The 250,535-nt window shown below is 37.7% G+C and overlaps 1 protein-coding gene across 1 annotated transcript; it reads left to right on the forward strand.

Moving 5' to 3' along the window:
- The first annotated feature begins 40,322 nt into the window (after positions 1-40,322).
- Positions 40,323-243,487, forward strand: myo16 (myosin XVI). The gene is made up of 34 exons (XM_067410402.1): positions 40,323-40,577; positions 64,234-64,304; positions 67,706-67,849; positions 93,575-93,683; positions 95,049-95,173; positions 95,326-95,451; positions 102,381-102,456; positions 111,499-111,649; positions 111,993-112,143; positions 115,168-115,278; positions 119,179-119,244; positions 122,852-122,979; positions 128,943-129,048; positions 133,617-133,734; positions 133,936-134,083; positions 135,631-135,745; positions 139,071-139,188; positions 141,665-141,736; positions 145,698-145,839; positions 151,074-151,146; positions 164,792-164,944; positions 166,232-166,432; positions 166,634-166,709; positions 168,754-168,926; positions 179,536-179,616; positions 185,236-185,441; positions 202,461-202,563; positions 204,918-205,014; positions 205,109-205,355; positions 208,331-208,701; positions 209,179-210,351; positions 216,506-216,658; positions 220,428-220,513; positions 239,946-243,487. Exons 1-34 carry the CDS (start codon positions 40,352-40,354, stop codon positions 240,120-240,122), a joined length of 5,673 nt encoding a protein of 1,890 aa, XP_067266503.1. The 5' UTR covers positions 40,323-40,351; the 3' UTR covers positions 240,123-243,487.
- Positions 243,488-250,535: the final 7,048 nt, after the last annotated feature.

Consider the following 250,535-nt stretch of genomic DNA (forward strand, 5'->3'; position numbering starts at 1 on the left):
CTATCACCAGACCAAGCTCAATTTAAAATTGAACATTGGTCTGGGGTGTTTGCTATGTATTTCCTACTGCACAAGAGGCGTGATCAACGAGCATTATTCACGCAATTGGATAGTCCTTCAACCAATCAGATCAACGATCCGGGTGACATATTTTGCAGAGCGATGCAAAAACTCCAGACAGGTTTAGTTTGTATTGGTTTGTAGCATTGATCAGCGGTTTGCAGAAGCAGCAATGGTATTGAGCGATTTTTGCAGGTTGTGCAGAAAAACACGAAAGCGAGTGGTATTTACACCCAGTTGAGCGATTTGTTTGCTAAACTAAAGAAGTCATTTAGCATCGTTGAGAGGTTAAAAGGAATTGGACTGACGGTCGTGCGAGAGACGTCATAGTGTTATACCCGCCCAGAGCCATAGAAAGAGCTCTGTACCCGCCAATAGCGAGCAAGGTAGATAAGCCAGTCTGTGACTGGTTCCCGCAAAAGTGTAACAGATGCAGCAGAAATGAATGTACGGGTTTCCAGACTGAGTTGCCGGGCAAAATCAAATCGCCGGCAGATCAGACTGGGTTTACCCAGTCTAACATTTTTTTGTCAGATTCCAACAATTCATACATCATTTTGAAGTTTTTTTTTAATAAAGAATGTTAAAACTCATTTTTGAAAATGTGCTCATTGCGACTACATATAACAACTGTAATTTTTTGGGTATAGGATTCCTATAACTGTACTACTAAAATCAGTTTAGACTTTGCCCTTTTGCTTTTTATAGTCACGCATAGTGACTTTCAGTACACAGCTGCGCTCTCAGAGGTTTTGATGTAGTGATGCCGTGTCCTTCATACTCATGATCAGTGTTTGGTTTATTACTATAGTAGCCTCTTCACCCAGAGGCAGCAAAAGGTCTGTGAGACTGACAGCTGCTGATAAGAAGTGTGTTTTTCTGTCTTAGTCTTGACAGCTTAATACACATGCTGAGACTCGTACCTCATCTTTTCATCTGGAAATAGGGTAATTTCTCTCTCTCTCATATGCTTTCTTTCTCTATCTCTGTTCCTCCCTCTCTGTCTTGACATTTACCTCAAATGACGCTCTTCTCTCCAATCCTTTATTGGTCTGACAGAGGAGACCAATCTTCCTCCCTTTCTCTCATCTCTGACTTGAAGGTCTGACATTTCTCATAACACACAGATGGAGGGAAACATCACATCTCATTGCTCTGTTCTGACTCACTGGCATAGACAGTATCCTCTTCTGTGACCTTTGACCAAGGTGGATTCAAGTGCACTGACTGGCAGAGACATGTCTGGATTCCTCATGCATCTTTTGTCATCTGCGAATTACATTGTGTTTTTATTTATATATTATTTTGTGAAAAAATGAAAAAAATGTACCAATGCATATAGTCATGCTCATGAATTTACTTACCCATCTTTTTTTCATAGGCGTTCATACTCCTTTCAGAATCTGTGGGATGTTTCAAATGGAAATTATACTTTTTTACAGCCATGAAAAAGCGGCACAAAGTTTGCAAAAATTATCCTGTTCAAAAGGAATCTTACACAACTATAACAACAGTTACAGTCACCGATGCTTATGTTAGTAACACAAAATATTAAAACCAAAAAATTTATATATATGTATATTTAAACTTTTGAATGAGAAAATTAGTACGTTTTTTTGTCTTGTGGGGTTGGTTATATGTCTGGATGGGCCTTGCTTAACTGCTGGGTAAATTCTGGCTGGTGGGAAAGGATGAGGTGAAGTGTCTTTTGTCCCCTCAAGTGATCTATAATCTCTCATCCATGAAATGTGACCTTCTCTGAGATCACACCCAATGGGGAATATGTCTTACCACTTCTCCTTTTTCAATATTATGTTTTTCTTCCTTTTTAGTAACTCTCTTACTCTTACTCAGACTTCCATCCATCCTAAATAACCATCAAAGCCATGGCAGAAAAATTAGAGAAATAAATTATATAATAAATAAAATAAAATGCCAAAAAAGTATCAATACAACTTTTTCAGAAAAAAAAAACAAAAAAAAAAAACTATATATATATATATATACACAACCCAATATTTGTGTGTACAATTTATTTGTGTGCATATTATTTGCATTAGCATCTACTTAAAAAAGAAAAGAAAATTCTATTAATTCTATACATTTTAATTGTTAAATTCTATAAACTCAATAGGGATTATAGAAAAGCCAAAGTATCACAATGATTCAAACATTATTTTTTTCTACATGATTACAATTTAACATGTTTTCTTTCCACTCCTTATTTTATTTCGTTTCAGTCTCTCACACATTTCATGTTTCTGTCAAGTCATGTCTGTCGCCTGTGTCTCTAGTCACAAAGTGAATATATGAAAATCAAAAGCTGCATTAAATATTCCTCCAGTCCATTCCTCGGCCCACTTGTGCATCTTTTTGCCTTTATATCTCTATCTGTCATCCACCCTTCCATCTGTCTTTCCCCCATACCGCTTCTTTTTCATTCCTTCTGCTCAAGGGCGCTGGGTGAGCGCATCTGTTGTGAATGATAGCAGCGAGAAAGATGCATTTTTTCAAATACATCCCGCACCAAAAGAATTATTTATTACGTTTTTTATTTAGTGATGTGGTCATAGTGATAGAACTGCTTCCACACAAACAACCATGAATCTGATAAGTAATTTTAGAGTATATGCATTTGGTTCATAAATATGAGTTAAATATCTCTGTAAATGTGGATTAGAGCTTGTGGATTATTGTTATTTGGGTTTTATGATTCTTGGAATCATTTAAGACTCCTTCAGTTAGAACATTGTTACAAAATCCATTTATGGCTATAATATCCAATTTTACTCAGATGCACATGCAGGAAGAGGAGGGTTAAATCTGTGACCTGGATACACATGACAGGCTTTATTTTTGGTCTTCATTTCTTTTGCTCTCACGGTTGTTTTTTTCTTTAAAGTGGAGTTTATGTGTGGGTTCGTGCGGAGGTGTTTGGCAGGAAGACAGAGATATGCATACATTCATGTACAGTCATACCCACACTCTAACACACAGTGAACCAGATTCACTGGTCAAAATGGTGGTGGAAATGCAATGTAATCAGTCTGATGTGCTTTACACAACCTCACACATCACATGAAATTTGCAGACTTTGTATGTTTGTAATTTCCTGGCCCTGTGCATGCATGAAGTTGTTAACCCTGAGCAGAAGGGAGAAGAAGCTTGTCAGAGGTAATTCGTAGCCAGTTAAACGCTATTATTGAGCAGTTAAGCTGTCAGGACTCACACCCGTCAACAAGCAATGAGATACAACCAAATACACCCTTTATCTTAAATGACACTGCATTCTAGGGGGTTTCGTTCTTTGTTCCTTCATTCTGTCTGTGCTGTTTATTTAAATTGTTGTTTTATGCACAATATATGATTCAGACAAAAGTCTTGTTGTTTATTCACCGTCACATGAGGTAGATGTCACGGTAAAAGTAGTCTTTACTGCAACACATCTCTGCCTTAAACCAGGGGTATCCAATCCTGCTTCAGGAGGGCCACTGTCCTGCAGAGTTTAGCTCCAACTCCAATTAAACACACCTGAATCAGCTAATCAAGGTCATAATAGGCAAACTCTGCATTCCATTCGGAAGGGCTCATCCCTATGCCCTAATCCCTTCAAAGGGTTTACCCTCCAGAGTGAGAGCTTCGAAGGGATGAAGTGTGTAGGGGTCAAAAAAACTATATATTTTTTTTGGAACACACTTCAGCATCATCGTATAAATATTGCACTAGTATAGAAAAAATACTGTATATACATTTATAGGTAAAATCAAACTCCTAACTTCCTGTACCTATTCTGTGACGTCAAACAACTTCCCTGTGCAAAGGATTAAGGGGGCCCAAAGTGTCCATCAGTTGTACCCTTCCAAATCCTTCATTCAGAAGGGCCCTTTGAAGTGGCTAGTTTTGAGCACTTCGGTTTGGAACAACCCTTCAATATGGCGGCCATGATTGTTTTCACTCCGCAGTGCCCTTCGGAGGGTGATTTATCCCGTTTGGAATGCACCAAAAGAGTATAGAACCCAAGAGGTGAAACTCTGATGCTTTTTGGGTAACAGCCACTAGGTGGCGCTTCAATAGCACGGCAGCCATTTTGGGGTGAAAATGCCAACTGGACAATAGAATCCATCACATCTTATGCACCTCACAGCCAAATCAGACATGCAACAGCAAATTTCTCAAATTAAGTCAATTTTATGACACCTACAGTAAATGTTATATTGTCTAAGCCTATATATGTTTTATGTTATCAGTTGTGGAATCCAACCATTAACGTATACATATGAGGTAATGTAGTAAGCCTAATTTGAGTATTTCCATTTTATGCAGCTTTACATATTTTACTATTAATAGAGTTTCACTACTACTATTTCACTATTAATAAAGTTAAGATCATTATGTTTGTAGCATGATCCAGGGGATTAAAACGTACAATATGTATTTCAGACCTAGTGGAGTAATAATAGTAAATTATTCCTCTAGTTCTGAAATAAATAAGTTTTAATCCCCTGCGATATAGAACATGGTATCTCATAATTCTCACTTTTGGACACAATGGCTGTGGTTTTATTTGTTTACTTGCTTTAACGGACATTAATGTAAGACAACACTGCAAAAGCAGTTTACTGTCAAGCTGTTACATATTTATGTTATATATCTGTTATATATTTATTGTCCAACATTTCCAATTTTTTCTGTTGCATGTCCTTAATTTAATTTCATATGTTGGTATTAATTCAGTGTTTATAATACTAATACTTGAACTTCAAAGAATTTTAACCAAAACTGACTGGGTTTATAGAGAAGGATTTGTGAAAAAAGTGGAAGACTTAAACACAAATGTCCGTAAAATAAACTGTTAAAAGGATCTGATGATCACCAGTGATAGTATTTTATTCTGTGTAGTCATGATGTTCCCTGAATGTGTCTGTGAAGTTTCAGCCCAAAATACCCCATAGATTTTTTTAAATTAATTTTTTTAACTACCTATTTTGGGGCATCATTAACAATGCACTGATTTACATTCGGCGCTGCCCCTTAAATCGTGTGCTCCCTGCCACACCAGCTGTCGACTATAGCGCATTTTCAAAGTTCACACAGCTAATATAACCCTCAAATGGATCTTTACAAGATGTTCGTCATGCATGCTGCATGCATGCTTCGAATTATGTGAGTAAAGTATTTATTTGGATGTTAAAGTTTTATTCTGAGTGAATTTGAGGCTGTCCTCCGTGGCTAACGGTTATTGCTACACTGTTGGAGAGATTTATAAAGAGGAAAAGGAAACAATGGAGTTTGAGACTCACTGTATGTCTTTTCCATGTACTGAACTCTTGTTATTTAACTATGCCAAGGTAAATTCAATTTTTCAAAGTTTTTTTTTTTTTTTACAAAGCAGCTGATATTGCCATGGAAAATAGTGGACTGCTGAGTCGCTTTCACCCCAAAATGGTGGAAGCGTAGGGCTGCTGTTTCACTTCTTGTCAGTATAAGTTCTTTTTACTAGGCATACTAGAAACTTCCAGACAAGAAATTTTGAGGCAAGTTGGAGCTAAACTCTGCAGGACAGTGACCCTCCAGGAGCAGGATTGGATACCCCTGGTTTAAAGCAGTGATGTGTTGCAGTAAAGCAGGAAAATAACATTAAAAAAAACTAGAAGACTTCTTCTAGTGTGACATCTACCTCATGTGACAGTAGAGTTTAGCTCCAACCCCAATTAAACACACCTGAATCAGCTAATCAAGGTCATGCTAGGCGTACTAGAAACTTCCAGACAGGTGTTTTGAGGCAAGTTGGAGCTAACTCTGCAGGACAGTGGCCCTCCAGGAGCAGGTTTGGACACCCCTGTCTAAAAGTATCAACAGTCTTATTCTTGCTTTTCAGAAGCGTTGTAATTTTGCCAGGTATGTTGCTCGCTTGCTAAAGCCCTGGGTATACTGGGTATACTTACTTGCTAAAGCCCTGGGTATACTTACAATGCTAGTGTACGCGCACAGTCGAACGCACAGCCTTGGAAAGTATACTTCATTCATACACATACATTCGACTCATAAGCAGTTTTGAGCAATCTCTAGCCACGAGTTACAAACCATGTAAACATCTTTGTACTCTTTCATGTTAAAGTTGTACAAGTGAGGGTACTTTCTTACCTCTTCACACAATCTCTCATCTCCATTGTCGCCGTAGATTGCATGCTTTCCAGTTTGTTCTTTTTATGCAGTTTTTCTTTGACTACCTTGTAAATCGACAACCCCAGTTGCCACCTTGTGGATAAACTAATTACTGCAAAAAAAATTAAATGCGCATGTGCGACTTGCGCATACAAGTACGTGCGGTTACAAAAATCCAGCGGTGCACGTACAGTACGCGCATACTCTTCTGATGACCAAATTTGCATTGCGCACACTGTTTGCTGACCCTCACGTATCACGTACGGGTTAAAAAACTGGCGCGGATCAATTGGAGAAGTGCAAGCGTTTTCAACTTCCATATGATTGAAAAAATGCTCTGTTTCAGAGGATACATGCAGTCAAACTGCAACAAAAGTCGTTACCTATTTGCCGCATCGCTGCCGCTTCTATTTGTAATCATCTCTGACAACATACATGACAAGCTTCTTCTTCTTCGGCTTTTGCCTTGATCCTCAACATGACCGCGTACACTGCCTCCTAGTGGTCTGCATGCACGTCGACGCAGACAAGTATAAATGAAAACAGATGCATAGCCTACGGTGCAGAGGCTCCGACATAGGTCCGACGCAGAAGTATAAATAAAACTTGGACCATGCGTGCCTTGATAACCAATCATATTACAACCTTGACATCACTGAATTTCATTCAGAATTGTGCTACAGTCAATCACTATTTGCGAATACAATCGAAATTAATGAGAAGTGCAGTAAACTGAATCATACCTGTCGCGCAATTGTCCATGACTTCTTTTTTCACGAGTTTACATGTACATGAAATCAAATAGAGTAATTTATGTGTATTTGGTGCCCTGTCCGGGGGATGGCTTTGAGCTCAGAATTTGGCCCGAAACCAGAGTACTCCCCCTCCTTAAAGGTGCTACAGAGGATGTTTTGTTTTATACATTTTTGCAATTTTACTTGAAACTGTCTTTACTAACTGATAAAAGACTATTTATTAGGTGCACTGAAAGGAATAATATTAATATACATCATCTGTGCACAAGGTAGGGCCTTAAAAACATCAGCCAATTGTTTACGCAATCATCGCGTAAACGATTGGCCCTCTGGCTTGTCAATCACTGCCATTACATTCCTTGTGAGAGACGTGCATGTTCCAGTAACTTTCCACACTCCACAGGTGCCGCATGCAATGTTTTTGTCAGGAGTAACAACTGCAGATTATGAGTTACCTGCGGTGAGTCCGACATAATGAATCCACAAACACGACACAGCGAATGCCGTACTCGTGCACGAGTTTTGGGAGGCATTCCCTCGAAATGAGCTGTGAAGGAGGGGGGGGGTGTTCTTACGCATGCGATCATTTCAAATACTCTCTAACAGTCTTTAGTTTCTCAGTCGACGAAAAGATCCTCTGTAGCACCTTTAACTGGGATAGAAACCAGGCAATAGTGAGGTGATGGGGTGGTGGAGGGATGCTGTGAAACTTGTCACAGGATAGAGGTGAGAGACAGCTTTATATCCGGTTGTTAAGTCTGACGTCACGCGGCAGCGCTTCCGGGTCCTAACGCTCTATCTCATACCACAAGAAAACAACAAATGGTGCTAAAACTCATACACGATGTGGTGTAATACTACAAAAAATATATAATTACAACCTTTATCTCCATATCAAAATTCCAGATGGCCAGACAATGATTCATCTTTTATAAATCATTAAAATATTAATATCTGTGACGCTGTGAGCACGGAGACTGTTGTGTAGACTGTAAGTATTTAAAATGTTTAACTTTTATAAATGATTGATGTGTAATATGAATAAATAGCGCTCATAAACGGCCATCCATGTCATTCTCAAGTGAAACGAGTCGAGGCTTGGACCCGGAAACGGCGTTCTTTACGTCACGACTTAACAAGCGGATACCAGCTTCCTCTTGCACTGATTGGTTGATTACCTGAACGTGCTCCTCTTGAATTTGTTAAATAAAACTTCATATAAAACAGCATTTTTTTTTTTTTTTTTAATTGGTGTAAACTCTAAAACTAGATCAATCCAAAATGAATGGCTAAGAGCAAACATGTTTGCTGATGGGCTGTCAAATCATAAGCTTCTGACAAAAGTGGTTTATTTAGTTTAGTGAATCCTCTCCTCCATTGACATGGATTAAAAAAACGGCCTCATCTCCTTCCCAGTGTACTGCAGCGTTAGCAGGCCTTACACTTTTTTTTTTTTTTGGCAAAGATTGCAGGCTTGCCTTCAATTGGCAGCGCTTAATCACTGGCTGCGTCCGAAAACTGGAAAATGCTGCCTTACGAGGACACATTTCAAGGTAGTAAGGCATCAAGGCACGTCCGAATCCAATGTTAGCTTCACTTCCTCTCTCATGAGATGACTTCATCTGATCGATTTTTGAAGGAAGCATAGATGTATCCTTAGCTGCCTTTGATATCCCACAATCCTGTGCTTTCCATTCTGTGACAGTTGAGCTAGAAAAATAAAGATGGCGTCCGAAAGTTGCGTTTGCTGCTCAGTTGTTGTACAAATGTACGATTTTGATCACAATTTCAATTTTGATATAATTTCTATTGAGACATTACTACTGTATAGTAATTAAATATGTGTTTAGTTCTCACCAAAGCTCACGCTATATTGCTGTAGATCATTAAACTGTTACACTGCCTCAGAAGTCTGTCCGAAATCAATTTCGTGAGGTACCTTCATGCACAAACGCTGCCGTACAAGTCATTCTCTTATAAGACAGCGAGGCAGCAAGTCAGCTACCTAGGTTTTCGGACGCATGCCACTGTTGCTAATCAGTGACATCATTCATATTGAGTTTATAGTCACAGGACATTTACAGCTCATTGGCTCAATAAATAAATAAATATAATAAAAAACTGGCTGTAGAACTGAATGCTCATTATTTCAAAACTAATACTTCCACAGCCACGCTATTGTCACTGAGATAAAATGATTTTTTTTCTCCAGATATTGCTGATCTTGCACTAACTCAAGATACTTTGAAAGAAAAATATTGTGTGTGTGTGTGTATTCTGCATTTAAACATTACATTTTTACTTAATAGGGTAACATTAGAATTGACCGTGCTTTAGACCTATTTAAATATGTGAACAGTTCTATTTTTTCCCGCGTCGTATCTGTCGCTTCCAGCGTACCTTGTCAGATAGCCGCACTGCAGTAACTTACCTCAGCCAGTCTCTCTCCCTCAGTCTGAACCCAAAATTCATCCTGCTCCCCTCCCCTCTTCCCTCTCTCCTTCCCCAAACCTCCTACCTCCTCATCACTATCTCTTCCATTCCTCACCATTCGTCTCTTTCCCCATATCTCTCTGAAGTGAGAGCGCGCGCGTTTCTGTGTGCGAGGGGTGTGTGCAGCGGTGGGCGGGTTTAAGGACGCATCAATCAGCGGCGCTACAATAGCACGTGTGGCGGTCATGGTCATAGAGCGGCTCGGTTGAGTCGACGCGACTGCAGACTGCTGATTGGAGAGAGAGCGAGCGGTTACCGTCACCTTATCCACCGCTCCTCCTTCACTACAACCACAACTGCCTCTGCAATCCGATCGCCCTTTAATAATGCACGGGGAGGTAAAGCGAATTTCAGTTACCGGGCTCTGAATGATGTATAGCACCGGTTACTACAGCACCGCACCGGAGAGCACGAACCTGTAGCTGTGTGATCTGCGGAGAAAATGTCACACTATCATTTCATCAAATGCTGTGAGTAATGAGCCGCGAGAGAAGCTTCTTTCCTTACATGCATCTGCCAGTGATGTCATTTCGTCAATGATGTCATTTGTCAATGATGTCATTTTGTGCCTTTGCTGGAGAGAATGATTGAGAGGCAGGAGGAATTGTGTGTCTGATGCAGGGTGTGTATCTGATGCAGGTCAAGGCTGAAGATATTAATAAAATGCATGGGTGCTTAATGCATGGTATTTAACACACCACATGCATACATCCATCCAGTTGCAGTGAGAGTGGATGATGGGATGTCATGATGATGGGTTGGCTTTAGTGACATTGTGTGTATGTGTGAAGTTGCAGCAGGATGCGGCAGCAGTGTAAAAGTTGACCGGTGCGCTGCTGCTGCTGCAGGTGTGTAGGAAGGTCCTGCGGGAGTCTGACTGCTTTTCAGACAGACAGTGGGTGTCAGTCTGACAGCCTCTGCAGGACCCCTCTCTCCTGTGCATCTTTGTGTTTGTATGTGGTCGTGAACACGCCTGTGCACAAGAGTGTCAGGTAGGATAATGGAGAGAGGGAAGGGGAGTGTTTTAGACAGAGAACGGATGTAGCAGTGGTGGCTGGGAGGATGGAGATGCTGATGTGGGAGAAGAAGGTGGTAATCAGGAAGCATTTGTGTTGCCAGCTGCAGATGAAAGGCAGTTGTTAAACTCGTCCCTTTGCTACCCTTTTCTTTTCATCTTTATTCAGATAGTCTAATTCTCCTTCATCTCCATTGCTTTTTTCCTCTGTATGTTTTGCTCATTTGAACACACACCCACACACCCCTCTGTTGCTTTTAGTGAATTATATTATGCTTTTACTCTGTTTAATTAATTTTTTGTTTGTTATTGGCACCTTCCATGAATGGAGGCACAAAATGCGTTTAGAAAAAATGATTTTGCATAACCTACTGAAAATGTTGTTTGTCAACCTCAGGAAGTCAAGCAAATATTTATAAGCTATTTATTTCCAGCTCATTTTATCTGATGTTTGCAACCGATATTTAATATACTTGCATGTCTAAGTAAACGGCAGATCTATCCTAAATTGGGCTGTGGCTGCTTGCTAGTTTGAATCAAATGTTGCTTTGTAGTTATTGATATTGAACTTATATTTCCCATAAACTGAGTAAGGAATAATAGACGACGAGCTGTTGAATTATTAGAAAATAGGTTACACCTTGGGTGTGCATTATTTTCTAATAATTCAGTGGCCCAGAGTGAATTATTCTGCTTATACTATGGTTACCATGCTTAGAGACTCTGTTCAGATGTTGCATTTTCTTAAGGCCGGAACACACCAAGCTGATGCTGACAAACTAGTGGCGACGACTGTTGTAGCAGACTGCGGGGTTGGCTCACGTTGGCAGCGTCTGTGTCCAAAGTTGGCCTGACACACCAAACCAACGCTAAACAGCCGATGGCCAAGTAGCACGTCTGTTCTGCGTCTGCATAAGAAGAAATGCCTTTCCGAACCAGCAGGTGGCAGTATCTGAACAGCCAATCAGAATGATCAGATGGCCCGACGGACAGACGCCAATTCAACATTTCGAATAGGCCGACAAGAAGCCGCTGAGGACCAACTTCAGCCGACATTGCGAAACACACTGAGAAAACTTAGTCGGCCGACGAACAAAAACTGCCCGACGGACGACCGTCGGCTTGGTGTGTTCCTGCCTTAACACATCTCACCCCAAGCCTCTGTTGCTAATTCCAAAATGTCATTTTAGAGCTAGTAACGGAGACTTGAGCCATTGATAGCAAACTAATACAGCTATTAAGGCAGTTGAGAGAGAGAGAGAGAGAATAGCCTGTTTTGTTTATTTTGTTGTTGTAGGCTGTAGGACCTTTTGAAATAACTTAAATAATTTGGCGAAGTGATATGGAACTGTAATCTGTGCATTTCCCTGAAAATAATAGCACCCTTTAGAACATTCATCAACCAATTAACCAATCAGATTCGAGCATTCAACAGCCCTGAAGTATAAAGACTGCTAATACATATGTATAAAATACATAGCACTTTGACTTGGTGCAGTAATATCTTCACTGGTGAAAAGTCCTCTCACCGGCCCCCGCTCCCTCTCCTGTAAAAGTCACGTTGGTTCTATTGACGGAAATGAGAGGGAGGAGGAGAGAGCGGGGGCCGGTGAGAGGACTTTTCACCAGTGAAGATATTACTGCGCCAAGTCAAAGTGCTCCCGAGCACTTGCTATGGTATTTCGCCATACAATATAGTTATCCATTTTACACGCTTAGAAAAGCGCAACGTTTTGTTTTGTGTCACCGTCCTAGGTCGAGTTACACTACTCGAGTAACTGTATTTAAATAGGGAAAACGTGGATGTGTTTGGTAGCTTCTGTGCTGGGCCCCTATTGACTGAACTGGGCTAAGCTAAGTGCTAACAAAGTTTCGCCGCAAGACTTAGCGATTTAGTGCACGCACTGAGACGAGAGAGGTATGTATCAACTCGTCTTAGTTAAGGGAATAACATAGTTTAATATGAAAAAAAAAAAAAAAGGTTGAGTATCCTTTTAATACATTGTCAAATTTATGTCATTGTTGGATAGTTGACAAGGTGGGACAGTTCAAAATCTTTTGCATGACCTAGCTACTTTTCATGTTAGTTTTTATAGCTAGGTAATGGTTGATCATAGTAATGCACTGCAATTTCAGCAACTGAAAATATTTGGCCAAAGCGTAAAAAAAAAAAAAATTCGGTTTTGATCGAAGTGAAGTTATTAAACTTCGCATTTCAGGAGGAGTATGCGCATCTAATCTTCCAATTAATACCAAGCTATAAAAACCAGCATCTTGCCTCTTCCCGTTGTTAGTTCTTTCAGTATCTCTCCTCCTCCTCCACTTCTCATCCTTTTTGTACAATTTACCTGTTACAGAGGGGCAGTTGGAGCTAGAGTAGAATATTCTCTCTGAGCCCCTCTATAGCAGACAGCAAGCCACATGTGTTTACCACTTACGCTACGATTATATGGGCACACAAACTCATGAAATGGTTTTGAAGTGCCAAAATCCTTGATCGAAACAGTGCTTCGCTTTTGACACATTTTCACTGTGTCAGTGTCTGTGCACACTTTGTGGAAGAACAGGTAAATATGTCAGCAAAGTGGACACACATCACCATGACAAATGCTAGAGTAGCAACATGCAAAATGTGTTCAGCTGGTTTATCACCTGTGAACATGATGCCTTGACCAGCATACCAAATTCAATTAGCTGCATTTTATTAACAAAACTTTTTTTTTTCCTCGGCTAAATGAAATCTTTAATTTTGGTTTTGGTGTTTCAGTAAAAATAATTTATTATTTATACCTCCTAATGCTTAAATACAACCAAGTGTACTGTATTCATGGAAAGTGCCTTGTGCTATCATTTACACATCCCTTTCTTCCCCTCACCTTTACTCTTTCTTCCTGTGTGTTTGAGCAGAAAGAGACTCAACGATGGCCAGAGGCAAACGGTGAGAGAATGCGCAAGGTCGCACACTTGGGTGGAAAGCCAGCAGAACATTGTGTGTGTGTGTGTGTGTGTGTGTGTGTGTGTGTGTGTAGCTGTAGAGTATGTTTGTGTTTATTCGTGTCACTAGCGCTCTTCTCTTCTCAACGTTTGAGATGTACTACAGGAGACAAGTGCATGCTTACAGAAGTCTTTCGCGTTCGGGTTTGTCTGATTCCATCAGTCCTGTGAGGGGGAAAAAGAAGTGATTTTTACAGTCGGTGCATTAGGGATGAAACTGTTACCAGTCTGACAATAAACCACGATAAAATTCCAGGCGGTTAGTATTACCATTTAATATATTAATTATTGTGTACATTCTTTGTGTATAGCGGTTACCCGGGAAAGGGTTCTAATTCTGCAGTTCTGTCACCTGCTGGTAGAGATTTTCATTCATCCCATCTGCTTCTTTTTTCCTCCGATCAATCGGACCAATTTTTCAAATGTAAATTTTAACTGATAGATGATAAATGAGTAGCCTGGGTGCCAGCCCAAACCCCGCCCCCAACATTTTTTGGACGGGAAGTTTGGTCTGGACTCGATCCATTGTGGAGTAATTATGCTCTGCTCCCAGAAGGCCGAGCCAATCAAATTGTCAGGGCGGGCTTTAATCGATGATGGACAGGCTATCTGCGGTTACGTAACCACCCACGGCATCAAAGAGTGCTTGGGTTGAATTGGTTTTCACCAACGATGACTGCAGCTGTAGAAGTAAGATGTTTAGATTCCGCTATCACGTCTGTAATAAAATAAATCGACAGCGCATTCATTTTAAAAGACGAACAAAGAACCAAAATCAAGGCATTTGTCGATGGGAAAGATGTGTTTGCCGTCCTTCCAACGGGATTCGGCAAAAGTTTATGTACAACAAGTTCAACATATGTCACTTACTGCGTTGCTCTGATTGGTTGTAGGTCTATCCAATTGAGTGCAGAGTTTACTGGTTTTTACTGGTTCGGTTAAAACACGCAAGTGCAATGGAGCAGTATCAGACTCACATTCTGCCTAGAATATGAGTATGACGAAGTCAGGCTAATAAATGAGCTAATTTGATTTTGAAAGTCTCAATAATTCCGATAAGCTATCTAGAAATTTCACGAAGTAGATAAAATACCTAATAATTATTTATCATTTTGAATCATCCATTTTCTTAAAAATTGGATTCAAGGCTGAAATTTTCATTTTATACCTAAAACTTTCTTTATAATTGTAGTAGGCCTACATGTTAGTAGATAACATGTTATGTTGTAAGTCACCCAACATTTTTTGTTGATTCAAAATCTGGCCATCGTTATTAATGTTTTATTAATGTTATGTTAATACAAAGACAATGTGCATAGTGCTGCTAATTTTATTTTTCATCTGTTGGTTTTCGACATAAAACTGGGTGAAATAATTTAATTGTGTGTATCAGTACACATTTCCAGCACAACAATAACCATAATATTGATAACCATATTGATTTTGGTCATTATAATTGTGATATGAAATTCATTGCCACAGTGCATCCTCTGTGTGTTCATGAAGTTGAGTATGTTTATGTTTGAAAGACAAAGAGAGAGTGCACTCTGTCTAATTTATGCTTTCTTATTCCCATGCCTCTTATATTAACAGAAGCTCATAAAATATTCCAGTGTAAATCAATAGTCGACAGCCTACAAGCAAAGACAGAGGCTACCCAGAAAAAGGAGGAAACCTCACACATCTCCCTCTCTATGCCACCATTCCTGTCATTTACTCCCCTCCATGACTCGTTCAATCATGAGTGACATATTTTAGTATCAGTCAGAGGTGTCACCAACTCGGCCAGTGTAACAGAGGCCAGCTAGTAGTCACTGTGAGAGTAAACCTCGGTCCTCTGATCTCAAGAGATGCTCTAGCGACTGACGTTAGAGGTTGCAGCCTTAAGCCTCCTTGTTAGAGCATCTGACTCCCACGCCGGAGACCCGGGTTAGAGAGGTTACGTTGGTGCCGTGACCCGGATGGGAGTGAGGTTTAGGGGGGTGAGTGTAACCAAAACAGGTGACCTATGTGAACGTGTAGATTCGGTGAGAAAAACTTTTTGGGGGGTAGTGGGGGTATTCATATTCAGTGAACTGCGAACAGGTGCGCGTGCCAGAAGGGAGCGCGAGATTCAGTGAACTGCGAACTGCGATTCAGTGAATTGCGAACAGGTGCGCGTGCCAGAAGGGAGAGCGAGTGCATGGAAATATGAACGCGAAGGGCCTTGCATCACCAGTGCAGACCACCATGAGAAGCTGAAAGCACGCCTGGCCTCGGCGATTTAAAAATAATAATAATTTTAATATTTTCTGGTATATCTAAGTTTAGTTACCCAGGAGCTCTGTTGACATAGACTTAGCTAACATTAGCTACAGCTTGATGAATTGAGTCATTGAACACAGCAGGAGAGCACGCAACGTTAGCCAGCTAGCTAAAGCTCCGGTGGAAAATTATTAGCTAACGCTACTGTTTTTGAGGAGGTAGATTTTGAGGTGAGGGGACTGACAAGGCAGAAGGTAAAGTGGTCCACCGTTCTATCAATAAGCAGACCTGCCAACCTGTACGCAATTTGTGTAGCGGATACACATTTTGACTTCAAAGTACGCTGGTACGATTTGTCACTCTACGCAAAAACCTGGTGACGCCTCTGTGCACGCGCAGTTTTTAAATCAAGCAACAGCAAAAGAAGAAGAGTTCGGCCAATCATAGCGCTAGGTTCTTCCCCCAAATAGCAAGTGGGGATGATTGACAGATGCGTAAAGCCTATCATTAAAAAGAGACTGAAAATCGACACCAATAAAGATTCCCGCTCGATCCCCCTTCATAATACTTGGTAAGGAGGCCATAATAATTCTTGACTCATGGCTGAAGTTACGTTTCTCCAGCTCTCCCCAGGTTGGCAAAAAAAGCATCTCAAAATGCATCAGATTGATGCTTTAAAATATGGAATATTTACATTTTTCTTACCGGGGAGCATGCTCCCGGACCCCCCCTAGAGGGGTTATATCCTTTCACCTTTTTCACCCCTGACCCGTTTTCATGCCTAGCTTTTTAAAGAATACAAAAGTGTGGTTTTGGGACCACTTGGAAGGCAATCATTTGTTTATATAAAGCATATACATTTACATTTTTTTTTTTTTTTTCCCGAAAATGACTGATCGTTTCGCTAGATAACACCCTTATTCCTTGTCTGGTATCGTTTAAAGCCCTTTGAAGCTGCACTGAAACTGTAATTTTGACCTTCAACCATTTGGTGCCCATTGAAGTCCATGTTTTCATCAAAAACCTTAATTTCTTTTTGACTGAAGAAAGAAAGACATGAACATATTGGATGAAATGGGAGTGAGTAAATTTTCAGGAAAATTTTATTTTAAAGTGAACTAACCCTTTAATTTGCTGAAAAACTTAATGCTGCCCATGATAGAAAGGCGTATGGGGCTGCATAGCTGCAGACCGGTCAGGGTGTCAATGATTACCCCTGTCCACCGCCAAAAGTGCCTACAATGGGCACGTGAGAGCCAGAACTGAATCACTGAGCAGTTGAAGAAGGTTGCCTGAGCTGATTATGTGGATGGCTGGGTATGTATGTCATTTACCTAGAGAAAAGATTGCAGCAGGATGCAGTATGGGAAGAAGCAGTCCTGTGGAGGCACTGCTATGCTCTGGGCAATGTTCTTCTGGGAAACTTTGTAACTTTGTTACTTTGACACATACCACCTACCTAAAGTTTGTTGCAGACTATGTGCACCCCTTCATGGCAATAGTGTTCTCTTTCAGCAGGATAGTGCACCCTGCCACACTGCAAAAAATGTACAGGAATCATTCAGGAAACATGACAGAGTTCAAAGTGTTGCCTTGGCCTCCAAATTCCCCAGATCTCAATCTGATCTGCATCTATGGCAGGGATTTGCAACTTCGGTCCTGAAGGGCCACTGTCCTGCAGGGTTTAGCTCCAACCATGATAAAACTCACCTGCCTGGAGCTTTCTAGTAATCCTAAGATGTTGATTAGCTTGTTCAGGTGTGTTTGATTAGGGTTGGAGCTAAACTCTGCAGGACAGTGGCCCTCCAGGACTGAAGTTGCCCATGCCTGATCTATGGGATGTGCTGGACCAACAAATCCAATCCATGGAGGCTCCACTTCGCAACTTGCAGGACTTAAAGGATCTGCTGCTCATGACTTGGGCTGCGTTCCAGTTCGGTTTTAGACACGCACTCGCAAACTTCCCTAAACACTTCCCCTCGGGGGAATCCCTGCCGCCATTTTGAAGTGCGTTCCACTTCGTGAAGTGGACGAGGGAAGTTTATATGGACAGACCCTCGCTCCCTCGATTTTGACCGAGGGAGCGAGTCTACTTCATATGTACACTTCAGGCAGCTCCATAACCCACAATACAACACGATTGTGACGTCGCCGCATATCGCGTTTACTTTACCCCACCACAAACAACTCTATGATATATTGATTATTTTTTAAACATTTAAAACACACATATATACATATAGAATGCTGTATTAAACAATTTTGTAAGGGGAAAAAATAAATAATAAATCAGCTCCATTGCGGATTCCAAGTGATCAAGGGCTTAGGACGTTCCAGTTCAGCCCATACAAAGGTTCCGCCAGAAGTGGGCACTCGTGCAACGTAAGCAATGACGTACATCCGAGTCAACGAGACCGAGTGAAGTTAGCGAGGGAAGGGCATTTAAAAACCGAACTGGAACGCAGCCTTGGTGGCAGATTCTACAGGACAACGTTTAGAGGTCTTGTGGAGTCCATACCTTGACACATCAGAAATGTTTTGGCAGCATAAGAGGGACGTATATATTTGTCTCACATCTTTACGTTAACTTAAGGCATGCCTCATATCCAAAATCTCTGTTTACATTTAATCTCCCACCCAAACTGAATATTTCATTGATCTTTGTATTTTGATTGTTCTTGTCATTTCTTTTCCAAAACAGTTTGTGATTAATTTGAAAAAAACAGCAAGAGAAACATTTTTGTGTGAGCACTTACAGTCATGTCTGCTTCATTACAGATATAAAATATCTTTCAGCAGAGGGCTACGTCTGTAACAAATTTCGGTGCGTGGGTGTGTGTGGGTTGTGGCTGTGTTTGACTTAATGCAGTCCTCTATAAAACCGTGATGGACTCTCTCAGTGTAGGCCATAAAGAAGCCAGTAAGAAGCAGACCACAGTAAATGAGGTCAAGAAGAAACAGAGCTGGAAATGCTGGTGATTGAATGGTCGAATAAAAAACAGGGGTGGATAGGACTGTAAAATGGTTGTAAAAAGGAAAAGTAAGACGGTTGATGGCTTTGTTAGACAGAGAGGGATTTAAAAAGAAAGACTTCAATGGAGGACAGCTGAAGAAGGAGATCTTGGATTGAGAGAAATATTGGAGTTTATTCCTGGTTCATTAGTTTCATGCTGGGACTGGCAGTACAGCAGCATCCCATTTGTGCCTTTTGGCGTATGCTGCTGTTCTACTAATGTTCTACCAAAGATGCTTTCTGTTCCTCACCACTGGAAATGTATTAGAACTAATTATATAGGTACACAGTCATATAGTAATTTTGTCTTGCTTCGCACCACTTTTGTAACTAAATGCTATTCTATTTTATATAATTTTTACATTGGTGTAGTTCACCAACAGATGAAATATCCATCATGTTGTTCCAAACCCAGCTTTACTGTCTTCTGAGAAACACAAAAGGAGATATTTTGCAGAATGTCCTGGCTACTCTTTTTCCATATAATGTAACTGAAAGTGAACGGGGGCTGTCAAACAGACACACACAGAAAAAGGCAAATAAATATAATCAAAATGGTACATATGACATATTTATGTAATGTTACAAGTCTTATGAAGCCAAATGATAGCTTTGCAGGGCTTACCAGTAAGGATTTTTTGATCCGAATTTGGCCATTAGTTCAGATTTCTACTTGCCAACACTTTCACTGACCCAATTCAAAAATATGTAAATATAACATATATTCATTTTTAAAGTTTAAATTTTTTAAAGTTAAAATGTTTAAAATGTATACATTTAAATGAATTTTATATGAATTGTATTATTAATTACTTCACATTTTACATGGTTTTCTTTCACATTTATTTATTTATGTATTTATTTACCAGTAAATTGTACAGATATTATACAGAAAACTCTAACACTACAATAAATCCATAAATGCATTAGTTAGAAAATTATGGCACACATGGCAAAACATTGATTTGGGTCAATGACGTGGTGGGTCTTTTTTTTTTTTTTTTTTTTTTTTTTTTTTTTTAAATATATGACTATATATATATATATATATATATTATTATATTATATAATATAATATCATTCAGACACCTACAAAGGACCACATGGTTATGAAGCAAAGTAACTAACTCTCTCTTAACTATTTGAAAAAAAAAAAAAAAATTAAAACAAATCATGTTTTCATTTGCTCATACACGTCACAAAACATCAGGTCATTTGGTACAACCACTATAAAACATGGAAAATGTTGTAATATTTTAAAAACTTGTACTAAATATAAAATGTTTGATCGTCATTTTGTTAGCTAGCTAGCAAGCTAGATATCAGCCTGTTAGCATTGTTTGAAAAGATCGGAATTCTGTATAACCAAAAGTGTCAATTCCATCAACTTTATTTAGCTAGCTAGTTTTACCTACAAGTGACAGCTAAACACGCAAACATAATAGACATTTAAAACAAATATCATCTTTGGGTGAACTGTACCTTTAACTCTACCTTTAGCCTTGTAAAATCTTTTTCAGTGTACTCAAACATACAACAACATGTTGTTGTACTTCTATCTTGGCCGCCCGCAATGCCTTCTATGCCTTGACCTACATTTAAAATTCTTGCCTTTTACCAGTTGCCAAATGTGTTCAATCCAGACGTTGCAATTTATTTCTCAATTTTTGCTATCCTATTTTGCAAAAGAACCATTGGCTTCTAATCTCCCTTCATAATTTCTCTGAATGGAACTGCAAGCCATTACCATTGCCAGGCAGAATGTAGTAGGTCAGTATTCCTCTGCGCGCCTTTAATCCACATGATCTTCACTCTTGGCTGAGTTTGGATCATGCTCGTTTGATTCCGTGACTAAGAAATGGGAGTCTCTCAGAAATATAGAGCTCCAAGCCTATGCCATACAGTCCTGTGATTATACTGTATGTGCTACTGTCCCACATATCTGTGGCTCACTGATAGCAGGCTGATGGGGAGATGAAAGCTCACAGCTAATTCCCTTTGTTAATGGAATTGCGTTCATGCTTCCTGTGTGTGTGTGTGTGTGTGTGTGTGTGTGTGTGTGTGTGTGTGTGTGTGTTGGGGGGTGTTTTCTGGGAATGTTTCACTGACTTCAGCTTATGGTTGAGTCTTGTGGATTGTGTTCAAGGCTTTAAACGAGGAAAATGTCTTCCACATCCATATTGAATGGTGCTGTGGGAATCCCAACTGCTCTTAGTCTGTCTGACATTGCTGTGCGTTTGAAGGGCATATGTGGAACTGCATTCAAATCTGAAGGCTTAGGAAGTGCAGCAGTTATAGTTGGTCTTGATTCTGAATGTGTTGTTAAGGTGTGTATTTATGTAAAGGTTAGAAGATGAAGGTGGAAAAAAGGGTTTTCTCAATCCTCTTGATGCTTCATATTGAGAATTACTATGGAATAGAGCTGTAAGCCTCCCTGTGGTGTTGAGAATAACCAAATGAATGCATATTTATGATAGTTTTCATATGTTAGGTGAGAGACCAGGAGTGTGAAGACGTTATCTGGTTCCTCTGAGGTTTGTGTCATAGCTCTTATTTCTACAGTAGCGTTCCTGGGGAGAGACAAAAGATGTGAAGCTATGGAACTGATTTTAGGGTAATTGGATTCTTTTACAACCAAAGGCTTATTTAACTGCAGTGCCGGAGCTTATTTTAAAATGTCTTTAATCTTCACAGTCTTATCAGAGTAGAGACTGAGTCAGCAGAGGATAGGGAGTCTGGCTGCTGCTTTCCTCTATGAAGCTGGTATCAGAATGGAGAAAGGAACAAGAATGGAAGGATGAATAATTCTGCTTCTGCATCCTAGTCTGTTGCAGATCTTGAGGAGAGATGGTGAAATGGGAAAGGAAGTAGAAGATAAAACACTCACAAAAAAAAAAAAAAAAGCTGTTCTGACAAAGTCACCAGGAACTGATGCCATTGTTTAACTCCCTCGGGTCGGCGGTCATGCCGGCGATACCACCTCTGTTTTTTTTTCTTACCAGTGTGAAAGAGACTCAAAATACTTTGTCAATGTTGCACATACAATTAAGAGTTATACACCATTTTAATCTGTGGAATATCTTCTTTCATTTGTGTACACTCAGAGTAAAAACAAAATGTTATGCTTTTTGCAAAATAAAGAAAACTAACATGATGCGTGATCGCTCGTCTCCCTCTGAACGAACTCCAATCTGATAGTTCTCAGAAAATGAACTGTAACTTAGTGAATACTAATCACAAAAAAAAATTAGACTTATGTCTAAAGAAACGTTGAAATGTCAGGTTTTAAATTGTGTAAGTCAAATCGAAAACAAAAATTCTGTGTTTATGTAATCTGTATGAAAAGAGACACAAGTCAGACTCCTGTGATTCAGCTCATTATCCATTAATGCGGCCACGCCCACGGAGCCAGCGCTATTCAGACGCAAATTCTGAGGCAATACATGTATACATTGTCTCAATCGTGTATTTATTGTCTTGAAAAGTGTTTATCTGGATGTTAAATCTGGATGTTAGTGACCTCTGGAAGCCTTTGATAGTTCCTGGAATTTCCTGTTCTTCTTTAGATTTATTTGTGGACTACAGTTGTACAGCGCGCCCTCCGGCTGCAAGTATGAATTGAAAACACAGTATCCAGCGCTCATAGTGATAACAATAAATATTAAATAAATATTACTCCTCTGTATAGATAATTGACATAAACATATGAGAATCCATCAATATTTCTCCAAATGTGCATGCTTTTAAGCTAAAAGCCTATATGAAATGCCATAGAGGTAACATAATTGTTCAGACACTTTGCAGAAATCACAGAAATACATTATATTTTAAAGTATACAATAGAATACCATTATTTTAAATTGTAATAATATTTCACAGTATTGCTGTTTTTTTTTCTGTATGTTTGATATATACCATGATGAGCTTGAGACATGATCACAGAGGGTTTTTTTTCACAGCCTACCTGACTGAAAGGCCTCATTATTATGCAAGTCATTTCAGGTCATTATTATGGGATTCTTGTGATTATTATGTGACCCATTATTCATGATGATTCACGCCTCCATGCATACTGTGTTTCTTGACAAAAAGTGTTTATATATATTGTTATATATGAATGAGTAGGCAGGATAATTTCCACATCATTTTGAAGGAAAAACTGTAGTCTACAACCTCAAATGCCCAGAAGTCTTGTGAACATTTAATAAATATATTATTAATATATAAAATATATAAAATAATATACTTAATATTTTTTTTGCTTTATTTTAGTGACTTAAGTTTGTTTTTTCAATAACCACGCATAAACGTTATTCCTTAAAAAACACAAACATGTACATACATGTTCTTCACATATTATTGTAGCCTAGTTTGTGCTAAATACAGTGTAATGACACTTTTTCCATTAATATGTTTATGAACAACTGAAAAAAGCACAAATGTCAGGGCATGTCAAAACTTCTCCAGGGCCCCGAAATTCCTCAGACCCCAGAGGGTTAATATAGAAATTATTATTATTATTATTATTATTAATATAAATATATATATATATATATAGATAGATAGATAGATAGATAGATCAAATGAACAACATTTTTTTTTAAATAGAAAACTTTCATAATGCTGCACATTTATTTACTTTTCATTAATGTAACACTCTCTCTCTCTCTCTCTCTCTCTCTCTCTCTCTCTCTCTATATATATATATATATATATATATATATATATATATATATATATATATATATATATATATATATATATATATATATATATATATATATATATAGGATCAACAGTTCATGTCTTTCTCTCACATTCTGTTTTTGTCTTTGTCCTGAGGATGTATTTAAACTGCTCTTCTCAAGTTCATGCATTCCATATGCCACTTTGTTTATCATCTAACCCCTCACATGTGCCCCACAGTGAAAACACAGTAAACCAGACAATATGCAAATCGCCTCAATGAATGATGGCATATGTGTTCTTCAGTGTCCGTTTGTAACAGGTGTGATGCTGTAAGCAGATAGTTATCTCTCCCGGAGCAGATTGAAAGCATCAGTCATGCTCTTTCTCCTCTGCTGGTGTCTGATTATCATCACTGCTCAGAGTACAGCTCCTCTCAACACAGAGAATGGCACAATGTTTATTACAAACAAACAATTTATGATTTCAGTTTTTACAAAAATTTCTAAACATTGATGAAACAAGATTAATTTATTTTAACAGTATTTGTACTAAAGCATAGACAGATATACTGATTAAATACGTTTTTACTTTTGCCTTATCCAATTCTTAATAACCAGCTCAGCTAGCCATCACTGTCTAGTTTCAGAGGGTTGTTTTTTTTTTCCTTAAGGTCTTCTGACATCTAAAAAATAGAATATATAGGGCAATTCCAGCGTTATGGACGTGACATTTGGAGTCAAAACTTGAAATATAAACGCTCAAAGATTGCATTTAATAGCAACATATTGAACCGTCTATTTGTATATTCATAACCCCTTACTAAAGGAGTCCAGACATTAGAAAAATGTCAGACTATACAACTGTTTTATATTTTAGATGAGGAAAATATACAGCGTTACGGACGTGACAAAAAAAGTCACTAAGCTTTGGGTGACAACATATTTTTTACGAATTCTGTGAATTACATTGCGCAAACCAAAAGTAATACTGCCCACCGAATGAAGAAGGGATGGCTCTCCACAGAGCATAAAATAATAATTTTATTTCATTTTTCGTGTTCGCATTAATGAGGAAAAAACAACGTTACGGATGTGACAGTTTTCCGTTACGGACGTGACCGGTCTGAAAGCGGCACAGAAGACTGCTTTAAAAACTGCTTTAAAACTTTCACAGAGACCTCAAGCAGGCATTTAAACCACCAAATATTGAAATCTGGGATACCAGTATGGTAAGACCCCACAATTTATTAACTTTTTACTAAACTTTTTACAACTTTATACTCTGTATTGCAAAAGGTTATAGATTAGACCTATTTCTCATGTTGACAAGCGTGTGCATTCAAGATTCAATTTAGAGACCATGATTTTCCTTCTTACAGAACTGCTTGCTAAAATACATTGACAAATATTAATGTTTATCATAAAGCAGTTTAAAATCGCAAGTTTTCCCCACAGGTGGACCGATTGACGTAGCCTACACTATTGCCAATCGCAATCATGTCAGTTTTGTGTGTGAATGAACCCACGGTTTTCGGCTAGTTTCACAGTTTAAAGCGGAGTCTTGAGTTAAAATGATCAAACTTTATTTCAAGTCAAAATTATTGCAATGTTATTAGCCTATTTTGTTAGCTTGATCGCACGGATTGTGATCAAGGCTAGGCCATTCATTTTTTAACCAACAGGTAAAAACGCGACATCCCAATTCTCGAGGGAAATGTCCTATGAGACACAATGCTCTTCTATAAGTTGTACTGTATCATATAGGCCTACCTTTTGATGTTCATATTTCGTTCTGTAAATGAAGGTCTAGGCTACACGGTGCGAATTTTGACGGTCAGAAGATCGTATGTCCACGTCACGAGTGAGTTTATCTGAAAATCGCACGGACGAGGTGATAGAAGCTATACGACACGATTTTTCGACCTGCCGATTTCCGAAGCAATCGCACAAAGTTCAGTGTGTGTGAGCATGCGAGCAGAGCGCGAGCTCAAATCAGAATAGCCTACCCTTTGACATGCTAAAATAGGCCTATAAGTTTTTTTTTTCTCCTTCATCGACTATAGTTGTTCAAGCCATTAGTTGACTATCGCATTTAATTACTTAAATACTGGAGAGAATATTATAATTAGCATTTATATAGGACTCAAGCGCAAGCATAAAGCTTGCCAAAGAACTGGCAAAAGAAATTATGAATGTGACAAAAAAAAAAAACAAAAAAAAAAAACAGCAAGGAGACATTTTGATTGTAAAAAAAAAAAAAAAAAAAACAAAAAAAAAAACAATCTAATGTTTTCTAAATCAGTGTCGGCTGCAAAGATGAAGTTGACATTGCTGACTCTCATCATCTTCGCAGTGGATGTGCAGAATGCACTTTTCATTCGGATTACATAATCAGAGAGTAGCCCATTTCTTTTAGTTTTTAATTATTTCGTTTAAAAGAAGACATTTCGAGCTTTCTATAGATATTTTTCTCGTGTCTGTGAGTCAAGCAGCCTATGCTGAGTTTCGGTTCATTTAGCCTATAAGACGCGCTCCAGATCAAGTGATCGCGCCCGCGCATCCATGAATATATTTGCTTCTTATTTATTAAATCCAGGCAATTTGTTGATGAAACATTGATTAAAATTAAGATTCAATTTTTACAAAACGAAATTCACTTTAAAGAAAGGCTTTCTACAAAACAAAACTTAATGAAGCGATCAAAATCATGTCTGACCCACTCCATGGGCCCTATAATACACCCGGCGCAATGCGACGCAAGGCGCAGCGCAAGTGTGTTTGCTAGTTTGCGTCCGGCGCCGTTCGCGTTTTCCCGTTCAGCGCCAAGTCCTTAAATTAGTAAATGCATTTGCGCCAGTTAGTGCTCCCATGGGCGTGCTGGTCTAAAAAAGAGGTGTGTTCAGGCGCATTGCCGGCGCATTGCTATTTTAAGGAGCTGAAAATAGACTGCGCCATAGACCAACTCAAACCTGGTCTAAAGTCTAAAGTCAATGGCACAATATTTTTTTGTTAGAGCGCGTTAAGAAACTGCGCCTCTGGGCGCGTCCACAGTGCGCGTTGACTTTGCTTATTGGGATGCGCATCACACAAACATGCCAAATATTAAAAACAAAAGGATTACAGTGTAAAATAATATTATTGCGTAGGCTACATAAATATAAAAATGTAATGATGAATAGTCATTGCGTGTATTAGAATTAGGCTACCTATTTTCAATTCAGCCTATTAATAGTTATAATGATGAACGAAAAAGGCTAATTAATTGAACAATCGTGCCAATACTCATCGCGCAGAGCTATTTGAAAGCCTGCATCCAACGCAGACGACTGAAAGATTGACTGGCCACTTAACAGGTAATTTCAGCAAAACACCACTCGTTGAACTCCTCAGTTGAATCGGTGTGTTTAATAAGTCAGTGTATTTTATAATGTTACGTATTTTCGAATTGTTCAGCCAAATGGAGTACCTGCTCGGCCAAAGAATCGAAAGACGGAGGAGGCATAATAAAGGAGATGTCCTCCGCTGGCGTTAGGTCTGGGGTGGCTGTATGTGGCTTTTCCAGCTTTTCCGCCAACAAATTCCGCCATGTAAATAGCAATCCGCCATGGCTCGAGCGCATCTCGCTCTTAAAGGGAATGGGAGATGACACTGATTGGTTTATTGAACGTTACGCCCATTACTCATTAAGAGAATAGGGACAACCCATTTCAAAAATGCACCCCGGCGCACGGACCGTTTTCCGTCTTTAAAATAGCAAAAGTGGATTTGGACACGCGCCGTGCGCTTTACACTTTGCGTTTAGATCGTTAAAATAGGGCCCCATGTCTCCAGATGTATTGCGCATCTTATGATGAAATTAAAAAATAAATAACATTATAATAGGCATATTTAAACATAAATATGAAATTAAATATGTTTTCTTGTATTGCGATTATTTGATATTTTCTGATATGATAAGCCTGAAACAGATGATAGCAATATAAAGAAGCAAACTCATAGGATTTAATATGAAGCGTCCGTAACGGTCACGTCCGTAACGCTTATTATGGTTGTTCAGAGCAACGTAGTGAAATTAATTGTTGATCCCAATAAGCATAAACATAATTTAGCTTTGCATATAAAGTTTCAAGTTATTTGCATTTATAATTGTTATATGACATAAACTTAATCTTTAAAACGTTACGGACGTGACAGAGCACTGAAGCGTCATGACCTCTTTATTCCAGCCCTTATAAATTCAACAGGCAGTGCTGTTATGACTAAATGAGTGTATTTATTTCTCAGGCATGCCTCCATCTTTCTATACAATGCTTACTGTTAAAATAAAGTTTAAAAAAATGGGGTCTTTGATCCCTTTTTTGAAAGCATGAAATATGGTGGGTTGAAAATTAAATTTAAGCATTGTTGCTTACCACATATATTGTGGATAAACAAGGCAATTTTCTTAAAATTTCTGTTAGAGCACATTATTACAGTATATTACAGACCTAAATGGACAATTTAAAAAGGGTTTTGTTCTTTTGGTTAAAACTTTTTTTTTCATGGTAAAGTTGACATTTGCGTGGAATTGCCCTATAAGCAAAATCACATGAGTAACCGTATGTTATTGCTCTGTATCAGCATGGCCGAGTGCCGTAGATAATCACATAGTGATATAGAGCTATATTGCACAGCTACGAGTGTGATATTGCATTTATACAACAGTTTGACGTGTGTAAATAAATAAGAAAACAACGGATTGTCTTTAAAAACTTAGAGCACAGCAGAACTCTGTCAGATAAAGGCTTATTAATGAAAGTTCCTGTCAAAAAAATTAATTGCATTAAAAGGGCAGATATAAAAAAGCCAGTGTTGAGCAGCAAACAGGTATTTGAAGCTGCTGGTGTCTCTGGAGTCTTGAGAAGCTCTCCATGCAGGCTGGCAGTTGTGTGTAAAGGTGCATTTCAGCCACTCCAAACCAAACCTCACAAAGAGAAACATTTACAATAAATCATTTTAAGGGTGGGAATCTATAGGCACCTCACAAAACTATTCTTGATCATTTTTTTTCTTTTTCTTTCTTATTGATTAGTCTATTAAAAAAAAATAAAAAATAAATAAATATATATATATATATATATATATATATATATATATAATATATAATTACATAATATTATGTAATTATAAGTACATTTTAAAATAATTACACATAAAAAAAAAAAAATTAAAACCACTGCATGTTAATAATTTAAAATAAACTAATATAAAACAGGATTAGGCTTTAGTTTAATTAGGACATCTAGTAGCTTTTGTAAACGTGTCTTAGGAAAAAAAAAAAACAAACAAACAAAAAACACATTACTGGTGTGCATCTTGAGACAAAACAATGGCACTGACATATTTTAAGACATGTCAGTGCAAGTTGCTTTCAGTTAAAACAGCTCAAACATTTATTTTAGTCTGGGACTAGCTTGAGCCTTGTCTGTGAAACCAGGGGAAAAGTTACTAAATAATAAAGAGGGGGAAAAAAGAAAAGGAGAAGACCTATTACAAGTAATAAACAAATAGTGCTTTCAGTATTTGAGTATCTGAACATTTTCCTTTTCAAGAGCTGTGAGTGATTTTTCTCTTTCTCAGCTTTACTGTTGCTGATTATTATGATGACATCATAGAGAGTGGGAGATCTAATAAGCTGCCAGAAGGGCGAGACGACACACTGCAAACGTAAGCAAAGCATGCATTTCACAAAGCGCACATTCACTTCAACCGCTCCAAACTTCATTAAAGGATTAGTTCACTCTTAAATAAACTTTTAATGATAATTTACTCACCCCCATATCATCCAAGATGTCCATGTCTTTCTTTCTTCAGTCGAAAAGAAATTAAAGTTTTTGATGAAAAGTTTTTTCTCCATATAGTGGACTTCAATGGGCACCAAACAGTTGAAGGTCAAAATTAGTTTCACTGCAGCTTCAAATTGTTCCACACGATCCCAGATGAGAAATAAGGGTCTTATCTAGTGAAACCATCACTCATTTTCTGAAAAAAAAATTGAAAATTATATAGATTTAACCATAAATGCTGATCTTGAACTAGCTCTCTTCTTCTTCTCTATTAGAATTCCAGCAGTGTAGACACTGATAAGTGTATTAATGCCCTCATCAGGTCATAGTTTGAACTAATTGTTATATACTATTGAACTAGCATATTCCATATAAAAAACAGTTCAAACTTTGACCTGAGGAGGGCAGTAATACACTTAGCAGTATCTACACTGCTGGAATTCTAATAGAGAAGAAGAAGAGAGCTAGTTCAAGATGAGCATTTCTGGTTATAATGTATACAATTTAAATTTTTTTTTTTTTTTAGAAAATGAGTAATTGTTTCTCTTGATAAGACCCTTATTTCTTGTCTGGGATTGTGTAGAACAATATGAAGCTGCAGTGAAACTAATTTTGACCTTCAACTGTTTGGTGCCCATTTAAGTCCACTATATGGGAAAAAATCCTGGAATGTTTTCATCAAAAACGTTAATTTCTTTTCGACTGAAAAAAGAAAGACATGGACATCTTGGATGACATGGGGGTGAGTAAATTATCATTAAAAGTTTATTTAAAAGTGGACTAATCCTTTAAAGATTATTTTATGGATGGTTCGAGTGGTGTGTGTGTGCGTGTGTGCCTGTGTGAGTGAGTGTGAAAGAGAGAAAAAGCTCAGAATCGTTAGAGATTTTTTTTTTTCTTTTTTTTTCTGACATCTCTATTGTATAGTATGACCAGCACAATATTAGATAGATTAAACATAAACTGTGCTTTCCTGTAGGCCAGGAATGCGTAGCATGCCAAGTTGATGCTTCCTCTGCAGACCGCTTTACTCTCGCGTGTCACATGACGAGCGTGTAATCGCCGGCTATACGGTTAAAAACAGATTGGATATTATCACAAATGCGATTAATTTTTCAGCCCTAGTTTAAAGTAAAAACAGTGTCCTTGTTTCCTTTTTTCAATCTATTTCAATAAAAAAAGTCTTTGCGACTGACTCACTCATAAAGACACTCATCTAATGGCGTTATTAATGTAACTTTCACTGTAGTCAAATTACTAATGGACTCTTTCACAATACCAAAAATGTCATGTTATTTATATAAAATATTATTTATTGCACAGTAACATTTAAATTAACAACAACCATTATAACAGTAAAAGAAGTAAAATAGGAAATAAACACAAGCAAACAGTTCAGTCAAACCTACCAAAACAGCACTCTAGTTAGAACAACATTTAATTTCAATGTAAATATAAAGTTATAAAGCTTAATATAGCCCTTAAGCCAAATCTATTAGCTCTGGAACAAGTGATAAATTAATAAGACCAAAGATTGTTCATTTGATATACCCAAAACCAATTATACCTCATGTTTAAACACTATCTACATTAAGAGCCAGCTGCAAATTCCTGAAAGACTGGCTGAGATGAAGCTGTTCTCTGCGGGTACATGAGCACTGAACAGTCGCTGAACCACCTGGAGCTCACATCTCAGAAAGCATCTAAACAAATTTTCAAATTGACACTATATGCTTACATATAAATTTCATATCTGAGGTCTAAACGACTACATTCTCGAAAAAAAAAAAAAAAAAAAAAAATCATAGTGTCACAAAATAACAGTAGTATCTATAAAAGTATGGTGGGTTTGCTCGTTCACCATGACACTTGCTGTGAGAATGATGAGTGATTCAAAAGGTGAAACGATGGCCTGTGGCGATATTAGTAGAATATTGCATGGCTGGAAAGACTTCTCAGCCAATCAGATTTGAGAAACAAGAACTGTTGTATACATTTGAAGATATTTATATAAAAAAATATATATAATATATTTGCCTTAAAAAGTGCCCCTATTATGCTTTTAAAGGTTCCTAATTTTGTTTTGGAGGTCTTCTTCAATAGAATGACATGCATCAAAGGTCAAAAACACAAATTTTCTCATAATATACATTGCACACATCACCTCATTTCTCAGAGAATCTGAAAACAGTTTGTTCAAAGATTCAGTCTCCCTAAACCTCTTTTTTTTGAAGAGCCTGCTCTGCTCTGATTGGTCAGATGGCACACTCTGCTGTGATTGGTGTAGTGCCCATTTCCATGTTTGAATTTCATCTCTGGAGGCTGTCTCAGCACCTGTATACACAGTGATACGAAGAGTAACAATGGCAATGTTTTTTTTTTTTTTCTTTTTCTCAGTATCAATTCCAGCATGAGTCCTCATCATTTTCAGCTGCATGCAAAGTGGTTTAGGAGAATACAGGATCTTCTCAAAATGTCGACAAAAAAGAATCAAACTCGTCCAGGTCTCAGCTACAATCACAGTGTTTAGGGGCAGGTCAAATTAGACATTGTTCACAGGCAGTAAATGAAGACCATAGGCTGGCATCATGCAAATTTGTTACATTTGTTACTTGAAGTTAGACTGAAATTAGTGATGACTTGTTTTGACAGTTCACAATCAGTTCTTTTGTTTAGGAGACATTAGGTCTTATTCACTAAGCATGCATACACATGATTTGTTAGTAAAAAAATATGCATATGCACATTTCACACACAAATTTATGATTCATCAATAACTTTCGTTGTAAAATGTATTCCAAGTTTATGAAAAAAAAATGAACAACTGAAACCACTTGTATGCAAAAAGGTCTTGTGGTCTTATAAATATGTTAAGATGAAATTTTAAACAGATAAAGATAAATCTCAGTCTTTAGAGCATCATGTTTACTGAGAGTGACTAAAGGAAAGGGTGTGTGGACATATGTGGGTTTTATATGGACATGGTTTGGGTGTATTTTATGTAAATTACTTGCTGCACTTTGACCTTTAAAACTTTGCAGCCATTTTACATTCACAAATGGCTATATTACACACTGCATGAAAGTTAATATTCGAAAAAAAAAGCATAATAGGGGCACTTTAATAGAAAAGTTTTGCTGTAGTTGTCTGTCATCTTATGCTTTTGGGTTTCTATAAAAGATTACTGTCCGTGTCTTTGATGTTTAAGTAATGTTAATGCATTTTCTTCACCACTTGACCTGGAGATCCAATAAAGCTCAGCAGCAGTGTTCCATTTTTATGGTTTAGAAGTCGAATTAGATTACTGAATCACTACTTTCACTCACAGCTATAAAAGGTCCCCATAGTCTTTTACCTCAAAGTGCCTTTTTAAATGTTATGTACCTTACCTCTTATGTCCTTAGAGACAAGGACTGTGAGGGTAGAGGAGCTATTATAAATGAACAGAATGGACAGGTTGTGGAATGGGCATGTTTTCTTACATTATTATAATTTCCTTTTGTTAGCATAACCTTCCAATCTGTCATTAGGATAGGATAGGAAAGATTTCTGGCTTCTATGGCAGTGTTTCCCAGTCTTACAAAATGTTTACATGTATAATTATACCATTGACCCTTCCCTTAATCTACCCATACCACCAAACCTGTCCCTAAACTTATCTGTATCCCACCTCAATAGCAGCAAATATGTTTTGCAATACAACATGATAGTGTTGTCAAAAGTACCAATGGTAATACCAATTTGGTAGTGAAATTTTAAAAAAATGTGACACTTTTGAGCGCTGTTGAGAGGATTCGTAAACACCTCTGATTGTTCACGCGCTAATCAGATATGTCTGTGATTGGCTGCAATGATCAACCCTTCAAAAACATGTTGTGACATCAGTGACAATCTTCACAGAGCGCCTTCACAGATACACACAGGAGCAGGAGCGTTTCAAATTCAAACACTTCCGTGTGCTTTCAAACAATACCGTGATCGTTGTAGCCAATCACAGGCATATCCGATGAACGTGTGAACACAATGGCCAATCAGAGGCGTTTACGTATCCACTCAACAGCGCTCCAAGTGTCATATTTTTAAAATTTTAGTACCGATTTGGTATCGCTGTCAGTACTTTTGACAACACTACAACATGAACACATTAGGTACACTGTACAGTTACAAAGTAGTTAGTTGCTAGATAGGGACCAAAGTTTTTATTAATCAAAGAATCCAGAAAAAAAAAGTATTATGGTTTCCACAAAAACATTAAGCAGCCCAACTTTTCAACATTGATAATAAAAAGAAATGTTTCTTGAGCCGCAAATCAGCACTTTAGAATGATTTCTGAAGTATCATGTGACACTGAAGACTGGAGTAATGATGCTGAAAATTCAACTTTGCCATCACAGAGAACAGTTATTAGGGCCCGAGCACCGATGGTGTGAGGACCCTATTGGATTTGCTCAGCCAATTATTCTTCAACTCCAAAATAAATCACATTTAGAGGGTCTAAACGTTCTCAAAAACTCATGAAACTTTGCACATGCGTCAGAAGTGGTGAATTTACATCTGATATGGGTTTCAGAATTAGGTGTGGCAAAATGGCCTGATAGCGCCACCTACAAAATTTCAATTAAGCGCCCTTCGTGCTACATTTCACGTACAGTTATGAAATTCGGTAGACAGATGTAACAGCCCAATACCTACAAAAAAGCCCATGGGTGCAAAGTTTGTAAACCCAACAGGAAGTGAGATATTTTGAATTTTCTTTGCAAAATTTGCGCAGTTTTTGCCATTTCCAGACATTGTACTTTAACGAACTCCTCCTAGAGCTTTAATCAGATCAACATCATATTTGGTCAGTCTAATCTAAAGGCATTTGTGACATTAAATTGCGAAGATCTAGAGTTTTCACTGAAGGGCGTGTCCGTGGCAGCCTGGCAAAGTTCAATGTTTCGCCATGAAACAGGAAGTTGTTGTAACTCGGGCATACAATGTCTGATCTGCCCCAAACTTCACATGTTTCATTAGAGTCCTGACCTTAAGACATCTCTATGGCAATATTCAGTTACAGTCATAGCGCCACCTGTGGGCAACAGGAAATTACATGTTTTACACTGTGATTAACTCCTCCTAGAGATTTAATCAGATCAATGTCATTTTTGGTCAGTCTAATTTTAAGACCTTAGCGATGATAAATATCAAAGATCTTGAGTTTCCATTGAAGGGCGTGTTCGTGGCGGACTGACAAAGTCTGATGTTTCGCCATGAAAGAGGAAGCTGTTGTAACTCAGGCATACTATGTCTGATCTGCTCCAAACTTCACATGAGTGATAAAAGTCCTGGCCTAAAGACATCTATATGAAAATATTCAGTTAGCTATAGCACCACCTGTTGGCAGCAGGAAGTGTGGCACTTTTACATGATTTTGCCATAATTCTCCTGTATTTACTCGCTCACATGCACTGTTCGCTGTTTTTCTGAGGCCAACGGATGGCGGTGAGCCCGGGTGTGAGGGCCCTTTCATCGCTGCTTGCAGCTTTAATTTTATATTGTTATTTCACAATATTACTGTTTTTACTGTATTTTTGATTGAATAAATATAGCACTGGTGAGCATAACTTTTGAACTATAGTAATAGAACAGGCTATATTCATATGCTGATAGAATAGAATAGAATAGCATATAATAGAATAGAATAGAATAGAACAGATAATTTCTGTCATGATGGGTTCATTTGACTGAATAGAACAGAATAGCACTGATCCTTCTGTCTTCATCAGATGCTGTTTCATTTATAGAATAATATGATCAATGTCCTTGTGACTCTGGGAAAGGGGCAGTATTGTCAATGGGGTTTTTGGCTCTCAGTTTAAAATGCATGTGAGAACACTGAGACTGTGTGCGTGTGTGTGTGTTAATGAAAGATAGAGGGCATAAAGAGCTCCCTCTTTAATTTGTCTACAAAGGCAGACTTTCAAACTTTTATTTCCCTGGCTGAAGGGCTTCTGGTGACCTGAATTATCTGCGTAATTACAGATTTGCACAACAGCATGTCTGATAGGCTAACCGAGAAGCCGTCCTTCTTGCTTTCCTTCCTAAAACACAGCCTTGAGGAAGGGGATTGATGTGCTTGAGATTGCTGTGATAGAAGTGACCGCATCAACAAGGTCAAATAAACTCCTTGTAATTCATCTCAACTTTTAGCTCTCATTTGAGCACTCACTCAGCCTCTCTTTTAAAGTGAGCTCATCTGTGGATATTTCTTATTCATCTCTCTCTGGGTTAGATGGGTGGTGAATGACTTCATAATGCATGATGTGTGCGGTTGGCGCCGGCTCAGCTGCAGGCCGAGGATGAAATGCGTGAGAGAATGAGCAGCTCTGATTGCAGCAAATGAACCTTGAGGAGAAGGGCAGCCAATCTGACTCAAACATTTCAAACATTCAATTATTTATCAGCATAAAAATTTCCTTTTAAATGTAAATGGTGATACGTCCAAGTGTGGCTGTGAGTGAAATGGGAATGTCCAGCACATCTCGAAAGATGGTACATGAGCCGAATAGTATGTCCGAATTCATAGTATTCATAAAACAGTAGGTGAAAAGTTCCCAGATGACCTAGAGAGTATCACTTCTGGTGAGATTCTGAAGCGCATTTTCGATGGACAGGATTTGTGAATGAAAGTGAAGTGATGCAATTGATGCTGTAGGTCACATCACAATGACCCTCATGTCATTCCACACCTGTAAGACCTTTGTTCTTTCTTCTGAACACAAATTATATTTTTGATGAAATCCAAGAGGTTTCTGATCCCCCATAGAGAACAATGTAATTACCGCATTCAAGGCCCATAAATGTAGTAAAGACATTAAAATAGTCCATGTGACTACAGAGGTTCAACATTAAAGGGTTAGTTCACCCAAAAATTAAAATGTCATTAATGAATCACCCTCATGTCGTTCCAAACCAGTAAGACCTCCATTCATCTTCGGAATACAGTTTAAGATATTTTAGATTTAGTATGAGAGGTTTCTGTCCCTCCATTGAAAATGTATGTACGGTATATTGTCCATGTCCAGAAAGGTAATAAAAACATCATCAAAGTAGTCCATGTGACATCAGTGGGTTAGTTAGAAGTTTTTGAAGCATCGAAAATACATTTTGGTCCAAAAATAACAAAAACTACGACTTTGTTCAGCATTGTCTTCTCTTCCGGGTCTGTTGTATATCCGCTTTCACTCCACAGTGACGCTGTTTCTTCTTCTTCTTCTTTCCTTTTTTACGTCGGTTGGCATCCAGCTTATTGGTGCCTTACCGCCCCCTTCTGCTCTGTACAGTGACTTGATTAGGACATCAGAGACATGCACACCTATGCACCATTTTAAAAAATATAGCAATACCAAAATACAAACAATGTAGAATAGCTTGAATACAGCGTGCGTCTCCCTTAGACTGTAAACGAAGCTCTGATAACATGTCATCAGCGTCACTGTCCCGAGCAGAAGGGGGCGGTAATGCACCAATAAGCTGGATGCCAACCGCCGTAAAACAGGAAAGAAGAAGAAGCAGTGGCACTGTGGAGTGAAAGTGGATATACAACAGACCCGGAAGAGAATACAATGCTGAACAAAGTTATTTTTGGACCAAAATGTATTTTAGATGCTTCAAAAACTTCTAACTGACCCACTGATGTCACATGGACTACTTTGATGATGTTTTTATTACCTTTCTGGACATGGACAGTATACCGTACATACAGTTTCAATGGAGGGACAGAAAGCTCTTGGACTAAATCTAAAATACCTTAAACTGTGTTCCGAAGATGAACGGAGGTCTTACGGGTTTGGAACGACATGAGGGTGATTCATTAATGACATAATTTTCATTTTTGGGTGAACTAACCCTTTAATGTTATGAAGCGACGAGAATACTTTTTGTGCGCAAAAACTAAACAAAAATAACTTTATTCACCAATCTCTTCTCTTTCCTGTCAGTTTCTACGCTTATGTTGTAGAAACAGTGCAGAGCTTCCAGGTTCAACGTCAAAACGCCGACTCATTATTGGCCAGCCTGGGCGTCAGCATCACACGCATGTTTCGTGCTGCTCACGTCGGCCAATACTGAGTCGGTGTTCTGACGTAGAACCTAGAAGATATTTCTATCTAATAGAAATAAATAAACTAATGAAGACCAATAATGGCATCTGTCAAAATAAAAGTCCTGCTTTCGACGCAGCAAAATGGAAAATCTTATCCAACAATGGCAAGAATTAAAAAAAAAAAAAAAAAAAAGTAAAATATTAGTTGTTATATGTTGGCCTTGACTATATATTGGCCGATCATTACTATAAATGAGGTCATTGATATTTAGATGATTATAATAATTTGCTAGCTCTGATTACTTTTTCAACCTTATCTCTTATACTCTTCAAAAATGGATGGAGCACAACTAAATGGCACAGAACATAGGTGTTTCAACACATTTTTAAAATTTGAACTATTTTCAGTTTTGCATCAAATAAAAAAAAAAAAAAAAAAAGATTTCATCTGATGGATTCATTTCTGGATTTAGACGACAGGTTGAGACCCTTTCTGTATACTGAGGATTCACTGATAGTTCGTTTTTTTTTTTTAGTGGTTGCATTTGTGCATCAATGCGTTTGCAGGGTATAATGTTCAGTGTTAATAAAGGGTGAAGTTTAATAGTCCCACAGTGTTTGTTATTCCATATTTCCGTAATTGAATTATTTAATTGCGTTCTCTTGGAGGTTCATGGCAGAAATTGTTTAATGAATGCCCTACAATAACCTACAGTATATGTCTCTCACAGTAGGTGCAATTTTTTTCCTTTATTTACAGCCCCCTGCAGATCCCAGAGCATTTGGCAGTTCTTTACAGTGTGTGTACAGGGATGGCTTTGGCTTTGTTCCATCATGCTACTGCAGGAGAAATGCTGAGTCATGATAATTCAGTCTTTCCGCTGCCGAGTGTGGAGAGATTTTCTGCTCTCTCAAGGTTAAACAGACACGCTACTCAGCAGAGTGTGCCAGATAAGATTTGAATGGACTGAGCTTTGAGGAATACACAGACCTATCTGTCTGGCATCAGTTTTGTCCTGGCTTTAGTGTCTAAGCAGACGAGATAAAGACTGCAAACTAATTTACATGCTATCTGTATTGTGTGCAATTATCCCAAATATAGTATGATGGAAATGGTATGTTGTCAATGCACACTTTCAAAGCAGAAGTGTACAAATGTAGAACTACATGTGTGTTAAGGTCATCCATTCATTGGACAGAAATTCAACTGTACCAGAGTACTCTTCAGCTGGGTCTCGGTATGGTTGTTTGTTCCGCACCCAAGTGCGATTGCTGTATTCACACCTGCCCAAAAGATCTGCACCAAGGGGGAAAACAAAATTGAGTTTGATTAAATCGAACCAAACAAGACAAGTGTGAATAAACCCTTAGGCCTATGTGTCTGTAACATAATTCAAGATAATTAAAATTGCTACTTTTAAGCTCCAAAAAAGGTACAATTTCTTAGACTTTACTGTATATGATCAAAAATACAGTAATATTGTGAAATGTATATTAAAATGACTTGTCTATTTGACTATACTTTAAAATGTAATTTATTCCTGTGATGGCAAGTCTGAATTTTCAACATCATTACTCCAGTCTTCAGTGTCACATGATCAGTGCTGCTTAATATTTTTTGCTTAATATAATGCTTAATGTTTTTGTGGAAGTTTTATTCAGAAATCTTTGAATAGAAAGTTCAAAAGAACAGCATTTATTTAAAATCAAATTCTTTTGCTTTCTTGTGTGTATGTATATGTGTATGTATTTATATATATATATATATATATGTATGTGTGTGTGTATATTAGTTATGGGATGCCTGACTTTACGTGCACCTCACCAAACTCACTCATCCATGTCTTTATGGACCTTGCTTGGAACAGGAAGGGGCCATCCCCAAACTGTTCCCACAAAGTTGGGAGCATGAAATTGTCCAAAATGTCTTGGTATGCTGAAGCATTAAGAGTTCCTTTCACTGGAACTAAGGGGTCAAGCCCAACCCCTGAAAAACAACCCCACACCATAATCCCTCCTCCACCAAACTTTACACTTTACACAGTGCAGTCAGGCAAATACCGTTATCCTGGCAACCGCCAAACCCAGACTCGTCCATCGGATTACCAGACAGTGAAGTGTGATTCGTCACTCCAGAGAACATGTCTCCACTGCTCTAGAGTCCAGTGGCAGTGTGCTTTACACCACTGCATCCGACGCTTTGCATTGCACTTGGAGATGTAAGGCTTGGATGCAGCTGCTCCGCCATGGAAACCCATTCCATGAAGCTCTCTACGCACTGTTCTTGAGCTAATCTGAAGGCCACACAATATACCCCATGGTCTATAACAATTGACTGTAGCATGCACTGACCCAACTCTGTGATTTTATGTGGCCTACCACTTCGTGGCTGAGTTGCTGTTGTTCCCAAATGCTTCCACTTTGTTATGATACCACTAACAGTTGACCGTGGAATATTTAGTAGGGAGTAGTGACTTATTGCACAGGTGGCAACCTATCACGGTACCACGCTTGAATTCACTGAGCTCCTGAGAGTGACCCATTCTTTCACAAATGTTTGTTGAAGCAGTCTGCATGCCTAGGTGCTTGATTTTATACACCTGTGGCCATGGAAGAGATTGGAACACCTGTATTCAATGATTTGGAGGGGTGTCCCAATACTTTTGGCAATATGTGTGTGTGTGTGTATATATATATATATATGAGTGTGTACATTGAATCAATGAATCGGGATGCCTGTAACGATACCCAGCCTTATGTATATCATGATTGATTTATTTATTTATTTATTTTTTAGAAAAACATTGACAAATACACTAAAGAACTTAGCCATGCAATGTATTCAGTTACTTATTTTATTCCTTTTTCCCTTTTCCTCTCTTTCCTCATGTTCCCTCTTCTCTTGCTATCAACTCCTGTGTCCCATTGTTCTATTCCCTAAACCATTTGCACATTCTCTCCTCTGTCTCTCTGTTCAGGTTGTTTTCAGCTATGTAACGTGTTCAGGCAGAACATGGAGATAGACCAGTGTCTGCTGGAGTCTCTGCCGTTGGGCCAGCGTCAGAGGCTGGTCAGACGCATGCGTTGCGAGCAGCTGCGGGTCTACTACGAGCGTGAACGGACACTACAGAAGCAGAGCTTCCCCAAGCCCCGGGCCACCAACCGCAAAAAACAAAGAATCAGCTTCACTCTTTCAGACGTCATCCAGGATGCCATTATACGACACGACGACAAAGAGGGTAAGAAACTTATGTTTGTTTATCTGTTATCTTGGTTTCATGTTGTAAATTATATTTCTCACAAGCAAATTAGACCAGTGCTGATTGAATACCAATTGGGGTCGTTCACACAGGACGTTCTTGAGCTGTCAGTACCACTTTACAATAATAACTCATCAGTTAAAGGTGCTATAGAGGATGTTTTGTTTCATACATTTTTGCAATATTACTTGAAACTGTCTTTACTAACTGATAAAAGACTATTTATTAGGTGCACTGAAAGGAATAATTTCAATATACATCATCTGTGCACGAGGTAGGGCCTTAAAAACATCAGCCAATTGTTTGTGTGATCTTCGCATAAACGATTGGCCCTCTGGCTTGTCAATCACTGCCATTATGTTCCTTGTGAGAGACGTACGCAGATTGGCCCTCTTGGCCAATCATTCATGTGACGATCACACAAACGATTGGCTGATGTTTTAAGGCCCTACCTCGTTCTTTCTTTTTAAGGCCCTACTTCATTCTAAAATGCAATTGTCTCTTACATCTAAAGAGTGACACTAAAAGAAGAGAATTGAAAAGGAATGTGTGTTGTCTGTGTTTGAGTTAGTTTGAGTGTGTTTGTATTGCAGAGAGAGAGAGAGGGGAGTGGCTTAGTCAGCAGGCAAGATGGTGAAAAAGGCCAAATTAATTTCCAGAAAGGCGAGCTGTCACAGGAGTTGCCATTAGCTGCTGAGTATTAGATCATTCCTCAAGCTGATTATGGGCCAGTCAAAAAGCTAATATTCAGAGTGTGGCGCGCCACTCCTGGGACAGGCAAAAGTAATCTAATCAAGAGCTTGCAGGGTAAAGGAGCTTGTGTGAGACAGGGTGACAATCACAGAGCGGCCACCTTCTGCATCATAAGCAATGGTGGAGGCTAAATGAATTCAACCCAAGTCAGCTATTTCTGTCCGTGACTTTGCGGTAGGGAGTGGCAGAGCTGTTCTCATTCTGCTTATGCAAGATAAAGGCAAGAGGACTCTCGTTTTTAATGTAGTGCCATCCATCTGAAGGCAACATAAAACTTTATCACCAAGGAGATCTGAAAGTACTGCATTTTATAGTCAAACTGACTCATTTCCCAGTTGATGCAGATTAAGTGTGAACAGTCATGAACATTGCAACAAAATATTATTAATTAAAACACCTACTGTTTGATCTATTAGGTCTGCTCGACTTCTTTCTTTCTTTCTTTTTTTTGTGCATAATGGGCATTTTCTTTGGTTCTGAAGCTTCTCCATCACATAGTTTGTTGAATTTTAATGGTTCAGTTGGGCTTTGATTGCATATTTAAAATCTTTTTCGACAACTATAAATGCATGGTTAATCCAGATATTACTAAATTCCTGAGGTAATTAACTGTCATATGATCAACCAGCCAGTAATGATACTGATTTTTAGTTTCACAAATCTTTAATCAAAACTTGCTTTACTTCAAGACTAATTACAACCAGTAACTTCTCAAGTCTTTTTGAACAGTTCATTAAAGGTGCCCTACAACGTTCTTTCACAAGATGTAATATAAGTCTAAGGTGTCCCCTGAATGTGTCTGTGAAGTTTCAGCTCAAAATACCCCATAGATTTTTTTTTAATTAATTATTTTAACTGGCTATTTTGGGGCAACATTAACTATGCACCGATTCAGGCTGTGGCCCCTTTAAATCTCACGTTCTGTACTATAAAACAGTGCATAAACATGGCAGGTTGGAGCTAAACTCTTTAGGACGTTGGTCCTCTAGGAGCAGGATTGGAAACACCGATTTTACAGGGAATAGCAAAGTGTGGTCAGTTTTGATTGGTGCTTGTGAAGTCTGTATGTGGTGATGTTTTACAACCTCCTAAAACTCATCCATCTGTTCCTTTGTCTTTCTCTGTGCAGTTTTCCATCTTCATATCTTTCCTTCTGCCAGTCCCTGCCAACTATTTTCCCAGCTGTCTGGGTAAATCTGTGTCAGATATCCCAGCAGCCTTTGCAGGTCACCATGTGCATCTGCCTTATTGGCTGTCAGCCTGGTTCAGCTGGTCTACGGCACCAGCTGGTGTTCCTGTGGCAACGCCTGTTGGAAACATGGCACCTTTGGCTGAGGATGAATGGCAACTTTAGCCCACCTACTAAACACTAATTACCAAATTGGCAATGACTTTAGCTTTTGTTCTGATCACTCATCCAGACGTGATCAGCGTCTTGTGCAAATGCCTTTTGACCAGTCAGTGACTTGGAATATTGATTTCTCATGGCTCTGTGCCTGTGTTTTGGTTTAAGGCGTCAGTGTTGCTTGGCTACTGTATACAGTGAGAGTCGTTTTCAGAGACTGTCTGGTTCATTCAGTAAAACGAGAATGCATTTGCACAGACAAAAGCACCTCTAAGATCCTTCACCCTCTGGAATAAATAATTTTATTTATTATCATGAACATTTTGTAGAATTTTCATTATTGTTAAAAACTGCTGAAAGATTTGTTTTCTTTTCAAACATCCAGTTTTTTTTATTATTATTATTCTTGAAAATTAAGGTTCCAAGAGGGGTTTTTGCAGCGATGCCATACAAGACCCATTGGTTCCCCAAAGATCCTCCGGGTTACTGGCCTGTGTCCGTTCTCGAACCATTCCGTGCATTTCCACTGTAGAAAATGGGTGGAAGGATCTGTTCAACTCTGGCCCTAAAACTTGCTCGTAGCCATGGAACAGGGAGCTGTGGCAGTCTCCTTGAGCAATGTAGTAATGTTACACTACATTGCTATTTATATCTTTAATATACAAAACCGTGTGCACCCAGCATGCGAGATTGAGTGAATTAATGGTTTCAGTTTCAATATATCTTCAAAAAGGACAGATGAGAGTACCAGGAGTTTGTGCAAGCTGCTGGTACACCAGAATCACTCCCGGCACTGTGAACAGCAAAACAGAAGTGCCGCACTGCCTGCTCGAGCACCAGAAAGCGCATTGTTTGATTTTAGACTGGTTGTAGTCAGGTAAACAACACATAGCAATGTTTGTTCCTCACATCTGTGGAAACACATGGTGTAGTCTGTGGAAATATGTCGCAGTTCACCTAGTCGAAAAAGTCTCTGGAAAGCAAACCATTCTGGTGGAAAAGTATGGAGCTAGAAATATGACAAAATTATCTGAATTTGAATTGTGTAAATTCAAGAACATTACAAATGATCATTCAGATATGTGTAACATATCGAACGCTACCACACTTAAGTCATGTAATCGCGCCTGCTATGTTACACATATCTGAATGATCATTTGTGACTTTCTTGAGCTGAAAACGCCAGCTAGTGAAATAGCCTAACATCCAACTTTGATAACAGAATGTAGCAGAAATATAGTAATTGTAGAGTTATGCGTGACTGTTAAGCATGCTAATCACTTCCATACTAAATTTACTTTATACTAAAACAAATAAGCGTAGCAGAGACACCCAGAAATAAATGTCTTGCATGCAGATCATTTTGTCATATTTCTAGCTCCATAGTACAGCGGTAACAGTTCTTGAACAGAAGAATCTTTTTCCCCCCATTGTGTAAAGAACATTTAAATAATATAAAACATTTTCCCACTATAAAGAACCTTTTGTGCAACTAAAGGGTTCCATGGATGTTAAAGGTTCTTCGTGGAACCATGATCAGCATGAAGTTGACATTGCAGAATGTTCTGGCTGAGAACTGCCCACTGAGAACTGAAAACGACTATATGACATCCATATAAAGTGACAACTATAGTTCTGTCATGACAACTCTCGGAGTGTTTGGCATGGTAATGGGTATGACAATGTTTGGTCTTGGAATAGATCTGCTATGCTGCTGCTGCAGAGCAAGTACAGGACTTGCTACTGCCAATACATACATGACACGCTGCTGTGAGCAAGTAAGACATGCTGCTACTGTACAATATAGCGTACATGAATTACCCATAGCAGATCTATACAGGTGGAGCTGGGGAAGGTGGAGGCTTTCTGAAAGCATGCTGCACTGCTAAGGCAAATGCTACTCATGTATTTGAAGAATGAGCATATAAGCTCATTGGCTACTGATACAGCAGGAACCAATCAGCTGTGTCCTATAGATGATGATGAGATTACGAGCAGGTTGAGTTAAAGGACCTATTAGCCTGCTCATCTAGAGTTTCATGACAGAACTTTGCATTTATTTTGTTACATGATGGCAGGGTAAACTGAATAGTTGATGCCATAAAAATAGATTAGTATGGAAAAAATTCAAACAACAAATGGCAGTCTATACAGACTGGTGTACAAAAGAAGCTTAAAGGTGCAGTAAGCGATTTTCTGAGAATCATTGTTGAACTGTTGATATTTGAAATCAACCCAAACAAACACACCCATCCCTTCATTGCTCCACCCCCAACATGCACGAACACGCAATGAAACATTGGAATGCCTCTATCACAGCAGAAGCAAAGCAAAATTAGGCTTTGCAAAAAGTGTAGATGGCAAATGAACGACAAGGACGAACCAAAAATTCACTTGCAGTAGATGAGTATATTTAAGAAAGAGTTTGTTGTTAGTCGCCAGCAGTACACTCTCAAAACCAATGTTACTCACATATGGAGCAGAAACGTTTCCATTTTCAGGCCTTAATGCTTAGGTCTCTCCAGTGCTGGAAGCTCTTGCCTGATCATAACCCTTCTTTTTCCAGTGATATTCCTGTCCTTTTCTCGTTTTGTAATGTCTCTCAGTCATCTCTCTTTCTACAGTCTTTCTTCAAATCCCCCTCTTGTTCACTCTCTCTCCTACTCTGAGTGTAGTCAGCCTCGTTGTGCTTATACTCTTGCACGCTAACTGTTTTTAGAGATTAGTAATTTATCTGATGCTTGTAAACTTGCAGTACACTTTTTTTCTTTTTCTTTTCTTTCTTTTTTTTTTTGGATCATTCCCGTCTTTAGAGGAAGGTTAAATGCCTTCCTAACTGACACATTGGTGATGGTCTATTGATTTGCCCCTTGTGGGACTTGAATTGAAATGTTATTCCACTTATTCTACACCCTTATCACTGTCACAGGAACTTGATGACAACTGCCAGCAAGCATCACTTAACACATGTACCATACATGTGCAGATACTCTCCATTAGGCCATTTTTGGTTGTATGTTTTACAGGAATGTGCACGTATGTGTGATATTGCTGACGCTTCTTTTTTGACAGGAGTTTCAGCATACTGTATTTATATGCAGGGAATGTGTTAGCCTCAGGCTGAAGATATCCCAGAGGAACCCTGGGAACACTGTCGGCAATGTTCCCCATCGCCCCATCTTTAATCATTTTAAAAGTCGTTCAAAATGTGTAAATACCACATAATCAGGAGTTTAGGGATGTTCCAGAGGTCAGAATGGAAAAGGGGCACGTTTTGAAGCAATAGATCACTGGAGGGTGTTACACTCCTGTGGTAAAGGGAAATATTTTGCATGTTACAAATGTAATTGGTATTTGAGGAGATTGTTGAGGTTTGTGATAATTTTTTTTTTTTTTCTTCTTCTTCTATGTGAATTTCTACTGGTTCTGCTTTCATAGAGTGATGTAATTGATTTTTACTGCATGGATTGTCTGTGTTATCTTAGCATAGCACACAAATGAGGGTTGAGGGACTGTGTCCATACATTTTACTCGGTCAGATCTGAGCCCTGAAGACTGACTGAAACTGATCTGAATCTTGCACAAACAAAGTACGCATCAAGCCATTGAGCTCTTAGATGAGCGGCACCTCCTCAGTTGCATTTGTGATGCTCTGCATTTATGTGGCGACAAGCACCGAGGCGTGAGAGAGATGGGGATCACACACCAGTGATACCAAGACACAATTAGATTACACACTCTGCCTCTCAGCCGCTATAACCCCTGCTGTTCACATGGCTTCTCAACGGTGAACTGAAGCATCACATTTTTGTGACACCAGCTCAGGGTTAGATGTTAATGAATCTCTGATAGAAATGCAGACCCCAGCCTCTACTTTTTTTTAGCATATTGAGTGTGTGTTAGTTTATGCTCACTGAAACTTTTCAATGTCATTTCTTCCTCCAGTCGCGGATTAGCAAGTAACACTCGCTCACTTTTATTTATTTGGTTAGGGGCTTGTTCGAATCCTTTACTTAAACCTTAAATCTTAGTCGCCTCAAATCTAATGGCTTGTTGCGGAGAGACGTATGTTTCTAAGTTATTGAAATCAAGGCCCCGATATATGCACGGCAAAGTCCTTTTCATTCTTCGCTTAGGGGTAAAAAGAAGTTATATAAATATCTTTCAGTGGTATAATGTTAGTGAACATCTCGACGCCTCCCATAAGGCTGGAAGTAGCATTTAGATGAACATGTAAATATGTGTTACATGCTTTTCTCAGAATTAATACAACAAAAATTACAGTGTTGAGAAAACAGCAGTAAAGAAACCATCTGATATTGATGCGATATTAAACCATAGCGATGTCGATTATGTGTCATATGTATGTTCAGTTTAGTTTAGTTCAGTCTTGTCTATATTAGTTCTCAATAGTCATTATGGTTTCTAATTTTTTAAGTTCTGTCAGCTGTTCCTGTTTAGTGTCCTCATTTACTGTGCATTTATACTCCCTCTTCTGTTCTGTCATTTGTCGGTTATTGTTTGTGTATGAGCACACTGTAACGCTTCCGCCTGTTTGTTGAATTAAATTATTGTGATTCTGCATTCGTCTGCCTTCTTCATCCATGACAGAATAACTGATCCTCAAGAACGAGTAAAGAAAAAAAAAGAAAGGAAAAGTTGGACTCACCTGCACTGCACCACCTCCTCTGCCCAAATAAGCGACGATGGCTGGAGTATCTGGTGATAATGTTCCGGAACGGCGACCTTTCTCTCTCTCTCTACACCAGCAAGCCCAAGGCACCCACCGAGGCCTACCCAGAACAGGAGCCGGAGAACACCAAAGACCTGGAGCCCAGGCAGGCGAATCAGTCCATCGCAGAACCAGGAGCAGACATTGACTTAATAGATCTATGGTCCCCACCCTCGAATCTTCAGCTTCTTTGCCGGTCCTGTCCAGAAGTTTTCTTCAGCCCTCATCCTTGCCTTACTTCCTAATCCCATCTCCATTACTGGTTATGGCCAGTCCCCTGGATTCGTTGGCACCAGTAGTGTCGTCAAGCTCCTTGGCTCTGCCCCCGCCGCTAGTTCCGTGTGGCTCATCCAACTCTCCTCAGGCTTCCCTTCTACCAGCTTGGCTTGAGGCAGCGTCCCCGGCTGCATCTCGGACCTTCAGACCCATGTCTCCGCCTTTGCCCGTCAGCTCATCACCATCGCCTCCGCTCCTCCTTTTCTACAACCTCCCCATTGTCCTTGCTCTCTCCAGCGTCGCCCCGGTCATCCGAGTCCCCGTTGCTGCCGCCTCAGTCCTGCCAGTCAGCAGCTCAGTGCTAGGCTTCCAGGCCTGCAATGTCGCCCTGGTCCGTCAGCCACTCTGTTCCATTGGTTCCTCCACTCACCATGGTGTCTTGCCGAGGGGGGCGCTATGTCACATGCGTGTTCGGTTTAGTTCAGTTCAGTCTTGCCTGTATTAGTTCTCAATAGTCATTATGGTTTCTAATTAGTTAAGTCTTGTCAGCTGTTCCCGTTTATAGTGTCCTCATTTACTGTGCATTTATACTCCCTCTTCTGTTCTGTCATTTGTCGGTTATTGTTTGTATATGAGCACACTGTTACGCTTCCGCCTGTTTGTTAAATTAAACCTTGTTTATTATTGTGATTCTGCATTCACCTGCGACAATATGTTTGCACCATCTCTGTAATTTGGCACTCCAGTCAAGTCACATTTTTTTATATATATATACCACTTTATACAATAGATTGCTTTAAAGTCAGCAGTTTTACGATATTAAACATGAAAAAACAGTCAGTGTCGCTTTCAATTCGAATTCTAAGTTCAATTTGTAATGTAAAGAAGCTCTCCAGTGTGTTCATTTTTACTCATGTCTGACCTCGACGGACTCATCAGAAGAAATTAATTGAAGATTTCCGCATCAAAGAAGGTGGAGCCTCAGAGCCACACCTACCTATCATGTAATCACCACAGACCATAACAGGTATGACCACAGACTTTTCTGGAACTCCTGAAATGAACTCTTTTGGCCTGATTTTGTTCAAAATGACATCACACCAGTTTGTTCTTCGATTTCGCTTTAAGTATATTGGGGCTTTTACAGTTTTCATCTTGTGGACCAAAAAACTGGGGGGGGAAATACTTTATATCTAGTGTCTAGTGAATTGTATCTAGTGACCAGAATATCTTAAATACTTGATGGTGGGCTCTTTTGATTTGGACTAGTAAGCAACCACCCAGAACATCTATGCTATATGTAATAAAAGGACTAAATAATCATTTGGGCTCTACTGGGCGGTTCCAGTATCAGTTTGAATTCTAAATATGATCTTTTATATTGTGTGCATGCACCTGTGGATGTGTTTTTCTTTTATTTTTTTTTTTATTAGAGGTCATCATTGTCTTAACATGATCAGCCTCATATGAGAGTGGGAGCAGGAGCATATGGTGCTCTCGGAATATAGAGCAATGAAATCAATTCCATTTGAATTGGTTTATGTGCGGTTTCTGAATGCTGATGGAAACTGTATTTGCCCCAGGTACTGGCCTGTTATTGGGCTGGTATTGAATGTTATTCTCAGTGTCAGCTTGATAAATCTTATGGGATTCACACACATGAATATCTTACACCTCAGAAAGCCAAAGCTACTACAGGTTGTTTTGTGTCTCCTTTTTGGGGTGCTGGAACCCTATTGTGTTTGTACTGATTTAGTCTTCATCGTTGTCTTCATGTTTGCTGTCATCGTTGCCATCTTTGTTTTTGTTTTTTTTGTCTTATGCCCTAAAAATGTCTTTCCGTCAGAGACCGTAAATCACAAAGGCCCCAAACTCGGCAGGATTGTCATAACGTGCACCGCTACTTGGACAGAGACATCTTTATATTATAGAGACATATAGTCACATTTTGGTACCCTGTTTTTGGAACCTGATAACGACTTTAAATGTAGTTTGCTCCATCCGCTGTCATTCTGTACCTCTCTCTTATTCTGTGCATTAGCTACAGTAGATTACATGCTGTTTCAGAGCAGCACACAGCACCTCTGCTAACTTTCCTACAGTAAATCTTGCTCTATTCATCTCGATCGGAACCTGCTAAATCAGCCATTTGAGAACAGCCACAAATATCAGTTGATTAACCTGTACATCTTAGAAAATACTGAGAAAATGGATTTGTTTTTAAACCAAAGATCAGTGCTAATGAATATTAGAAAGTGAATAATTATAAACTGTTACACACACACAAAAAAAAAAATAAATAAATAAAAAAAAAATATATATATATATATAATTATTTGATTTTATTACATTTTTTAATTTTGCACCAAGGATATGATACAGTTATTAACCTTTTCTCAGTCATTGCTACAAATGGCATTTTGTGCACAATTTCAGTTGTCTTGAAGTTTTCTACTGGTAGGGAAGATTTATTTATTTATTTATTTTTCTTAGTACTGTAATAAAGAAGCTACAAAACGTAGTAGTAGTAGTAGTAAGTAGTAAGTAGTAAGTAGTAGTAGTAGTAAGTAGTAAGTAGTAGTAGTAGTAAGTAGTAGTAGTTACCGACTTGAATCTACATAAATAATACATCACTGATGGATGTTGTGAATCTCTAAATTTCACTGTGGTACTCACAATTAATTGTTTTATATGGTTTTACATTTTTACTTACTATAGTGTTTGCTATCATTGCTGTCCAAATGTGGCATGAAAAGCTGTCAGAACCCAAGAAGCTCCTTTGTTTCATCCCATACTAGTTTAGGATGCAGTTAATGCAGATTTTTGCTAGTAGTGGATGCATGTACACAAATAACAAAAGATTATTAAGTATAAGTGTCCCACTTTACTACTTTCTTAGAAGAAAAGGTTTCTATATAGACTTTCAGGGGTTCTCATCATAGGGTCATTTTCATGGGATCATTTTATGGATTTAGTTTTAATGAATGAATGAATTAATTTATGTTCTTTTTTTAATTTTGATAAAAAATTTATGAATTAAACTCATAAACATACTTTATCACTAGAAAAAATGTAAAATTACACGTTAAACTTAAAATATGAGTCTGAGAAAAAAAAAAGAAGAATTGCTAGATGTAAACTCGCAATTGCAAGAAAAAAAGTCAGAAGTGTGAGAAGTCGCAATTAACTTTTTTTTTTATTTATTTTTTTTATTCCATGGCAGAAAAAAGCTTCTATAAATGTACCTGTATTAAGTCTACTAAAAACTTTACCAAGTCTTCGTTGTGATAAAGGTCTCACAAGAAATTGGATCTTTAAAATAAAATCTCAGGAATGTCCATCAATAAATATGGTGTACAGCTGTGATGTAAATATCAGTCACAAAGACATCTTTACCCATACAAAAAAAAAAAAATTACCCAGGAGTCCTTTTGAAGACTGTATAGCGCAGGCATCATTCCTTTCACCACACTGTGCCTCGGGGTCTCAGTAAATGCCACTAAATCATTGTTTCATCTCTGTAATGCAAATTAAAGATGACCACAAACTACAGCGTCCATTATTCTGAAAGACCAAGAGGTCAGAAACATCTCATCAGAAATTCTCTATGGGAATAATTCTCTGAACCTCAAGAGACTCTGAAGTCATTTTACACAAGGATTAGGATTGAAGTAGCGTGTCCTACTTTTGAAAGCCTTTGGAATGGGTCGGAATGATGTAACATATCATGGTCATGTATTTTGGCAGGTGGTTTGCAGAGGAAACATAAAATGGCTGTCAGGATAATGGAATAATGACAGAGCAGTGGGAGTGAGCAAATGAGAGTATTTACAAGCCCCTAGCAGCCCACTGTGATGCAGTGTTAGTGGCATTCCTGCAATACACTTTGTGTGACGAGATGGAAATTGGCAAGAAATAACACAGATGAAGATATAAAGTTCAACTTCGATATTGAGAACATACAGTTTGATCTCTCTTCTATTTCAGACCTACTATAGTGTTTAATTTAATGTCTGATTTTGTCTATGCTAAATAATGAATCTAGCAGGGTGAATGAGAACTATAAAATGCAAGCTTTTAGAAGAACACTTTATGTTTGTTTGTAACTAGATGAATTCTTACTTCTCAGTCAATTTTTAACATCTTACCTTTGAGGATTGACAATTATAATGGTGTAACTGCAGATAGTGTCAATGGGTGTCTTTTAAAATCAAACTAATGTCCATTTTTACTGAAGGATGTTGGTACATCCTTTAATACATCCCCCATCAAATACAATATAGTTTTAAGTAGTAACTGTATTGGACTTGGCAGGAAAACTAAATAAATTAATTAATAGCAAATTACAAATTGCGTACTATTTTAAAAACTCAAAAACTTAGCATTTTTAAAAACTCATTATGAAGGACCCTAACCCTGCCCCTAAACTTACCTATCACTTGGCTTTAAACAGATTGTACAAAAACATACGAGTGAGATCACACAAATTCGTATGATTTAGCCAATTAAGCAAAATGTAAAAACCATTGTTTTGGACATGACCCCATTTAAAACCTAGGTGAGAAAATAAAAGTGATGGCTTTTGTATTCCCACAATTTAAAGATCAAATTTAAAGTGACTCTATGAATCCAAACATTTGGCACACTTTCCTATTTTTACTTTTATTTCACTACATTCCGAAGCATCTTATTCTCTTTACTCCACTATGTTTCATAAAAAAACATATCGTTTCTTGTTAGTTTGAACTGAAGAAATTGCCACCCTCTCCGAGACTCAAGAGTAATGTCCGATTCGAGAATGAGCTGATTCTTTTCAAGGAACCTGTTGAACTGTATTGATTATTGTAAATGAAAATCAACTTTAGGTCATGTCTGTTGGTTATTTGTGAACTAAATCTGTTATAAAAGGGCAAGCTGTTTAAACCCATTGTAATGCATGAATGTGGACTTGTCCGTGTTTATATGTCACCATCTGTGTGGGACAGGCTATTTTAGGTAAAATGACACAAATTAATACCCATGCATCTTCCCTCGCTTCAGTTTAAAATGATATAAAAATACTATGTTTCCATAGCGTTCCTCCACATATGTTAACACATTTTGCCCCAAGTGATGTCTGTTATTTACATAAAAAATTGTAAAAAATAAGATAAACAGACGTTATGGTATATTATAATCTGTAACTTAAACTGATATTTTAATATATTGAAGTTTAATGATAAGTCTAGTTCTGGCTGGAACTAATAGTAAACATTGATCAGTATTTTTTACTTTAATACATTAAAAGTACTTTTGTAAATTGAAAAATAAGTACTTATACTTTTGCTGGAATAATATTTTACTAGGGTATCTGTACTTGATTTTTGTATACTTTGTCCACAACTGTTGGGTACCAAACTGGCCTGTGTCTTCCAATCCAAGGCACGGTCCATTTTGCCAGATAAGATGCGATACAATGCCAAGATGTCAACTGTCGCTTCAGCTCTTTCTGAGTGAAAAGGTTTCTGTTAGGAATTTGAATGGAATCAGAGCACTGACTACACATGACGAGGTTTTGACTTTTTTTTTTTTGTTATTAATATTTTCAGCTCCTTCAAGTAGCTGGAATTCTTTTTTTCACCCCAGTGAGCCCATTTTAACCTCCCCATTGCCCCCAAATCCTCCTCCTCTTATTGTCAAGGACTGAATTCTCCCCTGATCAGAAAAACATAGGCAGGCCTACAAAGCCCATTTCAAAAACATGAAGAATCTATGCTTGACTGGAACTCCCAACGGAATTCTCTCAGGTTTAGAGATAAAGAGAAACTTGCTTTGCTGTTTTCTGGAGGAGAAGATGATTCATTTAAGAGATGAAAGGCTGAAGTCTCTTGTCATTGATGGGGGAACATTGAGGAATGTGGGGGTACAAATGAGGAAAGGACCGAAAGATGGATATGGAATGGGTTTAACCCTGAATGAGAATCCAAAAGATCAATTTAAAGATCATGTCTGAGCTGAGACAATCGCAGTGAAATATAAATAAAACCAAAAAAGAAGATGAGGTGAGAGAAATGTTCACTTAATTAAGCTACAAAATACATTTGGCCTATATTTATACTTTTATTTTATAATCTTTATATTATAGAAAGAAACAAAATCAACCTAAAAATTGCTATTTCCCAACTATTTGTGTGCTATATTTGCATGCTATAGGCAGGAACACACCAGGCCGACGGTCGGACGTCGGGCAGTTTTTCTTCTTCAGCTGACTAAGTTTTCTCAGTGTGTTCCGCACCATCGGCTGAAGTTGGTCCTCGTCAGCTTTTTTTTGGCCGATTCGAAATGTTGAATCACCGTCGGAGCTCGTTGGTCCGTCGGGCCATTTGATCATTCTGATTGGCTGTTCAGCTACTGCCATCTGCTGGTACGGAAAGGCATTTCATCTCACGCAAGCGCAGAACTTATGTGCTACTTGGCCGTCGGCTGTTTAGCGTTGGTTTGGTGTGTCAGGCCAACTTTGGACCCAGACGCTGCTGACGTGAGCCAACCCCACAGTCTGCTTTCGTCACCTAGTTCGTCGGTGTTGGCTTGGTGTGTTCTGGCCTTATAAGAGTACTGAGCTGTTAGCGTAATGTAACCAGTCCTACTCGACCCGCTCTGAGCAGGATTCGAAATGTCGTCTCCTGCATGGCAGGCGGGTGCTCTAACAAGGACGCTAAAAACTACAGTCTCTAGTCGCCAATGTGCCTCTTGAAACCAGGGGAGTGATGTTTACCCGCACAGCTTTTACTAGCTAGCCTCCCTTACATTAGCAACATGCTAACACCAAACTCAATTTTGAGTTGTTTCACATGAATAGCTCTGCCTACAGCATGTAGAATGTTACTTATGAGGTTCCATTTGAGAAGACAGCTGCCTATCTAGACAGTAGACAACACATTAGCTCAGCACCAAAACCTGTGAGCTGCACTGTTTCAAATTGTTGTATACATGCTATCGGAATGATTCGATATGTTTGAGGTGCCACTGATTGAATTCAGACCTCTAGAGACGACATTTTGTTGTGTGCACTTCTCTTGCCCCCCTCCCCCCATTACCGTTATACATTAACATGGTCTAGGCCCATCCACACTGCCTAGATGACTGGCTCCCCTTTTGCTATTATGTTATGGCTAATGGATGACACCTGTATCCTGCTGCAGAACATAATGCACTATTGTAGTGTGTTATGCAAGATACACTCATGCACTTCATTACAGTTCAGCAGTGGATTTGATTTAACTCAAGAGTTCAAAGCACAATAGAAGCTGTTTTCTAAAGGTTTGGTTTGTTTATCTGGCAAAAAATCCTTAGCAACAAAGTCCTCCATATCTCAACACAGACCAACAACCCCCACATTCACTGAGGCAAATAGGACTATACACTAGTCCCTTATTCTCTGTTTGGCCTCTCATGTGAACAAAAGGTCATGTGAGGGAGATTTGTTTACACGTGGTTGTAATGTGTCTCAAATTAGTCTCCTGTGACCACTTCTCAGGTAGGATTTCGATGGTTGGGTTTTCTCAAGCTTACATGCTGATTGGCCATACTAAAACGCCCTGTTTACACCTGGTATTAAGATGCGTTTTGGTCAGATCTAAACGGGGTCTAGAACGTTTTGAGCCTGTCCACTTCTGACCACTTCCCGAGGTAGTCGAAAAGCATTTGACTGGATTGCTTTCGTAGTATAGATGCTCATGTGGTTGAAAGTGTTCAAACAGCCACAAAAGATCGCCTACTCTCCACCTACTGACTTAATGGCTTTGGTTTGAAGATGAAAAATGTACCAAACACAATGTTCTCTCACCATTCCTGATTTCTAGCACACGCTCACAGCATTTGGTGTGGTCTTGCAACTGTCAGAACAGAAACGAAAGCTGATGCGCTCTATACATTTTTCTGTCATCTCCTGGCACGTTCATATGTAAATTGCACAAGCTTATTTATCGAAAGATCTAAAAACATACATTTACCTGCCCATAGACCCTCCCCTCAAAGAAATCAGGACAGAAATGGTTGAAAGTGGACAAAAGAGACTAGATTAAAACACATGTAAATGGTGTCTCCTTCGTCTACTTGTGATCCGATTGACCAAAACACATCTTAATACCAGGTGTAAATGGGGCCAAAGATGCATATGTATGTGTTTTTACTATTTATTTTAAAGGTGCCCTAGAATTAAATATTCAATTTACCTTGGCATAGTTGAATAACAAGAGTTCAGTACATGGAAAAGCCATACACTGAGTTTCAAACTCCATTGTTTCCTCTTTCTTATATAAATCTCATTCGTTTAAAAGACCTCCGAAGAACAGGCAAATCTCAACATAACACTGACTGTTACGTAACATTCGGGGTGTACGCCCCCAATATTTGCATATGCCAGCTCATTTTCAAGCCATTAGACAAGGGCAGAATGTCTGGATCTGTGCACAGCTGAATCAACAGACTAGGTAAGCAAGCAAGAACAATAGCGAAAAAATGGCAGATGGAGCAATAATAACTGACATGATCCATGATATCATGATATTTTTAGTGATATTTGTAAATTGTCTTTCTAAATGTTTTGTTAGCATGTTGCTAATGTACTGTTAAATGTGGTTAAAGTTACCATCGTTTCTTACTGTATTCACGGAGACAAGACTGTCGTTATTAAACACTTGCAGTCTGTATAATTCATAAACACAACTTCATTCTTTATAAATCTCTCCAACAGTGTGTAATGTTAGCTTTAGCCACAGTGCACTATCAAACTCATTCAGAATCAAATGTAAACATCCAAATAAATACAATACTTACGCGATTAGACATGCTGCATGACGAACACTTTGTAAAGATCCATTTTGAGGGTTATATTAGCTGTGTGAACTTTGTTTATGCTGTTCAAGGCAAGCGCGAGCTCCCGGGGCAGGGGAGCACGAGAATTAAAGGGGCCGCAACCTATATATCGGTGCATAGTTAATGATGCCCTAAAATAGGCAGTTAAAAAAATGAATAAAAAAAAAAAATCTGTGGTATTTTGAGCTAAAACTTCACAGACACATTCAGGGGACACCTTAGACTTATATTACATCTTTTAAAACGACGTTCTAGGGCACCTTTAAAGCCACACTTAAAATCCTTGTTTTAGTGCAGTGGTTGATTTAGTAGTTCTTCTAATTTCTACTTTCCATTTAATCAAAGAATCCTGAAGAAAAAAAAAAAAAAGGGTTTCCATAGAAATTATATTTGTAATAATAAGAAATGTTTCTTAAGCATCATATTAGCATGTTAAAATGATTTGTGAAATATCATATGACCCTGAAGACTGGAGTAATGATGCTGAAAATTCAGCTTTGCCATCACAGGAATAAATTATATTTTAAAGTAAATTCAAATAGAAAACAGTTATTTTCAGTTGTAATAATATTTCCAAAAATAGTGGATATATCAAGTGTGTATATATAATATAATATGTTTTTCACCATATACATTGGTATTTATATGTGAAAATGAAGAGCTTATCAAATGTGGCAGTCCGTGGAATCCAAAAGTATCAAGAGCATTCCCATGTTATCCATATTCCTTATCTTTTAATCTCTCATATCCTACTATCTTGCCTTTTCCTCTCTCATCCTCTCCTTTCCCCATGCCTGGTTTCCATGGAAACGCCACATATGGTTCCAACAGCTGTTTTCCCATTTTCCCGTGACAGGTTGAATTTCGCCCACTCTTGCGCCCAACATCAAGTCTTAGGAAATGCAGCAGATTATCAACCACACAGAGGAAAACACATATTAGCCTTATCAGACAAGTGCCGACAGAGCACATTCCAATAAACCGGAGCACCGAAATGTTCGGATAATTCCAACAAAGTACAGTTTCATTCCAGAACTGAATATTAGACCATCTGCGTCTGGTCCATTTGAGCTCTGTAAACGTCTAGCAATGATAACAGTATGTTAGGCTTTATGGTTTATTTGACCCAAATGAGTCAAAAATTGGTTCCACCAGTAATAATCCACTCTGATACAGTAGCACAACATGCTTCCCACCAGTGTGCAAAGACACCTTATGGTCTAAGTGTGTCTACTGACCTCTATTTAGTTGCGGTCAGTAAAGAGGCCTGACTCTGCAGGTCCCTGGTGTTTCCTTTAATGCCTGCAGCCGGGCCATCTAACAGATGTGCTCATCAGGCTCCATAGTGCCATTTTAACATGCACAGGTTGTTTTCTCTCTTTGCCATCAGCAGAATGTCTGTCCTCTGAAGACCTCACAGAGTTAACACATTTTCTCCATGGTTAACTGGACCATTTTGTAAATTATAGCCTTGTGCCCATGCAAACATTATGCACTATTATTACTAGACGTATCATTCATGCCATTTGCTAAACAGCTTCTTAAAGGGACAGTTCGCACAAAAATGAAGATTCTTTCATCGTGTACTCACCCACATACCATTTGAAACTAGTATGACCGTTGTGTCTGTAGAACACCAAAGGAGTTATTTAGAGCTGTTCTTACAGTAGAATGGTGAAAAGTGAATGGTGGCACGGCTATCAAGCAAGATTTACAGTGAATAATGTTTTAAATTTTGGTCTGTTCCTCACAGAAAGCAACTGTATTACTTCAGAGGACTTGGAATGTAGCATCCATGTTGTGTGGGTCACTGTTATGATGTTTTTTATGGGCTTTTTAGTAATTTTTGGAGCTAATAGCCCATTTTGGAACTTAAAGCACTTTCATTCAATGGAAAGAGCAACTCTGACATTCTGGTAAACATCTAATTTTGTGTCCCTCAGAAGAAAGAATGTCACAAGGCCAGGGCATTCTGATGTATCCTGATGCATCTGAGCTAACTGTTATGTGTACTTACTATAGTAATAACAGTAAATTACGCATAATTACTAGCAACTAAACCTAAATGAAACCCTATGCATATGCAGATTGTGAATTATCATATCCATAATAGTTAAAAAAAAAAAAATCAAATTGTGGGCATACACTATTTTGCCCTAGTATGTCTCAAATGGACAGAATGTTTGGGTGTACTATCACTTTTAATACCAGAACACCATCTAATTTTCCAACAAGTAGGTGTAATTTTCCAGAATCTGAGGACATAATGAATATTGTTGCATTAATATGTTGATTGTTTTTTTTCTCAAAGGGGGGCTGCTTCCATCCCTTTAGCAACTCAAACCACCCTTAACCCACAAACAACAACAACAAAAAAAAAAAGTGAAAAAGTCTACCCAAGAGTAATGGAAGCATGATGAAGATTTTGCCCTAGGTAGGAAAAAGGCTTTTCTGGTGCTCATTAGAGCAAAGAGACTTGGGAAATTAATTAAGCTCCCTGACTGCTAATGACTGCAGATTGGACAAGTTGATTAATAATGGGTCAGAGCATCTGAGTCGGATTCTATGTGAACAGCATTGATTGAAGTTGATTGGACTGATGTTTTTGTATCAGAAGCAAATCAATTTTTTCGCACACAACATGATTCCATCAAGTAGCCATTTCAGCTGTAATGGGTTGTTTGCACATGACGTCACAGCAGCAGTGTGAATGAGTCTGGAGGGCAGGGAGTGTATTTTCTATATAGGAATCCTATCAAAAACTCAAAATTCGTATGTTTTACGTCGTTTATGGTTGCTAAAATCGATAAAATGGAGAACCCAGAAGGTGTTTATATCGTTTACATAACTTATACCGTTTTTTATAACTTATATTGTTTAACTTTAAAAGTTGTCGCCTTTTAATAGCGTTTTGCGTCTGCTGATACTGAAATTAATATGGTACCTGCTTACCTTATTTGTTTTTGATTTGGTTAAATATCCACATTCTTCATACTGTTTGCAGGGAAGAGAAGCTATTTTATCCCATTTAATGGTAATTTCACTTCAGTTTTGTAGTATTCCGTTCACAATGTTGATCTGGTTACCATGAGAACAATGTCATGCGCTGCTGCTTCAACCATCATAATAGAAAATGTCCAAATAAATGTTTAACAAGCTGACAGAAGTCGATTCAACAACAAAGACACTTTCAAAAACATTCAACTATGTGATTATTTTATTGAGTGAGAAGTAGTGGGTTAAATCAGTGACATTATTAGATTTGATATACGGCGTCTTTCCATCACCTCCTCAATCTGCTTCCCTTGGTGTGTTTTTACACGTATAAAAGGCAACAATTGTATTACACCGTCCAGTTTTTTCTTTGAATGATGATCTGAGCTCCTGTTGCAATTCTCGATTCAGCATAAATGACGTACAATGGCGACATTTTTCACAATCGTGACAGAAAATCAAAAATACTTCCCTAACTTCACTAGCAGAAAGGAAGCGCGACATAAACAAACCCAGACTAGAACTGAACGCGGCGTGACGGCAGCTTCACATTCTCTAAATCGACTTCCTCGATGGCAGGAAAGTCTTTCAGTTCAGTGGGAAAGTCGCTCATCTTCATAACATAAAGATCACGTCCAACATATGTTGTGATTTTCTGTTTACAGCTTTCTAAACCAACACAGAAAGGACTTTTCTCCATCTCTTCCATTCTAATTTTCACTGCTTGCTCTCCACCGGTATTTCGCGCGTCACCAGAACCACGTGATTGCAAACAACCTATTGTATTCGCTCATTGTAGTTGCACATTTGTTTTCTCGTAATAATCTAACTTTGTTCTCCAGGGCGTTGTTTGAGTTTGCTACAGTGGCGTGAGGGTAGTACACCTTGCTAAAGCTGATGTTTTGTTGTTTTTTGGTTGGTTTCTTGTTGCGCAAAGCATAATGGAGGTCACATAGATGTTTGCAGCATTCAGCGTTATCAGGTTTAACAAACAAGCCAGCAACGCATATCGCTGAGTCAGATTGCTATAACAACGCCTCATAAATAAGAATGAGTGTAGACTGTAGTATTAGCATGAACTGCTCTACCTCACCACCGCTACTCAGAGTGGGCATGTTCTCATGCATAAATAGATAGTGTGAAATAAACAGGCCAAATACTCAACATCAGGGGTCATCCACAAGCACATCTGTTTGAGATAGTAACCACTCCTGTGTGGGTCATAATATAATTTGGGTAGAGGTGTATTACCAGATTGATCATATCATAATTACCATTGTAATTAACCTTCACTATGTCCTGGCAAGTAGTGAATGTAGCACATATGTGTGGCAGAAATCACCCAGGTACAGATTTATTACCTAGTTTAAAACCTATTGATCTGTTGGAGCTTGTCTATCCAATGAGCTGGCAAGACTTATGTGATTAGCATTGATTACATGTTTTGCAGTGGCGTAGGTTCATGCGATTGAAATGCACGGCCATCATTGTGTTATGGTGATTGAAAAATTTGCTTCTTAGCTGTATCAAGCTAATCTGGCACATTGCATAGCAACGCTTTTATGGCTGAATAGCCTTTGATTGCTTTGGCGTACATCAAACACTTGTCCTTTACAAGCCTTACTCCCTGCCTCATTTCCTCTCTAGGATCTTCATTCATTTTTATTTTCCTGTGTTGGCAGCTCTGTATAATCCAAAGAAGGGTTCAATTTCCTGATGGGGATTGCTGAGTGATCTCTGAGATTCTCCCATTCAGCGTCCTAGCCATCCATCACACTTACGTTTGAGAACACACTCGCCATAGCTAATGTACTTGTCGCATAGTCACAGTTGTCAAGGAAATGGAGAATAGTGTTCTTGTTAACAGTTACATGTACTTACTATAGTAATAAAAGTAAATTACGCATAATTACTAGCAATTAAACCTAACCCTATAGTAAGTACATGTTGTTAGTACATAGATAGTACACAATACATAATTTTATAATTACAATGTAACAAAGACACATTCGCAAGACACAAAAAGTTTATTGTAATGTCTAGAGTTGCTGTTTTCCATACAATAAAACGACAAGCTCCAAAAAGCAGCATAAAATACTGCTTATGAATTTACCCTCTGCTGTATAGCTGTCAAATATAGACAGCTGTTTCACTATTGATAATTTTAAGAACATTTTTTTTTTTTTTTTTCCAGCTGATGAACGGTACACACATAAATAGCCAATCAGAATCCACTTGACTTTAAAGAGCTCAATCTTGACGTAACTGCAGGATACAGTTATAATAAACAGAATGATATTGTGTGCTGGTGTGGATGCTAATATAGTTAGCATTGTTATTCTCATTGTTCTTGGTGTGAATGGGCCTTTACACTACGTTTTTGTCTTCTTCCCTTTGTGTGTTTGCTTAAAATCTTTCTTTCTGGCATAATGATCCGTTGAATAGATATTCCTTTCGATACGGCTGAGTGAATGCCAGATAGCCTCAGTAGGCTAACCTGCTGATGCTAACATTTTTGTTTTTGTGTGCACATCTGTCTTTTCTTCACTCTTTAGTGATTTAAACCTCAGCTGAGATCATATGGGCCTCTGTCATCCCTCTGTCATTTCTCTGTGTAAGCAGATTTGTTCCCTACTGAGCAAGTTTGAAACACAATTCCAGAGTATGTTGTCACGCTATGGAGCTGAAAAATCCCTCAGGAATATGCCAACATTTGTGTGAGTGTCTGTATGCACATTCTATCATTCATCTTTAATAGGGATCAACATAGAGTCCCTTCCCTTCTTTATTGTGTTCATTTACAGTAAATGCCATTCTAGGTCTTTTTGGTGCATTTTGGTGGGTATTAATATAAAGTGTCTGATAGGTTCTTCAGTAATTAAAGTCAGTGGGACTTAGCCGTGTGTGATGTAGTGCACTTGAGCTCAGGCCGGAGGAAAATACAGGATGAAGCTGTCAATATTCTCTAGACACTGAGAGATTCAGTGGCTGTCAACAGTGATGGTTAAGAATAGAGACAAAGGCTGTAAAGGCCAGGTCACACCGATAACAGTAACTGTAAAGATAACAATAAAGATAACTATATTAGTGTCCACCAACACACTATAACATTCTGTTTTATTATAAGCGTGTGCTGCAGTTTTGCCATCTGCTGCTTTAGCTCATTAAAGTCCTGTGGATTCTGAATGGCTGTCAATATTTTTTTAAAAATTTATTATTCATTAGTTGGAAAAAAATCGCTGTGAAAGTGATTCCAACCATATTGTTCCTCTGTGCTGTTTTAGTTGCGGTGTGAACTCTACTATTCTTAAATTTAGAATTTAAAACAATATATTTATTGTTATTATAGTTATCATCCTTGGTGTGAATGGGCTTTTAGTCTGATCCTAGTTTATAGAGTAAACTAGTTTTCTGGAGAAGGTCCTGTTATTATTGGCTCTGTGAAAAGTATGTCCAAGATGGTGGACAAAGGGAGATAAATACTTCATTATTAGATGTTCAGTACCACCAAAAAAAGTTTTTTTTTTTTTTTTTTTTTTTAACGGAGTGTTAGGGTGTACTTCTGCATGTTTGTTAGCTTAGCAACATGCTAATACCAAATATTGTACTTCATCGAAGTAGTACTAGTTGTTTCCGTCTATGTGCAGTTTTCAAAGTTAATTACGAGATTCTATTTCAGTTAGGATGCTGCTTTACAAGGCTGGAGCCTATGTAGGCAATAGACAGCTAGGCAGCACACTAATGCCTGGCTCACACTACTGGAGTTTTAGGCCGATTTATACCTGATTTTCCCCTCCAGAGAATCTGAGAAAAAATCTTGTCCACGACCTCGATCGGTTCCGATGTTCGGCACAGATTATCTGGTAATGTGAGACATTCACAGATAAAATCTTGCACCTCCCCATCTGATCTCACACAAATCGGGCTCACCCTGATCATATCAAACATGTTTAATATTTATCGGGATGAGCAAGATTGTAATAACATCAGTACTGTCACAATAGCCAATTGGAAACAAGTATACGACGCGACGAAAGTGACAGACATTTCGAAATGGCGACCGCAAAACCAAGATCAAGGAATCTACAATGTAAAAGGTGACACTAGCGCTTTTGAACTACAGTAGGCAGGCAATATTATAACGGTAAACATTCTAGCACACTACGATAGTAATAAAAGGTCAATTTTACCTCCATTTCTCGCTGAAGAACTGACAATCCACGTTGAGCCCGTCTCCTCAACGATTTTTTTCATCCACACTCGTTTATTCTTCCGCTTTTATGTTTTCTCACAACAAACGATTATTATTGCTACAGCAAGTTTCCGTGTTTCAGGAGCCTAGCCATTTTGTTTACATCCGCTTTCGATCTGCTGCGTAGATCACGTGACACGCTTCCTCTGGCAGATAATCTTAATAACATTTTGTAGTGTGTGATGCTCAGCGAATTTCAAATCTTATAGTGTGATTATGTTTAAGATTTGAGGGAAGAAAATCTGCAAAGATTCTCCTGAAGTGTGTGCTGCAACCAGATTTTACAATTGGATAGGATTTTAAAACTCCTGTAGTGTGAGCCAGGCATAAGTTTTGGAACGGAGCCAGTGTATGACTCCATTGTCTTTTAGAGATTCTAACAATTAATCATATATCCTCACTATATGTGTAGAATGGGTCACTAAGTTTTCATGAAGTGTTCATTTTGCAGATATATTCATCCCTCTTTGCATTTCTTTTGTTCCAGTGCTGAGGCTGCTGAAGGAGGGAGCTGACCTGAACACAGTGATTTCCTCAGGAGGATCTCTGCTCCATCTGGTAAGAACATAAGGACAAGCTCTGACAAATTCACTTACATGTGCATTGCCTCCTGAGCTGTCATACACTCCGACTGTGGTGTCCTCTGCAGAAATTCTACCTTTCCCTTTTTAAAGCAGTGTCCCAATAGGGTCTAAGTGGTAAAAAAAAAAAAAAAAAAAAAAAAAAAAAAACTCACACCTTGGCTGTTTGTGATCAAAATTGGAAATGAAAATGGCAACACTTTAGTGTAGGGTTCAATTATCACTATTAACTACTTGCTTATTAGCATGCATATTACTAGGATGTTGGCTGTGTATTGTTACTTATAAAGCACATATTAATGCCTTATTCTGCATGACCATGTTCTACAATCTACTAATTCCTACCTAATACCTAAATGTAACAACTACTTTACTAACTATTAATAAGCAGTAATTAGGAGTTCATTGGGGCAGAAGTTGTAGTTAAAGGACTAGTTAACTTTAAAATGAAAATTACCCCAAGATTTACTCACCCTCAAGCCATCCTAGGTGTATATGACTTTCTTCTTTCTGATGAACACAATCGGAGAAATATTAATAAATATCCTGACATGTCCAAGCTTTATAATGGCAGTGAATGGGACCAACGAGTATGAAGCTCAAGAAAGTGCATCCATCCATCAAAAACGTACTCCATGCGGCTCCAAGTGGTTAAAGGAACACTCCACTTTTTTTGAAAATAGGCTAATTTTCCAACTCCCCTAGAGTTAAACAGTTGAGTTTTACAGTTTTCGAATCCATTTAGCCGATCTCCGGTTCTGGCGGTACCACTTTTAGCATAACTTAGCATAGTTCATTGAATCTTATTAGACCGTTAGCATCGCGCTTAAAAATGACCAAAGAGTTTTGATATTTTTCCTATTTAAAACTTGACTCTTCTGTAGTTAAATCATGTACTAAGACCGACAGAAAATGAAAAGTTGCGATTTTCTAGGCTGATATGGCTAGGAACTATACTCTCATTCAGGCGTAATAATCAAGGAACTTTGCTGCCGTATCATGGCTGCAGCAGTGCAATGATATTACGCAGCGCCCGTGAGCCCCTGCTTGCACAGGGAACGTGCCTTGCAACCATGGAGACGTTTGTGAGAGACGCTGCGTAATATCATTGCACTGCCATTATAAAGCTTGCACACGTCAGGATATTTATTAATATAACTCAGACTGTGTTCATCAGGAAGAAGAAAGTCAATTAGACTTGAGGTGCACACTGCATTTTTCGTTCCATTGACTTCCGTTCAAACGCATGTGAATGCATCAGACTGGAAATTCAAGCTCATGTGAAAAATTTTGCATTTCGCTGCGTTCCAAAGTTCAAGTTTGGTGAACTCTGACCTGCGAATTCGAAGATAGAAGATCGTTTCGTCACGACATGACCTCTTGGCTGAATTAAAAGAATGATATTTTTGTAGTAAATGTATTACTTTAAATTATGTGTTGAATTCATGTTTCTAAAAAAGACGCTGGAGACTGTGACGTCATATCGCGACCGTTACAGCATCCGAAGAAATTTTGCTCGTTCAAAGTCTTGTGTGACCACGGCTTTAGGATGGCTTGAGGATGAGTAAATCTTGGGGTCATTTTCATCTGAAAGTGAACTAATCCTTTAATAGTTAGTTAATACTGAGTATTAGACCCTATAATCTAAGGTGTGACCAAATATGATCAGCCTCAATATAAAAAAAAATAAAAATAAAAACTTAAAAAAATAAATAAATAAAACTTATTGTTCCCAGTCAAATGACTTTGAACAGCCAATATTTGATCCCTTTTTTGAAAAGCTTAGCAAGATTAAAGATCTTAATTTATTTTCCTTTATTGGACAATTCAACATGTTCTGTTCAATGCCCGCTTGTCAACTAAATGGTCGGCATCCATTACACTCCCTTTAGTTGGTTCATTGTAACTCTGGGAAACATTTGACACCATTCTGTGACACTGACTTTAATAGACCCGGTCCAGTGTTTGAGCACTACACTCAAGCAAGATGGATGACTCAATTTTTGTTAATTAATTTTGTGACCATAGGAGAGGTAAATAAATTTAAAAGGTTCGCCAGGGTATAGTAGAGCTAAACAGAAACAAATCCAATTTCAGTGGTAATTGGATACAGTTTAATTAAGTCTTGGCACTCTCTAGGAGTCAAGAGATGCTCAAACAGAAAACAATACATTTTTATGGTGCTGCATTTGAAATCAACCATTCATACCCAATGCAATATATGTAATTAACTTTTTAATTACAATTTCGATGATTGCAGCTCTAACAGAAATCAGCCTCTGATGTGAAAAGAGTTAAATCTTTTTAATCCATTTAAATTTCTCATTTCTCAAATGCACAGTAGATTAGTTAAATAATATCTGGATGGAGTTAAAGCACTTATTCACTAAAGCTAATTTTAAACTAAAGTTAATTTTTTTAACTGCCTATTTTGAGGCATAAATAGAAATACGCCGATTCATGCTGCGGCCCCTTTAATTGCTCGCGTTCTCCACCCCCTCCTGAGCTCTCGACTCTATCACTGCATAAACAAAGTTCAGACAGCTAATATAACCCTCAAAATGGATCTTTACAAAGTGTTCGTCATGCAGCATGTCTAATCGCGTAAGTATGGTATTTATTTGGATGTTTACATTTGATTCTGAATGAGTTTGATATATGCTCTGTGGCTAACGGCTAATGCTACACTGCTGGAGAGATTTATAAAGATTGAAGTTGTGTTAATGAATTATACAGACTGCAAGTGTTTAAAAATGAAAATAGTGACGGCTCTTGTCTCTGTGAATACAGTAATAAACGATGGTAACGTTAACCACATTTAACAGTACATTAGCAACATGCTAACAAAACATTTAGAAAGACAATTTACAAAATGACTAAAAATATCATGTTATCATGGATCATGTCAGTTATTATCGCTCCATCTGCTATTTTTCACTATTGTTCTTGCTTGCTTACCTAGTCTGATGATTCAGCTGTGCACAGATCCAGACGTTAATACTGGCTGCCGTTGTCTAATGCCTTGAACATGTGCTGGCATATGCAAATATACGTTACGTTATATATATTACGTAACAGTCGGTGGTATGTTGAGATTCGCCTGTTCTTCGGAGGTCTTTTAAACAAATGAGATTTATATAAGAAGGAGGAAACAATGGAGTTTGAGACTCACTGTATGCCATTTCCATAAAATACACCAAAAAACAGAACTTAAAGTCACAAAAGTGCAATCAATATTTTTATCACACTTAATACACTTAAAAAACAAATATTTTTGAACGTGGAGATATTCTATTAGATGAGAACAGAAATCCTCATTGCTCCTTTGTGACTGGGAATGCTACATGTCTACATCCTTGCTTGCTTTTGTCTCTGCAGTGTGCCCGCCATGACAATGTGTTCGCAGCAGAGATTTTGATAGAGAAGGGACTGAATGTCAACCTGCAGGATGAGGACCTCTGGACCGCCCTGCATGTGGCCTGCGCCTGCGATCACGCAGATATGGTGCTGCTGCTACTGCTGGTGAGGAGTACTATTCAATTCAAATTTATTTGTATAAGGCTTTTCACAATACATATTGTTTCAAAGCAGCTATACTGAAATTGCTTGTTTCAATATTACAATATGATACAATACGAATACACCACACACAGACACCATCAAATCAAATTTTGTATATTAGCTTTGAGATCATATAAGCTTAGTGTACTTCAAAACCTTAAATTTCACTTCAAAGTATAACAGACATAAACATATTGACAATTGTTTTTGTTCTGGAAAAAGTGAGCAAAAATCATAATGATTTATCTTGAATCTTGAAGCTATCTTGTAGCTAATAGATAGCTTTCTTCAGGGATTGCAGGGCCAACACAGGAAAGAAAACTACTTGTCAAGTGTTTTAATGGGGTTTTAAAGAAAATTCTTTTAATTTCTCTTCGTGTCATCTGTGACACCTCTCTTTAATGCGATTAAAAGGTTTGTGTACTGAAGGATGAAAGCAAAAATAACATGGAAGAGATGAACTGCATGACTACTGCCTACCTCTCTGTACTCTCTTACTGGGGTATTGAGAATTTAATGAGCTCCTTGACACACCACACCACTGACCAGGTGTATGTGTGGAGGTGCATTTCAGTAACGCATTCTGTACACTGTTTAAAAAAAAAAAAAAAAAAAATAATAAATAAAAAAAAAAAAAAAAATATATATATATATATATATATATATATATATATATATATATATATATATATATATATATATATATATATATATATATATATATATATATATATATATATATATATAATATATATAATATATATAATATATATAATATATATAATATATATATATATATAATATATACACACACAGTGGTGCTCAGAATTATTGACACCCTTGGTAAATATGAACAAAGATGAGTGTAAAAATGCATTGTTTATCCTTTTGATCTTTAATTCATAAAATTATCAAAGATCTAACCTTTCATTGAAGGAAAATAATTGAAAGTGGGGGGAAAATCACATTATGAAATAAATGTTTTTCTCCAAAACACGTTGGCCACAATTATTGGCACCCTTTTATTCAATACCAGCTCCATGTTGGTGGTGCTTCTTTTCTTCAGTTCACTCCACTCATTTTCTTTAGGGTTCAGGTCAGGGAACTGGGACAGTCATGGCAGAAGCTTAATGTTGTGCTCAGTGACACATTTGTCTGTTGGTTTTGATGTTTGTTTTGGATCATTGTACTGATGGAAGATCCAGCCACAGACCCTTTATTGGATTTCTAGCAGAAGCGGTCAGGTTTTGATTTTATCTGTTAGTATTTGATAGAATCCATGGTAACATGTATCTGAACAAGATGTCCAGGACCTCCAGCAAAACAAATAGGCCTACAACATTAAAGATCCAGCAGTATATTTAACTGTGGGCATGGGGTAGGGGAGAGCGGGGTAAGTTGTCACACTTTTCACACTGTCTAACATTTACTGAGCACTATACATCACAATGGTATAAATGTCATACCAATTGAAAGAAGGAAGTCTTGGGCACATATGTTGTATTCATTACATTTCTATATCTTATCTCATTACGGAGTTGAAGACTGTTGAATAGAGAATGTGCACTTGTGACAATTTGCCCCATTGGCAGGTAACTTGTCACACTAGATTATATAAAAATAAGAACACAACTTCTTAATTGTTATTACTGATTTTAATTTTTAAATTCAAACCAGAACTGGAAATATAAACAGTCATGCCTATAGAATTTGGAAAAACAATTATTTCAATCCAAACAATACACATTTCAGTCAAAACACATTAGGTGGCAAGACCACTTTACTTTGAACTTTAAACTCAAACTTTCTCTGGCTTGCACATCGATCCATGATAACTGAATGAAATGCTGCAAATAACTCGCTTAATTTAACATATTTAATCTCAGAATATAACTGACTTAACATGTTGAACCTCTTTTTTGAGCATGTTCTATGTGTTTATTTGTACTGGGGCAAGTTGTCACGTCCTCTTCCAGGCAGATTTGAACATCTTTAGTTGATTGAAACTTCTTAATTATTGCCCTGATGGTGGAAATGGGGATTTTCAATGCTTTAGCTATTTTCTTATGGCCACTTTCTATTTTGTGAAGCTCAACAATCTTTTGCTGCACATCAGAACTATATTCTTTGGTTTTTCTCATTGTGATGAATGATTAAGGGGATTTGGCCTTTGTGTTTCCTCATGTTTATACTCCTGTGGAACAGGAAGTCATGGCTGGACAATTTCATGTTCATGATACCCTGGTGTGCTACAAAAAATGTAAATATGAATGGGAATGTACTTAAGAGATATTTTAATCATAACAAATTCAAGGGGTGCCAATAATTATGGCCAATGTGTTTTGGAGAAAAACATTAATTTCATAATGTGATTTTCCCCCCACTTTCAATTATTTTCCTTCTGTGAAAGGTTAGATTTTTGCTAAGTTTATGAATTAAAGATCACATTTTTCAAATCAACTTCATTAATTAATGTGGTTCAGTTAACATAACATTTTGAGTTTCTGTTGATTAAACCAATCGCTTAACTCATTTTTTACATTGTAGTGTAGATGTAGAATACGTGTCTATCCTTCCTTCCTGACAGCCTTTGTAACTGCTGAGCACATTTCCAAAGATGGACCATTTTGGAGCTTCAGATATAATTATGTGGAATAGAGCGTCCAGGATATTTTTACAAAGGAAAAAAAAATCAGAATAGTTTTTTTTTTTTTTTTTTTTTTTTTTTTTTATAGAAAACTCTACTAAAACAGATTTAAAACAGCATGAGGGTGAGCAAATGATGACAGAACTATACCTTTAAATTCAAACATGTATCGGGTTGCAGTCGGATGTAAAAAGAGCTACATACACGTTTCTCTTGCAGGAGGGAATCCGAATAAGACGGCTTAGAGTAAAGTTCTGTCATATGTTGGACATGCCGGATCAGATGAGCGTAATCCTCCACAGTGCTGACAGATCCAGGCAGGATCAGGATTTCCCTGAGTCTTTAGACAGGCTGTGTTCAGCCAGCACGCAATCTTGTCAGATCGCTGCCTTTACCACAAACAAACACAGCAAATCCTCCAAACTAAAACACAGGTGATTTAACTTACCCTGACAGAATGTCTTCAGTGTTTCTTTTAAAAAAAAAAAAATGATTTTTTTCAATTTTTTTTTTAATTATTTTTAAATACAGGAATTTTCAAAAGATGACTTTGCTATTTTAAGAAACAATTAATAATTCTCCAATGATATGGAGTGTATAAAATAAAAATAAGGTTTTCGTTCTGTTTTTTTTTTTTTTTTTACCAATTCGATATGACTATCAAATTGACAACAACAATATTAAAGGTGCCCTAGAATCAAAAATTGAATTTACCTCGGCAACCATTGAATAACCCTTGAATAACAAGAGGTCAGTACATGGAAAAGATATACATTGAGTTTCAAACTCTATTGCTTCCTCCTTCTTATGTAAATATCATTTGTTTAAAAGACCTCCGAAGAACAGGCGAATCTCAACATAACACTGACTGTTACGTAACAGTCGGGATCATTAATCTGTACGACCCCAATATTTGCATATGCTAGCCCATGTTCAAGGCATTAGACAAGGGCAGCCAGTATTAACATCTGGATCTGTGCACAGCTGAATCATCAGACTAGGTATGCAAGCAAGGACAATAGCGAAAAATGGCAGATCGCGGGAGCGAGAGACTTTAGGGGGTCACAGCCTGAATCGGTGCATAGTTAATGATGCCCCAAAATAGGCAGTTAAAAAAATGTATTAAAAAAAAAATTTTGAACTGAAACTTCACAGACACATTCAGGGGACACCTTAAACTTATATTACATCTTGTGAAAGAACATTCTAGGGTACCTTTAATAATATTAATTGTTATTGTAATTATTTATAAATAAAATAATAAAATATAAAATATAGTACTATTTAAAAAAAAAAAAAAAAAAAAAAATATATATATATATATATATCTCCTTAGAAAATACTTGGTAAAATTACAATACTAATATTTATGTCTTAATCTCTTAAAGGGTTAGTTCACCCAAAAATGAAAATAATGTAATTTATTACTCGTCCTCATGCCAATCCACACCTGTAAGACCTTCGTTAATCTTCGGAACACAAATTAAGATATTTTTGTTGGAATCCGATGACTCAGTGAGGCCTCCATAGCCAGCAATGACATTTCCTCTCTCAAGATCCATTAATGTACTAAAAGCATATTTAAATCGGTTCATGTGAGTACAGTGGTTCAGTATTAATATTATAAAGCGACGAGAATATTCAGGAAGCTTCAGGAAGCTTCAGGAAGCTTCGGAGCGTTAGGAATCAGCGTATTGAATCATGATTCGGATCGCGTGTCAAACTGCCAAACTGCTGAAATCACGTGAATTTGGCGCTCCGAACCGCTGATTCATAACGCTCCACAGCTTCCTGAAGCAGTGATTTGAAATCAGCCATCACTATATAAGTCTTATCACTATATACTTGGCACACCAAAAATATTCTTGTCGCTTTATAATATTAATATTGAACCACTGTACTCACATGAACTGATTTAAATATGTTTTTAGTACATTAATGGATCTTGACAGAGGAAATGTCATTGCTCCCTACGCAGGCCTCACGGAGCCATCAGATTTTTTACAAAAATATCTCAATTTGCATTCCGAAGATTAACGAAGGTCTTACGGGTGTGGAACGGCATGAGGGTGAGTAATAAATGACAAAAAAAAATTATTTTTGGGTGAACTAACCCTTTAATCACATTTTTTTTCTCAAACATTATATCCATCAAGCTTCTATTCTGGTGGAAAATGCCCTTAAAGCTTCTTTATTGTTGGCAACAGGTTCATAAACGCTTCCCACTACAAATCTGGTAAAATGGTTGGCACACATTGCATTCCCAAATGCACGTTATAAGCATAATGCAGAGATTGTGTGGAGCAGATTTTGCGATTTTGATAATCACACTAAGCCATATTGTGATTTTGGTGTTTTTTTTATATTGTGCTGCCCTAACCAAAACACATATTTCGACTTCCCCCTTGGATTCACAGACAGTTAAGACACAAGTGTGTCACTGTTTTGCCAGTCGAAAGCTCACTCTGTGTGCGTGTCAGTGAAAGCTCAAAGTAACATCTGGGTTATTTTTAGCGCTGTGACTTCAAAGAGTGTCTTTCCTTAGGAGAATTTCTTCTCCAAATGTTAGAGTGGAGAGAAGAAGCTCAAGATTATTTCTGCTTATTGGCTCCAGTACAGCACAGCATACAGATGTGGCCTGTTTGCTATGGGCACTGATAAGCCATGTAGTTTGGGTCATATTTTTCAAATGTGCGGTTTATTTCTTTACAGAAAACTTTTGAATTTTCTTTTGAACTTTTGAACTCTTTTTTTTTTCAGATGTCCTTGAATCTCACTGATCAAGAATGGAAGAGAATGGAATAACGGAATGGAATAACGTTTGAGATTTGTGGCTTTGCATTTGCGAGGAAAAAGTTTGACTAAGATTGACTGCCAGTAATGATAACAAATTTGTTTGATGTCGTCAGAGAGTTAGAAAGGCTGTTAAATCAGCAGGCTATTGAGTCGTGCGTCGCCTCCCTCAGATTCCCCAACGACTATGTAATTGAAACATACAACTGAAAATTGGCTTTAAACATGGCTATGATGCACTGCAGGAAAACAGAGCATCTTAATATGATCTAAAATTTACTTATAGTGGGAAAAGGGACCATTATACCATGAATTTGTCATTGAACAGCATATCCTTCACAAATTAGAAGCCTTGGGGTGTAAACAGACTATGAGTCAGTGTGTTTATCTCTAAAGAGAATCTAAAAGGATCATGCCAGGGGAAGATATTCACCCCCTTTAATCCAAACCCATTTACAAAGATTCCTACACACGCTGTTTCTCATCCAACGGGCTTCTTCATCCTTCATATTAATGACTAAATCATTTCATTATTATCAAGAGAACATGGAAAGTCTGCCAGCTCGTGCATCACACATGAAGCCACACTTCCTGCATTTAGACCTCAGGTGAAAATACAGATCACGATCTTCATATATCCATGGAAAATACACATCGAGACCTCTAAGAAAACTATCGTCTGGTTATTGTTATTCTGAATGTGCACCGCTGAGACACCAGCTATGCCTGCTCTACTTTTCAGTGCGTGTGTCTGACTCCAGACCACTTTCGACCTGATTTTCATTGGAGCGTGAAGCAGCAAACCATGTGCGCCTGCCAGCTCATTTCAATCACAGACCTCCTTTAGGAATAGTGTCCAAAATACACTTTACTATTACTACTACTACTACTACTACAGACATGTATACACACAATGCCTGTGTTCAGTTCAATTGGCTACGTCCATCATAGATGCAGAGATCTAGTTTAGTCTGTATCACAACTGAAATATTATCTATAATATAATGTTTAGCCTTCTCTTTATCTGCAGTTTAATATGGGGGAGCTAATCCCACATAAACCACTTTATTCAGTTGATGTATAGGCTCAAACCCCACATTCCTTCATATCATGCATCACCTTCACAAGCACAACTTGTGCAGGATGTTTCACTATGGTATTCCTTATTCTATACCTCTCTTACACTTAAAAAGTATTATCATTTCTCCATCACGTTAAAAACACGTCAAGTATGTCCGTTAACTCACTGACCTGCATCAAACTGCACTGTTCAGGAAGCAATTGTTTAAAAAATAGTGAGAATCCTATGGTTGTACTGCTGAGGAATAGTGTGAAAATACATTTTAAACACTGATTTTTAAATTAATTGTAATTGTTTTTCCCTCGCATTGAACTAGAAACAGCATTTTCATGACATGGCTATAAACTCTCCCTGCCCTTGTATCTACCTTTTGTTTGCAAGCGGGTGTTATGCAAATGTTACATGGTGATGTATCTACATCACAGAAAAATAATGGCAGGACTACAAATGGGGTATTTAAAGGAGTCATGACATGACAAATCAAATTTGCCTTTATCTTTTGACATGTAGGAGATCTTAATGTACCATTAAAACATTCCACACGTTTTATGGCTTAAAATGTTTCCATCATTATATACAAAGCATTCATTTAAAGGAACACTCCACTTTTTTTGAAAATAGGCTCATTTTCCAGCTCCCCTAGAGTTAAACAGTTGAGTTTTTACCGTTTTCGAATCCATTCAGCTGATCTCGGTACCACTTTTAGCATAGCTTAGCATAGTTCATTGAATCTGATTAGACCGTTAGCATCTCGCTCAAAAATGACCAAAAAGTTTTGATATTTTTCCTATTTAAAACTTGACTCTTCTGTAGTTAAATCGTGAACTAAGATCGACGGAAAATGAAAAGTTGTGATTTTCTAGGCTGATATGGCTAGGAACTATACTCTCATTCTGGCGTAATAATCAAGGAACTTTGCTGCCGTTCCATGGCTGCAGCAGTGCAATGATATTACGCAGTGCTGTGAGCCCCTGCTTGCACAGGGAACGTGCCTTGCAACCATGGAGACGTTTGTTAGAGACGCTGCGTAATATCATTGCACTGCTGCAGCCATGATACGGCAGCAAAGTTCCTTGATTATTACGCCTGAATGAGAGTATAGTTCCTAGCCATATCAGCCTAGAAAATCGCAACTTTTCATTTTCTGCCGGTCTTAGTACACGATTTAACTACAGAAGAGTCAAGTTTTAAATAGGAAAAATATCAAAACTCTTTGGTCATTTTTAAGCGCGATGCTAACGGTCTAATCAGATTCAATGAACTATGCTAAACTATGCTAAAAGTGGTACCGCCAGAACCGGAGATCGGCTGAATGGATTCGAAAACGGTAAAACTCAACTGTTTAACTCTAGGGGAGTTGGAAAATGAGCGTATTTTCAAAAAAAGTGGAGTGTTCCTTTAATCAAGCTCCAAAAATAGCTGCATTGGATATTGTCGGATTTGTAATGTCACATGGGCAAATGCATCTGCATATGAATGCCTCAAGAGCAAGACGTCGCCGAATGGTTATACATCATCACACCATATGCCCCGCCCACTGGCATTCAGTTGCTTAAAGGGTTAGTTCACCCAAAAATGAAAATTATGTCATTAATGATTCATCCTCATGTCGTTCCAAAACCGTAAGACCTCCGTTCATCTTTGGAACCCAAATTAAGATATTTTTGATTTATTCCGAGAGGTTTCTGTCCCTCCATTGAAAATGTTTGTACGGTATACTGTCCATGTCCAGAAAGGTAATAAAAACATCATCAAAGTAGTCCATGTGACATCAGTGGGTTAGTTAGAATTTGTTGAAGCATCGAAAATACATTTTGGTCCAAAAATAACAAAAACTATGACTTTATTCACCATTGTCTTCTGTTCCGGGTCTGTTGTCAATCCGCGTTCACGACTCCGCAGTGATGCTGCTGACGTAAGACGCTGCTGATGTGTTATCCGGTGTGCAAGAGCTTCGTTTTACAGTCTGAGGGAGACGCACGCTGTATTCAAGCTATTCTACATTGTTTATATTTTGGTATTGCTATATTTTTTTAAAATGGTGCATAAGTGTGCATGTTGCGGATGTCCTAATCACCAAAAACACTCTTCAGCTCTCGGACTAAATCTAAAATACCTTACCCTCATGTCGTTCCAAACCCGTAAGACCTCCGTTCATCTTCGGAATACAGTTTGAGTCATTAATGACATAATTTTAATTTTTGGGTGAACTAACCTTTTAATGGCTGACTTTTGCCTCTACTCCAGATGTGGGTGTTGCATCAAAACCCATTATTATCACTGAAGCGGTCTACACTGAATACATTATATAGATGCGAGTTCAGTTTCTGACATGCTCCAAATGGAAGAGTGAATGAATGAAGCAGGCTTGTTCGCAACTCTGTACAGTCTTCAGAAACATCCCAGTGGATGGTCAGAAACAAGTGGATGGTTTATTTGAATGTCGTCCCAGATCGAGTAGGAGCATTTTATATGGATCTTTTGAAAACACTTAAACACGTGTAATAGCGAGGGGGCTTTGATACTGTTTCCTACGCAACAATGTTAACCAATCATAACAGTTGCCGTTTACTGACAAGCTTTTAAGGAGATGCCCCTCAAAAACAGATAATTTCAGACAGAAGCCACGTTTCCATTACCCTTCAAATTGCGCAATTGCGAACTGAAATTACGCTCAATGGAAACGTGAATTTCGCAAAAAATTCCCAAATATCACACAAAAGTTTTTACACTCACATTTGTGGTTTTTCAGGCAATTCGAAAAAGGAATATTTCGCAAAACTGCAATGGAAACAGTTTTTTCGCATTGACAGGTCACCTGCTGTACAGTCACATCATCATTCTTCAAAGAAGCACGGTATGTTTGTACAGAAGATGAGACGGGGCGCTTTTATTTTCTTATTTATGCATCTCTTCCCTCGTGCCTCAGCTTCACCCCCATAGATGCAATGGGAGGATGCAAGAAAAGAAAATGAGATGGGGTAATCAAAGGAAATCATATTTTTATATTGGAATATTCTTGATCCCTCAAGCATCAGTTTAAAGCATCATCAGCTGGGGATCTTATGTTATTGAAGTTTGACATCGAATACTATCCTATTAACAATTATTAATTAACATAATAGAAACTAATAGTAAATATCTGTGCACCTGTGCATCATCATAGCTCCTCAGGAAGCTTTCTCACTCCTTGTTCCTCACCTCTTTGCAGTGCATTTATAAAACCAAAATGGCATTTATAGAATTAAAATGGCCTTCGAGATTTTCTTTGATCGATTTCCAGGTCACAGGCTGGAGGATGGAGGAGTGAAGAAATGAGGAAGCATTGATTGGAGTATTGAAAAGCACCCAGGGAAGCATATATGAGGGAGAAGGGCTTCCAGAAGCCATGGCAAAATATTACGCTCAAAATAAAGCTCTCAGAAAGAAGTATATTTTTAGAAAATGACTTAACGCAAGAGGAAAAAGACTCATCGCGAATGTTTGTCGCATAACATCGGTTTAATGGAAAACGCAATAGTTTTTCAACAACATTTAGAAAATATCGCAAACGTTTTGCGCAAATCTGTAATGGAAACGCGGCTATGGTCAGAATGAGGGTTAAAAGGAAATAACCCCTTTTTTTCTTATGTACAAAAAGTCTTTATGAACATCAAGGAACATATTAAACTAATAAAGTATGTCATGACCCCTTTTAAGGCATGTGTTTTATGTTGGAGAGATAAACTATAGAGATTAACATGCCAACTGCATGCGAAGAAGGGCAAGTAATGCATAAACAAATGTGCAATTTGAACTTTTAATGTTCAAAATACACTTGACAGATTTTCGGAGTATAACTATCTGAAGATGTATGGATCTTACATCCAAAAATAGTAGTAATGTGAGAAATCTGCCTTAGGGGCCATTCACACAGAACACATTTTTGCTTTTAAAAATGCAAGGTGTGGGGTAGTGTAATGGGGAGGAAAAATTTAGAGGATTGGAGATGCATTTTTAAAAAAAAGTTGAATAACTTTTAACTTGAACGACGCATCCAGCGCATGATGCTGCAAAGATGGGAGCCGCGAGCGCAACAGACAAACATATATAACTAGTGCATGTTTACATAGAAAAACAATGTAAAATCAGCGCAGTGGAATTCAAAAATGCATTCTGTGGTTGACCTCTTACAATGTTAATTTTTAGGCATTTATCTTTGTATACAATACAGTGTCATAAATTGACAGAAGAGGAATGTGTGTCATATTTCACTAAATTGAGGTGAATATTTCTGAATGTAAACCAGCTACATCATCTCCCACTTTGTGTTTGTTTGTTTCTGTGTGTTTGTGGGAGAAAAGTGTGTTTGAGCATCTGCATGTGAACTATGCTGTTACGCTTTGAAGCATTCTCTTTGATAGTGCTCACAACAGACTTAACGTATGTGTGTGTGTGTGTGTGTGTGAACTACTCGTCGGTGCTGTATGAATGGATATTTCTGAAAGTAGGCCTCATTTGCATAAAAGTATGCAAGTCAGTTTGTTCAGAGCTCTCGTATGGCAGAGATAACGTGAAGACTTAATTAACTGCATTAAGACGTGATCCTTTCCCACTCACACACGTTTCCATTTGTGAGTCTGAAGATCCCTTAATAGTGGCCATGGCCTTGCCTCTTTTTAAAACAGACCTTTCACATACACTCTGAATTCATTTATTCAATTATTTACCAAGACAGCACACAGTCTTTATCTTTGAGAAGAAAAGCACAAGATAATGTAAAGGAATTTTAGTATACTAGTGTACTACTATTATTTCTGCAGTGAAAATAGAAATTTTGTCAAAATGTCCAGTACATCACATTAGTGTTGTCTTGGTACTAAAGTCGGTACTGAAATTGTAAAAATGTGGTGATATCAGCATGTCCTCTTAGCATTTTGAAGGCTATTGAGCGCTTACACACCTCTGATTGGCCATTGTGTTCATGTGCTCAACAGATATGTCTGTGATTGGCTGCAATGATCAATGCTTTAAAAACATGTTGTAATTAGACACCTTTGATGCTCTTCACTGAGAGCTTACACAAATACACACGGTAGCGTTTGAAAGCAGGCGTCTTTTTTAGCGGATCCCCAATATATCTGGCTGCAACTGGCATCTATCATCAGATCCATCTTTTAGCAATCACAGACATATCTGTTGAGCATGTGAACACAACGGCCAATCAGAGGTGTTTAAGAATCCACACAACAGCACTCTAAATACTAGGGGGAAATGCTGGTATCGTCACATTTTTTAAAATTTTAGTGTCGACTTGGTACAAAAGTCAGTACTTTTGAAAACACTAGATCACACTAAGATTTATATTAGCTGAGGCCTTATATATAAAAAAAAAAAAAATTAAAAAAAAGATTTTTTTTTTTTGTTGCGTTTAGTCCATATCTTGACATTTACATTTTGACAATGGCAAATGGAGCAGAAGTAGAAGTAATTCTCATCTCAAACATAAAATTAATGACTCATTCATTACTGAATAAATTCATTACTGTCATTTTCAGTAAACGTACAGGCAGGACACTAATGTACTAAGAGACAGTAGGCTTTGAATAGAAGGACACCTCCTCTCTGTATCCAGGGCAGTTTGATTGACACCCTTAAGCCTGACTGACATGTCATTGTTTGATTAGCTGTGTCAGAGGCTGACAGAAATTACTGTGAATTAATGTATCTCTGTGGCTCTTGAATGGTATTGAGTTGATTTAAAAAACAAAACAAAACAAGGATTCTCCTCAAGCAAGCCCCTTTAACCTCTTTTGTCTCTGCCTCTGCCTGCGGGTGATTCACCCTTCTGGAGAAAGGGTTGTCTCCGTTGCCATGGATACAAGTTTTCGATCTTCTCTGTATTACTTTTCAGCAGTATTGCTGTCTTTTGCTCCATTTAACAACAGTTGCAGTATATGTAGCCGTGTCTTCCACCATTTAGTCATTAGCAAGAATCTCTAAATATATTTCCAGTTTTCAACTGCCGAGTTCTCTACGGTTGAATCTTGTGAATATAGGTCAGCATGTTAACCTAAAATGTATAATACAACAACAACAACGATAACGATAATGATAATAATGATAATGGTAATAATATTTGGAAGATTAAAGAACATAAAAAATAAACCTGTCTTTAGGACCATTAATATTTGTTGCATCATGATCATTTTATTGTTTTATTTAACCATAAAATTATTAATATGTATTTAATTGATTATTGATTCAGTATTTCTGTAATATATACTATTATAAAACGGTTAGTTCCGGTCCTTGATTCTGATTGGTCAATAGCTGTGTTTTATTCACGATAAAACACAGCTATGACAGCTTCACCCAACGGTTCTGTGTATCACTACACAACACCCTTAGCAATGTAAACTGTATCTTCTCAATTGATATTGTTCATTGAAGCTTTCTGTATTATGTAGAAGAGTATTGAGAGAAAGAGATCGAGTGTGCAAATTTATTACCTGCATTCAGATTTAGCTTTTTCTTTCAGGTCAGTCCCTGATTATTTTCATAATAAAAAAATCTGTTTAAATGTCCGATGTATTATCTTGTCCTTTTAACAGTTAAGGGGTTTTCCCATGACTGACAGCACTAGTCAAAGCATTTGTCATTTGCTTCTTTGTTCCGTGTTCACAACAATTCAGTCTTTTCAATGTAAAAGTCTTCGCCTCTGACTGACACACTCATAAAGACAGTCTTTGCCGCCATCTAATGGCGTAATAATGTAAAATCTGTTGCTGTTCACGGTCAGGGACTATTTTTTTCTGGCGGAAGGAAGGCTTTTAGTGAATGTTAACTTCATGAAAGTTGCATTGATACATATTTTTGGCTTTAATATTTGTATTGTGTGGTAACTGTTTTATAAAAGCAATAAGGTACTTGAGGGCTAGTGCTGTATTGTGAATAAGTCATGGCTGAAGGGGTTGCAGGCACGACTTATTCACGATACAGCACAGCTCGAGTACATAGTTTATGAGGACATTTCATGAGTCCTCATAATTAAAAGGCTTTAAAACTAAGGGTTAGTGTAGGGGCATAGAATATACAGGTTATAAAAACCATTATGCCTATGTGCTCATAATGATAGATGCACCAGTGTTTGTGTGTGTGAGTGTGTGTTTGTTTGTTTGTTTGTTTGTTTGTTGGTCTGTTTGATTCACCCTGTGAAACCGAATTTCCTTGATTAATATGCGGTTTTTATAATGCAGCTGTTGTATATTGCAGCCTCTCTGTTTTTCTCTCATGTTATGTCTGTTAATGCTCTTATCTCTGCTGTGCAATATGCAATGCTTTAGGTCCGAATCTCCCACACACACTCACACTTCAGGCTAGCTTCATCCTTCTCCCTCTGCCTCTGCATCTCTCGCTTTCCTTCCTCCATATTTAACTGCATCCAGCTTCCAAATCTAGACCATGACGACCTATTTTTTTTTTTTTTTTTTGATTAGTCAGAGTCAGGGTTTAGGAGGCACTATGTTAGGGTGCCACTCAACGACTCCTCTGCATTTCATTTAGGTAAGAACTGCATTAGGTAAGGGTTCATTAGCTTTCACTGCTTAGTCATTTCCTATGAGGATTACTTCCTCCAGAAACAAACCTATATTCAGTTGAAGTCATGGGAAAATAAATGATTTTCCTTGCTGCTTTTCCAACTAAACAGATATGGCTTTATAACGCATAGTTTTATTATTCACTGATATTATTTGGAAAAATAGCTTCAGTTATGGGTCATATTCCATCCATTTCCCCTTCAGATGCATTTGATATAGATTTTGTCCATTTTCTGAATGACCCTCCTCATTATTACAACTGTTTATGTTGAAAGAATCCTTGAGAGGTTTCAAAGTAAAAGGTGTCAATGTCGAATTGACGTCAGTGAACCATGCAGATGTTCTGAAGTTTTCCATATCTGTTGGAAAGTTAACCGCATTCTCATTTACTTTCATTGCTATTAGCCTATTACCATAACAGATTAAATTTAACAAAAGCAATTAAGCCTGTGCTCAAAGCCCTATAATGAGACACAGGCAGCAGTCATCATGCAGATTAGATGTAATTACGTTACGTGATTGTCCTTGTTTCCTGGTGCAGTCAGAGGAAGGTGTCTACCTTTTTTTTTTTTTTGTTTGTTTTGTTTTTTTTTACTTTCCCGGGGAGGATGTTTCATCTGTTTTTCCTTTGTTGACATGATTTTGAGTTCCTCTCTCTGCAGTCCTCTGTACTGTCAGGTTCAGTTACTGTGGCCTCTGAAGTACACCTGAGCTGAACTCCAGTGTGTGTGTGTGTGTGTATATATATATATATATATATATATATATATTTAGTTATTATAGTAAAATTATAGTTAAGGGCTATATAAGCGGGCGTTTCGCCATAGGACTTCAGTGTTTTCTCCTTCAGCGACGACCTCTACTTCTCTTCGCTGATCTCCGCCTGAAGCCGAAGAAGCTCGCCGCCTTCCTGCTCTCGCCGCCGTCTGAAGAGGCTCCCGCAGCGGACTCGCCTGGACTCGCCGGTTGAGGACAGCGCCGGCGCCCTCGCAGACTGCAGCTTCCAGCGCCGTCGCCGAGTCGCCGCCTCCCGCTTCCCGCTTCCCGCTCCCGGACGCTTCCTGTGCGTCCCCTGCCGCCATCCGGCGCGCCGCCTGAGAGCTTCACCCGCGGCTTAACGCCGCTCTAAAAGAGCGATTTCAGCGGTTTTAACCGCTTCCAGAGCTTCCGCGGCCCTCGCCGCTCTAAAAGAGCCACCCAATTGCCGTTTTCACGGCAGCGGCGTCTTACGATGCCCCGCCACTCATGTGGTACGTGCAGGGCCCCCCTGCACGACGACGATGGACACAGTGAGTGTGTCGCCTGCCTGGGCAAGCCCCATGCGGACGGCGCGCTCGCTGGAGACTCATGCCCGCACTGCGAGTGCATGAGTCTCGCTTCCCTGCGCTCGCGGGTCGCCTTCTTCACGGAGGGCGATCTCGCCGCTCGCGCCCTCCCGTCTCCTTCCTCCCGCGAGCCGGCTAGGAAGAGACAGCGGGGTAGAGCGACTCAGCTCCCGGAGTTGAGCGAGCTCACGCCGGCCCAGCCCCCGCGTGCCTCGCCCTCTCCTCCTAGGGAACTCTCTCCCGTTCTGTTCTCCCGCCCTGAGCAGCGTCCCTCCGCGGAAGCAAGTGACCTCGTCTCATTCGGGGGAACGAATGACGAACAAGATGACTCCATGTCGCTTGCGGCTTCCGAAGGGGAAGAATGGGCTGGCGAGCCGGAAGACCCCGCTCCACCACCTCCCTTGGAACCCATTGAGCATGGCCAGGGCATGGATGCCGAGCTCTTCCGCATCCTGTCTCGAGCCGTAGAGGAGCTGGACCTCGAGTGGGCCCCTCCAGACGAGCCGTCTCGCAGCCGCCTGTACGAATGGTTCCTGCCAGGCCGCCGCCAAGCACCTCGCCTGCGTTCAGCGCCTTTCTTTCCTGAGGTCCACGAAGAGCTGACGAAGTCGTGGCGCGCTCCTTACTCCGCCCGCCTCCACACTACGCACCGCTCCGCCCTCACCGCCGTCGACGGCACCTAACAGAAGGGATACGAGCATCTGCCACCCCTAGACGAAGCGGTGGCTGCTCACCTCTGTCCTCCCGCGGCTGTGGGTTGGAAAACGAAGAGGGCCCTTCCTTCCAAGCCCTGTCGCACCACTTCTACACTGGCTGGACGGGCTTACACCTCGGCGGGCCAGGCTGCCTCCGCGCTCCATACCATGGCCATATTTCAGGTCTTCCAGGCCAAACTCCTCCGCTCATTGGACGAGTCTGGAATCGACGCGCCGGCTTTCAAGGATCTACGCAGCGCCACTGATCTTGCCCTGCGAGCCACGAAAGCTACGGCCCAGGCCATTGGTCGTTCCATGGCCAGCCTGGTCGTGTTGGAGCGCCACCTGTGGCTCAACCTTACGGAGATCAAGGATCTAGACAAGACGGCCTTCTTAGACGCCCCGGTCTCTCCTTCTGGTCTCTTCGGGCCTGCAGTGGAAGGCTTCACTGAGCGCTTTACTGCCGCGCAGAAATCGTCTCAGGCTATGAGGCATTTCTTGCCAAAGCGCTCCAGCTCCGCTTCTGCGTCTAGCCGCCCCAGGACTGCGCCGGCTCAGCAGAACAAGCCAGCCCCACCTGCAACACAGGCAGCGCCACCCCAGGAGCATCGCCAGCGCTCGCGCCCTGCGAAGCGCCCTCCCTTCCCGAGACGCCAGGGACCCCGGCCCAAGATTGTGCTGGACCTGGCGCCTCCGAAGTCGTCCTGATTCATCAGGAAGGAAGAGGATGGGGGATCGTCCCGTTACGACCGGACCGCCCCAAAAGCTCCCACGAGTAATTTCCCCTCCGCCTCGTTTATTTCCGGGCGTGCAAAACATGCTCCAAGTGACAGCTGGGCCCACACCTGTTGCGCCCACTCCAAACGCCGTTTTCACGGCGAACTATATTTTACCTCATCACAAAAAGAGCAAATTTCCTCTTCCACCCCTCTCGGTGTACGACCCCCTCAACGGCGGTCTGTCACCAAACATCATTCAACCCCTTGCCACTCGGGCCGAGGCCTGGCAGGCCATCCCCGATGTGTCAGAATGGGTTATGGGGATCGTAAACCAGGGCTACTCGCTCCAGTTTGCACGACGGCCCCCTCGCTTCGCCGGAGTGCTTCAAACATCGGTCAATCCGGACGACGCTCATGTCCTCCGGGCCGAAGTTATGTCATTGCTGGAAAAGGGAGCTGTGGAAACAGTTCCCCCATCAGAGAGCGAGACAGGCTTTTACAGCCGCTACTTTCTGGTCCCCAGAAAGGATGGCTGTCTCAGACCCACCCTAGACCTCAGACTTTTGAATCACTCCCTCATGAGACGGAAGTTCAAAATGCTGACGCTGAAGCAGATCCTCGCGCACATCTGCCCCGAGGACTGGTTCTGCTCGCTGGACCTGAAGGATGCGTATTTTCACATCCAGATAGCCCCCCGTCAGAGACGATTCTTGAGATTCGCATACGAGGGGGTGGCGTACCAATATACGGTCCTGCCCTTCGGGCTGTCTCTGGCTCCTCACACTTTCACCAAGTGCATGGACGCGGCTCTTTCCCCTCTGAGGCAGATGGGAATCCGGGTTCTGAATTATCTCGACGACTGGCTCATCTTAGCCCGTTCGCGAGACGAGCTGGAACACCACAGATCCGTGCTCCTCAGTCATCTACAATGTCTGGGTCTCAGGGTCAACTTAGCCAAGAGCTCGCTATGCCCCACTCAACGAATCTCGTTTCTGGGAGCAGTTTTCGACTCGGCCCGTATGACGGCAGTAGTCTCGCCAGAGCGCGCCCTGGCAATTCAGCAGCTCACGGCATCTGTCACGAACAAAGCCTATCTCCCTCTGAAGTTTTTCCAGAGGCTGCTAGGGCTGATGGCTTCCGCCTCCCCGGTGCTGCAGCTCGGCCTTCTTCGGATGCGGCCTCTTCAGTACTGGTTGAAGTTCCGGGTTCCTCCCCTTATGTCTCAAGGTCAATCAGGCCTGTCTTCTAGCCCTGAAACCTTGGATGGATCCAGTATGGTTCGAGCGCGGAGTCCCCTTACAGGTGGTCTCACGAAGGACGGTGCTCTCAACAGACGCCTCCATCTTGGGCTGGGGCGCTGTGTGCGAGGGCAGACCGGCCTTCGGCTCGTGGAGCCACGACGAAAGCCGTCTACACATCAACTGTCTAGAGATGCTAGCAGTGGATGCTCCACCCCCAAGTAGATCAAGATCTGGGAGTTCTTCGGGAAGGCAGAGATAGACCTCTTCGCCTCAGAAGACAACTCTCATTGCCCAATATTTTTCTCGAAGGAAGTAGATGCTCTGGCCCACACATGGCCCAGCACGCTCCTTTACGCTTTCCCTCCGATCGCACTGATCCCCCAGGTCATCAGGCGCATCAGAGAAGACCAGCACAGAGTCCTTCTGGTGGCCCCGCTCTGGAGGAACCAGGTTTGGTCCTCAGAGCTATTCAGGCTCTCCCTGGGAGCCCCGTGGCCGATTCCCCTGAGACGGGACCTCCTCTCTCAGGCAAACAGAACAATCTGACACCCACAGCCAGAGCTCTGGGCTCTGCACCTCTGGTCCCTCGATGGGAGCCGACTAGCCTCCCCGGGGATGTCCTAAATACCATTTCTCAGGCTAGAGCCCTGTCCACGAGACGCCTCTACGACCAGAAGTGGTCAGTCTTTGTTGATTGGTGTTCGGCACGCAACATAGACCCTGTGGAGAGTGACGTATCTTCCATACTGTCTTTCCTCCAAGAGCGCTTGGGAATGGGGCGCACCCCTTCCACGCTTAAGGTTTACGTAGCAGCCATTGCGGCGTTCCACGCTCCTATTGCTGGCCAATCAGTGGGACGAAACGGGCTTGTGATCCGTTTTTGAGGGGTGCTAGGCGATTGAATCCTCCCCGCCCTCTCACTGTTCCCCCCTGGGACCTCTCGTTGGTCCTCAGGGCCTTAAAGGGAGCCCCATTTGAACCAATGGGTTCAGCCGACCTCAGGCCCCTAACGTTAAAAACCGCTCTGCTACTAGCACTAGCATTGGTTAAGCGTGTCGACGATTTGCAGTCTCTCTCTGTGAACCCTGCATGCCTCGAATTCGGGCCTGGTGACTCTAAGGTCGTTCTGAAACCTAGGCATGGCTACGTTCCTAAGGTGCTCTCAACTCCGTTTAGAGCTCAGGTCATTTCACTCTCTGCTCTTCCTCCCTCGGCGGACGAACTGGAGCTGGAGCTACTCTGCCCAGTCAGGGCATTGAGGACCTACATAGAGCGATCGCGGTCCTTTAGGCAGTCGGATCAGCTCTTTGTTTGTTTTGGCGGCCGCACCAAAGGGTCTCCGGTCTCGAAACAGCGCATCTCCCGTTGGATAGTGGATGCTATTAACCTGTGCTACTCCTCACTGGGTACTAACTGCCCCATAGGAGTCAGGGCCCACTCCACTAGAGGAATGGCTTCCTCGTGGGCTTGGTCCAACGGAGTTTCCATCCAAGACATCTGTGAGGCGGCCAGTTGGTCTTCGCCGTCCACCTTTGTCAGGTTCTATCATCTCGATGTCCCGACCTTACAAGCTCGGGTTCTCTCGGTGTGATTAGCGACCTCAGACGAGTTCCGCTTCACTCCATCCCAGGAAGTATTTTCTTTAAGTGTAACCATGGGTTCGGTTAGGCTTTGCCCTCTTGCTTGTCTTCTTGGCTTTGTCGCCATAGGCCGCGCAGCTATGCCGCTTTGGTTCAACAACTTGTCTATGAGTGAACCAATGACGGTGCAGTTACACTGCGTTATTGAAAAAGGCTTCAGCAGCGGGGAAAAAGGGAGACCTTTCCCCATACGCAGTACTCGTTCCGTATCTCAGGGAACTGAGGTTACGTTAGTAACAGAGTACGTTAAAAACGATGTGTCTGTAATTAGACACGCACACACATTTTTTTCCCCAGCACTTCAAATGTTATTTTTAATGGGATGACCACAAACATTATTTGTTCACAATTCTGAGATTGTCCCCATTGTAAAATCGAACATTTAAAAATGTAGGAAATGTAAACTTTGATAGAAAACACTTATTTAAAAATAAAAAGGACAGTAATTAGCACTTTAACCAGCAGGTGGCAGCAAAGTAGCATTTATTTGCGCACATATCAGCCATTTCCTTTAAACGTTTTTCACTTAGTTTTTGACTAAATATTAAGCATTATAAAATAACTAGGTTTAAAATACATTTTGTCAATGTGAAGTATGAAATACTCACAAAATCTTATGAAAAACAATAACTTTTATTGTGAATTACACAGAAAGCGAGCACCGTGCTCTCCCTTTGTAATCACAGCAGCTGTCAGTCAGTGCAGTGCAAGATCAATGATTTCAGCACACTTGTGAAAACACACATTTATTCAATTAATCTAACCAAAGTGCTCAATAAATATTACATTTTTGAAGTTTTTTTTCACATAAAAGTGTGAAAACTAATGGTCGAATTGAATTTAGCCGAGGAGAACCATTGAGGTACGTCTTTATTTTTATTTTTTTTATGCTGTCTTACATTTGAATAACTAAATTAATGCTATGCCACACTATTTAAGTGACTATATTCTGATTATAAACTAAGTATTACACTACTGATGCTCAACACACCAGCAAATGACATCTCACCGGAAGTTTTCGAGCTGGCTTATATTAATGCGGAAGTTCTAAAGAACGCTCCGTGCATATAGTCCATTAAGACATGATTATATTAATATATTATAGCCTATTATATTGCGTACAATGTTGCCTATAGAAAGCATTCATATGAAGTTTGTTATTATCAATAAATTATAAAAAAATACATAAAATAATATAGGCTTACAATCAAACATTTTTATCCATCCCATTTCACAGCCTTTTAAATCCATTCACAAATCAAGTCCTTATTTATTTATTTATTTATTCCAATTAAAACTTAACAAAATGAAAAATATAGCCTAATATGTTAAATTAGACTATACAAAGTGAATGTCCCATAAAATCCCATGCACCTACAGAGATAAAGTAATATAATCAAATATTTATTGCATGACTGTCAGGCATTTACAGTATTTACAAAACATAGGCTATATAGTACTGTAAATAGGCTATTAGATAATACATAACGTTAATTGGGTAAAGAGATAAGGAGATCAAATGGAAAATAATTTACATACACACAAATTAAGCCTACATATCAGTGCAAGACTTGAATTTCTATTCCCATGTACTGCGTTTGTACAACACATTTATAAACAGTTTAGTTCGCACATGATTAGGACTTTGTTTGCCACAGTGGGGTAAATGGTAAGTTTGTAAGTCCAGGTGTTGGTTTGAACTCAGGACTGTCAAAGTGTCACAGAGGATTCTGTCGATCAGAGGAGGTGATGCTGATGGCTTCATCACCTTTTCTCTCTCACGTTCTCTCCTTCACATTGACCCCTAATACCTAATCAATTCACACATGCTCCCGCTTTAACCGTTCACATCTTGTTCAATAGCAGTTCCATGCCAGACGGATCGATGAATCGCCACCAATACAAACACACGCCATGTCCTCATTCGTCCCCAGTGAGTTGGAGGACTGTAGTGTAGTGTGTGAGATTTCAGTGAGGAGGTCATGACGCACTCCTGTGTCACACTGTCAGATCCATCAGTGCTCTCTGGAGCTTTGTGTGTGCCTGTTTGTGGGGGTGTGTCTTAAAAAGCCATCGCTCATAAATACAGACAAAGGAGACTGCTGATAGTTAATGTTAATTAATACATTCATTAAACTACTGCTAACCTCAGTGCGTGACTGACACAACCTCCCCAGTCTGAATGTGCCTATGGCTGGATTTGAAATGCATGCTGGGAAAAGAGACAATACGCTGCATATTTGTCACAATGTCTTTGTGCACCAGCCAGTCAGATGGAGACGTGCCATTTGCAGCTTTAATTACACACAGGCCATTATGTGAGAGATGGTTGTAAATCTCACGCAGTGATTTGCTGAAGTTTAGTTATGTATTTGAAATGTCATGCCATCCTCTTCATCTCTCTCTGATTAGTGCAGTGCTAATATGGTCTTTGGAATAATTGTATAATGAATAATATATATATATATATATATATATATATATATATATATATATAAGTATGTATATATTTGTAATATGAGTGATTTAAAGGTGCCCTAGAATTAAAAATTGAATTTTCATTGGCATAGTTATATAACAAGAGTTCAGTACATGGAAATGACATACAGTGAGTCTCAAACTCCATTGTTTCCTCCTCCTTATATAAATCTCATTTAAATCTCGAATCTCAACATAACACCGACTGTTATGTAACAGTTGGGATCATTAATATGTACGCCCCCAATATTTGCATATGCCAGCCCATGTTCAAGGCATTAGACAAGGGCAGCCAATATTAACATCTGGATCTGTGCACAGCTGAATCATCAGACTAGGTAAGCAAGCAAGAACAATAGGGAAAAATAGCAGATGGAGTGATAATAATTGACATGATCCATGATAACATGATAATTATTGTGATATTTGTAAACTTTTTTTCTAAATGTTTTGTTAGCATGTTGCTAATGTACTGTTAAATGTGATTAAAGTTACCATCGTTTCTTACTGTATTCACGGAGACAAGAACACAACTTCATTCTTTATAAATCTCTCCAACAGTGTAGCATTAGCTGTTAGCCACAGATCACAGCCTCAAACTCATTCAGAATCAAATGTAAACATCCAAATAAATTCAATACTCACATGATCCAATGCATGCATGCAGCATGCATGACGAACACTTTGTAAAGATCCATTTTGAGGGTTATATTAGCTGTCTGAACTTTGTTAATGCAATGATAGAGTCGAGAGCTCAGGAGGGGGAGGAGAACGCGAGCAATAAAAGGGGCCGCAGCCTGAATCGGCGCATTTCTAATGATGCCCCAAAATAGGCAGTTAAAACAAAATAATTTAAAAAAATCTATGGGGTATTTTGAGCTGAAACTTCACAGACACATTCAGGGGACACCTTAGACCAGGGTTACTCAAGTTCAGAGGCCAAGAGGGCCACATTTTAACCAAATGAAACGCGAAGGGCCACAAATTATAACTTGGATCGTAAGACTTTTATTTAGGCCTACTTAAGACTATATTTGTAGTTTTACTGTTTATTTACTAAAAGTGCAGTTTTTAAGGTCTGGCTGTTGTTCACTGGCTGATGAGAGTTTGTTCATAAGACGAAAACATTGCACTTTTTTATAGTCTTTTTATACTCCATTGCACCTTTTTAACACTTTTTATAGCACCTATTTATACTCAGAGAATAAATGTTTTATTATTTGTATTATTATTACCTACCGTTTAATTTGGTCAGAATCCAAAAATATTTTTTCTTTTTTTTAATGTTCAATCACAATTTTATGAATTATCTAACTATAACCAACGTTGTAAACATGATAAATCAGATATTCTCCGTGAGCTCAATGATATGATGACAGATCTTTAATGGGAGCGCTGCTTGCTTTCTGTTTATAACACATTGACATTAAGAATAAAAGGTTTGTTTTTCATGCTGCTCGGCAACTTACACACTGCAAAATTTGCATTTCATCATGGAAAAAATAAGGTTACTTTGTTTTTTACTTGCGCGCACAGTCTTGAGCCTTTGGTGGCGTTCACGAACACAAGTGCTCGACACATGCGCACTAGAGAGATTAATGCTTGTCTAGTCTTTTTCGCTCAAATAGTTACAATAAAATCTCTTTGTACTTGTTTAAAATTTGAGTTGCTGACATCTTTTAATCCCCTCAAACGAGCGCTCTTCAACACGGTAGGTGTTTGTTGTTACTCTTGTTCTGTCTTCTCCGTTTCTTTTCAGACTGAGCCCATTTCAGTGCTGACACCTTGTGGACAAACTAAATTAGTGCAAAAACTATTCAATGCACGCGTGCAAAGTGCCTTCAGTTTATATTGTTCTTTGCGGTTAGAAAAACTGTGCTGCGCGCGTACACTATACGCGATCTCTGCTGATAATTACAGCGTCACGTGCACTGTACGCCTACCCTTGTGAACGTGTAAAAAAACAAAGTAATATTCAATCTAATTTTGAGCGCAAATTATAATAAAAATACATTTATATGTAGCATGATGCGGGCCACAAATGTAATGCTGACGGGCCGGATGCGGCCCGCGGGCCGCCTGTTGAGTACCCCTGCCTTAGACTTATATTACATCTTGTAAAAAACATTCAATGGCACCTTTAATGTTTTTATTGAGTTTTCCCAGAAGAGAAATATGGTAAATTGTACATTTGTTACATTCGAACCTAAACATTTATTTGTAACTTACTATCTGTATAGAATAAGTTAAAGCTAAAAAACATGGACTAAACGCCACAGCCACACCAACATTTTACAGTATATTCAATATTATTATTATTTCATGACACTCAAGCCCCTTTCCTCCCCCAGTTCTCATTTGTTTGTTTAACAAAATATCTCATAATTTCAATGCAAAGAAAAAAATAATAATTGCAATTTATATTGTAACATTTTGATTTGATTGGTTTGGTTGGTTGGTTGGTTGGTTGGTTGGTTGGTTGGTTGGTTGGTTGGTTGGTTGGTTGGTTGGTTGGTTTGGTTGATTGATTTGATTTTGTTGGTTGGTTGGTTGGTTGATTGATTTTGTTGGTTGGTTGGTTGATTGATCGATGTAGAATGTGGTCTAGACATTTTTTTGCGAGATTCACTCACATAATGTCAATGTAACAACTGTAACAGTGTCTGAATAGAACAGTTGTTTGGTTTCCGGCCATTTCTTGTCTACTATCTAGGTTATTTGAGTTTATTCTGATTTGGTTTATGCAAAGAAGTATCCAATGAGCGGTCACACTACGTTTGTCTTTTTCACAGTACACTAAACAAAAGCTCAAGTGAAGAAGTTTTGCATTTCACTGCATTCCAAAGTTCAAGTTTGGTGAACTCTGACCTGCGAATTTGTATCACATGAAGACTTGTAGAAGACTGATAACCCACAGTATGACTTTTTAGCTTAATTAAACGAAAGCAAACTTTAAATTTGCAGGATTGCAGTATTGGAGTAGATTGCAAATTGTTTTTTTGTTTTTTTTTTATGTATTAAGTTGTATTTTGTTGAATTATGATTTTTTTTTTTTTTTTTAAAGACGCCGCCATAATTTTCTTACCATTGCAGTATCCATAGAAATTCCACATGCTCAAAAGGCTTAACCCCGCATCATGCTTTCTGCTTGTAAAGAGTCTTATCGCTGTCTGGAGTCTCTAGAGAGCAGACCCTCATAAATCACCTCACCCCCTGCCACCCAGACACTCAAGACCGCACCGTAGACCCCATTAACCTGCCCCTATCTTAATGAGTTAGTCAACGCACTATTTTCTGTTAATGTAGCTCATCCCTGAGCCCGGGTGCCTGGGGAATGCTGGGAAAGTGTGATAATTGGCCGTAGTTTATCATCGATTGCAGACTGATGAATGGGGCGAGAGGGACTCAATTTGTTTACCTCTTGTTTTGCTTTATCTGTCTACCATCTCCCCCTCCCCCACTCCTCTCCATCACCCCTCTTCTGAAGGCTGGAGTCAACGTGCTCCTGCAGGATGTGAACGGGAACATTCCACTTGACTACGCCACAGAGGGGACGGAAACCAGCTACATCCTCATCAGACACCTGGAGGAGAATGGTAGGGTTATTTATTCATTTAGTTCCTCATTTATTTATTTATTTATGTTTTATTTGTTTCAAAAAGGGACAGTGTACATTAATCAACATTCATGAATGTAAATGTACCCAAATTAGCTCGAAGGCTAGTTTTCATTGGTAATCCCTTTGCCAGATGCTATTAGGCCTAAAAACTAGAGAAAATAAACAAAATAGAAAAACAATTACAACATAATGCAATCAAAAATTATAAACGGCTCTCTAAAAAAAATAAACAATGCATTATATGACATAAAATGACAATACACGAAAAAAAAAAAAAAAAAAGTATTGTATGACTAGATACATGCATAACTAGGACTTGGTGATTGGTGAACATAAATGGACATTACTGTTAAAAGTTTAGGGTCGGTAAGATGTTTTTACTGTTTTTAAAAGAAGTCTCTTATGTTCACCAAGGCTGCATGCATTTGACCAAAAATACAGTAGAGACAGTAATATTCTGAAATATTATTACAGTTTAAAATTATATTTAAAATAATTTTCCTTTTCTCCTTGAGCTTTATGCATTGGTTATATTATAGGATATAGATATTTTAATGCAGTGTTTTTCAACCAAGGGGCCAGGGCTTGACCCCGTGATTCCCATTTCTCGCATTTGTAAATAACATAAAGCAGTCCTGCCCACTGGAACAGTGCAAATATATTTCTACTTTCTGACTTCTGACGTTTCTATATTTGTGCAGTATAGTATACTGGCATACGCCTCAGCCATGGTGTAAGTTAATATTCATCCATTCTGTCAGCTCACACACTGAGTGCAGTAAGAGTTACTTCAGCCTGCTAATCAATCATTGAGACCCATAGAAACAGACATGCTTTTCTGGGCTGCTGTCAGAGATCTCATGTATTATTACATTTATCAGTCAAGACTCTCAGGATGGCCTTCCACAGACAACTCCACAGTAGTGAATGAATAAGTACTAGAACCTAATGGAATAGATAGTATCATCTAAAATGAGAATAGATACTAGTACATTTTAAGGATTAAATGTTAACATGGCTTGCCTTGGACAGACAACTATATAGTCCAGTTTCCAAAAATGCAGTTGTTACTCCTGTAAATGACTGAATTGTATGTGAATGTAACTGTATGAAAGACTCAAATACAGAATGGCCATAGAGCACCATTTGCAAGTGAAGATGATTTGTTGCCTCAGACATCTGTGTGTGAATCTGAAGAATATATCCTCAGGTTGACACATGATGAGGATGCAGAGAGATATCTCATCCTGTCTGATCCCATACACTGATAAATAAGAGCTCTGTCATGTGACATCTGTGCTGATGTCCTTCTCACTTTGACACCTGTCTGTGTATTTGTTAGGAGTGGACATGAGCTCTATGCACCAGATGAAGACCCAGCGATCATCCACCATGATGTCGGATGTGAGGCAGCTGGTCAGCAGCGGGGGCGGCGTCAATCAACAGAATGATGACGGGGTCACGCTGGTGAGAAAATACATGAATCCCAAAATATGTAATGGTTCACTGATCTCTAAACATAACACAATCTGTGTAATGTGTATAGATGGTGATTTGAATAGGAAGGCCAAATGAAACATGACCTGTTAAATGCTTGTCTTTGTATGTTGTGTTTATAGCTACACATCGCCAGTGCCAGCGGTTATAAGGAGGTTGTGTCAATGCTGCTGGAGAACGGTGCAGATGTCCAGGTGTCTGACAACAGCTACTGGACACCCTTACATCTGGCTGCCAAATATGGGCAGGTACATATCATTACATGACACTCAAATCAAAATTTTCAGTCAAATATAGACTAAACCAGGACTTGTATTTCTTATTTTAGGAATGTATTTTCATGCCTAACTACTCTTACATTTAATTTAATTTAATTTAATTTAATTTAATTTAATTTAATATATATATATATATATATATATATATATATATATATATATATATATATATATATATATATATATATATATATATATATATATATATATATATATATATATATATATATATATATATATTTTTTTTTTTTTTTATTTGTATATTTTATTTATTTGTATAACACTACAAATTATATATATATATATATATATATATATATATATATATATATATATATATATATATATATATATATATATATATATATATATATATATATATATATATATATATATATATATATATATATATATATATATATATATATATAATATATATATATGTATATAATAGACCCCTTAAAAGTTTGTAAACATTGCAATGTTTCCTGGTGGGCGGGGCTTAGCTGGAGGCAAAAAGAGACGCTGGACTCAATGTTGACAAGCGTAAGCTAGCATGTTTTAGGAGGGATTTATTAAACATAGATGCAGAAGAAGGTTCAGAACTGTCCGAATATGTACAGTCACTGACTCTGCAGGACCGTGACAGCTATTTTTGTTAATTAACTTAATTTAACTTCAAGGCTTATTGTCTAATTGTCTAATATGATTATGGCTAGCAATGTGGATTATTTTAAGAGACCATTCAAAAGATGGCACACACATCTATCGCTGTATGTTTGTTTAACATTTAAGCTAGCTAGTGCGCTGAAGGTTGGCGACTTTTCACCTATAAAACAGAAACTTGCTGATTTGTACTAGATAAAACCAACACACCATTACATATGCATTGATTATTTTACCTGATATGAAGTGTGCACTGCAAACACAAGCATTATCTATGATCGTTTTCGTCCAGTCTGTACGCTGTATTACTTTCAACAACAATTTGTCTTCTTGATTTCTGTGAAGGAATGTCTGCCGGGATCTGGTAAAACTTTAGTTTTTAACTAAAAGTCCTGTTCCTTTTATTCTGGCTGCCAAAAACACAACAAGACAAAATTTTAAAGTCAAAACCTCAAACTTTTAGCGCGCCTGCTATAAGTTCTTATTTATGTTTTGCCTCCAGCTAGAGCGGTGACGTCACAGCGACGTAGGCGATTAAGGCATATACGGCATATATATATATATATATATATATATATATATATATATATATATATATATATATATATATATATATATATATATATACACACAAAAATAAATACATATTACATTATTTTGCATTGGTACACAAATAAACAAATGTTTTAATTTAATATATGACGTTTATTGCATTTGCTTATTTTATTTAATTAATCATTTTTATAGCACTTGATGCGAAAAAGGTTGCTGACCCCTGGACAAAATAATATGGCTAATTTGAATTTGCATGAGTGTAATGTGCTATATTCCCTGTGCTTTCTTGTGTTTAGCCATTATGTCAGATCACTGCAGTTCACGGTCAGTAGAATGTATCGATAGTAGAGTTATTGTAGACCATAAACAGTTCATTATATCACCCTCTCTTCCTGTTCCTGATTAATGAGACTTCAGCATTGCATTGATCTTACCAATTCCCAGCCAGATGGACTCGAGCTTTGAGGATCACATGCAAGTACTAATGTGTTTTATATGAGTTAAATATCAGCGTTTGGAGATTGATTTCTGGAGGAAAGGACGAACCTGCTGACATGGTCAAATATTTGACAATGTTTTAGGTTGCTGATGAAGAGAATTTTCTTTCTTCTCCTTTGTTCTTTTTGTCCCTCAGGACACTCTCGCCTACATACACACATTTCTGTTTTCCTTTTTCCTCACTCTGTTTCTTTTGTGAGTTTATGGTTTGTAGGTAGTACATTTGCAGTCCAGCGAATTGACTGATTTTTCTCTCCAATACCCCTTTTCCATTTAACAAAACACGTTCCATGTGTTTAACAAAAGAGTTGAAAGCTCTGCTCTGGCCTAAATTGCTGCTCTGGAGCCAGGAACCAGTATAATCAAAGACTCTCTAACACTGGAGATTTTCATGTTTTATGGGGACTTTCCATAGACTATTATTTTTATAGTATACAAACTGTATATTCTATCCCCTAACCCTAAATCTATCAATCTGCATTTTTAGATTTTCAAAGAAAACCGCTGGATTATATGATTTATAAACTGTTTTTCTTATGGGAACCAAAGAATGTCCCCACAATGATAAGGATTTCGGATATTGCATCTCTGTGGGGACATTTTGTCCTCATAATGTATGGTATACCTGAAACACACACATACATACACTCACAAATAATAAACACAAATCGAGAGATGTTTTCTCTGGCCACATCCATAATTCATTGCAGCAGGGCAAAATCTCTCTCTCTCTCTCTCTCTCTCTCTCTCACACACACACACACACACACACACACACACACACACACACACACACACACACACAGACATACAGACAGAAACATCGAGTCAGTCATTAGCACTGCAGATGGTTGTGTGACTCAGCAGAACTGTCATGCTGCAGAGTTTCAGTTTAGTTTGAGTATCATCATTCACAATCTTAACAGCTGAAAACACATATTATACATGCAGTAAACAATGGAGAACATTGTAAGCTGGGTGGAATCAAAGACAAAGCCAGAATTTTTTAAGTGAGTGGACCTTGGTCGAATCGGATGGACCAATGCCTATTCTTAAATTACACCATTTTACAATACATAAGATAAAAATCATTTAACAATTGAGATTAGTTAAATGTGATTTATTGTCAGCCAACAGTTTCATGAAAACAACAAAATCCATTCATAAATGAAAAGAATAAGAACAATAAACAAAGATAAATAATCCCAGGCAGAGGCTTAGTTTTCTCCTGGCCATTGACTTGAGACTAGCCTGGAATTGTCTCAGTTAAACCACTGCCTTCTGCTGCTTCTCATTTGCTTTTAGAGGGAAAAGCTGCCTATAACTGCTGGTCTGTAATAATAGCATATTGGCGATTGGGCAAACGATCCTATCCTATTGCACTCTGGAGAGTGTCAAAGGTTTCTATTTACTTTTTTTTTTTTTTTTTTTTTTTTTTTTTGCAGCTTTGAGCAACATTTCCACTCACAAACATATCTGTTGATTTCTTGAATGCAATGGCCAATCAGAGGTGTTTGTTAGAATCCACTCAGTGCTCAAAACTCCAGAGTTTTTATTCAGTTCTAAGTTCTGTACAAAGTTTTTATATTACGTAAACAAGAGATTCCTTTTGCAATGCAGACAGCTTCATTGATTATAACGGAACTTGGTGAGATCACGTCATCGTGATGAACTAAGATGAGTCTCAGCTTTTTAGCAATTATAAAGGGACCGCTCTTTGCGAGCTTACTAAGAATATATAATCAATTCAGAATTTGAATAAAACTTTTGTTTTTCATGCTTGCACCTACAAAATTTCGAAAGTGACATCAACTAAATTAATTTATTTGAGCGATTGATATTGCCATGTATGCATTATTTTATTTATTTATTTATTTATTTTCTTTTTTTGTGTGTGTGTGTGTCATTTGATTGGGTGGACCAGCCAACAATCTGAGTGGGCCAGGGTGGCACTCACAACTCATGTAGGCTTTTGTAGCCTTGCAATTTGATGGTATATTACCAATCAAATGTTTTTTTTTTTGTTTTTTGTTTTTTTTCTCTTTTGCCGTGGTGAATAATTTTGCTATATCTACTAGCTAGTGTAGTGTGATTAACAAAAGTTAATGATACTTACATGTTTTGTTCATCAAGATAAATTTCACAGATTAACCCTCAGGGGTCTAAGGATTTTTGGGACCCTGGAGAAGTTTTGACATGCCCTGACATTTGTGCTTTTTTCAGTTGTTCATAAACATATTAATGGAAAAAGTGTCATTACACTGTATTCAGCACAAACTAGGCTACAATGTATGTACATGTTTGTGTTTTTGAAGGAATAACGTTTATGCGTGGTTATTGAAAAAAACAAAAAACTTAAGTCACTGAAATAAAGCCAAAAAATATATATTAAATCTTTGTTCATAAGACATCTGGGTAATTGAGGTTGTAGACTAGAGTTTTTGCTTCAAAATGAGTTAAATTATGCTGCCTGCTTGTTCATAGAAAACAATAGAGAGATTTAAATTTTCTAAAACATCTTTGGTCAAGAAACACAGTATGCGTGGAGGTGTGAATCATCATGAATAATTGGTGATTCTCACCTGAGAAGACAAAAGAATCACATAATAATGACCTGAAATGACTTGCATATTAATGAGGCCTTTCAGTCAGGTAGGCTGTGAAAAAAACCCTCTGTGATCATGATTCAAATCTCATCATGGTGTAAAGCAAACATACAGAAAAAAACAGCAATATTATTACTCATAATATTATTACTATTATTACTTATTAATCATGTTTATTCTATCAAAAGAGTAATGTAACTATGGCTATTTTAAAAGTTCTTTACCAACCTACACTTTACCCAAAAGGACTGTAGGTGGCACAAAGACTTAAATTTAACCAACTATGATAACTTTGTTAGATGGTAAATCAATACAAAACATGGTTTTGGTGAGCGCTTTGTAATATGTATTCACATTAGATTTTAAAGCAACACAATTCGTTTGCAATAAGACAAACCAGATTCAAATTGCCCGGCAAATTCGTAAAGTAAAGAAAAATCATTTCTAGCTGATCAACATTATGAAAACTGGTAAAACCTTTAGGAACTTCAAAAGATAAAACAGCAAAATTCCTAATATTACTTCCAATATTTCTAAATTATGTTCATTTTCATAGAGCGGGCCAATATCGTAACGATTATTTAAAATCAATCGAGAGAAGCAGATATCGTTATCGTGATAAAATACGATTAATCGTGCAGCCCTAATTTAATTTAATTTGACTTGACATTTGATATTCAAAAGTGACATTTATTCAACAGTGCTTTTGATCTGCCTGCATTGACACTATTCTTTAAAAGGAAAAATTATATACCAATTATCAATGTAAAGCTGCTTTGACACAATCTGCATTGTAAAAAGCGCTATATAAATGAAGGTGACTTGACTTGACTTGACAATTTAAAATAATGGTATTCTATTATATTCTTTAAAATATAATGTACAGTATTTCTGTGATGCAAAGTGTCTGAACAATTATGTTACCTCTATGGCATTTCATATAGGCTTTTAGCTTAAAAGCATGAATATTTGGAGAAATATTGATGGATTCCCATATGTTTGTCAATTTTCTATACAGAAGAGTAATATTTATTCAGGATTTATTGTCATTACTATGAGTGCTGGATACTGTGTTTTCAATTCATACTTGCAGCCAGAGGGTGCTCTGTACACCTTTAGTCCACAAATGCCTGAGCACTAAAGAAGAATAGGCAATCCAGGAACTAACCGAATTAACAGAGGACAGAGATCACTAACTATGGCTATTCAAAACACTTTTCAAGACAATAAATACACGATTGAGACGATGAATGCATGTATTGACTCAGAATTTGCCTCTGAATAGCGCTGGCTCCGTGGGCGTGGCCGCATTAGCGGATAATGAGCTGAATCACGGATTTCTGACATGGCTCTCTTTTCATACAGATTACATAAACACATAATGTTTGTTTTCGATTTGACTTACACAATTTAAAACCTGACATTTCAACGTTTTTTTAGACATAAGTCTAATTTTTTTGTGATTAGTATTCACTAAGTTACAGTTCATTTTCTAAGAACTATCAGATGGGACTTCCTTCAGAGGGAGACGAGAGATCATGCATCATGTTAGTTTTCTTTATTTTACAAAAAGCACAACATTTTGTTTTTACTCTGAGTGTACACAAATAAAAGAAGATATTCCACAGATTAAAATGGTGTATAACTCTTAATTGTATGTGCAACATTAATGGAGTATTTATATTCTTTCACACTGAAACTCTCAGACCTCAGAGTGTTAACACAACTTTTATGATTTTTGAAGCTTAAATGCAGACACCTGAAGCAAAAATCTAAAGGTAGTCTTTAAATAAACTACACCAAGGTCCCACGATTTCAACATCACCAACACTAAGCCTCTGACACCTCTTTTATTCTTTATCTAAAAACATGTTCCCATAAAGTTTGAATTAGAATTGTTTGTAAAAGCGAAATAAGCATAACTAGGGTGTGTAACAGCGGAGTGCGCTTACCTGTTTGGTTACCTTGTCTGTTGTCCAATTGTTAGCAACCGTCTTTTTCAAGACACTAAACAACGTTAAAAAGTCATGGGTAGGGTAACTCACTTCTGCGTTTTGGCCTACAAAAATGCATCATAGTTCCACTGCTCTATATGAATTCATCAAAATAAATAACTGTTTACATGCTTTCATTTTGGTCACACACACATATATAATGCATCAAACATGCTTTCACATCATACATTGTATGCACACACAGTCACACACACTTCTGCAGCATGACTCCAATGTGTTTGAGTCTGAAATACCATGATATATAGCCTGGAACAGTGTGTCTGTGTGTGTAAAGCAAGCAGTAGCACATTAACAGAATTAAAAAGACAAGTAAACAAATGTAGATAAATATGGCTATATATCTGTGTGCAGTAGCTAATGAACACACTGCTGAGGGAGTGAATGTGAGGTGTTGGCATATGTTTGGTGCTGAAGGCAGAAGCAGAGCTGATCTGGCAGTTGATGTTGTAGATGAGACTCAGAGCTGATGGATGTTGCCGTCTTTAAGATGTGACCTACATATTTAAGGATTCTCTTTGAGTTCCTCTCAAGTCATGGATGTGTGTTTGTGTCCCTACAGACCCACATTGTGAGCCAGCTGTTGAAGCACAAAGCTGATCCTACTCTACTGAACTGCAACCAGGACAAGCCCTCAGGTACGAAGACACATACAAAAACTGTACTAGTGGTCGACCAATACAAAGTTTTCAGCCATTGATGTTGATATCTTGGGGGAGCTTGTTGTGTTTCATCACAAAAAAAGAGAAACCATCCATCCATCCATTCATTGCTGGATGGTGTCTGTCTGTAGAACATGATTATTATTAATGTATTATACTATTTTTAGTGTATAAGTCAATCACTGTAATGCAATGAATATTCGGCTGTTTCATATATTACTGTAAATTCATATCCCAATCATGAGAATTCAATTTTTTAACCCTTAAATGCATATCTCGGGTCTTTAGTGACCCGGGACATCATTCAATACCCTCCTCCTCATTCATTTTTTTAAAGTTAGACATCAACCTTCTTGGTATTCCTCAATCAATTCATTATAAAGAATATAACAAGAAAAAAAAAAAAAAAAAACTAAAATTATAAAAGAATGCCTATTTTTGTATTCATTTTTTGTAAAAAATTGTATAGGGTCGCAAACGACCCGAGGTGTGTATGAGTGTACATATATTTTTTCTGCACAACAATAATTGAATCTTAGATGATGGAATAAGTGCAATTCAGCTTTATTCCACAAGGTGGCAATGTCTGATACACAATGCTGAAGTGACGACTCATTCAAACAGAAAACGAAATAATAAGAAAAACATGAAATGGCTCAGTGATTTACTGCAGAGCAAGTACTGAACGCAATCAAATATGACTGTAACTGTTACTGGATAGATCTGGTGAAGCTGTTAGCGATCAAAATATTGATTTTGAAGATGTTGAAAATTACATAGTTTTGAGAATACATTTGAGATCGCGAATGGGCTCATATTCGTGACCTCAAACAGAAAACTAGCCCATTATTTGCTGAATTTACTGGGAAATGAGCTCTGACGAGGACAGTGATAATGGCATAAAACATCTGCTCAAACGGAGCCCTTTCAAGCTCCAAAAGGTTACAAAATATGATTTATTTTATTCTTCTGCAATTGTTATTCTAATATCAGAGACAGGTAGAGATCCTTCCATGTTAGATACAGATCCGGGTCGATAAAGACCCGAATGAATGGCGAAACAGTCATGCATTTAAGGATTAAATAATTTCATGAGAATTGACCATTTGCAAAGACCCACCCCTTTTAGTTACTGTTGCTATGTCCGACAAGCTGTGCCGCTCTCATGCCACATATCATGTTCTCACACAGTGAAAAATATAGCAAGGAGCAAAAAGGACACTGACAAGACAGAGCAGGTTACTTTTGATATGAAACAAAGACATTTAAACAATAAATACCATTTTGTGGCTCTTTAATGTGTCATGACAGATTGCTGTAGTGCCTTAGTTGAACCGATCATCTTTTCCTGATGAAATAAACATGAATGAACATCAGAAGGAATGTTGTTTCATCCACGGAAAGATGTCAGTACATTCAATTTTTCAAGTTCAAGTTCACAGATGTTAATCTACTAACTCCCCTGACTGCTTTGTCGGACAAAATGGCAATTGTGATTGGTTAGATCGCCTGTCAATCAAACTCCCTGCGAAGCGTCAATTGGGGAGAAAATGTGCTACAAATATGTAATAAATGCAAAAAAAAAAAAACCCAAAAACAATATGTGCTTAATTTTCTTATTATTTATTATGTATTTATTATTTAGATTTTTTTGGGGTAAATTTTATGTCACATGGACTTAGCAAGGTTTTGTGATATTTTTATTTTTTTTATTTTTTATTTTTTTATTTTTTGGTCAGCAAGTTTTTTTTTTTTTTTTTTTTAGTGACAAAAAAGACATTTAAAATGGTACAAAATGTATCAGTTTCCACATAAAATTTAATCTGCATAAATGATTTTAGCATTGATACTCAAGAAACATTTCATTTTATTATCGGCATATTCGAATGATTTCTGAAGGATCATGTGACACTGACGACTGGAGTAATGATGCTGAAAATTCAACTTTGTCATTACAGAAATCAATTACATTTTAAAATATATTCAAATAGAAAACATTTTTTAAAATTGTAATAATATTTCACAATATTACTCTTTACTGTATTTTGATCAAATAAATGCAGCCTTGGTGGGAATATGAGACGCACACACAAAAAAAAAAAAAAAAATCATTACCATCCCCCAAACTTTTACTGGCAGTTTACTTGGCGAATGCAGTCCAAGATCTCATTGTATGTCAGTCACTCATGTAGTGTGCACACTTGTGAGACCGTCTAAATATTCACAAATGCTTCATCAGATTTTGATTAAGAACTTGATTAAGAAGTTGATTAAGATCTGGCTGATAGTCTTCGTGTGCCGTCCCAACGAGCAAGCAAGCAAGCAGCTATGAACTATTAAACTATAAAAAGTGCAAGACTTTGAGAAGCGGGAGAAAAAAACAAACAAACATCAAACTGCTTCCCATGTCTCCTCAAGTTGCTTTCTCATAAATCTTGTTTGTTTTTTTTTTTGTTTTTTTTCTCCCACAATCTGTGCAAATCAATGTAAAAGACAAGTAGAAACCCTTCCTCCATGATGTGAGATGACATATTGTCAAGAATCAAATCTCCGTTTGAGAGTGTATTTGGGACACGACAGAATACATGACATTTTGAGTTGCAGCAGGCTTCGGTTTTGTAGTGTGCGCTTGGCTTTAGAGAGCAAACAACATTTGACTCATGTGTGTACAGACACTGAATCAAACATGACCTAACAACATGTCACTTTTACAAAATGTCGTCTACAGTCTCTTATGCTCACTTAGGCTGGATTTATTTGATCAAAAATATTGTAAAAACTGTAATGTTGTTAAAATAATAATATTAATTTAGATAATGATATAAATTAATACATTTTAAATGCAACATATTCTTGTAATGGTAAAGCTGGATTTTCAGCAGTCATTACTCTAGTCTTCAGTGTCACATGATCCTTCAAAAATCAAGAAACATTTCTTATCAATGTTCAATCAAGTATTATCAATTTTATTTTGTAACATTATACATTATAAATGTCACTTTTGATCAATTTAATGCATCCCTGATGAATAATATTAATTAAAATAATCTTGCTGATGCCAAAACAGTTGTATGATTGTGTTACTGAAGTGTATATCTTTACAGAAATGTATTATGTCTATGTGGTATCACTATCGCTATAGTATATATTATTATGTTGGCGCTAGGGGTGTGAGACCGACTCTGAGCAGGGTGGAGTGGGAGTTTTGGAGGCGGAGCAATGAAGAGAGGGCTGGTTTTGTTTGGGTTGATTTCAAATATCAACAGTGTTCAACAATGAATTTGAGAAATCGCATACAGCACATTTAAGTCTACCAGATATTACTGTGTATGTAGTAGATCTCTGTGAGTTTCACACAGAATTGAGCTGAAACCAAAGTTGTCAGGGAGGTGTTACACACTTGTGCCCCAGTGTTTAACTGTTAGACTGCTCTTCCTCTCTAGAGCTTTCTGTTGGGTGTGAATATTTCATAGCTGGGTAGATTCACTCAGTTCTGTTTGCTTCTCTGCTGATGTCTGTGAAACTGCTTCCACTAGCCTGTGGCTCAGGATGCTTAATATCACAACTGCTGTCACAACTTATTGAAGCCAAGAGTTTCAAAGGGGAATATAATTAAAAACAAGATTTTCAAATAAAAAAGAGTTAGATGTAGTATCTAGACATTTTAACATTCACATTTCAAAGCTCCCTCCCCAGTCCACACAGATCATTTGCCTGCAAAAACAGGTTATTGAGAAACAACATGGTGTTTTCATGGTGTCACATTAATAAATCATTGACTATGTTTCAATATCAACACTTATTTGACTTGACTTCATTTCACATTTTACTTTTACTGTACATGTATACATTCGGCAGTCCCTTTTATCCAAAGTAACCTGCACTGCACTTGTTTTCAGTAACCTGAAAATCTTAAATGGGTTGCTCAAAAGGATATACGGATTCTGATCAGATTAGATGACAAAATCCAATCTTGGTTTTGATCTGGATAAAATCATCAGTTTGTGCATTTTAGTAAAATTGGGATACCTTTGATCGAAAAAAATCAGGATTACACTGATCCCATCAGAAGTAGTAGACATTGTTACATATTTAGCCTTTCGGTAACCTACTCTAAAGTAAAAAAAGAGATTTTGGTGCCATAAATAATCCCCAAACAGCTGTAAATATCAAACAAATATTATATTTAATTTAAAGTGTTAAAGGTGCCCTAGAATTAAAAATTGAATTTTCCTCTGCATAGTTGAATAACAAGAGTTCAGTACATGGAAATGACATACAGTGAGTCTCAAACTCCATTGTTTCCTCCTTCTTTATATAAATCTCATGATTGAGGCATTACACAAGGGCAGGACGTCTGGATCTGTGCACAGCTGAATCATCAGACTAGGTAAGCAAGCAAGAACAATAGCGAACAATGGCAGATGGAGCGATAATAACTGACATGATTCATGATAACATGATATTTTTAGTGATATTTGTGAATTGCCTTTCTAAATGTTTCGTTAGCATGTTGCTAATGTACTGTTAAATGTGGTTAAAGTTACACTCTAAAAAATGCTGGGTTAAAAACAACCCAAGTTGGGTTGAAAATGGACAAACCCTGCAATAGGGTTGTTTTAACCCAGCGGTAGGGTTAAATGTTTGCCCAACCTGCTGGGTAGTTTTATTTAACTCAACTATTGTTTAAAAATTACTGTATTGCTTAATTAAAATTAACCCAAAGTATGTTGGAAATGAACACTTATTAATGTTCAATGAATAATTATTAAACAATAAACATGTATTAAATTGCTTATTAATAAATGTATATTAATAAACTATTAAACTATTAAATTTATATTAATCAAATATTAAAGCTTATTAATAAACATTCACCTTTTGTCTATTATTGTTGTCTCTAATTGCATCTGGTTTTTAATTTCCCAACTATTTTGGGTTCATTTTAAGCTAGCCATATAGCAATTTTTAAACAATAGTTGGTTTATATATATATATATATATATATATATATATATATATATATATATATATATATATATATATATATATATATATATATATATATATATATATATATATATATATATATATATATATATATATATATATATATATAAAATAGATGGTTTTCAACCCAGCATTTTTTAGTGTACCATCATTTCTTACTGTATTCACGGAGACAAGACTGTTGTTATTTTCATTTTTTAAACACTTGCAGTCTGTATAATTCATAAACACAACTTGATTCTTTATAAATCTCTCCAACGGTGTAGCATTAGCCGTTAGCCACAGATCACACCCTCAAACTCATTCAGAATCAAATGTAAACATCCAAATAAACACTATACTTACGCGATTAGACATGCTGCATGACGAACACTTTGTAAAGATCCATTTTGAGGGTTATATTAGCTGTGAACTTTGTTTATGCTGTTCAAGGCAAGTGCGAGCTCCAGGGGCGGAGAGCGTGAGCAATTAAAGGGGCCGCAGCATGAATCGGCTCATTTCTAATTATGCCTCAAAATAGGCAGTTAAAAAAATGAATTAAAAAAAAAAAATCTCTGGGGTATTTTGAAGCACCTTTTTAAAGTTTTTTTTTTTTTTTAAATCACTGTTTATAAACTACATTGACACAATCATAAGAGATGAATCAGTCAAACGTTTTTTTTTTTTTTTTGCGAGCGAATGCAAAGTTTCTCGGGTGAACGCTACGTAGAACTTTCTGAGAGAACGCAAAAGCATTGAAATATTTTTTTTTTCTCCCATCTCATGTTCTTTCTATCACCATGTCCCTTTAGAGCAGTGGTTCTCAACTCCAGTCCTCGGGACCCACTGCTCTGCACATTTTGTATGTCTCTCTTATCTGACACACTCAGTTCAGTTCATGCAGTCTCTCCTAATGAGCTGATGGTCTAAATCAGGTGTGTAAGGATACATACAAAATGTGCAGAGCAGTTGGTCCCGAGGACTGGAGTTGAGAAACACTGCTTTAGAGGCTCTGTACTAGTAATCCAGATCTGGTAATCTGAAAAGTTTGAATCTAGATCAGGGTGATCCAATCCAATTTTGCATTGAAAAACCAGCACAAAAGTAAGATGGATAACCTGATCCTTAATAGCAAAACATGGGATATCCAAATCCAGGTAATTCTGATCCAGATTAAACTTTAACAACTGGCCCATGGTAGTCAAATCCATGATCTTGGCATTGCTAGGGATATGCTCACTGTAAAAAAAAAAATAATAATATATATATATATATATATATATATATATATATATATATATATATTTCTGTGGTTGGCAAAGACTGGAGTAGCAGTCTTTTTTGCTAAACATGTTCACAGCATCCAAAACTCAAATTAGAACCGACTGAAATGTTTTGAAATCATTTGCACCCTACCTGAGAGAAAGTCTTTCACGCGATCTGTCTGTTTACTTTTGAGTCTTTTCAAATAATATGCGAGGAAAACAGACTTGCTAGCGCTGGCCGACAGAAGTGCGCTGCAATGTTTGTTGTTGTTGTGTGGTAGGACGTCTTACTTTTTTCGTATGATCTTTTATCATTTCAAAGCGCATCCAATTTCACACTTTAGATATTCGTATCCCAGACATCGTTAAATATTCAATCTCTGCTGCCGAGATGCTCTTCTGTGAGTCACAGATCATGGAAAGTGAAACTTAAATCTGTCACAGGGGTGGCTGGATATATTCACACACATTAAACAATATTTATTAAAAGCTTCTTTCTTTTCACATTTTTATTTACAACATCATCATAATACGCTGTATCTTAACTTAGTGGGAGTAAACCAGTAGTTCTATGTGAAATCAGACATTCATCACCCCCATATAGCCAAAATGGCAAGATCCTCATTTCATAACACCTCTGCGAAGATTCGCCTGTGAGATTGGTAGTCGAATCAAGCTGCTCCTATTGAAGCAGCGAATTGTCGACTATTCATGGTCACCCCTTTAACCCTTAAATGCATGACTGTTTTGCCAATCATTCTTACATATTCGGGTCTTTATCGACCCGGATCTATATCTAACACTGAAGGATCTCTACCTGTTGCGATAATATAAAACTCCTCTGACGTTAAAGTAACAATTACAGAAGAATAAAATAAAGCTTATTTTGTTACCTTTTGGAGCTTGAAAGGGCTCAGTTTGAGCAGATGTTTTATGCCATCATCACTGTCCTCATCAGAGATCATTTCCCAGTAAATTCAGCAAAAAATAGTTTAGTTTTATGTTTGAGGTCATGAATATGAGCCCATTCGCGATCTCAAACGTATTCTCAAAACTATATAATTTTCAACATCTTCAAAATCAATATATCGATCGCTAACAGCTTCACCAGATCTATCCAGTAACAGTTACAGTCATATTTGATTGCGTTCAGTTCAGTATTCAGTGCAGAAAAGATATATGTACACTCATACACACCTCGGGTCGTTATTGACCCTATACAATTTTTATAAAAAATGAATACATTTTTAAAAATGAATATTATTTTTTTCCTTGTTATATTCTTTATAATGAATTGATTGAGGAATACCAAGAAGGTTGATGTCTAACTTTAAAAAAATGAATGAGGAGGAGGCTAGTGAATGAAGTCCCGGGTCACTAAAGACCCGAGGTATGAATTTAAGGGTTAAAATATACCAAAAATAAATTAAAAATGTCTTAAATGCTTGTATTGAAATATTTTATATTCTACTTGTGTGGGCTATTTTTGATTGGCCATTGGGCTAGTTTTGTTACGCAGACCTGATAATCCTGTCTCTGACCCTCACAATTAAATGTGTGTTTTTTTTTTTTTTTTTTTTTTTTTTTTTTTTATTGGTATGCCTTAAGGACTACTGTGCTAAAAACCTGTTTGCATGTGAAATGAAATACAGCGCTGCACTGCACTTATTAGAAAATAGTTTTTATTTGTGTTTGTTTTGAAGAACCTCAGGGGGAAAAAATATATAAGAATCTGGGATACGAAAAAAATAAACTTATTGCAAGAATCAAGATTTTTATCTTATGCAGCTTTGCTTTAAGTATCTTGAGGATGTTTAGAATTTTTTTTTTTTTTTTTTAACTGTTAAACAACACAAACATATTAATTATGAAAATAATGCAAGATCTCAGTCCATCAGTGTGCTATTTGGCTTGCAGGAGAGAGACTTGTGTGCCTCATACTAAACCTCCAGCAAGGTGTTAGATCAGTCTTCTTAGATCAGTCTTTCCCCAGCGCTCTGCAACTCGGACTTTAATCAATATCTCATTCTAAGACTTCGGCTTAACTCAAGGATGTCTGGGATGAAACACAGAGCCAAAGTGAATCCTTTCTTTTCACTTAAAGTCTCTTTAGAGAGCAGTGTATATATCTGAGTTTCTGAGAGCATATGTGCGATTGGAGGATCCTTCTTTTGGGAGTCACTTTTTTTCTGTAAGAAAGACAAAAGGCTGGTCCCTCATTCTCTCTTACAGTTCCCTTCAGGGGGAAGGATTATCCGCCTCCCCGTCCCCCCAATCAGAGCGCAGATGGATCAATCTGCAGCAGGGCTCAATGCCCATCACAAAATGGCCACATCCATGTGAGAGACAGCAGGGGGTGAGCTACAGAGGGAATGAGGGAGAAAATTGATTGGACCCCAGAGAAAATCATGGCTCAAAACGACATTATAAATGTCATCTTTAGTCAATAATAATTGTCAAATTTTGAAAATTGATGAAACTTTCTGCCTCCTCTTTCAAAAGGAATAGTTCACCCAAAAAGGGATGTTTACATAATGTTTTCTTCCCAACCCAATATTACTTTCTTTCTTATGCTGAAGATGTTTACTTTTAAAAGAGTAAAAAAAGTCTCTTTGAAATCAACTTCATCTATATTTGGTTTGCATCTGCTTTTTTATTTATTTATTTTTATTATTTTTTTTTATCTTCTGTTACATCAGAACTGCTTCTGACTTCCAGTAAGATGATTTATACATTGACTCTCTGTGACTTTGTTTTTTTGCAGACATAGCTGCTACTGAGCAGATTGCAGAGATACTGATGAGAGCAGAGGAATTCTGGGTACAGAGACAGACAGACCCCTTGGCCTTGCCTCCACAATCAGAAGAGCACTGCACAGAGCCCAACCAAGACAACAACCTGCCTGTAAAAAAACTGTATGTACTGCAGTTACAGACTTTATTCATTATTCAGTGAATCACTTGCTTTGTAACTGAATGACTCTTGCATTTTGAATCAATGATAAAGTCATTGAATCGTTCAACTGATTAAGACCAGCTACTGACACTTTTAGATTTATATTTAAAGTACCTTTTTTAATTTTATGTTATGTTAAAATATTTAATATCATTTATGCAATTACAATTACAGTGTAAATACATTCATGTCACCTCTGAGCTGCATTAAACAGTCCGTGCCAACATGGCCGTGCAAAGATGGATTTTGTTGATATTGATTTTGTTTGTTTGCTTTTTTCTCAACCCCCACCCCTTCCTTCAGGGCTACTATGGCTTTACCCATCTCTAGGAGAGACAGTTTGTTGGAGAAGGAGGCCATGTTCAGGGACTCAGGAGGATCTCTGACACAGCAGCCTCCACTTGATAACGTGCTGGATGGACCATATCCCAGCGCTGCAGGAAAACTAGAGCAGGTCAGAGAACAGTTGAGAGCTGTCGGGGGAAAATTGTACCCTAAAGTATGTGTAAAAAACAAACAAACAAAAAAGTTTATGTAATGGTCATTCATATGAAACATACTCCAAGCGTTATAGATCACGCAAACTCTGTTCCAAAACACAGTGAGTCGCCTACATGTGCAGAATGACATTTAAGGCACGATCGATTGGAATTAAGGTTGGATTCTGCCATGGAAGGCTAGTTTTAATGCTTAGCTTAAATGTGAATAAGAATTTACAGTATAAAACTGAACCAATCCCATGCATTCACTTGCACAGAGCGATTGTATTGTGTACCGGTCTTGCACGTTCAGAGTAATTTGTCTTGTTTCTAAAGGGTAATAAAGAGAAATGAGTAACATCTAATACATTTAGATCCCGTCTCACCACGATTGAGAAAGTCCTGCCCTGCTATTGGTGAGCAGCGAGTAGAATCAGTCATAGTTTGGATGTAAAGAGCCTTAGTAATCTATCCCAATGCACACTCTGACCCCACACACACTGAGGGTGACCCTTGACCTCTAATAAAACATGGAAGATCAGTTCCATTACTCTCAAGCATGCAGTGCTGTGTGAGCTTATAAAGTGTATGTGTGTGTATTAGGAAGAAGAAAGTGGACTTCGTATACCATCATTGCATTCAGGATGCATTTACACTACCGATCAAATTGTTAGTGTCAGTGTGTGTGTGTATGTATGGGATACAGGATAATATAATTATATATACTCACATGAGTAGCCATGCGTTATGGCTGTATATCAGCACAGATTTGTGATTTGGCCGTAGGTAAATGGTGTGTGCCGATATACAGCCATATTGCACGGTTACAAGTGTGATATTGTGTTTATACAACAGTTAGACAACACAAGTGCTCAAATAAATAAGAACAATGGAGTGTCTTTAAAAACCCTCTTTTGTGCAGAACTATGTCCTTCTGCCATGGATTCAAATCTCAAGTTGACAGTTTTAACAGTTGAGCCCAAGACGTTGAGCTTTGGAACTAGTATAGAAGGAACATTGAGTCGCTTCATTGAAACTCATTGTAATGTGTAGAGTAGAATATTATGGATTTGCATCTGATCAGTGACGGCGCTACACCGGGGCTAGGGGGGGCTATAGCCCCGTCAGAATTTTGAATAGCCCCTGTTTAGCCCCCCCGAGCACTTGAGATGATAAAGAAGACAAGAGTGCAGGTAGGAAACCCTGTCTCTGAGGGGCTAAAACAACTTCCTTGTTCTGACTCACTCATAAAGAGAGTCTTTGCCGCCATCTAATGGCGTAATAATGTAACTTTCACTGATACTATTGACGAACCCTTTCTCAATACCAAATCCGACATATTATTTATATAAAATATCTACTGAACAATAATATTTAAATTAACAACAGTTGCCATTATAAAAGACATAAACACAAGCAAACAATAAAAAATAAATAAAAAAAGTGACACATTTAGTTTAACATAGCATTAGCATGTACATAGCATTCTAGTACAGAATTTAAGTTAAACATAGCCTAAATATAAAATTATGAAATGTAATTTTTCTACTTAAACCAATTACTCTGGAACAAGCAATTTAATAAGAACAAAGACTGCCTGTTTTATATAACCCAAATTAATTATATTTTTTAACCACTATCTACATAAGAGCCAGCAGCAACTAGGTGAGATGAAGCTGTTCTCTGTGGGTACATGAGCGCTGAACAGCCGCTGGCAGCCTGGAACTCGTATCTGCGAAATGTCAAAACAGATATTTCATAATTCAGGTCTAAAGAACTACATTCTCGCCAAAAAAGAAACTCTTAAAACTAAAAAATTGGTGGATTTGCTCGGCTGCCATGAGTCGCTTCAAGCAGAGTGATACAAACGGTGCAAAGGTAAGAGTTATCACTAGAATATCATACGACTCTTAGCCAGATTCAAGAACCAGAAAGAACTGTTAGGGTGCAATGAAACATTAAATGCCTTAAATTGATTAAAAGTAACAATAAAAACATGTATAATGTCACAAAAGATTTTTATTTCAAATAATGCTGTTCTTTTGAACTTTCTATTTATTATAAAATTCTGAAAAAAACAAACAAACAATAAAAAAAATAACAAGTGTTTTCAACATTGATAATAATAAGAAATGTTACTTGAGTAACAGTAAATTAGAATGGATAAGAACAATAAATAAGACTGGATCAATGATGTTGAATAAAATACAGCTGAATAAATTACATTTTGAAATATATTAAAATAGAAAATGTTTATTTTATATATATATATATATATATATATATATATATATATATATATATATATATATATATATATATATATATATATATATATATTTATATATATATATATATATATATATATATATATAATTTTTTTTTTTTTTTTTTTTTTTTTTTTTTACATTATTACTGTTTTTACTGTATTTTTGATCAAATAAATTCAGCATGGGTGAACATAAGAGGCTTCTTTCAAAAACATAAAGAAATCTTACTGACTTCAAACTTTTGATTGGTAGTGTGAAGGAACACCATGTTCTAATTACTGAAAAGATTCTGAACTGTAAAAGCCTTCACATGCTTGTAGAACTCGGAATTTTCTGAGAGCTACATGTACCACGTGGTCGCTGTACCTCCTGACCACTGCAGGTTTAAGATGTGTTCGAATTGAAGCGGTGCTGTGCAGACCGATTGGTGTATGACATCAAAATACCGCAATTCATAGATCAAAAGCATATGGAGCTTTATTTATGGTAATTACGGCATGGCATGAATGCAGCATGACTTTGTGGCAACTGGCAATGTGACTTTTTTGAGTGAAAATAAATTATTTCAGCAGGAAATAATATTGCCCCAAACTTGATTTTATCAGGATTTCATTGAATGAGAACGTTGAGCTATGAGATTAATAGTTAACAGAATTATGTCAACAGAAGAAAAGTTGTTTCAAAGGTGAAAAACGATTATTTATTTGAATACTGTGTTTTGTGTTCCAGGTAAAACTGATGCCTCCTGCCCCTAATGATGACCTCGCGTCCCTCAGCGAGCTCACGGACAGCAGCCTGCTCTACGAGATGCAGAAGCGCTTCGCCAATGACCAGATATATGTACGTACTGTAAATATACAAACACATATACTATAATTGGGCTTTTATGAAGTCACAAATTGAAAATAAACACTCAGTTAGGGACCCAAACCCTTAGTTTAGCCCGTTCAGGAAGAACCCTTCATTCTCTGTCTTAACCCACCCTGAGGGAGGTGACATCCGGATTCTGGCCTCTATCATACACTTTGTGGTCTTTCACCAAGCCATCCGGTCCAGAGTTCCTCTCGCACACACATTGTTGCTTGATCTCTTGTCTTGTGGTCTTGGAGAGCGGCCAAGGCCTCTGTTTGTAGCGTGGCCAGGGACTGGTGTTTGGATGGCAGCCCTCTAGGTCTCACTGTATTCAGGCCAAAGACTTGAGCCAGCCCTGGGGAGATGAAAAGACATTGACTCTCTGTTAACGGCTGCTGTCATTACTGCTACTATTACTACAATGACTGCTGCTCCTATAAATCTTGGCTGGTTTACTACATGTCTTGATGCTACTATAATCCTGCAGTGGTATGAACTCAATTGCTGCATCCGATATCGCATACAGTATAGTATGGTTTGAAACTTACTTTTCACATACTTACTTAACCGTTTAAAAAGTATGTTATTTATAGTATGAATGTGTGTATTATGAATGTAATCTGGACGTTTGGATTGACGGTATTCCCCGTGTTGTCATTATCATGCGACCTACCAGCGTCAGTTGCTTCACTTCACCTCCATTCACAAGTCCTCTCCCTTGGCCTCATGGGATAGTAAAGCGTCCATAGAAATCTTGCCGCAAGTAGTAGGTCACCCGAGTACTTTTCGCCTACTGGTTTATGAATACTATGAATTCGGACATACTACTCGGCTCAGCAACATTGTGTCAGCCCAGATCCGGCCCACATATGGTCTGTATGTAATCCACATGTACCAGATATGGGCCGGATCTGGGCCACGCTATGTCTACTATATAGTATGGAATTAGGCATATTCGGATTCAGTGACTCTGTTTTCTTTCTATAACTATCTTTTGGTTTGAATTGACTCTAAATTGATTTATTTGCATTATCACTCAAACTTTTACAGACGTTTACAGTTTATATTAGTTTATTACTATGCACCATTATTATGTTTGCTCTCAATATCCCTCAGCAGGTGTTAATATGTAAATGTTGGCAGTTTACAGTACTAGTGTAATAGTGTTTGTATTCTGAACAGAAGAGCATGTTTGCATGATACATTGCTTTTTATTTCAAAATAGCAATTCTCAGCATGGACACCCTCACTTTATGTGGCATGACTGTTATGTTCTAAAGGAGAGTTATCTTTTCTTATGAATCAATCAGAATGCGATTAAAAGAAAAAAATCCATTTCTATATTCATCTCCCACCTCAACTTGGATCGTTCAAACAGGCCTGCGGTCCGTAATGCCTGGCAGTCGACTCCACACTGTGCTCATTCATGACCGGAGTCAAATCTGTGCTTAATGGCCACTGCTATTCCCACACTTTACAATGGGGCATAATAAAGTCTCCCTACTGATATGGAGGGAGAGAGCAGAGATGGGGCCTTTTGTGTTACTTTGTAATGGGGTCTAATGATGTCTGTCATTACTGCAATGATGGATAGAGATGGTGATGGTTACTGATCATTTAGCAAGATATGGAAAAAGTGAGAGATGCCAGACATGCACTTTGTAAGAAAAATTGATCCATGTTTCCCTCTGCAGATGAGAAGTCCTGTCTGATGATGTTGGTTATTTTGTTCATTCACCACTAGATGTTGATACATTCTTTGCAAGTATGGACTAGTATACCTCCTCACCTCCAAAGGAAGCTTTCTGATCTCACTTTTTTCCAAGGCTTGTCATAGCAAATAGGTTTCACAAGTCTCTGAGAAATAGCCCAAGTTTGCATCTATGTCAGTATTCATTAGATGTTTTGTGAGGCTAAAAGGTTATTGACCTTCAGGCTGCTCTTGAGAGCACACTAGACTATACAGCAGCAACCTAGCCCTCTATTCCCGGAAGGTATTGCTGTGGTGTGGGTGATAACAAGGCTAATTGTAAAATATTCTGACCAGGAGCAAGGATTTAGGCTGGTGACCCTCATTAGAGATAAAATAGCTGTTGGCCCGTACCGAGACTCTCAAAACTCATGAGCGCAATCATAACTGCTGGATAAAATGCGATATTTTGTTTTTATGTGGTGTTTAAGGGTGAGTTTGTCTGTAATAGGTGAAGAACTACAGATATACACTACCATTCAAATGTTTTTGAAAGAAGTCTCTTGTGCTCACAGATTTTATGCTGTAAACAATAAAAATTAAGATATTAAGATATTTTTCATAAATGCCCAGAAAGCTACTAAAGACATTAACTGTTTTAAATATGTCTTTAGTAGATCACTAGATATTGTTGAAAAAGGCCGTGTGTCCACCAAAGCATTTTTTCCAGCTGCTAGCATACCTTTTCAATTGTTTTCAATGGGAACGCCGCGTTTTTTAAACGGCAGGAGCGTAACGAGGCGCTGAGCGTGTTTTTCACGCCCAAGCGCTGAGAGCTCTGCATTTTTTACTGGTCGTCTCGAGTTGAAGAATGTTCAACTTTGAGTAAAACGCTGCGCTCGTCACTGTCACTTTTTAGCCAACCATCTAATCAGAGTAGAGGAGGGGCGGGACAAATACAACTCCGACCAACTGTTACAACATTTTTGCTGTACAACGACATCAACAAGCAGAGAACGAAACAAAATGGATGAGAAATTAATATTGCTGGTCTCCAAACATACATAGTAAGTATTCCACATTGTGTCAGCATTTTTAGTCTGAAACAAATTACCTGCAAAATCAGTTATAAGTAACAGTGCCGTGGATATTCTGTATCATAGCAACAAAGCGTCTCAACTGAAAAAAAACGCTGCGCAGCTGAAGCGCTCTCAAGCGCTCACAGATAGGTGTTTTAAGCAGAGCGCCTAGCGTTTTCCATGGACACATGGCTTAAAGTCGTTTTTTTTTTTTTTTTTGGCGCACAAAAAGTATTCTAGTCGCTTCATAACATTAAAGTTGAAATGTTATGAAGCGACTAGAATACTTTTTGTGTGCCAAAAAAACTAAATAACGACTTTATTCAACAATATCTAGTGATGGGCGATTTCAAAACACTGCTTCATGAAGCTTCGAAGCTTTACAAATCTTTTGTTTCGAATCTGTGCTTCGGAGCGTGTATCAAACTGCCAAAGTCACACCCCCCCAGTGGTGAACCATTGAAATTTCGAAACGTAACAAAGCCTCGTTTACTGAAATCATGTGACTTTGGCAGATTGATATGCACTCTGAACCACTGATTCGAAACAAAAGATTTGTAAAGCTTCGAAGCTTCATGAAGCAGTGTTTTGAAATCACTAGATATTGTTGAATAAAGTCATTATTTTGGGGTATTTTTGGAGCACAAAAAATATTCTTGTCACTTCATAACATTAAGGTTGAACCACTGTAGTCACATTAACTGTTTTAAATATGTATTTAGTACCTTTCTGGGCATTGAAAGTGTAATTATCTTGCTGGCTATGCAGGCCTCACTGAGCCATCAGATTTTATCAAAAATATAAAATATAGATGAACGAAGTTCTTAAGGGTGTAGAATGACATGTGGGTGAGTAATTAATTACAGAATTTTCATTTTTGGGTGAACTAACCCTTTAATTTTACAATCTTTCTCAAAAACAGTGATTAGTTCTTCCTCAAAAGCTCTCATTTTATCTACCTGGTAAACATGACAACATTTCAAAGGAGACTGGTGTTTCCCTGAGTTGTGTAGCACCAACCAATCAATTGAAACTACTAATTTCAACCGGTTCTTGTCATTGTTTGTGTGCCAAATGATGAACTGTTTAAATGTTAACCTTAATTCTCTGTATTTTCAGACCTACATTGGACACATTCTTCTCCTCATTAACCCTTACAAGGACCTGCCCATCTACTCTAATCTCGTAAGTACAGACGAGTGTTTTTTTTTGTTTTGTTTTGTTTTGTTTTGTTTTTTTTGTTTAATTCATCAGCAGTATGATTAGAGTGTGTACATTTGGCCTTTTTGATTTATTCTCTAGTTCACACTCTGTAAGCATACCGCAGCACATCAAGTTCAAACAGGACTTGATCACCTGATAAATTATTCATGGCCTTCCTGACAGTGATAGCCTACTCAACATACAGCACCCACTTCCTGTGCCCTCTTCATCTGCCCATCACATCTCCCCTCCTTCCTCGATTTATTTCTGTATCTTCCTCCGTGTTGTTAGAGGTTCTCAAATTCAGCGTCCGTCCAGCCCTGACTACTTTCCCCTCTGATGCAGCTGGCCGTCCACAGAAAGACAGAGTTGCTGAGAGCGCACTCATCAGGGACACACGGCATGTGCCACCCTCTGCTAAGAAAAATAAAAGATGACCATCTGTCCGCCGTAATGCTTTATTGGCACGTGAAGGAGAGCAGAGGAGTAGACAGAACACACACACGCACTTTATAAATGATATGCAGTGGGTCCGCTGGGGCGTCTGTCCCCTGTTGGCCCCCTGCATCAGAGACTCATTTCAGGCATGAGTTCTCCAGTTTGTCCCCCAGATTGGGGCTTAGAGGCAGAATGATGCATTGAGAGAGAAGGACATATGTACCATCATCTGTGATGGCCTCAGACCAAAATCATGCTCAGGTTACATCAACTGACCCACTTTATCACATACTTTAATCTATGGTCAGTATATCAATCTATGTCCTTCAGTGTGCAGCCTCCATCTTGTCCCTCCAAACTGTCCAAGCAATGTTGTTGGACTATTTTTTTTATAATTTCCAATCACTTTGGTCTAAAATCCAAACTATATTGACTAAACTAAAATACTACTACTACTATTATTATTATTATTATTATTAAGTTTTTAAACTAACTTTTAACTACAATGAAATGTTAGTTTAAAACAACCTAACACTAGTAATTTTTTAAATCATTTAAATCATTTTGTAATTGCTTGGCCAATTCTTCTTCCTCAAAACTTTGCACACGCATCAGAAGTGCTGAAAATTTATGTTTGATATGGGTTTCAAAATTAGGTATGGCAAAACGGCTCGATAGCGGCACCTACAAAATTTCATTTAAGCACCCTTCATGCTACGTTTGACGTACAGGTATTAAATTCAGTAGACACGTACAACAGCCCAATACCTACAAAAAAAAAAAAAAAAGCCCCTCGGTGCAAAATCTGAAAATCCAACAGGAAGTGAGATATTTTGAATTTTCTCTGCAAATTTTTTGCAGTTTTTGCCATTTCCAGAAGTTGTACTTTAACAAACTCCTCCTTGAGCTTTAATCAGATTAACATACATATTTGGTCAGTCTAATCTAAAGGCATTTGCAACGTTAGATTGCGGAGATCTAGAGTTTTTGTTGAAGGGCGTGTCCGTGGTGGCCTGACAAAATTCGATGTTTCTCTTGTAAATCAGGTATACAATGTCCGATCTGCCCCACCCCAGGTGAAAAAAAAAAAAAAAAAAAAGAAGTAAATTTCTATAATGTACTTAAAGTGCTCTATTTTTATGCACTATTTTTGTACGTAATATACTAAAAATTCTTTTTTAGTACTAGTTAAGATAATCATAAGAACATCTATGTGAACTCAACTGTGCTATTTTGAGACACCATGAAATATGAACTAAAATGTGCTTTTAATATACTATTTCTGTATTTAAATGTAGTGTACTACAAGTGGTAGCTAAATATATATTTTAAATACAGAAATAGTATATTAAAAGCACATTTTAGTTCATATTTGGTGTCTCAAAATAGCACAGTTGAGTACACTTAGATGTTCTTAAGATGATCTTAAGAAGTACTAAAGAAGATTTTTTAGTTTATTAAGTACAATATCAGTGTACAAAAATACAAAAATGTACTTTTTTTTTTTTTTTTTTTTTCACCTGGGAAACTTCACATGTTTTATTAGAGTCCTGGCCTGAACACATATACATGCCAATATTCAGTTACAGTCATAGCACCACCTGCAGGCAACAGCAAATATGTTAATCTGTGCTGCATTCTAAAACCAGATGAAGGAATTTTAAAGTAGTAGAAAAATTACATGAACACTGACTGTGACAATGGCTCTCGGCACATATGGATGTGGTATTCATTTACATTTGGCCTATTGTGGACCTCAGTATACTGCCTGTTAAGGCTGCAATTTCCGTGATTCATACACAGCCTGCGACTTGCTAGCTCTCCCTCTGTCCTTCCTGTGTCCTTGTGTGTACAGTATGTGTGTGTTGTGTCTCAGTGGTAAAGGGTAATGAAATCTCAGCATTAGCCTTTCCCCCAAATTTAGCTTACTCTACATGTCACATATGCGCGCACACACACACACACACACACACACACACACACACACACACACACACACACACACACACACACACACACACACACACACACACACACACACACACACACACACACACAGCCAGCTAGTATTCTGCCTGAATGATTAGATTAGCATTTCTGCAAGAGATAAAGTCAAACCAAAAATTATTCAGACATTTTTGATATATTTTTACTAGTGGGTCCAGGACTGTAGTTCATTTATGTAGGTGAGGATAGCAAAATAAAGTAAACTGTGACACATTATATTCTTCCTACGGTGGTTTACCAGTAAAATTGATAAAAATTTGGAACCAAAAATTATTCAGACACTTTGACCTGACCATGTTTTGTTATCTGACATAATTAAGATTTTTTTTTTTTTTTCTGACACAGTTTAACTCTCAGATCTTGTCATATTTTATAAAAAAAAAAAAAAAACTATAGTGAATAAACTGTATTAATGAATGAAATGTTCAAGGTGTCTAAATACATTTTGGTTTGACTGTACATGTGTTTGTATGGCAGCAAAAGAACAGATTTAAAGTTAAATTATTATGTGTGTGCATGTGTGAGAGAAAATGAAGTTCACATCAAAGCCGTTTAGCTGTCTTCATGATGCTTAGTATCTTGTTTTCAGTTGCCTGGACCAAAGGATCAAGTTTCTGTGCAGTGGCTATAAATGTTTAAATAAATGCAAGACAAGACTAATCACAATTCAGTATGCATATAAGAGTAAAGACTAATCAAAATTCCATATGCAAATATCACAATGTTATTACTGTTGGACACATTTAGAATTTTATATATATATATATATATATATATATATATATATATATATATATATATATATATATATATATATATATATATATATTTAACATTAAATTTCTTAACTTTCTCAAGCACAACACTTGCAAAAGGTGATAGTAGAGAGCAAGCCTAAGATGTAAGACCTGAAATTGTCTACAAAATAAAGTTTTAAATGTCTAAAGAGTGTTTAAAGAGTCTTTATGTTAAGCACCTCAGGCTTAATTAACTTCAGGAGTTTAATGCTTAGAGGTTTAGAACTAATCCTTACCAGAGTGTTTGAAGAATATCAATACAAACAAGCGCAGGTCATGGGAAATTAGCAGAGTTATGTAAATGTGTAATCTCTCTCTCTCTCTCTCTCTCTCTCTCTCTCTATCAGGTCAGTCAGTTGTATCTGAGCTCCAGTGGTCGTCTGTGTTCCTCTCTCCCACCTCATATCTTCTCTTCAGCTGAGCGCGCTTATCACATGATGCTGCAGGAGCGACGCCCACAGTGTTTCATCATCAGGTGCTGCCCACTGACATGCAGAACACTGCTACACTTGTCATTCTTCACATTTTCATGTCTTAAAGGATTCGTTCACTTTCAAATAAAAATTAGCCCAAGCTTTACTCACCCTCAATCCATCCTAAGTGTATATGACTTTCTTCTTTCTGATGAACACAACCAGAGAAATATTAATAAATATCCTGATGCATCCAGGCTTTATAATGCCAGCATGCATAACCAAATGAGTATGAGCTGAAGAAAGTGTCTGCATCTACACATAATGCACTTGCATCTACACTTGCAATTGCCTTACATCTATCCATCCATCATAAACATACTTCACACGGCTCCAAAGGCTTAATAAAGGCCTTCTGAAACAAAGCGATGCGTTTGTGTAAAAAAAAAAAAAAAAAAAAAAAATCCATATTTAACAAGTTATGAAGTAAATAATCTAGCTTCTGTCAGACCACCTTCCGTATTCAAGTTACGGAAAAAACGAACTGGTTGAATATGGAAAGGCGTAGGACATACAGCGTAAGCTTTTTGAAGAATATTATGGAAGGCGGTCTGGCTCATACTCATTTGGTTCCACATACTGCCTCCATAATGCTTGGATTCATCTTATTAATATAACCCCGATTGTGTTCATCAGAAAGAAGAAATTCAAATACACCTAGGATGGACTGGGGGTGAGTAAAGCTTGGGCTAATTTTCATTTGAAAGTGAACTAATCCTTTAATTTCACAATCAGTAACTTTTTATTGATCCAGTAATCACTACATTTGTATCGCGTTTGTGTTTGTGTGTGGTTTTTACATCAGTAGGATGGTGGCGAACATTTTTTGTTATGCTGGTTGAAAGTCTCCTCATATCCTGATAGCAAGCAATCAATATGTTAAGCGGTCTAAATATATTTTTTATAAATATATATTGTCTGTGGAAGGTGTAGGACCACAACATGTTAATTCAATCATTGCATTGCGAACAAAATGATAGCATGTGTTCCCTGTCGGTCAGTGTGTGTCTGCATACTACTGCAAACTACAACCTGTTCATGCAGACGTCATACATCATCATTATACCTGAACCGCCGCTACAAGACCTGTGTCCTGTGTTCTCTGGCAACAAAACGTTAGCAGCAGATTCTTCAGATTAGTCTGTATTTGTGAGGCGAAGCCGCCATGGATCGGACTTGCTGGTCCAGCACATCCCACAGATGCTCAATTGGACTGAAATTGGGGGAATTTGGAGGCCAGGGCAACACTCTTCCTCAACTCTTCATCATGTTCCTCAACCGTTCCTGAACGATGTGTGCAGTGCGACAGGGTGCATTATCCTGCTGAAAGAGGCCATTTCCACCAGGTAGCACCATTATCATGAAGGCGTGCGACAATGTTTAGGTAGGTGGCACGTGTCAAATTTACGTCCACATGAATGGCCGGACCCAGGGTTTCCCAGCAGGACATTTCCCAGAGCATCACACTTGCCATCGTTCCACAGGTTACATCACTTCCCCAGGTAAATGGCGCTCATGTACATGGCCTTCTATGTGATGTAAAAGAAAACGGGACTCCACTGCTCCAAGGTCCAGATCCAATGCTTGTGTGCCCATTGTAGGCTCTTTCGGCAGTGGACAGGGGTCATCATAGGCACTTTGATTGGTCTTCGGCTATGCAGCCCCATAAAGCAGATTGCAATGCACTGCTTGTTGTGAAGAACTACTCTTATACAATCATCATTAAAATTGTGTGTGACTTGTGCCACAGTAGACCTTCTGTTGGCTCTCAACACCCTGTCGCCTGTTTTTGTTTTGTCCTTCCTGGGACAAGTGTTGGTAAATTCTCACCACTGCTGTCCACAAGCCTTGCCGTTTCAGAGATACTCTGACCCAGTCGCCTTGCCATAACAATTTGGCTTTTGTCAATTCACTCAGATCTTTATTCCTGCTTGTTTGTCCTGCATCCAACACGTTGATTACGGGAACTGATTGTTTGCTTTCCATCAAATCTACCCAAACCTTAATATGTGGCCTTGTTAGGAGGCGTAAATCTCGCCTAACTCATAACGGAATCAACTTTTACATTTCTGGTCTCCGACGTTTCTAGGCAAATTAGTGTATTTTTGAGCTGATAATGTAATGTTAAACCTATGAAAATGGTTTAAAAAAAGCACATGGTTTACATGTTTTATCACTTTACAGCGCTGCAATGACCGTCTTTTTTCAGTGCCTCAAAGTCGTCAAAGTTTAATAAGTGTGTAGCTGCCTGAAGTTAGCTACATTGAAAACAGATGGGCCCTCATATCCTACACAGCTCCCGCAGTTCGGAGGGTTTTGTCCTCAAAAAGATAAAAGCTCACATACTGTATACCTTTTATGGGGAGTATTTTAACATAAGTGCTGCAAGCCATGCTCGTTTCCCTTGTCAGTCTTTGGCATAATATTCAAGGCATATGGTGCCATATACATTCTTTTCAGATTTGCTGGTGCTCAAAACACATACTTTCCAGGGATTTCTTCAGTTTATTGCTGTTGTTTTGGAAGTCAACATAATCACAGTGTAACCCTACACTCATTTTAATTTTTAGTAATGTTCAAAAAGTTTCTGTTTAATATAAAAACTTTTTATTTAAAAGTATATAATTTCATTTTGAAGTCCTTTCACAAATGACTGAAAAATGAATAAATGATGGAAATGTATTGGTCAAAAGGTGTGGGAACCCTGTAAAGAAACCATTAAAGATGCCCAGATGTTTGGCCAGATGCTTCCAAGTACATTCCAGTGGACATTTTCTACCTTCTGTCATTTTTGCACCAACTTGTATTTTGTAATAGCAGTCCACAGCTCAGTAAGTGATCAAAAGAGGTTCAAATGAGGTTGCGTTAGAAATGCCTTCTCTCGTATTTGGTGTACCAACTCCTACATCGCCCGAGAGGCTCTCGCTAAACGCTGTCACGGAGACAAATGTGCCAGGGACAGTGTAAATCCAAACCTGTTAAAAGCTCTCAGGGAGATTAATGGATGAAGTGGCATTGGTGTAGCCCGCACTGTGTCCTGCTTTGCACTCCGGTCATCTCTGATTGCAATTAAATCCTGTTTCACATTCTGATGCTTCTCTCCTGGGTTTCGCTGAGCCAGAGAGGATCTGACAGCTACTTTAATGCCCTCTCTGCGTGGGCTATCCATCACACCGACACACACACGTGCACGCTCGTCCTGCAGGTGAGGGCAGATCGTTGCCGCCATGCTCTAGTGACTCCAGAACCAGGGAAACAAAGTGGTGGAATGCTGATTCAAGGGGCAAAGGAACACACACTCACAAATACCTGCTCGCTACTGGCTCAGGAGTGCATTGCACCCTTGAGTTCAATTACAACCCAGAATAGATTTCCAAAAAGAAATGGCAAAATGGGGAAAAAAGCATCAGACCCTCCAGAAAATGATTAGTGGGAGAGGCCATATGACCTTTAAAAACCATCTGCTCAGACTGGTTTTCTTCCATTCACTCTCTCTCGCGGGTCTCTGGAAGGATCTTCACGCTGCATGTGGAGATGGTAGTTTTCACTGTGAGCTGCTTGACTGTGCTTTATGGCTCATTTTAAGAGGTCATAACATTGAACAGTGGAGTAATTAATAAAGTTGTTGTACATCATCAAGAGTACACTGCAGTAATGAGACAATATTTACGTCTACCAAAGCCCTTGTTAGTAGTTGAGCCGTGGTGTGGATTAACACCCTGTAAATATACTGGTGAAAAACAAATCAACACTCTTTTTTTTTTTTTTTTTTTTTTTTTTTTAACGGAAACCTGCTGCCTACTAAACTCCATTTAAGATATGATAAATGTGCATCTAATGCGAAGGACGTTTCAAAAGGTTATGTGTGTTTTATTGAGAATAAAACAATAACAGCATTTTGACAAACTCTGGGCAGATTAATCTAAGATTATATAGCAAGAAAATATGTTAACACTTTAGTATAGGGAACACATATTCACTATTAACTACGACTTTTCCCTCAAACTCCTAATTTACTGCTTATTAATAGTTAGTAAGGTAGTTGTTAAGTTTAGGTATTGTGTAGGATTAAGAATGTAGAGTAAGGACATGCAGAATAAGGCATTAATATGTGCTTAATAAGTATTAATAAACAGCCAATATCTAATATGCATGCTAATAAGCAACTAGTTGAAAGACCCTTAAATCAAGTGTTTCCAAAAATATCAATTATTAAAGTACTTCTTTTTTTTTTTCTTTTTTTGCTGTTGTGTTTAAATAAAGTCTCTTATGCCAACCAAAGCAACATTTATTTGATCTAAAATACTGTAAAAACAGTAATATTGTGAAATATTACAATTTAAAATGAATTCTATTTTAATATATTTAAAAAAAATAAATGTATTCAAAGCTTAATTTTCAGCAGTCATTAATCCAGTCTTCAGTGTCACATGATGGTTCATACATGTAATTTTTTTTATACATTTTATATTATAATGTCTTTATGGTGCTGAATAAAAGCTGTAAAAAATAAATAAATAAATAAATAAATAAAATAACACACCCCATGCGTATGAATGGTAGCATATACTTGTTACTGTGGTTGGGGAAAAAAAAGAAAAAAGAAATGTTCAGTTCAAAGCACTGTTTCACCCAATCTTTGTATGAGATGTGTATTTTTAATAGAGTTTTATAGAGTTTGTTCACGTTAAACTGTTGGAATAGGTTGTGGCATCTGTTGTCTGCTTCAGTTGGGATGCTGCATATGTAGGCAGTTCAGTTCAGCAAGGCAGTTCACTAGATTTTGGAACGAGGCTTTTGAAACCAAAAATTTCATTGAATGCTTAAAAATTTAAGAAATATAGCATACCTCAATCAATCAATCAAACAGAATCATAGAGGCAGTAAGACAACAGATACTGTATGGTGGAGAAAACTGACTTATGAATAAATGTATAAAAGTGAAAAACAAGTGATTTTTTTTTTTTTTTTTTTTTTTTTTTTTTTTTTTTTTACGTTTGGATAAGTGATGGTATGATGGGTATCTCCCCTTGGATGACTCTGGTCAGATACCTGCTTATAGGAGAAAGATGCCCGCAGGCCAGGCAGAGGAGAGAGATCTTTAGTCTTGAGTCAAGGCTTTTGATGGTATATTGCTGTAGGCTGACTGTATCATCTCATACAATGGAGTGATGTGGAGAGTAGTGAAACAGCTCCCCGATCAACTCTAAGATCTCCCACTGGTAAACTAAAAAGGGGCTGACAGGAGCACACGTTCACCAGGAGACAACCAGCCCAGAGGTCTTTAAAAAAAAAATCAACTGCTCTCTTGGTTTGTTCTATACGGAAGAGGATTAGGGCCAAGCAATAATAAAAAAATAAAACCATCTCGAGATTAAAGTTGTTAAATTTTGAGAAAAATGTCGTTAAATTTCGAGAAAAAAAGTCGAGATAAAATGTTGAGAATAAAGTCATTTAATTAAGAGAAAAAAAGTTGTTAAATTACGAGAACAAATTTGTTACTTAATTTGTTCTTATAATTTAACAACTTTTTTCTCGTAATTTAATTTATTATCTTTTTTTATTATCCTATCCTTAATCCTCTTCTGTAATTCTATGTGTCTTTACATTGACAGAGGAACTTTTAGGCAGCTTTACAGAATTGTGCAACTGCTCTCTCTGTAAATCTTAGGAAGCATGTTAAGAACATGTCCAGGTTATATTACTTAAGAAATTATGTTTTGCTTCAAGGAAATTCAAGCCTATTCCAACACCATTATTTATTTATTTTCTGTCAGCACATTATTTTCATGACAATTAAGCACATTTTCCCAACACACACATGCATTCACACATCAACATATATAACGTATCAAAGTATTTGTACATCGTAATAGCATATGTTGTGCTCTCTATAATGTATTTTAAAAGTCAATACAGTATTTTTCACACCTTTATTTCTCACTTTGTTTTTCTTTCTGTCTAGCGGAGAGAGTGGTTCTGGGAAGTCTGTGGCCTGTAAGCACATCCTGAAACACCTGGCTGCTCGCTCAAGTCCCAAAGGCTTCGCTTTAGAGCCACGGATGAAGCATGTAAGTCTGCCCGTCAGTTTATTGGAGTATCTGTCTGGATATCACCTACAAACACCTACACAACATACATCTGCTGCCTGACAGGAGAAATGAACACACTTTACATGAAATACTTGTTAAAAGGATTCTGCCCTTTTGTAATCATTTGTAATCACACACACACACACACACACAAAATGTAGTTTTCTTTGTTTTACATTTTTAACCCATTAACTGTCACTTAAATGTCACTTGGTTCTGTTTTTATCTATTGACTTTTTTTGCATCACACATTCATATCATGCAAAATCTCAACTCAGCATTCATTCTTTGAAAACTGTTTTGAAATTGGACATTGCGTTACCATGGAAACGGTACTTTAAATCAGTTTAACAGGCTCCTCCCCATAGTGGGCGTTATCATGTTCCATATTACAAAATTTATTTTAATTACTTTATAGTCCAAACTTATCTAATCTTGACAAAACACGTCGTTGGAAAGGTCGGAATGTCAAGCTTCCATATTTTTCATATATCAGTTTTAAAGTAAAAGTATTTTGTAAAGTATATTTTATATAAAATAAAATAACTTTTTAGTACAGTACATTTGATTTACAGTAAATTTAAACTTATATAACTTTTTCATACATTCATTCAACATTCATTTCGTGTTTTGAAGTGCTTTCACTTTTATGTGTTTTGAAGTGCTTTCACTCTTTTTTTTAGAAAATTCAAGGAATCATTAAGTAAAAAGGGAAAAACACTTGAAAGACATTGATATATTGATTTTGATACATGCATAGGTCTGTATCATGTAGTGTGAAAAGCACTTCTTCTCTGCTGTGACATAGTGGTGTATGTTACAATTTTTGCATATCACTTTGGGTGTTCCTGCACACCCAAGAATCTTGCATCTTCCCTTCTTATAATACATTGTGGCCAATGAGAGGTACTGTCTAAAACCTCCTCGAAAAGTACTCCTTATCGCACAATGTTGCCCTGAGGCAACGAAAAGAAAAACAGAATTTCTGAACATGCAAAATAAAAAAAAAATAAAAAACTTCATAAAACCTGACAAAAGGCTTCTCTACACCTTCATACATACACACATATTTATTTATTTTTTATGTACAGTTCATGTCGTTTTAAATAAGATTACTAAAGCAAATAATCTTGCCTTCTTCTCACACCTTGTGCTCCTGTGACCATGTGTCAGAACAGGACGTCCCACCTCTTAATGGTGCTTGGTATTGACTCCAACACCTTACTGGACTGTTATTTGGTACTTTCTTGACCTTTCTAATTGGTTGTAATCATTTAAAGAAAAATGTACTAAACATATGGCTTAAGAGGCTTACTAAACGCTGTGCCGTAGAGGGTTAAAACAAGGCCAAACCTAGGTCTATATTCCAAATAATTCTTGAATTACAATAATTAAAGTTTTAGAAAACAAAATGACAAAAAACAAACAGACAAACAAAACACATCTAAAATATACGTAATTAAGCTAATGTTTGCTGAATCAATTTTTTTGTTAACAATACAGTTTAATTTGTGTAACTGCATTACTTAGCATGAACTAACAATGAAAATACTTCTAAAGCATTTATTAATCTCAGTTAATGTTAATGTCAACATTTACTAATATATTATTCAAATCAAAATGCATATCGGGTAATATTATTTAATTGACCTGAGCTAATATGAACTAACAATGAACAGTTTTTAACTAACGTTAACAGATTAATAAACAATGCTCATTGTTATTTTCAGTTGATGCATTAACTAACATTTACTAATAGGTCCTTATTGTAAAATGTACCTTTTTTAAATGTGTTAATTTACAGTTGTTGAGCAGCTCATATGCTGTTTTATGTAATGATTATGTTTTATCTACTCATTGTGTTAACGTTCAGTATTTTCGCTGTGGTTTTCCTCTGTGTGTTATCTGGACCCCTGGAGGTGTTTATGTGCTTTCACTTATCCTTCAGAGTCATGATAGCCTCAAACAGCTCTTATTCTCTTATTCATGGGAGAATTAGATGCTTTGAATGACTATCCAAAAGCCAGAGGCAGACAGATTGTGCTTATGGTTGAATCTCAAGGAAAGAGCTATTTCTTGTTAGCTCAAGACTTCATATCCACTTACAGAAACCAGTGGTTTAATGGCCTGGAGCAATGGGTGACATTATTACACTTGAATACATCTGTGTGTGAATGATCTCAACACTGTCTTGTCTCCTAATGAGCACATTTTATAAATGGTGGCTTATCGCCACCTGGTGGAAGCGAGTGGCAAATGCCCATATTATGTGTCCTCATGAGCACAGTGGCATAGATAAACCATGGTGAGCAAACACACAGACTGCCATTTTGCGTTCAACTTCAAGCGGGCAAAGTTTATTTGGACAGACCCTCGACCCCTCGATTTTCACTGATGGAGCAAGTCTACTCAATATGTACACTTTAGGCAGATCCATAGACCACAATGCAAAACGACTGTGACTTCACGGCAGGTTTTTTAATTTACCCCCACCCCACACAAATGTAGTGTATGGTATTGGAGTTATTTTGGCTGCATAATATTTGTAGCTAATTTAGGCTGGCTGTTTTTTACACAGTTATAGTTTATCATATTGTTATCACTTTGACCTATTAGGTCTATATAATGGTGTGTAAAACTAATTCATAAGAAAAAAAAAAAAAAACTGTAAATAATAACAACAACTTCTTGGTCTTTAAATATGACTGAAAATGAAAATTAGCACTCTTATATAAATCTAATATTTTGTTATTATCATTTAAATCTGATTAATTTTCAAATTGTTTGTTATAAATCAACATCTCAGGAAAATGTTATGGGGTTTCAAATCAAAATATGACATTGATTTCATACATGACCTCTGTAGAGGACACCAGGACTTAAATCATGTTTATCAGGCATTTTAGGAGATACAACAAGTGAATAGGGAAAGAAATTATATTTCAATATTCCTATTAATTATTAGAAATTATTATGAAAATGTTGTCAATTATTAATCCCATTATTACACTTCTTTTTTCATTGCATGTTGCTCCAAGAACACATTAATATGCAAATGAGATACAGTGTATCAATTATATCAACAGTATATCAATTAATTCCATTATATCTTTCATAACATAGTTGAGAATCATCTTTATACAAAGTTTGGTTAAAAAAAATACTGAAGCCTAAAAATTGATTGGTGATTTAAAAAAAAACAAAAAAAAACATTGTTTTTGCCTATACATACAGAAGAGGATTAGGGCCAAGCAATAATAAAAAAATAAATAAAACCATCTCGAGATTAAAGTTGTTAAATTTCGAGAAAAAAGTCAAAATAAAATGTTGAGAATAAAGTCATTAAATTACGAGAAAAAAGTTGTTAGATTATGAGAACAAATTCGTTAAATTATGAGAAAAAAGTCATTAAATTTCGAGGAAAAAAGTCGTAATTTAACGAATTTGCTCTCGTAATTTAATTTTTTTCTCATACTTTAATGAGTTTATTCCCAACATTTTATCTCGACTTTTTTCTAGAAATTTAACGACATTTTTCTCATAATGTAACAAATTTGTTCTCGTAATTTAATGACTTTTTTCTTGTAATTTAATGACTTTATTCTCAACATTTTATCTCGAATTTTTTCTAGAAATTTAACGACATTTTTCTCATAATGTAACAAATTTGTTCTCGTAATTTAATGACTTTTTTCTTGTAATTTAATGACTTTATTCTCAACATTTTATCTCGACTTTTTTCCTCGAAATTTAACAACTTTTTTCTTGTAATTTAACAAGTTTATTCTCAACATTTTGACTTTTTTTCTCGAAATTTAACAAGTTTTTTTCTAACTTTAATCTCGAGATGGTTTTATTTTTTTATTATTGCTTGGCCCTAATCCTCTTCCGTATATACATGTTATTTCATGCCATTTTATTTTTTAAACAGCTTATTCCTGGTATCCACTACAGAGGACATAACATAACATATGAATAAAATATATTTTTTCAAAAAAGTTATTTTATTCATTATGCTCTAAACAATATAATGACGTGAAAAAATAACAAAATCTCTTCAGATCCTTCAGATTCCCAGCTCCATGTTGAGACACTCTCCTCTTCAGTTCACTCCACTCATTTTCTTTAGGGTTGTTCAGGTCAGGGGACTGGGATGGACATTGCAGAACCTTAATTTTGTGCTCAGTGACCCATTTTTTTTTTTTTTGATTTTGATGTTTGTTTTGGATCATTGTCCTGATGGAGGATCCATCAATGGCCCATGATAAGATTTCTAGCAGAGCTTATCAGGTTTTGAATATTATTATTATTATTATTATTATTATTATTATTATTTATTTATTTATTTTTATTATTATTATTATTTTTTAATCTGTTGGTATTTGATAGAATCCATGATACCACATATCTGAACAAGATGTCCAGGACCTCTGGCAGAAAAAAATAGGGGGGTGTATCATGCATGCTGTGCATGCCCATCCACTAGGGCACTGACTCTCAGTCACTGTTTTGTAATCACTTCTTAATTATTCTGCCAATGTTTGCAGGTGAATGTGATCTTGGAAGCTTTTGGCCATGCTAAGACTCAGATGAACTCCTCAGCAAGCCGTTTCATCAAGCTGATCTCACTGCAGTACTGTGAGAAGAGAAAGACTCTACTCAGAGGTAGTTACACTAGTCCTGTTTTCACTTTGAATATGTCTGATTATTTATAGTGCTGCTTAAATACAGCACTAAACACAAAAATGCATTGCGTTGGCTCTCAGCAGATGATTTCTGATCTGCCATCCTTCACCTATAGAGGGTGCAATTGCTCTACTAATATTTACAGATAATCGATCTTCTCTTCTCTCACTGTGATTTTAGGCCGTCTCTACACTTATATGCTGGAGAAGTCAAGGGTCATCTGCATGCCTCCACATCAGCAGAACTTTAACATCTTCTACCTTATGGCTGAGGGGTTTTCAGCAGAGGAGAAGAGTAATCTGTATCTAAACAATGTCTTAGCCCACAGGTAATGCACGCAATGTAGATATGCATGTTATGCCATGTTGTTTTTGTGAGAAACACTTTTTTCCCCCAAGACCTCCCTTGCAAATGTTTAACTTTAGTCAAATACCACATAAATTAAAAAATAATAATTACAATTTAAAAAAAAAGCACTCTTAAAAAAAAAAAAAGCACTATTAAAAAAAAAAAAAAAAAAAAAAAAATATATAAATATATATATATATATATATATATATATATATATATATATATAATTTTTTTTTTTTTATGTGGACATATACTGTGTATACAAACTACGAATACAAAGTATTGCTAGAATTCATACGTCAGCACATTTTACTTCTTTGTTCCCTCATTTTAAGTAAATTGTGTGCACAATATTATAATTTGTTCCTTCAATTTACCTAACCATGGCCACATTAAAATAATTTGTTCACCTGTTTTTGTTAAATCGTGGCAACGAAATAAGAATGAATTCCCACGATTTATTAATTTGTTCCCCTTATTTTACTAAATTGTGGCAACATTGAACTAATTTGTTCCTTCCTTTAGATTTAACAAAAACAAAGGAACACATTTTTACAGCGTGGGCATGATTTACATGTGTACACATTTTGTACATAAATCTTAATGGAACAAGGGAATGGACCATTTAGTTTATATGATTTGTATTCAAAACTTTTTTTTGTTTGTTTGTTTAAATTTATGAATATGAATCATATAAACTAAATGGTCCATTGTCTTGTTTTAGTAAGATTTATACTAGGGCTGTCGAATGATTAATCGTGATTAATCACATCCAAAATAAACGTAATATATGTGTGAGTACTATATCTATATCTATATATATATATATATATATATATATATATATATATATATATATATATATATATATATATATATATATATATATATATATATATATATATATATATATATATATACATATATATATTTTGTACATACATAAATTTAAGAAATATTTAAGAAATAAGAGAGATTAGAAATTTATTAAAATATAAATTTAAGAAATATTTGCACATATTTAAATTTATGTATGTATAAATTTATACTAAATGTTTTATTAATTTATAATCTATTTTTATAAATGTACTCATTTAAAATTCTTAATTCATAATATGAAAAATATGTAAGGATTATTCAATTAAATTTTTTGGAATTTTAATATACAATTGAAATTCGTAATCTAAAAAAAAAATCTTTTTATTTCAAAAATCTTTTAAATTTTCTTTTTTTTTTTTTTTTTTTGTGCGTGCGTACTTGATTTACCCTCAACCCTTTGTGACGTCACGTGTCCTCAGCAAATCATGCTTGGGGTAAATGGGAGGTTATCATTAAAAATGTAACGTTCACCTTTCTTTGACTTGAATTTGTGAGCATGTTAGTGACAGTTAGAACATCTCAAACTCACTTTAGCCCTCTTAAAGTCCCATGCCAAATGCTCATGTCAAGGTGGCACTGTCAACGTAAAGTCTGAATCATCACAAATCTAAAATCAGGCTAATTTTATTTTTATTTTTTTTGCAGGTGTCTGAACACAGCGGCTCCCGGTGAAACTGCAGTAGCTACCGCATGTCCTCAGAGCAGAGAGAAGCTCTCGGCCCTTAAACAGGCACTTCGTGCGCTCGGCTTCAATAGACTGGTACACACGTGTTCAAGAACACATTTATCCTCCCACACGCATGCAAAAATGCAAAATAACTACAGATGCATGCTAAGTTTTTATTTAGATCTGTTTTCAAGTGTCTGTAAGAGAGAAATACAGTGAAATGGCAAAAATCTGAGAACACAAAAAGAAAATCTAGGATTCAATGTCTAATTTAAACCTGGAAATAAATCAATCAATAAATAAATGATAAATTAATTAAACTTTTAATTATATTTTTATGCATTGCAAGTGCTAAAAATAACCGTTAAAGGGTACTTCACCACTGGTAAAATTGGCTTTGAGTAGAACTGCCTATGCAGAAGAAAAACAAAAAACAAATTGAAATCATTTGCTACCTGACTAGAGAAAAATTAAGAAAAAAAGTTGTTGCCCCTTTTCTCCCAGTTACTTTCTCCCTATATTCCCACTCGATCCACTCTGATCTTCTGGGTGCAAACTTCTATTCTGGGTGCAAACTATTATTCCCTTTTGCCAAAAAGGTAGGAATACTTCACCCATAATGCACCGGAAACGTTGATGTCCAAGTCCATTCCTAGTCTGCTATGGATACGCTGGACCAGAGCTCCTTGCTTTAGTAGGAAATACTTCTTAGCAAACTTTTAGTTACAATAGTGTTGACTTGTATTATTCCTGGGTGCTAGAATTCAAAGAGTAATTGTTTAGTGGAAGTGAGTTACTTTCGGTTTCCACTCCACTGAAGGATCCAGCATGTTGTAGGCAATGGCTAAAGGCTGCAAAGATTCATAAAGACAGAGAAAATGCCGCAGTGGAAGATTTGAAAAACCGCTGTGTTTGTAGTCAACATTTCAAACAGGATGACAAAGACACAGTTGCTGCGTCGTAAACTTTGCAATCGTTGTTCCATATGAAGGTGTGTAGTATGAATGATATTCATCCACCATGTTGCCATTGTCATGTGACCTACTGCGTCAGTTGCGTCACTTCACTTCCATTCAAAAATCCTCTCCCGTGGCCGCATGGGATTATAAATTGTCCACCGAATGAGCACTTCAGAATCTTGTCGGCCCTTTTCACCTACTGTTTTATGAATACTATGGATTCGGACATACTACTCTACTACTGTTCTCAGTCCAGGTAATACAAAGAATGAGTACACATTGTTCATTTACATATACAACAGACATTGTAAGCGGGTTGAAAATCAACAAAGTTGCACTTTTATTATTATTTACTATATTTCAGTACGCAGGCAACTTTTTGATTGATCTGCCTACATCCAGACATTACTTTATAGCCTCAGTAGAAGCTGAGTTGTCTCGTCTAAAGTAGACAAAGTGGTTCTGGCTTTAGGTGACTCACAAGTACAGAGACGGGGAGAGTCGGTATGCCTTTGGCTTTGGCAGCCACTTCAGATGTGTTGTTCTGATTTATGTAGGTTTACAGTACGCATTATAACTCATTACAGTATGTCTGCAGACTATAAAAAAAAACACACAACTCAGACTGGCATTCAGCCTGAGGCCACACTAACCTGTGTGTTATGTTATAGTTGGCTAGAATGGTATGTTCAGAATGGAACATTAGCATATGGCATACTGTACAGTATATAACATGTATTTGTACACACACATGCGCACCCTTATGGAAAGACAAGGGCATTTTGTTACAGTGTAGGGTGCAATATCAGTTATGCTGTGTTCTGAGTCATGCGTTCAGTTTGTGTGTTTGGTTCAAACACACACACACACACACACACACACACACACACACACACACACACACACACACACACACACACACCTGACTTCCAGCCAGACACTGTGTTCTAATCCTACCAGGAACCTGTAAATCAGCTTCATTAAAGAAGGATTGTTCTCTCATCCCATCAGCGCAGCACGGCCCTCAATGATCCTCACACACATTAACACACAGTCTCTCAGACTTTTGTATCTATCTACATTCACGCTCACTGTCTGAACAACCTCGTCTGTTTCTTTTACATATAGGCCAGTGGTTCTTAAGCTTTTTGACCCAATGTCCAACACAATATTCAAAGTACCTCCATGTTGGTCAATATATTTCCTTTAGTATTTCTGCTTTAAATATGTTTTTAAACTTTATTATTATTATTATTATTATTATTATTAATAATAATAGTTGACATTTTTACTAACTTTATTAATAGACTGTTAATATTTTAAATGAATTATTTTTTTATTTTTTATTATATATTTAATATTGTTATTCTGTATGTTTTTGAATGAGATATTGATAGAAACAAATAGATATGATTTCAACTTGCCTCTGTATTTTAGCAGTTTAAGTTTTTATTATTATTATTTTTTTTATATAATTAAATTACCTCACTAGTTGTTGTTATTGTTAACTTAAACTATTAAAAATTATGTTTGTTATTCAAGATAAAACTGGAATCAAATAAATTAAAATATAAATATTAGATGAAAAACTTTAGCTTAAATGAAAATTAGAAATGTTATTTTGGCAACTAACCAAAATATAATTAATTTAAAATACAAAGATTACTAGAACTGAAAAAAAAAAAAAAAAGTTAAAATATATTATTTTTTAAATGTTATTCATTTTTTATGAGGATTAATTATATTTTTTATATGTTTTAAAATTAATAATATATTTTAAAAAAGCATATAAAGAAATGACATAACTAAAATTAAATTAAAATATAATATAAAATCTAAATAAAATTAATTTACAATACTAAGATTACTCAAACTGAAAAAAATGAAGCGAAGTTAAAATATAAAAAATGAATAACATTAAAAAAAAGGATTATATATATATATATATATATATATATATATATATATATATATATATATATATATATATATATATATATATATATATATATATATATATATATATATATTTTTATATATTTTAAAATTAATATATTTTAAAAAAGCATATAAGGAAATGACAAACTAAAATCTAATTAAAATATAATATAAAATCTAAACATATATAAATATATAAAATATATAAAAATATAAAATCTAAAAATAAAAGCTTATTCAAAGTATTAATAAATACTATAATAGTATTTAAACAATACTAAAATAACAGTGATCACAATCATTCAAAATTATTGGATGCTACTAATGGGGTGAATTGAAAACAAAGCATAGCAAATTATTCTAGCTTATCTTGAATGAAGAAAATGTAATTTGATTCTGTAATTTTGGGCCCTGCATTCAAATGTGACTGAACTGTGCTGACTGAATCGGCCCTGTTCCTCCAGAGGCTTCTGCCTTCAGTCCAGTCTGACTCTTAGCACTTTTGTTTGTTTCTCTTTCAGGAGGTGGAGAATTTGTTTGTGGTCCTCTCTGCACTGCTGCATTTGGGAGATCTGCGCTTCACCGCCCTGACAGACGCTGACACTGCGTTTGTGTCCGACTTGCAGCTGCTAGACAGAGGTGAGTCGTGCAGCTGCTTGATGAGGCCAGCAGGGGCCGATCTCCTCCACTGGGAAAGTGAGCGGGTGACTATGCAGAAAGAACTGTGTCACACACCATCCTGGGTTGTTTACATCAGTTCTACCATGGCCTAATAGCGGAATCACTCACCGCACAATGGAAAACTCTCACTGCCGGTCTAATAATACATGGCACCCTCCAGCACATACACACTCTGTCCTACAATTTTGAGCTAATCGGCCCTTTCCAGACACACACATACACAGGTCACCTGTTTCCTTAAGCCCTGCAGAGCAGCACGGCGGAACAGAATGGCCACTCAGTCCCCTTCGTGTTACATAACGACACACATAATACTGAGCCTGGGTAAACAAGTGACGTCAGCATGCACAAATACGAACGGATACATTTCCATCCCTATGAGGTTTCCATCATTGTGGATATGTGAGATCACAGTTCAAAATGGGCATATAAACATGTCGCATTATACACTAAAACACATTACTGTTTGCATTTGGCACCTTGTGTACTGTAATTTATAAGCACATAATAGGAAGTAAATGTTAAGCTTGGATTCATAGTAGAAAACAGGACTGTGTATGCTTTACAGCGTGTTGACTCTTAAAGGTGGGATAAGTAGATTTTCAAAAATGCTATTAGACATTGTTGATATTTGAAATCAACCCAAACAAACCCACCCCTCTCTTCATTGCTCCACCTCCAAAACTCACCCTCCAATCCTAACCATCCTGCTCCGAGTCAGTCTCAAACCCCGGCCTGATCGTTGCTGGCATGCGAGGCGAGTGCAGTAACAATGACGCTAAACATTGCGTTCTTTAGCGGTCGTCAGTGCGCAGTGGTTAACCTGCTCGACTCTCATCTGGCCTCTGTTACACACGCAATGCGAGAGTGGATGTCTGTTTATCACAGCTGACGTGCAACAAAATAAAGCACAGTTGATGAACGAAGGACAAGGAAGCACAAAAAAATGAACATACAGTACACAAGAGTAAACAATGTGTTTGTTGTTAGTCGCCAACAGCACAGCAGCCCCAGACAATCAAAACCCAGTGTACTCACATGTGAAGCGGAATGAAAGCAGCCTCCACTTCTGTTTTCAGGCCTTCCCACTTAGCTCTCTCCAGCGCTGGAAATCTTTTCTAATATAAACGCGGATCCTAAAGCGCTTGCCCAGTCATACACCTTCATTCCAGTGATATTCTTTTGAGCTCCTTTGCATTGTATCTCATCTCTCTTTCTGCAGTTTTTCTTCAAATCTTCCGCTTGCTCGTTGTTTCTCCTCAACCGTCATACGCCCCCTAATGCTGATTGGTTACACATTTGTTGTTGGTGTCGGCCCGACTAACTTCCAAACAGTGTTTTTCAAAATTTACTTACTCCACGTTTAAATCTGATTGGATAAGCCATATTCAAAGCCATTGTTAAATGGTGAGTGTGTCGCTTGCATCATCTGAGTTCTATACTAATACACTACACTGTTACTATCATATACAGTTAAGGTAATGGATTCTAGTTCATAAGAAGTATTTGTGTTTGTAATATTTAATAATCAATGTACAGTATGCTACTATTCAAAAGTTTGTGGTTATCGAGATTTTTTTTTATGTTTTTGAGAGAAGTCACTCATTATCATATTTGCACTCATATTTCTTTTCTTTTTAGAAATATTACATATATAATTTTTATTTAATTAAAACAAGAGGTTAAAAAAATTGCTGTGAGATGAAGGCAGTACCTGTCAAATTACAAGCTTATGGAAATGGTATTGCGCAAATCAACAATATGTTTCTGGTAGATTCAGTATTTTTTTTATTTTATTTTTATTTTTATTTTTATTTTTTTTAACTACACCCTTCCAAAAGTGGCAGACCAGGCATTATTTATTTTATTTTATTTTATTTTATTTTATTTTATTTTATTTTATTTTATTTTATTTTATTTTATTTTATTTTATTTTATTTTATTTTATTTTATTAACTACACCCTTCCAAAAGTGGCAGACCAGGCATTATTTATTTTATTTTATTTTATTTTATTTTATTTTATTTTATTTTATTTTATTTTATTTTATTAACTACACCCTTCCAAAAGTGGCAGACCAGGCATTATTTATTTTATTTTATTTTATTTTATTTTATTTTATTTTATTTTATTTTATTTTATTTTATTTTATTTTATTTTATTTTATTTTATTTTATTTTATTTTATTTTATTAACTACACCCTTCCAAAAGTGGCAGACCAGGCATTATTTATTTTATTTTATTTTATTTTTTATTTTTTTTTAACTACACCCTTCCAAAAGTGGCAGACCAGGCATTATTTATTTTATTTTATTTTATTTTATTTTATTTTATTTTATTTTATTTTATTTTATTTTATTTTATTTTATTTTATTTTATTTTATTTTATTTTATTATGATTACAAATGTGGCTCTTCTTCTTCTTCCCTGTAGTGGCTGGGATGTTGCAGGTGAGCTCTGAGGATCTAGGCTCTGCCCTCACCTCTGATGTGCAGTGTTTCAAAGGTACAACCCTCAGTTTTCACATATCAGCATCAATCAACTCACAAACTAAACACTCTCATTTAAAGGGAGCTTGTTTACCATAACACCATGTATAGAGTGAATCTCATTGCCGGGAGGCCTGCTGACACCGTTCATTGAGATGTACTGGCCTTTGCCCAGTCACAAACCCATCAATGAATGTGGCCTAAAGCATTTGGCCTTGGATTGTGTTACTGGCGAGCCCAATTTGGCTCAATTTGACTCAATTGGATAACTGCCTCCTCATTCAAAATATACACATGCATAAACACCCAGTTCTGTTGCAAGGTCTAGACTGTGTGCATGTTGTGTCATTATATAACAAGTGTGGAGTATGTATGAATCACATGATGTCTGGATATTAACCTAATTTAGCCATCGAGGACACACCGACCTATTGCCTATAATTACAAGCAGACTTGGCATTGTCTTGTGTCTGTCCGAGATTGGTCTCCCTGTCTCCTTTGCTTTGTCATGCATCCATGCCTCTCTTTTAAAGGGATAGTTCACCCAAAAATTGAAGAAAAAAAAAAAAAAATGCATAAAACATTAAAGTAATATAAATACATATCACTAGTATGTCATATATCTCTCGGATTTCATCAAAAATATCTTAATTTGTGTTCTGAAGATGAATGAAGGTCTTACTGGTGTGAAACGACATGAGGGTGAGTAATTAATGACAGAACTTTTTTGGGTGAAGTTACCCTTTAATGGTGCTTTTGTGACCTTTCTGAAAGTTGTAAAGTGAGCAGGATATATTAAAATTTATCATATGGCTTCGGAGGCATGTATTATGATACTAAGTGGGGCAGTGGGTGCCTGAGCCCTCCCCAGCTCTACAGCGCCCCACTATTTTCCCAAAGTGGTGACAAATGGAACTGCAGCACACTCTAATTGAGAGCCATCTGTGCAAACTTCAGACTTCCCTGCTTATTTTCACGTTACAACAATACATTGTTTGGGTGAATGATAATTTTTCTTTTATGCCAAAAATCATTAGGATATTAAGTAAAGATCATGTTCCATTAAGATATTTTGTAAATTTCCTATCATATCAAAAGTGTATTTTTGGGAGTGTATATGCATTGCTAAGGACTTCATTTGGACAACTTTAAAGGTATTTTATTTTATTTATTTTTTTTTTTGGCACCCTCAGATCCCAGATTTTCAAATAGTTGTATCTCGTCCAAATATTGTCCTATCCCATACATCAATGGAATGCTTATTTATTCAGCTTTAAGATTATGTATAAATCTTTAAAAAAGAAAGAAAGAAAGAAAGAAAGAAAGAAAGAAAGAAAGAAAGAAAGAAAGAAAGAAAGAAAGAAAGAAAGAAAGAAAGAAAGAAAGAAAGAAAGAAAGAAAGAAAGAAAGAAAAGACCCTTATGACTGGTTTTATGGTCCAGGGTCACATTTTAGTCTGTATTAGGTCAGTAACTTGTTTGCATGCCTGTTCTTTTTATCATATTAATGAAAGTTTAAACATGCTAATGCTAATAACATTCTAATACAACATTTGGAGGCGGTAAATACTACATACTTAGATAGCATTCTATGAGTGGGTGGTGTGTACTTAAAACCTGTCAATCAATATTAGAGCACCACCCTCAGGCTGAATAACACAAGGATGTTAGACCTCTGCAAAAGTGTATCTGTGTGTGTTCAGTGATTGGAGTATAAAGCTTACAAAATGTCTATGATAAGCTAGTGACCAAGACCCAGAATCTGCCCTACCTAAATCCACAGGAAGGAGCCACTATTGAAGTAAACGTTGACCATTTTATGTTATGGGTGAACTAATCTTGTAATTATTTGTTGTTTTGGTTATTGTATTTGTTAAACAAGTAAACAAGTCAGAGAGAAAAGTTTTCCTTACAATGCCACACTTGTGCAGTTTAATATACACAGCAGATGAAATCATGTATAATATGCAGCAATCAGATGCCACTGATTGACGGTCAGACATTGGAAATGTGTGCATCTGGAAGTTGACGCACTGTGGCGGCCATGAATGGCATAGCGAATGCAGTGATTCAGTGTCTGACATCATCAAAGGTCACATCATCGGCGCTGTGTGTCCTCCACATTAGCATGTGCCGTGTCCCCTCAGCCGGCATGACCAACAATGGGCCACTTGTTTTTCAGCCACCCACATGCGTTGTCTATCAGTCAAAATGTGACACACTGTCTCCTGTTTGTTTTCCTCTTTGCTCTGTTCCCCTGTTGTTTTGAGCAGTCACTGGCTGATTAGATTTTTTTTTTTTTTTTTTTTTTTTTTTTTTTTTTAATGCAATCTCTACTTCTTTATGTGCTGCCAACCCTGCTTAAAGGACCAGCTTGAATTTATATCCTGTTAATGCTAGTTTGGTCTAGCTGGTGGGGCAGCAAACCTTGAGTTGATCAGCCAGCATGGTGTTTCTGGTGAAGCTGGTTAACCTTGCTAGATAAAAGAATTATTCATCCCAAAAAAGAAAATGGACCAACTTCTGATGGATTCAAACCTGTATGACTCATTTTCTTCTGTGGGTCACAAAGTTATTTAAGACACGATGGATGGATGGATGGATGGATGGATGGATGGATGGATGGATGGATGGATGGATGGATGGACAGGCAATGATTAAATTGGATAGATAGATAGATAGATAGATAGATAGATAGATAGATAGATAGATAGATAGATAGATAGATAGATAGATAGATAGATAGATAGATAGATAGATAGATAGATAGACAGACAGACAGACAGACAGACAGACAGACAGACAGACAGACAGACAGACAACAATTTGGATGGATGGATGGATGGATGGATGGATGGATGGATGGATGGATGGATGGTTGGATGGATGGATGGGAAGACAATGTGGATGGATGGATGGATGGATTGACAAACAACGATCAAATTGGATGGATGGATGGATGGATGGATGGATGGATGGATGGATGGATGGATGGATGGATGGATGGATGGATGGATGGATGGACAGACAATGATTAAATTGGATGGATGGATGGATGGATGGATGGACAGACAATGATTAAATTGGATGGATGGATGGATGGATGGATGGACAGACAATGATTAAATTGGATGGATGGATGGATGGATGGATGGACAGGCAATGATTAAATTGGATAGATAGATAGATAGATAGATAGATAGATAGATAGATAGATAGATAGATAGATAGATAGATAGATAGATAGATAGATAGATAGATAGACAGACAGACAGACAGACAGACAGACAGACAACAATTTGGATGGATGGATGGATGGATGGAAGGATGGATGGATGGGAAGACAATGTGGATGGATGGATGGATGGATGGATGGATGGATGGATGGATGGATGGATGGATGGATAGATTGACAAACAATGATTAAATTGGATGGATGGATGGATTGACAAACAACGATTAAATCGGATGGATGGATGGATGGATGGATGGATGGATGGATGGATGGATGGATGGATGGATGGATGGATGGATGGATGGATGGATGGATGGATTGACAAACAACGATCAAATTGGATGGATGGATGGATGGATGGATGGATGGATGGATGGATGGATGGATGGACAGACAATGATTAAATTGGATGGATGGATGGATGGATGGATGGATGGATGGATGGATGGGAAGACAATGTAAAAAGATGGATGGATGATGGATTGACTGACAGACAACAATTATAATAGATAGATAGATAGATAGATAGATAGATAGATAGATAGATAGATAGATAGATAGATAGATAGATAACGATTAAATTGGATGGATGGATGGATGGATGGATGGATGGATGGATGGATGGATGGATGGATGGATGGATGGACAGACAGAATGTTAAATTGATAGATATCTGCTAGTCTTTAAGGATGGAAGACAATGTAAAAAGTCACTAATCGCTTGGCATTTGCCCTCTGCTTCAGGTGATGTCATAACAAGGCGCCACACTGTTGAAATGTCCAACCATCACAGAGACCTCTTGGCCAAAGCTCTGTACGGACGACTCTTCAGCTTCTTGGTCAACAACATTAACTTTTACCTTCAAGGCCATGAAGAAAGCACTGGGTAAGATGCATGCACATGTGTGAGTGTGCACGTGAGCATAGATGCATGTTTTTTATGTGGATATGTTGTCCTTTGTGCATCTGAAAGTGTCCACATGTGAATAAGAGACCTGAATAAAGGAGATTATATTATCGAAATAATGATTATTGTTTACTTTAAACACTGTTCCCTCATTGTTCTCATTTTATGTACATATGATTTCAATGCTGCTTATCAGCTATTGATCTGTACAGATTAAGCATCTCAACAGCTCACAGAACACACTCAGCTGTGACTAGTAGAAACACGCAGAGACCTTCTGTGACTAACATCAGTCAAAACAAGAAGTCACAGTGAAGTTTTTGAATAGTTTACATAGTGAATGCGAGATTTCGGAGCACCTGACAGTAAGTGACAACCAGTAGCATACGAGCAGGAGAACACACCTACTGCACTGGCATTGCATTATGAGAAAGGTATCTCACGGCTAAAACTGAAATTCCCAAGGAACTCAAAGTATGTTTGTATTCACACATAGACAAGTCACAGTGACTCATCATTCCACACAATTTCACATGCCTCACTGACCTTCACAAAAAAAAAACCCTGAGCATATTTTCATCTTTGAAGACATGCGAATATGCAGAAACAATTGGAAATTGGCACCTTCTCTAATGACTGTATGCAGGATCCAAAACTACTTTTTCTCAGTGGCGAGTGAATTATAAACGTTTAACGCCCAGTTAATACTTCTTACCTGTCTTGAACATATATTTGACATTTTGTATAATTTATTCAGAAAGAACGTTCCATTTCACAAAGACTCATAAACAAGAATCACTCATTCCACAAGAATGTTAAGTAGCACAACTGTTTTCAACATTTCTTAAGTATCAAATCAGCATATTAAAATAATTTTTAAAGGATCATGTGATCATGTGACACTGAAGACTGGAGTAATGGTGCTGAATAAAAAAATCAGCTTTGCTGTCACAGAAATATATGAGCAATTTGTAGCTTTCACATTTGTAGCTGTGCGATATCAGCACAGCTGTGATTCAGTCATAGGTAATCACAGCTGTGCTGATATAGAACCATATAGCATGGCTATGAGTGTGATATTGCGTTTATACAACAGTTTGATGGCATAAGTGTGTAAATAAATAAGAATCAACAACGGATTGTCTTTAAAAACCCTCTTTTGTGAGAAACTGCTTCCTTCTGCCATGGATTCAAATCTCAAGTTGACAGTTTAACAGTTGAGCCCAAGCCTCTGTTACTAATGCTAAAACATCACTTTAGAACAAGTAACAAAAACAAACTAGAGTATTATGAGAGAGAGATTGACTAAGCGAGTGCATTACCTGCATCTAGCTGATCTTCTTCAATCTTATATTCATTATCACACAATCAGTTTGAATGTCTGCTGAGGAAAGCGATATCTTTGTCCTTTTAACATTTAGGAGGATTTCCATTGACAGCGCTAGTCAATGCATTTGTAAGTTGCGTCTCGTAAGATGTTGTTTAAAGTAAAAACAATGTCCTTGTTTCAGTTCATTTCAATATAAGTCTTTGCAACCGACTCACTCACTCACTCACTCACTCACCCACTCACACTCTCACTCACTCACTCACTCACTCACACTCTCACTCACTCACTCACTCACTCACTCACTCACTCACTCACTCACTCACTCACACTCTCTCTCACTCACTCACTCACTCACTCACTCACTCACTCACTCACTCACTCACACTCTCACTCACTCACTCACTCACTCACACTCTCTCTCACTCACTCACTCACTCACACTCTCACTCACTCACTCACTCACTCACACTCTCACTCACTCACTCACTCACTCACACTCTCACTCAATCACTCACTCACTCACACTCTCACTCACTCACTCACTCACACTCTCACTCAATCACTCACTCACTCACTCACACTCTCTCTCACTCACTCACTCACTCACTCACTCTCTCACTCACTCACTCACTCACCTCACTCACTCACTCACTCACACTCTCACTCACTCACTCACTCACTCACTCACACTCTCACTCACTCACTCACTCACACTCTCTCTCACTCACTCACTCACATTCTCACTCAATCACTCACTCACTCACTCACACTCTCACTCACTCACTCACTCACTCACACTCTCACTCACTCACTCACTCACTCACTCACACTCTCACTCAACTCACTCACTCACTCACACTCTCTCTCACTCACTCACTCACTCACACTCTCACTCACTCACTCACTCACTCACTCACACTCTCACTCACTCACTCACTCACTCACTCACTCACTCACTCACTCACACTCTCTCTCACTCACTCACTCACTCACTCACACTCTCACTCACTCACTCACTCACTCACACTCTCACTCACTCACTCACTCACTCACACTCTCACTCACTCACTCACTCACTCACTCACACTCTCTCTCTCACTCACTCACTCACTCACTCACTCACTCACACTCTCACTCACTCACTCACTCACTCACACTCTCACTCACTCACTCACACTCTCACTCACTCACTCACACTCTCTCTCACTCACTCACTCACTCACTCACACTCTCACTCACTCACACTCTCACTCACTCACTCACTCACACTCTCACTCACTCACTCACTCACACTCTCACTCACTCACTCACTCACTCACTCACTCACTCACTCACTCACACACTCACTCACTCACACTCTCTCTCACTCACTCACTCACTCACTCACACACACTCTCACTCACTCACTCACTCACTCACTCACTCTCTCTCACTCTCACTCACTCACTCACACTCTCTCTCACTCACTCACTCACTCACTCACACTCTCTCTCACTCACTCACTCACTCACTCACACTCTCACTCACTCACTCACTCACTCACACTCTCACTCACTCACTCACACTCTCACTCACTCACTCACTCACACACACTCTCACTCACTCACTCACTCACACTCTCACTCACTCACTCACTCACTCACTCACTCACACTCTCACTCACTCACTCACTCACTCACTCACACTCTCACTCACTCACTCACTCACTCACTCACACTCTCACTCACTCACTCACTCACACTCTCACTCACTCACTCACTCACTCACTCACTCACACTCTCACTCACTCACTCACACTCTCACTCACTCACTCACTCACTCACTCACACTCTCTCTCACTCACTCACTCACTCACTCACACTCTCACTCACTCACTCACTCACTCACACTCTCTCTCACTCACTCACTCACTCACTCACACTCTCTCTCACTCACTCACTCACTCACTCACTCACACTCTCACTCACTCACTCACTCACACTCTCACTCACTCACTCACTCACTCACTCACACTCTCACTCACTCACTCACTCACTCACACTCTCACTCACTCACTCACTCACTCACTCACTCACTCACTCACTCACTCACTCACTCACTCTCTCTCACTCACTCACTCACTCACTCACACTCACTCACTCACTCACTCACTCACTCACACACTCACTCACTCACTCACACTCTCACTCACTCACTCACTCACTCACTCACACTCTCACTCACTCACTCACTCACTCACACTCTCACTCACTCACTCACTCACTCACTCACTCAATCACTCATAAAGACAGTCTTTGCCGCCATCTAATGGCGTATTAAAGTAACTTTCACTGAAGTTGAACTCACTAATCGACTCTTTCTCAATACTAAAAAATACAGCAGGTTATTTATATAAAATATTATTTATTGAACAATAATTTTTAAATGATCAACAATAGCCATTATAACAGTATAAGAAGTAAAAACAGGAAATAAACGCAAGCAAACAGTTCAGTCAAACGTACAAAAGCAGCACTTTAGTTAGTACAGGATTTAATTTGAAGATAAATATAAAGTTATGACACTTAATATAGCCCTTAAGCCAAATTTATTAGCTCTGGAACAAGTAATCAGTTAATAAGACCAAAGATTGACCGTTTGATACATCCCCAAAACGAATTATACCTCGTTTAAACTATCTACATTAAGAGCCAGAGGCAAATTCCTGAAAGACTGGCAGAGATTAAGCTGTTCTCTGCGGATACATGAGCACTGAACGGTCGCTGACCGCCTGGAGCTCGCATCTCCGAAAGTATCTAAACAAATTTTCAAATAGGTGGTATATGTTTACATATAAATTGCATATCTGAGGTCTAAACAACTACATTCTAGCCTAAAAAAACTTCATTCTATTACAAAATAACAGTAGTATCTATAAAAATATGGTTGTTTGCCATGACACTTGCTGTGAGAATGCTGACAGTGGAGTGATTCAAACGGTGAAACAGTTACCGTGGCAATACTGATAGAATATTGCATGGCTGGAAAGACTTGAGAACCAGAACAAACTGCTGTATAAATTCAAATAGAATTTTTTTTTTTTTTTTTTGTGATATTGGATAATTACTTTTTTTTTTTAATCCAATAAATGCAGTCTTGAGCATAAGACTTCTTTCAAAAACATAAAAAACTTACCAACCCCAAACTTTTGAACAGTATGTATGTTTGTGTGTATGAATTGTTATATGGATTGAAATAAAGGAATAATTCTCACCGTCAAAAATCCATTGCAATCCGTTTACAAAAGGTGAAAGGTTTAGCATTAGCATTTAGTAAGGAAATGAAGGTCTCTCCTTCTGTTCTGAAGTGTGATCAATAACTAAGCAAAGCAGGCTTGACCTGCTGTGTCCTGGTCAGCAGTTCAATCAGTGGGCGCTTTGGATTAGGCTAATGTTCATCGACGTGAATATGAGAATGTTTATTGCGGGTTTGTTGAGGGTGTGATGTTTCCACCGTGATGACCACACCGCTTATTTTAATTTACAGCAGAGCTTTGACATACATTATGTGTAAATTGTCTGTCAGAACATATTTTTATTTACAAATATAATGTCTTTTTTTTTTTTGCAATTTAATTTGATTTGTGTATTTCAGGGTGAAATGATGAAAAGTAAAGTTAAAAAGTAAAGTTAAAAAGTAAAATGTTTGAATTTATATTCTAAATATGTTAGTTTCTCTAGTCTAGCTCACTGCTGATTGGTTAGTGTTAGGGAACATCCTTACTGTTTTTTTTTTTTTTTTGTTTTGTTTTTTTCCACCTGAGACAAATTCAAATCACCATTCAAAGTTTAAACTACTCCCTCCCCTCTACAATCCTGAAATATTTTCCTGTCTGTTTTGACAGAGATCCTGCCCTTGAGATAAGCGTCTTGGACATATTTGGCTTTGAGGAATTCCAGCGCAATGGTTATGAACAGGTAAGTAGAGACAGCACAGATGTGATGATGATGATGATGATAAATACACTTTTAACATCTGACTGTGACCTTTCGAAAGAGTCCTTCGTTCATTATAATATCAAACAACTGAGGCTTACATTACAGCCACCTTTCTAAGTGCAGTCTGTTAAGAAATTGGCTCTTTATCTGGCTCTGAAGAACACAAGCTGCTCCTTATCTTCTAACTGTGGAGTCTGGGCCTCCTAAACCTTCTGCTGGTCTGCACTGGGTTTGAAGTGGAGCTCCCAATGAGCCACAGACCAGTGGGAATCAAGACATCATACACATGATTCAGTTTCCGTGCAGCGGAAAGCACTAACCTATCACAGCATGTTCCTGCCTTGGGCTATGGCTTTTTTAGACTTAACGATAGACAGGATGTTCCTGGATGTTTTTTTGTTTTATTTTGTTTTTTCTACCACAAAAGTACATCACTCTAAACGAGACAGGTAGTTGTTCTGACTTTATAGCTCTGTTCTAGAGCTCTGTGAGCTGTCACTGTAGACCTATTTTAAAGCACCGAGTATACTTAGGGCTTTTCACACCTGTAAATTGTTTGCTTTGTACCAAAACAAGGATCAAAACTGTTACAATGTTGTGATTTCTTCTTGGTTTGGTTCACTTTCACAAGGCAGCATTTCTAATTGGATCAAAATCAGTTAATATTAACTAAATTAGTTAATAAACTCTCCTCTCATTGGTCAGCCTGCTTCGTTGGTGTGTTGGGTCAGATTGTTTTCTCACCACAAGCGATCAGCTCCAGAGTTCGTTTTCAATCGGGCTAAGACCAACTTGTTCAGGCAATCTCGATCCGATTATTTAGGTGCAAATCCGAGCACAATGGCCATGTTCACATATGCCTAAAATAACCAAACTAAGGGAGAAAACGCACCAGGTTCCGAAACAAATGCTCTAAATGAGTGTTTCATGCACATTCATGTCCGCACAGCTTTCAAAGTGAGCATGGATGGACGAGTTTGACATATGCACAGTACAATTGCTTTTTATACTCTACCAGATGTATCGTCACTTACAGGACGTATGCTTGAAAGGATAGAAAAAAACCTCTTCTACATGTTGAATTGTATCGCAGTAAATGTTGATTTGTATCGCTCTTACCACACTCTTCTTCAACAACCACGCAGTACATCACATCAGTATTGCCACCAAGTAGACGCTTCTGTCTCAACATTTACTTTAAGCTGGGCTCAGACTAAAGCAGTTTCAGACTGATTTATGCCCGATTCACCCCTCCCGAGAATAAGAGAAAAAAAAAAACGCATCCATGACATTGGTCGGTTCCGATGTTCGGCCCATATTATCTGTTAATGTGAGGCGTATAAAGGTCAAAATTTTAAACTCCCAATCTCACCCTGATTTTTATCAAACATGTTTGATATTTAAGACTTTAAATCGGGAAGATTATGTTAGTTCTTTAACAACAGCCAATGAGAGAAGTGAATGAAAGCACTTTTAAAAATTGCGATGCGAAACCTGCTGCTGTATGGGTCTGTAGGACACCGGAGATGGCGGAACGGCGTGTGGAAGTGTTGCAACAACACGACTGCTTGAGTAATGCGTCTTAGAAAATGTGACACTGAGAAAAGCTGGGGAGAAATTGCTATTGTTTTGAACATACTGGGTGGGTGTAGGAAGCTGCTAGCAAATGTAAACATTACCTGTTTAGATGTCAGCAAAGATCTGCTACGTATATATATTTATATATATTGTATATAAACTTACTATGTAACCATTTTTATTAACACATGTAGAGCATTATAATCAGTCATAAAAGAGATTTAATTTCAATTTAGATGCTGCCTTGGAAGACAGCTGCCTATGTAGGCAGTTGTCGAAAGAGCAACTTTCTTTTTTTTTTTTCTTTTTTTTTTTTTTTTCTTTCCGTACAGAGCTTATATACTTAACTCTTGGTATAAACTCAGATTGTTTCAGTACGTCCCGGAGTGGTTGGTTGAGACGAAACAGAGTGATAATTCAACTTGTTGTGAAACCATTGGTGCATTTATTGTGGCCATACTTCACAGAGCTGTTTCATTTTGAACTAAAGCCTGGAGCCGGAGCCAGACGCATAGCTGGGTGTTCCATATGCATTATATAGGTTCATAAATATTATATACGTTCATCAAAAGATTAGTGTGAAATAAAGCTGCAGCTGCAGCTGCTGTCAAGACCCTAAGTTGTGTTATTTTAGTGTTTTGGAGACAGACAAATGCCTGACTGAAGGCTAAGACGCCACGTGTTCACCGCCGCCCCCCTGCCCAGAATTCTCAGCAACCATGTGTACTGTGTGAGCTGTGTTTTTGTACTGGACAGATGAGGTTTACTTGTGAGGGGTGGGTGTTTTCTCCTCAGCTGAACTCTTGGCACCAGACACAAAGAAGCCTCTGTGCACACTTGGTTTTGACCCATTAACCATCAGCCTGGATTTGGCGCTATCCAATGTCATTGTTGTTATAGACTCTATAGGGAGGATGCATGAGGTAAATTAGGGGTGCTGTGCAGTAATGGTTAATATATAGCTACTCCTTTCTGAGCTCCTTTCATCCACTTCCAACTGTTAAAACAGCTGGATTGAGCTGGTCTTGGCTGGTTTAGCTTTTTGGCCAGCTGGTCAAGTGTTCAACTATTTTAGACAAGCTTTTGCTGGTATAAGATGCTCTCTCTCTCTCTCTCTCTCTCTCTCTCTCTCTCTCTCTCTCTCTTGTTTAATTCAATTTTAATAATCAAAAAGGATGTGTAATCAATGGAATTCATAAAACTTTGACAAAATTGTGCCACTCACAAAGAGACACACATACTGTATGAATTCAGTGATTCTGTCTGGATTTTCTGCAATGTGGAAATCAAGCAAGGTATGGCATGATAAGACAAGCTTAATGGCAACACAAGTCTTCTGTATGAAATTCAGTTCAGTTTGCACATGTGATTTGTTTAAGACCAAAGTGAAAAACGCAGATGGGTTGAATGAAAATGACAATGCAATTACATTTTCTGACTGTAGATGGTGCATATAGAAAAGCATAAATATCTCGGTTACCCCGGAACACAAAGAGTTGCGCAACTTTTGATTTATGATGCCCACTTGTCAGAGAAGAAAGGAAGTCAAGCAGTATTTATGTTTCTTTCAAAATAGCCGTTCAAACAGCTATACTCACTGTGATGTTTATCAAACAACACCAAATACATGAGAGCAGAGAAAAGAGAGTCAAACCTCTCAATCTCAATTCTCACAAGGATGTCATTCTGTGTCCTTGTGTCCTTCTGAGTCAGTTTTTTTCAAGATAGCCTGGCAAGGCTGGTCTCCAGAAAACAGCAAGTCCGTTATATACATTCTTGGAATTGAGAAACGATTATACAGTAGTCAACATTTGAAGTGGATCAAAAAAAGTTAATCAATGTTGTCCTAAGAACAAAGATGTCCTAAGAAGAACGTTTTAGGAGAACTTTGATGAAAGGTTTTGATCCAAATTTTGACTACTATAGTTTTATGTAACAACTGTGGCTTTTGACCAAAAGTGTGAATCTTATCGGTTGGCCATTTTCTTCACCTTCGTGGGGGAAAAAATCAATAAAATTGTTGCATTGACATACATATACGAATGTTATGGATCCGAACAGATACATTATCAGTCATTCACTTAAATTGAAAATGTTGGTTACACGTTATTTTAAGGTGCACATGCTACGGTGTAGTTATACTTTTCGGTAATGAGTAATAATAATTATCAACATGTACTTACTATAGGGTTTGGTTTGGTTTAGGATTAGGGTTTGTTTTGGGGTTAGTTGCAAGTAATTTTGCACAATTTATAGTAATTACTATAGTAACTACCTGCAGCATAATAACTACTTTGTAATTATTATAGTAATATTATAGTAAATACATGTAGTAACAAGGACACTGTAAAATAAAGTGTTACCAAAATGTTTATTGCACCGAACATTTGTCTTGATTTGTCTTTGTTTTTGAGGGTCTGTCCCCATCTAGATGAGGGCCTTTATTTGTGTCTGTGTGTGGATCTGTTCTCCAGATATCCATCTTGACAACTGTTGAGAGGTAGACAGGTAGGGGTGTGTGTCTGTGTGTGCCATTCCTGGATATCTTTCTTGACAGTGTTGGACAAGGTGTAAATCAGGGTTGGTGCTAGAAGAGATAAGTGCTTACCCACAATCCCCTGGGAGATCTCCTTATGCTGGCGTGTGCGACAGGTTGGAGAATGCTTACGAGACAGCGAGATGTCGATTGCTTGTCTCCTAAATAGTATACACCTTTAATCCACATGTCAAAAGAGATTTACGGTCCTTGACCTTTAAGGTCACAAGAATGAGAGAAAACACAAATAAGGGATGAATGACCGTGATTAAGGAGCACTAGGTATAACGATGTAAGTATCAGAATTTGGCCTGATTGAAATCCTGAAGTCTACCAATATTTTTTTACTCATTTCTTTAGTGTTTTTTTTTTTGTTTGTTTGTTTTTATCTAATTACTGAAACCACTACGTCACTATTGAATGTTTTGTTCCTCAGTAGGAGTGTCACAGTGTACCAGTGTTGACGATGGCCATGATATTTAAGAAATTAAAAATTGATATCATGTTAATACTACACATCTGATATTGTAAATAATCCAGTGCTACTAACTATCTGGTTTACACTCCAACATAGTAGGTGGTGGTATTGCACCTTAACACTGGTTATAAAAAGGAAAGACACAAAAGAAGACAACACATTTTTTAGTTACTACTGCCACACAAAGGAAGAGCTTCTCTACCCACAACTGAGAAAAGTTATCCAGCCAGTGTGGGAGTTTTTTTGGATTCAAAAATGAAGACATGTTGTTAGACTCCCTGTATGCAGGAAGTTTAGACAATAAGTCAAGTCACCATTATTTATATAGTGCTTTATACAATACAAATTGATTCAAAGCAGCTTTACAGTGATAACAGGAAAATTATTCAGTGATGCAAAATTGAGCTGAAGTCAGTTCAGTGTTGTTTAAGTTCCATTGTAAAGATCATCAATTATTTATTAAGTTAATTTAATCTATAAAGCTGTTCTACAGAAAACAGTGGTGTCATTGTCCATTTCAGTTCAGTTCTCACCCAATAGCGTAAGTGCAGTCAAATCAATAATATTGTTGATTATTAAGTTCTTCTTGTACACTTTTCTACAGTTATGGTTACAAACTCAGTACCTCCCTACACTTGTATTGTAGTGTGATTCATTGGCCAAAAAAGAGAAAACATAAAATAAACAATTAAGTTAAAAATAAATTTGACTGATATAATTCTTCTTCTTTTCTATAGAAATCCCACTAATAAAAACAAAACTAAACATGCCTAAAGGCCCGTTCACACCAAGAAAATAACTATAAAGAGAACGATAAAGATATAGTTCTAAAAATCATTCTAAATATAAAAGAATAGCACTGTGTCCACACCACAGCTATAATGATAACAATATAAAGAAACGATAACTTTGGGATCACTTTCAGAGTGATTATTTTCCAGCTGTTGAGTAGTAAAACACTGACAGCCAATCAGAATCCATTCTAATTTAAGGGCTCGCGCATTTAAAATGGAAGACGACATTGCGGAGAAGTTAATCACAGAGGTCCAGAAAAATCTACCACTGTTTGACAAGTCAAACCCCTTGTCAAGGATACTTTAACCTTTAAATGCATGACTGTTTTGCCAATCATTCTTACATATTCGGGTCTTTATCGACCCGGATCTATATCTAACACGGAACTTTTTGGAGCTTGAAAGGGCTTGAGCAGATGTTTTATGCCATCACCATTGTCCTTGTCAGAGCTCATTTCCCAGTAAATTCAGCAAATAATGGGCTAGTTTTCTGTTTGAGGTCATGAATATGAGCCCATTCGCGATCTCAAATGTATTCTCAAAAATATAATTTTCAACATCTTCAAAATCAATATTTCGATCGCTAACAGCTTCACCAGATTCATCCTGTAACAGTTACAGTCATATTATTGATTGTGTTCAGTACTTGCTCTGCAGTAAATTGCTGAACCATTTCATGTTTTTCTTATTATTTTGTTTTCTGTCTAAATGAGTCGTCACTTCAGCATTGTGTGTCAGACATTGCCACCTTGTGGAATAAAGGTGAATTGCACTTATTGTGTTATCTAAGATTCAATTATTGTTGTGCAGAAAAAAATATAAGTACACTCATACACACCTCGGGTCGTTTTGAGACCCTATACAATTTTTACAAAAAAAAAAAAAATACAAAAATAGGCATTATTTTATAATTGTATGATTTTTATTCTTGTTATATTATTTATAATGAATTGACTGAGGAATACCAAGAAGGTTGTATAAATTGTCCCTAAATTTATTCTTAAAAAAATGAACGAGGAGGAGCATAGTGAATGACGTCCCGGGTCACTAAAGACCCGAGGTATGCATTTAAGGGTTAAAGAAAATGGAAAACAATCAGTCATACCCTCGGAATAAATGGAAGAATATTATTAATGAGAATTATTAACGAAGTTGAGCAACAGCAAACAGTGCAACATAAAATGACCTCAGGTATCCAGCGCTAGTTTCAACAACACTGTCTTGCTTCCTTTGAAGTTGCAGTGAAAAAGACTAGGTGTTGTTTTTATTCCACTATATTGACTTCATCAGCTAAATTCACTGTTAGATTAGATCGATTACACTAGCTATTCACTCGAAACATGCTGAGGAAATCTGCTGGTTAAAGCCACGTAAATGCAACTAGAACAACAAAAACATGTTGTACGCACTTTGAAACCGCAGTGCGTGAGCTTAGAATAAACGGACCATTATCATTCGTTGATGTGGATGCAAATATAGTTATCGTTATAGTTAACGTTTTTGGTGTCAACAGGCCTTCTTCGATCAGACTGTATGTGATAGTCAGTGGTCTGGCTGTCAAACAGTGTAACTGTAAGATATCAGTAAGTGCTGTTAGCAAGTCATTTATTAAGACAATGTTGTATCTTCTCTGGGTATAAGTTGTCTTGCATTGGTAGGATGCTCTAGAGTCCTATATTTGAGATCTTTTCTCCATGGATGAGCAAAAAAGCTCAGTGCTCTGGAATTCTCCCTCTCTTTCTCCAAGCTCTTCATATCTGCTCTGATCTGTTTCCTTTCACAATGTGTGCTGAATTTGTGTCAGCGCTTGGGCAGTCTTCCCTTTGACATCCCGTAGTGCTGTAAAACCTCATGATGAGAAGTTGATGAGCTTTTCTAAAATGCTTGTTTTCTTTCCTCTCCATTGCTTCTACTGTTGCTGTTTGTACTTCATCCAGTGTGTGTTGCCACATTAAACATGGAAGACGCCTATGTTGATGCAGCCGTGCCACATATTCCCTCCGATAGACTTTTGATCGTCAATATCAAAACAGCTCCATCATATATGACCTAATCTCTTTTGAGAGAGCTATTAAAAACATATCATAAGTCAAGAGCAAGATGGTTTGAAGTTGAAGCGTGGCTGAGGTACAGACGTCTACCATCAGAAATTGTACCTTTTGGAAAAACTTTTATGGGTTCCTGTGTAGTGTTAAGCACTTTGCATGTATCTTATTCCCACTGTGGTTCCTGTTTTGGCTTTTTGGACTCCCTTACATTAGGGTTCCTTGTTTTTAACTTTCATCTCGGCAGGATTACAGTGATAAATGATGTAAATGAGTCCAGTAACTGGAATGTTAGGATGAATTCCTGGAATAAACCTGCTCACTGAAGCGTGTGCGGAACTGTGAGGGAATGAGTGCGAGGGGTTAACATGGAGCGCTTATTACAGCCATGTTCGTTAAGAGCCCAGACAAAGAGGTAATTAACGTGCATGCCAGCTCTGTATCTGTGTGTAGGTAAAGCCGGCTGTCATATAGGTATTGTTTGGAAATTATGTGGAATGCTAAATATACTTCAAAAGTGTAAGCTTTATTTTGCCTGATAAAATGTGCTTGCTTCCAATAACCATTTTCCATATATAGCCCCATAAACAGTGTGTAATACATTGTACATAATCATATATTTTTTATTGAATTTGAATGTTTAAAAAGAGTTTTTATACTTGGTACCCTTGTCTCAGGCCCAGATCTTAAACTATGAAACAACCAAACAAAAAAATCATATTAAACTAATGTAAGGGGTCGTTTTCAAAACACTGTTTTCAACTAAAAACAGAAAACTTTTTTTTTTTTACATGACAACGGCATTTGGGGGGCATGAAAACGCAAGCTTTTGAAAACAGTTTTCAAAGTGCACATTTTTGAACACGATGCCATTACCGTCCCCATGTAAATAATACGCATGCATATTACGTGTTCAGTCAGTAGGCGCATAGTTTTTCATCATAAAGTGACATCACCAACTACTGGCCTGGCAGCATAACAGCGTTTTAGACGTTTTCACGGATCCTTGTGAACAGGGATTGTTTTGACTACATTGTCATCTGTATGCAAAAAACACAAAGGAAACTCTTTTCCGTTTTTAGTACATTGTTGACATGTAGAAACGTAGCCTAAATAAACTGATCTAAATAATGCATGAAAAAATATCACTTTTTCCTATCCATCCATCCACCCAAAGACCCACCCACCCACTGCATTTTATCACAAACTGTATTTATAGTAATATATTATAATTATATGTGATGGCATCATTTTCACCTCAACAAACAATAAAGTTACTGTACTTAAAGAAAATGGTGTTAGTTAAGAGCTTGAGACAAAATATAATACATGTGTGAAGAAAAAGAAAAAATCAAGACACATCACAACAGAAGAGAATATTTTTACCAAGCGTCATTTCTAGTCAAGCTGTATATTTGATATTTTGACATTTTTCAAAAACTATAAATAAATACGTACATACATATCACTCCAAAAATTAACAACAATTGTACATCGTAAAAAAATACAGTTTTTCCATTGAAAAAGTAATATACCGTAAAAAATAATGCATTTTGGGTAATATTATTTGTTGTTTTTGAGAAAGTAGCCTATAAAGCTGCATCTAAAATCTTGTACTGTTGACTAGGTACTACATTTGAGTTTAAATGAATTTTACGACCATTGAAAAAAGTATGTTCTATATAGTACGAATGCATGTAGTATGAATGAATTCGGACATACTACATCCGCTATGTTGTTATTGTCACATGTCCTACCATCTTCAGTTACATCCCTTCAACTATATTTACAAATCCTCTCCCGTGGCCTCATGGGATAGAAAAGTGTCCATTGTATGCACACTTCAGAATGTCACTGGAAGTAATAAGTCATCCAGGTACTTTTCGCCTACTGTTTTTTTTAATACTATGAATTCGGACATACTACTCTGTTCACAAACTGTTTTTTGTGTACTATATAGTAGAGAAGTATTCGATTACTTTCTCGAAAATGACACGTAATATTACCCAGAATGCATTGTTTAAGGTATATTACTGTTTCAATGGTAAACGTTTCAGGTTACATGCAACCCTGGTTCCCTGAGTAGGGAACGAGATGCTGCTTCTTATGCTGTTCTTATCTGATGATGCATCAGGAACCTTCTGCGTGATTACGTCGTTGAAGCACTCTTGTATCTAACCAATCATGTAGCGAGACGTCAGAGGTGGGTGACGTCACGAACCAGGAAACTATAAAGCGTACCGGGATTCAGAGAACGCTAGCTTCTGAAATAAGTCTGAAGTAAGTGCTCACAAGTATGCTGGGGGTATGACAAGGCAACGCAGCGTCTCGTTCCCGACTCAGGGAACCAGGGTTACATACGTAACCCAAGACGTTCCCTTTCGTGGGAACTGTCTACGCTGCGTCATTAAACATTGGGAACGCCACCACAACTACGCCATAACGTCAAGTACTTGCTTTATGTTAGCTTGACAAGACAAGCTGGTGGGACGTTGGTGGGAACCCTAGGCACATAGCCTGGTCTAGTGTGTAGGAATGCCTTTACCATTCCTGGTGCAAATTTAAGATAAGAAGCAGCAGCAACTGAAAGTGCTTGCAATTATCCTATCCTCTTCAGAGAAGTTCTAGCTAGTAGAAAGATAGTTTTTAGAGTGATGAACTTTTCTGGAACCTCCTCTTGTTGTTTCGAAGGGTGCCTCAGCTAACCCTTGCAATACCACGGCCAAGTCCCAGGCCGGAGTCCTTGTACGCACTGGAGGCCTCAACCTCAGTGTACGGAGAAAGCGTGTAACGAGGGGGTCTCGTCCTACCAAGGAATCCCCCTCAAGAGGAGCATGATAGGCTGAGATAGCTGCAACATGAACCTTCAAGGTTGAAGGAGATAAGCCTTCTGAGAATTTTTCTTGGAGGAATCGTAGCACGAAGCTAATAGAAGTCCGTATTATTTCGTCTACACCAAGTAGCAAATATATTCCATTTATAGGAATACAGCTTCCAATAAATTTGGCGAGACCGCAGACCCCCCCTTGATGGTTTATATATGAGACCACAGACATGTTGTCCATACGGACCAGCACATGGTGGTTCCTCAGGTCTGGGAGGAAGTATTTTAGTGCAAGAAATACCGCCATCTTTCCAGCCGATTTATGTGCCAGGAACGCTGATGGTCCTCCCATATACCCTGAGTTGAGCGACCACTCATGATCACCCCCCAGCCCGTGAGGGAAGCATCTGTCGTAAGCATTACGCGATGACGAGAAGTCCCCAGCACGGGTCCCTGGGGCAGGAACCAGAGATTTTTCCACATGACCAGAGCACGAAAGCATCGCCGCGTGACTTTGATCATGCGAAAAGGATTTACCCTCGGAGAAAACCCCCTGGTCCTGAGCCACCACTGTAAGGGTCTCATGTGCAGAAGGCCAAAAGGTATCACATTGGACGCAGCTGCCATCAGAGCCAACAGTTTCTGGAACTATTTTACAGTGAGTGACCGGCCTAACTTCACCCCTTTCACGGCTACGAGAATGGAACTCACACGAGCAGAAGACCGATGTGCCTGCATCGTGGTGGAGTCCCAAACTACACCTAGATAATTGGTAGTCTGAGGCGGAACTAGCACACTCTTTTTGGAATTGAGCCTCAGCCCAAGCCTTTTCATGTGAGACAGAACAGCATCTCGATGCTGGACTGCCAGTTGCTCTGATTGAGCTAGGATCAACCAATTGTCAATATAATTCAGTACACGGATGCCCTGGAGTCTCAACGAAGCCAGAGCTGCATCCACGCACTTCGTGAACGTGCGGGGTGATAATGATAGGCTGAAAGAAAGAACCCTGTACTAGTAAGCTTCGCCCCTGAAAGCAAACCTGAGGAACTTTGTGTGATGAGGATGGATGGACACATGAAAGTACGCATCTTTCAGGTCTATCGCCACAAACCAGTAGTCAGACTTGATCTGTGAGATAATCTGTTTGAGAGTAAGCATCTTGAATTTGAGCTTTTGTATGGAGCGATTTAGCACACGTAAATCTATGAAAGGACGTAGTCCTTTTCTGGAACAGTGAAGTAACGGCTGTAAAAGCCTGGCAGCTTGCTGGGAGGAGGGACCCTTTCTTTAGCTCCTTTTTGCAAGAGCGTCATAACCTCTTGTTCTACTAAGGGAATCTACTAAGGGAACCAGTCTCTCGAGACTGGCCTCTGGTGTTTTTTGAGCACTTGATTCGACGTTCTGAAGCAGCGCACCGGCAGAAGACAGATGAATCAAGTGATGACCGGCCTTCCTCGGAGGGTCGGTGGAGACCGCTGCGTCCTGATGCACACTGGGTGGCAGGGTTAGCATAACAGCCCCCTGAGGGTGCCAAAGGGGGATGGGTGTCAGATATTCTAACACAGAACCCCCTCCGGAGGGGGCTGCCCACATGGGTCCTGGCCCTCAGATGTCAGGACCTCTTTGCAGCCTTCTTGTTGATAATAACAGTCCGCAGATCTGTGTTACTTCACAAAGACTTCAGCTGTGTCGCCTGTCCAGGTCCCCAAGCTTTCTGTGGGGGAGCAGGGGTGGCGACACTTTTTTTTTTTTTTTTTGGATGAACGGTCAGATCAGTGCCCTGAAACGGCGAGCCAGCAGGGAACAACTGAACTGACCACTCTATGACCCTAAATTCTTTATTATCTATGGCTGTATATTCTTTATTGCAGACTTAATCTACGCGCTGCCTTGGCAAACGCGAGATCAGAGCTATATATTCTTTATTGCAGGCTTAATCCACACGCTGCCTTAGCGAGATCTGAGCCTTGCGTTAGACTTTTATTCCCTTGAGAATAAAGCCAACGGGAGTGGAGCTAAAAACTCCCGCTAGTGCATTTCTTTCTTTATACTCCGGGACATTTTTATGAATGAACCCCGTCAGCTGCTTTGTTTTTGAACTGACATGCATGCTCCACTCCTAAATTCAGAAACATATTTGATTTAACTTCTCAATTAAATCGAGAAAATAATCAGACAAGTATATCACGTTCTGAATATTTCAAATAAACAATAGTCATGGTTTTCAAACACAACTGAATCGTTTTTGATGTTGGAATAATAAACGTGTGCTTTTGAAACACGATGTGTGTGTGAGGTGGCAAGTCCTCAGATCGATATCACAATATCCACCTCTTCAGAGTTGGGCATGTGAAATACCGGTGCCTCAACTCGGGGAAAGAAACCGCAGAGCGTGCTTCCACTTGGGAGATTGAACCTGGCACTGAACCTGGCAGGTAAGGGCAGAAAAAAGGACGGCGGCCATTTTTAACCCCTCTGTCAGATCCATTTGTGAACCCCACGAATAGAGCCTCCGCCCTGCCTCAGCAGAAGTGGGACCCAATCCGCGGGGGAAACTGGAACACATTGTCCTGAGAGTGAGTTTTTTACAGTGCACACAGACAGCTCCCTCGAGAGCTGCCTGGGCATGCTCAACTCCCATTCAACTGCTGTTTCTCACCATAATACTTGTCTTTTTTATATATAAATATATGGATTGGTGTGAAGACAACAGAAGCTAGCGTTCTCTGAATCCCGGTATGCTTTATAGTTTCCTGGTCCGTGACGTCACCCGCCTCTGACGTCTCGCTACACGATTGGTTAGATACAAGAGCGCTTCAACGACGTAATCACGCAGAAGGTTCCCAATGCGTCATGACGCAGCGTAGACAGGTCCCACAAAAGGGAAAAGGATTTTACTGTGTAAATTGTAGGTTTTTTTAAAACTATTTTTAGAGCGTATGTATACATACATACATACAAACAAACCCACAATAATGACTTGGTGGTGGAAATTACTTCTAGAAAATTGGCAGAATTATTCTGTATCACTGTAAGTAGACAAATAGATATACTCTCTTACTTTACACACTTTTATTTATTTATTTTTTATTATTACTTGTTTAATCCAAAAAGTAAAACAAAAAAAAAAAAAAAAAAAAAAAGAAAGAAAAAAAGTAATAGTTGAGGAACATGCCCTAACTGAACTTGGCTAAATTGCCCATTTATGAGTTTGATGAGGAACATTGTTTGTGACCAAAAAAAAAAGAACTAATTGATCAATTATTCACTGAAAGTGTGTTTTTTTTTTTTTTTTTCTGTTAATAACTAAGTGTCCATATGCTGTGAGAACAGAGGCTTAACAAAGGCTTTTTTTTCTGTCTGTAGCTGTGCATTAACATGGTAAATGAGCGGATCCGGCAGTACACAGCAGAGGTGCTCTTCCAGCAGGAGCAGCAAGAATGTCTGCAGGAGGGGGTTGCCATGGAGACACTACGCTCCCTCGGCAACCAGACAGCGGTGCTGGACTTCTTCTTCCAGGTACACAGTCGGAACGGCTTTTCGAGAGCCGGTGAGGGAGGGAGAGGGAATAAGTTCTCCAGAAAGCTGGAAAGCTTTTTTCTCAACCCTGAGGCTGTTGACCCAGTACAAGAGCCCCTCTGTTATCTCTTTAATTGCTGGTGCTGCTGTCTCTTCATTTACTGACTCAATAACGGATGTGCTTACTGACTCTTTTATAAAGGCTAACACACATCCAGGCGTGTTGAATTCCCTTAGGTGTCGCAAATATGTGATAAAGCCCATCTTTTAGACTATGACTCTATTAGCCGTTTGTTAGATGTGACCATTTTATGAGTCATGAAATGGCTTCTCACTTTGGTCGAGACCAAGTGACACAGCGGTTTGCACACATAAGCACATTTTGTCTCGCCACACACACATTTGTGCTCTACCTCACTATATTCTGTGTATTTGAGGGGGTTTTACAGCAGTCTATTTCATGCTTTCACACATGTAAACAGCTGTACAAAGTCTGTCAAATTTGTTGTAAAGGATTTAGAAGGGCTGTTTATTATCCCTTGGGCTGTGGATGCTCTTTTTTTTTCTCTCCCCAACATCAAGATTTTAGGTTGAAATTTATATAAATGTGTAAGGAAAAGTGTATTCCTTAGGTCCTGTAACTGGTCAGTATTTCTTTGTTTGTCATTGTTATTTGTTTTAATTTGTTTTGTGTGTGTGTGTGTTTTGTTTAGTGCTTTTTGTTGTTTTGTTTTGTATTATGTTTTGTTGTTTATATTGTTTTTTCTTTGTTTTGCATTTCATTGTTTGTTATTCTTATTTGTTTTAATTTGTTTTGTTGTGTTTAGTGTTTGTATTATGTTTTGTGTTATTTTGTTTTTCTTTGTTTGTCATTCTTATTTTTAATTCATTTTTTGTTTTGTTTAGTGCTTTTTGTTGTTTTATGTTGTGGTGTTTTTTTTTTTTTTGTTTTTTTTTTTCTTTGGTTTTGTCTACAAGATCAAAGTATTTAATGTCATCTGTCCATTTTACCATAGTAGCATGTAAAACATGCATGGCAACATCATCATACTTTTCCATGTATATACAAGATTTTCCTACAGTTCTTGTTTATGTAAGCCTGTTTCTTTTGATGGACTGAAACAATTAGGGAAATAGGGACAAATAACACACTCAACTCATAAACCCCTTCAGGCTAAAATTTTTGATCACCTTTAAGTTTATTTTACACTATTGTCCATTCTACTGTACATTTATTCCTTTCTCATTTTACTGCAAAAGCCCTCAGTGTAACTGTGTGTGTTACAGAAGCCTCAGGGTTTGCTGTGCATTATTGATGAGGAGAGTCAGTCCCTCAGGCCATGTGAAGTCAACCTTTATAAGCGACTGCAGATACAGCTGGATTCCTCCTGTACGGACGCCGTCTCCCTCACAACCAAAGATGGCAACGGGAACCCCCCACCCAAAGACCAGGGGCCATCGTTTACCGTCACTCACTACGCTGGCAAGGTGGGTTACGGGAAACTGCGAGTTTACACATGCACATGCTGAGTTCACGGTCATGTGCTCAGCCGGGGGCTCGCACACAAACACAAACCAATAATCGCACACTTCCGAGAAGCCCTCCGGAGAGTCAACACGCTGTGTCATGCTGAGAGTGAAGGCTATTATTAGTGCTGAACTCATGTGTGTTTGTGTCCTTTATTTCAGATGACCTACGACCTGACGGGCTCATTGGACAAGAACAAGGATGTTCTTCCCCAAAACATCTTGTTTGTTATGAAAAGTAAGGATTGGGAGTTTTATGCTATTATCAACCTGTAAATGGTAAATTGTCCATGATAACCATAGCTCCTGTCAAAAGTTACTATAATTATTGTTACTAGAGTTATCAAAAGTACCGACTTTGGTACCTAGTCGGTACTGAAATTTAAAAACGTGACGCTTTGAGCACTGTGTGTTCATGAGCACCATTGTGTTCATGCGCTCATCGGATATGTCTGTGATTGGCTTCAATGATCAACGCTGTAAAAACGTTGTAAATAGTCATCAGTGATGACTCTTCACCGAGCACTTACACAGATACACACAGGAGCGTTTGAAAGCAGGCGTCTATCGCGGACCAGTCCACTGATAGATGCCTGCTTTCAAAATGCTTTCAAATTCAAACACTTCCATGTGCTTTCAAATGCTCCCGTGCGTTGATCATTGTAGCCAATCACAGACATATCCGATGAGCACGTGAACACCATTGCCAATCAGAGGTGTTCACGAATCCGCTCAACAACGTTCAAAGCGTGACATTTTTAAAATTTCAGTACCGATAAGTACCGAAGTCGGTCCTTTTGACAACTCTAATTATTACTACAATAAAATAAATTGTCATAACAAGAGTAAATTACAATTGGATTGAGATCACTTATTCATACACTACTGTTTGGGGTTGGCAAGATTTATTTATTTATTTATTTATTTTTTTGAAAGAAGTTATCTTATGATCAAAAATACAGTAAAAACAGTGATATTGTTAAATGTTATTACAAAACAACTGTTTTGTATTTTAGTATAGTTAAAACAATGTATTCCTATAATAAATCTGAAGACTGAAGTAATAATACTGAAAACTCAGTGTCACATGATCTTTGAGAAATCATCAATATGTTGATATAGTGCTCCAACAAAAAAAAAAAACATCTTATTAAATCAATGTTAAAAACAGTTGCCAAATATTTTGTGGAAATTCCAGGATTGTTTGATGAATAGAAAAAATCAGAATTTATGTGAAATATAAATATTTTGTAACATTATACATGTCTTTACTGTCACTTTTGATCAATTTAATGCATCCTTGCTGAATAAAAGTATTAATTTCTTAAAAAAAAAATTACTGACTCCAAGCTTTTGAACAGTAGTGTATATTATTTTCAGAATATTAAATTATGTGTGATATTTTTGACAAAATGATGGCTCTTTTCCAAAATCATGTGAACTATCTACTTGTATATCATTCAAAGCAGGGTTGGGAATCGAAAATCAACTACAATTCTGGAATGAGTTACTTAAGGTCATGAATCGTATACTATCCTTATTTATTTATTTATTTTAATTAATTAATTAATTTATTTTTTTCATAATTATTAATTATAATTTTATTTATTATATAGTCCCAGGTCGATACAGACCCAAGGTATGCATTTAAGGGTTAACGCATTGCCTTGAATGAAAAATATTCAAGATGGTGAACAATTGGAGAGAATAATAATAGTAATAGTACTGTTATTAATAATTAAGTGTAATAACAAATAGACTATTTTACCCAATATGTGTTGTTGCTGCACTTATTACTTAATACATTGGTAGCTTTGCAACATTCTAACTCTAGACTGTTAACATCAGTAGTCTTTTGTGCGCTGAGGAGCGTTATGTGTATGACACAAATGTAAAGTGTTCAAAATCAGCCACTTAAGTGGTTCCAAGTTAGTAGCGTCTAGTTACTCCCCAACATTGTGGATGTGTGAACTATGATTTTAACATTTGTACCAATTTGTGCAGTGCATTTCCTGTAAGTTTTGGCATTCACACTCACTTCATATACCACCTCCTCTCCCCCACGTTAAGCAGGTCAGAGGTCGACACAAGGCAGGACTCAGGAGCACGTGCACACGTTGAGATTTGAATAGGGTGCTGTTATGTTGTTTGTGAGGGTGTTCATGGGGGATGGTGTAAATGAGGGGAGACAATTAGCGCTGGCGCCTGGCGTAATTAAGCTCCAAACGTGTGTAGCCTTGTGTTTATTTTCTCTCTCCATTTCTCTCTTCCCCCCTGAGCAGCAAGTGAGAACGTGCTCATCCATCAAATGTTCCAGTGTAAGCTGACTCAGACAGGCTCATTGGTTCCCCAACACCAGCGGATGAAGCTTCGTGGGCCCAAAGGCACTTTGCTTAACAAGAGCACCACATTAAATCCTTCCAGAGATGCCAAGAAATATGTGGAACTGAACAAGGTACCTAAATACAACAGTGGAACCTTTACAACTTATTGACACCAGTTTCATTTGTATCTTATTAACTCATTTTTAACTTATACTTATTTTATCTATCTATCTATCTATCTATCTATCTATCTATCTATCTATCTATCTATCTATCTATCTATCTATCTATCTATCTATCTATCTATCTATCTATCTATCTATCTATCTATCTATCTATCTTGTTTTGTTTAAATAAAATCAATACATATTTCTATACATTTATATTTGTATAAATACTTTGTTTATTTATCTATCTATTTAAATGAATATTTTTGTAAAGACATTTTACTATAAAATGTTTATTTTGTTTATTTATTAATTTTATTTTATTTAAATACATTTTAAATAATTAACATTTTATGTAATATTTTTAAAATTATATAAAATATTATTAAAATAACAAATGAAACAAAATAAGGAAACAAATGTTTCATAAAATATTGATGTATTTATTTGTTCTTTTTAAAAAATTATTTGCAAAGTATTTTATCTTATTTGTTTGTTTAAATATATATATATATATATATATATATATATATATATATATATATATATATATATATATATATATATATATATATATATATTTTTTTTTTTTTTTTTTTAATCTATACATTTATGATATATTATGAATATTATTTATTAAAACAACAAATGAAACAAAATAAGTAAACAAATGTTTCATAAAATATTTATGTATTTGTTCTTTTTAAACAATTATTTGCAAAGTATTGTATCTTATTTGTTGTTTTTTTGTTTGTTTGTTTTATTTGTTTCTGTTTAAATACAATAAATACATATTGTTATAAATTTATATTTGTATAAATATGTATTTATTTATTTAAATATTTTTAAAAGCATTTTATTATAAATAACATGTATTTTATTTATTTATTAATTTTATTTTGTTTAAATGTATGTGTGTGTGTATATATATATATATATATATATATATATATATATATATATATATATATATATATATTTAAATCTATATTTTTATATGATATCTTATGAATATTATTTATTAAAGCAACTAGTAAAACAAAAATAAGTAAATATTTTTATCAAATATTTATATATTTATTTGTTTGTTAATTTTCTTATTTATTTGTTGTTTTTTGTTTGTTTTTATTGTGACAAAAATAATGATTTGTTGAAAGAATGGAGAAAATGGTTTTGATGCAAATTGTTTTGGCTGCTAAAAATATTCAGTGTTGCTTAGAATATTCAACAATAGAAATAACCAATACTTTATGCGTCATTTGGTCACATCGGTCGTGGTTTGTGAACAGACCTTTGTGTATTGTGTGTCTGAGCATCTGTGTCGTATGTATGTGGGCTTCCCTCCATCCACTATGACGTGTTTCTGAACTAGCATTATTTGTACTCAGTGAGACTTCACAATCCTCCACAAGCACATACAGTGACGATCATACACCACATGACTCTGCAACAAACAAGTCAAACATAGTCAGACCAGACAAGCCAGAACAAATTTTCCTGAGCTTTTTTTATTTTTAGCTTATCGAGCCTGTGCTAGGAAGTGTCCTAAATTAGACACCGTTACCCCAAATGCATTCTGTCCATTGATCAGCTTTCCACATCCATATATCCCATTCAGATACAAAACACAGGGCTTTAACCAACCACGTCACACCAGGCACAGACACACACACACACACAGATGCATCACTTGGGGTGTTTGCTCTTCACACAGCTCTACCTCTGCTGCATTTCTCATTCACCCTCCTCCCTTCCCTACCTGCAGTCTGTTTTTCTCTCAGACTCAGTTTGTAGTTCAGCGATGTGCTGTCAGTCTCTCATTGTACTCTTTCTCTCTGTCACAGCCATTAGTTCTGAGCTGACTTCTAGGGTTAATCTTACAAAAACAAGTCAGAATTCACCACAAAATCAAAAGGAAAAATCTGAAATGAACAAATACTAACAACGCAGTGGTAGAAATACTTAACTAATTTAATTATAAATCACTATTTTTATTTTCACAGTATAGTAAAGAGAATGAAATACTGTAGTTAATTCAGTAAAGATTATACTTTATCGTCTTTACCAGGGCCTTCAACTGAGGCTCCAGAACTGTTTTGTAAAATATTTAAAGTTAAATTAAAATCTAAATGTGTGTTTATGTTTATGTGCTTGTATATATGAATAATGATTAGTTTGTGGCTACGAATTGCCATGTTCTTTTTATTTATTCCTTTATTTCAGATAAAGCGTGGCCATATTGTACAAAGTTTCAGTTAAATTTAGCTTAACAAGGAAATTAATTAGTCAAATGTGGCCACAATTTACCCAAAACAAGGTAACAACTTTAAGAATTGGAAGGAATGTTCAGAATGTCTTTTTTTTTTATCCTGCATGTCATGTGTATGCTGTTTTGAGTCTTTTGTTAATAGTTTTTACCTCTATTTTAGTTGTTATGAATAAATCTAATCTTTTGCATCTATCAAATTCTAGACAAAATGAGATGAAGTACCTCTCGTTTGTAGAGTCTGTATTTAACTTGGTTATATATAAAAAAAAAACACTACATAGTTTTGTAATATACTGCACACTGTAAAAAAAAAAAAAAAAAAAAAAAGAATTGCTGATTTAACTTAAAGTTACCTGATTGCCTTAAAATTGAGTTCATTGAAATAAAAAAAAATAGTTAATACAATGAAGGTGATTGTATTAATCAACAGAAACTCAAAATATTATGTTATCTAAACCACATTTGATAACCACAAGTTGATTTGACAAAAGAAAAACAATATTTTATATATATATATATATATATATATATATATATATATATATATATATATATATATATTTTTTTTTTTTATTATTATTATTATTTTTTTTTTTTCTTATACAGTGTATGAAATTTCCGTCACCATATTGTCATATTTTGATCAAAGCAAACAGTGGTTGAAAAATATCCTTCATTTTCTTTATGCAAAACTAAATTTCTCATGATTTTGGGATGAAATTCTGCCTTTTATCAATCATATTTGACCCTTGCTTTCTTTTCTTTTGTCTTTATTTCTTCAGTTCTTGCCTCAGTCTTTTAATTGTATCTGCCATCTCTCCTTTTCTTTTTGTTCTGCCTGTAGTCAGGTCAGTGCTGTGATGTGTGTGTGTGTGTGTGTGTGTGTGTGTGTGTGTGTGTGTGTGTGTGTGTGTGTGTGTGTGTGTGTGTGTGTGTGTGTCTGTGTCTGTGTGTCATCGTGTGTATGAGCTGTCTGATTGACACAGTGTTATGTAAGACAAACCAGTACATGAGCCACGGGCACCCCTGGTTACCCACATACCCTAGTTACACTCTTACATAAGCAGTAATTCAGTTCCCATAGAGTGACTGGGACAGTAATATAAAGTAACATGATGAAATCCTACTGCAGTTTGAAATGAGGGGTTTGGTTGGTTTAGTTTGACTTTTGACGAGAGACATGAAAAAGTTGTGGCAGACTTTATTTTACTTTATTTCATTGTGTGTCATGAAAATGAGGAGATTTAGTGTGGTGTTGGTGGTGGTGTTTTCTGGGAATCAGGGCACCCCGAAGAGATTTTGATTTAAACCAGCAGTTTGATGTGAAATATAATCATTTTCTTTCCTACCGAGTAGCTAAATGACTGAGCCATGTCATCAGTGTCTGTCCTTTCTGGCTTTTTCCACCAGAACAGCTGTTTGACTGAAGAAAAACATTTTTTTTTTTTCTTTTTTTTTTTTTACACTGCACAGTTTGAACCAGTTTTGTTTTTAAAACAATATTATATCACCTTTAATTGCTTTAATATGACTCTTGGGAAAATATATTTTGAATCTGACACCAGATGTACTGAAAAGAACAGATAGTTGTACCAACATGTTTGTCTTATGTCAGCAGATCAGATCTGGGAGAACAAGCAAACAGGCCTGAAATGGCTGTCTTGGTATCATTATTGTTCTTTTTAAAGGGGACATATCATTAAAAGCTGACTTTTTCCATCATTAAGTGCTATAATTATGTCCCCGGTGCATCTACCAACCCAGAAAATGTGTAAAAGAACATCACAGTAACTTTGCTTTGGCAAGCCTTTCTCTGCAAGCATGTGAAAAAAACGAGCCGCTCAGATTTCGCTCTCCTTGTGACGTAGGAAGGGGATCTTGTTATAATATTACCGCCCCTTAATCTGCACGTTTCCACCCATGGCTCCATCATCTTTGTTTTGCACAAAGCATGACGGCACATGCTAGTCGATGAGTTGAATCAACTCCACAGCAACTACATAAATGTATCCACTATCTGTTCAGAAACGTCCAGTTGCATTCTGGAAGTTGTAACTTCTTCCCGAGTCAATCCATCAGTGTCTGACTCCGGTTTGAGCAATGTAAGGCTGAACACTGTTACTGACAATCATCATTTTGGCTGCGTGAGATTCTCCAGCTTTGTTGTTGTTGAGCAACCGAAGCGTGAGCTGTTAAAGCTCTGCCCTCTTCTGGAAAGCGGCCAGGAGCAACAGCTCATATGCATTTAAAGGGACACAAAAACGGCATCTTTTTGCTCAAACACAAATAGGGGCAAAATTGACAAGCTATAATAAATGATCTGTGGAGTATTTTTAGCTGCAACTTCACAGACACATTCTGGGGACACCAGAGAAAAGTGGCATAATAGGTCCCGCAGACTGATTGGTCCTTTACATACAATCTGCAAGTAATTACATCATTACCACATGTCACAAGCTGATTGGCCTCTGACGATCCTGCAACCAATGAGATCGCTTGCTCAACATTTAAATAGTCAATTTAAATGATATATATATTTATATTAGCAGTAGCAAGTCCATATTTCTCTGCAGCAGACAAAAGACATCAGACAAACAGACAAAGAATCAGACATATAATCATAAGTTAACTATAATTAAATTACCGTCACTGCAATCTAGAGTGACTTACAGTGCGCTATTTCCCAGAACAGACCCCCTTCAGGCACAATGATGATGCAGCAGAACTATGAAGTCGGTAACTTTCTGGTTTCTGAGTCACCTGTCGTTCAAATTAAATTAGCTGCTTTTAGTTTTTTAGTATTAGTGACCTAGATCCATTAAACCTTTTGAATTCAATTTCCACAAATGACATGACAGTGATCCAAGTAGAGATTCAAGTACAGGACGTACCGTATCAGGATTATCACCATGACCTGTGCTGCTTTGTATTACGACCTACAGTATTGACAAAGGAAACGCATAGACACAGTCAGCCTTTAACATAAATAATGTCATCAGTATTTCTCTTCAGGGTGAAAATACAGAAAACTGTGTGTATATTACTGAATGTATGTGTTTTTGTTTGTTTGCACTTGAATGATTCATTCATAGCTCTTACAACTCAGTTGCCATGCCAACATCTTCTTTAAAGGGCATGAAGATGAATAGTCAGATCTAGAGCACATCTCCTCCTTCCGCTCTCTACTCTCTCCTGATATACAGTGGCCTTGCTAACGCTAAAGCCATTCTCAAAAATGCATGAATGTCATTACGTTAACAAAATATCAAAGCGAGTGGCATTTAATTTAAAGAAAGATAGCACAAGCACACTTTAAGCAGAACATTTCACAAAAAGATTATAAAATATGTTACAAAATAATAGATGGACATAAAAAAAAAAGGAGGACAAATTATCTGGAGTCTTTCTTGTGAAATGTTAAGTGTATGTTCATAGTTAATATGATGAACTGCACCTGTGGTTACTTCTGTGTGAACTTGAGGAAATCTAAAAAAGTCTATCTTTAAGTCGTGGTACACGTGGTAAATGTAATAAGTATATCTCAAATGGTTTGGCAAATTTATGGTGAAAAAAGAGAAACGGGAGGCCGATCACATGGATTTGACTATTGTGAGTCAAAGTCATAGTGCCACCAACTGGCAGCAGGAAGAAAATGCTCAATTCTCATTTTTTTTCTGATTCACTTCAAACTTCATCAGTATGATGTCAAAACACGGCAGATATAGACCTGCGAAAGGATTTTTGATGCCTTAAGTGCTGTCACCATTGCAATGCATAAAACTTTAATTTTCTTGGGTGCAGTCATAGCATGATTCAAATTCAATTAAATTTGACATGCACATCGGAGTGGTCAGCCAGTAGACATGAGCAAAGCCCTAAAAATGGGCGTGGAGAGGGGGCTCTGTAGCACCACCTTTTGACAAAAGTGGGGAGTTAGTTTTCCCTACAGTTACCAAACTCAGTTCATATATTGTTCTCATCGAGCTGGACAACTTTCTAATTTACTGTCATTAGCTCTGACCAACAGGAAGTCAGATAGTTAGGTTTGAATGTGATTAATAGGCAGGCCCTTAATAATCAGACTCTTAAATTTTAACTACTCATCCTATGGGATTCATACGATTCAGACCAAACTTTCTAAACAGGGTGGGAAGACATTTAATATGTTAAATTGTGAACAGATATTGGATATCTCAAATGGTGTTGCTATGGCGAGCGATTAAAGTAAAAACGGAAACAGGAAGAGCCTCATATCTTGACATAATTATTTTATACTTACCCAGTTCAAATGCATATTGCCCGTCATGCACAGTTTCCCAGAAACCACCGGGGTGGCGGTCCTACCGGGGTTTGGGCCTGTCATTGCTGCTTGCAGCTATATTAAAGTGTTAGTTCACCCAAAATTCTCACCCTCATGTCATTCTAGAGCCGTAAGGCCTTCATTTATCTTCCGAACACAAATTAAGATATTGTTGATGAAATCCGATGGTTCAGTGAGGCATCTATTGAGAGCAATTCCATTCAAACTCTCAAGGTCCATAAAGGCACTAAAAACATATTTAAAACAGTTCATGTGAGTTCAGTTGTTCTATCTTAATATTATTAAGTGACAAGAATACTTTTTGTGCGCCAAAAAAACTAAATAAAGACTTTAACAATATGTATATGGGCCGATTTCAAAACACTGCTTCTGAGCTTTACAAATTGAATCAGTGAATCGGAGCATTAAAGTCGCATGATTTCAGCAGTTTGATAGGAGATCCGAATCACTAATTCAAAACAAGATTCATAAAGCTCAGAAGCTTCATGAAGCAGTGTTTTGAAATCGCCCATATAGATATTGTTGAAAATTCGATATTTTGTTTTTTTTTGGCGCACAAAAAGTATTCTTGTCGCTTTATAAAATTAAGATAGAACCACTGTACTCACTGTACTCAACTGTTTCAAATGTTTTTAGTACATTTATGGATCTTGAGAGTTTGAATGGCTTTACTCTCAATAGAGGCCTCACTTAACCATCGGATTTCATCAACAATATCTTAATTTGTGTTCCGAAGATGAACAAAGGTCTTACGGGTGTGGAACGACATGAGGGTGAGTAATAAATTACATTGTTTTCATTTTTGGGTGAACTAACCCTTTAATATTTTTTATCTTGTTAGTAATTTTTCAAGATGAAAACTTGCTAGACTGAGGTTACTTGCTTATCCATTATTTTTTAGAAAGAAAAAAAAAAAATCATGTTAAAATGTGATTATCAAATATGTTACATCAGGCTTTTGAGGAAGTTTATATATATATATATATATATATATATATATATATATATATATATATATATATATATATATATATATATATATATATATATATATAAGACATATTGAGAGATAAAGAGTGGCAGTCTGCTGTACTATAATGAAAATCTCAGTAGCTTTGTGTTGTCAGTGCATGTTGTGTTTTTAAGCACTTATGTGGATATGTGTATGACACCAGTGTCAAAGGCAAATTTTCGCTCTGTGACAAACTGGACACTAAAGTTAGCCCACCCTATGTTCTTTGTCTCTATCCAAAGTTGCAAATTTAATTTATCCACAAAATATTGTATAAAACATTTGCAAATAAAGCATTGTTTCCATCCCATGTCTTCAAGAGAACAAAATTGGAAATTAGTGCAAAATGTCTGTAATAAAAATGGAAGTACATCGTGTTTTCCTACATCAGACTTGCGTCTCAGACCACGGAGACAAAACATAGGAAACGCTGTCATGTTATCTTGCATTCTTTTGTTTGGGAATGCAATCATGTGAGGAATTAAATTGGGTGGGAATTAAAACCAATCATTCTGATGACAGACTGGTTTAGACATTTCAGAATGATCAAACAAAGTTTTGAGATGCTGTGCAATGAAATTGTACCTCTGGTTAATCCAATCGCATCCTCTGTTGAGGCAAAGTAACGTGAGTTTTTGTTGCACATTGAGGGATTCAGTAAATGTGTAGTTTATGTGTATGTCATCATAGTTTATGCACATGTTATCTTATCAGTTGAAAATAAGAGCATACTTGGCTTTTCCATCCAGCGTTGTTTTTGTTTTGTTGTTTTTATACGACATCCCAAAACGTGCATAAAAATAGATGTATGGAAACATAGCTATTGATTTACATTACAAGATATCAGAATTTCATCCTACTTTTTGACCATATAAATATCAGCAAATGCACCAAATTGCATGTTTTGCTAATTTTTAATAAAATGTTTTTTTTTTTTTTTTTTTTTTTCTCCTCCATTATGAGCTCCATATATCAAATATACACAAATCCGCCGCGCCACCATCTTGCCTGCCGCCATTACTGCGTGCCTGCGAAGTGTGACGGTGTGACACTTGCCGGTGCCCTTTAATGACATTTCAATGAAAAGCGCATCCTGCTCATTAAAGAAAATGTCTGGTGAAAGGGAATATTGGGTAGATGATGTCAGGCAGTGGCCAAAACTTACAGATAAAGGTAATTTATTGACAACATAATGTAATAATGTAAAAATGTAATGTAATTAAGAAGTGTATTAATTGATGACAACAATAAAACCAAACGCTGTAATTACTAGCAGTGTTGCTAATATGTTCAAAAGCTTCACAAGTTTCAAATAATTATTAGGCCATCCTTAAAAATATTCTTGTTTGCCATAACCCGACCGACCCTGTCAATTTAGGACCGAGCCAATTAATTATTTTTCCCCCTTTTAGTCCGACTGACTTGCCGATTGTAATTGCGTTAAGACCCACGGATTTTTTTTTTTACTCTTCAAACAGCTAATACAAATGCAATAAAATGTGAGACACACGCAATTGAAGCTTTTCACACGCTCTCACGCCACATATCCATTTTCTCACGCACAGAAAAATCGCGAAGAGGACAGAGAGACCGACAGACAGAGCAGGTTATTATGATATTATCCCAGCTCTCAGATTCTGTCAATTTTATTACGAAATTCAAACAATAAATACCGTTTTGGTGCTTGTAAATGTGACATGCTAGAAATACAGATTAAAAAATATTACAACATCGGACAACGTATAATGTTATGTTCTTGTAAACATGTTTTTCAAAATGGATTTATGTATTCACACTTACCTTCGTCTGAGGTAAATCTCTCAGAAATGACCGAACGCTGGCAGCCCCTCACACAGAACCTGTTTTGGCTGATATGTGTACTGTATTACATCTTTATTATATTTTTACTTATATCATTAAATCAAGTTGTTATTATAATAAAAAATGCATTATATTTAAATTGTTATTTTTAAATATTACTGCAAGCTGATAGGGCTCTCTGTATGTTTACAGCATTAAGTTAGGCGAGTTGTTTTTTTCTTGAGAAAAATTAATGCCTACCTTGTTTAGCCTACCTAATATTTATCCAAATGAGTCAATATTAAATCAAATCACAATAATAATTAAATAATAATAATTGAATAAAAATAATAAAAAAGTGTAGCTTACCAGAAATTGTAGCCTACCATGTAAACATTGTAACATGTCACTAAACCTAATAAAATTCAGCTTAGTTACTAAAATGTTTTGACAATCACAATACACTTATTGTGATGCAATAATAAAAATATTTACATTTTTTACGACCTACCGACCATTTTTTTATTTTTTTGGCTGTTACGGCAAACCAAAATATTTTTAAGGATGGCCTTAGCCACGACCAGTTGTAGCAATAAAATACATGTTCTTACAGGTATTCAAGATTATTTTATTTATCATCTGGCATGCGATGAGCATCTCGGTTATGTGTTTCATCCACTTTTGACGCACATCTTGGTCCTCCGCTCGACCAAGAACTCTGTGCAATCCATATGGTCGTAAACATGGGCAGTCAATGTGCAACAAAGGTTCGTGGATTACACAAACGGTTTTATTCCAGGCCTGTAGTTTTGTGCTGTTGTTAAAACAACCAACCACACAACACGCTCTTCCCGGCATCACTGGACAGCATACGAACTCAAAAAAACTATATAGCTAACATCTACTACAGCCTACGGAACCAACACGCTACTTCTGCTACAAGGCACGCAGTAATGGCGGCGCTGCTTTACTTCCGTGTTTCGCCGGATTTGTCTATATGATCCACAAAAGTCTGATGTATCAAATGTGATACTCAATGAAAAACACAAATGCAAACTTTTTTTAGATTTTTTTTTTTAAAGTATGTTTTGTCATAAGCTTCATATAAAGGTTCATATCAAAAACTGTGGATGGATGGATGGAGTAAAAGTCTTTTTATTTGCCTCTGCAGCTCCTGAAGAAGAAGGGAGGGATGTCCTTCTTGCAGAGGCTGGAGCGCTGTGGACCAGTCACTGTGGCTGTGCAGCTCAGGGTAAGTCCACATTAGAACCACTGCCAGCTCCCAAACCTGTCCTAATCTGACCCAGCCCTTCCAGGTGCTCATCGTACTCCACTCATTCCTCTTTCCAGCAGCATTGGATCTCATTAAAAAGCCTGCAGATTCACAGCACAAAAAGTTGACTTACATCAAAACATTATAGATCTGCCAGGAAGAGATCTCAAAGGCCCATGTGTTTGTGGTTTGAACAACAGGCTTTAGAAGAAGTGTTCTAGTGTTGTGCCGGTCTTATAGGCCCAGTGTGGTTTGTGGGAAGGAAGGATTTTGGCCTGCTGATGTTTTAGTGATTAGGGTGGGTGATTGTAGATGGTATTGGATTCTGTATGAATGAACAGCAGGCTCACTGTTACAGAGAAAAGCTCACTTCAACACACACCATCACTGACCTTGTAGATGGGAACAGTCATTTTAATTTATCATAAAAAAAAAATAATATATATATATATATATATATATATATATATATATATATATATATATATACACATGTGACACTGAAGACTGGATTAACAATGCTGAAAATTCAGCTTTGCCAACACAAGAATAAATTACGTTTTAAAATATTTTCAAATAGAAAATGTGAAAATTTTCATTTTAAATTGTAATAATATTTCACGATATTAATGTTTTACTGTATTTTTAATTAAATAAATGCACCCTTGGTGAGCAGACAAAACTTTTAAAAACATTAAAAATCTTACCAATCCCAAACTTTTGAGCGGTAGTGTGTATGTATATATATATATATATATATATATATATATATATATATATATATATATATATATATATATATATATATATATATATATATATATATATATAATATGTGTTATATATAGGTTATATACATTAGGTTTAAAAACCAATGCTGTTCTTTTGAACATTCTGTTATTCACAGAATCCTGAAAAAAATATTAAGCAGTACAACTGTTTTCAACATTGATACTAATAAGAAACGCTTCTTGAGCAGCAAATCTTCCTAACACCAAACTTTAGATGCTTCACAAAACATTGGTTTCAAGATAGTTATTTTTATATTTTGCTAGTAAAAAATAGTGGTGCAGGTATGACATCACTTTGTAGGCCAAAACGCGCAAATGAGTTAGCATTTTAGCATGTCTGGTTCCAGATGTCAATGGGTTTTTTGAATGTGATTTCGGTTAAATTGCTGAAATAAGGTCTGTGGTGATCACAAGCTCAAGACATGTTCATGTTTTATTCTACAACATAAAATAAATCAGTATTTTCACCCTATATCACCCTACCTATGATTTTTTTAAGCTGTTATGTGTCTTGAAAAAGGCGGTTGCTAACTAGTGGCTAAACAGGACTACACAGGCACTTGTGGACATTAAACGTCATCATGCCAAAAAGGTAAGCTCATAATTATGCACATCATTATGCTCTTATAAACTAGTCTAACTCAAAAGTTCTGAGAAAATATTTTTAGATAAAAACTGAAAGAGTTGTCAGAACCTTAGTGATTGTGACGTTGAAGTCGAGCGACCGTTGTGTAGTTCGTTTATAGCCTACCTTTAGCTTTTTACTTCTGGTGACTGCATTTATGCTTCAAATTTTATAAAAGTTGTGTTCATCTGTGAAAATTATCTTGATGGTCAAACGTGTAAGTATCATAAACCTTTGTTGATCACAGAGCTTGTTTTTTTTTTTTTTTTTTTTTTTTTGTGATAATCCAAAAGCCTATGGAAAAATCCTGTTGGGTTTTTGTTGAGGAAACCAGTGTGATGCTAACTGACGGTTGGCCTACAAAGTGATGTGATACATGCACCATTCTGTTCCCATCCCTGATGCTGTCAACATAAACTCACACACCTCTCCCTTTCTACCAATGGAAATGTCTCTTTGTAACACACCCCCTTATTAAAATAACGTCACATTCTTCAACACATGCAGACATGTTCTTGCTTTCATCATGACCTCTTTCTCATGGCAGTGGTATGCAGGTATGTTCATACTCACACGCGCTAACACTACGTGACCTGATTTCATACCCTGTGTCTGCACCAGGAGATGTATGCAGAGGTTTATGGGAAGAGCACACAGTGTTCCTGTCTAATCTGTGCCCTCTGTTCAGGGCTGATTACATCATAAAGCGCATTCAATGCGCACCGCTTGCACAAACACATGAGTTATTTATCCACGCCTAAATAGCTCCCAGACGAGAGCAGTAGAAGAGACGTGAAATCCTTCAACGATAATAAATAACATCTAAGTCTAATGTGTTTTTCATTAGTGTTCACCCTCACGGAAAGATGGAACAGCCGTAATTGGCAGCTTTTTTAGTTTATTCCTTTGAATGGCTGATTGTATGTGTTACAGCCTGCGGCGCCGTCTTTCTCAATCTCTTTTCTGTCGGCTGGCGTCAGTAGAAATGTCACATGACGATTGCAGGCTCATTGCCGGCCGTGCTGACACAGCACAGGCTCATACGCCTATGACATCATCATTTAGATCCAGCTTTTTTTAGTTTGTACCTCGTACAGTACAGTATCTCCACACAGAATCTGCATGTGCAGGGCCATGCCGAAACCTCCGCAGATTTACACATTATACACATCTATCATCTCTTGCATGTTTATTCAATATTTTTACAAATTTTATTGTACTTTCCGCTACCAATATAAATATTTTTTCAGCTTCATTTATAGCCCAAAGTATATGTAACAGAGGCCAGATAATTAAGAGCTCAGCAGGTAAAACGTCACTCTCCTGGCCGAAAGAGGTGTGTTATCGACTGATGCTAGAGGCTGTGGTCTTTAGCATCATTGTTAGAGAGCCCGCGTCCCATGCCAGAGACTCTGGTTCAAATCCCACCCACAGTGGTGCAAGTTAAACCGGAAGGGTTGCATTGGTGCCGTGACCCGGATATGAGTGAGGTTTAGGTAGGCAATTCTAACGGATTCCAGCTAGTACAGAGCTGTGCAGGTAAAACCTCACTCCCCAACAGGTGCGTTAATGACTGATGCTAGAGGCTGCACTCTTTAGAGTCAATGCTAGTAAGCCCGTCTCCTATGCCAGAGACATTGGCTCGAATCCTTCCATAATAGAACAGAATATACTGTTCTAATATATAAAAATAATAATAAAAAATGAAATAGTCATAATCAAGTCACAAGTGCAAAATGCCTAAAGTGCAGGGGAACGTATATTCAAAACACAAGCCACAAATAGTTAAATTAGATGACCCAGAGTGATCAATAAATAAATTAAAATTAAAGAAAATATTAAAATAACAAAAGCATAGCCAGAATTGTCAACTTTGTCTTTTTAACTGCAGAGACAATAAACGCTAAACTGGAGTGGCAGTCTTTTTAGCTAAACATTCACAGCATCCAAAAATCTAATTAGAATCAGCTGAAATGTTTTGAAATCACGTGTACCCTACTTGATTGAGAGAGAAAAATCCAGTCTTTTATGCAGTCTGCCCGTGTCCGTTTGAGTCTTTTCAAATAGCACGCTAGTCAGCTCGTTAACGTTGGCCGGCAGAAGCGCGCCGCAGTGTTTGTTGTTGCTGAGTGGTAGGACATGAGCTGTTGGCACAACTTGCATCTTACGTTTTTTGGATCATCTTTTACCATTTCAAAGTGTATCCAATTCTACACTTTAGATTTTCTTATCCCAGACATTATTAAAGATTTAATCCCTGCCGCCAAAATGCCCTCTGTCGGTCACGGATCATGGCAGTGAAGCTTAACCCTGTCACAGGGGTGGTTGAAACAAATTTTATTTCAGCGAGTTGCCAAAGAGACATTTCTCTTTCATTTAGTGTAACCTGTTAGCGTTCCACTGTACTGCCCGCAGTACACATACCTTTCAAAAGAGACCAAAGCCATGCATATACTCCAAATGGTTCAAGCATGCAATTTACTTTCGGTATGCCTTTTTAGGCATTTTAGGCAAATTTTACAGGAATGATAAGGAGCTAACTTGATGTACTAAAATAAGTAAAACTAAAATAAAAATAAATAAAAACTCTATAGATATATTAAAAAAAAAAAAAACAGTTACTAATAAAAATGACAAAAACACACAATTAAAATACTAAAACTGACTAAAATGAAAATGAAAACTAAAAATATAAAAATGACAACTAATCCGAAATATTGATTAAAAATTATTAGGATCTCAATTATACCTAAATAACACTGCCGCATACCTAAATAACTATCCGTCCTGTGGTTCAAAATCTTGCATTCCTGTAGCTCAAACAGTAGACCATGGTGCTAGCAACGCCATGGTCATGAGTTTGGGAATGCATAAACTCAAAAAAAAAAAAGAAATAATACATTGAATGCAATGTCACTTTAAATAAAACCATCTTCCAAATGTGTGAATTTGACTGACTCCCTTGGGACACAGACAAAAAAATGTTGATGCGTACTGGTTGCTCTTTTCCATATGCTAGTGGTGAATGAGAATTCTAAATAACCCATGCACTGTACTGTATTTCAAGTCTCCTGAAGTTGTGAGTCACATGTACCCCTTTTCCACCAAGGCAGTTCGAGTGCTGGTTCGGAGCCAGAGCCTAGTTTCAAATCAGTTCTTTGTCTTTCGACACACAAAGCACCAGCTCCGAACCAGAAAAAGTGGTTCGTAAGTAGCACCAAAACATTGCTGGGCTAGAAGTAAGAACCGCTTGCGTCAGGGGCTGGGTTGCGGGGTTACCGTGACCAACAAGAAACTTGCGACCACCATTTTTGAAATAGCAGCTAATCGAGCTAATAGCAGCTAATCGAACTAATAGCAGCTCGATCGTAATCTCCGTCTATATACAAATTACGGCGAGCCGTGTTTGGATGCCGATGTAGGTTCGCAAAGCCATGAGCATCAACCTTAGTGGAACATCCGCGATTGTTGATAGAAGGCTTGTTCGAGATTCATCGGAGCAGCGCGGACCGATTCGGTGGGTGCCGCCGGTCCGCGGGAGCGTTTGTAGAGCATACGACTCCTTGTACTTTTGGATCGTTCTCGTGGAGCTTTGATGTCATGCGCCGATCGCTTTGCGAGAAGCCGATGCATCTCAAACAAGCCTGGTGTATTTGTGTTTTGCGCTGCTGCGCTAGCTTAGCTGTGAAATATGAGACGTATACAGTGACGCAAGACCTGGCTCTGTGCTGCTCTTTAGCCTGTGGAAAGGCAAACTGGTTCTTAGAAGGCTCGTCAGTTGAACCAACTCCGAACTGGCACTAGCTCTGAAGCTCTTTAGCTTGACAGCTCCAGTCCCCATTACCTTTCATTATATGGAAAAGAGTGGCCTGTACATTTTTCAGCATGTCTCCTATTGTGAGGAAAAAAAAAAAAAATCTTTCATTTTTTTTAATTATTATTTATTTATTTATTTTTATATAATGTCTCCAAATCCATTCTAGAGGTTTTCTTCCAAAGTTATTACTGATTTTGTTTAGGCCTTCTCAAAGTGGTGACAGATGGTGAGAGGAGGATGCACCGTGACTCATGTTGCTACAAAAATGGAAGCAAACAGAGTCATTGAGCCAAACTGATCTGTCTGTATGCAACATTATGTTAACAGCTTCACCTGTCTTTTCCTGCCACTATTTTTCGTTCCAGAACTCTCTGTGTGAGATCACCAGTAAGCTGCAAGCATGTACGCCCCACTTTGTCCAGTGCGTCAGGCCCAACAACGCTGGAAAGCCTGATGTGTTTGACAGCTTCCACGTGTCCTCACAGCTCCAGTACGTGGGGGTTCTGGAGATGGTCCGCATGATCCGGTATGGATACCCAGTCCGGCTGTCTTTCACCAGCTTCCTAAGCAGGTGAGATCTTCAACCCCTCAATTAGGCACTGCTGTGATTTGTAAGGCACTTTCCATGACTAGGCCACAAATAGGTGTGTCATTACTGTTTTAAGCAGTCAACACACACATCCCATGTCCTTTGGAGTACGAACTTTCTATTCATCAAAGAATTCTGAAAAAAAATGTATCACCATTTCCACAAAAATACTAAAGTGACGTGAAGGCCAAGTATGGTCACCCATACTCTGAATTTGTCCTCTGCATTTAACCCATCCAGTTAGTGTAGGAGAAGTGCGTAGTGAACACACATTGCAAACCGTGGAGACACACACACCCACAGTGGGCAGCCATTTTGCTGTGGTGCCCGGGAGTGATTGGGGGTTAGGTGCCTTGCTCAATGGCACCTCAGTCATTTCCTATGAATATTGAGAATCGAACCCGCAATCTTTGGGTTACCAGTATGACTCTCTTACCATTAGGCCATGACTGCCACGACTGTTAAGCAACATATTAGATTGATTTCTGAAGGATCATGTGACACTGAAGACTGGAGTAATGGGACATTATTTAAAATTGGATTAATATTTCACAATTTTACTGTTTTTACTGTATTTTTCTTACTTTTTAACATGAGTCTAGGCTATTATCCACAGTACAACTATATTTAAAAGGTTAGTTCACCCAGAAATGAAAATGTTGTCATTTGTTACTCACCCTCATGTCGTTCCACACAAGACATTCATTCATCTTCGGAACACAAATTAAGATATTTTTGATAAAATCTCATCTGTGTTCTGAAGATGAACGAATGTCTTACGGGTGTGGAATGACATGAGGGTGAGTAATTAATGACAGAATTTTAATTTTTGGGTGAACTATCCCTTTAAACTCATGAAATATTTGTACCCTCCTTGTTATACATTTTTAAATTAATGTTTTTGCCCCATTCCCACCTCAGTGGTCTTGAATTTCTACTGTATCCAATCATTTCAATCAAACTGCAGTATAATACCATTCTTTTAAAATAATTAGTGTGCGGTGGAAATAATAATCAACATTGAAAAAAAAAAATGAAAAATATAAATAATAAAACAAATAATAATAAACTAAAAATAGAATATTTTAATAAATAAAATCGTTTTATTAGCCATTTTATTACTGCAAGGTAATAAATGTAACCTATTAAAAATGTGGGGGCCATTCCTAGAGTTTTTATATCAAGCAGTTCATATCCTGAGTATGTTTCCCATGAGGATCATATATATATTACGTAGAGCCTAACTGAGGTCAAGCCGTCTGTTAAACTCTATTTCTGTGGACATACATTTATGTTTCTATATGCTCAGCACAAGAGGGTTTTCAATCCATTTCTGCCGCCGGGTCAAATGAGGTAAAGCGGCATTCCACTGGAAATCTTTATCGTAAGTGCACTTTCTCAGACGCTGATGTGTGTCTGCCTGACTCCAGCTGTCTGCACTATATGCTCGAGATGGGCTTTCAGTTCAACTGAGGTGAGGCAGAAAGTATATAGTGTGTGTGTGTGTGTGTGTGTGTGTGTAGGTGTGGAGAGCAATGTCTAGGGTGTGACACTGGTTTCACACCATGATTAATGGTCATAGGCCTCAGTGGGAACTGTTTTTCTGAGTGGCCATTTTTCTGATGGGGTGTTAATGGTGCAGTTTTGGAGAGGATGAAGTGCTCTCGGATGGGTCACCCTGATCTCAGCTCAACTTCACGTGACTGGAAGAGAGAGAATTGGGATAAAGCATCAAGGAGAAAGATTGGAAATTGGATTGAAAAAGGGGGCAGGATGTAATTTCAAGAAATCTTCCCTATGCTTTTTAGAATGTGAAAGTAGAAGATAAAAGCGTGAGTGAAAATGAAAGAGGAGCAGGCTGTTCCTTCTGTCAGGCAAGGGTTCAGCGTGACTCTGAGTTCATCTTCCTTGGGAACACAGTGCCTCATCTCCATGTCACACTGACACCTTTAGAATATGCTGTCACCACTCTTTGCACAAACCAGACTTTATTTCAGCGCTGGAGAGGCACATAAAGTTCCCACTCCATCTTTGATACTTTTTCACTCATTTCGTTCCTCTATCCCCCTCTTTCAAACTTAACTTTTGTCTGAAGTTCACAGAGTAATTCGAGTTTTAGGTATTTCCTGTTGAAACAGGAAATGTAGTCAAGGCAGGCTGATTTGCTTCAAAAACATTATTATGTTTTTTTTTTTTTTTTTAATGCTGGTTTTAAGTGTCTTCACATCCCGATAGCAATCACTAAGTTAAGTGGTCTAAATGTATTAATATGTATTTATATTGTCTGTGGAAAGACGCAGGACCATAAAATGTTCAGAGGGATACTATAGGATGTCCTACCTGCCTGTCAGCATATGTTTTTAAATACCCTCTTCACGCAGACATCACCCTGAACAAAAACAATGGGCTTATGCTGCATTTGCGTCATAACTACCATAATTTGGAAGAGATGGAAACCTGTGACGTTATACTCCTAGTGGTTTGTGTCTCGAATGTATGCGTTTCAATGGCAACACTATCAACGGCGGAATAAATCTGCAGCAGTCAGGTGGTACAGGTCAGAGCTCTTTAAGTTGTTTACATTCAGTATTATTGTAATGTTATGTGCTTTGAGACATGAGGTAGTTTAACGCTGTCTCTCATGATGCTTTTGTTTGCACCTTGCTGTACTCATTATTGTGTTTTGGAGGATGCGTGGCTTTGGAGAAGCACTGAAGGGAGGGTGGGATCTTATGCTTTCAAAGCTAGCTCGCTATTGCTAGTCTCTCCGAAAATGTCCTACCCTACCTTTTATTTACATCACAGCCATGGACATGCTTTGCAACTTGCTAATGCTAGTCAAACTGGCAGGTGTCATTAAGGGGGAGGGGCATTTTTATTTTGGAGCATCTGATTTGTAGTGCATGATGAGTCATTGATATTTTTTGTTCAATTTTCCCAGAAGACTATAAAGACTGTAAATTTTAAATGTGTATATTTGCTAAAATGGAATTATGTCAGCTACTCTGTTCACAGTAATAATAATAATAATTCCTTACATTCATATAGTGCTTTTCTGGGTACTCAAATCGCTTTACATATGCAGCATCCACCTGGATGATGTGATGGCAGCCATATTGCGCCAGAACGCCCACCACACACCAGTTTATTGGTGGAGAGGAGACGGAGTGATGAAGCTAATCAGTATATGGGGATGATTAGAAGGCCATGATGGACAGGTGCCAATGGGCAAATGTGGCCAGGATGTCGAGGTTACACCCCTACTCTTTTCAAAGGACATCCTGGAATTTTTAACGACCACAGAGAGTCAGGACCTTGGTTTAACGTCTCATCTGCTTTTTGACAGTGTAGTGTCCCCATCACTATACTGGGGTGTTAGGACCCACACAGACCACAGGGTGAGCATCCCCGGCTGGCCTCACTAAAGCCTCGTTTACACTGCACGCGTGTGTGGTGCGTTACGGCTGCGACGCGGCTACCGGAGCTGATACTTGGCCACTCTAGTCAATGCTTGTGTTTACACCAGCCACGCCGCGGTGCGCTTGAGAAGCGTCCCAGAAGCGGCTCGACGCTATATTTGACGGACGCTGCATCAAAGACGCACAGGTCAAATACAAAATAAAGTCAAAATAATCACCCTGAGTAAACTCCCGCTCATATTTCACATCACTAGGAGGCCAGAAACTGAAGACAAGAGATTCAAAGTTGAAAAACTTAAAATTTCTTTGTTTTTGTTGTCCATAACTGGAATTTTAAGTGTTTTAACTTCATCTGTATGGCTACAGCAAAATAAAATATGGCATAGCAATAAACACAATTTAACCAGGCAAAATATAACCATTTAGCCATTAAAAATCTGCGAAAACAATGTTGGACAGGCAAATCGCGTGGTCTCGCGAATCCAGCCGCTTTGCTTCTGAAATGCTTCTGGTGTGAGTTGACACCGCTCAGAGGACGGAACAAAACCTTGCCGGAGCCGTAATGAACTGCACACGCGTGATTAAAAATCACGATTATTAATCATGTTTATTCTATCAAAAGAGTAATGAAACTATGGCTATTTTGCAAATTCTTTACCAACCTACACTTCACCAAAAGGCCTGTAGGTGGCACAAAGACTTAAATTTAACCAACTATGATAACTTTGTTAGATGGTAAATCAAAACAAAACATGGTTTTGGTGAGCGCTTTGTAATATGTATTCACATTAGATTTTAAAGCAACACAATTCGTTTGCAATAAGACAAACCAGATTCAGATTGAAAAGAAAAATCATTTCTAGCTGATCAACATTATGAAAACTGGTAAAACCTTTAGGAACTAAAGATAAATCAGTGAAATTCCTAATATTACTTCCAATATTTCCAAATTATGTTCATTTTCATAGAGCGGGCCAATATCGTGACGATTATTTAAAATCAATCGAGAGAAGCAGATATCGTTATCGTGATAAAATATGATTAATCGTGCAGCCCTAATTTAATTTAATTTGACTTGACATTTGATATTCAACAGTGCTTTTGATCTGCCTGCATTGACACTATTCTTTAAAAGGAAAAATTATATACCAATTATCAATGTAAAGCTGCTTTGCACACGTCAAGTCAAGTCACCTTTATTTATATAGCGCTTTTTACAATGCAGATTGTGTCAGTGTAAACGAGGCTTAACACCTCTTCCAGCAGCAACCTAGTTTTCCCAGAAGGTCTCCCATCCAGCTAACCAGGCTCAGCCCTGCTTAGCTTCAGTAGGCAAAAATTTTGCTATTTGGGGAATTTGTTTTTTTTTTTTTTTTAAAGTAAATGCTGCTCTACATGAACTCATCTCTGCATGTGCTCTGAGTTTATAACGTGCATTTGGGAATGCAACATGTGCCAGCTATCTTCCCAAACTTGCAATATATATGCTTATAAACTGGCTGTCAAAATAAAAGCTTGAGGGTTTAATGTTTTAAAAATTAAGAGATTAAGAGAGCCATATTATCATATCATATACGTATTAGCATTGTATTTTTGCAGTTTTAATGTATATTATTATTATTATTATTGTTGTTGTTGTTGATATATAATCATAAACATTTGGGCCAAATTGTGCAGATCTAGAAAAAAACACAACAAATATTCTGTTTGTTTGTTTAAATTTTCACATTTTTCATCAGAAAAAATCTAAAATTTCCCCAAATAATGCTGTCCTACTTTTTGTAGTATAGAATAGGGGACAATTTTAGAGTTATTTACTTCTAAATTAATCAAGACTTGAGTGTGAGACTGTTGTTGCCCAAACTTTGATCACATGACAATTTTTTCAAGACAGTGCTGATAGAAATTTATGTATTCAAGCATTTATTTTCAATAGCGAATCAATGTATTGGATAATGATGCTTTTGGTTGTCTTCACTTTAGTTTTAGTTTACGATAACACTGTGTCCATAGTGTCCAATTTTCTCCTTCCCCGCTTTTTTTTTTTTTTTTTTTTTTTTTTTTTGAGCAACGTAATTCAGTGTGCTTTGATTAGATCACACGCTGCTCTTTCTCTCTTGCTCTGTAAAGGATAAAAGGATTACGGTAACATTCCAGTGTGATAATGAATCGGGACGCTGCTGGTCACATGACACTGTAAGTTTCCACTACCTGTCTGTAAACATCATGAATCTTTCAGACAGAAGAGAGAGAGAGAGCAAGAGAGATAGAGAGAGAGATAGAGAGAGAGAGATAAGGTCTACGGACACTTTATCCTCACAGAACATTTTAGCTCCTAGACAGCAGCTCATGTTGACTCTGGATTAAATGACCCAGACATTTGTGACATTGCTTGTGTTTAGACTGGGGGGAAAAATAGCTCAGATTCTCCTGTGATAGTGAATATTGTTTTGATTGCATGAAATGAAGCATATAGCCTCCTGATAGGTGCAACATTGTTGATTATGAGAGTGGTTTCCCTTTTAGAAAGTATAGATATGAGATAGATTAACTGTGCACCAATGTCTTCTTTACTATTGGTTAGGTCCTGATATACTTCAAGCTAAACTGAAGAATGAACTGCTGTGACATCAATTTCAACAAATTCAGGCCAAAACGAAGTTTGTTTGAGGGAGTGAGACTGATAATATCGCACAAGATTTAAATAGACATATTTTTGTGATCATGCTGTGCTTATTTCATTCATTTGTGTATCATATCGTACAAGGTTTAAATCATTTAAATATGCTTGAAGAACATGTATATGTTGTTGTAGTTATTACTCATGGCAAGCTCTGATTCCTATCAGAATAATGTATTCGGCTTCGGGCACATCCCTACTAACAGTATTTATATTTTAAACGTCTTTTAATCCCTAAGCGAAGAAAGAAAACTAACTTTTCTGTAGTCACACGTGGCTCATTTGCATAAAGTAAAACTTTTCTCATCTTTGTCACCGCAAATGGTCTTTGTGAGACATATGCTTTGCATTATTTTAGTTAATCTGTGGCGTCTGCTCTCACATTCCCATGATGTGCTGTTTTTCTGCGAGCGCCTGGATGACGTGGTGCCATGTGCACTGTTTGTTTTTGTCAGAGTGCGTACGTGTGTGTTAGCATCACAAAAAGGCTGCATTGGGCCAGACGGGGTGAGTGGCTGCCAATGGGTTGCAGGCAGACGAAGGCCAGACGATTGTGATGGAAATTTTGGGCTTTTCGAGCGAGAGGTTGTCTGATACGGAGGTCAATATACATGGCCTTTTGTGGGGGATGCTCTGTCAGCATTGTGTGTGCTTTATGACATTCAAGCTGTTTGTATATGTCAGGAAAATGCGTGGCAATGAGTGTTTGGGCTTGTGTGTGTTTATGTGTGCACTCACTCGCTCATGTATATCTATATCAAAATATGTCTAATGCATGTCCTAAAACGGATCTGATTGTTTTTCTTACTCTACAAGGATTTATTCATGCCCCAGTCACATTATGTTCATAAAAAATGTCAGTATTATTGATATTCAAACCTGTTTGTGATCAGTTAGAGTTTTTTGAATCACTTGCCTCAAAAACAAGGACAAATCTGAAGGCATCAGAGGAGCCAGACAGACAAGCATTGTTGATTCAAAATGCTAATGTGAGAACAAATACTGTAAAAATCGATTTAAAGTAAACAAAGCATGATTCACACACTGTTTTCTAATGTAGAACATTTAAAAGTTTGTGAAATAGAAAACTTTTGTAACATTATAATTGCCTTTACTGTCACTTTTGATCAATTTAATGTCCTTGTTGAATAAAAACATATGTAAATATAGCACTAAAAATAACAATGCATGTTAATACAAAGTACTGTCATGAAACTCGAGATGGCGCAGGTTAATAGGTTCTTTAACTCAACCTTCTCGTAATCACATCATTATCTATAGGACATACTGTAGCTATTGGTTCCTGCTGAATCAGAAGCCAATGAGCTTGTGTGCTCAACCTTTAAATACATAATACAAAAGACTATAGAATAACACAAGACGTGTGACTCGTATTGTTTTGAATGTGAGAAAGTGTAATGCACAATATGGTGGAATAATCCCGCCTTCTAAATAAGAGCCAGTCGCCGACTGGTAAAGTCATCGCGTCACTTCAGCGGCCGTTAGAATCACCGGTTTCTATAGAAACAGTCAGACGCGCGCCTCCGAAGAGACGCGCATTTAGGTCTGCGCATGCGCATTAGCTTGATCCAGCCCAAAAAATATTTTTTTTTTTTGTCATGATTAGAGCGTTTAGAAACTAAATTTATGAGCCGGTTGTTGTTAGATTTCATTGGTGATTTCAAATATCAAATTTAAATGTAAGGTTGGCAAATAGTTTTGGAGAATTTGATGTTTCCCCATTCAAAGAGATTGCATGATGCCCAGGATGCCCGAGAGGCGTTTCAAAGATGGCCGCCGAGTGAAATGACTTTAACCCTTTCGACCTTGAGTTTAAAATATTCTAACTGTCCCCCCAGAGTGAGTTTTTTTAAGGCGACCGTTATTTTAGAATGTTTGCCTTTAATGTTTCTATAGCGACGCGTCTTGCGTGTCACGAGCGCTGAATGCAGCAACAATAACACTGTATGACAGATGGATCGCTATTATTTAGTTTTTCCTTTTTTATTTAAAATATTCGCAAAATTGCTTACCATGTCATCAACTATCTGATAGTCCGATTCTCAAATATGTGTAAGTGAGTGTGCTTTGTCGTTTTAAAACCTTTATAAATGATCTTAATCTTGATCTATAATGCGAGATGGGCGCCGCCATCTTAGTTTGCGCTGCAGTTCACAGAGTCCTGTCAGTCGGATTTACAGCAGGTTAATTCATAATTTTCTTCCGAAATATATGCAAGTAAGTGGCTGGTGAACTGGAAGGATAATAGAGTAAACTTTATAGTTACTTAGGCCCATTATGTGTGTCTGATATGAATAAATATCGGCAAATTGTATATGAATGGATTGTTATTGCTCCTTCCACTGATGTCGGACATCAATGTGTAAATTATAAACGCTTAATGTATTGTTTTAATGGTGCTTATGCATATTTAAATGTCTGAAACCTTAAAAGAAACATTATGTGACTGAAAACACTGCATAGCTGTGATATATGACAAGAGCTGCGCGCGTCCGTCTTGTAGCCAGAGCGCGAAAGCACAGTTTGAATCTGGCAGTTATGTGACGTCGCAGAACGTTCGAAATCCCATATGTGGTACCGTACGCCCAGGGGCACAGAAATAAAATTCCCATATGTGGGACCGTACCGCTCAAAGGGTTAAAGGGACTTCGATAATACACTGCCTTAGCATTGCAGTGCACTTTCAGAAAGCCTCCACCTTCCCCAGCTCCACTTGTAGAGATCTGCTATGGGTAGTTCATGTACAATATATTGTACAGCAGCAGCATGTCTTACTTGCTCACAGCAGCGTCGCGTATGTAGACTTGTGCCGATATTCTGTAATGTGATATATCACAATGATGAATATGCACGATATTGTTATCGTAGGCATTTCAAAATACCATAAATAATAATTTATTACCAATTATTAAAATGTGTATAATGCATTTAAGAATAATTTCCCCATCAACCGTATAAAATGCACAACACTGCTGTATTCTGCGTCAAAAGGACACGCGCTCAGATGTAAACAAGCCCAACATGCATGAGAAGCACATGGCGGAACGAGTGAAGGAGATGCGCTGAATGAAAGTGCGCGTTCACTCTCTGACAGCAGAGGGCGCTGATGGAACAGCAGAATGCAGCTTTTACCCTAGAAACCCCGCAAACAAAGCAACTGCGCTAGTGAAGTATTTTTTAGATTACAGATTACATTTTTTTTTTTTTCTTTTGTAATCTCAATGTTGTTCATCACAGCACCAAAGACTTAATAGGCTATTTATTTCCAAACTTAAACATTTTTATAATTTAATCTGGACTACAACATGCCCTTATGATTAGAAATGTTCTGATTATGTGTTATTGTTCAGTAAAACTTTGAGACATACGGCTTCATTAGTTAACATGTTAATTCATTATCACTAAACTGACAATAAAAATACTTGTAAAGCATTAATTATTATTAATGTTAATTTCTTAGTTGCTGTTTAATAACATTTCTAAAATCAAAAGAACTTATTTAATGGACCTGAGATAAAACTAACAATGATCAGTTGTGTTTCTAAACTAACATTAACAAAAAATAATACTTTCTGTAACAAATGTAGCTATTGCTCAATCTTAGTTAATGCATTAAATAATGAGACCTTATTGTACAGTGTTACCTGTTCTTTATAGCCTAATTCTTTTGCACTTTAATCTGTTTGATCTGAAATTTTACTTTATATATATTTTTTTTTTTTTGTGTATTGTATTATTGTATTTAAACATTCAGAGTTATGTTATTTTTGTTATTACAAAAAGAGTTCTTAAACCTGTTATACTATGACAACACTTTTTTTTTTGCAACTTATTTCAATATCGTGATAATACTGTATATTGTGATAAAAGCTCCAGCAATTATCGCAACATGAAAATTTGATACCGTCACATTGCCTATGTTTATGTATTATGTAAGTCCAGTACTTGCTCTGCAACAGCAGCAGCAGCATAGCAGATCTGTTCTGCCATCACCATGCCAAACACTGAAGAGAGTTGTCATGACAGAAATATATTTTTTTCTAAAACATTTTAAAAGGGCACATGGAAACATTTGAATCAGACTTTTTTTTTTTTTTTTTTTTGAGAAAAGCTATTAAAACTTATTATTATGTTCTAAGACAAAAAATAAGTGTGAAATGTCGACAGAAAATCATTATGAATATATTGTGAATATCTGACATATTTCCCAGCTCTATCAGCCATTCACTTATCATTCTGTTTGCACTGCCCTCAGCAAACAGTGGACGAAACACTACAAACAATTTTCCACTTTTATAGTGCCATGTGCCAGTCTTTGTGCAACCGCATGTGTGTGTTTTTTTCTTGTTGACTTGTGGGTAAATAAAGCAGTGAAGCCTTGGATAAATGCGGCTTTGTGTTTGCTTATGATGTGGAGTCGTGTGTACCCTCCATCCAGCACGTCTCTTCCAAGGACGCCTTGATTTCCCGAGGCCAGAAAGAGGCTGCGAGTCACAAAGAACCCATTCACGACCTCCCGCGCCTCCATCAAGCCATTCATAAGCATGTGTGAGGGTAAAAGGAAAGTTATTATATTTTTGAATGGGTGTACGTTTTGCACATGTGTGACGTGCGATCAATAAGTTCTTGGATGATTTGACTCTTTGTATACAGTATTTTTTTCTTCTCTGTCATCATACTAGCCACCCTCTCTCTTGGGCTTTATGAATGAATTGTGGTGTGCAGCTTGAGGTGTGTGATATTCTCTAGCCCAGCACTAATGAATATGACAGGCTTATTTATCACGGTTTAGCTCAGGCCTCAGGACAAACTACTCATCCACCTTAAAACGCTGTGCAGCATCATTGCTGTATTACACAGCACACACAGGCTCACAAATACATAGACCTGAGTTGGAGTAGACGCCAGGTGTATTCTGATGTGATCTGAATGTAAAAAAGGCAGTGAGAAATGGAAATATTTATTAAACTATCCTTAAAGGGGTGGTTCACCTAAAAATACACATCCATCATTATAAAGAAGTCTCTTATTCTGCATATAAGTGCAAAAATAAGTGTTTTCTATTTTGATATATTTTAAAATATAATTTATTCCTATGATGTCAAAGCTGAATTTCCAGCATCATTACTCCAGTATTCAGTGTCACATGATCTTTCAGAAATCAGTCTAATATGCTGATTTGCTGCTCAGGAAACATTTTCTTCTTCTTCTTCTTCTTATTATTATTATTATTAAGTTTAAAAACAGTTGTGCTGCTTAATGTTTTTGTGTAAACTGTTATACTTTTTTTCATGATTCTTTAATGAAAAGAAAGTTCAAAAGAACAGCATTTATTTGAAATAGAAATAACATTATAAAAAAATGAATCCATCCTTGCTGACATTTAAAGCAGTTTATCATACATTGTAAATAATAAACATCTTCATTTTGTTAAATGTGTATTTAACAGGCTATAATTTAGAGATGTATTGCATAAACAAATGGCTTAAAAATACATCTAGATCAGTGGTTCCCAAACTTTTTAGTTTGGAGTACCCCCTGAAGGGATTACCATCCTTCTGCGTTCCCCCTCTCTTCCACTTCGACTGCAGTCACACCTTTACCATTAAGGGACACTATTTGCCCCCTGAATTGATTTTCCAGTGCATATTTTTACCTTTATGAATAACTTTATAAAATAAATGCTTTAAATAAAAATGTTCAATAGAGAAATATGCAATGATGGTAAAACTAAATAAAACTTTTAAATATTAAACTAAAACCGCCAGTAGGTGGCAGCAAGTCACTGTTTTTGTGAGCGAGTCATCGAGTCATTCATTCCGTAACAAAGCAAGTGGCTGTGAATGAATCATTGAGTCATTGACTCTCTCGATTTGTTCAAAGCCGCAGAATTGTTAGCGAAACACCGACGTGTGTTGTAGTTCTGCTGTGGTTTTCGTTAGAACTATTATTTTATTGCAAAATACAGTAAATACTGACAGTACTGTGTTTAAAATGTACGTTTTATTTTTTAACCTGTTGTATAATAATGTCATGTTTGCACTCACACAAGGTATGTTTTTGTATCTGAGAAATTTCGAGTCTTAAATCGAAATTAATCAACTATCTATGTCTATTTGTTCTTCATGCGAGTAAGTGCTGAATCCCCACTTTTACAAAGGTACATTGTCAAGAACAGCAGTAATTTAGCGCGATATAAGTGGTATGTGTGGATACTAGGGGTGTGACGAGACGAGACAGGAATTTTAGACTGCCCAGCCAAAAATAGCTTTCATATTGAGAGATATCTGTATTCATCAGGGAGCCGCTTTCAAAATGCGGGGTACTGAAATCGCGTTTGAATGCGCGCTCACGTTTACTTTCACTTTCACGATCGCGCGTAACTCTGTAAATATGGAGCGGCGGCGACCGTTATCCAACTGAATTAAATGTTTTTTATTTAAATACAAAGCAAAACAACAGTGGAGGCATAATGTAAACGAAGCGGTGGCATATTCTTTCCTAATCATCCTAACACGTTGTCATGGCAACATTACAAGACTACTTTTCGCCTTAACGAGAAATCTCGTCACATATTAGTCTCGCGAGATCTCGTGCCACGATCTCGTCACACCCCTAGTGGATACATTAATTTTCGACTGCAAATGATGAGGTAATTTGACTAAATGTACTGGATTTACTAGAGCAGTTAGAAAAACACACTTGGTTTTAGTATTATTTTTTAAGTAGAATTAAATGAACTATTAGCATTTTGTTCACGTACCCCCTTTTGTCACCTCACGAACCACTGATCTAGAATAACGCACACAACAAATAGACATATATGTGATGTACATGTGCTATCAGGAAGCAGATGAGAAAAAAAATAGTAATACAATACAGACATGTTGTCGTATCTCGCCGTTTTTAATACGGACATGAATGATGCATCAAATCTTGCAGCTTGAGGTATTTCACCTCCTCTTTTGTATTTATTTATTTATTTTTACTTAAATGCACAAGTTTTTTTCTTTCCATATACACCTACAGTATACATCGTAATGCATACATCAGATATAATATTGCATGTGTAAAATGTGTCTTCTCAATCTTAAAAGATCTTCATAAGATGAACCACCATTTGGCTCTGCTTTCCCATTTCATCTGGTTTATTTGTTCTACATAAGCACTTGTGTGATTATTTATTTACTTTCACCTAGTGAGAGGCTTAATGGATAACAGCTGGGAACAGGAAAACCTGCAATAATGCACTCTCTGCCTCTTTCTCTTTTTTTTTTTTTTTTTCTAATACACCCAGCTCCAGTTCTTTGAGAGGTGTGGCAGTTTGATTTATGCATTAATATGCATGCTTATACAGGAGCACAGTCCCTGCTTTTTTCCTGACAGAGGTTCTTATCGCCATAATGATGCTCAGAATAAGAGATGATGGTCTGTTGTCATTGTTGCTGTTTTATTGTGGCTATTTACTGTGAATATGAGCTAGATTCCCCCCATCTCATAACCCCAATTCGGAGCTTAACTACCAGGCAGTTCGACCCTGTTGAGCTCATATGACACAATCCCCAAAGGCCCTACAAACTGTGAGGGCATCAATAATTTTCATATTCATATACAAGAGGTCCTTGGTTTCCCCTGGCTCCCTTCATGGTTGATGACTCCTGTGGGATGCCGTTGGTCTTGGTCATACGGAGGAAGGGTTAGGGGAAGTTTAGAAGCACCAGGCTGCTGTAAATCACATTGAAAGGGAGACGCTGAGTTAATTTGGCTTAAGGCTTAAAGCAAGTGTTTGACTGAGCCCATTGAGAAGCCTGTCGCTGTTCCACAATACATTGCATCCCTGACTTCTCCCACCCTCCCATCTGTTCAATATCGCCACCTGACCAGAGTATGTGTACTGTGCTCATTTTTTAAAGAACACCACTTTCATCACGAATCGAGCATCACACATTAATGGCCCATAAAACAGCTGCATGCCAGAAAGTATTCACCACGTGTTAAACGGTGTTAATAGGCTATTAGCAAGCAGAATGAAAGATCAGATTTGTGAAATATTTTTTGAAAAAGACATTAAAATACAGAATGTTTTCCAAAATAGTGTTTTCAAAAGTACAGACCGCAATACCAAGTAGGTACTGAAATTTTAAAATGTGATTCTTTGCACACTGTTGAGTGGATTCGTAAACACCTCTACCATCATCAGATATGTCTGTTATTGGGTACATTGATCAACATATGGGAGCATTTGAAAGCACATGGATGTGTTTGAATTTGAAAGCATGTCTAAAACATGAAAAAAAAAAAGCATCTCACTTTAAAAACGCTTTCAAATGTTTCAAACGTTCCTGTGTACATCTGTGGAAGCACTCCATGAAGAGCGTCATTGATTGTTTTTGAAGCGTTGATCATTGTAGCCAATTACAGGCATATTTGATGAGCACGTGGACACAATTGCCAATCAGAAGTGTTCATGAATCTGCTCAACAGCTCTCAAAGCATCACATTTTAAAATTTCAGTACCGACTTGATGGTATTGCTGGTTTGGGAAACATTCTGTCTTTCCAAAAGTATTTCACAAATTTGATATTTCATTCTGCTTGCTAATAGCCTATTAACACGGTCGGTACTTTTGACAACACTATTGCCAACGTGATTGACATACGTGAGTATGAGGCAACTAAAGATTTGTGAAATTGTCACAGCAAAATCTCCAGAGTTAAATCAACTCTGCTCAGAGTACATATGGTCCCTCTCTACATAGAGTTAAAATAACTCTGAACCAGAGTTAAAGTTAATGAGATAATTAAGCAATCAATTAATTGATGATTGTGCATTACTGATGAACACCTGCTGTTAACAAGCAGAATCACTGAAGAAAAGAGTCAGTCACAGCCTTATTAATTGCTTAATTATCTCATTAACTTTAACTCTGCTTCAGTGTTACTTTAACACTATTTAGAGAGGGACCATATGTACTCTGAGCAGAGTTGATTTAACTCTGGGGATTTTAATGTGTAGAGAAATGTGTAATGAATTCCCTTCACATATGATAAATGGTGTATAATAGAGCTGTCATGATATCATTATTATCATTTCCAATAGAATTTACAATAATGATATTACAATATCTATTTAAATGTTTTTAATCTGTTAAATTCAGAGTACAGTGTCTTGTTTTCGTCTATCATCTCCGACTTGATTTTGTGTGGCAGAATATTTTTTCCCCTTCTGTTTTATAATTGGCCACATAGACTCTAAAAAAAGATGGATGACTTGTCTTCACTTCCTTTGACTGTAGAAAAGTTAAGCCAAAAATATCCAAGAAACGGTCAGTGCCTATTGTCTCGCTCAAAGCCTGTGTCTGCGCAGTAGTGATCCTGAGGTGAAGCTGAGGTCCTGCTCCCCCAGACTCAATCACAAGCACAGCTGTCAATCATGACTTACACCCCAGTTTTATAGCATCTAATAACTAAATAAAACCAAACTCACATGAAAAACATACACTTGAAAATACGTGATAAGAACTACCTAAAATTATAGAAACCACCCTTGGAAATAAATTAATTGAATAATTAATAATTGGCTCGAGTCACATTCTATTACATGGATAGGGTGGGGTTTATGACCTATGATCAAAATGATTTGGCTTCACTTTTCAGGATATGTGTGGCTCATTGGTGGCCACCAGCATTAAGGTGCCGTCAACTACTGTCAACCATATAGTAACCGCTGGATGAGTTATATGCTGTTATCATATACATGTTGTATTATCTTGATATCAGTGTTTCATTTTGTAAATGCAGTGACACCTAGTGAGTAATATTGCCTTCTCCTCTCAAATATTTAATCTATTCAAAATTTCAAACAATTATATCATCATACTAATGCATCACCCTGGCAATTGTATGGGAGCATCTTGTGTCCAGAAGTTCATAATATAAAAAAATTCTGGTAACACTTTATTTAAATGTGCCAATGTTACATATTATTTACTATTTATGTATTTACTATTTTAATAAAAATCAATTAAGTACTTTCAATTAACACTAAGCCTAAAAACATGCAAGTGCATGTTGTTAATTGCTATTACTCAGTATTTATTTGTGTAATTGCAATGTAACAACATCACATTTAAATTAGAATGTCATTAAAACTTTACAATGAAGCGTAAACTTGTGTGGAAATCGAGGCCTACATTATTGAATAGACCTTGATTTATATGAATGAATAATCTGTAAATTAACATTCATGTTCTGAACCCAAGCCTGAAAAGCAATGGTCATTGTTTTGAAATATTATTAGCATACATCATGAATGCTCGAGTTCTTCCTTTGTAAATTCCTTCAGTATCATTGATTATTAAACACCATTCCCTTGCGCCAGATGTTCATAATGCATAATCCAAACGCACCAACACGCACGTGTTTGAGGGGTGTGTCTACAGCTTATCCCCACGCACCACAGATGCTTGATCCCTCTACTCCAAAACAATGCAGCAAAGCTTTCCAAGTTTGACCTTTCTCTGTGAATGGTTGCCTTGCCAACAGACACCGCCGCAGATGCTGAGAGGTCATCCAGACTCTGAAACCCTTTGACCCTCGAATTGCATCTCTTGATGGGTTCTCCCACCAAGGGAGGGAAATGATTGAGGATTGGGCTTTTATAGCTTAAACTCAGTAGCCTTAGATGGTTATTGCATTTGAAAATAGCAGAAACAGCCCTATTAAACAGGTCAACAGGAAGTACTGATGATCCATGCAGACGACATTTCAGTACAGGCATTAGTGACTATCCTGCAATGATAAAGCAGTAATATGTACATAATAGTTCCTCTGCAGCAAAATATTTGGATGACAGTGATGTTTTGTATGTTTGTTTTTGCAGATACAGAGAGCTGGTGGATACTATCCTCACTGACAAGAAGAAAGCATCCGCAGAGGAGAAGTGCCGCCACATTCTGCAGCATTGTAAACTCCAGGGCTGGCAGGTGAGTTTCCAAAGACTTCTACTGAGGTTTAGGGACAGAGAATGCATTCAACATTGCGGACAAGACCAATTTTTATACATATCTTTATATTAAATTTATATTCCATTTAATAATGAGAAGCATCACATGTGCCGATTTACGTTTCTGCTGGTAGATAAGATATACCTGATGTTTTTGGAGTTAATTACTAGGGTTGGGATAGATACATCAGAAAATATCAGAATTGCTCCAGATTCTTTGTATTGAGAACTGATGTATCGTGACTCTTTCTCAGCGATTCTGAGCTTAGTTTTTAACAACAGTATGTGCTTTAGAAACACATACTCTTCTTGCTTTCAGTTCCTTAACACACACACACACTTAAACCTAAAATAATCATTCATAATGTTCAAAAGTTTTACAAGGGTGTTCACAGTGGGCAGTGTTTACATTAAAGGTGCAATATGTAAGAATTTTGCAGTAAAATATCCAAAAACTACTAGCCAGTGTTATATATTTTGTTCACTTGAGTACTTAAAATATCCCAAATTTTGTAAATCGTGAGAAAATTGCAATTTTAACCAAGGCTCCGGGACGTGTTAGTCGCCGCCTCTCAATTGCGTCATACCCGCGTTACCCTCGGTTTCTGGTTTTATTTTGTAAAAACCATGGAAACACCAAAGACGCTTTAATATATTACACGTTTTAATAGACAAGGGAATAACTGTTTTGATATATTTATAGACAGAAATCTAATCATTGTTATATAGCTCAATGTTTAGTTTTGTTTAAATCTAATTTTCTTTATTTTTTGCGAGTACCATGCTTTACCATGCTTCAGAGAAAAACACTATTTTGTCAAGTAGCTAACATAGCATAATCAGATGCAGCTTTATTTTAAGTGACAGTAATACAGAATTTTCTCCATCATGCAATACGTTTTAAAATTAACTGCATGCCATTTATCAACACAAGCCATCCAACATTTAACATATTCTAAAATCGGTCTATCTTACTGCAGTGTGTCTCAAACAAGTGTCTCACAGCAGCCGCCGAGTGAACACACAAAGTAATGTTATAACATAATTTTCAACACTCTCAAATGTCTCTGATATGATAAACAGAGCTGCGTTACCTCATACTCATGACAGGAAAAGCGGAAGCGGCGCCGGCGTCTGTGGCATAATAAAAGTTCCGCAATCGCTCCAGTGGCCTCGTTCAGTGCCCACAACACTCGCTCCTGCTCTACTTCATACTACAATAACGTTAATAATCGCATCCATGAACATGATTTCTTCCCGAGACCTATCCCTGTTCTTTTGCACCATCCGTTGAGGTGAAGACCACATGTCCATGTGGTCCCAAGATTCCGTGCGCAAACTTGGCGTCATCAAACTACGGCTTTTTTTTTGAACAGGTTTCAAGCGACCTCTAGCAGACAGAATTCTTACATACTGCACCTTTAATCTCATAAAAGCATTCTGAGCCAAGGTGCAAGTATATTTAACCACTTTCATGACTCAGCCGAACGCACGAGCACTGTCCAGCAGTCTTCTTTGTGAGCATTTGAGTGTGCAGTTAAAAACTATAGTGCCATCTGCTGTTAAAAGTAAGCTCAGAATCGATTTAAGAAAGAAAATACCACAGTCGATCCTGAATCATTGCATTGCTAATCGATGTATTGTCCCAGCCCTATTAATAATGTAAAATGCAATTTATTATTGTGCAAAAAAGAACAAAAAAAGAAAGAAGGCGGCACTTTTTTTGCCAGGTTGTGATGTTGCACTGCTAAATATAATGGAGAATTGTGTCTATTTATGACTTGCCCAATGTGAAATCCACCAATCAGAGAGGTTCCCAAATCTCAATAGTTTTTTTTGAATGGGAGTATATTTTTTGTTTTCCCGTGGATGCTTGGCCACTTCCGGCACTTATAAGAAGTGTAGATTGGTGTAATTAAAATATACTATCTTACTTTTAACTTGTGTGTGTGCTATGTATTTATAATGCTTACTTGTATATTGCAGCATTAGCTTAGCAACCTGAACATTAAACACAAACCAGTCTTTCCCTTAAACATTTTCATCATTTAGTCTCCCACTCCAGTCCTATGCAAAGCATGCTGAGAACTAAAAATCCACTCATGCAGTTTTCAGTAAATGCAACAAAACTGATTAATCAAAAATGGACTGAACACAATGGGATTAAGTTGTAATAAAATGTTTAGTAATTGCTTTATCTCATTTTAATTAAGTAAATTGAACAAGCAGCATTTTTACCTTCAGTGTATATACAGAAGGCAGTAAGCAACACACTGCTTACTTTTGAAACAGAGTTAATGTGATTATTTATGTCTCTTCCTCTTCTCTGTTCAGATGGGCACCAGTAAAGTTTTCTTGAGATATTGGCAGGCTGATCACCTTAATGACCGTTGCCATCAGCTGCACAGGAAGATTATTATCTGTCAGAAAGGTAAAGAGATCGCTAGAGTGTGTTCATATTGAATGATCTGTCACTCGACTCATATTTTTACTTCACCTACTACACTCATGTGTATGTGATTCAGTGGTGCGTGGCTGGTTGGCCAGACAGCAGGTGTGTCGCAGGCTCACTTCTCGGAAGCAGGAGCAGTGCAATGTCCATCGGTTCCTGCAGGGAGCAGAGGACTTGGGTATGCACGCTTACGACAGCTTGGTCATCCAAAACGCAGCCGATATCGCACGAGAAAATGACCGCCTCCGGGGTCACATCAGCGCTCCACCACTGGGCGAGCGACCGGAACCTGTGGGCAAAGAAGAAGACTCACCAAAGAGGTGAATCTCATAGCAGACTTCTTTTTTTTTCACTAACCACAAACTGTTAGTGATCTTTTTAGATCACTTATAATTTGAAATTTGAAATATGCACAATTATCTCGATTTAATACAATTATTGAATTCAGGTCGCTATAGATTACAAGGTTGTCCTCTGATCAGAAGTTTTGTCTCTATTGTTTAATTAGTTTTTAAAATACATATCAAAGGTAATAATCACATTCATATTGGGGTTCCTGAGAGGATCTTCCACTTTAGGGATTATTTAATATACTCTGTCTAAATCAGGGGTGTCCAATCCTGCTCGTGGAGGACCACTGTCCTGCTCAGTTAAGCTTCAACCCCAATTGAACACACCTGAATCAGCTAATCTAGGTTTTACTAGGCATACTAGAAACTTCCAGGCAGGTGTGTTGAGGCAAGTTGGAGCTAAATTCTGCAGGACAGTGGCCCCCAGGGCTGGGTTTGGACACCCCTTGTTTAAATTATATTGCTATTGCAAAGGGAGAACAAGGAGAACGAATAAAACTTTTTATAGGTTCCTCAAACCAAAGTGGAAAAGGCATATTTTGGAGTGTCTAATATAATCAGACACTGCAAAATATGCCTTTTCCACTTGGGATTGAGGAACCTTTAAAAATTCATGGGAGGTTTTATTCGTTCTCCTTGTTCTCACTTTGTAAACAGAATGGGAACAGAATGCAGCTTTGCATTTGCACTGATGTCAGAAGTACTTGTACTTTTTAAGACATTGCTAGTGATGTGGGAATTCAGCAACAAGGAAGATGGATCACAGTTCAATCGTAGATGCTATAACAGTGGCACATACAGTGCGTACTACCATCTGCAATGAGAACTATGCAAACTGTCCACATCAAGATCAGATCTGCAAAAATATACTTTTTTTTAATAATTAATAGTGGCAAAATAGCAAAAATTTCTGATTGAATTAGCCATAGTGAAGGGGCTTTCAGGCACTCCACTTCAAGACCATCCCTTACCTATAATAAAATTACAATAACAAAGAGCATTGAGCAGCTTGTTGCTTTATCCAATCTAGGGCTGCACAATTAATCAAAATTAAACCGCACTCAATTTGGCAAAGGCTGCATTTTTTTATGCACAGCTTCTCAGTGAAGCATGGCTCTGTGATCATCAGAAAGCCTTTCATTATCTGAAAGCCAGAGGGTGCTTCCGCTCAGAAACTCCAAATATGCCAGTACGCAGAAGTACGATATAATGCACGTCATTCTAGGAAATCCTTAAGGGCATCATACCATCACTGTAGCTGAATAAACAAGATTGAAACGCTTTCAAACGATTAAACATGACCAATAAACACATGACTATGACAATGTATGGTTAATCTCAGTTTCTTCTTGGGTACTTTCATGATAATAAAGTATATTTATACTTCAATGCTAATCGACATAGCCTTTATCACTGTATAGAATACTATGAAATAATGTGTTGTGTACCTTATTCTGTGTACATATTAAATGTTGTCTTTTGTTGGACAAGAGGTTCATAAATGCTTCTTATGTTTGGAAATATGTTTGGCATGTGTTGCTTTTTCAAATGCACATTATAAGTGATTCAAACTCGCAGTGCTTTCAGATGGAGCATCATTTACTACTGATCACAAAGTCATGCTTCATTGACAAACTGTGCATAAAAAAAAAAAAAAAAAATTGCAGCCATTGCGATTTCATAATTGCACTAAGCCAAATTGGTTTAAGCATGATTTCATGTTATTTGCGATTTATCGTGTACCCCTATGATGGGCAGTAACGGTTGCCAAGTTAATGCTAGTACCTTTTTTTTTGTAACTGCAATGGAAATACATTCACAAACATAAACACAGGTGTATTTGGGTGGTCTCAGTAAATCGGCATACAGTATGACCATCTGCTCTTATGATGGGGGTGGGCTTCTTGTTCTTCAAAACATGCACACACATCACATACATTCGATTTTAGCATCACAAATGAGGGAGGTTCTTGTGATTGGGTGATGGGGGTTTCATAGCTAATCTAGATGTGGCAAACGCAATCAGTGAGTCAAGAGGAACTCCATACTGCTAATCAGAGAGAGATAAGACCCACCCCCACTCTGGGTTGCTGAAATCTCCTTAGGGTTTTAAGTCACTGTAACCCCACACCACCCCCTGTTCCCCCGAACACCATCCACCCCAACACTCCATCACCTTTCCTGCAAGAACAACAGATGGTAGCTCAGATTAAAGGGGAAATATCAAACAAGGGTATGCATGTCACATTATAGTATTACAGGAAGCTGCTTAGACTTAAACAATCAACAATGTAAATAATCTTTTCAGGCTTTGGTTCTGTATGTCATGCTAATTTGGTGTTATCATTTTCTGCTATAATGAGGGACAAAATGTGTACTGAAATTGAGAAGACTCTGAGTCTTTAATACTAAGGCATGCTGAAAAGCAAATCAATTAATTATTATCAGTTAATTATACAATTAATAACATAAGCTATTTAGCTTCAAGGTACCTGTTTTTTTTTTTGTTTGTTTGTTTGTTTGTTTGTTTGTTTGTTTGTTTGTTTTTTTTGTGAATTAATAAATGTATATTGTGTAATTATTAAGGTTGTATTTATTTATCTTTATTAAGAAAACACCCATAGCGGTTGGTGTAGTGTATTGAAATCTTAGCCCACATACGAATGGACAGCTTGACATTGGTGTATTGATTTTATGAAGGTTGAGATTTATCCTATCACACTTGGCAGCTGCTTAGCACCTTCACTACCCATCATACATTGAGACAGGACATATGCTTCTAGCATGATAGTGAGTAAATGATTGAAAGTATGAACATATGAATAAGGATTTGCAAGATACCAAGTAATACCAATCATGATGAATTACACTAGAAATCATATCCCCATAAGCAGTTTTACCATTTAAATTTGTTGAATTATTCATCCGTTCATCCTTTTGTTTAGGGTTGTTGAAAAAATTGGGAGGGTCAATGATGTGGCAGGCCGTGGGGGGAACCGACCACTCCGGCATTTCCGCTCCAGCTCTGTGCCTCTCCCTCTGGTAATGGACAGCTTGGTACACTCCAGCATTGGGACATCAATCAAAGCAGCCCTTCAGCCTGTGCCACACTCCACTGAGGAGGGGAATGGAGGGAACCTCTCCTCCCCACGAAAACAACCTCCTCCCAAACCCAAACGAGACCCAAATACACGTCTGAGTGCATCATATGAGGCAGTGAGTGCAGGGCTGAGTATTGCACCCAAAGACAGCCCTGCTGAGGGTCAAACCTCACCGTCTGGAAGCCCACCAAAAAAACAGCTGTCTCCTTCTGATCGTACGTATAAATATCAGCTCAAACATTCACTAAATGGTGTGCAAAAGTATGTGGACACCTTAAAATAAATGATGTACTGACCTGCACAAAGCCCAAACCTGAATCCAAATGAACACCTTGGTGATGAATTGGACTCAGACCCAGTCACACAACATTAGGATCTAACCTCACTAATGCTTTTTAGCCAGAATGGGAGCAATCCCTGCATCCATGTCCCTACATCTAGTGGAATTGGAAACTGTTAAGAGAATACCAACTTGCTATTAAAGAAAATGGTTTCAAAATTAAATGTTCCGTAAGCACAATGTAGGTGTTTTGAAATGTCCACATACCTTTGGCCATGCACTGTACATGTTTTGTACAACAAAGCACAAATGTCTTCATCTAACTTTTAATATTGAGAATTGTTCCTGGCATTCCAGTAAATGGCTTTTTCCTTTCCTTCCTAACCCATCCATCATCCGACTACGCCTCTAGCTCTCTCTAAACCACGGCCTCACAGTGATGACTACAGCACCATGAAGAAAATCCCACCCCCAAAGCCTAAACGCAGCCCTAATACCAAACTGACAGGCTCCTATGAGGAGATCTCTATACCCTCTCCTGCGCGCCCCACAGACATGAAACTTGTCAGCCTGGTACGAGGCGGCCACTGCTTGGGCCTCTTCCAGCGAGCAGCATCTGCAGATTGCCCCCATTCTTCTGTACTAAGCCTCTACCCTTGCCAGGACGAGGAGGATGTGTATATTGAGATGGTAGGGGCCTCACGAGCCCTCAGCCTGGCTGACTCCCACAGTCCAGAGCTGAGCGAGGCGGTATATGAGGAGATGAAGTACTTCCCACCTGATGAGGTGGGGTCAACTCCTGTGGTCAAGCCTGAAGTTGTCAATCCCACCACCACTACCCTACCTGCTCCAGTGCTGGAAGTCAAGAGGCCTGTGACTCTGATGGAGCACTCCGGCACTCTTGGGGGAAAGCAGCCAGGCAAGGATGGGACAGCATGTGACATTCCAGCTCCATTCCCCAACCTCCTTCCACACCGTCCCCCACTTCTGGTCTTCCCTCCATCCCCTGTCACCTGCTCACCCGCCTCAGATGAGTCCCCCCTTACCCCTCTTGAGGTGAAGAAGCTGCCGGTGTTTGAGACCAACCTTAACTACACCAGCCAGGATGGGGGGAGCCCACTCTCACCCCAGTACACACGGCAAAGGGCTGATTCCTCACCAAGTCTTTCTGTCTTAATGCCAGACAAGTCCACGCCACCCTTGACTCCTCCCCCTCCTCCCCCTCCGGCAGTACTTCCACCTCCCTACCGCCCCCCTTCTCACTTCCCCTTCCCCCCTGAGGCAAACTTCTTGGCCCTGACCCGTGCAGCTTCTGTGGCTAGCACCGATTCCCCCAAAGTCTCCCATAAAATGGCACACGGTCTGGCAGAGACGCCTTCAAGCAGTTCCAAGCCTCCCTTCTCACCAGTGAAGACCTCACGACCAGAGCCCCGCAGAGCTCACTCCTGCTCCTCCTCACCTCTGCTCTTCAACCCTGCCAATGGAAGACCCCTCACTAGCCCCCTAGATGAGCTAAACACCATTTTCAGCTCAGGGCGCAGCCTACTCCGCAAGTCCACTACAGGAAGAAAGATCAGAGACAGCGGTGAGTGAAAGTGTGTGTACCTGTTTGGATACATGTACTTTTAAGGTGCTGTATGTAATTCTGGTGCCATTTTTGGCACCAAACTGACCAAAGAGCTCTCTCAGACACTTCTCCTGTATTTGTGCCGGTGTTGTCCAATGTCAGGCTGCTCAAACAAAGTAATTTTTAAAGCGCCACAGAGACCAGCACTTATGCTATTTGCTATAATCACCCTATACAAATTGCTTACCTGTCTATAGTTGCCATGTCAATCTGGCTTATGATAAAGTGTTTTAACATCAAATAATTATGCACAGCACCTTTTAAAGTGTTATGTCATTCCAAACCTGTATAACTTACTTTCTTATGTGGAACATGAAGACATTTTGAAGAATATGTCCCATTGTCTGTACAATTAAAGGCAATGAGGTCCAAAACAATGTTGAATATTGAACCCCACTGACTTTCACTATATATAGGTGCTGGTCATATAATTAGAATATCATCAAAAAGTTGATTTATTTCACTAATTCCACTCAAAAAGTGAAACTTGTATATTATATTCATTCATTACACACAGACTGATATATTTTAAATGTTTATTTCTGTTCATTTTGATGATAACTGACAACTAAGGAAAATCCCAAATTCAGTATCTCAGAAAATTAGAATATTACTTAAGACCAATACAAAGAAAGGATTTTTAGAACTCTTGGCCAACTGAAAAGTATGAACATGAAAAGTATGAGAATGTACAGCACTCAATACTTTTTTGGGGCTCCTTTTGCCTGAATTACTGCAGCAATGCGGCGTGGCATGGAGTCGATCAGTCTGTGGCACTGCTCAGGTGTTATGAGAGCCCAGGTTGCTCTGATAGTGGCCTTCAGCTCTTCTGCATTGTTGGGTCTGGCATATCGCATCTTCCTCTTCACAATACCCCATAATTTTCTGTGGGGTATACCATGGTCCTTAAACCAGGTACCGGTAGCTTTGGCACTGTGTGCAGATGCCAAGTCCTGTTGAAAAAATCAAATCTGCATCTCCATAAAGTTGGTCAGCAGCAGGAAGCATGAAGTGCTCTAAAACTTCCTGGTATACGGCTGCGTTGACCTTGGACCTCAGAAAACACAGTGGACCAACACCAGCAGATGACATGGCACCCCAAACCATCACTGACTGTGGAAACTTTACACTGGACCTCAAGCAACGTGGATTGTGTGCCTCTCCTCTCGTCCTCCAGACTCTGGGACCCTGATTTCCAAAGGAAATGCAAAATTTACTTTCATCATAGAACATAACTTTGGACCGCTCAGCAGCAGTCCAGTCCTTTTTGTCTTTAGCCCAGGCGAGACGCTTCTGACGCTGCCTTTTGTTCAAGAGTGGAGGAATGCGACAGCTGAAATCCATGTCTTGCATACATCTGTGCGTAGTGGTTCTTGAAGCACTGACTCCAGCTGCAGTCCACTCTTTGTGAATCTCCCCCACATTTTTGAATGGGTTTTGTTTCACAATCCTCTCCAGGGTGCAGTTATCCCTATTGCTTGTACACTTTTTTTCTACCACATCTATTCCTTCCCTTCGCCTCTCTATTAATGTGCTTGGACACAGAGCTCTGTGAACAGCCAGCCTCTTTTGCAATGACCTTTTGTGTCTTGCCCTCCTTGTGCAAGGTGTCAATGGTCATCTTTTGGACATCTGTCAAGCCAGCAGTCTTCCCCATGATTGTGTAGCCTACAGAACTAGACTGAGAGACCATTTAAAGGCCTTTGCAGGTGTTTTGAGTTAATTAGCTGATTAGAGTGTGGCACCAGGTGTCTTCAATATTGAACCTTTTCACAATATTCTAACTTCCTGAGATACTGAATTTGGGATTTTCCTTAGTTGTCAGCTATAATCATAAAAATTAAAAGAAATAAACATTTGAAATATATTCATTCATTACACACAGACTGATATAATATACAAGTTTCACATTTTTAATGGAATAAGTGAAATAAATCAACTTTTTGATGATATTCTACTTATATGACCAGCACCTGTATATGTGTGTGTGTTTCACAATAGAAAGCAAGTCATACAGGTTTAGAACACTTTTTCCGACCAATCATAAATTATGAACTGTTATTTAACTGTTTTATTATGTGCTTCAGACACATGAATTACAAATCTTTAATATGTCTTTAATCACGTATTTTTATAGTTCATCAAAGAAGTTTGCGCTCACCAGCACACGTGGTCATGCTTAATTTGCTTCAGGACCATAAAAATAGTCTGGTCAAATTATAGAAACTTTCCCAGCACTAATGTCATTTCATATATGTGGGTATTGAAAAGCACATCCTGTTTAGTATGTTTTTTTTCTTGACTCATCCAGTGCCAGGCTTTGTGTTTGTCAAAAACAATGAGGTCAGTGCTGATAAAACAGACATTAACCATAAAAGCCACAGCACTCTCTCTCTCAGAAACTCATTCAGATGAAGGCAGAGTGTTTATGTAAGATGGAGGTTTAGTCTGTATTTTGCATTTGCTCTGGATCACTTTTGTTATGATACTGCAGCAACTTTGAAACTGCCCTTAAATACAGTTACAGCATGCACCTAAAGCCGGGCAGACATTTAACGACTAGCTAAAACATTCTAAGACTGTGCTCAACATACAGCGATTGTTTCCTGCGACCGAAGCAGATTTAAATACTTACAAGTGCTTCCCACACATAGACTTTACTTGGGTGGGCCGTCCACGTATAATAACGGCCGCCCAAGTATATTCGGAGACACATTTTTGCTGTTATTATTTTTATCCTCTTATACTTTTATATCCGCTCAAGATAATGGAACCATCCGCGATTGATTAACTAGTCGTTTCGTACCTACTCGTTATGTGTGCGTCAGAACTGTTTACTCCCGCTAACATTCAAATGGGTGCTGCATTTTGCAAAGTCACAAGGGGCGCTGTTGCGCGTTCTACAAGTTCACGCAAAAGCGCTTCAGACTGCTTCAAAGTGATTCTCAATCAATGAAAAGCGCAGATTTATGCCAAGCGATTGCTAATGAACTCAAGTTGATGAATTATTACAATGTCTACTTTATGGCCTTTATATAAAATGTTTTAGATGATTGTAAGAATCTGAAGGATCAGCCTGCAATAGTACAGACATTTCAAAATAAGAGTACCTGTGTATTTCGGGCTTGTTTATAATTAAAAGTCACACGCTAAGTTTTTTCTTTTTCTTTTGGGCATTATTGGTATTTTGGTTACACTATCAATTGTATTTAATTTGATTTCCATTTAATTCATAGTAAATTATTGTAGTCTCCCCCACAGAAAGAAAAGACTAAGAACATTATTTGACACATATTATTCATTTTATAAATTTTACTAGTAAAATCTGTGTCCCATTCACTGAGAGAAACACTATATGACAGCAAGGAGAACATAGGAAAATGTGAACCATTTAAATGCTATAATTTTGCATAATTTGCAATGCATAATAATGCATAATATTAGTATGTAATTTAATGTAATGTTATTTAATTAAAATTAATATAAAAAAAAAAAAAATTCTGTTAAAAATCGCTCATTATTTGTTTGTCACAAGTAGTAGACCATTTTTGTGCCGTGGGTAATAGGAGGATTTTTTCACCCAGCTACCACCGCAAGTATATTTCAAACCTGTGGGAAGCACTGCTTACACATGGAATTTGAACACCGACTGTAATCGCAGACTGAACTCAACTGGCTCTGAGTCCGATCAGTCATAAGTATCAATTTACATTCATAATCGGCCTTACAATCATTAAGTGTGTGCGCGGCTTAAGGTTTAAACTGAGTCAAACTGATCTGGAATGGTGTTCTGGCACCTTTAAAATTAAAAACATTACCTTTTTATTTTTTTCCCCCCAAAGAAATGCTTGTTCACCTGTATATGTACACGTTGTATATAACGCACATTAAGTACATTTGCTCTTTTCCTTAAATGGATAGTGTTAAATGTCACATTAAAATAAGATAATTTGATGAGGGGGCGTTCTTAGGGCGGATGTTGGGTGTGCGTGGCGATTTCGTTCACATGCTGTGTCTAACACAGTTTCCCTTGCCTCCTCCTCGTAACCTTTGCATTTAATTAAAGATGCTTTAGCTTACATCTACTCCCATCATGAATTTATGAGCATGGATCCTATGTGACCCCGACCCATATGTGGTTGTGTGTGAAATAAGTACTCTACTCAAATGTGTTCCACAAATGTGCAATTGACAAGTCAAGTCTAAATATCTTAGTCCATAGATAATTTTTTGTCTCTCTGTCTTCATTCAGTTTATTATAAAGGGCACGGGGGGTATTAGCTCCAGTCACATAAATAATACATGGAAAAGAGATGATGTAGCTATGAAATATTAAATATCAAAGTCTCCAGGTCTGCTGACGGATGTGAATTTCTGCAGTGTGAGTGAATCCCCAGAGTACAGTGTTGCGTGTGTGTGTGTGTGTGTGTGTGTGTGTGTGTGTGTGTGTATTTGTGTTTTAGAACACACGCAGTGTCGCTCCAGAGCAGGGGAAATTACTTCTCATGTTACTGTACATGTCAGCGAGTGTGCCTGTGAAATGAACAAACATTAACCTGTCATAATATTTGTGTTAGTGCCATGCTTGAGGAATATTTCAAAGCATGGCTGCAACACAGCCTTCTAATACTTTATTGTACTTTTTAAAGAGTTAGTTCACCCAAAAATTCTGTAATTTATTACTTACCCTCATGCCGTTCCACACCCATAAGACGTTCGTTAATCTTTGGAACAAAAATTAAGATATTTTTGTTGAAATCCGATGGCTCCGTGAGGCCTGCATAGGGAGCAGTGACATTTCCTCTCTCAAGATCCATTAATGTACTAAAAACATATTTAAATCAGTTCATGTGAGTACAGTGGTTCAATATTAATATTATAAAGTGAAGAGAATATTTTTGGTGCGCCAAAAAAACAAAATAACGACTTATTTAGTGATGGCCGATTTCAAAACACTGCTTCAGGAAGCTTCTGAGCATTATGAATCAGCGTGTCGAATCAGCGGTTCGGAGTGCCAAAGTCACGTGATTTCAGCAGTTTGGTGGTTTGACACGCGATCCGAATCATGATTCGATGAGTCGCTTTATAATATTAATATTAAACCACTGTACTCACATGAACTGATTTAGATGTGTTTTTAGTACCTTTATGGATCTTGAGAGAGGAAATGTCATTGCTCCCTATGCAGGCCTCACGGAGCCATCGGATTTCAACAAAAATATTTTAATTTGTGTTCCAAAGATTAACAAAGGTCTTATGGGTGTAGAACGACATGAGGGTGAGTAATAAATGACAGAATTTTCATTTTTGGGTGAACTAAGCCTTTAAGTTTAAGTGTTATCAAGCTCACTCACATTGTGTAATCTGGATAATTTTTAGAGGTTTAATTCGCTTAATATACTGAAATATTCTTCATATTGTGGACAGCATAAAAATGCAAAACAGTACCATTTCTACTTGTGGGCTTAGGCTTTTGGACCCCACTGTATAAATCTGAGCCTAAAGACTAAGAGAATGTCATCAGAATGAAATTAAATATTTTTAAGAACACCAATTTCACATCAGTGCTCAGATAAACAATGTCTTGTGTAATGTAATGTGACTGTTTTCATCATGTTGATTACATAGTCAGTAAAGGTCCACAAAGCTGCAGTAAATGAATCTGTTATAACCTGACTCTGACTGTGAAGTCAGATGCTCCTGACATGAGAGAGAGAATGCTGTAATGGAAACATGGCTGGTAACAGGGGTTTAAAAGGAAAGCTGACCCCTGTGCTATATCCATCCCTGTGACGGTCAGATCCAAGCAGACTCACATACTGCAAGGCTTAAACATCCCCCCGCTCTTACGCTCTCTCTGCCATCAACGTCATCGCAAGACCCCATCATTCCCACAATTCCTGGCCGGAGCAGCTGCAAATGCCCCAGCAGAAATGTTAGTGACTCAAGGTGGCAGGTGTTAACTTGCATGTCACGTCATCACCTCTATTTGTCATTTACCGGTAATGCGGAGGTCGACAGTCACAGCGTGATGGTCTGTTGGTGCTGAAGCATAGGTTACATATCTTGATGTGTATTTATTGATTGTTTTTTATTAATTTCTATTCCATAGGACTGTCAAATTCCAACATTAACCTGCCAGGTCGAGAGGATCAAGGCCCAATCTCCCCGTCATCACAGTTACAGGATAAAAACGCCAACAACCACACCTCTCCCAACTCTTCAAATCCAGCCCCCGTTGAGAATGGCAACCAGATCTCCAATGGTAATGGCACAAAAGGGTTAGGGGTGAAGGCTGGACACCAAACACTGGGTCTTATTTATTAACCACAAATGATTCAGCCATTTCTAGATGTTTAGGAATAAACTGTGAAACCACTCAAATCAGCTTGCAAACATTGATTTCTTTTTCAGGTCTTGCTCTTGTACGGACAAATTCACACAAAAATTGTCAACATGCCCGTCTTGGCAAGTATCCTAGTAAACATAGTAGGTTATGTCTTAAGTGAATGTAAACAGTCGAGAAAGACAACGCATGTGTATCAGTAATTTGGATTTGTGCATTATGTCTTAAAGTGACAACAGCCTAATATTTCTGCTGTTTGTGAAATCAAACAACAAAAGACGTGGCTATTGTAACTTAAAGCGGACCTGTTATGCCCCATTTTACAAGATGTAAAATATGTCTCTGGTGTCCCCAGAGTGTGTGTGTGTCTGAAAAATAGCTCAAAATACATCACAGATATTTTTTTTTTTTTTTATAGCATGTTAAAATTGCCACTTTTAGTGGTTGAGCAAAAAACGTGCCGTTTCAGTGTGGTCCCTTTAAATGCAAATGAGCTACTGTGCTCAGCCTAAGAGGGCGGAGCTTCACAAGCTTGTTCTCCCCTGTCAGGATGCACTATAATGTCAGAAACTGTGAATATATGCTGCATGAAGACAGAACAGGTATAGTTTAGTTAAATTACGGTTATAACTTATATTGTCTTCTTGTTTTTATCCACTATATTAGTACAGGCCCGTTGTACCATTCAAATGATGGCCAAAACTATACAGATGAGTTTTATGACGTTTATTGTACTTCACACAAAAGATGAAGCGTCTGTTTTCACTCTAGAAAATCACTGTAAGAACTTAATAAAACACTGCAAGTGTGCATTAAAATATTATCCATAAACACTCTCTTTTCCCTTGTATTACCAACATACATAGCGAATAACACAGAAACACTCGTAAATTAAAAGTAACAGTAAACAAATATAAAGACCTTATGCCTTTCGGGTGGTGCTTAATAAACTTTATACCCATAAATAAACTCAGATGAACTGTAATAAAGTGCTCTCAGCTTCATTACTGCCGTATCCAGTATCACTCTGGAGACTGTAAACTGGATCATGAACAGTTTTTACTTGTATATCCTTGAGTAGCACATTTTAGCACAGTCTCTGTTTTGTATTGTCCCACTGTATTGATATTCGTTCACAAAGCAGTCCGGTGTGAAATGATTTGTGCAGACATAAACGAATTTCGACAGAACTGAGGGAGCGTTTTGCTGGAAAACCAAGTTAATCCACCTCATTTTCAGCAGCTCAGATTTAGGGAGTAAATGAAGAGAGCTACCTAAAACGCTTGGGAGACAGTCTCATCAGTGCAGCAATGGCGGACTCGCTGTGAACACACTCAGGGCGGTTCTATGTTAAAACCTCAGTGTCTGTCAACATTTGTGGGTGGGGCCTGTGGCTTTTGTGACGTCACACTGCCAGGCATCTGGAAATGGCTTGTTCTGAGACACTGCTTATGATTTATGGGGATTAAAAAAAAGGAGTGGGTGGATTTTTATCACTACAGGGTGGTTGTGTACACACACTGCCAACACACATTTTTGTCCAAACACCAGGCAAAAGTGAATTTTGCATAATAGGTCCCCTGTAATAATGATTAATCTTTATTTAATTTATAAAGTGAAGATTATATAAAATGTATAAAGTGAAGATTATATACAATGATTATATACAATATGTACACGACATATATACAATGATTTGTGCTGTTGCTTGTAGTTTGATTGTGTTCTTATTTTCTTTATTTTTATGTGACAGTAGTCTTTTTTCCCCTGAGCATAGCATATACTGAACCATACCGAAACCGTGACCCTAAAACCATGATAAAAACCGAACTATGAGTAATTTGAATCATTACACCCTTAGTGCAAACTATGCAATTCAATTGCTCTTTATTTAACAGTTAGAGTAACACACATACATACATACATACATACATATAGCATTATCTTAAAGATGCAGTCTTATAATGGCTGAGTGTATGAGTCACTGCTGGGTGTTTAAATCTTCCACCCAACTTCCGTGCTGTTTCAGTTAGAGTCTAAAGACTGATGAAAGAGTACAGAGCAGCTCTCATTTGGTCTTTATAACACATGTATCATTCGTCTGTATGAGCATTTATAGAACGATATTTCTGACTCAAACTGTAGGCGTGGTCAAATTTACCATTTTGTTTGAGGGGAAATGATTTGCTAATGCAGGGTTCAAGTTGGTTAACAGATTCACCACTTTGGCCAACATAAAAGAGTGGTGCTTCAGACATCGCTACACTATTGAAGATAGACAATATTTTATAAATTTGAATGATTCCCAAAAAAGTACCGGTTCATAAGAGTCATTTGTTTGTGAATCAAACTACATTACGAATTACTAAAGTTTGTTTCCTTTATTTAGACTAATTTAGATTCATTAAAATTAAACGAGAGTAAGAATAAATGTTGTAAATTTAACCCGATGTAAATCCGGCTGAAATTGTGCTCAAGATTCATTTCTGACCACCCAAGTAAGACTTGTTTGCAGTTATTAGACCCATAAACACTCTCTCTTCATGGCCTCATGAATGTGATCAAGAGCAGAAGAGACCAGTTGACACCAACAATCCCATGTTACATTAGGACATTAGCCATTGTATGATCTAATGTGTATCCATCCAATTATTTAAAGCTCAGTCACATGTCATTGGCCGGCCCAGCCTTGGCCAAAGTTTGTTTACCACAGACAGCACCAATGACTGCGTAACCTTTGGCCAGCTAAGCCGGACATACACCGCAATCAGAAAGACCAGCAGTTTACATGCATGAGTGCAAGTGAGAGAATAAGGGAAAAGGAAAGAATGGTAGATTGAGGGTGGTAAGTGGAGAGAAGGAGATTGGAGAAACAGACATGGTAAGATGAAGTGAGTTGACCCATAAGCTATCACTGAGGCAGTCCATGATTAAAGTGAAAGGCCCTGGACTTGATAAAGTGCTCTCCTAAAGAGCCATCAAACGGCTCAGGGTCTCTCTGCCTCGCTTACACAAACACATACACTCACTCTCTTGGCCTTTTGTCCTCTCAGTGAGGCTAATATCTGCGTGCAGGAAGGTAAACTTTCATATTCCATATGAGGGGTTGTAGCAGTGGGCGGAAGTTTTAAACATCCAGCAGTGACCCATACACTCAGCCATTATATGCCTACATCTTGAAGATAATGGTTTATGTAATGGTATATGTATTTTAATGTACATTTCCAGAAGGTAATGCTGCGAGGCAGCAAAAAAATAGTGTGTTCATTTATATAGCGTCATTTTAGGTAGCTAAGATTATCCTTTTGCTTTTTTTTTGTGACAGCGATGTGTCAAGTAAACGGTTTAAAACATGTTTTCCAGGTCTGTTTCTTAATATAATACTGGAGCCAAGTGATTTTCATGAACATGCCTGCAATTCCTTGGTGCATTTTTTTTTAGTCCTTTGATTTTTTTTTTGGAATTTTACAATGATGATACCATGTTTATCTACACTTTATATCAATGGTCAACTATAGAAATTTATTAAAGTATTAGTTAGGTGTTAGGGTTCAGGTTTGTAGAAAAAATGTACATGTAGTTGCAAAGTTACTTATAGTCAACAGAAGCATCAAAATAAAGTGTTAGCAGATTCATACACACAGCGTATTCAACGTTACATTTAACATCCGCATATTTCTCTCAATAGGAACATTGGAAGACGATGGACATCCAAAGTCAAATGCGTCCAGCACCTCTGCGTTACACAGGCACATGGACAGCCACCACACTCAGGTAAAGCATATACACAAACCCACGCTCACATGCACACGCTCTCTTGTGGCATCTGTCATCTACTCTTCCATGGGGAGAAGGTCTCCAGTGACCCCAAATGGCAGATGTAATCATGGGTAATGAAAGTGAGAGCGGGTCCCATGTCATCTCAGACTCAGCACTCTGCCAAATGAAATGAGTGAAGGCTTATCTGGAGATCGTATTCAGGGGTGCATTAGAGCAGAAGGGTGGTGCTCCAGCCGCAGAAAGGATCACTGTGTGCCCTCTGTGCTTCTCAGCATCACTCTGTGTCCTGAAAGCAGGGTTACCCTCAAAAAACATTAAAACTTAATGAGGGTACTCTGAGCTTTCTTCCTCAATAACACTGCCAGTCTCTCGTTCTCTGTATCTCTCTCTTAACAGTATGGTTTGGGAATCAAGAATAGTTCTTATTCTTTCCTCATCCTATTATTTATTTATTTTCAATTCTAGTTAGTCCTTATTCTAGAATACTAGAGCAGAGTTATTTTCATCACGCATCAGTCATTCTCAAGAAAGACTGATGCATGTGTGTTTTTATTATTTTTTTTTTTTTTCCTATGAACGCATAGCACATCAATGGGTCAACTCCTGTCTTTACATAATTTTGGATTAAATGATAAATATATATGACCTTGACCGTAAATGACACACGGATGATTGTCACCGGCTGCCAGGTAAAAAGCTTCAATGAATCAAAGCTGAATCTTCCTAAATGTCTAGCTTATAGATAGCTTTGACCGTGACATTCATGGCATGGCATGAGCAGTACACAATGTATGTGACCGTCAGTTACTAACAGGAAGATCATATTAGGAAAAGGAAGCCATGGCCAAATGAAGAGGAAGTTGGTTATATTGAGAAAAAAAAAAAAAAATGTATACATAAAAGCGAACACACACACACAAATATGCACACGCACAGCCATAGCTAGAGCAGACACCATCTGTTAGGATTGGGGACAGATATATGGCACTGTCACCTGCTGACAGCAAAGAGAGAATTCTTTGATTTATGGTGGTCAAATGCTCATTTTATAAGCTTATGTGCTTTGTAGAGAGATCCACAACAGACTTCACTCTCTCGCATAAATGCATCATCATCTGAATGACTGTGGCTCTGTTCCAAAATCTAGTGAGATGCCTATGTACACCATATGGGGTCCCGACAAAGAACCTATTCTAAACGTTTTTGGAATTTGATCATATTTAGCAAGTGTGAACATCAAAAAAAGAATCACATTAAAGCTACATTCATTTCATATGTGGTTTGAAATCCTATTCAAATCTCATTTGAAAATGTTCCAATACAACGTTATTGCTATATAAATCAACGCCCATATTCTGGAAAACTAAAGAGCGCCATAGAACACAAAAATCGGATCTGATGCACAGTGTGGACAGTCAGTGATTTAGATTGGACTGACAGTGTGAATGTAGTCATACAAGCTGCCTATGTAGAGATAGGCACCAAAGACCTTTTTTTGGACCAAAGATTGAATATTTCAGGTATTTTTCCTTGCTTATAATTACTTCATCTACATAATCTCCCTGCTTTACTCACCAAGTCATACTTGAGTCCCAGTAATGGAAATGTGCTTTCATAATAATTGAAAGCGAGAGACCACCACAGTGCACCTGTCGCTCTCTATATGTAATTTGTGACCCCCTGTCGAGGGCCCCACGTTATGAAAAGTATGCTGGCCTCTAATGATTTATGAATATTTATAATGTTGTGGCCTTGAGGTACTCTTCCATAAAGTGGAACACGCTCGTCATAAACTCGTGTGGGCTGGTTGTTATTAAATGCAAAACAACTAGCCACTGTCATTCGAGCCAACCGGAGCAGTGTAAGGTTCCTGAGTGGAGAGCTGGGGTCGTCTCTCGCTCTGACTCAGCTGTGTTGTCATATTTACCAGCGCTGAGAGCTGTGGATTGTTTGCCTATTAAAAAAAAAAAAAGGAAGCGTCCTAGTTTCTCTGTAATGACACTGTCATCCTGCATTTCCAATCCAGTTTGTTCTGGCACAGGCAAAGAATGACTGAAGCCTGTTATTATTCTAATGAACATACAGTGTAACCAGTCCTTCCTGCACTGAACCAGGACACACAAAGAGACATTTTGGGTTTACCTGAGAGATACACTTGAGAAACCATGCATTTATATTTGCTATAACAGTTCATTTGATTTATTCTATGACTAGAACAAATGCATTATATTCAAATCATAATTATTAGTGCTTTTTTTTAGACCTTGCCACATGTAAGGGGCTTTTCCTAGAACCGCAGGAACTAGGAATGATTTAAGTTTTTTTTTTTTTTTTTTTTTTTTTTGGAGAATTATTTATTTATTCATTTATTTTTACCTTGTTACACTTGTGGTGTTCCCGGGCACAAAAAAAAAAAATATATATATATATATATATATTTTTTTTTTTTTATTTAGGTCAAAAAGGTGCATAAGGGTAAAATTTAACAAGGGTCTAATTAAACAATGAAACAACGCAAAAGTTTTCCATATTTTGTTGAATATTGACAAATTCATCCACTGATTTTTTTATTTTTTTTCCACAAAAAAACTGAGGTGCATAAACTCAGACTAATTAGGCCAACAATCATTCAGTTTCAAAAAGAAATACAAAACCTGTCTTATTTGAAAGTTGAAAAAAAAATTGAATAATATTGGTGATAATATTTACAAGCAATTTTTAAAAGGCTGGTCATTTTTAAATTTTCACATTGTACTTAACCCCGGGTTATCATTGTTCTAAACACTGCTTTTAGCCATGGGTAAAAGAGTTTCACACTTGTAATTTAGAAATATTTGATATGTACATACACATATGTACAGAAAATGCAGACTAAGGATGCTCAGGTCAAAGACCATGTAGACTTACCCAAAAAGTGCTTAACACAGTAGTACTGCTTATTTTCACATATTATGTTATTAAATAGGACATATAAGAAGATGACAGTGAAGTGGAGCAGATTTCTGTATTTTATTTTACATTTCTTTTTGTTAGCGTTGAAAACTCCAACAGTCTTCCTTAAATTGACAGACATCCCTCTTATTTTTTTCGAGCTACAGAGAAAAGGTGCTTTAACTGGAGCAACACTATGAATGCAGACGCTGCATGTATAGGCCAATTCTGTCATGTGACACCACATTTATTCGCATTAAAGCCCTTTTTCTCTACAAAAAGTGTCTCCAAACCAATTTTTGCGACATTGAAGTATCGACAATCTTTTTCCATTTAATTTTAAACAGAAATTGTGTCGACATTTGAGAAATATTATCGACAAATGGCATTTCCATCAGTTATATTGCTAAACATTTTGAAGCGCTATACCTTTTTTTGCACAAAAAAAAAAAAAAAAAAAAAAAACCTTGGATGGAAACCTGGCTAATTTTGCAAACAGTTTTTTTTTTTTTCTTCTTTTTTTTTTACATCAGTCTAGCCAGACCAACCTGACACATTTTTCCATATATCAAAATGTTGGGTTGTATTTTAGGAAGGTAACCAGGTAGAAGCACTTTACATTTCACTAATGACACCCGAGACGCTTTGTACTTCAAGAAGCACTGAATGCCACAAGCTCTCTGGTTACCGTATCCCATTCAGTCATCGGTTTCCTGCCTGTGTCACATGATAGGGGTCAAGGTCACAGGACTGCAAGGAAACAAGGAAGTGGATGTCAAATAAAAGAAAAAGATACATATACATATCTACAAATATCTTAAAACATGTTGTTGTACAGATGCAGAGCCACCTCGATACGTTTTATAAAACTTAAATTATTGAAATGAATAAAGAAATATTCCCAGTGACAGAACTGCCCCCTACAGAGGGAAGTGAGCTACATGCTAATGCTCTCTGAAACTGGACACTAACCTTTCAAACCACATCAACTAGAGTATATACACTCACTACCAATACTCAGTCCTCTGGTAACTTTACACTGACGTTTCAGATTCACCGCGCTGTGCCAGATATGCTCTCTCAAAACATTGAACAAACCAATGCTAAAACTTAATGTTCACCATCTCTGTCTTGACGTATATAGAGATCAAACAACACAAGATCTGATCTGTACCAGTAAAACCGGTCCTTTTATCTAAGGCCTGACTTAAGGAAAAACAGATGGCACTAACGAAGTGCGCCCATCACTCAAATGTAACCCCACTAGGGGTCTTCCTCAGAGGGACACTCTACTTAATGTCCTTATGGCACTCGGAAGCAGGAAACAGCCTTTTAATGCCCCTTATCATGTATTAGCACACGCCTGCTTCATATTTCCCTGTCTCTGCTCTGTCTCTCACTCCTCCTCTCATCTGGTCCATCCGCTCCTTATTGATCCACATTGTAACATCCCATAACACGCGGAAGATCATGATGTTTAATTATTGATCAGCTTGGTTTCGCCGGAGATTGCGATTGAGAGCGAGAATGAGACGAGCACAATTCAGCCTTATCAGCATTCAGATCCGGCGGGTGCAGAAGATTGCTTGTAAAATGACAGCAGGAGGAATGAAGTGTTCCCGGACAGGCGCTCTGGTAATGGAGTATTCTTGCTCCGTGTCTGAATGCGATAAGGTCAGAAGAGGCCATTTCTTCTGACAGAGCTGCTGTGTTCACAGAGTCCTGTAGATGTTGACTGACGCATATCAGATGCAAGACTGACTGTAGATACAGTGGCCCCAAGAAGTATTTAGACATTTAACCAAGACTTTAACATGTATGAATGCTATTGGCAATAATTAAATAGCAAACCAGGCAGCATCTATTTTAAAGGAACACTCCACTTTTTTTGAAAATAGGCTCATTTTCCAACTCCCCTAGAGCTAAACAGTTGAGTTTTACCGTTTTCGAATCCATTCAGCCGATCTCCGGTTCTGGCGGTACCACTTTTAGCATAGCTTAGCATAGTTCATTGAATCTGATTAGACCGTTAGCATCTCGCTCAAAAATTACCAAAAAGTTTTGATATTTTTCCTATTTAAAACTTGACTCTTCTGTAGTTAAATCGTGAACTAAGACCGACGTAAAATGAAAAGTTGTGATTTTCTAGGCTGATATGGTATGGTGTAATAATCAAGGAACTTTGCTGCCGTTCCATGGCTGCAGCAGTGCAATGATATTACGCAGCGCCCGTGAGCCCCTGCTTGCACAGGGAACGTGCCTTGCAACCATGGAGACATTTGTGAGAGACGCTGCGTAATATCATCGTGCCTGCTGCAGCCATGATACGGCAGCAAAGTTCCTTGATTATTACGCCGGAATGAGAGTATAGTTCCTAGCCATATCAGCCTAGAAAATCGCAACTTTTCATTTTCTGTCAGTCTTAGTACATGATTTAACTACAGAAGAGTCAAGTTTTAAATAGGAAAAATATCAAAACTCTTTGGTCATTTTTAAGCGCGGTGCTAACGGTCTAATCAGATTCAATGAACTATGCTAAGCTATGCTAAAAGTGGTACCGCCAGAACCGGAGATCGGCTGAATGGATTTGAAAACTGTAAAACTCAACTGTTTAACTCTAGGGGAGTTGGAAAATGAGCCTATTTTCAAAAAAAAGTGGAGTGTTCCTTTAAAGAAAGATGGCACAAACACACATAAGCAAAACATACACTACATATACTAGTGTTTGTGTCTTGTCTATCTAATATCTACCTGTCTATTTAATATGTACCTATCTATTGTCTATCTATTGTCTGTCTATTGTCTGTCTATCTATCTGTTTTATATCTACTTATCTCTCTATTGTCTACCTATTCATCTACCCATCAGTATATTTGTCTGCCTATCAGTCTACCTATGCATCTATTCGTCTACCAATCAGTCTATTTGTCTAATTATCAGTCTACCTATGCGTCTATTCGTCTACCTATGTGTCGATTCGTCTACATATGTCTACCTATCCATCTACCTATCTACCTATTTGTCTATCATCTGCCTATCTGTCTATCCATCCATCCATCCATCCACCTATCCGTCTGTCCGTCCATCTATCTATGTATCCGTCTGTCTGTCTATCTAGCTGTCTGTCTCTGTTTTATATCTACCTATCTATCTGTTGTCTGTCTTCCTATCCGTCTACATCCGTATACATCTGTCTATCCATCTACCTATCCATCTATCATCCATTCGTCTATGTATCTGTCTGTCTGTCCGCCCATCTATCTATGTATCCAACTGTCTGTTTATCCGTCTGTCTGTCTGTCTATCTATCTATCTCTGTCTCTGTATGTAAATCATAAAACAGTAAGTGTACTGTTCACAATTGTGGAAAAGTAGAATACATTTTTAGACTGGGTAAACACAGCCTAATCTTCCAGCGATTTGATTTCGCCCGGCAACTCAGTCTGGAAACCCGTACATTCATTTCTACTGCTTCTGTTACACTTTCGCGGGAACCAATCACAGACTGGCTTTATCCACCTTGCTCGCTCTTGGCGGGTATAACACGATGACGATAGAGAAGCGACGGCAAGCACGACCGTCAATCCAATTTCTTTTAACCTCTCAACAATGCTGAATGACTTCTTTAGTTTAGCAAACAAATCGCTCGAGTGGGTGTAAATACCACTCACTTTCATGTTTTTTTGTTTTTTTTTGAACAACCTGCAAAAATCGCTCTATGTCATTGCTGCTTCTGCAAAATGCTACAAACCAATACAAACAATCTGTCTGGAGTTTTTGCGTCGCTCTGCAAAGTATGCCAACCAGATGATTGATCTGATTGGTTGAAGGACTATCCAATTGCGTGAATAATGCTTGTTGATCACGCCTCTTGTGCAGTAGAAAATACATACAGACTCCCCAGACCAATGTTCAATTTTAAATTGAGCTTGGTCTGGTGATAGCCAGACAAGTACATTTTAATATTCTAAAGTTATTATTTGTAAATTATGATTTTTTTTTTTTTGTATTTACTAAAAGCCCTAGAGCATGACATCATATCATATGTTGCTGATATTCATTGTTTTAATCAAAAGAAATTTTGCATCCTGAAGCCTGAGTGTGGCACTCCTTTAGTGGATCATGTGATTGATTTAATATTTTTAATATAAGGAATCTAATGTGACTTAATTGTCCAAATAAATGTTGGGGCTACAATGAAAAATAAAACTCTTATCATTAGTAAATGTGTATGTTTTTACCATACATCTTGAAGCAGAGTATGCCTACTGAATCAAAGCAAACTTGTACTGAAAGACATGCCATCCAGTCTCTTTATATGCAAGTTTCCTTGGCTTTCAATAATCTCTGCACATCTGCAGGTAATCACGTGTATTGAGCACATGATTTCATGTTGTGAAAAGAATGTAAGAAATGCTGAATTATGTGTTTTGAATGCTTTCTCTCTCTCTGTCTGTCTTTCTTTCCTCTCTTCCAGAGGGGTCACCTCAACTTCTCGCCCTTCGGTGCAGGGGCAGCGCTGTAGGCAGGGGGGCTGAATGAGCTCTCAGGCCTGTATAGGGATGGGGTGAGTCTGGTCTATAGCACAGTACCTCACTGGCTGCCCTTCACCTTGCAATTCCCGTCTTTTACGTTTCCCTTTTTGCTTTCCATGCTTTTGAAGGAAACTGCAGCTCTGCAACTTCTAGGTATCACTCTGGCAAAGCATTAGGGAAATAATGTGTAATAATTATGTTACGGTAATCAACATTAAAAGATGAATTCATTTAAAAAATGAGAACTGTCATCATTTAGTCATCTACTTATGCTGTAGATGTACATGTGTGTTCCACAGAAAAAAATGTAATTGGCATGGTGATGAGTAAATGATGGCAGAAAAATATGTGGATGGACTTTTCCTGTAACTGTAATATTATTGAGGGTTCAGTGTACTTTAAATGTACATTACAGTTGCTTGTTCACACATGCTTCCTCCTGAATGCGTTAGACAGGAGACAGTTCAGTTTCACAGTCCAGTCTTTTTTTACGAAATTGAGCTGCAGTTTTTGTTGAAATTTCTCCATTCCTCACTGCTGGTTCTTCTTTCGTTGCTGCGTACATGGCGACCCTGCTCTTTCCTTGATCCCTCATTCAATCCAATCCCTTTTTTCCGTTCTCTCCTTTCCTAAGTTTTGCTTATTGATTTTCCTCTGAGACAGAGGCTCTTTATAAAGTTTGTCCTCATGCTGAGATGTTCATTGTTGCCTGCTGAATCATGCCTTATAGGGAATATGGAGCAGAGCCACGTCTCTGCACTGAATCAATGACTCTTATGTTTCAACCACAAACAAATGTTCACATGTGCACATACACATACGGCCAGCAGGAACACTGTGTAAATGATGCAAACGGATATTCACACAACTTAAAATCTAGTGAAAATAATAGGGCTGTCAAGCGATTAAAATGTTTAATCTAATTAATTTGATGATGTGACAATTAATTAAATCGCAAAATAATCACACACAAACTTGCCTGAAAAATTACCCCCCAAAAGATAATTTAAAGTCATTATTGTGTTAAATGAGAAAAGCATCAAATAGACATGATAAAAAGTAGCATTAGAATTTTTTTTTTTTTTCAACATCAAATTTATTACAGTCATTCATTTATTTGATTCGTTCAAACGGCTGATTAATTCAGGAATTAAGTAAATGGCTCTCTTTATGAATGGGCCATTGAATCTGGTTTACCCAATTGATTTGCTCAAAACGCGGATTCGTTCACAAAAGAAACACCGCTGTGTGTTGCTCGGAGACACACAACATTTCTGCTCAGGCTTTATAGGTAATATTTTAATTAGCAAAATTGAGCAAAAGCAGACAATATTGTGCCTAAAATATGACAAAATAAACTTATTTATTGAACTGTTGTATAAAATCAATATCAAAAACATCACTCGTATGATATTACACTCGTTACTCGTGTGATATTGCTTAACTATATCATTATATAAATGAGACAAAAACTAAAAACTCATACAGGGGCATCTTTGCCCTGATTTCTTGAATTTTAGGGGCATTCTAACTACATTCTATAGGCTTCATCATACAATGAGTTCTTGACCTGCTTTGTCTTCGTCACCAATCAACTTTATGAAATGTAGGAAACTATGTAGGTCTGGGGCAGGTGTGTTAAATGTGTTGTAATAATTTAAACACATTACTTTTTTTCCCCATAACTCAAGTTTACGGGTTAAATCGACAGCCCTATTATTAAAGTATATATTTCAGATAAAGAAGTTTGTTAGATATTAAGATGTTGAGTGCTCAAGTAAACAAAATGCCCATCTCTGATATATATACACAGTACAAATGTGTGTTTGGTTGCCCTCATGAAGCATTCATTGTTTTCCTTGAGCTCTGTAGCTCACTTTACCTCAGATGTCCTCTAACTCCATGCCTGTAAGCTAATATAGGCTTAGGAGTCACACAAGGTGTCAGATCAGCCTGTAAAACCTTAGGACTCTCCAGGTTTGTCCTGCCTCAACCTGGTCTGATGTGCCTTTCAAGGTTTCACAGCTTTTTGATATCCTCAGATTCTCTGAAGGCTTTTCAGAAACGTGTAGAGAAACAGCTGAGGAGGGTTTGTTAGAGGATTATGGTTAGTCATGACTCTAGCCTTTTTAATTATCTGTCCTTCTACACCCATAGGATTTCAATTACTGGTGAAGAGCATGAACTTGATGCACCAAGCCTGGGATTGTATGTTCATGTTTATTTTTGAGAGAGTGCGACATCCCCCAGGACATGCTTAAGAGCTTCTCCGAAAATGCTGAAGTGCATTGCGTCACTCTGATAACAACAGGACTTTTCAATCGGTTTCCTTAGCATGTGCAGGGAGAACATCATCCAAAAACATCACACTGATTTCTTTTGTCAGGTGAATTCCCAGATTCATTTTGCATATAAACTCATTGAGGCTATACCCTTTCAAGCACGCTCGCATACTAATCTTCGTTGGGTTTTGTTGCAACCAATCAAAGCAAACTGGCTGTTGAAGGTCTGTTTTCTTTCAGTAGCTGAAATCAGAGCAGACTAGACTGTGCACACGGGGCCAACACGATCCTCTCCACTACTGTTCCATTTACTGCATCCGCTTGCCGACCGCAGCACTTGCCCAATTTGTCCTTAAGTTCCTCTAAACACAGTTTTCCAAGGATTTCCATCAGCTTCTAAAATTAATGAGATGGCTCTGGGTTCCTCAGAGTGAGTTTTTGACAGCTGTATTCCCAGTCTGGCTTATGATGTTCCTCTACGAATTAAACACCACGTTTGAAGAAGAGGAACAAAAGGATGACAATTGAGAGCCAAAACAGTTAAGAGAAGAACTGGCAGTGTGTTTGGTAGTTAAACAGTGAAAATCCAATGAATAATCAGGCCTAAATGCGCATGGAACTTGCGCAGAATCTGGGACATCTGCAATTCATAGAATTATACAAATCCTTCCATGTTTGTTTAATACGTATTATGGCTAATCTCATAATGCTTTCAGATATTGGGAAAATGTTAGTATTCTTAACTCCATTAGTCAGATTTTCAAAATCAGCACAGAAAACTTCTGATTCCATCTGGGTTTATGGCTACAAAGTAGTACTAAAAAGTACTTAGACATGGACTAGGACTACTATGATGCTGTATTTTATACCATGGACATGTACCATAATAATGTCATGGAATTCTTGGAAGTACCACTGAGTACTACGTACATACTATTGTATATAATATGATAATCTGATACCATAACTTTAACAAAACGTTTTATGGAAGGGAATTAATAGACGATCACAAAAAGGTACAAACAAACTTTTTGGTATAGTGATATATATTAATTTAACCATCATAATTTTTACTTGGTAAAATTGAAATTCAGTGAGAACTAGAATTTCCTAAGTAAAATTTGAAATAAATATACATTTAATCTATAAGAGTAGCATGTTTGAATCTGCATTGTACTATGGTACAGTGATTGTATCAGATGGCAATACAACGGTACTTATCATATAAACCAAGATAATGAAAGATTACTATTTACAATACCTTTCAAAAGTTTGCGGTCGGTAAATTTAAGTTATTCATATTTTACAAAATATTTATCCTTTTTAAAAAGATTTCTGAAGGATCAAGTGACAAAATAACTGTAATAATATTTCACAATATTGAAATAAATCACAATAAATGCAACCTTGGTGAGAATAAGATTAAAAAAAACATTAACAAATCACAACAACCCCAAACTTTTGAGCAAAAGAAAACATGGTATTACCATGGTACATTTTTGTAGACAAACGCATAGATTATTTTAAAGTGTTCACAGTATTTGTTTTTTGACAAGATGCAAAGAGAAAATGTGAAATTTCAAATCCTCCTGGAATGGAGAGTTTGATGGACCCCCGCACATCTGCACATGACTGGTCACTGTGAGGGGATCCCATGGGTTTACAGTTCTTGTAGAGGGGCGGGACAGGATAAGGGAGGAGGAAAGCCTTCTAATCTTCTTAAAGGCTGAATGATAAAAGAGCCATTGGAGTATCCAACTGAACATCTGTACAGCCTGGACAGAGAGATTAACACTCATCTCTCTATAGACAACAATCTGTATACACTCCCCAAAAGAATACAGAGACATTTATACCCCTCAAGCTAGAATAAGGAAGGGTGTAGTTTGAGGAGTATGTATGCTTTTGTTGCAAGACCCAAATTTAAGTGGCTTCAAGTTTTTAATCATATAGAAGTAAACATATTTGAAAATGTTATTTCAGCATTTTTTTTATTATTTATTTACATACATGCATGCATGCATACTGGAAAATGTATGCTTAAAACCAGGGGTGGGTGGGATTAAATGGTAAAATAAAGATAGTAAGTAAAAATATCTTCAAAACAAAAATGTGTAACATAAGACTTGTTTCCAGAGAATATATCATGAATATATGAATTTCTTATTTTTTAATATACTGACCAATTTATGTTTAAAACCAGAAAAAAAAAAAATAATAAATAAATAAACTTTTTCCAATGGTAAAATAAAGATAGTAATTAAAAATATCTAAACATCTTCAAAACAAAATTGTGTATCTTAGGACTTGTTTTCAGAGAATATATTGTGAATTAATTTATTTTATATTTTTATGTATTTACTTACTAAATAATTAAAACATGTTTTTTTCCAATAGTAAAATAAACAGCAAGTAAAAATATATAAACATCTCAGAATTCTGACACTTTAGAATTTTTCTTTGAGTAGTGTGCACTCTCCGTGGGCGTGGCCGCATTAACGGATAACGAGGCAACTCGCGAACGACTGGCATCTCTATTTTCAAACATAAGCAGAGAATGTGTTTTTGATTTGACTTGCATTATTTAAAACCTGACATTTCAACGTTTCTTTATATATATATATGTCTCATGTTTGTGTGATTAGTATTCACTAAGTTAGTTCAATTTCGAGTATCAGAATGGACTTAAAGGGTTAGTTCACCCAAAAATGAAAATTATGTCATTAATGACTCACCCTCACGTCGTTCCAAACCCGTAAGACCTCAGTTCATGTTTTGGTCCAAAAATAACAAAAACTACAACTTTATTCAACATTGTATTCTCTTCCGGAATCCTTTCCATTGAATTGATTCCATTGAATTGATTCCATTGAATCCTTTCATCTGTCAGCGTAGGTAATGCACTTTTACGTTGCCGTGGTTGTTTTTGCCAATTAAGACATCCAATTTTCATTTTTGGGTGAACTAACCCTTTAATTGAGAAAGATACGGCAGATCTTTTTTTTTTTTTTTTTTTTGGCAAAAAGCACAACATTTTATTTTTACTGTGAGTGCACACAAATAAAAGAGATTTCATAATTTTGCACATACAAATAAGATTGATACATCATTCAAAAAGTATTTTGAGTCTCTTAAACCGAGGTGGTATCGCCAACGCGACTGCCTACCCCAGAGTTAAAACAAGATTTCAGAGAATTTTCAAAGAATATATCTTGAATTTTTGAAGCATATTTTTCCTGTCATACTGGCAAATATTATGCTTAAGCCAAAAAAAAAAAAATCCAATGGTGTAAGAAAGTGGACTGAAAATTATGTCTATATATGTCAGTGCTTCTCAACTGCTTTTGTTTCACAACCCAGATTTTACACTGGACATCAAATGGTTCCAAGTTTTTATCATATAGAAATAAAAAAGGTCTTTAAAATGTTTGTAAAACATTGAAATGTACTATTATTACATTGAACTTCATTGGACAAAATGTATTCAAAATTGTTAACAAGCTATTTTTGTTGCTTGAATGCCAACAGTTTCATGCTCTCAGCAGTCAATAATTCACTCAACAAAGCACACTGTGGTCAACAATAACATTTTTTTTTTCTTGTTCCTGTTAAAAGTTCATAAGCCTGTTTATTTCACTCTTAAGTTAAACACCATTATATGGTGAGTTGCATTTGACTGTTTGCTTTTATCATGCGCTGAAAAATCCTATGCTTTTTTAGCTTGTGATCCACCAGTTGAAAACCGCTACTAGCAGATGCTAAACGTTGAAAAGCATATGAGCCATTTTATCAGTTGTCGGTACTGCCTCCTCAATAGTATCCAGTGTTGCTGTATACAGCGTAGATAAGAAGCAGCGAGAGATATTATCTAATATAAAGGACAATGAAAAGAACATTAGAGGCGGAGAAAGCAAGTTATATGTTCCACCGAATGTCCCAGCACAGTGAAAATCTCATAATATGCATGTTAATAATGATTCCCTGACCTTTGCCCTTTATATCTAGATTACTTTAGTTGGTATGGGGGTTAATGCAGTGCATTCTTTGCTGTAGATACCTCATGGGTGATAAGAACGTGATGAGCCTCACATGTCCCCACTGACCTTTCACTGCGCTGACATTCAGGCATGACCTGTATTGAGTTCCAACCCTATATCTCATGAAGGGGTGAGCCAGGCTGAATGTCAGGCCACGGGCTGCCCCTCTCCCCAGGGACAGGGTATTTCCATGTGTCCTCCCCTTCTTCTGAGCCTACTGACCAGCTGCCCTTATTTACATGCACACTTTCAAAATGGCATCCCTTCAGTTTGGCAAATACTTAGATTGTTGTTTGTTTTAAAATTGAATGCAGTTAAAATGAGAGACTTGTGCTGGTCTTTTGGTCTTCTTTTTTTTTTCCCCAAGTAAAAAAGATAATGAAAATGTCAGCATGAGAAAAAGATCATTCATTCTTTCATTTGTTTATTTGATATACATATATATACACACACACACACACATTTGAGTGCCATACATTTACGCTTAAAACAACAAAATATATCCAGTGGTTGAAAAAAAATGTCTAAACATTCGTACAACAAAATTAATAAGATATACATTGATTTTATTTTTTTCAGTTTATTTCATTTTATATAGCATTATTGCTTAAAACAAAAACATTTTAAAAGATAAAATTAAGTAAAAATATATAAACACCATTGAAAAAAATTGTGTAAGAAAAAAGACTTTTTTTTTTTTTTTTTTTCAAAATATATCTTGAATATTGGAGGTTTATTTTTTTCTTATCATGCTTGTAAATATTATACTTAACACAAGAAGGGGAAAATATCCAGTGGTGCAAGAAAATTAACTTGATTCAAGATTCTGAAATTATGTCTATATATTTGATTTTTTCAGAGATTTTTACTGCCATATTTTTGAACTGTAAGTGCTTATCCCAGTGCTTTAGATATATTTGAACAAGCCTGTAATGGGGGCCGTTTGTTGTTTGGAAACCTCCAGAGACCCCATCTCATCTAAATTGCAAAACCTGAATCACTGAATATTCTGTCAATTGATTGTCAGAGAACTGGATGTCCCTGAAGGTTTCAGAGGCTTGGCTAAATTTAGAGTGTAAGTGGCCATGAAGCCCGCCTGTCTGTATCCACATCTCTAAGCGTGCATGTGTGCCCTTTGATGAATCGCATAAATAATGCAAGGTTAAATATAATGTTTTGTTTTTGTTTTGTTTTGTTTTGTTTTGTTTGTTTTTTTGCTTGAATATGAATAGCTGCATGTGACCCAGGTGCTTTGTGTGTGGCTTTGTGTACTGTCCAGATAGCATTACAGGTGTGAATGCAGTGATTGACACAGACGTTGTGCTTGGTCTTAATGAGTGTGCGTGACTGGCTGACTGTGTGTGTGTGTTTACACGTTTTGTTCAGTTCAGTACACTGTGTGCCATCTTTGTGCTAGCGTAGTGATGTCAGAACTTAAGAGTCGACAGATAGGTGTAAATTATGGATCAGTACTTTCGAGCAGTGTACGTGGGAGTACAAATCTCTATAAATGGCCTGGATTCCTAGAATACGCTTCTGCTGTACTGTAATATCACTGCACTCTCACAATGTTTCCGGATGAGTTCCCTCTCAAAGCGGATTGCAGTGGTAAAATAGGCCAGGGGCATCCCGTTACGTCATTTGAGATAGTCTAACAACACTATCTACTGTATGCTCAGCCCCCATATCTTCCTAAACACTCTCCTCGTGCAGAGAACAGGAAGATTATCAGCATTAAACATGCATTCCCCTAGTTATGACATGAAGGGTTTAGGGGAGTTATATAAAATTAGCATATCAAACATGCATAACCTGATTTTGCTGAGTTCAACATGTTCCTGGGTCAACATTTTTGTTGATCCTGGAACAACATTCAAATCAACCAATCAGATTTGAGGGACAAGTTTACAGATTATGTCAAGTTTAGGTTTAAAATCATGCATTGGTGCTTCTACATCAGTGTTATTCATCTATCATTTCCCTCTGTTTTTTGGGATAACTTATGGGTAGGGTTAGGTTTAGGGGTAGGAATTGGGTTAAGACTAAATTTTCAGAGTAGAATGTTGTTCCAGGATCAACAAAATATGTTGACCTAGGAACGCATCTAACTCAGCAATATCAGGACGTGCATCAAACATATTAGTTACAGTGATTTGGACTCTCAGTACATTTTTCCTGGGCCCTACCTCTACTTATATTCCTCTCTCTATATATTTATGTACTTATTTTGAAATCTGAAATAATTTTGTTTTAAGGATTCTCATACAGGTGTATTAAATGGATTTGGACACCAGTTATTTATTGGGTCCATTTCTTGTTTGGAAACCTCCAGAGACACCATCTCATCTGAACTGCAAAGCCTGAATCAATTAATTATTCTGTCAGTTGATTATCAAAGACATTGATGTCCCAGATTGTTTATTTGCTTTTTTTTTTTTTTTCATTTTTATTTGTTGTTATTATTGTTTTCCATTTCAACAACTATACTGTTTGGCTATTTCTGCTATATTATCCAGCACATTAAACACGTATCCAACACTTAAAACAGGGATGCTTCTTCACCTGGAGAAACCTTGCTCTAGGGTAGTAATAAGTTCAGTCTAAGGTTCGATCCAGGTTAACATCCCAGATTAGTACTTCCTAAGCACCTTCTTTATGTACAAAAGACCATTTGTAAGGATTCTGTAAGGTCCACTTATTAACCTTTTGAGTGGTATGGTCCCCACATATGGGATTTTTATTTCTGTGCCCCTGAGTGTGGGATTGGGATTTAGAACATTCAGTCACGTCACATGACTGCCCGATTCAAACTGTGCCTCCACTATATGGCTGCGAGACGGACGCGCTCAGCTCTTGTCATATAATCACATAATGGGCCTAAATACAGTAACTATAAAGTTTACTCTATTATTCTTCCAGTTCACCAGCCACTTACTTGCATATATTTTGTGAGAAATTGATGAATTCACCTGCTGTAGATCCAACTGACAGGACTCTGCGAACTGCAGGGCAAACTATGATGGCGGCACCCATCTCGTGTTATAGATAAAGATAATTTATAAAAAGGATTTTTAAACTACAAAACACACTCACTTACACATATTTGAGAATCAGAATATCACATAGTTGGTGACATGGTAAACAAGTTTGTGAATATTTTAAATAAAAAAGGAAAAACAAAATAATAGCGATCCATCTGTCATAAAGTGTTATCGTCGCCCCAGTGTGTTATGTGACACGCATGACATCCCCATGGAAACAATAAGGGCAAATGTTATAAAATAACAGTCGCCTTAAAAACTCACTCTGGGGGGTTAGTTAGAATATTTTAAACTCATGCTTGAAAGGGTTAACACCTTCGCCAACAAATGACAGTTTCTCCTGTTAAGCACTATAGTTATGCTGTTACTCACTAGGTGCCATCAGACATCCTATTAAAGAGAAAGAACAAATGGCCCGGGGTTCTCTTTGACCAAACTAAAGCCATGTGACTTCCCTGCATCCCTACATCCGTCATGAATGGATCAGAGGCACAGCAGGAGGTCCTGTTCCATTTGTGGAATTTACCAGCTGCAGATGATTGGGATGAATTGATTTATCTGTTTATTGATTACGCTTGTATGATGGATGGGAGACGCCCATGTGTGGGTTGTGTGTATGGTAGGATTTCCAGTTGCAGTGGTCAGGAGAGGTCTTTTTCTTTTCTTTCTTTTCTGTTTTTTAACATCAGTAGGCCCTTCTTATCTGCACTTTTATTCTCTTTGGAAACTCATCCATACAATGTCTTGAATACACCTTTTTTTATGATAAACTTACATTTACATCATATACTATAAATATATATCATTTTTAGGGGGGCATAAAGTCAATAACTGTCAGATTGACACTCTGTCCTTATATCATAATGAAGACCAAAAAAGCTTTAATAAAGAATGGAACCCTTGAAAAGATAAACTTAAAGGGTTTGTTCACCCAAAAATGAAAAATCTGTCATTTATTACTTACCCTCATGCCGTTCCACACCCGTAACACCTTTGTTAATCTTCAGAACACAAATTAAGATATTTTAGTTGAAATCCAATGGCTCCATGAGGCCTTCATAAGGAGCAATGAGATTTTCTCTCTCAAGATCCATTAATGTACTAAAAACATATTTAAATCAGTTCATGTGAGTACAGTGGTTCAATATTAATATTATAAAGTGACAAGAATATTTTTGGTGTGACAAAAAAAATAAATAAAATTATAATAATAACGACTTCTATAGTGATGGACGATTTCAAAACACTATTTCAGGAAGCTTCGGAGCATTATGAATTCACATGAAATGGAGTCACATGAACTGATTTAGATGTGTTTTTAATAGCTTTATGGATATCTTGAGAGAGGAAATGTCAATATTTTGTGTGGCCACTATTATTTTCCAGCACTGCCTTAACCCTCTTGGGCATGGAGTTCACCAGAGCTTCACAGGTTGCCACTGGAGTCCTCTTCCACTCCTCCATGACGACATCACGGAGCTGGTGGATGTTAGTGACCTTACGAACCTTCCATTTGAGGATGTCCCACAGATGCTCAATAGGGTTTAAGTCTGGACATGCTTGGCCAGTCCATCACCTTTAACCTTGGCTTCTTTAGCAAGGCAGTGGTGGTCATAGAGGGGTGTTTGGGGTCATTGTCATGTTGGAATACTGCCCTGTGGCCCAGTCTCTGAAGGGAGGGGATCATGTTCTGCTCATTCATGGTTCCCTCAATGAAGCGTATGATCTGAGCACTGACAGGCTGACCCCCCACCCCTTCAACCTCTGCAGCAATGCTGGCAGCACTCATATGTCTATTTCCCAAACACAACCTCTGGATATGACGCTGAACATGTGCACTCAACTTATTTAGTCGATCATGGAGTCCATGGATCATGGAGTTCTGAGTGAAACCTGTCCTGTTAAACCGCTGTATGGTCTTGGCCACCGTGTTTGGGTCTTGGCAATATTCTTATAGCCTACGCCATCTTTATGTAGAGCAACAATTCTTTTTTTCAGATCCTCAGAGTTTTGTCATGAGGTGCCATGTTGAACTTCCAGTGAGCAGTATGAGAAACTGAGAGCGATAACAAAATTTAACACACCTGCTATTTACAAAAATGTGAGGGGTGATCAAAATTCTAAAACTTGTTCTAAACTAAATTTTTAAAAGACTTTTCCTGTTCTTTACCATGGACACTCATATGTATGTACTTTATTGTGCATTATCTTCGCCCAGGACACATTTAATTTCCTGCTTTGTGCTTTACCTATGCGTGTTATTTTACTGTTGCATTCTAAATTATACTGGAATTATCATTTGGATCATTGATGTTCTGTTGATTTGTATCATCAGTGGTAAGTAGTGTAGATACCTGTAGATCAGTGGTAGCCAAAACTGCTTTTGGAGGGCTACCATTCTGCAGAGTTTAGCTCCAACCCTAATCAAACACACCTGAACCAACTAATCAAGGTGTTCAGGATTACTTGAAAATAACAGACAGGTGTTTTGGAGCAGGGGTGGAACTGCGGTGTTCAGGAAGGTAGCCCTCTAGAAGCAGGGTTGGCCACCACATCCATTATGCACCATACTAAATGTGACTTTTCTGTCATTTTCTCAGGTGCTCCAGAGGTCACGTGCATGTGGGGATCAGCGGGCCACTCTGCAGGAATTATTGCGCTGGCGGAGGAGTGTTTGTGACGGTCGACCGGATTGGCAGAACGCTTGGCTTCACACAAACACCTCACCCACCCTAACTGTGAAGACCAAGAGTTTCAGAAAGAAAGCATCGCCCTAGAGATTGTGGTCTTCCTGAGTTAAACCTCAGTTAAACCCCACTCCTTAGGCCCGATGACCCTTTTTATGTTTTACCCTTCACATAAGGGTGGCATCCTCTAAATAGAGCCAGACTCTGAACTCAGGAGAGGAGGGCATCCCGATTTGTTCTTGTTCCTCTCTTCACTTCTTTTGAAACAATCAAAGGTTCCTGGTAAAATGGTTCCACGTCTCTCTAACTAATGGCCAACTGTGACCAAATAACCACCCCCAAAGACTACTAATCCCTGTCCTGAAACAAACAAAGGGGACATGGCTATTATGAATCCCATTCGCAGTGTCCTAAACATCTCGCTGTTTGAAAGTTCTCATCATGTTGCCTTGATTGCAACTCATCAAAGCTATCTTAGGGCTGTGCAAACATATCTCAACTGTGCTACTGCGTGCTATAGTCTACATTGTGGGCCATATTTTAGTTTTAAACCCTGGTGCTGGTCGCTTCACATGTAGTTGTTGTTGCCTGGGTTGGGTAAAAAGTGCCAGTTCTGTTCCAACTCGAGCACTCGAGACACATGGACGCGACAGACCTTAAAGTTTACAAGACAAAAACTTTGTGTTGACCTCATAGGCCTAGCTTTGTCAACAAAGTCCTCCTTCAGGTTCAGGAAAGCAGCTACACCTCATGCTTTTTCAGGTGCTTTGGTTACCCTCCATCAGGGTTGGCAACCATCACACACACAGGTTGTGACCTTACAAAGAGGTCAGGGTTCAGGGAAATTATTAGTAACATCACAAATACACAACATTTCCACCAGCTTCTGGACTACATTCATCGTTCACTCTAGGCTAATGTGCTCGCACTTCTGCAACACGAAACCAAGAGGTTTTACAAGACTTACTGTTGACGAACTTGAAGACGCCTGATTTATATTGAATGGTTAAAGAGCACAATTCTCATAATACACCTTTAGATGGAACAATCATTACAAGTGATGGATATTACTGCCGATTTGATTCCCACAACAAGAGTTCTTGGACTTTTCCTCAAAGGTGCTTATGTACGAATTTTGGGTTGTATGGTAACATGTCAGTACCTTAGTAGATGATCTGTACAGCACATGGCCTTTGGTCTCCCTGAAGTTCAGAATATTCATGTCTCTCGTTGTGTGAGGCATTTGATTTAACCATACAGTGCACACGTTCAGATTTATTACCTGAGAGAACTTGGGTAAATATTTTTGGACCATGAACACTGGGTTCGCACCATAAGCACAGCCATGGACCTGACATACAGGTGCTTTTCTGAGAATAAGCAGAACTTGACCTTCTGGTTCTGGTTGTCTTCAATATGACTGAATAGATGAGTTATGTATAGATTGCAAATGTTTTGATGAGTATATTGGCAAATTATTGTCTTTATAATGGAAAGCTATCCCGAATGCAATGACAGAAGGACTAAGGTGGTGGGTTTTATAGTGTGAATATCATTTTAGTACAGAATGATTGTTTATTGATGGTAAACTCTTTAGCCGTTCTCCATCCCCACAGGACTGCGGTCAATCTTTGAAAATGTATAAAGATATTTAATTTATTGTATAGAACTTTTGTCTTTGTGCAAGTACATTTGAGTTGCATTTTGCCGCTGTTTCGTTTAAGCTTCATTAAGAGTGTCACTTCATGCCTGTTTGCTTATCCTGAAGGCACCATCCTGACTTGCTGAAAAAAGGTATAACATTTGGGGACTCTTCTAAAAAGAGCCCATTCAGTCACTTTGACACAATGATCAATGTCAAGGTCTTTGCTCTCAATATTTGAATGTACATGGATTAAATCTGAGAAAACAGTGACTTAATATGGATGGTTTACATAACCAGTTTTGTTTAATGATTGTATTGAAACCGTAAATTATTTTCAAAATGTAAAACATGATCTAAAATTCACTCAAATTAACATATTGTAGAGATGATTTTTTTTAGTCCCAGTTTTAGGAGTCATACTTTCTGGCTCTTTAAATCAATACGAAGGCTTATGTATCTCATATCTTCCCAACAAATGTGAATACCCCTTTCCCCATTCCATTGGACGGTGGTTTAAGCATCTTTCACTGCTGTGCAATCCTGCAGATAAGAGACACATATTAAAATCACTGTGCAGGCCAGTTCTGATGGAGACCGAAACTCACTTCATGGGTTTAATCCACAGTTTTGGAATAGCTTCTTTGCATCGCTTCTGCTTAACAGGGTTAACAATACTATTATTTGAAAAATGCTATTTTATGATGACTTTCCATCAATACTACAAAACAAAAAGAATGAAAACTGTACAGTATGAGCCCATTTTTCTACTTTGTTGTTGAAAAGGGAACGTATGTTAACGCATGAGATCTCTCTTACGTACATGCCCCATATGTCTGTTTTTCTGTGCTTAGTCTGATACAGTGTGGAGATATACACTTCATTGGATCATGCCCTTTGTCTTAACTGGTGCTGTGGAACCATCCAGACATGATGTTATGAACTTCTTCTCACCCTCCAGCCCAACACAGCCTCGTTATAATGGAGTTATTGATTTGATGGCAAAACAAACGCCACAAATGGTTTGGTTAAGCTCAATATGTAGAGAACATCTCCCAGTATTCTAGTCGAGACCAGTTCATTTGATTCCAAGTCATGACCATGACCAGAATAGGGTCGGGGTCAAGTCAAGTCAGCTTTATTTATATAGTGCTTTATGCAAAACAGTTTCAAAGCAGCTTTACAGTGACAGCAAGGAAATTATTCAATGATGCAAAACAGTTCATTTTGGCTGTACGGCAATGTCATTGTTCAACTGAAGTCATTTCAGTGTTGATTCAGTTTTATTGTAAAGATCATCAATTATTAAATTAGTTGATTTCATCTATAAAGCACTTCTTAAGAAAATAGTAATGTCATCATCCAGCTCAGTTCAGTTCTCATCCAATAGTGTCAGTGTAGTCAAATCAATAATATTGTTGAATATTATGTTCAAATATTTCATCCAGTTCCTTTTTCTTGCCTCGGTTTTAACTCAACCTCGACCGCTCTTCTCAGTCTTGACTCAAGACTCGAATGATCTGATCTCAAATACAACACTGACATCTCCATCTCAAGACATTGAAAACAAAGTCCTTCATATTACTGTGCTTGCTCCAATATGCAGAGCTCAACAAAATATTAAATTATCATGGCTGTTGCTGTCTTTTGTAGTCAGTGTGTTTTAGTTTTGTTTTGTTTCTTTATGATCCTTCTGTAAATTATATATAAACATGCCTATTACTTCAATACATGTTTGTGCAAAGGGAAAAAAAAAAGTATGTCTTGGTACATATTTTGTTTTGAAATGTTTTATAAAGTCCCTGTACAGCAATAAAGCACAGTGTCAGTCAACTGACAAAAACAAATCTGATTATTTCTTAAAGTGGGTGAAAAAGACTAGCCTAGTTCACTCAGAAACCCGTTTTTTAAGGCCCACTGATGTGCCTTGAAATGCATAGCATTATTCAATGTGTTGACACTGAAACAGGAAGACAAGGTGGGACATATGGAACAGCTCCTCCCCTTTTTTAAATATAGCCAATAGAGTTTTGTTTATATCATAGCTTGGCCAGAGCCGCTGAGCTCAGTTAAAGCTCCGGTTTCCTGCTAATCTCATCCATATCACTTTAAAATGTAGCATTTTTGCTAGTCACGTTTTGCGTGACTCTAACGCAAAACCACACTTGATTTGCCCCAATGGAAAGCATATTTACACTGTCTGAATCATTCCCTATCCCCTTATATAGTGCACTATGTGCCATTCACCATGTAGAAAATAGTAAATGTGTGAACAAGTGACTGGTTTTAGCCACAGCTTCAGTGTCAATTTACAATATAGGGGGCAGGGCGCTTCAGATACTAGAGAGAATTTAATTGGACAGAAAATCTGATGAGAAGCTGAAGTGCAGAGTGATGTCATCAAAATCGTTGATCCATATTTTATGTTACAGCCTTGTTCCAAAATGGATTAAATTCATTATTTTCTACAAACAATACCCCATAATGACAACATGAAGTAAGTTTGTTTGAAATTTTTGCTTAAATAAAAATCACATGTACATAAGTATTCACAGCCTTTGTGCAATACTTTGTTGAAGCACCTTTGGCACCAATTACAGCCTCAAGTATTTTTGAGTATGATGCTACAAGCTTGGCACACTTATTTTTGGGCAGTTTCCCCCTTTGTTCTTTGCAGGAGCTCTCAAGCTCCATTAGGTTAAATGGGGAGCGTTGGTGCACAGCCATTTTCAGATCTTTCCAGAGATGTTCAATCAGGTTCATGTCTGGGCTCCGGCTGGGCCACTCAAGGACATTCACAGAGCTGTCCCCCATCCACTCCTAGATAGTGTGCTTAGGGTCATTGTCCTGTTGGAAGATGAACCTTCACCCCAGTCTGAGGTCCAGACCGCTCTGGAGCAGGTTTTCATCAAGGATGTCTCTGTACATTGCTGCATTCATCTTTCCCTCAATCCTGACTAGTCTCCCAGTTGCTGCCGCTGGAAAACATCCTCACAGCATGATGCTGCCACCACCATGCTTCACTGTAGGAATGGTATTGGCCAGGTGATGAGCGGTGCCTGGTTTCCTCCAGACATGGCGTTTGCTATTCAGACCAAAGAGTTCAAACTTTGTTTCATCAGTCCAGAGAATTTTGTTTCTCATGGTCTGAGAGTCTTTCAGGTGGCTTTTGGCAAACTCCAGGTGGGCTGTCATGTGACCATTAGGTTCTTGGTCACCACCCAGACAAAGGCTCTTCTCCCCGCTCAGTTTGGCCGGGCAGCCCTCTCTAGGAGTTCTGGTGCTTCCAAACTTCTTCCATTTATGGATAATGGAGGCCACTGTGCTCATTGGAACCTTCAATGCTACAGAAATGTATCTGTACCCTTCCCCAGATCTGTGCCTCGATACAATTCTGTCTAGGTCTACAGACAATTCCTTGGACTTCATGGCTTAGTTTGTGCTCTGTCATTCTCTGTTAACTGTGGGACCTTATATAGACAGGTGTGTGCCTTTCCCAATCATGTCCAGTCAACTGAATTTACCACAGGTGGACTCCAATCAAGTTGTAGAAACATCTCAAGGATGATCAGTGAAAACAGGAGCTCAATTTTTAGTGTCATGGCAAAGTCTGTGAATACTTATGTACATGTGATTTTTTTATATTTGATAAATTTGCAAAGTTTTCAAACAAACAGACTTCTTTCATGTTGTCATTATGGGGTATTGTTTGTAGAATTTTGAGGAAAATAATGAATTTAATCCATTCTGAAATAAAGTTGTAACATAACAAAATGTGGAAAAGTGAAGTGCTGTGAATACTTTCCGGATGCACTGTATCTTCTAACTGCGAATTGTTTCATTGTTTTGGAGCACAGTAGCTAATAGATAACAGTAGCAAGCAAGCAACTTTATTTATATAGCACATTTTCAAACAACAGACATTGCCCCAAAGTGCTTTGCAACAATGATGACATTAAAACCCACATTTAATATTACATACAACATAGTAAACACAACTTATTCAAAAGCTAAAGAAAATAAATACGTTTTTAAATAAGACTTTACAGTGACAATTGATGGAGCTGACCTCACGTGGAATGGGAGACTTTGGGACCTACCACAGAAAAAACACAATCTCCTTTAGTTTTAAAATTATAGTGAGGGACCTTTAAAGGTCATTGATCTGAAGACCTGAGAACTCTAGAAGGAGAGTAGGGAATAAGATCACTAATGTACTGAGGGGCAAGATCTGATAATGCCTTGTAGACAAACAGAATAATTTTGAAATCAATCCTGAATTTAACAGGAAGCCAATGTAAGGATTGTAGTACAGGGGTCCCTCTTTCTCGTCCCTGTTAAAAGCCTTGCTGCTGCATTTTGCACTAACTGCAGGCGAGCTAACGCAGTCTGGGGAGACCAACATATGAGGAATTACACAGTCAATCCTTGATGACAGAGTGAATCACAATTTCCAAATCCTTTCTAAAGAGAAAATGTTTTACTTTAGGAATTGAATTCAGGTTAAAAAAGCTACTTTTAACAACGGCACAATCTGTTTGTTAAAGTTTAGCAATGAGTCCACCATTACCCCTAAACGCTTTACATGATTTTGAAGATTTAAGGACAGGGAGCCTAGGTGACCAACAAAGGTTGATGACATGGGAGAGCCTACAATGAAGAACCGGTATTAACATCAGTATTTTAGTCTCATGTAATTGTTGAAAGTTATGTTCTGCTTTCCTGCACTCGTCTACGAGTAAGGCTTGACATTATTTTTTTTGCTCACCAGCCACTGTGGCTAGTGGTTTTCTAGCCTAAGTTACTAACCACTCAGCATTTTCACTGTCCACAATTTTGCTGTTGGGAAATTACATTTTATGTTTAAAGTTGACTTTGACCTGCTAAAATAACTTGATTTTGAGTTATTTTACTTGATTAGCTTGATTTAAAACCCTTTCAAACTTTCAAATGCAGACTGACCACAAAAATCAAGACAAGGGCTACTTGGTATATCAGATGGTATGTACGGGTGGGCAAGGGGTGGGTAATATGACAATAATATAAGATATTTTTGTTAGGCTATATAAAAAGAACAAAGAAGCAAATTAACAAAATTACAATACAATAGTAAATTACAAATACAATAGTAAATTAAATAACCTAAACTCTTGAAAAGTTTATTTAACATTTATTTAACATCTTTTGTTGTTTGATTAACAATGACAGACAGGTTGCAATTGGGCTGCTGAACGCATGGACGTAATATACTGACATATCCAGTTTTTACAAACCTGTTTACGTCCACTTAAGCCTTAACCGACTGAATACACGTGAGATACTCCCTTAAATTTGTGTTTGATGCAAGGAGATCTGATCGCTCGTGACAGAGAGAGCGCTTTTGTTGTGTCATTCAACGTGATCCCGCCTTCACTAACTGCAAGGTAATCGATAAGGAATTGTGATCAGATTATAATTTTGAGCTACCTTTGATTAGGCTGTAAACTGAAATTATATTTAACCCGCCAAAGTGGCTAGTGGGAGTGGCTGTCTTACCCACCACAGCAGAAATCTACCAACATTTGGCAGGTTGGCGGGTGTTAAAGGGTTAGTTCACCCAAAAATGAAACTTTTCTCACTTCTTACTCACCCTCATGCTGTTCCACACCCGTATGACCTTCATTAATCTTCGGAACACAAATTAAGATATTTTAGTTATAGTTAGTTTAGTTATTTAACCAAAAAAAAAATTTACTTTAGTGATGGCCGGTTTCAAAACACTGCTTCAGGAAGCTTCGGAGCATAATGAATCAGTGTATCAAGTCATGATTCAGATTGCATGTCAAACGGCCAAAGGCTGAAATCACATGACTTTGGCGATTCGATGCACTGATTCGTTGTGCTCCGATGCTTCCTGAAGCAGTGTTTTGAAATCGACCATCACTATATAAGTTGTTGTTTTGTTTTGTTTTTTCAGCGCACCAAAAATTCTCGTTGCTTTATAATATTAATATTGAACCACTGTACTCAAATGAACTGATTTAAATATGTTTTTAGTACCTTTATGGATCTTGAGAGAGGAAATGTCATTGCTCCCTATGAAGGCCTCACAGAGCCATCGGATTTCAACTAAAATATCTTAATTTGTGTTCCGAAGATTAACGAAGGTCTTACGGGTGTGGAACGGCATGACGGTAAGTAATAAATTACAGAATTTTTGGATGAACTAACCGTTTGATGTCAAGCCCTGTCTACGGGAGTGGGTGACATTGCTTAACCAAGGTTGAGGCTCCCTTACGTTTCTTTATTTTGAGTGGGGCAACATTATCTAAGGCTAGAGTACGTGACTTATTAAAAGCTCATTTCCACCTGAGACATTGTCTGTAGAATGTGATAAAGAAAATTCAGAAAAAAGGTCTACAATTGAAGAATTAATGTACCTAGTATAATGTAAAGGCTGAGAAGAAGTTACATAAGAACAAACAGCATTGAATACCACTGAATAATGGTCAGAGATGCCTACATCTGAAACCATCAAATTAGATCCAGAAATACCATATGATAACATAGGGCTGCACGATTTATCGCACAATACAAAAAATAACATTTAACTTAAACGCGATTCTTAGTGCAGTTATGAAATCCCAAATGCTGAGGGTTTTTTTTTTTTTTTTTTTTTTTTAATGCGCTGCTCGTTAATGAAGTATGGCTCCAAATGCTAATCCATCTGAAAGCACTTTGAGTTTGAGTTGCTTATAATGTACATTTGAAAAAGAAACAAGTGTCAAACATCTTTCCAGACATGAGACGCATTTATCAACATCTTGTCCAAAAGACAACATTTGATAATGTTTTTACTCCAAACCCACTTCATAACGACAGTTGAGCATCCTTCTCTGAGATGATGTGGCTTCTTATACAGAAAAAGGCAGTCGTGTGTTTATTAGTCATGTCTATAACCTGTTTAAGTGCATCAAACTTCTGTTCATTCAAATGTGAATTGAATTAAACACTATTTGATGCCAAGCCACCATCCTTTGATTAGTGACATCTCCCCGTTTGTATGTTTAATTTAAATCATTTATGTCAATGGAGTTTATCTGTTCTGTAGAAAGAGCCAATAATGGATGGAGGGGTTTGGAGATCTCAGGCTTTTCATTAGTATGGAAATTTAAAAGACAGTATTGATTATACATTCAGGCACAGCATTCTACCTGCCATTCTTCCAATCAGATCAAATGAAATTGTTGGGAGTTTAGATTATAGTTAACATTATCTTCAGATGATATTATGTGATCTGGGCAGAACAGGTTCCTCACACGCACTTGCACGCTCTTCTAGAGCATACAGGGTGTTCCTGATAGCAGAATAAGCCAGTCCTGTGTTTATTAGTCATGTTTAATAACCCAGTGTATCAATCTTCTGTTTATTCAGCTACAGCGATAGTATGATGTCCATAAGGATTTCCTGGAATGATGCGCAGGGCATATTTAGAGTTTCTGCATGTGAGCGGCGTCTGGCTTTCAGATGGAGAAGCATTTACTACTGATCACTGAGCCTGATACAGCTCTGACAAACTGTGCATAAAATATATTATATATATAAAAATACACACACATATACATATATATATATATATACATACATATACATATACATATATATATATATATATATATATATATATATATATATATATATATATATATATATATATATATATATATATATATATATACACACACATACATAGACATATACATATATATACATACATAGACATATACATATACATACATATATATGAGCAATATCACACGAGTGCGATATGGCTGTATATCAGCACGCTGTGATTCGTCCGTAGGCACGAGGCCGCAGGCCGAGTGCCGTAGGTAATCACAGCGTGCTGATATACAGCCATATCGCACGGCTACGAGTGTGATATTGCGTTTATACAACAGTTCGACGGCACGAGTGTGTAAATAAATAAGAACAACAACGGAGTGTCTTTAAAACCCTCTTTTGTGCAGCACTACTTCCTTCCGCCACGGATTCAAATCTCAATTGACAGTTGGACCAAGCCTCCGTTACTAATTCTAAAACGTCACTTCAGAACTAGTAACGAAGGAACGTTTCAAAACTCAAGTTGTCAGTTGAAACAAGCCTCCGTTGCTAACTCTAAAATGTCACTTTAGAACTAGTAACGAAGGAACGTTGAGTCGCTTCATTGAAACACATTGAATTTTCTACAGTATTAGAGAGAGAGAGAGAGAGAGAGAGAGAGAGAGAGAGAGAGAGAGAGAGAGAGAGAGAGAGAGAGTGCGCGAGAGAGTAGGCTATTACCTGTGTCTGGCATATTGCATTACATTCATTCATCAAGACGATGTCCATAATATTACATCCTTTATACAAGTCCGTTTGAATGTCCGCTGAGGTAAGCGATCTTTGTATTTGTCTTTTTCCATCCATAACACCACAGCGCTAAAACAACTTCCTTTTGCAAAGTTCCTTTCAATTTAAAAGTCTCTTGTGACTCACTGACTAATTCTCCTGTAAAGTGTTGCTGCCCTCTAATGGTGTATTAATGTGTTCACTCAATCCATATTACTTAATGGACATATTTATATAAAATAATATTTATTGAACAACATATAAGCACAATTGTACAGTTCAGTCAAACAAACAAAGCACTAGTTATTAAAAAAAATAGGTCACCATTTACGTTGGTACGTGGGTTTTACAAATATTTAACGAATGAAAAGGATTTTAAAGAGCTTGTTACAAAACCTAACTCCATTGGATCCTCAAACTGTCAATCAAGCCTCATTAATCCGCCTCACCTCTGAATGAAGCGCGCACGCAGTTTGGACATCTCCTCTGTG

Source organism: Chanodichthys erythropterus, chromosome 14, assembly GCF_024489055.1.
Source record: "Chanodichthys erythropterus isolate Z2021 chromosome 14, ASM2448905v1, whole genome shotgun sequence".
In the NCBI taxonomy this organism is placed as follows: Eukaryota; Metazoa; Chordata; class Actinopteri; order Cypriniformes; family Xenocyprididae; genus Chanodichthys; species Chanodichthys erythropterus.

Bases quoted from the DNA above. Each gene is read 5' to 3' on its own strand.
- myo16 (XM_067410402.1), top strand. From the start codon at position 40,352: ATGGAGATAGACCAGTGTCTGCTGGAGTCTCTGCCGTTGGGCCAGCGT. The intron at 40,578-64,233 runs GTAAGAAACTTA...CTTTTGTTCCAG, and splicing joins ACGACACGACGACAAAGAGG to TGCTGAGGCTGCTGAAGGAG. The intron at 185,442-202,460 runs GTGAGATCTTCA...TTGTTTTTGCAG, and splicing joins TTCACCAGCTTCCTAAGCAG to ATACAGAGAGCTGGTGGATA.